Below are 288,358 nucleotides of genomic sequence, written 5' to 3' on the forward strand. Positions count from 1 at the left end.
CCCTCTTATCTTCTTAAATAGCAATACTTTACTTTTTTAACAGATGTATAAACAGTGCTGCCTTTTCATAAGCATTGATTCCCCGACCAGATGGGCAGAAAATATGAAGAGATCAGCTCCTCTTTTCTCCATAACCATATGGATATGAAAATCATTTATAGCTATACCTATACCTAAATATAGAGAGAGAGGTATAAAAATTCCTGCTTTCAAGGGGGATTTTCACAAATTCTTTGTAATGCCAATGCAGAGGTGACGCTCGGGGCTGAAACCTGCAGATCTGCACTCTGCTGTGGAGCCAAACCGTTCCAAATGCTGCAAGAATTCACCCACCAAACTGTGGACTGCCGCCTGTTGGTGACTGCCAAGCCGCCACCAAGCACAACCTGGGCCRCCAGGCCTAGTCCTGGGTAACATCACCCTCACAGGTACCAAGAGCCTCGCTGGTGCGAGCACAGATGCTGTGACAGAAGAGGTGGCAGTGSCCAAGAGCCCACGTTCATCTCAAGCAGTGGCAGCCAGATACTCCTCAAGCTTCTCTAGCCTCCCTGGAGCACAGTTCAATGAGTCATAAGGTCAAAAAAAGACTCCAGTGCTGTCAAGCCTCTAAAGGGGAGTCAGGAGCGCTCTTCTGCTGCAGAGCTGGTCTGCTTCTGCTATAGAAACTGAGGCACAACCTCTGTTCTCTTTCATGGGACTGATCTAAGCAACATGAAGGTCAGTTCTCTGGACATATTTGGACCATTAAAGACTTCCTGAGTGGAAAGACCCTGTGCTAGACATTGGGCTCAGTACAARGCCACAGGATCACGGCCTCTGTGGAGCTCTCCACATCCTGGTACAGACGCACGCTGTGTAATCWCACACATGAGCTTAGCTACAGTTTTAGATCTTCTGCTTCCTACTTTTTCATACAAACACGTCACAAACTTCTTGAAGTGGTATTTACCCTTTCTTCTTTAGACAAAACAGACTCAAATCACTCCTTGCAAGATATCCAATATGAACAGTGACTGCAATGGGGGYGAGGAGATGACCTGAAGAGTTCCCTGTGACAGGCACTAATAGGGACAGAGAGCTAATGCATTTAAGGAAAACGTTTGGTTTACTACTTTTAGTGTGGGTAAGAGTATATGAAAGCTGAAAACATCATTATTCTTACCTGCGATTAAAGCCTGTGACTATAAAAAAAGAAAAAAAAAAGTATTTTCAAAGAGCAACTTGTTGTTTCTTTGCTGCAAGCCTATGCTGCTGTATCAAAAAGATAAGGGATAAGGTGAACCTACTTTCTTCTACTTGGTGGTGCGACTGCAGGAGCAAAGATCATACCTACTTTCCATACTTCAGAGGGCTCGATTTAAATATATGTTCAGCACTTCTGACTCTTTGAACAAAGGACTCGTTACAGAATTAGAAASCAACCTCCTAATTTTGCTTTGCAAAATATGCTTCACAAAAATCACCCACAGTAACATCAATATAAAGGCTAAAGATAAAAGCTGTACCTGAAGCATTAAACACATGTAGAATTATTAGTGATAACAGTATTAAATCCTTCTTCTCAACAGCTCCGTTGATTCCAATTTGTGTCCTACATATGCAGCAGTACGTTATTTGAATACATGCAGTACAGAAACAGGCTACTGCTTTTCAACATTCGTGTAYGTGCCATATGTCATTAACAATAAAAAGTAGCAATAAATTTGACTTCATTGGTTGGAATCATGGGATTTAGTAGGATTACAAAAGGGCAATGACATTTCAATTATTGGCAAAGTTGAATTTCTCTACAAATACAGTATAATGTGTGTATTAAATGTTGCAAAAGATAATCTTTTCTTCTTCTAGACAGATTATTCCAGTTTGCAAGGACAAAACTGAGGGACCTCATTTCTTCAACTTACACAAACCTTATTCTGAATCAAAAACCCAACTCAAAGGCAAGAAAATTAACGACACTTAATTACACACTCCCAATCACATCATGCTGATACAATTCATATGGTCTTAGGCACATGGGCACCAAAAACTCTTTATTTTGCTCAACTTAAAACACAAATTCAATGCAACTTGCCTAACAATAAACTCACAMACACTCCCTGTGAGCAATGAGGAATAGCACTGATTGAATAGGACTGCTTAAACCTCTGCGGTTGGCAGCGTTCGTCAGTGAATTTGTTTACAAAGTGGAAAGAACGAGACGCTGTCAAAGAATGAAAAATAAAAGCTGGATTTCTTGGGAAGGAGACATCCGTCTTTTCCTATTTGTAAACGCTGATGAGCAGGGTTTAAGGAGGGCTAATGTCATCCATTCATCTTAATTAAAGAGTTAATTGCTCGTGTCTCCTGATTTGGTTAGCTGATCTTAGTCGCATGAAAAGCATTTGCTTCTATATATTTTATTGACCGCTATAATGACATCATCAGTAAGACTCGGGATTTATTCATGCCTCAGCCTACACTCATAACTTTAATAGCCTCCTACATGATAAAACTTTCAAGAGGGAGGGAGTTTTCCAGCGTGGTGCAGAATAACGAGCGCTCCACGCTCAGACCCTGCTCCAAAACYGTTGAAATGTCTCAGTTCAGTTGGCATTGAAGTATTACTTCAAAGCCTAGAGTCACAAAGATAAGTAAAAAGTAATTTTAAAGACTACTTCTCAGCAAATGTATATATGGAAATAGCATAAAACATCTAAAAATCGCATATCAAATATAAGCAAGAGACTTATTATTATTCAATTTCTCACAACTGTAGTCGGAGCCAAGTAAGCACCGACACAAAAACAGACGGGCGAAGACGACAGCACGTTCTGTGGATGACAGACCAAACTGTCCTACACCATGAAGCGGGGACCCTGGATCCAAAGAAGGCCCAGTTAGCTTCCCAGCAAGCCTGGGAACTTTTCTGCCCSATGTCTTCCAACTTTCCTCTAATTCCTCACATAAGCACTTAAAGATTCTTCTTAAGAATAAAATGATATTTCACACAAAAGGAGAATGGACAACACTCCTGCCTTCTGGTTCATCTGCTACTGCATATGTAAAAGCGAAGCCGCAGGGTCCGCAGCGGGCTGGAGCACTGGGACACCTTGGCCATGCAGACCTGTGACCTGCAAGGAGCTTCAGGAGCTTTTCCTCATTTCACATCTCACCTGCTACCTGCTATTTCCCTGTCCCCTCCTGCAAGTATATCATCAGCAAAATAAACGAGAATATATATAATAATAAACACATAACCGGAAAAATATTCTCAAATAACAGATTGCAGACTAGAAGAAACAACTGTCACTTTTGAAAGTTGTTTTAAATGACATGAAAATATAATGTGAATAAGAGTAGAGTGTAAAAATTTGTTTTGGAAAGGAATACTTGTCTCTAAAATACTCTATACTCTAATACTCCAAAATACAAACTCTAAAATAAAGTGTCCATCAACTTGTTTAGGGTTTTTTTTAATTTCTTTCTTTTTTTTTTTTTTTTTTTTAGCAGACGCACTTTTTGATTTGTAGAACTTCCGCAATATCTGGAAATGACCAAAAAATAAGGTTTTTGGAATTTTCTTTAGCTAGCAGAAGCCACCTGCTGTAGCATGAACAGAAAGTAAAAGTTCATAAGCAAACCTTATTTTGAGATAACACGTTTTCGAATTACTATACTGTRATGTTCGTATACTACATCAAGCAAAGGCTAGTGCAACTTCTTACAACATTACCAGCTCACTAATAAACAGGGGCATGAAGCGGAACGCAGCATCCGAGTTATAATTCTTTGGCTGTGCCTAGTAACATAAACAGCTCTGATAGCATCAGCTGAAGAGTTGAGGAATTAAACCATCCAAAAGACTGATGTAAAGGATTGGACATGCTAAAAGAGATGGTGAAAGGTGGTCGCTGGGAAGTGGGGTGACATTCAGATGAGCAGTGATAGAACCACAGTGGTTTGTGAATGAAAATCAACAGGACCCTGAGAAAGAGCTTTGGTGAYGGAAGAGCCACGACAAAGTGGGGGAAGCTCCAGACAAGCAAAAACTGTTTCCGGGAAAAAAAAATAATGACCAGAAATGAATAATAGTGTTTAAAAAAYACAAAAGAAGAGAAACCAAAGTAACCAAGTCCTGCCAAGCAGCATCTCCATCTCCTCGAGTCTCCAGCAGTGCTCTGTTAACCCCTTGGTGCTGGCACCTGGAGTTAGACAACATGCTAAGCAGAGATGTAATCCAACTGGTACTAGGCAAGCTGCAATGGAACGGCTGCCCCAGTGAGCCTAGGCACAGAAAAGCATTTAAACAAAAATCTAAGCCTAAAACACATTCAAAACTAGATGAAAATCAACATGATTTTTTTTCTTCCCTTGTTCTGATGAGGTGGTTGGTTTCCACCTCATCCTGACAGCTTGCTCCATATTGAGGGCTAAGGACAGCAGGCTCCAGAGAGTTCTTCAGTGAGAAAACCTTCATCAGGATTTATACACTTCTAAACACCTATTTAAGTCTCCTTTTCAAGTTATTTTGGTTGCTATTGGGAAAGGGTTTATAGCTTTTGTTCAGTAATACAGTGTGCTATGAAAAACAAATTATGATTACAGCAAGGTCAGGCTTTCTATGATTTCATTTTCGAAGGCTGTTTCTACAGAAAAGAACCTTTATTTTTAATTACTTCAACTCTCTCTGATTGACCTCAAGAACTAACTGCTCTGTAGCATACAATATTTGACATCTGAGTTTGCCATCTAAAAAAAGCCAAGGAAATAGAAACTGTCCTGTAAGAAAACAAATAAATAAATAAAGCTTCAGAGCCCTATAAATTAATCCYATCCCTAGGATGCTACAATGGCAATTGCCGTGTTTGCCCCCGGAGCATCCTTGCTTTGGGCTTAATTGTTAGCTTCCACGTCTAGAGGTAGCTGCAAAACACTCACTTATCGTCGCGCTTCCCAGAACACAGAACATAATCACTGCAGCTATGAAATGGAAATAAATAGACAGATTGGCCTAGTGCACACTACTTGGATTTGGAACAAGCATCTCAAAAGCAGGAGCCCTAGCCTTGCCAATTATCTATTACATGCTGCCCACAAGCCACGAATCCTTCTGCATTCCCTGTTTCCCGATACGATATGCRGCTCTCAAAATCCTGTGTGGAGACTCTTACGGATCCAAGCCCTCATTACACTGAGGAATCCTAATGCAGAGAAACCTATACAAACGTCTGCACTTGCAGCTGTAAATCTTGACTGACTCAGCTAAAATCTTGTCACTGAACTCAGGTTTCTGCAKTTGATGACATCTCTTGAAGTAGCCATTTAATTTGATAACCCTTTTCTGTCACTTCTTCCCCAATCCTATATGAAAGACAACTGAAAAYAGAAGCTCAACTTTAGGCTGAGAGTTAGGAAGCTGACAAGTGGAGGCTGATGTTACTGTTAGAGAAGACTAAATATACATTACCAGAATGCCTGTCAAGCTGCTATTTAATAGCTTAACTTCTACAAAAGGTAAGRAACAAAGTTGAGACTCTCCTCTCCTCTTTTGGGCCATGATTTTCCAGTTGACAAAAATTTTGGGGAGAGTAACCATATCAAAGTGGGAGGGAGGCTTTGCTTTTTCTACTCAACCCTTAGCCCAGATTTTTCCTTCCCGCACATTTTTTTTTTTTTTGCTCCTTTTAACTATAACATACTAGCTGTTGGGGGCCCTTGGAAAGCTGGCTGATCGTATGATCCTGGCTCTCCTTCATTCCATCTGCTAGCCTGTATCACAAGAAAACTAAAATATATATTAAATATTAGGTTTTTTTTTAAAAAAAAAAAGAATTAAATAAAAGGATTATCCTAGACGCTGCGGGGACACTGCAAGACCATGAAAGGTTTTGCTACAAAACTTAAAGCAAACCTYCTCCAGACAGTTGGAAACGCCGTCTTTAAGGGTCTTTCATTAGGAGCACACACTAAACAATGATCACTGCTGTACAATGAGAGACAAATTAATGAATCAAACATTACAGATTTCATCACATGGGCTCATTTGCATTTAAGCTAGTTTCCAGCTCTGTCAAGCATTTGCTTTTAAACGAGCCCCTGTGGATAGTACTGCAATATTTGATTCATTAATTTGTTTCTCAGTGTACAGCAGTGCTCACTGTTCAGTATAGAGCGCAATACCAAAATATTGGTTTTTCACAATGGAGCTTCCTTTTTGAACAAAGGACTAACAGTGAAATCRTAACTCTGAGAAGGAAATGCTGGCYATTTTGCAGACACGGYCGCTGCCAAATCTCCCAGTTGCTGCCGCAGCCCATTGTTACAGCACTGCGATATTATCTGGATTAAGTCTTCACAGCTTGCTTTCACATCCTCTACCATTTCATAAAGCTSTGAGCCAGATCTTTGCGTTAGCATTATGGTGCTCAGCTCAACCCCAGGGAAGCTAAAGGTGGTTTAAGCCTTTGCTCTCCGATCCTTGGATCGGTCCCAAAGAGCGATTTAGAGCASCCTCCCGGACACGCTTGACACGCTGCCACCACCGGGCCTAGCAAACTGGTTTCTTCCACATTTTCACAGAGTGGGTTGCTYGGCAAAGCCATCTCTCCGAGAGCTGCAAAACTTGGGAGTTGGTTTCTGGTTCGTAACAGCCTGACCTTACAGTCTGCTGGAAGCACCATCTGTTCTGGAAGAGCAGCAAGGCACTGACATTCCCGGGATGGTCAGTGCATGGAGAGCACCCTTTCCATAACTATCTGTGTAACTGACTTCACAGTTCCTGTCTGAACCTCTAATTTTTAAGTTCAGAAACTTGACTATATATGTACTGACTATACATGTACAGCTTGGCTATAAGGCTCATAGTTCATGTTTAATCCTAAACAAACACATMGACACAGCAAGTGAAAACGATGGGAGTTGTTTCAGGCACTAGGAATGGAGAACACACTTCTCCAGCTACATCTTCCCTTCCTTTGACAAGGACACGAAGGATTAGGAGCTTTTAAAGGCGATCCCATTTGAGGATACATTTGGACTATGGGATACAGTGGGGATGAGGGACTAATTAAATGAATTGTTTTTACTGAAGCAGGCAGGTTTTTATATGTAGAGTAATGAAGCTGAGCAGCGTCAGCASATTATACAGCGCAGTCATTTTCCTCCTACTATTTATTTATTTATTTCGTAAAGAATCTCTCCAAGCAGCCCGTTAAACACGTTGAACAGGAAGCAATAATAAACTTCTCCAACACCAAACACAACAAAGCAATCAAGGCAGAAGAACGACRGCCTGATCCGACACACCAGCCTGCTCAGATAGAATTAACATGATTCCCAGCTTTGCTTACCCCAAGAGTCAGGGCATAAAATTAACAGGGAAAAAAAAAAAAATCAAGATACCCCCTGCATTCCTGTCAAACACAATCCATGAAGCTACAATACCCTAAGTGTAACCCGCACAAGCTCTACCCTATAGCCAGAAGAAGGTGCTATCAGACGAGCCTACATGTGCTTCGCAGGAGATGTTGCCCTCTACTGATTCATATGCAGAGAAAAATCCATCTTCTATCAGCCAAGAAAGTGCAAGGCAAGACTGGGCATTCTCATCTTTGGGAAAACAACGTGGCATTTTTACTGAAAAGCACATTTGGAATCTTCTGCAGCACAAAATTACTTGTTTTTGCTTTACAAATGCCATAAATGTCACATTTTACTATATCCTTGGTTCTATAAAGGTTTTTATGTTTCTAGCAAAGTGGGAAATTCTAAAACTGCATTGAAATGCTGAAGTCCTTTATATGTTTATTACGAACAGTGTATGCAAYTGAAAAAAGTTAATATATGTATTATATATGCATGTTTATATAGTTATTTAATATATATTTTTTAAACATTCTCATTTTTATTCCTTAAAAAATGGTATTTCGCAGCGGGTTCCCGTGGTCAGTAAGGCCCCGGGGAGGCAGGTGTGTGGCCACCTTGCAGAGCCACCGGCCAGGGCCACCTCCTGCAAGTGCCTCTGTCTGGAGGCTCCTGGGCCTCTCCCCTYGCTCCGGTGCCAGTCTGGATGACGAGTTCTGACGTGACCCCAGCATTTGGCAGGGCCAAAGTATACCATAAAGTAAGCTCTAGCAACCAGTAGCCAAAGTCACTGACAAACTCTTCAATTGCATTTAATGCAACACTTACTCCATGGTATATCTGTCCCAAGGAAAACATATTTGCAAATCTCAAAGCACTGCAGTTCCAAGTGCATCCTGCAAAAAGCCTGCCATGGGTCAGGAATTCTATGGGAACACAGCGCAAATGTGCTGCTTTGCAGCACGTARGTCTTCTGTTGTATTTATTCACTGAAGTAAATTGATTCAGGGGGAACATCCATGTGCAAATGAATTAATGGTCTTAAACTGTGGGTATGAAAGARTTCTCCCTTTCTGATATCCCTTCCATTTACAGAACACTCACCTATCAATTAAACTCACCTGTTAATTAAAAGCCTGTCTGGAAAATTTCTTGCTAGTTGGAAGCAAAAGTGTAAAAAGTATCTGAATGCTGAAGCTTTGAATTTTAATTACTCCCAGGTTTGTTCGAGATCCCTCAGGTGTTGGCTGGGCAACAGCAAAGAACTGGAAAAAAAAGAAACAAAATCGTTTTGCAATTCCTGCTGTGGGGAMGAAAAAGTGCTGAGAAGGCTTCCAATTTTCTCTTCTTATCTTGTTTAGATTTATTCTTCGTTTATGTATTTATATGAAAATACCACACACAAAGAAAATCCATTCTGGAAGATTATGGGCAATTTTAGTGAATAATTGTTCTACAAATTTGACTTTTTTTTTAATAATAAGAGAGGTCCTATTGTGTTCCTCTCACAATAGAGAATATCACTATAATTATGAGACAATAACGCCTATAAATCCTGTCTAGAGTTTTTATCAGACCACTAATTRCACATATATATTATATTTGGGGGAGTTGTGTATTTTAAATGCATATAAATAACAGAAGACATTATTAAGTCTAATAAAAATTCTGGAACATGTAGGAATTTGAACTCTTCTCTCTACCTACTGACTTAATAATAGCTGACTTCTTGAATGTATGCCTTCTTTCCTAGCTGTCTTTTATATATACATATATATATATATATATATGAATGATCATCTTTCTTAACAGAGAAGAATTACTTCATGCAAAGAAAGTCTGGAAACTAAATGTGGAGACAGCGCAGAGCAGTCTGCTCGCTATTGCGGCGACAGCCATCCTCTCCTCCCAAAATTCAAAAATTAAATAACCTGATTTTTCTAAAAGCATCTTTTTTTCTTTTTCTTTTTTCTTTTTTTGGTAAAGATAGATATCTGGGATTCGGATATTCATCAGTAATTTTTTTCTAGTAAGAAGATTCATTTGCGATATTTTAYAGAGGAATTAAAGGGCATTGTGAGTTTTCCGAGGAACCTTTATCTGAGCCAAACCGGACCAGCTCGGGCAGACAGAAGAATTAAACTGTCAGGTCTCTAAGAACTAGAATAAGGGATTGCCTTTTTTCTTCTTCTTCTTCTTTTCTCCATGTCAAGCACACAGAAAATGTACACCAGCCATCAGTTAACTGAAGTAACTTGCAAGCAAGTAGAGGACAAGAGCTAAAACCACTSAACTAACTGGGTTCAGTGGTGTAAGTTTTCCTCCCTTATCCAAAATCTCAAATTGTAAAGGGCAAAAACGAAACAAAAAATGCACCAAAAGGAATATAAAAGATAAATGTGCTTTTTACTACACATGCAAACCACGTTCAAATATATTCAGGGAAAAYAGTAAGCAAAAATCAAACATATAGGAGTGTGGCTGCTCCACTTGGGTGCTCTAAGAGGCTATGAGATATGAAAAGGGCAGGACAGCGCAGCACCAAGGTGGGCAGCCCTTGGCACTGTTGGAGTCTGAAACCAAGCCCAGAAATGAAGATGAGAAAGAACAAAAGAAGAGGAAAAGAGAGAGGACCTAAGTATGGAACTGAAATCCACTGGAAACCATGGGGTTTTACAGGCTTGCTACAGCACCTGGAAAATCAGAGAATATTTCCTTTTTAGGATTAGTATCCTTCAAAAAGATGTGATGGAGACCATCAACTTCCAATAGCAATCTACATGAAAAASCATATTAAAAATAATTTAAAACACTATGTTTAAATTAAGCCTGCGTGTGAATTACAAATACTACAGTTTTTGAAAAAAACCCATCATTTTTAGAGAAGTTGCACACAAGGAACATCTGTACTGATCTACACCAGTTGAACAAAGGCTCTGAGGACTATCTGAGTGCTAATTCCAAGTTAGTAACTACTGTTCTTAAGAAAAAAATAAGAACAGTATTGGTTTTTCAAATGCAATGGCAGGATGCACTTCACACCTAACTGCGTTGAGGATGACGTGATCCTCGAGTACAAATTCAGTACTTCCCCTATAAAGAGTCTTATCAGCAATCACATATCTAACACCAAACGCACAGTCTACATAAGCAATACAGTAAACCATATCAAAGCAGCTACAAAAATCAAAATAAGGCTCTTGGCAGCTGGTGCCAGAGCAGATTTTGGCAGCGGATTCCAGTAATAACTTTGCAACAACTCTGTGCAAATTAACGTGCTCCCCGCGCGCTTTTGGAGCGGCTCCCTCTGTACGTGGGTGGCACGAGGGTGGGTTAAGGGCCGGGCAGGAACACCCCACCGAGCGCCACGGAGGGCTGTGCCAACCTGCAGCCCGCAGGAGAATCTCGGCCAAAGCACAAGGCATCGGCAGGTCTTGTATAGAGCACTTGTAAACACGCCTTTAACATTTAATTTTTCAGTAGAGCAGAGCAGAGTCCCTCACTGCCTGCCTACTCCCCAGGATGAAAATATAACGATTAAAATAACTTGAAGAATTTTTTAGACCTTCTCTACATTTTACTTCCAACCAAAAGACCTATTTCAATGCCAACTCAATGCACCGTGTACAGACTCGTACCACAACTAATCCTCAGAGAGACAAAGCGGCGCGAGAACATGCATTATCCAGAAGTAAATTGTACCAATTTTTGCAAGATTACATACAAAAAGCATGATGTGGAAGTGCAAGGGAGGTAGGAAAGGTTCGAGGCATTGCCACGTGCAGACACCTGGGGTCCCTGAGCTCGCACCCAACCTAGGTGCACCCCGTGACTTGATCTTCGAACTGCAACCACTGACGCAGCTTTGGAAAAGCTACATTTCTGTTTGGTCTCATCTGCAACCTGTGTAATCCTTTAAACAAACCTCTAAAGTTGACTGGTCTGAGGACGGAGTGAAATAGAATAAAATGCACCTGAGATATTGATAGTCACTGATGCAATGCAGAAGCAGAGCTGGCAGGGAGCTACAGCGGTCGTTTTATTATCAATTAAAGGAGACACTGGATTCTCTTATTTCCTTAGTCTTATTGATCCTCTGGAAATGAGGAAAGGAGGATAACAGTTCAGTTTTTTCTTTCTGGTTATCAATGTTTTTTGCTTTTACCTAAAACACAAGGAAAGTTGGCATCCTTAAACGTTTACGACTCAAGATCCAAATTAGGAAGAAAAGGAAGTAGGAAAAAAACAGCGCAAGTTCTCCAAATGTTTTGCCTTGTGTAGAGCCTTCAATAAGAACAACAGTTGGAAATCATGACAAGTTCCTAGGGGAAATGGTAAAAGCTGAAGACAACACCACTTTCCATCTAATTGCCAGGAGCTTTTCTCCTTCTAGCAGTAGCTTTTTTTTTTTTTTTTTTCCTCTCTTTTTTCTGTATATAAATTCTTGAATTACTCTTCATAGATAGAGACTATCCGCAAAATTTAGACAGGTTTAAACTAATATAAAACCTTTAACAATTTTGACTATTCCTAGCAAACATTTGTCAGCATACCAGCTCACTTCCAAATTGCTCTAAAAGTGCTATTTAAAGAGCAATAAGAAGTTCTTATTCATCAGTCATGCTTTTTGTTATTCTTACTTGTTGGCATCCAACATGAATTCTAATATTTTCTGCACATTACGGTTAATTTGTGCTTCATGGGGAGTGGCTGTTCTTTTCCTTTATGGCAGCAATCAATGACAACTTCTCAATAGTTACGAGACAGAAACCCATATAAAAATGGCAAATTATATTAAGCTTCTATATGATCCTTGATCTTTTGCCAGCATGTCTGAGGCACTTCCAGAGTGCACGAGCCAGACTATGTGCCTTGGTTAATAAGTAAACTCTTCCTGTAAAACTTCATCTTTCCCCTACCCTATTAATTCTCCATGTTGTCTGAAGAAATTTGCCCGTGTTTTATTTTAAAAAAGGATCATTCAGCAGAATGTTAGGCCTGAAACTTCACAAATGAAATAAATCCTCTTTTGCTAGTGAAGTACTTGGCAAAAGCGTTTTTCTGGGTGTTGCAAGGTGTGTTGCCATCATGATCAGCATGGATACCCAAGGTCCCTACAGCTTGGTCTTTGATGAGGGTGAAATTTAACTTTCCTAATTTTCTTAAACTGAGGAAAAGATAACATATATAAATTGGAACAYAGTTAAATGGAAGATTCTCACTGTTGAGCTCTGTTCTATTCCAGACAAATACGTAAAAAATATACTGTTTTTATGATTTATCAGACATATATCATTGGAAATAGGGACTATAGTTCCAAGGCCTGCTTTGCTTTTGCTACTGAACTTTTCAGTCAAATTAACTAATTTGGTCCATTTACAATTTAGATTGCATTCACATGGACTATGGAAAACCATTCTTTATCTATTAAAAACTAATTTTGAATTCATAGKTGCATCGAACAAGATAGCTATTTTAGAAATGCACACTGCTGTTCTAATCCCGGGATGATCTGCTTTTCTTCACGTCTATAGAATCTCTTTCCCTAACGTGTTTTTTTTCTCACCAGAACGTCACAAACATCTAAAAACTGACCACATTTTGCCTTAATATACAGACAGTGGAACAAGTTGGGTTTTGCATGGCCGTGTGAAGAGAGAACGCGCCTCAGAAGCTTCCCATTCCAGGGCTGTACAAAAGCCTAAAGCAGACGTCTTACAGCCAAGCAAGCCTGCTATCATAATATATATTGCTGCCTCTCAGTTTTTCCCCCAAACCAGCTTCTTCATCATGAAAACAGTTCTTAGTAATAGGCTCCTGCATGTGATCTAAATTTTGAGATTTTCATATCAAAGCCCCATTCAGCTCAGACACGACTGTAGCTTCTTTATCCCCTCGCTGGCCACAGGCTGGMTGCTCCAGCTCTCTCATGTCCTCGTGAGCAGACCACGCAGGTGAGGTCAAATGCCAAGCCACAGGCCACACAGATTTGATCAGCATGTCAATCTCTGCAATCTAATAGCTTATTTAGCATTTTAAGCTATCTTGTTGTACCTCTTACCTCTCAGAAACAGCTCTCTCCAGAACCTGGAGCCATTTACCCACCTAAACYAAGGAAACACAGTTACACGATAACTTGGAAAATATGCAGGATAATCTTCAATGCTGAAGGTAACAAACACTTCAGTCATGTGGATGCCTACATTACAGCTCTCCTCTGGAACAATTTGCCACCCACATTCACAGAATCTCTGGAGTTTGAGTATTTTCACCTAATGATTTTTCAGTCAAAGGAAGTTCTCTTTTACTAGCAAACTTCTGAGGGCACTAGTTAAAAAGCAGATCAAGTGGCTTGCTTTTTCATATGATTCATCAGTAAAYGGCAGTGAAGGACACACTTACCTAGTCTTATCTGACATCCAACAGAAACACCTMCCTTGGGCGTCTTAAGACCCACACAGACAACAAAAAAAAAGCCAGAGTCTTAACTTACCAGTGACTTCATTTAAACCTCTCTCAAAAATCATACTTCAYTCTCCCTTTGATGATATAGATAGCCAAGGACACAGGCTGCCTATCTTAGGAACTTCACTTGACTTCCTAAAATTAGAGTCTGTGAACACCTGCAAACCTCCCATTACATTAATTTTTCCTCAGCTTTCACAGCAATTCTAGCCAAAGAGCTTAAGATAGTATTGCACTTGGGCACAAATTGTATCAGCCGTAATGCTGATACTTGCTCTGCAGTAACAACCACTGCATCCAGATGCTTCTCTTTTATAGCACTCAGTATTGAGCATCGCAGTAGATTTTTTTCCCCCTTCTTGGAAATCTGTAGGTTTTCAGTTTCAAATTAACCTAGATATGCAGACGGAACAACCATTTGGGAAAAAGCGCTAATCAGCGCTCAGTAATGTAGTTCCTAGTGCTTCTAAGCCAGGGCAGCCTTGGCAGGGATTAAATGAGAAGTGCTAGAGATGGGAAGTGACTCTTGGAAACAGAAAAGTTTCTGGACACTGCCGAGTGTCCAGCATCTCCCTCGCTCACATCCCGAGGCACTTGGGTCCTCTGGATGCAGGAGCCCCCAGGTCTCCTCGCCGCTTCCCGCTGATTGCTCCGCCAAATCCCACACGGGCTCAATCCTGCTCGGACTAACGTCACTGTTCAAGTAAAGCCCAGCTCAGAAAAGAGCATCCAACCCACCCAGTGCAACCCCTTCCATGGCCACCTTGATTCCTGACTAACAGGCAAAACCCACTCCTAACAGCATTTTAGCAATTTATCACGCTTCTGTCAATTTATCAAGCTTTTAGATTTTATTTTTTAAAACTGTTTTGCAAAGGAGTGCATGAATAATCAAAGCAGAAATAATGAGTCAAATCAGCAAACGCAGTAATTTCTATGTGTAAAATAGTTGCAAATCAGAAATTGAAGTTATATTTATACTAATGACAAGCTTAACATCCTAACAGGCTCATTTTTTGCATAAAAATGACACATTTTAAATATCCTAAAGCTTGATGGGAGTTTTATACTCTGTTTATGTTAAACCAAAAAAGTGAACTTAAAGTAATCATGTAAATTGAATGATAATAAGAGTTCTTTTATATTTTTAGACTACTTCAAATGAATAATTTACAAGACATCAAGCAAAATATTTTATTAACATAAAGTTAATGGTATATTTTTATAGTATCTGATTTTCAAAAATTTGTACTAAGACATTACCATAATCATCTCATGTCAGTAGTATGCCATTTTATATGCTCTTATTTTGCAGCAGAGCTAATGTACTCACTAGCACAGACGCTACGTCTAAATTCTGTGCCTGAGCTATCACTGTTGCCTTTATTAAAATACTTGCAATTAGTTAACTTTCACATAAATCTCAAACCAAGAGGACCTTGCTCCGTGAATTGGACTTTCTGCTAGGATACATTCCAATGAGAAAACCCAGGGCAAAACAGGGGGAAATTCCAATGACTCTCAGACAAGGTCAAGGCAAAAGGGTAGGACTGACTTGTATATAAATGTCGAAAGAGAATTAGGGAGTTTCCCCTTTCTGACATTTTGTTGGAAAACCAAGATTTTTTTACAATATTTCAGAATATTCAGAATTACCTCTTTAAATCTTAAGTATTTAAAAGAAAGACAATCAGGCCAACAAAAACATACCTTACTTGGCACTCGCTCAAAGCCAGGCAAAGCGGTCTCACTGCCACAGCATTTGACTTGTAATTCAACATATTGATCGCTTCAAAACAGAACAATATTCCTATTATTAATGATGAGGCTGACTTGAAATAGGAGTTTCTCTCACAATACAGTATTCCTACTAGGTAAAGAGAGTATCTGTGCAAGAGCCACAGCTGGCACTGGGCTTCCAGGTCCGACTGCYGAGACTGCATCAGCAAATGAAGCTTTCCCGGGACTGCCGTTTCCCAGCTGCTGTCCGGAGGGAGAGGTGACACCTTCCAGACTGCACTGGCAGCCACTGGTTGCAAAACGGCACACAAACTACACGTCAGCTACCTTAAAATCCACAAACTCAATGACATATTTCTTTTTTTTTTTTAATTTTATTATTTCATATAATTTCTTTGAGTATATTTTCTGAGATACAAGAGAAAGCCTTTTTATTCCTTACTCTACCTGCTCAAATAAAGGGCACACGTAAAAACCTCCTACATAGACAACCCGCACCGATATCTAACTGGCATTCACTTCTCTTTGATGGCACTGCCTAATGCCCTGGTTGTATTATATTTTCCAAGATAAATCCTGATCATTAATTTTAATTAWAAATATCCTACCATTTAGAACTGGCTGGAACGTCACCATTGGCTTTGCTGTAAACGGAGCTGAAATAAATCTTGCAACATAACGAGAGCGTAAGCAAGCGCAGACTTAGGGCTATGGAAACAAACTTGGCATCTTTAATTACCCTTATCAAAGGCCTCGATACTTTGATAATATACTGTGTAAAAACGCTGCAACAGTTGAGAATAGTTTGAATTAAAAATTCCAATTGATGGTTTGTCAAAATAAAATATAAAAAGGCTATGAGGGCGAATATGGAGCCTCCTGAGCCTTTTTCAGTGCTTCAGTGTTTTAATAATCACCCAGTAAACATTTGAAGCCCCCCAAAATGTTCAAATGATTAATTTAAAWAAGAAACAAAGCAGGCAGATTTCTGTATGTGCAGTCCTATGACAGACTTCAAAGATTCCTTGAAGAGAGAACACTTTGTGATGGAAATATTTTTCCTCGGGGGCCTTCTACCGCCATTTGAAATTTTATATGCTTTCCCCATAATGTTTTGCCCATTATACTACAATCCTCTCTAAAGCAGCAAGAAAATTATTAAAAGATGAGAAGATGAGGAAAAATCAACAAAATTGCTTGGTCTCATAAGCAATTTAAATTTTCAAATTGGGAAAATACAGATTTTTTTTTCTTCCTTATGGTTAGATAAACACCCTATATATAAGGAAAGTGTTATAAAATTACAAGTGACAAACTACTCTAACACTGATTTTCTTTCTTTCAAATCAGGAATGACATGATAAGATTTTCCATTTGATTTATTAAGCACACCTAGAGCTACCCCAAAGTTCTACCYGCAACTCCAAATCTCTGATAATGAAATTTATTCTGTGCCAGGACCTCAAAATCCAAAACATTATTTGAAACTCCCACTTAAATTTTGAAACTTCAGCTGACTGGTGGGTGAAAACTGCTATCTCCTATGTATACATCTTCTGCTGTGCATGTTTGAGTATAATTACACACATCCTTGTCTTGAAAACATGTCTACAAAAAAGTAAAAAACAAAACAAAACAAAACAAAAAAACCCCAATCCCACATACATCACTTAGTTCTATTATGGTCTATAAGAGAACACAAAAATGAAATGAAAAATGAAAATGAAAGCTAGAAATAAAACCAAGCAACAGAACCTTTGCCTACTTTATTCTGCAGTTATTTAGACAGTAAATAGTTCATACTTTTCTAGATTTTTTTATATATAATATAAAATATATAAATATATATTAATACTTTATATATAAAGTATAATATATATTTACTGTTTTTACACTACCATTCTTTAGGTAGACTATTAAAACCTCTTTTAGATTCCTGATATATTTATCAACAAATTTCCAGTAGCCAACACAAAAACAGAAAATTCAACATTAAAAAAAAAGAAACATAATCTCTGAAAACAAAAACTTTTCTATTACAGTCATGTTAGAATATTTTWTTCCTTTGCTAATTCAGTGACATGTTCTGTTAACATCAATTCATCACCGGAAAGAGTGAATTCYGACATTCTCATTTCCTAAAATACTTAAGTGCAATCTGAACGGATTTCTAAGATGTACCATTCATAAAAACAAGTTACGTGTCCTATAGTGGAGATTAGATAGAAAATTAAACGAAGACTTATCTGTGTGCATAAATCTAGAGATGAGAAGACCTTTCTGGTATAAATTCATGTATATATGGCTAACAAAATGACAAGGAAAGTACAGAGGGAAAGAGGGTCAGTGCAGAGGAGGCTCCAGGCATCATGTCCTCTATGGCCACGTGTGTAACACACCACGCACACGTGTAAGGACCACGACAGCAGCCCTCATTCTTCACGCGAGTTGAAGCATCTCTGGAGCGCACAGCTCATTTTAAAACAGTGCAGATTAACTTAAAAAGTGCAAATTAAAGAACACTGTGCCATCTTAAGGGCTGCTACRGGCTCTAGCTGGGCAGGTAGCACAGTCCACCAAATGTAACTGCCAGCGCAAGAGTCAGCGGCTGTGGCCTAAAACTCCCCAACAACACAGCTTACAAGCTCAACTCAAGAATGCAAGCTCCAATTTATACTTTTTAAGAAGTTTCTAATCATTTGACTATGGAAACTACCACATCTTATGTATGAAAGCGAGGAATTTAAAGCAGGAACTGTTTCTTTTTGTGAGCATGACTAGAACCTCACTGGAAGAAGTCAGTCACTTGGAAAGACATGGAGATTATTTTTTGGTTGAGTAATTAGACAAAATATTATTTTGGAATGGGGAGATGACCAGGTTTTGTTAAGCAAATGGAAGGGCTTATTTGAGATAGAAAGCTCCATATCAGGTCTCCAGAGGAGACAGACATCTAGCTGGATGGAAACGACTTGGTGGCCTTAGTCCTTTACTGTTTAATGCAAGTAGGCAGGAAACAAGATCCACAATTTTCTGTGGCCTCCGYGCTGTGGTTATTTTCTGCTGAATAGCACAGAAATAAAAGCTTTCATATGTATTTTTGGAAGTAGAATTTTTACAGTGGTAAAATAACTGTAATCAAGAACAAGCTGAATATGGAGTGTAGGAGGGAAGAAAGGTTTTCAGGGCTATAGGGTCTTGCAGAAGGCAAGAAAGTCCGAAGTAAATAGAGTATTTCAAACGGAGCTTTACAAGAAACTCTTAGATTTAAAAAAAAAAATAGCTCCATGTATGCATGTTTCTTTTAAAACATTTGCATGGATATTTTTGAGGGCATTCTCAGCTGTCGCTGGGTTTATACAACCTTCTATGACTATCTCATTTGAATTAGAAAGCTGTAAGTCAGAATAATTCTTCGTTGCACCTGCATCTACACAGAGGAATAATTCCTTGTCACTTAATGCCAAGATGGAAAAAAAATTGGTTGCCCAGATCAAGAATGTGTCATGTACTTGAGAATATGATTAAAACTATAAAAAAAAATAAGCAGCAAGCAGCCAGTCACATAGCTAGGATATATCTGAATACTAGAAAATCACATCTGTTTCACAGTCTTATCCAAATATGACGATCAGATTCAGGATTTAGGCTCAACCTCCGAARAGAAATGAATTAAAAAATAAAAACTGTGGCAGGAATTGGAGYGTATGGACTTACTATCACTTAGTTTTGTGCTATTCCTCTTCTCCAGCAAATTCTTAACAAAATTTCAAAATTCTTTTTCAGTGCCGTCAACGCTATTTCTTCTCCTGCAACAAATAAGTACACACATAAATACTCTTTCTCTACCTACTGCCCTGGGGATGCACCCTCTATRCTAGGGAGGCGGGATGTAATTCAAGGATTTCACACTTTGCGTACACGTAGCTCTGTAAAGCACACGGAAATAATTCTTCATCTGTTGATTACAGTCACCAAGAGAGTGAAACAAGCGATAAAGGAAAGAGTTTTTAGAACAAGCACAAATTGCGGCATGCTGAAATACCTACACAGACACATTCGTCCGCTGCAGAAGGACCAATAAGGTTTCACAGACTGCCACATTGCTTGGTGACTAGATGTGAACCACAGTGCTGGGGGTAACCAAAAAGAAATGCCTTTTAAAAGAAAGAAAGAAAAAAATGTTCCATTTTCCATAATTTCTACCAACACAGCAGCGATTTGCTGCTGCACAGGCTGCTGTTGAGGCAGCGCTGATGCAGGTGCCTCACCGGAGCCCGCACGCTGCCCGGGGACTGCCTGGCCTTGGCCGCACAGGGAAGCGCCCCAGCTCTGGGGTGAGCCCTGCCTTTGGTTCCTCGCCCGTAAGCCCTGAATTATGCAGGGTTCCCGCTTGCGCCTAGGCTCCCCGAGTGCTCTGATGTCATACAAATAATGAATGGAAACATTCAATTTTTAATCTAAAATAAGACTTGTCAGAACCAATTACTATTTTTAGACTTATCGAGCAGGAACAGCTGGGATCTCGTTTTAGGACATCCCAAACATCTACTGTGTGGAAAGATGCAAGTTCAGCTGGGACATCCAAATTGGGTACCCTAGGTATACCTTACGGTATACCTAGGGTATCTTAGACCCTAAAATTAATCGCAGACTTGGAACATGCTGCCACAGATACTATCCCTTTCCACTGCTTACCCTTTCTGGGGACCTGCCTTTTTGGCACAGGTCTTTCAACGTCAAGGGGTGACACCTCTTCTCTCGCATTTCATTAAGCCCTTTCTGCTCARGAGGACTGGAGCAAATCAGGTCTCTACTTGCAGATATGCAAAGAATCAGACAGCCTGTATCTTGATATGTAAATGCATTTCTCTCATCTGTCAGCTGCCCACGTGCTGGGCACCTTCCTTCCAGGAGGGGCCGGTGGCTCCCAGCTGCCTCCCTCCTCAGGAAGCGCCATGTCTCCCTGCTCCCGCTCCACAGGCGGCTGTCCCGGGAGCTGGGAGCCCATCCCGAGCCCTGCAGGAACCGCAGCCGCAGCTCCACTCGCTGCCGTGCGTTTAGTGCCCCGCACAGCAGGCGGTGGTGAGCGGTGCAGGACGGGCAGAGCGGGGAGGAAGGCGCCMGGGCACGGCTGCCCTCGTGACCAGCGCTTCGCCGTCCACCTCTCRAGGCTGTGAGCTCAGCCGGGTGCAAAACCACCCCTGGTGATGGAGCAGACACGCCAGGAAAGCCTTCTTTTGCCTGAGTGACAAAAAGATAGCATTACAGGGCCTAATGGAGATTTAACTGGATTAGCTCTTAACACCGCGTTGCATTTTATTATCATTCACCAGAGCCTACGTAGCAATAATTTTCATTATAAATGGGCTGCAAAGACTTCGGAATAAAAAACTGAAGGAAGCCTCTGAAAAGATGAATATATATATGATACTCACAAGTGACGCAAAAGCGAGCGCGGTATTTTGCAGCGTCGGACCCTTATTGCTCCTCTGTGAAGCTGGATGCTTTACTTCCATTTGTCAGGCCATTAGCACAGAGGGATGAAAAACCAATTAAAATAACACGCTGAGTGGAAGTGCTGCTTCCACTCGAGCCCGCTCTCACAGTTCTAGGTGCAAGCTGGAAGCTCCTGCAATCACAGGAGCACGTTGGCTCCTCACCTCTCCAGCGCCTCCGCTTCCTCTCAACGCTTGCATCTCCTTGGGTCTCCATTTAGGAAGCCACACGGATTTTATTCCTTCACAGTATATCTCTTCAAATTCATTAAGTAACTATTTTTACTTGGAGTGACTTAGGAAACAAAATACTATTTTTGCTCCCTATTAAATAACCAGTATATCAATTCTAGACTCATTCTTTTGACTGTACAATCACAGTTCCAGAATGAAAATGAATCAAAAGGCAACATGGTGTAATTCATCATTCTTTACTGCTATATTTTCTTAAAATTGCCAACTGCTTATTATATAAAATCACATACCCCCAAGACATGAATGTGGACAATGTGAACCTAATGTTGTCTCTCCCTTTAGAAAGTCATAGAAAGAGAGGACGACCACCCCAAATACGAGCTGTTCCAAAGCTTCCTCCATTTCCACCCAGTACCTCTCTGCTTGCACGTTTAGAGGTAACCAACGACATGCATGGGAGAGCTGCGCTAGGAAATGGATCCGTTTTAAATGCTGAATCAGAAATTAATTCTACCATTTCAGATCAAACCAGGAAACACCATAAGGAGATGCTTTCTGAATAGAAATGAAGTGCTGTTTCGGAGGCCAGTACAATTATTTATTAAAAATATTGTCTTTAGAGAACAGAGTCCCTTTCTCCTCCACAATGACTTCTAAGCAGACTCCGTTATCCGAATCAGGTCACAATTAGTGGACCCTGGGTGCGAACAGACCTCAGCCTCAGCGATGCTGATGAGTTATTCATTTCCCTCTGCATTAKTCATGTTGTGCAATTGGTCAGCTAAAATCATGGTATCGTTTTTGTTGCTGCTGTAGAAACACTTCTCAGCTGCAGAAGAGAAAATATGCCTACTCATGTAGGAAGATGTGCTTGTAAGTGCTGGGAGGCTGCTTTACACAAGGAACAGTCATTCACCCAACCAAACTAGCTTAAAAATAGCCAATAAGGTAAAGAACAGAAAAGCCCTTTGGAGCTCAAATAACAATTGTAATCTTTTTTCAGCATTTGACCAACCTTTTTTGGGATTCTGAAGGTAATTACAATAGAGCGCTAAAAATAAAGGGTAGGATCATGCGTGTCATTTAGATTTCCTCTTTGTTAGCAGGATAATATTGCTGCTAAGCCTTGAGAGAAAGATTTGCACAAGCAGGCTTCCTTTGTACAGTCATTTTGTTCTTTTATATTAACTTGCCTTCCTCAATTTGGTTTTTGAGCACTATGAGTCACGAGTCCCCCTTCACTCAAGCATGAGCCCTTGAGGCTCAAGAGCGAGGGTGGCTGGGGGAAGCTGCGCTTCCCTGGTGYCCCCTGCGCCCTCCTACCCCTTCCGTCCTGTTTGCAGAACGTGCCCTGTGGAGCCAGGCGGGTACCTGCAGCTCCACCAGAGCCCACAGACCAGAGACACCAGTGCCAAAATGAAGCATCTTTTGGCTCCACGGGAAGGTGCTAGGGGGGAAACCATACATTAAAATGTCATACTGAGAATAAAATGTCAGAATTAAGATCAAAATATGTGAGAAAGTCTTAGCTGTACCTTTTACACCAAGGGTCTGAGAAAAAAATTCCTTAGAAAAATGTATGCAACAAAGATGCTTGACTGATTCTTCCTCATATATATGCAAAAATGGATCTAGACTTCCATGTTCTGCCATAGATTAATTAATCGCTCTTTGGTAAGGATAAATGTGCACATGCACTCCCCTTCCACAATTCACTACTACAATCTGGGCTATCACAAAACATACCTTATATGTTGCTGTACCAGGGAAAAACATCACTTAAGTTTTGCATAGGAGAAAGAGAGAAAAAAAAAAAGCTATTTAAGTAGATATATTTCTTCAGCAGTTATTTTAAAATGGATAYTCCTTTCTGTGTATTGTTAAAAAGAGCCTTGGTCAATCAAATAYAGCTTCCTTGTTGCTGAGCCTTGATTGCTTCCATGACAACAATGCTATTTCATAGCAAGAATGTCCTCATATATAATTAAGATACAGGATGCTATATGCTTGTTTATACTGAATTTAAAGGACAACTTGAAGAACTCATTAGGTTTCTTGAGTTGTGGTTTCTGAGCAGTACTGTAAAATCGTAAATATTAAGAATTCAAGAAACTTGGTGTTCTGCTCTGTATCGGAGCTGCTTGCCGAACTGCAGCAAAGCTCTASATTTTTCCACTGAGAGCGGCATTCAAATGACTGACAGGTTACATGGAAATCGCACATCACACTGCGCCATCAATCAACAAAAGAGGGAAGACAACGGCCCAAAGCGAAGCGAAAAATCCTGGTCGTTATGTAAAAATCCCTGGCACTTGGAAATGTGTCCCGCAATGCTGCCGGTTGGTTATTCACAATGCCCCGGAGCCTCTCCAGACACGGAGCCTGTGAGCGCATGGATACGTCGCTTGCTCCCTCCACGGGAGGCAATTCCTCCCCGGACTGAGACATTTGCAGCAGCGAGGGGCCAAAAACGGCGCCGGAGGAGCCCGTGTTCAGGAGGACACTGGCATTAGGGCCAGCAGCGCAGCGTGGCAGCGCAGCGTGTCCCGCTCCTTACACCCAACACAGCCCGCAGTTGGGCGGCTGCGCCCTCTCTATTAGTGGTGTCATTCTGCAGGGCTCGTTTAAGAAAACAACAGGAAAAAAAAGGAAAAAAAAATCAAGATGTGTGGCTAAAAAGGCTTTCCTCCCATTCCGAACTTCCCTCTCATGTTTTTCAAAGCAGGAGATAATCCTTTTTTYGGCTATTGTGCTCCATTGTGCTGAGGGCTGCTGGCTGTAAGTGGCTGTCCCTCCCTTCCAACTGGCCCATGTCACTTGATGAGACAGGAGCCCCTCGGCCRCTTTCGTGTGCGGATTTGGGGTGACCCGGAAGCGCGGTTCCGCCATCGCCATGGCAACCAGGACCCCAAGCAGCGCTCGCGTCACCGCCCAGGCCTGGGACCTTAATTAACAAATTGCTTGCAGAAAAGTCAGTTTCTCCTCTTTACATGTTTGCGATTAATTTCACACCCATTGTGGGATTTCACACCCATTAATTTTTAATGGGTGTGAAAATGCAAGGGGAWGGTGGAAGCAGCAGCTGGAGAGCGYCAGGGGAGGGGACCTGCAGGAGGTCYGGGATCCACAGCCCTGCGCCAGCACTCCCCAGGCCACTTCTCACTCTTGTACCTCCTTAGTCCCGCACCACCCTAAAGCCTCTCAGGAATCACCAGTTCTTAGCTACAAATTCCTCTTGGGACTATCAAATTGTTCCCAATTTTGGTGTCTCAAGAAGRCTTCATGGAGTTGCTCCTAATTTTCTTGGTAAGAAAGTACTTGAAGGTAGTCAGACAGCCAAAACCACCAAGAAAAGATACTGGAGGAAAAGGCCCAGTCCCTGGTTAAGGTCCTAAACTAAGACTCACAGCCAGGGAGGCTGTCACAAACTTTTATGTAATGTAGGACTAGTCATTAGAGCTCTCACTTCATTGCAGAAGTGATGCCAAGAGCTCCATGAGAATCCAACCCCAGTGAAGATGGACRCTAAAACCCTGCGAGTCCCAGGCTGTCAAGGTGACAGGTAAATGCACAAGAAGCAAATTAAGAACTCCACTTTTTCCATGACTCCCAAAAGCAATACTACCCTCACCTGCAGGCAAACTCCAGCAACACTCAAGCAACAAGGCAGTTAGAGCAGAAACCTTCCTGGAGCTGCAACCTGCTTGTCTGGAGCTCCCCATCACATATAAATTGTGCATCAACTCTGCAATATTGCTGTGAAGTGTGTTATAGCAGAAGATTTTTTCCTCATCATCAATTAAAAAAAATTGCAGAGTAATTTCCACCTGTTCTATATTTTTGTAGGATGCTATTTAACAAGCTCATTGTAAAGCACAGCAGGGAAAGTCCATTAGAAGAACAAGATGCAGGAATCCCCCCACAGTATAATGAAAGGCTTCTCAAAAGGTAAAAAGTCATCCCCCTACTGCTCTTTCCTACCTGCACAGAATATAATTCAATGAACACGACCTGTCCAGTGAATTAGCAGATACTGGCCCAAAACCTCCTCCAAGCTGGGCAGATGGTGAGTTTGAAGGACAAGAAAAGAAATATCCTATCCTGCTACAAGACGCACAAGAATCCATTGCACACAACATAATCAAAGATAAACTGTGAAAAGCAATACATTTAACATGAATTGTAGAATAATTTTCTATATCAGAATTTTCAAGATACTAGACATAACCCTAAACAGACTCAGTATGATCTATCTTAAAAGCATTTAGATTCTAATTCAGTATCTAAAATCCAAATCTTCTTTTCATACAATGGTATGAGAAGTACTTCTTTCAGTAAAACTTAACATTGTGCCCTAAAGTTAAGAAACAAGAGAGTTTCGGGGAATCTATGTGAGTTGATGTAATAATATATAAATTGTGACGACATAATTTGCTCTTTTTTCCCTTTTTTAATTTTTATGTACAAACCTGTATCTGCACAATTTTCCTTTAACGAGATCTCTGAGTTAATCAGCTGGAAATGTTTTCTACCAGAAAAGTTTTCATGGTTTTGTATATTGACTTACATAGACTGATCGACTTTCTTGAAGGAGGGATAGTTTGAAAAAAAAAAGCTTCACACGAGAAAGCTATTTTTCATTTTAGGAATAAGGCAGCACCACTCCAGTCATCTAATTATAGTGTATGCGTGCGGAGGAATCTTTTTTTCTTGGAAAAATATGAAAATATGCATATGCAATACAGTAAATAAGAATAAAATAAACCTGAGATTTTGAATCGTATTTACTGGAAGTGGCCGACTTCACTGTGCCACTGCTCAGCCTTCTACATGAGTCATGTTAATGTATGAATTCATTCAACACTGTAAGATTATTTTGCCAAGTAATATATTAGAAAACTTTTACCAGAACTTCTCAGGGCAGCCAGACGCATCAGCCCAGAGCACGGAACAGAAAGAGGAACCAGTCTGTAGTCTAGTACTGAGGATCCTTCCAGTTACCTAAGTATAAACATCTCTATATAATCTCTGCATCACTACTTTCTAAATGGCCATACTGAATCAGAATTAATATTATAATTTACTGAGACAACCATTGGAGTTTGAAAAAAAGCCAGGATAGCAGGTCATTCCCTGCAACTCAATCCTTACATTTCCTACATATTTCTAGGCAACTTGTGCCAGGTGTTAAAAGAAAAAAAAAACAGGAAAAATACAATTTCTGCGTGATTTGAAGCATCTCAGGACTCTCACGAGTGTTCTCTGCTTCTGATTTCCTGACWATCTGCTATCTACAAGGCAAATTAACCCTAAAGCATCGGGCAAACTTCAAGTGCATTCAAGGCGCAGGCCACATTAAGCAGGGCAAGGGACCATGCAAATGAAAGGAGCAGGCGGCTGCAAACAGGACATAGGGGACTCGGACATGGAGCGGCAGAAACATCCTTAGTCAGGGAGATCACGAGCAGTGTAAGGCCAAACTTGCTCCCTGTGTCCCATGCACGGAGCAGAGACGCTTTGAGCCGGGACCCGGCCGCTCCCTTCTCCTCACRTGCGTATTCCGGGGGGCTCCTTGTGCCTCCTGGTGACTACACAAGTGATGGAAATAGCAACAGCGCCTCAGTACTGGAGGTTTGCTGAAATGAAACCAGCTCAGCCAAATTCATGTTGGCAGGCAGAGTAAATGAGTGGATTAAAGATTAGCGGAGMGATATTTCAAGGCTAATGAAGGAGAAATTTTCCTAGCTGTTTCGCATCAGGATCCGGTTTCTGTCTTTTGAGGTGGGAAACGGGGAGGAGAGGGGGAATAAAAAGGGGAGCTAAGGAATAATTCTGTTTTACTAATTTTGCTCAGTCCCACTCCCACGGAATATGATACTTGCACTATAAGCAGGGAAAGCAGAGCAAGACATCTTGGTGCCATTCAAATCAAGCAAAAACAGGACTATAAGGCAAAGAACTGATCTTACACACATACACCCACGTTCTGTTAATGAATAATTTCAGAAGTGGCTCCTCGAGTCTCCGTTCGGGAGCTGTTTGGCAGATGGGACAGTTCAGTGCCTTGGACAGCAGAGCAGGTCGCAGTAACAGCCCAAAATCCACTGCTCAACAAACATACCAGCCTCATCAACAGCTGTGACAGTGACACAACCAGGTCCCTGACGCCAGGGGAAACTGTTCTGTCCCCAAAACAGCCCCCTGACAGTCGGGAGGAAGGGAAGGAGCCTCCATCTGCAACTGGTACCCGAGCTGCGCAATTTCTTCTTTTCCCCCTATGTTGCCTAGTGCGAATCACTATACGCTCCCCATAGCTTATAGCAGAAGGCTGAGGGAAGGAGACTCTGTTGACGAAACAGTAGAGAGAAAAGAAAAGAAGTTGTAATCTTTCCTGCTTGATAGCTAAGCAATCACCAGGACACCTTTCCCTTATTAAACAACAAAAAGGAAATGTGAATATGCAATGTTTATTGGTATTTTCTGTGCTTGGCATGAAGCAGTTGGCTTCTGCAACTGTGATGTGAAAAATCTCTTCATGCTGGATGGCTTTAGTCTATCGGCACCCTGAGGAGCACGAAGAAAGAATCAGAGAAAGACCTGACATCAAATTGCCTGCCAACAACACCCRCACTTTCCCGTAGCACAAAACAGAGRAAARCAAGGATATGCAYGAACAGTATGGGTTGCTGCTTCTGCGCTGGGAATCAAGCAAGTTGCTAATATGTTTGTGATATGGAAACATTTCACACATCCACCGGTGCTTCCAGGCACCCAGTGGAGCCCATAGCAACAGCAGCGCTGCYGTGCCCGGCGCCTCCCTGCAGCCGGGACGCGGAGGAGACGGCGACGGCCTGGCCAGCGATCGGCAATAACTCCAACGTGTCATAGGCTGCATTGCCCAACTTCTTAATTTACATACATATTTTTATAAATAATATAAATATTAATAATAATAAATAATAATATTAATAATAATATAAAATATCCATTCTTATGAGGGGCTGTGTGATAAAGACAACTGCCCTCATAAAAAATATTGCAGCGTCATTATTATTCCTCCACTCCACTGTTCGACTTCTACGAAGGATCCCCTATCAGCCCRGCCAGGTACCGCTATTTCCTGCTCCTGGCATGGCACTACTGCGGCAAGGCTCCATAGGTAATTACTGTGCTATACAGGTAATTACTGATAACTCTGCCATTAAGTTTCTTAGAGATGTTTTCATGCATTCAGAAACAAGAGAGTCCTGAAGAACAAACGGTCACCACCGTTCCAAGCACCGGCAGACGGGCAGCACTGACCGCTCACATGTTGGCTAGTCGCCTCCTTAGTTTCAAGATTCCTATTTTACTGTGAACATTTTGGCTTCATATGCAAAAAAGCAAAATATAGAATATTTTAAATATCCTATTTGAAAGCAACTTCTATTTCATTTATTTATAAATAGGCCTTAAATAACATCAGAAACCTAAAAGAAAATATAATGACCTAATCATAGCAGCAATCATATTATGTCCATTAATAATTCTGTCCCATTTTCGGCAAATGCAATTACATCCACAAATCCATACTTTACCTTGAAAAGGTACTGCCAGTAAGGTATATTTTTGTTACATGTCAAAAATATGTCAAAATATTAAAACCAAATAATCTTTAAATCTCTTTTTTCTCAGATGTATTTACTTCACTTTTGTTTATAATTCTGTTCTCAGCTTCTACTTAGCCAAGCCTAGCACATCGTGGCAGGTTGCAGTAAAAACAAGAGAATACCCGAGAGGTTTTTATTTTCTTTTTATTCCTTTTATCTCTTTATTACGTGTCAGTTTCTAAATAACTCTTTTCCCAACAATRACAATAAGATTCTAGGGACTTTTTTCCTACTTAAACACATCTAAGAACTGATTTTCCCAATAACAGCAGCATTAGCTTTCTGCAGCTGAATGCAGCAAGCCAAACATTAGGGCTTGCATTTTTCATCATTATTGAAAAATAGAACAAGAAGTTCCTTTACTTGGCATACGCTACAGCCTGGGTATTTTGAGGTTCCAGGGTATTAACATCAAGTGCTACTTATTCACTGCTAAGCTAATATGATAATTCTATCTCTTTTTTTTTTTTATTTTAGTGGTCAGCAAGGGACTACTACAACACTGAATATCTATCGTGACACTCAGCCAGGCAACTCCTACGTTATTTAGTCTATTTTAATGTGTTTTCAAGGCGATGCTGAGCTCAGGTCGAGGCAGCCACAGAAAAACACCTTCCCTTCCAGCACTTGGACGCCAAACAAGACACCGTAGCAGGGAAAACACAACCACATAACCCGAGCTCGTGTCTAACTGCTTTACATAAGAAAGGTTTATAATTACAGAGACCTCTGACTGCCTCCCACTTTACTGTATCCGTACACAGGAGGCAGTTCCTCTCRCTGCTTTCGCTTTAAAGCAATTTCATGAAAATGTTGTGCCCTCGCTGTCAGTGTTCACTGTCAGCCCGCACGAGATATGAAGTGTGAGCACTGACAGGGATTTCAGTTTGTAAAAGGTTTTGTTTTAACATGACAAAATCTCCTTAATTCTCCTTTTGAAATCAAGTGGCAAAGCACGTTAAATGCTCCCTACTAAAACTTCATGCCAAGATAACAGATAGCCTTTATCTCCCAGCCACCTTGACCTCCCAGTCACCCATTTTGTCACCGTGATACAGTATCTCTGGGGAAATTGCTATCTGCTCTGCAATGTGTAAACTCACTGACGTATCTAATATCACATAGATTATATATTGAAGATATACAAGACCTCTTGTTTTCTCCTCTGTGTAAACAAAACGCAGGCATAACTAAAGCTCACAAAGTATTCAGGAGCATCACTCGAGGCATGGCTTATTGCCGAGATGAAAACTTCTACAGGGGTTTCAAACTTGTAACAGTCAACAAGGGAAATTCAAACTCCCTCTTTTGGGAGACACAAGAAGCTCCACTAACCCAAAGCAATGCCCAAGAGCAGGCAAAGAGGCTCCTGCCCATAGCCAGGTTCACGGTGTCACCAGTACAAGTTACAGATGGATCCAGTAGCACAACCAACCACCCAACACTTGTCCTGTCCTGGGTTTGCAGGGAGTGTTTGCTGGGATGGTGACAGCTCCACATGTGGTAKGTACCCAAGCATCACAGGTTTTTCAGGTACCTCAGGCAGAAAAATTTGCAGAAGCAAGAACCCAGAGGGACGCTGCAGCCCCCGACACCGCCAGCAGCATGGGAGGGCCTCAGATCTGCTCCGAGCGTACACGTACTGAAATGAATGTAGGAAAGCACAGGATAATGGAGGCTGGAGGATGACATGGATGTCACCTAATCGAGTCTCCCGTCAAAAGAAGAGCTACTTTCAAAGTTAGCTCTAGCTGCTCTGGAGCCTGTCCAGTCAAGTTTTGAAAACCACCCAGGAGAGGTTAAGAGGAGATCCTTTCTTAGAATGGCTTTAGCATTTGCTTTTTCCTGCTATCAAGAACCTTGAGAGTCTTGCCCAAACACCACAACTTCCCAAAGATGATAAGCAGCCGCCTTGGCAAGGCTGTGCACCAGCTCCCACCACAGCTCTGCCTCCATCCCACCCCATCCCAAACTGCTGCCACACAGCATCACTTCCAACACAAAGGAGCAGACACACAAATGAACCACACACCCCGGAGGGCTTCCCAAAGCAAATAGGACAGTCAGACAGCGGAGAGGGAGGCAGAAGAAGACCATGTCACCAGAGACACCTTAYGGGGGTGGTTCCTTCAGCTGGGTGCAGCAGGAACACAAATAGCAGGAGCACCAGCAATGTAGGTGGCTCTGCAAGGAAATACCTGTGTGGCCTCTTGCACTGTGCGCTGTCCCATCTTGAAATTGAGACCTGAATCTATATGAGGAAGCCTGTTTAAAAACCAAAATGTAGAAATGCTTCAAATATTCTGGAGCCAAAAATATCCTCTTCAGAGATAAAGAAGAAAGGGAGAATAACAATCAAGAAAATGCAGGGTTATAATGAGAACGCTGAAATTTGTTTCATCTGCTGGCTGGTTTGAGAAAAACATTATATATTCCTGGCCATGATTTTTTGATGTTTCCCAACAAAAAGGATTATGTAACTGTGTACATGTTATTATCAATGACACCACTATGCTATGGAACCACCGACAGTTTAAACTTAATTACAGATGGCAACTTATGAAATAATTATAAAGAAAAGATGGGGCAGCAACCTCAGCCATTTCCCACCTCCTCTTCACGCGTGTTTGGCTCAGGAATCGCTGCGGCCTCCCCAGGAACGTGCGGCAAGCGCAACAAGGGCGCTGCTCCAAGCAGAACCTTCCCTGGTGCCCCAAGACCTCACCCCAACGAGCACAACTGCAGCAGAAGGATCTTACACCTGCGAGACGTTCTTCTCCAGTACTCATTTCCAGCCCCGGCAAAACTCCCTTCCCTCCATTAATTCACTAATTAAATTGCCAGGGGCTTTGATAGTGATGCTTCCATCACGCCAGGGAGAATTTTGCCCGGCCTCCGGAGATTATTTTAATGTGCTCCAACTTAAATTGCTAGGCACTTTTTAACCTATTCCTTCCTGATTCCATCTCACCTTTACCTTATTACTATCAGTGCATTAAGCCTGTAACTATTATCTTTTTAGCAAAGGGCTAATGCAAAGTAGCTATTAAGCTTTTCAGCTTTCGACTTGCCATAGATATTTTTTTCTGCTATCCTTCTAAGTAGAAGACCCTACGATTCTTTTTGTTATTCTCTTGCTTCTGACGCRATTTAAAAGCATGCTTTTCCCTTCTTTTACATTCTTTGCTAATGATAACTCATTTGGCATCTTTGCCTTTCGACTCTGTACCAGTATCGATATATCCCTTCCCCTTCTTTTGATTCCCTCCCTCCCTCCAATCGCCCTTCCTATTACTTTAGCAGATCCACTTCTGTATTTTCAAAGATGCTGAAAAATATCGCCATTTTTTCCCCCTTTTTTGGAGGGTATAGAAGAACAGAACAACAAGACATTTAAGTATAGTGTACTGGGGTTCAGTGTAACTCATCCTAAATAAACCTTTTTACACTGGAAATGTACAAAATTATTTGTGGTGAACAGCATTATTCATAAATGCTTCCGTCTTTTCCTTCTTTTGTTAATCCCTCATAAACTGCTTATAATTTCCTTCAGCTGTGGTTATCATCTCTAAGAACTTGCTGAACAAAATATTTTCCAGCCACAGGATGCTTATCTTTTCAACAGCCAGTCACTTCCGTTACATCTTTTTTTTTAACTGACTGATCAAGTAAATAATCTGAACTCAATACAGAGATGTCTGTTGTAGGCTTTCAGCTCAGCAGCTATTTACACTAAAATTTACTGCACTTTCAGGATAAGATGCGTTTTTTCATAAAACAAGAGAAGTGTTTGGAAACATTTGTATATGAATATGAGCCGGAGACACTTGGCCAGTTCTGTTTCAGAGAAAATTTGTGAATTAATCATTAGTTTTTCATTCTCCCCTCAGCTCCTCACCAGCAAGCTGCACCTTGATGACCTTGCTTGGACAAGTAGGTAACGGAGTCCGACAGACAAGTCACCCATCCCTCACTGCCTCAGAGCTCCGCGCTCCCACTGGAGAGGGCTCRTGCCAACCCTCTGCTCCCATTCCCATTTTAAGGCTCTTGCTGCCAACCTGACCCTTCGGACCTCAGAGGTTCGGTGTGAATGAGGAGTCCCCGCGCAAATTCAACCACGCTGCTAAAAAGGAAGGGGAATAAGGATGTTTTTCGAATGTTTTCTACAGGAGATGAAGATCAGGCCCAGGCATCTTACTTATAAAACAAAACAAAACATAGAACAAAACAAACAAAAAAAAACACAAGGTTTTTCGCTCATTCGTTTTAGCACAAGTGTGCAATAGCTGTTTTACTACTGTGAAGCAAATGTGGTTTTCCCGTTTTCCATCAATTACATAATCTCTAGAAAATTTCACAGAGCTCTTTTCACAATCTGTTCTTCTTTAGAAAATCTGTTTCTTTTTGAAAAGGGTAGCTCTCCATTTACTTAATAATAAATTTGGATTACACTATTTTAAAGCGTATTAGACTACACCTTTTACAGTCCAAAACTCTTCCATCAGAATTCCTGATGTAAACTGAGAAGTAAATCTTTGGCTCAAAGAACAGAAATGTTATATATATAAATCTCAAATTGCACAAAAAACAGAAAAGATAAACAGCACCACTGCCTCTGAGCACATCGTATAGAAGCCTAAAATATTAAGAAATACCATTGTGTTTTGATAGATAGCAGGCTGGTTTACATAGGAATTTACTCATAATGTGATTGCGATCTAAAAGATGTGTAGCTTAATATAAAAAATAAATAACATACATTATAGGATGACAGAACACAAAATGAGTATAGTATATAGGGACTGATTTTCCTCCAACATTACAGTGATATAAATCAGCAGCAGCTCTGTGAAATCAGCGGAGATACGACGTGTGYGAGAAACAAATCAAGGCCAGCTCTTCTTCAATCTACTCAGCATTTCTGTTCTCTATTAAAAGATTTGCCCTCCATTCTCCCCAAAGAAGAAAAACCAGAAAATAATCACGTAACAGTTACAATGTTGAGAAATACTACTGCCCATCATACCAATTTCTTAGAATGTTTTAATGTAAACCATCATAAACAMCTATGTGTAATTAAGAGATGGAAATGAAAAAGATCAGAGGCAAGACACAGAGCAGAAATAAACAGGCAGACTCAGTGCTCAACCTGTTTGACGCAATCCAAGAGTTTTGGGAAAGGAAACAAGTAATTCCCGGAAGATTTTCTGTGGCAATACCTGTGAAGTCAGCCCAAGTAATGACTCAGGCTACACACACAAACCAAAGTGGGAAAGAACAGAGGTCCATGATACAAGAGACATGTTAGAGGGGAGGAATGGGCCCAAGAGGTGCCTGTCCCTGCTGTACAGCACGTGCTCCTTGGCGGATCTGCAGCCTTTGCTGGGTCTGCAACGGGGCCACAAGCTCCTCAGTCACGCTCAGGTGACGCATCGCTGGACACAGAGACAGGACACCCTGGACCCATGGAGAGCGGATGGAAAATCRCATGTGTTCTGCTATAGTAAAATTAAAAAATTATCTTTTCTCTGGTTTGATTTCTGTAAGCCATAAGCCTGGAATAAGTACTACCCACCATGCTTACAAAGGCCTTGAAGGGGGGAAATCTTCAGGTCTACAAAGCCCAGAGAGCGGCAGTCGCCGTCCTCGCCTCTGCMTCACACACCGAGCCCCTGGCCGGGCTCACCCTGCAGACCAGCTCATCTGCTCCCAGGGGACACCGCCACCAATTTAACAGCGGTCAGAGGCATTTCTGAAACCCTGTGAACACCATATCTCTCACAACTACCCCCAAACACGGGTCCCAATGCAGTATTTGTCAGTACAGATTTTATCTTGTGCAGAAATTATAAAAAGTGATGCTCTTACCACCATGATAATTAAAACAATTTCTGCCTCATCTCTCTTTTTTCTTTTTTTTTTTTTTTTTTTTTTTCCACAGAAAAGCTATTATGCTGCTCAACATCCAGGTAAATCCTAACAACACATCACCTACTCCTTCTCCCTTTTTTTTTCCCCTCCTCCCTTTCCAGATCTGTCTTTTAGTGACAAAAAAAAAAAAAAAAAAAAAAAAAAAAAAAGTGGACAATGTGTCCTCTGCCTTTATTAAAACATCCTATAGGATACCATGGAAAAAGATAAAACTAAAACTACAAGAAGAATTTCAGGAAACAGAACAAGCCGCTCTGTCAGCGTTGCAGAAATATATCCAGCGGCTTCAAAAGTTAAAAATAATAACTTCTATTTCTATAGGAGTCACACGCAGCAGCGGAACCTGTGAATCCTGAGCCCCTAACAAACACATTTTATGCAGCACAGCTTGCTGAGCACTCACTGGACTCTGCAGGGCCCTCTCACGTAGCTGCGCTGAACTGACCCTGGGCGGCCGGGCAGCTCCCCGCACCGTGTCCCTGGGGGCTGCCGTGTCCTTGGGGTGCCACCGTGTCCCCGTCCCGCTCCCAGCCCAGCCCCGCTGCAGCTCCCTGGCGCTGCCAGGCTCCCCTCRGCAGGATGGGGAGGACGCTGCCACGTTTCCTGCAGGACACGCGAAGGGGTGACGGCCTCTCTTCGCCCCCAACGCGCTCCCAGCACCCAGAGCCCCCACGGAGCCTCCCCCTGGGGCTGGACACGCTGCCCCCCGGCATGGCGCCGCGCGGCTGGAGCTAGGGCAGGGCTGTGGGAAAGGCTCCATCGCCGAGCGCTCTCTCCACACCAAGGAGAGCCCTTCTGGCCTCTCTGCACTGTGCTGAACTCTCTCTGATGAACTCATCTCCCCTTCATCCCGCTTGCTGCCAGTTTCACASCCCCTTCTTCCACACAGCACCACTCTGCTGTACTGTTTTCAAGGTGTATCCCSCCGCTCCGCTCACCTTCACTACTGCAGTTGTCAAAGGAGCCTATAAAGCCAGAGAGTGGATAGGGGAAAACATGAAGGGGAAGGAATTAATGCACTGCCTTCCTCCACAAGGAGCCCTGCCTTGGAGGCGGCCATATCCCCATTTCCTGATGTAACATTAGGAGATGATTTGACCTAACACTCTGCATGATTTATAAATTATACTGAATATGCACTGTGATACATTTGAAAAGACGTCATTAAAATAACTTCATAGACGGAGAGGGTGTATGGGCTTTTTGATGAGAAAAGAATACATCCGTATTAAAAGAAAAATTGTCTCAAATCTTACTGGGAGATGTCAGAAAATTTATTTCACTTATTAAAAAGTTTTGTGCTGATCAGATACTTCTAGTATCACAAGCAGAATTTTAAAGGCTCTGGACCACAYGTCCACGTTTCACATCAGCTCCCCACACTTTGGCAAAGGTAGTTTCCCTCGTGGGCTCAGAACTCCCAAGTTTTCCACATTACAAACTTGAATATAAATACAGCAACTGTATTTGTCTTCAGTCAGTCTTATGTGATCCTTCTTGTCCATTGAACTAGAATTGCTAACATGAATAACACTGCAACAACCAAAGCTGAACTAGAATTGCTAACATGAATGGCACTGCAACAACCCAAGCTTAAGAGGCTGAAGGCACACCAGCAAAAAGGAAGGGGCACGAGGAGGGAGACAGCGCAAGCATTTGTACAAAAAGAGTAAAAASACAAAATTTCCTGGAGTTTGCAATATTCTAGTGGAAAAATAAACAAAAATCCCCATCACCACCAACTCATAGCTATATAGCAAAAAATAAGTAGAAATGTCATCATAAGGGACTTCATTTATTTCTAGGGAGGCCAGGTTATGCTAATATACTATTAGCCAATTTGGGCTAATGAATTGCCTGATTCATTAGCAAATCCCAGAGAGTGTCACCTGTGTTCCTAAGTCAGGACAGTACACGAAACATGGAGTCTCTYTGCAGTTTATTGGCTCCCATTTTGGTGACAATGCCAAATGGTTTGAAGTTCAATTTTGTACCAGGGTAAGACAGGGCGAAAGTCTGAGCGACAGCTCAATCCTCACCACGTTGGCCAATGGGGAAGGCTACAATTAATCACACGGCTGTCCAAAGGAGAGAGAACAAAAGAGCAGACACACTTCCCATTTGTTCGTTAGCTTGAAGTAATGCAAAGAGTGACAGAAGCTTGATGGAGATGTGGATAAAAGTGGCAGTAATAAAAATCGACACAGATGAAATACAAGACTCAAAAGAGGGAAGTGAGAATTGCAAGAGTTTAGAAGGAAAAGCAGTGAAACTAGGGAGGAAAAGAGACACTATAGCACACTTATATTATAGAACATCGGGCACAGATATGACAAGCAAAGCAAGCATGCCAGGTGAGAAACCCAAAGCTGGGTCAATAACAAAAYTGCATTGCATCGTAATGAAAGCAGCAGCAAGTAGGTTCAATTCGGAAGAAATTACTGTAGSAAGAATGATTAGAACAGAGAGTGAATCATAAATTTTAAACACAAAAGTTCAACATAAAAGTGGGAGATGGGRAATAAGGTATCAAGAAACCAGAAATTCAACGCTGATACCTAATCTGAATGAGGAATGCATCTTGCATTTCCTTCAACATCAACCCTAAACTCTCGCTGTAGAACCTTAATAAACAGTGAACAGATGGCATTCATTTGATACTAACGTATCTGGAAATTGCCAAAACCAGGGCCACGTTAATATTTTGACTTAACAAGCACATGAAAATGCTTGAAATTCTTTTTTCTTTAGATTTTAATAGTGCCCAAAAAGGAAACTTTTGCAAACTCCGCACACTTGAGTAACTTGCTCGAGTACCACACGCASTGCTGCTGGAAAGTTGGCACCACATCCAGTTAGTGACTCTCTCCAGTTGTTCTGCTTTCCCTCCTTTCAGGTACACGTGTATTACAGGACTGAGACTTGGATAAAAACAACAATATGACAACCAAAGTATTCCRGGACCTGGAAGACCTGATATTTAGTGATGACGAGCTCCAAGGAGAATGGAAAAGGAAGTTCACCTGTACATRGACAAAAACAAAGGAGACCCTGGCTCTATGCACAGCATTAATGTCACCCTGGGAGGGCACAGAGCTCTGCAAGCTGATTGCTCCCTCCTTTCTCTATGGATTTGCATGCTTCCCTTCAAATTGCTTCTTGCTTTTCTTAATTGCCATCTTGTAGCTGGTAAGACTGCATTTCTGCACAGCCTCTCCTTGTTCTCTTGGAAGCACACCCATGAGGGTTTGAATGAAGTCATTAACAAGGAATGGGAAAAGTCTCTTTGACTCTGCAGAAGTTAGGGTGGACTTAGAGCCACAGCAGCCTTGTTATGCAGAAGCACAGGGATTACTAATTAGTAGAAATAATGGGAATAAATTCTTAGTGGAACCACTTTAGGATTATGCTAATGAAATTAAAAGACCAAAATCTGACCCTACAGTCTTAGAGAACTAGAACCTGGATTCCACAGTGGACATGCTCCTCTTTTATTATCTTTTTCCTGCGTTGGAGACAGATTCAAGTTTGAACAAAAAGACTCTTGCACAGACTCCTCAGAACAAGGACAGAAGACAAAAGGGATGGGAAGATTTAAAATGTAACTGAATGCAAGGGACAAAGCACTTGGCTTTTCCATCCACCCTTATTTCACAGTGGAGATGTAGTTATTTTTACACTAGTCCCCACTAAAGCTGCAGTCACATTAGAGTAACAAAACTCCAGCCTGTCTCTTCTGCGGCTACCTGTGCCTATCATCTTAAAATCCTGTGTCCTAATCAAAGACACAGCAGCACGCTYGAGCTCTTTTGTTTGTTGGTTGGTTTTAATCTGCATTTGATTAATGGGCGCATCTGGACTGCAAAGTCACACAGAAATATTGTGCCTAATGCCGGGGAAGCCGAGCAGGCACTGGCAGCAGAAGTAAAGGCTGCTAATTGAGCTCTTCCCAATAACTTATTGATTTTAATCAGGTCTCCCTGAAGCAGCATGCCAGCAGCAAAAAAGATAACTACATACATGAAGAAACAACAATAGATAGCAGAGCAACATTAGTGGGAGAAGTATTGAAGACATCGCTTTTCACAGAACTCAATTCAAACTGATCAGTATTTATCCAAATACATATTTGACATGAAAGCCCATTAAATTGCAAGAATAAGAATGAGTTTTAGGCAAATAGTTTTGAAATTGCTATCATTTGATCTATCTTGCTCTGTTAAAAAATTAGCAATGCTCAAAAAAAAGCCATTAATACATGCCCAGATACCAGAGTTAATCAAAAGTTCTCATCTAAAACTAAACTATCAGTTTCCCCATAGATGGGGAGCATGAAAATAAGACTGCTTTCAGCACATTTTCATCAAATACATCTCCTTGGAAAAGGGAAAGCTGCTGAACTATGCCTGTGATTGACAAGATAATGTAATACCTATTGTCAAAAACATGGTCACCTAYGGTCAAAAATAAATACCTTCAGAAAGTACTGCTGTATACTATAAATAAAACATATAGCAAGTTTTGACTGCTGTAGTGTTSAATGGCTATTAATTTTAAATAAATCTTTGACAACTACTGGGGTATTTTGCTGGGTACATTTCCAGCGGGTGATGAACTTGTAGCTTGAAGTTTAGGTACTTGATGGTGGGTAGCATAAAGAGAAAATCTATTGTATGCAAGAGACCTTTTAAGAGCAGAGCCTTGCAGCAGCACCCTGGATTTTAGAGCTGACATCTTTTGCTTTGTACCTGGAACCGTGCCTACGGTATGTTCAGATATGCTCTTTTGTCTCAGATCAAATGATCTAAATTGCCTTCAACTGAGCTGCTGCCAGAACTGTCACCATCGTCCTGGGAATGTTCCCCATCCTGGGGAGAAGGACAGGTTTTGAAAGCCATTGCCATGCAGTTTGGTTGAATTGCAATTTCCAGGAAACCTCTATGGGTTCCCACGGATATTAATTTTCTTTACTCTAGCTTGTTCTTTTAAAGAGTGACAATTCATTTTCTGGAGTACAATTGAGAAACCGATACCATCTCGCAAGATAKGGCCACGAAGAGAGGGTGCATAAAAGTCTTTTGGGTTTACACAATTAGGAATCTTTGTTACGAGCTGGTGGATGGAAAGTTTCTCCGAAATCCCACAGGGCTGCAGTGCTCCTAGGGGTAGTGGCTACTAAGGGGAGAGGCGGCACGAGGGGCGCCGGGCACCGCGCGACGCTGCACAAGGCAGCAGCGGGAGCCGCGCCGAGCGCCGGCCGATTCCTCCCTCCCCGGCACAAACAACGTGTTGGTGTCATCTAGGCACTAAGGAGGTTTTGTGGAGAAAAACTGTTACGTTATCCACGTAAACATGTCAGTCAAACAATAACCAGCAATTTACAAAACGATACTTGATTACTCAACACAGGCAGCATAAACTTGCACGGGGAGGCGCGCATCTCCACGCACGGTGCCGGGAAGCCCGCGACTCGCGGGGAGCAACCGTGAGGAATACTGAGGTTGTGTTAAGCCAGCGAGACTGCCCGGGCCTGGCGCTGCCGCTGTGAGGACGTGGGACCACGACTTCTCCCCGGGACTAATGGAAGCTGCTCCACGTGTCTTGGGAGAGGCTACGTGTTTTCAACAGGGTCGTTTGGAGGCTATCGAAGCGAGCGCTGCCCTCACGCCGCCGAGCCCTGCGCGCTCTCCCCGGAGCTCAGCACAGCACCTGCTTAAACCTCCGATTGTTAAACCTATACCCAGGCACCAAAGGAAACGATGGAATCAGGCAGCACTCCCCATCCACCGAGACTTCCATTACTACCACTCTATTGTGCTGCTGAGGGGCTCCTTCTAACTTAAAATTCCTTTAAGGTAGCTGCTGTTGAGGGAATTATCTTGTTTTTCAAAGCAAATTTTGTCTGATTACTAAGTATTTACATACCGTAATTCGAACGTCTAATTATACAATTAGTGTAAATACATGYAATATGGTTTATTTTTCACAAAAGCTGATAAGGTACACTGCTTTTTACATATCAGTGTACTATTGCTTGCAACAGATATTTGAAAAATTCACATTAAAAACTTAGGTTAGAAGCTGCTTACCCATCCATTAATGCTCCCCAGATATTCTGAAACACTTTCCTGATGAGATTATAGCAAGAATCATTCTCACGTTTTCCCCTTTTATAAAAAAAGACCAAAAAAAGACCCTGGTGCTGAGGAGATCCTGACATCACCTGGCCCTCCTGCATCCAAGGGCTTCCTAAGTTCCTGTCCCTGCATTTGCTCCTTACCGGGATTTAYTGTGCGAGTCCTTCTACCTTGAAGCAGCAGGGCACGACCCTGCGCCTTCCCTGTGGGAATGTCCTTGGCAGGAATTCATTTTAAAAGGGACTCTATAAGAGAAGCAAAGCTAAAAGCAACGACCTTGGCACCGGCCTCGCGAGCAACAAGCCTTGTCTGCAGAGGGCCAGTTGGATGAGTCTGTGTTTCAGGGGGGCTATGAAGGAAACTCGAAGAGAACCTAGTGTTTTCCAACACATATGCATCAGATTCTGCTGTTCTCATTCACACAAGACAAGACTGTATCCTAACAATGTGTTAAACAGTGGGGCTATTCGGAGCAGATCATCTCAAAATACAAGGGCAGAAGCCCTCTTTTGGTTCAAATAAACTACACATTTATTTCCTATTTTTAAGCAGGTGACCAGTCAACCCAAGTCAAAACACTTTGCCGCATGCAAAAATAAACCAAACAGAACCTATTGAAAAACTATATGGAGAGAAGGGAGGTATAAATGCACTCCACAATGTCAGAATAGCATTAAACATACATTTCTCAAACCACCAGGCCCAAGTTCAGCAGGATACAGTGTGGTCCATCTCTGGTCATCCCAAACACTCAAGCACAGGCCCATACTTTTAAGGGTAACCATTATGTCCCCTCAGCCCATATCCCTATTCTCTGCTTAATCAATGCCCCAGTCACTCGGCAATTTCCTGCAATCACAGCATACCTCTCTCCACGAGCTAAGACACAGCTTACAGAGGGAACGTGAGGAACGCCGCGCTTGGCAGCGGTCCCCAAGGGAACGTGGATCTATAAACACAGGGATGTAATGCACTTGCTAATGCATTTTTCCCCCCATCATTCCATGACAGTTATAATACCGATAACATTTTCTCCTTAGGAAGCAATCCAAGCGCAATCSAAAGTGCATTAAATTCTGTTAATTCACTTGGTACCTGTTTCCGAAGTGTTTTGTGGGAGAGCAGAACGGCCGGGTGGCTGTGGCGGGGCCAATCCCGGGTCCCACGGTGCTGACTGCCCTTGCGCTCCACGTTGGGACACTCACACCAGTCCGTGGGCTCTACCCTCTTCTCCCAGTTCATTCTTGTGCCACCCCACTGGGATACCCAGTCCTGGTGGGTCCAGCGCTCACTGGGAGGCAACTATCCACCCAGGGCAGGCAGCAGGGCCGGGACGGAAACCTGCTGCAGGGAACACGGAGCGAGACCCACCACTAATGCACATGCCAACCACGGCCACTTAMAAACACCTCAACTTCCAAGAAAAACCTAAGGCCATTATCGTTTCCTGTTGAGTGAGACCAGAATAAGAAAAAAAACACCAGTAAGAGCCAATTGAGCCTATATCGACATGAAATAACCTGCAGATAAACAATATCGTACCAGCCACCGCTTCCGTGTGCTGGACTAACGAGCGGACATTGGAAAGAAGGCAACGGAGCCAACAATAATCCCACATTCAAAGCAAGCCCTTGYGCAGCCCTCTGCACGGAGCTGCCGCTTCATCAGGAAACGCGCAGAAGCAACAGATTGGAAAGCTTAGCAAGAGATCCAGAAGTTGGAGAAAATGTGGGTTGTGCATATTTTGTCCAAATTAATATTCTGGCAGCTACATTTCGAACAAGCTGTAATTTGTGTAAGGCCCCTTCTGTTAAATTTGTGGCACAGAATTGCCAGGAACAATCCAACTTGAAATCAAAGCATGGTTTTGTGTTGGGACTTCTATTTACCACTGCTCACTGGGGCCTATGTTAGTCAGAATGAGATATTTAAAATAAGAACAAGCACAGCAACAATTACAAATAATGTTACTTCAAAAATAAAAGACAGATTTTATCTGCCCCTAGAACCTAAGGTCCCGAACCCATTTCGGACCAATACCCACGCTCTGACAGCTTTTGTTCTACATACTAATTTTGCACAACATAAATTCAAAGCTAACAATGAGGTTTTAAGACCAGAATTAAGAAAAGGGCTAATCTATCAGGTATGTCGTCAATGCTACATTTAGAGGGACGACAGCAGAAGTATTAATCTGTCAAAATCAAAGCCACAGACAATGCTCACTTCTGCAGAGTGGCTGAATCAATTTTTTTTTTCTGCCATAYGTTTTATTTTTAAGTGCTTACTAAAATGGTAAATCACTTTAAGAGGGGCGTGTAGCACAATAGTGACAAACTATCTGGTAGAGAAATACAGTTGACAAATTATAACTTAAAGAAAAATGACTGACTGCTCTTGCTAGAATAACAAGGAAACTAATAGAAAAATAGATCAAGCAGCATGAATTGTTAAAGCAAAACACAATGAAATTGCTTTAGCTTGAGAGCAACATGTGTGCATGCTACTAACATCATTTCAACCCTGATACAATATTTTATGCGTCTCAGTTTCTTTTTGTAACTAGCAATCTCAGCTAGACTGGATACATTCAGCACAGACACCAATACCTGAGAATCTAAACAAGAAATTTGGCTTCTTATAACTTATCAGATGCTGGTTTTTCAAAAATATCCACTGCTGTTAAGTGGCACAAATATTATTTCTGAATATCATAAACCAAAACACTCATCGAAATGACTGATTCGGAGAATACTGTGTCAGTGTTGGCCAAAATTACCATCTGCCCAAATTCCCCCAAGTCATATTTTATGCATTCAGCTAGGCCGTACTTGGGCAATGGGGGACATTGAGAGGGCATAAACCTGGTCTTCAGTAAAACACACCAAAGGAGGTTTTARCTTCGATCTAAAGTGCCACTTAACTTATTTTTGCTTCTTCTCAAGCAGTACAAGCCGTTTCCATAACTAGCAATAAACTGTCATAATAGAGCCAGTGTACGTGTTTTGATGATTACATCAAAATAATCTGCTTATAATAAGAAAATTAGACGGAAAATTTTCCGGGGATTTGTATAATGACAATGGATTTGAATAATTTTTGAATAATCCTAAGGACACCTGACAGATGCGGCCCCCACCTGTTTGAACCGACTGCAGGCTCCGTATTAACCTCTGAAGGGTCTGCTGGAAAGCAGCAGCTCTCRGCTCTCCAGGAGCCGTATTCAGCCTCTGCTCTGGTCTGACAGCAAAGCTGTCTACAAGCAGTAGGAATCACACAACCCCAGAAAAATTTCAGTTGGAAAAGACCAAAACAGGTCATCTAGGCCAACCTCCTGCTCAAAGCAGGGCTAATTTCAAAGCTAATTCTAAGGGTACTTGGACACAGCAATCTAGCTCTTAGAAGAGGTGAACTGGCTGGTCAAAAAAAAAAAAAAAAAAAAAATCTATGAACTCACACTGGAAAACGCACCAATTCCATAAAATCCGTCACAACGCCTAGAAGCACTTTTGCTTCCCTGAGGAGTCACTGAAGAGTGACTGCTGTGCAGAACGTGAGGAACATGGTGGCACAAAAGGGACCTTTCTGAGAGCGGACCCAGGAAAGCTCTGCCACCCCAGGCAGGGCCACCCCTCTTTCCCTTGCTATTCCTTTGCCACCACCAATACAAACATAAAAATCTGAAGTAGGGAAGAAAAAGAGCTGTCAGACTGACTGAATCCGCCCTTTAGCAAAACTCGATGTCCCCTTTTCCAGGGGACACCCATTTCAGAGTTTGTCATTTGTTTCCAATACACACAAAGCCTTCTTCAACGTCAAGCCAACCTGAATGAGCATGGGGCAAAATCACTTGGAAAGGGTATTTTATTAAGGAGGTGGAACTTGACTTTAGAAAGAAACTGCTTTACTTGGGTCRTTTCACATGTAATTCTCTCTCCTCTGAATGGCTAAATTATAAAGTCTCTCCAAACAAAGTCTTCACATGAGCTTATTAGTATGCATATTCTGTACTCACATTTAGGATCTATTTATAATATCAATTCTGTTCTAGGCTCTGACAAACAAAACTGAACTGCAGCTGTGTGACATGTTGCTAATTTTCATTAGCTCCAAAAAGCCCCAATAGAAACCACCATCTCCCCCGTTATATCTGGGGAACCCGCAGGAAAGGTGACTGCCACATTATCCTGTTTGTTAATGGAAAGAAAGAAGGGGGAGGAAAGGAATGGGTAAGAACTGAAAGGGGAAAGTGGGATGAAGAGTTAAAAATCGCAGATGTGCATGCTTGAAGCCATGCTGACTGGGAAAATCTTGAGCATCAATGTCAGTGACAACCACACAGTGAATTGCTGCTGCACTATTTGCGCATCCTCTCTTTATTAGGTCGGGGGAATATTTGCTCGGATTCTGATTGAGTTTGCTATTTGAAGCCTACGCTATGCTTCTTAATACAAAGAGCCCAAMTTCAGCAACTACAGCTTTGAACAAACAAGCACACATGTATTTTTTGGGCAAGGRAATATAGTACTAGATTTTGCAATGATCCCTTCTGGGAAATTGGGTCACTGTAAAGAAAAGCACAAATACTTGGAAATATGAATGGGGAAAGACTTCACAGAAACAGATGAATCTCATCAGAAAATGTCTTTGAGTAAAGATCCATAACGGAATGAAAGCATAAAATTAAGGTTTACTTCCCCTTTTCCTKTTTACACTTGATAAAAAAAGCACAGCAGGCCAGATAGGATTTTTTTTTCTTCAAAAAGAGTTTGGGAGTTTTCATTTTGTTTAACTAGCATATAGCRCTGATACTTTTAAATTATGTGCAAAAACTACCTGAATTTCTTTCTTTCGTAGGCACGATGGTTGAGTCTAGTTGTATTTTTCTGAGGTATCCATTAACCATCAGACTTACAGAGGAGTTACTAATTTTTTTGGTGCACCTCCGTTTTCAAGAGAGGAATAATTAAGATACCCCCTTCTCACTGCTCTACCATGTGCCGCCCACCCTGCACCGCTGGCTCTGGAGGGACCTTCCTTCTCTCTGTACCTCAACTTCCCCCGGAGCAGCTCAGCACATGAAAAGCAGCCGATCCCTCCTAAGAACCCACCYTGCCCAGCTTCTCCCTACGCTTTGCACCGAGGAGGCTGCTGCACACYCGGAAAGCAAGAGGAAGAGACAGCCCAAGACGTGAGTTTTTAAGAACCTGTTAGAAAAAAACAGGAAAAAGAAATCAGAGGGAAACTGTAAAGTAGACAACATCTGAGGCCTGTCCTTATTGACCTTGAAAAAGAAATCAAAGGCACTTACTTGTCTGCGAAGACCAAGTTTCCCCCCTCGTTCCCTCCCCAACGATTTAAGCAGTACTTCTAAATACCCACGGCCCTGAGCTTTTTACAGCGACTTCTGAAGACGCAGACAGGCAATGACAGTGATATTAGAAGTGCCTGACTGCACTTGTTTCAAAGGCAGTTAGTGCATAAGCACTGCTGCAAAGCCGCTAACCTGCTCCCCATACTATTTCTACAAACCATGAAAATATGAGATAGGGTTACCAAAGGTAATATATATTTTGCAATTTTCTTCATTTTCTGAACATCACAATGTAACWGAAGTTGATYGAGATTCTATTTTTTTTTTTAGTGTATTTAAAATGCTACTTAAACTTGGACATTTCCGTGCAAACTGTTATTTCTTACATTCTGTAAGAGCGAGTTAATGAGGACCGTTTCTTTGTAATTCTAGCGTGATATTTTTATGGGTGGTTTCTAAAGTACGCGGTATGTAATTAGGGATAATGCAAACAGTTCCTTTGTTTTCTAGTGCATACTCAGTATTTTTTTGTTAATTCTTTTTTTTTCCTTTTCACTAAGTGCAAGATGTGCCATGGGATATAATGTGGAGAGCAAATCCATGCTATTTTTTACTTGTGGGCATTTACTCTTTAAAATGGCATTATCTGATCTTAAACCACACGTCCTGCACAACATTGAGAACGAGCATTTCTTCAACCCAGTTGCAAATGCTTCAGCAAAAGAGGAGCAATTACGACSCAGAGGATTGTTCAGATCCTCTCCCCAGACTATGGGCAGAGCCCAGCAGGAGCCACTTGTGAACTGCAAACACCAAAGGACGACTAACAAGTGCTTTACTGCAGGCACACCGCCCAGAAGGTACGAAAACACAAAATTCCCTCCAGCTTCCCTTAGAAATGAATGTGTTCAGCATCTCTGAAAATCAGGATAACACTGAATGAACCATTTCTATATAATTATTTGGTATACCAATACTATACTGAAAAGCAAAATATGCTTTTGCAAAAGCAAGCCCACCACTTGCCTACCTCTGCTATTTCTCTTTGTGCAACGCTATTGCCATGAGTGTCGTTTAAGCAACTCTATTAAAAGAAAGCATCACTCTGCTAACAATTTCAATGCCTTCTTACCAGATAGGCATAATTGTGAAATGCTTTTAGTAAAGATAAACAGAGAAAAGAAACATACGATATGTGGAATAATAATGCATTGATTTATAATAATCCTCTATCTATGTTGGAGTTTAAAGCTTGATTGTGAAGAAAAAAACTGCAAAAAAAMCCCTGTTTTTTGTTCCACTATGAAACCTGTTATGCAAGAACTGCTGTAACAACACGGTAAATACCAGGCTCCTTGGGTTACAATGTAAAACTGATCTGTAATTGCTTCTGTGGGAGAGATGTCCCAAGTTATCAACCATTAGAAACAGTCTATAGTTCACTCTCTCACTCCATTTTATTCAAACCCATAAGAAAACAAGACTAAAGGTCTAATTCAGCTATCAATATTCTCCAGAGAAGAAAAATCCTATTGATTCGTATCCCTTTGTAGTCTTGAAAACAAAAAAAGGTTTAAACAATTAACTTCCACTGTACACAAAGCAGTGAACTCTAAGCCACAGTTTGAGTGCATTAGCATTATATATTTTCTGATGACATTTAGTGAATTTAATTTTGTTTGATATCAACAAAAGAACAATGTAAACCCTGCTCTCGTGGAAGCACAGAGAAGCACTGATAAATTGCTGTCCTTGAGGACAGCACTACATTACGTACAAGACCAATACAAACAATGTTAAAACAAATTTTATAATGGTTAATATTAATAATGCATTCTATACTAATAACAGACTGGTTCTCCCCTCTGTCAAGATTGGAAAAAGCTTAATATACCACTTGTTCCTTTTCATTTTGCTTTTGTCAGTTAGGAAAGAGCTCGCATTTCCTTTAAGTTCTGTTATTAAGATTCTTTTTTTTTTATTAGAAAATTAATTAAACTATTAAGAATGCCCTAGGATTGTACTGTAACCTCAGCCTTCCTGGGAGTTTGAATTCGCAGCACTTGGACTAAGCCTTTCACCAGAGCTTTTCTGTTCCACGAGCATTTTCACCTTGAGCGCAGAACAGTCAGAGTTTCAAGACTCATTTATGAAACTCTTTTCATGTAAACAATATAGAAAGCCACTTCAAAAAATACTTCAAAATCCATGTCACCAGTGCTCTCCTCRGCTTACTGAAACAACAAGCTTCTTCGGGGACATTTTGTTTTCAGAAGATCTTGCAGCATCTTAGATGTGCCTTGAAGTGCAGGGAAGTGCTCCAGCCTTCCCCGCTGCACTGCGCTCCGTCCCTCCCGCTCAGCCAAGGGAACTCCCAAACCCTCCCTTATTTTCCATCTTACTTGGCAGTACCAAAATCCCAGGGATTAAATACAAATTCTAGTGAAATATTAGATGCACAAATTCCCTTCATCACGAGCCAGGTGAACTCCTGAGAATCTTTTAGAGCTGGGCCATTGATTCAGTCTTTCAAATCAGATGAAATTAAAATCAAATTTTCAGCATTCATTCACCACCGAGATTAAAAGAAGCACTCGCACAACCATAAATTGCTGCAGGAGCTCATGTTGCTGGGAAATGCACACGCTCTTCTTCCCAGGGTGAGCTGACAGGTTTAGAAATGTTTAACAAAGTGTCTTTCTCATTTTATGATAGTCACATAATACTTCAGTCCCATCTAGCCTCATTTATATACCATTACAATTTCCATAATTAATAATGCCCCTCTAAAATGCTTTGTCAGCTACTTGAGCACGTATTACATAACTCCCTATCCCAGYAGAGAAAAAGATTCCTTTAAAATATTCAACTCAAGTACTTATAAGCCACTATTTTCTGTCTGTTAAGTTCTGGCTTGCAGCTATTGCTGCTAACTTCGTGTGAGAGGGTCTGGACCTGCAGCCCAGATCCTGGGCACGGCGATGCAGACGGCACCAGAGCCGCGCACGGGACAAGACCAGGACTCGGCCCGGGAGCAGGGACARCTCCAACCTGCAGCACGGGCGGCAGAAACGCTGCTGGAGGAATTCAAAACTCACAGGAAAGAACTCAAAACCCGACACCGTCCGCAGTGCRTGCAACGTGAGCGACAGCTCCGGCACCGCCGCCCTCGACGCTCTAACCCTTTTGCTCGCCTATTTATCGTCAATAAAATATCAGGATCTGACTACACAGAGAGGCATGAGCAAAGGAGAGGCATGAGAAGAGAAGCAAGCCCCCCACACTGCCTTTCAACAGCACACTGAGGAGTATTGCTTTGATTGGCATCGTCAGAACCAGGAGAAAAATGAATATTGATTTATTGCTAGTTATTGAGATACACAAACTCCAAAGTCGTTTGCCTGGCCTCTTAGGAGCTCAGTGCAATTCAAACACTACTACGAAATGGCAGTAAGCAAAAGCAAGGGGTAGGACAAGGTACTGCCTGGAATTCAAGCCAGTCTTAAGGCAAGTGATAGAGGGGCTTACAAGGTCCGTAGCAAGCGAGACGAGAGGGCAGCCATCCCTCCGAGCAGCTCCCTGCAACGTGAGCCAGACCACACCGAGTCACCTGCATTAGCAGGTCTGGCCTTTAAATACCAGGAGATTACGCGGCAGTGACAGTCACAACACAGCTAAGTCACCATGKGTGGACAGGCAACAAATTATTTGCTGAGAAGGCTTCCTGCAGTGGTGACAGATGAGAAATTAACTTAGCCATTCACGTGCTCCAATAAATGTAAAACTTGCTCCAATATTAAATAAAAATAAAATTCTAAAAAATAAAATAGCATTCTCTTAAATTAAGGCAGACTAAGGATAACATCAAGAGAACATTTTTCCACRTATTCATCTTTAGGAGATGCTGACAGGTTCATCGAGATGCAAAGGGATACATAAAATTCACTATCTGATATCAGAATTAGAAAACTGAATATTGCTGATTGATTATGGGTTTTTTTAACCTATTCAGTTAATTGAGCATATTAAGTTCAGAGCTGTTTTTTACAGTGATAATGGGCTTGTTTTGTTGTGCTCTATTTAACAAACTGTTGGACTTTTCCCCTAAAGCTTGTTGACATTCCCATACATCCCGGCTTTATTGATATTCTGTCTTTTGGATGACAGTGTCATGCCAGCAACACCATGGAAATAGCTCAAGACACTATAACCATAAAAACCATTTTCAGAGCTTCTCCAATAACCCATCAGASTCTTTAGATTCCTCCTAACTTAAAAAACGAAACGCTCTGCTAAAATCCTTTTTTGTAATCTACACAGTRTATAATCATACGTGTTTGTTTATGYGAACCCTAGATTTAATAGCTTCCATTCAGCAAAAAAACTTCAGAATCTGCATGGAGTAAAATTGTAGAAAATTATATGCAACCCTAAATCATGTTTATAGCATTCAGCTGAGACTCACAGCCCACAATTTAGACACCTCGAGTCTCTGCGCTCACGCACGCGGTGCTCTCATGCACGGGCATCCCCGGCCATAYGAGGCAGCGCTTGGCTCTGCTGCTAATACAGAAAATAGAAATCTTGCACATTACCACGTACACACCTGTTTGCTTAGAACACATATCTATGTACATATAATAATTGTATAACAACGTGTATATTATATAAAATGTGTTYATATATATTAACTGCTTATGGTGCCCAGCTGGGATGAGGATGAAGGGAAATCATGAAACTTAGTCTTAAAYGAATAAGAAGTCTTAAAATTAGTAGTCTCAAAAAACCCAAAGAGTCAAACCAACTGCATTTAAAAACCCTGCTTGATTATTTATACAAGCTACAAATGAATAGAACCAAAGTAGGAAMGGAAAAAAATAAGTAAAATTATATAATTAAATGCCCCTTTTGTCCTTCTAGGTGCCATTACTTAGATTGTGCAAACACGTTATGCAAAATAACAAAAGAGAATCTGCATTTTACCCTTAGGTTCATACAGCGCTCAGGATGAGTTAYAGAAAAGCTAATCTAGGATAAAAAAACAAACGTTAAAGGAAGAACATTTTTTCATACCGTCCTTCAAGGGTCAATGAAAACACACACTTGGGCTTTGGTGCAGGTCCATTTAAATCTCTCCTTTTCTTATGTACACCAGGGCCCAAGAGCCTTGCAGGTGCAAGTAGGAAAAGCCCAACCAGTTCTCAGGCCAATGCGTTACGGAACATATCTTAGAGCTCTGAATGCTAACTGGAATACCTCAGCCTTGAGAGTATTATATTTCCAGTCTTACAATTATGTGTGTGGGAAAGGATTACACAGAACCGAATCACCTTATGTAAACAAATTTTAGATGAATTACTCTTGTGTATTTTATTTTATAATCCAAGATATAAARTTACATCAATGCCTCATCTTTCAGATTTTTTTTTTCCTTTTTTAATCCTCACGCAAATTAGAAACGAAGATTCATTTATTTATTTTTAACATTCACCTAAAGCAGCTTTGCCGCTTTATTCCTGTAGCTTAGGGTTTAGCTGGGGAGCTTCCTCCTCCCCGGAGGATTCCTGCTCTCCGCCCGCAGCCGCTCGGCTGCTCCGAGCCCCGCGCCAGCTCCAAGCCCAGCCTGGCCCTGACYGTTTCCTCACAGTGCTGCCCCCTCCTTAAGGGGTGAAACCTGCTGCTGACCCAGGTAGGGATAAACTGCTCTTAACTGCTGCTCAACTCGCTTGCCCCTTTGAAGGGCTCTGCGGTGCCGACCCTCAGATTGGGGTGCAGTGACCACCTACCAGCTCATCAACAGGCCAAAGGAAATTCCTGTCYTTTATTAGAGCACAATCTTCATCCTTCTCAGCATTTGGTTTTTTGGTTTTCTCACCAAAAGTGCCTTGTTAAAACCCAAATTCTGCTCACATCACAGAACCGTCCTGAAGGCCAGCAAAAACATCTGTATTTGTTCAAAGGTGCTCAAGAGTCACTGGCAACAGGAGACCCATCCACCCAGTCCCAGCATCTCTTGCTAAAATGCCTTAGAAGAAAACAAGTCCAGTTTATCATCCCTGCCTACAACTCRCGGTGTGGCACTTTTCCTTTAGAGTACTTTGAATCTCTCACCTCCCAAGAACAATGAACTTCAGAGCAGAACCCGCRAGCAGAAATCTCTGTGCCTTTCAAGAACATAATTTCAGAAACGAATCAYTGAAAATTGTGCAGAACAAAATAGACTGGGGATAAAAGATGAAAATGGCTATTCTATTTGCTTTGTATTGATTCTGCTTTAATCTCTGTGTAAAGACCAGGCATTGCTAGGTGTGGGGCACAACAACTACGTGGAATGAATGGGACACCAAAATGACATTCTAGGACTTGAAGTCCCCTGCTCTTTGTCATACAGACTGTTGTGTACAGCTGCGCGGCGTGTCTGCTCTGCACAGCTAATTCCCCCAAAAGCGACAACAGCACTGCTGTTGGTGCTCCACAGCTTGCTTTCTGTATTCTGTTGTTTGTATTTCTCTAACTGGTTTGCAACTAGGCAATTTACTTAGACATTTCAGAAAACCCAGTCTAGATGAACTGTCTACAAACRTCTAATGAAGAGGGCAAAGTTTCCTTTGTTCTTGAAATCAACTGGCAACCTACCAAACTTCAGCAGTTATTTAATGAGTTTTCTTAACAGACACTAGGAACGTTTTCCCCTCCTCTCCCTTGTGAGGGCAAGGGAACTAATTCCCAACCCCGATGCTCCCCTGTCAACGCCAGAACCAAGCACTGACCTGAACATCGATGCTGGGCCAGACGCAGGGAGTCTGAACAGGGAGGCTAATAGACTGCACCACTCCTCCRCTGAGCCAACTTGCCTTTTCCATAAATTGTTTATTAAAAGCCTAATAAATATTTCCATGGGTGCCTCATTCCTTTTAAGTAAACTGTATTTCTTCCCATTTCCTCTCTTGTGTCTCCAGCAATTAAATACCAAATCGATTCAGAAAATGCTCAGAGTTGATCTCTCAGAGTTGACTGTAGGCATACAACCTGTCCTTATGAGACACTGCAAAAAACAAACACCTGTAAAAGACAACTATTTTACCCTAGAAAAGGCCAAGTTACTTAAAAATTAATTTACATTTTTCAATTTGACAGAACTACACCAACTTCAGTTTAGACTTCAGCTCAGGTTTATCCGACCGTGTGAGCTTCTATCCAGTGAAATATTTGTGTACAAGTTTAAGCACATCTGCAGGCTCAGTTACATCAACAAGATTATGTCCTCAGCTAAGCACTTGCTTAAATGGTTTTTGGGGTTGACGACTGAGCTCAGCACATTGCTGGACAGAGCCCTTCAATAAAGACTGAGTAAGCCAGCATCGTGATAAGAAATTATTGCAAATTATTGTTATGATGTTGGAAATACTTTAAAATGTTTTCTGTTGGAAAATATAAAATACTTCAGCAAAATACATTTTTTACCCACTTCATTTGCTTTAAGCTGGACCGATTTCCAGTTCTCATAAGGCTCTCACAGCACCCTTTACTGCTTTTTTAGCTGTTATCAGAATTGTTTAAGTGGAACAAAMATGATTTTTTGGTAACAAAATGGATTTCTCAGTAAAATACTTTCCAGAATAGATTCAAGGCAAGACTCACAGATCTGTTAAAAGTTATGAAGAAAGCGTCAAAAGTACAAAACTACTTTTACCAATATTTGCTCCACAAACATTCCCTTTGCGAAAATTARGAAATCTGGCTTATAATGATCATAAATCAAACATAACACAAATTTTACGAGCAGTCCCTAATTCATCTCCCCCGGTTTCAAAAAGGCCATAGTGCATCCTCAGGACACCAAGCTCACCTAACTGGGCTGAGGACAGATGTAGGACTCTGCACTTGAGCAGCTCACAGAGAAGACGACAAAACAAAACCCCAAACTCCAACAACTTAAGAAAGACAGGGAGAATCACACTGCCTAAACATCACACAGTGTAAAGCACTCATTTATTTGCCTGAGATAACATAGGAAATATGKAATATAAAAAAAAAAATAAAGTTAAAAAAAAAGCATGAACTGTGGGGCAAGCACTCAGGAGAAGGAAAGTCCCATGGACTTCCAGAGCTCCTGTCTCACACCACCTCCTGGGCTTTACAGCTCCCACTGCCAGTGGCTATGGGAGCCATCACTGGGTTTGGTCAGCTAATATTGGTAATCTAATTGATACCCATGTTTGCCAGCACTCCCCTCTGTGCACCTTCAAGAGGTGACCCCAGAAGGAGCAGCTCTGCCGAGATGCTCCTCACCAGACAGGGCCAACGGCGGCAGCTCTGCGGGGGGATCTGAAGCCTGCCCTCCACGCATGTGCTTGCTTTATATATACATATATATACACACACACACTTATGAAAAAGATCCCATCTCTTTAGTCACAAGTGTCATCATATAGGCAGCTTAAGCCCCATTATCTGCTCAACTGCTTAAAAAGTCAAATGTATTTGTTTGCCTTTTCTCAACTTCAAAGTCATTCTGATAAATCTTATTTTGTGAGAAGAGCTGCTGCTTCTTTCTACTAGGCAAAGTAACGGTTACACGAAGAGATTTAAATATCAAAACCTTTTTGCTGAAAGTTGGATCCTAAAGCCTTCGCTTTGGTGCTTTCTCTTTGAAGTTAACACGGAGTCTACCTGCGGAAGGACAAAGATTCAGCACTGTCTTCTAGCTTCTTAATTGCTTATAAAGCACATGAGCATCTTTTCCCTTGCTTTTCATGAAAACTCTCCAAAACAGAATTAGGAGTCTTGCTCCTAAAGCTTCCCGGGAATGTTCCAAACAGGCACCATCTGCTCGGGGTGGCGAGAGGAGCCAGCTCCCCTCGGAGCAGCGAGTGCGGCCCGCGCCGGGAAGCCCCTTCCAGCTCCCTTTGCATCCCAGCAAGCCCAGAGCCTTCCGTTTGCAGCAGGTTACCTGTTTGCTTCAGGAAAAGGCACAAGTGAGGTCTGCTTTGGCAGGTAAACCATAATCCCTTCACCTCTAGCAGGGCTGGTTTGTCTAACACGAGCTCCTAGGCAAACAGAGCCCGGCATCCTGCCTAGTGACAGTAGCTCTTATCAAAAACAATCACTGCACTTAATTCAGAGCAATCGGCAGTCTCTGGCAAGGAGAGACTCGGGATGAAGCTTTCCGAGGCTGTGACTCACGTCTTGCAAGGAGAGCAGGAGGGAAGGGTGCAATCTTGGGCAAAGAGCAGAGGTCCACAGGAAAGCAAGGCAATGAGGACGCACATTAAGGACCAGACGCGCAATATCTGGCATAGGGACACGGAGACCTGACTGTTTCTGCTGTTACTCTGACCTTCAACGTCCCAGGCAGTCCAGGAAGGGAAGGAGCAAGTGAAAAAAATAGAAAATTAAAATGTTAAAACAATTTCAGTCCCACATACGACCTTTAGAAATTCAGATTGGAACTTGTGGGTGAGGGTGAATAGAGCAGGTCTGACAGCTGTAAAGTTAACTGTTTTACATGTAGCAGCACGGCAAACCACCCGTAGAAAGCTCCCCACAAAAGCCTCAACCAGACACAGCCTCTGCAACTTTTGGACCGGCTGTCAACAAACAGAAATTCACAATTTCGATGCATGCTTAGCTATTGGAAGCCATTTCCTCGGGAACAGCCCCCATTCTGTAAGCTATATGCCTTGTTTGTCAATGAGTCAGTTCCTTTTAATAAGTCATGCAAAATGATGCAGATTGAAGCTATGCAAAGAAAATTATCTTTCTTGAAACTACTGTTAGCTGATTTGCCTACTTAACATGTTGTGACAGCTTCAAGATCTTGAAACTGTCTTGAGATATACACAAACCATTAAAAACTCCAAGAAAAGCTGCATTTGAAATAATAGCAAGTGTCAAAATATCTTGGAAAACACAGGGCAATAAAATATTAATAACAAAACAGATGTTTAACGGCAGCCTACCAAACACTTACAACATGTTGATGTTATTTGTACAAGAAAAGGGTATGTTACATTTGGAAATGACGTCCTGTGGCTCTCCTGGATGCTTCTAACCACATTTTAAAAAATAACAACAAGAAAGCAGTATTTAATGATATTTAAATTTAACCATGTTAGTAACAAAAATGATAACCTATTTAGGTAAAAAGCTCGTTTTGTACATGGACTCTTCAATAGCCTTGAACAAAATAAAAACAAACACAATTCCACTCTAATTTTGACAATTTTGTTACCTCTCAGCGTTTGTGCTGAATATTCAAAGCACAAAGGCAGCCAAAAGACTCCTGTAGCTCATACAAGTTGAATGAGCTTCAGCAGATGTGTGACCTCCACATGTGAGAAACCACAAGGAAATAACAACTTAATATGATACAATGAACAGCCAGATTACTTAACATTATTGAAGACTATGAGAATGAACTTGGAAAAACTATACTGCAGGCAACTCATGAGTAAATATAGTAAATGTGCAAAAACTTTGCCCAAAACTAAATGACGACAGATATAAGCACTGTGGTCTGAACCCTCARTAGCAAAGTTTAAAGATCACAGAAGCATTGTCTTTATGAAAACTGCCTTCCCAATAATCCCAATATAAAATAATTTTCTTCGCTTGCTCCCAAGTTCCCACTCTATTCCTCAAAAAAAAAAAAATCTTTTTTTTTTCCCCTAAACTTTGCTGTTTTCTTAATGAGAAATTGATGAATGATGACATCTGGCAAGAGAAAAAAAGCATATGGTCTAACTAGTTGTTTCTATAGAGGTTAAAATCAGCTTTACATTTTTCTCTGGTTGCCATTATGATTGACAGATCATCAAATAAATCACTCACTCTTCTTCCCACCCAGTGCTGGTCCTCTCTACTATCAAAGACACCAGGGGGTAAATCYGCACTGTAGTGTATGAGGAATTAGACACGCAAGATCCATTAACATAAATGGGATTTTTGCACCTAATTCCCTGCACACCATGCTGAAAAATTCAGCCRTAGGATATAATATTCATGTTTTCTTCTTTATTCTATTTATAATTTTTAATTATTAATTTTTAGCATAATTGGTTTCTTTTATCGAAAATGAAATGCCTAGTAGGCTACCTAAAATATTAAGTCCCCTTGGGCTTGAAGCTGAAGATGACARGTAATGTGCATGTATGTGATCCAAAACCCCAAAGAAATTAGAACCCCCCAGGACTGTTGTCCATGTCCAGATTGGCTCTGCTTCCTTGGCAGCTGCCACCCTTGGGCTGCCCGACCTGCTTCAGCCCAACTCATCCCATCCCCATCTCCTCATCTAAGGGTCAAAATGGGTAGCATATTAGAAAAGCAGGAGAGAGGATACTGCCTTTTTGACTTACAGTTACTAGAACCTGCTTCTTTTTTAATAAAAATATACCTGGATCAATCCAGGTATATTTTTATTCATCATCCAGAATTGTTGATTTCAGCAAGTTTGTCTTTACGCATTGGATCAAACCATGGGATTAAAGCCTGTTTTTGAAGGACATCCAAGCGCAGTCTGCTTCCATTCCCTTGCTTGCCCTGMAAAAACCTGAAAATAATCTGAATTATCTTGGCTTGATTTTCAGCAATTTTACATCTTTCATTTTGATAATCTGCAAATAATACATTTGGATTGATCTATTCATTTTTTAAGGTGCTAATAGTTACACAAATCCTGAAAAGAACCAAACTTTTTCAACTGCTTTGACATAGCCATGAGGTATGACAAGTCCATGCTCGGGACTTGGTTTGCTCTCCCCAAACACCTCCAGTTACTGCYAACAGCATATTTGGATCATCAGGCAACATCCTCCCTTCTTTGGCTCTGCATCTCACATAGACAAAAGCATCAGAGGAGAAAGCTGTCCAGATGACTCCTCTGTCCCTAAATCTGCCCGTAAATCTGTGCGTTTTGAGCACCCTTTTCTAAACACCAAAAAAGAGCTGTCACTAGAACTGGAGAGCTCAAAAAGAACAAAGCAACCGACAACGTTTCAGGACAAACAACCCAAAAACTAACAAAAAAGCATCCTGAGGGAAGATGGGGGGCAGGCTCAAAGAAAATAAATGAGTTGAAGGAACAACCCAGAGCTGAGGGGGTTGAATCTGGTATCAGACTCCATCCCACCTGCAGAGGTGAGATAACATGAACAGATAATTTGCTGTATTTATGAGAGGCTGAGGAGAAGCCGAAGCAAAGAATGGTGCTCCAGTCAGGGAAGCTGACTGGGAGGATGAAACAGCACAGTCAGCTGTCAGGCATTTTGTTGAGGCAGATGTTGCGAGATTCGGACAAAATGGGCAGAAATGAAGAGTCCAGAAGAGCTGCCAACTTGCTGATCTGAGCAAGAAACGTCCTTTTAAARACAGGAGGAAAAAGGAGTAGGGGTGCTGCGAGATTAAATGCTTTGTTATTTTAGTTAAGAGTAATATGGCAGCAGAACATCAGCGGCGCATGCCAGAGAGACAGAAAAACACCGGATGAAAGAAGAAAGGYCAGGCCTGGAGTGTTAATTTTGCAACCTGTATTCAACCCCTATTTAAGTCTGCAAGACACAATCTAAAACACAGTTGGGCAGTTGATTTCTCATGTTTTGTATGTTATTTTCTTCTACATTGTCAGTATCTTTTTTAATCTAAATTCAAAGCCCAGGGAAAGCATGTTCATACATCACCAGTATGAACAGAAGGCTTATTTAGCTTCGTTCCTTTCCCTGAGAAAGTCTGATGAAGGCTGCCTCTGCTTTTCCACTGTTCTGGTTTTATACAAAATAACATCGTTTGAAGAAGGATTTCAGCAATAGCTGGGTCTGAAACGCTTTCTATGAAAAGCTTCCTGTTTAATCCAACAGCTTTACACATCACTTCAGCAAACAGAGAAGGGCAAACCTACGCCTATTTGTGTCTCATGTGAGAAATTTCTATACAACAGTATATTTTCACATGTGTTTTGATAGTTTCCCCCCATAGTTCTTCTGTGGGTGTGGGTTTTTTAAAAAAATTTTCAGAAGCACTGATTGAGAAAATGGTACCATCTCCTCAATTACGAAGCAGAAACAGAACAAGAGAGCGAATTTGTTTGCTTCTGTGGATATACTTCAGTTTACATACACTTTTTATCCTCGTTACAACCACATACACCACAAGAAACGGTTTTTGTTTGTATCAAAGCCCTCAAGATTGGTGCCATTCACGCTCACAAAAGCCCCTTCCTATCTGACACAAGCATTACTCAAACAGCTCCAATGCCACCTTTACCTGTGTTGAAGTGCTTGTTTTAAACACCATTTTCAATTGCTCCTGAAATTACCCAGTTGGAGTTTGTTTGGATGGCTGCAAAAATGGCTRTGGTCATATTCATCATCATTTCTTTCAGTTATATTAGCCTGCATTTTCCCACGATGAATCGACCTTATGGTTGTATTTCTACTGTTTCYAGAACTTTTATGCTGTTTGCACTTACCTAAACAGCTTACAGTCCACACGAGCAGCTCTCCTGTGCTTCTACATTCCTYCTTCTACTACTGCAAGACTAGAACGAACATACTCAGTACAGCATCACCAGGCATGATGCTGCGCATCAGACGTGGAACGTGACCAATCCAGACACCCAAAAACACCCAAGTTGGATTCCAAGTGGAACGACGATGCAATATCTAGCAAGTTACTAGAAATGGAAGCAACACAGGTTAAGGCTGCTTTTAAAAGCATTGGCATGGGAGCAAGGGTGAYGATCACCAGTGTTGCATTTTCTTTTAACTGCCCCTGTGACATACTTATTTAAGATTTTGGGATGTTTTACAGCATCAAGCGTAACAGCTTGCTTGCTTCCCTTCCCTGAGGGCTAAATATCGCTTGCAGATGCTCTGAGGAATCCTATTTCCCAGCACGATGACAAGGCACACGCGGCACGCTGCTGCTACGCTCTGCACACACRTACAGACCCTCTAAGCTGCCTTCACTGTGGTCTTTCCCTGCCTAGTTTTGCTGAGGGGAAAGCAAGCTGCCCGGATACTTAACATTAAACATAKCTGGCCTTACTTCTAAATCAGAGAGGGAAAGCCACAAAGGTAGGTAGGTACCTGCAATCTGCTTCTAAGTACTATGTGAAAATACCATATCTCATGCATCTCAACTCACACACGTCCAAGAACCTGTCTGCTTCAAGTACTTAAGCACTTTAATAGTTTAAAAATATGGCCTTCAGCATCTTCATCCTGCAACCATGAGGTTAGCAATTCTGTTGCAATGTAATTCCAGAAATGAATAATATATCCCTTAAAATGTTGAATGAAACTGCTATTTCCCATAACATTCCTCTAACGTCACTGTCCTATAAGCCTGACTCTAACTCCCTTATTATTTACTTTGCTTTTCTGTAAGCAGGTTACAATCGATCAGACTTATCAGTAATGTAGTATCTGGAGTTTATTATTTCATGAGCTTTATTGAAAGGGTCTCTTACTCTTCTATCCCAAACTGAGATGACTTTGTATATGCTACTTATGGTAATACTTCTGGGGCTCTAGCACAGTGGAAAACAAATTAGATGCTAATTGCACAACCACCTCAAGGTCTCTCAGCCCTATTTCTTCACAGCCATTTCCTCTCAGCTGCCTTAGTGTTCATTTTCCCATGATGAAGGCAACCATGAGTTACAGCAGCAGTTCTAATGCGCCCGAATCTTTTACATTATTTTCACTCCTGCAAACAACACCGCACAGGAGAGCGGAGCATCCTCCTCCTGCAGGGTCCCGATGGATATCACTAGTCCTAAGGCACCCAGGACAGGTACCGTGGATCTTCTGAAGACACTTGCTCTCCTCCCCACCTCAGRCCTCCCTTGTTAGTGGTGTCCACTTTTCCTCTACAAGTACTCAGTTATCCTAACAGCATTTCTTCCGTTCACTTTAAATACAACTTTCAATTAAGATTTACTGAATCATGGCATAAAGTCCATTAGTAAAATCCATTAGCAAAATTCAAATGCTATTACCTCTACTCCACTGCTTTCCTATGCTCCTTATGAAAATCCACTACGACAAAACACCAAACAATGATGTTGAAGAGGAAAACCCTAAAAATCATTATTTTAACTTCCCTATAGAAATGTTCCAGAAAAGGGCATTTTGCCAGGCTAAGCAGTAGTTTCATAGCAGTATATACAATATTTTTAACATTCAGAAAATTTGTATTGAGTTTATTCAAATGAAGTACAGTCAGTGTAACTGCTGGAGACCTGCAGGTAGAACTTACTTTTATTTTCATTACACTGACATATTAAACAGGCCATTCCTTCACTGGTCAACTAAAGTCTGCCCCCACATTTAAYGTTACACTCTAGAAACTTCCTATCTCATTAAAAAATAGCCAATAAATTCTGAGCCAAGTTCATCCATAGAAAAAGAATTAAAAAAAAAAAAAGTGAAACCATTGTCAACATGATGAGTATTGACTTGACAATATCATATACCTGGCTCTTTGTAATACTTATGAAGATTTTTCCCTATCTCATGAATAAATTTTCAGATCCAAATCACCAGATAAATCAAATTAATTAAATCTCACTACAGTTAAGTTAGTCAAATACACAGACATTTTAGAAAGTATCGATAGACCTGATGTTCTTAGAGGTAATTCTTTGGTTCAGATAAACAGTATCTGATTTTCAATCATAATCAATTTATTCTTTTAGATACACACACACACATATATAAAAAACTACCAATTGAGATGGAGAAGCAGGTATCTATACACACATTTCAGTCTCTTCAGGAAGTTACATATATTTATAATAAGATGGTTGCTGGAGAAAGCAACATTAGCCCTTCCTCCCTAAAAGGCCATTAAATTCACTGCTGCACACGCAAGGGGAGGAAATGCATGGGGAGAAAACTAACCCATGCAGAAGGCCTTTTGGCCCACCCAGGCTTCGTGATCACCCTGATAATGTTTACTCCATCAGACCCTGGATTTGAGATGCCCTCCAACAGCAATGCTTGCACACAAGGGAACAGGTAATGGCAACAGGGCACTTGAAAAATAATGCCATCCACCCCAGTGCAGTTTGGAGCCCTTCATCTTTAAGGATCCGATATCCAATGTAAGTGACCCTCCTTCTATAAAGAAAGTGTGTTTCTGCACTAAGTCACTTCAAAATCTGTAAGAAACAGACAGAAATGTGCCTAAATTACTTAAAGAGTTTAGTGTTTGCAATATGTTTCWTAAATCATAGCAATAGTAACAGATTTTTAGATTTTTATTATAAACATGTTTCTTGAGTTCCTTAACAATGCTTTTATATTCTAGAACTGAATATATTTTTATGTATATAAACATAGATAATGCTACAAGCATTTGTGTGTTGAAATATATATATATATATCAACATAGATAACACTATAAGTATTTGTGTACTTCTGAGGAAAAAATCACAAAACCATCACAAAGCATTGACCTAAAGAATAGTATATGACGGGGCTAAAATTTACTTGAAAAGACACAGATCTGCCTATTTCTGTAACTAAATATGTAAGTCAAAAAACAGAATAGCTCCCATCCCATGTAACAATATTTGACTTCACATTTCTATTTCTTCGAGTCTTATTTCTAGATATCATCTGTGCAAGTTACAGCCTTCAAATTTTTAGAGCTCATGGTTGTGAAAACAAGATGAAAACTGTGAACACTTAATTCTTGAAAACAAATAAAAAACCCCACATACTGGAATCTTAATTGCAAGCCTGACATAACTCACACAGGTTCGTTCCACATTCGACTACGCAGGATTATCTGTGCTAAGACTATATCCAACCTCATCACTAAACCCTGTACTAATAACAGATGAAAGAATTAAAGATTCAGTTCTAAAACATATGGCGAATATTACCTTAAGTACGTTAGTTGTCCCTGACCTTTCAGACCTGGGTAGGGAAGGGACAAAGCATCTCGTGAGGTTTCCGAGCAGCCRAGAACTGCAGCCGGGGCAGCTGGCACAGATAAATCCAACATCAACCGGTAATGACAAAGGTCAGGGGCCAAATACACCAAAATTACACTGCACAAGTAAGGACAGCAGTAATGTCACATCTGTCATTTCCTTAGAGCCTCCAGATAATAATTTCCCTTCAATCAGGACCCAGTTGAACCTTATGAGCACTGCAATTCTCCTTTGGGTAAAAGCCGCCTTTAAATACAATGATAGCCTTAGGTTTACAGCAACACAAATAAAAAACATGACTGGTCACCCACAAGAACTGCATGAGAAGCTGCTCCTTGCTACAAAACTTCCTCATTTCCACTATTCCCATTAGAAGAGAGGGTGAAATAGATGGCAAGGGCCTCCAAAGAAAGGGCTCACAGCAAGTTGCCAACTTGGGAAGCACAACCATGAGATGCCATGCAGAAAACAGAAAAAAGGCAAAAATCAGAGGAAAAGGCAAAACAGAAAAAAAATTGGAATAAGAGGGACAAAGGAGAAAAAAAAAAAAGCTGCAGTCTTGTACTTTGAGGAGCAAGGAGAGATTTAGAGAGGGAAGACACTCTCCTACTGTTCTATACAATTGTCTTTATAAAAACTGAAACATAAAGTCATTAAAAGTCACAGAGTAAGGCATATTTATATCCGTCTATCATTTTCTCAAGTAAGCTCAAGTTAATGTAAAAAGAAATATCAAGCTTGCTGGCATTTAAAATAATACAAGGTTAGATTATTTTAAATTAAATTTTAAATGCAGATGAAATTTATGATTTGTGGTACAGCTGCTGACATTTTTGTTTTTCTTCAGACCTCCAGAGGTTCAGGAAGGCTGTATCTCAAAGGAAAGAGGGAGAACAGGAACTAAATTTCTAGGAASGCGATGAAAAATGTTCAACCTGCTGTACCCCATGGTTCTGGTCTCCATCTTGGCCATWAGATTGGCAGAGCTCGTTATCAAAGAACAAAAAATACAGAAGGGTCACAAAGGCATTTATGGCAACAACACAGGAAAACTGTCACCCTTCTAGRTGAACTAACTCTTCCAGATGAACTAACAACTTCTCGGACCCATTAAAGGACAGAAATCAATCACCTTGCAATTGATTTTGATCTCCAGTTAGCCTGTGAAGCCCTCTACACCAACACAAAGTTCATCTCAGATACCTGGGGAGTCTTTCTCGTAGCCTTTGGTACTCACGCTGCCTCAACACACGTTTTGAGAGCCACTCAGGGAAACACGGCCGAGCTACCAGCCTCTGCCTGCAAAGGTCTTGTTTAAAATCAACATATTACCTTGCACGTTGGTCTGCTGAAGGGGCGGCTCTGATCAGGCCATGGTAAGTGCCTCCAGGAAGCCCTGCAGCTGAGCTCAACTCAGCCRCGGGGCAGAGTCTGCTCCAGTGGGGCCTTCTCCCACGTGGCCCGGTCCCAAGTCTGTGTGGGCACAGACAAAGAAAGCGGAGGAAAGAAGGAAAGCCAAAACTCAGCTCTCCAGACGCACACATGCTGACATCTGACTCACCCAAGGGCAGTGCACAGCCTGCTCTGCAGGGCTCCCCAGCCTTCTCTTCCTGTCCCTGAAGCCCGAACACGAGTGGACCCGGCACCGCTCTGGCCGCACACAACCTGCCGCGGGAGGCGCAGCTCTCGCACYGACGAGACGCCGGAAGCCGTTTGCTCTTCTCCTCAGGGGTACCACGAGCAGGACAGGGCGCTTCAGGCAGGCCCGGCTGCAGCAGGCAGACCCAGCCAAGTGCTGGCCATGGCCCTCACTCGCTCCAGCTGTGCCCTGATCTATTAGCCCAGCTGCCGCCCATCAAGCTGGCCCCATGGCTGCTCTTCACGAGCCACAGGTGTAAGCTACAAAACACAGCAGCAAAAAAGCACCCAAGCTCCTTGAGGAGAAAAAGTGAGAGGGTCTGTAATAGACAGGCCCACCAATTAAGCCCCTCACACCAAAATCTTTGCTGATTTTAGCCAAAATGTTTCAGGTTTAGGCAAAATGTTTCATGTTTCAGGCATGTGGTTTACATGTATCATTGATGGGGAGAGCCCCCCCAGATCACAGCCTTGTGGGCCACCCAGCAAAAGCCAAAGGAGAGATGAACTGAGAGGTAATTCACATTTGCAATTTGGTCCCGTCTCATGATTTCATCCATGTCCACCATGCTCTTTGGCAGAGAGAAGATATACTGTTACTGCAATATGGAACAGACAAGATGAAGATGGGCTTTATATCCCTTCTGCTATTCCTTCTGAAAGAAAATGAAATTTAATTGCAAACATACTGACTTAGGTATTTTCTCAAGCTAGCATGCCAAGAACCTTTCAGTACTCTGTGAGAACTGAGATTTCTTGCATGAATCAGACCACTAGCAAAAAGGAAACAGCTCTGAGTAGGGGGAGGTGAAAGTACAAGTCATTTTATCAGGACTATCTGGTAGAGTGGGCAAATAGCAATGTACTTCTTTCTTGATTCAGTAAAATAACCTTCTGTTACCCGCTCGGTAACTTGTTAGTAATTATGACGGCAGCAGTTTGATCCAGACCTGCTGTTCCTACTGTAAGGAACAAAATATTCTAATAAAAACTTGCTTTGGGGGAATGGGGGCACAGATGTTTCTGAAATACAGCTAAGCTGTAATGAACTCTGTGGGTTCCAACTTGGCCTTCGCGTAAAGCGTACAGCTGGGGAAAGGGGAGAGTGGGAGATGATGACCTTTCTGTCCCCATTACCAACCAGATCCCAAATCTGCAGGGGTCAAGGGAAAGATTCCTGCTATTTTTCACTCTCCAGCTGTTTCAAAGCTTATTGACTCTTATTTTTTTTAATTCAGTAATAGAACTGTTTCACATATGGAAATGAACAAAGAATAACCTACGAAGGCATTTAACCATTTTCCCTACTGACAATTGTGTTCCCTTACTGATTACAAATGAGTCCTAATTCATTATTTCAACTGATTAAAAATAGCATTAAACTTTGCCACCAGCATCCACCCAGATTGCTTTGGATTGCCACCAGCATCCACCCAGAAACACGATGGCCACAGCTGTGACAAGCACGGCTGTGAAGCAGCACGGCCGGCGTGTTTGACTTCTCCAAGCACTGCTCAACGTTGAGCTGTTGGCAGCACAGGTACCTGCTAGGTTTTATCAGTAGAGATGCCTTGCAAGCAGAGATCCCTTGCATTGTTTTAACAGGGGAGATGCCTTGCAAGGAGAACAGCTTGGTATGTGTGGGCTCCTGTGAGGTCGTGTCTCCAAGCCTGGTCCCCCAGACTTTGGTGCTGCTGTTGCATGGTCACCGCATTGGTGCTCCTCCTGTTTCTGARCACCATGAAGGGGGTGGGACTAAACAACAACATAGATAAGGCCACATAGCAAGGGACTAGGTGGAAGCAGTTAGGGAAAAAAAAGAGAGACTTTGCTGATCTGAAATTTAAGGGTTTACTAGATGATTATTCTGTCAGATGCAGTTAAGAAGGTCACTGTAAGTGTGTGTAGATGTCAGTGACCCAGTTTGTTCACACGTGTACAAAGCATAGAGTGCTGTGGTCCATGGTGTTCAGACTCTGCACTGGATACAGATGGAAAGACAACAAGCAAGGGAACCTGAGCACACAGGAGGTTTTCTACTCTACCCCTTAAGATTATCAACATAACATAGGACAGTGGGAGATGCTGAGGTGTCATCACCTGAAAATTCAGATATCTGCTCTTATAGCCTCGTATCCCAAACTAGCTTAGGTGAAATAGGAGGACAGCTTTCTGGTAATGAAGACCATGAACTGATTTCCTGGGCTATCTACTTGCATCAGGGATGGAGACAAAAGGAAGACACCATTTCCTCTGTTCTCCTGGCTGCCTTCAAATGCCTCCATCCATAGAGAGCATGATTAATGCTGCAGTGARGAGAAATGCAGAATGGAAAGCAACCTCAGACTTTGTGAACAAGGGCACTGTGTTGTCATTAATGACTAACACCAGAAAGTGTCTACAGAAACTGCAACAATAAGCATAAGGGAAGCTGAAGCAATCACATAACACTTTCACAGTTAGAACATCTCTGACATCCTTGGCAAGGAAGTTGAGTGTAAAGGCACTGCTATATGCGGGATATAGTAGTAGCGAAAAAAAAAAGATAAGAAAAAAAGAAAAAGAAAAAAATATTCATTCATTGCATGCTCACAATCTTGTCCTTGAGTCTCCTTGAACCATTTAATCATGATAAAAAATATTACTATTCAATGAAAGAAAATGACACTATCAAGCTGAAAGCCAAAGACTCCAAAAGATGTCATCAAATCTGAGATGAGCTTTTGCAGTTAACCATACACTAGCCTGCACGACTGGATCAAACTACAGTCTGCCACAGGACCTCGATGTCCACAGGTCTCACTTCCAAATAGACAAGACTCATAAAGATGTCCTAAGCACCTTTGTCCCTTTGTCAATAACTCTCTTTGTGACTTTTTTTCCCTCCTTACTGTGAATTTAGATTTTAAAAAATGAATCAAACTTGAGGAAAGAACCTGGAAGCCTCCCAGACCAGAGAATCTGAACCTCAACACCCACATTTTATTTTCTATTTTAGTTTATTTTAGTTTAGTTTATATTTTATTTTATATTTTATATTTTATTTTATATTTTATTTTATTTTCCTTCTAATTCTTTTCTATTTCTTTTGTCTATCACAACGTTCCTGACAATGCCTCTTCTGAGATATGCATAGAAATTTCTCCCAGGTACTGGGGAGTAATTTCTTTAGCCTAATCTCCTCCATGAGACTGTGAAAACTGTAGGATAAAAGGGGAACTGTGGCGATTTACCTACTAATTAGTTGCTCTTATTAAGAAGAGCAAGATAATTGATTTCAGGATGCACTACCCCTTATTAAGACCTAATTAAACTGTATATCAAAGACTAATTAAATGGCATTATTCCATCTCACTGATGAGTTTTGATGCTTGGTGAACAGATTTGGGTGGAAGATGAACACATTGTAATAGATTTCTAAACCACACCGACAACTACATGCTAAGAAGCTAAGCAAAGGGAATTCTGGATTATCTAAAAGTAACACATGTATTGGAATTGCTTGACTGATAGTTTGAAGTGAAAAATAAAACATTTAAACATATGCTAAGGATTATAGGGAAAAGAAAATAACACTGAAAATACTCTCTCTATAAGCTGTTTACTTAAACATTTAGGTAATTCCTCAGAGTAAAGAATTGCATTTGTGAAAAGGATGTACACTTTCACAGCATATTTTTCAGTTTATTCTGAAGAGCTGTGTAGCAAAGCAGCCCAAGAGGCCACTAAATAGCAGATCCTATTCATGTGTGCTGTCTTTCTAAGTCATTTAGAGATAACAGCTCTCCGGTCTCTCCACCTTAAGAATTACTCGCATTTCTTAATTAGAAGAAATCTTGGGGCATCCCAGGTTACACAGAGGTGAAAAGGGATGGGGACAAACTGGATTACACGGCTCTGCTTCCTCCAAATGGTCTGCAGATTAACATAAACAACCACAATGACAAGAAGATGTTGCTTTTGAACAGACGAGACTGCAGGATTGAGTTTACTAATGCATTTTGCATTTTTTGACCCTGCATTCTCCACTTAAATGAACTCATCTATTCTAAAGTAATTCCTTTAGCCATTCAGCTGTTGGTTTAATAAAAAGCAGCTTCCAGGAAATTTGTGTAAGCAGTGTAAAATTAATTGAAAGCTTAAATGCCATCAATTTGCCTGCTAAATAAAATGTGTTGTCTTCTAGACAAAGTGGCTCTGATCAAACTCATCACTGCGTTTAATTTCCAAAGGTTGTGGTTCTGTGACTCCAGAGGTTATGAGGAGCCATCTCTCAAAACCCCCACCAGACTCCAACGCAACGTCTTTTGGAGGAAAAAAAAAAAAATGACAAAATCACTACAACTCTGCGAGCTCTTTACTTATTTCTAATAGTATATTTCACCAACAATAGGATAATCTGCATAGAGAAACTTCACCTCGCTCCTTTGTTTATTATTGGCCAGGGTATAATTACCCAGAAGCAATAACCTATATTTTTTGGCATCTAAATTACACATCACTCCATACTGACTGTAGGATAATAATTTGAAAGTGAACTTCTGCAGGTATGAAATTTATTCTGTATTATCTGAAGATATTTACCYAGGAATCATTCCTTTACTAGCACAAATAGAAATATTTGTGGCTTCTGCAATATTGCTATTTGTTTCATCATTTGCACAAATCATAAACAGGTAAGCGAGCAAACTATTTTTGCAAGCAACCTTTAAAGAACACAGGGCACAAGAAAACTTGCAGCTAAGCAAAATGCAGATTGTGCAGCAGAGAATTACCAAGTAGAGTTTACTCTTCGCTTGGTAGAGAGCAATATTCATATTGCTTTCTCATATTTCAAGAAAATTATATCCAAATACTTACAAGTCACTAAAGAAAATCTCCACCTTTGTAAAAAGACCTGAAACATAAAGCACTTTAAATATTATTTAAGTGTACGATGTTTCTTTCTTAACTCAGATACGTCCTTTTCAAGTCGAAGAAAACTGATGACCGAATTGAGCAGAACCTGGCTATGCACTTCTGTACACACGTGCAGTGCGCAATATGCAAAAAAATGCTCATAATTAAAGTGGCTGTGCAACTAAGAAATATTTTTAGTCATATTTTTGCCAACACTCAATCCCACCACCTCAGCCATTTGCTAAGACAGCAGGGGAGGAAGGATACGAAACGCCTTGGGTACCCGGGAGTCCGAGAGCTGCCGTCGTGCAGCTACTAAACCAACATTACAGGGGAAGGAGCGTTGCCCACAGGCCTTTCCTCTAGACTTTCCCTGCCCAACTCTTCTCCTAACTCTGCATTTCATTAAAAACTAGCAGGGATCTTCCCAAACAMGTCTTGGCACTTGTCTGGGAGTTCAAAAATGAAAAGCCTCTGGCACTTCTGCTCAGTTCTCTACCTCCCCCTTTCCTTGCACTTTGCTCTTTACAGATTTCTGTCAACTTCTGATTACCACCTTGAGGAAGGCCAGTACCATCCTGACACCTTCACGGTGCACTTCAGGTGAACATTATGCCCTTTATATTTAAAGCAGAGACTAACACTAGCTGAACACAACCTCTGATCTACCCACATCACCCCCATGCTACTGCCATAAAAAATAACTCGTATTTGCACAGAAAACCCATCCCAACACTTGGAGTTGCAGTTCCCCACATTAATGCAATAGCCCTGTCTCTTAACAGAGTATCTTTTTTAATAATCACTGCAGGCTCGGGCACAGGAGTCAGAAAGAGATCTTATTTTTCTAAAACTTTAATGAAGCAGCCCACCGGCAAAGTGGCAACAACTATTACCAGTGCAGCCTGCAAATCCACACTGGCAGCCCCCTTCCCATTTCATTCAAGGTGGTGACAAGATGATGGATGTGGTAACGTATACGGGATGTTATAATGGAAAGAAGAACAACTATTTTATTTAGATTTTSATTACAGTCATCTGATGAACAGGTTAATCTCATGGGGATGTTAGAATATCAAGTTGGATTTTTCTTGTGTTTATTCACAGCACAACAGGAACCTAAGGAGGCTGGAGAATATTTTATATTCATTGTACCCATTCAATTAAGATGTACAAAAATGGATATCTGACACTACTTAATATCCAGGCGTTATAAGTTATTCAAAAAGAAAACAAAACAAAAAACCAAAATCACTGTGCAAATAACCAAATACTATATTACAAAACAATGCATGCCAAAACATACTAACCAGCGGAACTAGCAAAGCACAAGCTTTGTGAGTACAAAATGCATTWAAATACAATTGATAAGCTTCTCAGATACGACCATTTCTCCTTTCTGCATGGAACTACCACAAGTTTGCTTCTTTCCACTAAGCAAATAACGAAGTAACACAGTACAGTTTCACACTTGTTTCAGCTCCCTTGCCCATCATGCTAGAACTTAGCTTCTTATTTTATGCCTTTTTATCCCTAGTGATTAACTTTTTTTTTTTTTTTTTTTTTTTTTTTTTTTTTCTATTTTCTTTATTCTCATCCCTAGAGTTGAGACAAGTAGTTCGCACAGAGATAAGGGAGATTCCCTTGCGCTTACCGCAAATGTGAAGAAAGGCAGCTTGGGGATTGATTGCATTTGAATTAGCCTCAATGTCAAATATCTATTTCTGAATATATTGTAAAATCAGAGCACAGAAGAGATATTAAATATAATCAAAATAAATACACAAGAAATAGACAGAAATATAATCAAAATAAATACACAAGAAATACAAAATAAATACACAAGAAATAATCAGTTAATTCCTCCATGTCAATTTATATTTCTTATTTTTTTTAATATAAAAAACACCTTTTGATAAATATTGAATCCTACTGACTGCACAGTTTTGTGAGGTGGAAGATCTACAGTATTCTTCATGCATGAAAAACTCTGTAGTGCTCTTTTGTTGAAAACTAYAGAAGGAAAATACAGGTCTACAAAGTAAGCACATGGAAGTCTTTCATATTATGATTCCAATGCTTCTGTTCCCAATGAAAGATGCCCGCTAGAAATAGCATTCAGCACAGCAGAATTTCAAGGCATTTTGCAATCCCAAAAGACAAAGAACAAATACCAAATTCGCTCTAACTGTTCGTTCTGATAGTAAACAAACAACTCCAGAGTCCTGGTGTTTTGCCATCTGTCTTCTCTGAGCAAGGAACGCAGCTCGCAAACTAATCCCAACTTTTCTCATCMATAATACTGCGACTATCTTAACACTTGGGCAAAGTCTCATGTAAATCTTCTGCAAATTGGTCCACTAGCTAATGAATTCTATATAAACAAGGACTCTGGAAGACCAGCAGCAATATATGSTAATAAGTTAGCTATAATTAGTCAGAGGAGTCTTAAAATAGCTGCAGCCTCCCAAGGCAGCATTCCCTTCTTTTCTGTACTCTGAAAACAACRGAATCGTTTTTTTCCAGTGCAACTAAAATGGTAATTTAAAGCTGAACTAGGATCAAAGCCAACTGCAAGGCTATAAATATCTGTAGGTGGCTGCGAAGTCACTAGAATTGCTTGGAAGTGAATGCCCTACTCCAAAGGCAGTAGGTGACAGAGCCACAGAGAAATAAGCTGTCGTCTCAAAGGGGTTATTAACATGTAAAAATCAAAACGAAAAAAAAGAAAAAAGAAAAAAAAGAATTATTTAGCCTTGAAAGATGCTCAATTGTGGAATATAAGTGCTTTTAGCTGAAGATTATTATAAAACTGAGCTTAACAGTCAGTTTGAGTTGGACAAAGGCATCACTAATGAGCAAATATTGATTGCTTTGAGAAGTCAGTATTACTTCAGTAGTTCTTTCTTCTCCCCATCCAGCATGYTTACACCAATTATTGCAGCAGCTTTGCTTATTCTTTACAACTGAAAAACCCTGGCTTATAATCCCTCCTGGTACTGACTGCAGCATTTGTATGTCTCAGTTGCTCTCCTTGCACAACAGCGTGCAGAATGCCATGCTTGAGGGGCTCCTTTATGCATAACCCGAGGCACCAGAGTAAGGCAGAGGCAGCGCCGATTTTGCAAGAAGCAGAAAAGAATCTGCAAACCCAAACCCTCCCTCCATTGCCCACATCTGCTGGGGATCGTAAGAACAAACTAGGTGGCATTGGCATAGAAACCAAGGTGCCACTTSCAAACCAAGTTCATCACTTTGTTAAAGATGCAAGCACAAGCAGCCTTCGTGCAGACATAAAATATGGAGAGACTATTTTGCATAAACCACGAGGTGTTCCTGAATCTCAAGAAGAGAGAACATAGCTTTAAATTGCCAGGGTTTCCTTTAAGTGTAATTATCTTCTCATGAAAAACCATATGAACAATCCAGTAGCCAAAAATTATTATGCATAACTTACACATATTATATAGCTTATTATAAATTATTAAGCCTATTTTATATATAGTGGCATATCTGCTGGGTTGCATTCACTTCACCTTAACAAGTACATTAGGTAAAAAAACAACAACAGATCTATGCACTCCAAGTCAGGGTGCTCCAAAGCAAACTGACATTCATTAAATTAATATTATTTGGAGAGTGGTCAAAGATACCAAATGGCAATTTTCAAATTGTTTTTCTCCTTGAGTCGCGTCATTGGTGATGAACAGTTAATAACACACACACAGACTCAATTYAGCTTAAAAATGCGCATCTGAACATCTGAAACTCTCTAAGAGATGGATGACAACTTAGGTGTTGCTGTTTAAAAAATAAAAAGCAAATAAAAGAAAACCTCAAAATTTATGTTTCTCTAGGTTCCAAACCTACTTTCCCCACAGAAAGTGGCTTGATTTCCTCCAAGTAGAAAACTATCGTATCTTCTAGAAAAATCACCGTCCCGTGCAATTCGGTGACAAATTATATGTAGAGGTGTATATATAATTAGCCTGTGACCAGACTGACCAGTAAGAAACAGTCAAACTACAGAGGTAACCTTCTTAGGCGYCACTATGTTGCCTCTCAAAATTCAGAGATGGGTCTTGTAAGCACGTGCCTGGCTTGAAGGTGGAGTGGGAAGCTATAGACAAACGTATGCAGTCCTTATGTCATGAATTTACATGTGTCATAGTCATCTCCTGCCAAGTTACTTAATTTTCTTTTCTCTTGTGAAAAAGAACCATATTGTAAAGCACACCACTAGAGAGGAAGAGAAAAAAAGCCCTAAGGAAACGCAGAGAAACAGAGGGACCTGTCCTCAGTAATTTCTCAAAACACCACAGTGAGCTGAAGAGCACAGATGTGTGGTCAGCAATTCACCATCTTGCTGCACCCTCATCTAAACAATACACGAGTCGTAATCAATACAAAGTACTTGAACAGACTCATGATTATGTCTCATGTCTTGATGCTAAATACCAAGTCCCCAAAAGGCAAAAATATCCATTTATTTCCTCAGTTTGAGGCTTCCTGCTACAAGAAGCTGAAGGCGGAGGAAGCAGCTGCTGCAAGAAGGCAGGGCTTCCAAAAGCCGGGACTAGGGCCTGCACTACAGAACATGAGAGCAAAGCACAAAACCACCACAAAYGTAGCTCAGGAAGCAGTCCAACAGACCTGAAGGACCTTCAAATCATCACAGTGACCTTGTCAAAACACGCTCCCTCAGCGATTCAGGCACTGGAAGGGAACCTTTTGCTGCTAAACTTGAAACAGACCACAYAGACATATAAAACACGTGTGTGTGCACAGACACTAACACAGGCACAGACCCCAGAACATTCTTGAGCATTCTACCCAACAAAAACTCCATGAGAGAAGCCTCGAATGCCCATGACACTGGAAGTGTTGAAACTGTCACCAGCAACGAGGCTGCAGAGCGAGCGGCCCAGGGGTGCGCTCAGAGGTGTCCACAAAGCAAGCGCCCGAGCTGCCTAGCCCGTCGTCACACACCAACACCAAGAGGATGTTTGCTGGAGAAATACTCGCTGTAGTTGAGCAGATGTGGCTGAACAGTAAGAACAGCTTAAAGGCACTAATCAAATATACTCGCAGGCACAGAGACAGAAATCCAAGCCGGATATTGACACCAGGCTAGTGCAAAAAGGAAAGATAAAAACAGGCAGAGAAATGATGAAAAAGTAAATTTTGTACAACCATGAGGGAAAGTGGAATTACAATTAAAAACCACAACTGAAATAACCAGAATAAGACGGCTTCTCTATACATTTACCGGCAGGACTGACAGAGGCTGTTGTTGGTGCTCAGAGAAATAATGCAGAAGACTGAATTCACAAGCAGGTTTGATGAGCAAGAAACACTTTCCTAGATGTTATTTACAATACACTTGCTGTCATTCATAACTATTACCTTGGAGGAGACTTTCAGCGGGGTACACGCTCCRAAAACATTTTGCAGAGAGGTGTTTGGATGTCTCTGTTGAATCTGAAAAACACAAAATCACCGGTTAAAGCCATCAGCTTATGACACAGAGGTAGTGCTGGCAAAAGTGATAGAAAATATCCGTGTAAGAAATCTGCCCACTGAACACAGAATGTGCCAAGGAGAGAGGTGGATTAGTGGGTTTATCTCAGAAGTGACAGATTTCTGCATTTCCAACGTGCCGCGCTCAAGTGGGTGATGGAGGGACTTACATGAACAAGGAGAATCTATAGTTCGCCAATAGCCAAGGGTTTTGATTTCATCTAAAGTCAGATTAACCTCATGGCCACTTCCCCACTTTGAATTTCAGGAAGATTTATTTCAGGTTCAGGTTGTTCAGGATGACTAATGTTAGAAATATGCCCAAATAGTTTAACCRTGTGATGACAGGTTAGAAGAGAATGAAAATACTATGGAGATTTCTCATTTTGCTTCCCTACTTCCTCTGCCACCCCAGGAACAAAAAAACAGGTTCAGACAGCAAGAAGCTTCATCCTCCATGCAGACGGAAGGCAACACAGTCTTTCCATTTATCAAAGATAGATCATCAGGAAGTAATTACATTGCAAAGATTAGGTCTTTGTGAAACCGTGGTATAATTGAGCACTGCAGTAGGCAAATATTATAGATAATAAAACAGAAAATGGTTTGCAGTATTGGACTTGTCCTTTTCCTACATTGTGGTGTCAGGTTTAATCTAGTCAGCAAAACTGAAGAAATGTTTCCCAAAGCTCACCAAAAGCATTTTAGCAGGTGGGAACCCCTTTCATTAACTAGCATTAAGCTTTAAGAATAGATAAATTTGGCCCCTAACCATGATTTGAGACAGACCGTGGCTGTGAATGAAGCCATCTCTAATCAACAGAGTGCAAGCMCATGAGTGGACTACTATCATAACAGAGGGGTGGGGGTACAGAAGGTGGAAAAACCCCAAGGTCTCTCTGAAAGGACCTCTCTTGATTCGCAGGCGAGTAGAGGCTACGCTGCTGTTAAACCAGCCTCAATGCTCTGAAAAGATTTTCAAGCTGCTCTTTGCAACAGCAGCTGCAACACTGGGATCACGGTGGATGCCAGACATGCTGCAGGCTAAATACAAGGAATATGCAGAGAGCCTGGATACTTACAGGCACTTCAATATAGCATGCTTGTTTTGGCAGGGGATAATACTAGCACTACTGAGATAAGGATACAGTAGTGCTGTGTAAAAAATACCTCTAGCTTGCCTGCTGGGCTGTGATAAAKATATGAGCACTAACAATATGTGTGTGGGTACTTAAAAACACAAGCGAAATAAGCACAGTTGGCAAGTTAGATCAGYCTGGTGATAGGCTTGAAGTAGTATGAAAGGGATGCCCTTATTCCCCACATGTGAACCTGTGTTGCCTTCCTCCTGCATCACTTCAACTTTGATTTGACAAGTTCTACTAAAAAGCTACATGGTTCAAGATATGATTGGAAATACAATAAAGAAACTAAGGGCAAGGGCAGAGCGCAAAAAAAAAAAAAAAAAAAAAGAAGATAGAATCCCAGAAGTAATTCAAAAGAATTTCTAACTTCAAGTTGCAAGGCCTATTCATTTCGGGGCAATTCTTTTGGTCCCAAAGTTTTGGTGCAATTACTGCACCTCCTCCTTACTACATCTGTTCATTCCCTTGTTGCCATTAAACTCTATCCCTAACTTTTCCAAGCCTTCTGCTCTGCCTTTCAAAAGGAAAGACTCTTATCTACAAAGGGCTTTCACTAGTGAGAACTCAACCTGCAAGCATAAGTCAAATCAGCTCAGAATCCAAGAGTACTATGATTTGTTTGGGATGTAGACAGAATAAATGTGAAAATTGTGGAAATTTGTAAAATTTCTTGATTTCTGCTCCACACTAATTGGAAACCCCAAACTTGCAGCTGAAGTTAAACTGGAGTCTTAATATTCTAAGCACTGTGCAAATAGGTTCACAGAGATTCAAAGTCATGGAGAGTTGCTCATATCACTTCACTTGTGTGGACTYGCTCAAGAACAAAACAAAATTGGAAGAACTTTTTCTTCAGCTTACTATAAAGAACTAGGTAAGGAAGCTATGAGAAAACAAACTTGTTTACTACAGCATGTCTTATTATTAACATAACAATCATGGTTGCTTAAGATAGCACACCTGTACATCCCTGTTATGAATCTCTTAAAACTGCATTATGAACAGGAGCAAGCATTAATGCACTATGCTCTAATTACCATTGTCTTATTAGAGCATTTGTCCAGTATGACCTGCTAGATGGTTTGCATTCATAGAGATAAGTTTCCATTTACCAGAAGATATTAAAAACCCCTGTCAATATTATTTCCATCAACAGCATTTCTGTACAGTAATAAAATATTCATGAAACAGACAAAACGTAGCAATCTGGTTAAATATTAATTTTATACTTTCTAATTCTTTTAGAGACCGCATCTGCTGAACTTTGAGCACTGTTTCCTGAAAGGACCACAACCCTCACCTCGACACTAACTCTTCCTCCAGCCTCCTGTGCCTGAAGGGAGGCAAAGGGGCCAGCAGCCCCAAGGAGGACAACCCAACAGCCCATGGTCAGCACCAACCACCACGTCCAGTGACCCAGGCGAGATGACAGCCRGACAGTTACAGCCAACAGGCGGTCACCAGAGCAAGACCCGACCAGGGCCTCCACCTTCTCCTCTTCCACACCTCGAGTGCCTCTCATGCAGACATCCCTGCGGGCACCAAAGCAAATCAGCGAAGGCTGAGCAACCTCAGCCAAGATGGAAAACCACATCCCTACAGGAGATATTGGAAGCCTTAAAAAACATCCAAACTTATGTCCTATGGGATCTTGAAAGCACAAAGGCTTCCAGAACAGAACTTGTTTCAATTTAAGAGCAGCAACACGGTAAATTTACAGATTAGCAGTTCAGCTATTTGCAACTAAGTTTTCTGGTGAGACTCCCACCACATTTAAGCTACAGCAATAGGACATCCTGCCCAATTCTGGTCTGTGGGACTGAGCAGGAAACACAAAAGGACAATTCTGGCCGTTCCCACGGCCTCCCTGTCAGCGACCATCCTGGTGGTGTTGGGCGAGCCGCACGGCGCTTCGCTTCAGCTCCTGCATCTCCGTAATGGCAAGGATACCTGGCTCCGAGAGGTGCTGCGAGGATTAATTAGTTAATGTTCCTGAGTGCTTTGAAGATGAAAAGAGTACAGAAGAGGTAATCAGTTTTACAGTCTCTAAAAGCTTTTACCATGTCTGCAGAATTATTTTGGAGTACCACATGAATATTATCTGAGACAATCTGTCATTTATCACGTACATCCAGGAGGGGTGAGGAAAAAAGCAGAGAGCAGGTATGCAAACGCCTCCGAGCTCTAAACCACACGTCCTCATCCAAAATCCGCAGAGACGTTTTAACAATGAAATGGTCACAGAGACGTTTTAACAATGAAATGACCGACTGTGTGGTGGATGCCCAGGCCCAGAGGAGGCAGCCCGGGCGCAGAGGCAGCACCGACAGCTCTGGCTGCCACGGTGCCCGCTCCGTATCGGGCGCTTGTGCAGCCCCGACGCTGCAGGAACAGACCCTGACCAGCCTGGCTGGCTTAGCGCTTGACTTCTTTAAAAAAAATAATCTGAAAATCTGWAATCACTCTGATCTTTAGGCATCTTTTGAATGTATTTGGATAATCTGCGTTATCTGTTTTTTTTCTAAGTAAATATATGACAGAAGAACCAGACTTAACATCMCATTCTCTCAAGAAATAACTTCAAAACAGAGTTTATAGTTAACATTAGCAGATCTACTTGCACTCACTGAGAGCATCCTCATTAAACACATCCCAGCTGTATTTCCTCCCTTAACTTACTTTCTCCTCCAAGAAGCAAAATGGAAGATTAACAAGAAATAGGCAGAGCCTGGAGAGTTTTGCGTGGTCTATATGAACTTTGCTAAGTCAGCCAGGATGCACGAGCATAAAAGCCACATAAAATTTATCTTATTGAGCTATTTTCATTTCCCAGACAATGAAAGCTGCATCTTCTCTTTCAAACACTTTGGAAAGCAGAACCATTTTATGCACCACTCGAACCACCAAACTTGAAAAGAACGTGACCCTGAACACATGCAGGTACTTTGCAGCTTGTGTGTTTTCCTGAACAAATTGCTTCCAAGTACAATAAAACCTAGATGAAGAACAATTTTCTTAATATCTATTTTCTCATGTGATTATAGAAAAAACGTGAATTTATTCTGAAAGTAGCTCTATATGCTGAGCACAAGGGAGCTTCATCAGAGAWAACTGAGGGATGACAGCACAAAGCTGATAAGTCGCATACCTGGGCGTTATCACAGGCTGTGTGTGATACTGGGCAGCACCAGTCAGTGCTGCAAAAGCACCCGGGTCATTTCTGCAGCAGTCTCACACTTCACAAGCTCACTGAGGCACACTCCCCTCACAAGGCAATGCCCAGTGCCAGTACTGGTGATTAGCAACAGTTGCAGTATCATTAGCACGTTATCAGACCATCGACATGCAGCATTACTCTATATTGAAATATATTTTGCTGTTGCTTAAAATCATTACATTTTGCACACAGTCCTCCTATCTCACACAAAATGTCATTGCTGATGGGGTTGATGGAAACAAAATACTTCTTTTTTCTATTCTTTCTGAACTCCTTTGCACTTCCCACGGTAGTCAGTCATTCTCCATTAARATATTTCTTTTGGTGACTCCATTTAACATTTCAAAGGCAATTCCAGATATTACAATAGTTATGCCAGAATTCAGTTTATTCATGACCAGATGATATGTGTTGGTTCTTTTACCAACATTTTCTTTTGGGTTAAATAGCTCTCTCTTTCTTTTTTCAGTATTTATCCTTACTGCATTTATAACAGACATTTATAAATTCAGATCCTTTTTCAGGCATGGCCAATGATTAAAGGTCTTTCAGACTCATTTGCACGACAGGTTACCCATTAGCCTAATTGCCAGTGTAGGGCATCTGACTCATCTTTTTATTTTTTCATTTATTTAATATGGAACACCAGATTTTAAATACCGTATTCTAGCTGCAAGGTCATTTTAACACTTGCATGTCTTTGCAGAAAATACCTTCAAAACTGCACTCTAGCACTTTTTGATTGCTTTTACAAGCAAGTTGCACTTGTCAACCAGCCTGCAGTCAATCAGGATACCCAGCTCTGTGTGCACAGCCAGCTGAGGAGCTCCAAACTCATGACAGCAGTTCTCYGGTATCCTCTACCAGCCCCACATTTCATACTGTGAGCTTGCAATTCCATTTCTGTTACTGAAGCCCTCAAGGTCATCTAGTTTATCTCCCATTTGCAAGAACTCCTTCTTGGTAGTATTAGCACAAGTCATCAACTCTGCATATTCTGTATACAATTTTATACCTCCTTTTCTAGTATTACTGTCATTTCCTACCCTCAGCCAAGTCTCATCTCAATTTACACTTACCTGACTTCAAGCACGACATGCTATTACACACCTTCATCAAGTTCAGACTGATTGCCTCTATGATTTTGCCCTAGTAAATCACCTACTTTCCGAGCTATCTTTGCTATGAGATCTATTTCCAAAACATGTGTTGCACATCAACCAATTGGACATCTGTATTTGGCTTAGCATASTGCAGGAACTACCTGGAACACATCTCTTCCACATGCAGGAAATATGGGGACATTCTTCCCCCAACTAATTTTGATATAAGACAGAAGGTGTTTTCATGCTTTCTCTTTCCCTCATCTGTTTATTAAACATATTTATTACAGTCTATTTATATCCTTCCTAGGTTTGAGGCTGTTTTCAGTGGCGAAGTGCTCACAAAGATGCAAACTAAGGACCAAACTGAATTAGCCTTCTTTCATCTTCTCTGATTTTGAATTATTTATCTTCTTAAAGAGAACTTTCACACCATAGAGAAGGTATTTCCTCCTTCTTTAAGATGTAGGATCCCAAGCACCACAAAAAATGTCGATGCATTACTGTGACTTGCAAAGGCGACGTTTGACCTACCCAGCTCAAGCTCCACTAAAAATAATAGAGCAGCTATTGCAAGTGCACTTTTCCCACTTAAAAAAAACAAAAACAAAAACAAAAACAACAAAAAAAGCCCAAAATAGAGCAAATAGACACCTCAGGGCAATAAGCAGTTACTTGCACTGAAGGCCAAGGAGCTAGGACTACTCAACTGGGGAACCTACATGATGCCTGTAAGACCTGTTATTGTAACAGTAACAGCAGCATAGGCACACACAATAATTACCTCAATCTAGCATAACAACAATTAGCCCATAAGGCAGGAAAAGAAAATAAGCAGAGAGACAAAACAGGAAAATTAGGAGACACTTTGAATTAATTGGATTTGTTTGTTCTGTGCATAAAGGCTTCCTCACCTAATCAGAGAACAGCAATGTCCTCCATAACCCATCCTGCCGCAGGCCCGTGAAGGACAGAACCGCTCTCACAGGCCCTACCCACGAGGTGCAGCCAGCTGAGCTGCAGCTCATTTGAACAATCACAAGCACAGCAGTAGGAAAGCATGAGAATTTGGGCAACTCGGAAAGCTTAAACTGCCCAAGTGGTCAGGTACCCGCGTTTTTACCTCTGCTGTGAGTTCCAGCTGGCAGGGAGTAGTTACCTAGAACACTGTAACGTGGCCCCAAGAAGTTTAATTAGGAAACCTTCTCAGAGTCAGGAATTTTTATTTCATTTCAAAACAAACGACTTGAACTTCAAGTCGTTCAGGCTTGAAGTTTTGATCTCCTGAATCACAAGCTAGTCTCCTGAGCATAAGAACAACTCTTTTCATATGCTGAATATTTTTATTTCACTTGAACCACAAATTTGGTAAAAAAAAATATTCTGGGCGGGCATGAGGAGCAGAACAGGGAGAACAAATGGGAGAGAGTCACTACCACTGCGGGGTGAGAAGTAGCTGCAGTATGTGTGAGCACTGCCTGCCAGGTTCATGCGACGCAGGGAGGAACAGGGACCCTGGGGCCGCCAGGCTGGGCTGCCGTCACTCAGGGAGAACTGGCTGAGCTCATCACACTTGTTCCCAGCACTCACAGCCTCTGCACCTGCGTTCCGAGCTGTCTCCGCAGCACTGCTGTCTGCTGAGCCCCCTCCTCCTCCTCCTCCTCTCCCAAGTACTGCAGGAATTTTYATACTGGTGCGAGGAGAGATTTGTTCCACAAGCCAGATCTTTCTTTGCTGTGACTGCAATTCACTTTACCCAGGCAACYGTGGGTTGTTCGAGCCTAACTCAGCTCTATTACTAAGCCTGGTGGCAACACGGACAGGAGCCATAATGTTTTTCACTGAAACACTCTTTTCTTTCTCCCGTAGAGATGAAATTTATATACTTAAATAGACGGTTATATAGGTTTGAAAGTCAGAAGGGTGCAAATATGAAATTCAAGCCAATTAACAAAGTTCAAAATGAGCTGAACGTCAACACAAGTTACTCTTTTTAGTTTTGGCACAGCTAGTGGGAACCATCTTCCCATGGACTTAAACAAGCCACAGACATGTCACCAAATCAGGAGACCCTCTTTTGCCAAGTCTGTATATGAAGGCCACTTTCATGAATCACCTGGGCACAAGCGATTGCTCCTCAGACAAACACCCAGCACAGGGGCTGCTGGGCAGAGAGGTTGGAGCATCTCCCCAACAAGTTTTTGAGAGACAATCATGAGGCGCTGAACTGACTTGGGCGCATTTTCTATGCCAGCCCAAAGAGGGGGAAGAGGTTTATTTGATTTCAGAGGCTGCATCAGTTRCTTAGTACTAATACCACAGACTGGAAATGAAAAACATCTAGCACTATCACCACTAAATAATTTATTCAGACCTTAATGTTGTCTGTATAATACATTACTCAAAACAGACTTGCTGCAGTGCCAGCATGTATTGAAATATTCCCAATAGAAACCAGTCATATAAATCTGACCTTGCTTTTCATAACAATTCAACATAAAGAGAGGATGGAGAACAATCTAAACCCTGCTTAACACCTTCAGCATCTGCTTGAAAACAGAAATGAAGACTAATGTCCTCCTAGATAACTCACTCAGTGTTTGTTTTAACGAAGGCAAAACAAGCAACAGAACAACTGTTGAGTGGAATTACAATAAAATATACCCTTCTTTTTCAGACAAAAGAGCAAAAAATCCGTTTTCATTTGGATCGCTAGCTATCCTATCTTTGAACAGAATGTTACACGTTCGTTTCATTTATCATTTAAAGTCTGATAATCAGGAAGTCATTATACGGCCTGCATTGGGCAGCTATTCGATTAGAGCATAATTGAACGCTCTGTAATGCAGCCAAAGCTGACAGGTTGGGAATGCATAATATCCTTTCCATGGTATTTAGAAGTAGGGGAAAACTGTAGGAAAATCACTGTCAATCAAAATAAGGCTAAATGAGAAAGGCTGGAATCACGGGTAGTTCAAAAATAGAGTCAACCTTATTTTTGAAAGCTACCAAAACATGTTGTTTTCGGTATTTTTTCCCTCATTTTCCTCAGTTTATAAGACATGGTTATTACAGAATTACAAACTGAAAGACGAAGACTTCATTTTGGCCACTTGGCAAACCAGCGATCAAGAATGAAAACCAGAGGGAAGGTTAGAGGATGAACAGCAGTGTTTTACACCTGGCTGAGAAACGTGCTGATTGCTGAGAAGAGCTATTAACAGGGCACACAAAAAGCAGCAAAMCACAGAGCTTGCCAAAAAAATAGCCTTCCAGTTGTGGAGTGTTTAAATTACTGATCAATATTTTAAGAGGCTTGAGATCAAAATGTTATTTCCACTTAGAGCAACAGAAGTTTTCTAATTAAAAAAACTGACTTTTCCCGACATTACCAATATTTATTTTTAATAAAATTTTACAACTGCTTTTGTAAGCACCTATGGGTTCTTCTGTATGTCTAAAATACACACATGTATGTAGATGTGGTGTTTATGCTATCAGTAATGCACATGTCCTTCTTCTATTAAAGAGTAGGGAGCTGCCTTAAAGTTGTAGCTTTTACTTGCATAAATATTCTCCTATCAGCAGGCAGCAGAAGAACAAGGCTAGTGGAAGTTATTTAATGTCACTGAACTAAGTCCATGTCCCAGCCATTCGTGCAGGGCACTGCAAACACTCGGACCCTCGGATCCCAGGAGATTGGTGTCTGAACCTTCCCAAACTACCCTCATGTTTCTCTGAAGATTGCAGTTCTCAGCCTAGTCACCTGCACTGCAAGGCAGATGATGGTCACAAAGCGATTAGGAAAAATATATGAAATTTACTTTCGTACACATGCAATCGAGTGAACCAAATGGAGAAGAATAATAACTGAGCACTGAAAAATCAGTCCAATTTTTAGYTGCTTACCAAAGTGGTTTCCCTTCCTCTTGGAGGGTTGAGGCCTTGGTCCTCTGAAGCCTGAGAAAACTGCACGAGGAGGATCTGTATGAAGGAAGCTCCTCAAGTTACCCCAAAAACTCTGAAAACCACCATCTTAAGCCACACAACGTCTGCCTCTAACAAATGTGAATATGCCACTATAACGGTAATAGAGCCTTTCAGCATGAAAATCACCTGAGCTAATTCAGAACCAAGGGAATTGGTACCCRGGATAAATCTTAGCATTTGGTCCCATCCTCAAACACGAGTGACCTACGGAGATGCTGCAGGAACAGCATGTGATGGGGAACCATTGAAGTGTGTTACTCTTACAGGGATCACCTCTCTGCTCAGGAGCTGCCCAGAACTGGCMCTCAACTGTTTGTTCCCAGGGCTACAAAGCTTCAGACCCGCTGAGGATCATRTCCAAGGGGAAAAGAATAGAGAAACCTGAGTGAAGACAATGACAGTCACTTCATTTCAGCTTCTCATGTGTTCTGAGTTACAAAGCCAAGTGAACATTTTAAATGATAGGATATTACTTTTCTTCAGGAGGAGAATGGCTTGTGAAAGAAATGAGAGATTTTACTGACTTCTAAAATAGCTGCTCTTGTTTTCTGAAAAACTTGAAACAAAAGAGGCACAGAATGGACCTAGGACCACGATTAGAATATTAACAGAATGAAAAATAGTAACATATTAAAATAATTTCACTTATAGGTTTCCTCATTTAGCATGTTTCATCACCTCCTTTCACGAAGTTCCATGATTCATTCAGATCCCTGGGATAAGTTCAAAGCATCTCTGACCCTAGGAAACTAATGTATTTGTGAGTGTCCAAAGTGAATCTCTCTGGTTTCGGATTTACAAGGTTTATAATTATACTTTCAAAGTGAGATGACGAGTTCAGAGAAAACAGAAGTTCCCAACATTCTTAAGGGGCTAGGAATTTTTCCAGTGCTCTTGCTCTTCAGGAAGGCTGCCTCAATCCCAACTGCACACCTGAGTGCAACTAAACCTTTGGATGGCTCTTCATTGAGAGCTGACATGTTTAACCCAGACATAGTTCCCTCTAACATTAATCACATATTGCTGCTCCAGCCTATAAATAACGAAGCATCAGTAACACATGCACATTTCTCCTCAGTCCCTTCAGGTTTTATTACTGCCCTGGACACAGCTACAAATTCCCCAAGGAAGGCACTGCTTTCCTCAGTTTTCACTCAGTATAGACTTCAGTATTGCCAATATGTTCATTATTCAGAATAATATATCCTTTGAATATGCATATAGGGTTTAGGAGCAACAAAACCCAGTCGTGTCCACAGTGTGTGTCAGGTGCCCGTCCCGACCAGCTGGAAACTGCAGCGCGAGTCAGAGGGCTCCACATGCAGCTTGACGGGGTTCTCAGTTAGAACTAAAATAAATCAAGCTGCAAACAGACAGAAATGACTGTACTATCAAACATCTGCTTCATAATTATTTGAACAACAAAATACTTATGAATCTCCCATCTATTTATAAACTTGGCACAGAATGAAATTTCTCACTTAGTACTAGTCTATTTAGAAGCACAGTGCTCAGTTAAAATATTATTCCCTGGGCTGACGTGCTGTGCCTGCTCTCTGGGAAGGGGCTGCCTGCTCTTCAGGACATGGCTACGGCTGTTTGCAGTTGGGATTTTGAGAAACCACTTAAGGAACTACATGTTCTCAGGCCCATCCCAAAGTCCTCTTCATCAGTCAACAACAAATAGGGAGATTCACACAGCAATGCACTTTAAGTCAACCAATCCACATTTTTTTTCCCCTGCTAATTCATAAAATTGCAACATATAGGTAGCTGGATGTTACACTTTCATTACTAGAGTCTCCACTAAAATCGAGTTTAGCCTAAAGAAATGTTATTACAAATGGACACAGCTCAAGCAAACTCACTCTGACAAAAAAGGGAAAGATGAAATTAACTGAAAAATCATTGAAGTTTAAATCCTTCCAGCGAATTATCAGAGACTGAAAATAACTGAGACGTTCAGATAACACACGGGCAGATCATCTAACCTTAAGGACAGCATAGTCCCAACCCGGTGGGTTTGCAGGGGCAAGACAAGACTTGTGCTTTGTTATTTCTGAACGTGAGGCAAACCCTTACCCTCCGACCTCATCCCTCCTTCCATAAAGCATACACATAAAACTTCCATTTAGCATCCTTAGCAATCTTACATTTGGTTTGAATAGTACATTTTCATTTCATTCATCATTTAAAGACAGATAATCAGAAAGTCATTACATGGGCTGACACCAGGCCCTCGGCTCGATTGTATTGTAATTGAGCAGTGCAGAGCGCGTGCCAGATCTAATGGATAATGAATATATTATGTCAGGAGAAGCGCCTCGGCCCGGCTCCTGGGGGAGCGCCGGGGGCTCCGGCGCCCACTCCGAGGGTCACAGATGTTGTGCTGATTTACTGATGGAGTGATCGTGTAATTAGATAATCAATGGTGGGGAGAGGACTAGATGCGCACAGCTTATTTTAGACAGATAAAGAGCCTGGGAGGGGGAGGTTCACGTTTTGGACAAGCTAAGAGTATTTTGGTGTGCCTTAATCGTCGGTAAATTCTTGCTGATACTTCCCCAAAGCTGCAGGGCTCAGCAGCCCAACTCCCCTCCAAACACTCGCTGACCCATTTCCACAATTTCATTACAATGTTAACCATGTATTTTAGACAGCTCAAATATTCTCCTTTGAATAAATAAAACCAGCCTGCTTCGTGATTCAGCTGTGCTTGAGCTACAGCTTTTAATGCTCCATGGCCACGCCGACAAAACCTGTGCTTGCGATAAAACTGCATCATCTCAAAATGTTTCCTGTGAATTTAGTAACATTTACTTGTTTTTTTCRGAATGACTGTATGTTTTCTGACACTAATCTGGTGGCAAAGGGTTCMCATTTCAAAATATTTCTGTATAAGTCACACATGCCTGTGACGGAACTGGCTGTTCACAGTAAAACACGTTACCTTAGGCGGGTGCCCTGGCCGTGCTGGTCAGCCCAGCCTCGCTTGGTGCTCGAGCATCACGGGGAGCGGCTGCCTCCGCTTCCYGCTCTCTCCCCGGCTCTCCCCATGCTGCCGAGTTGTGATTTTCCACGGGAACTCCGGGCCGTGCTTGCTTAGCCCCCTCAATTCCCTTCCCCTTAGCGCGCTCCTTAAGATGTGGGATCTTCTTTGATCCCAGGCTTTAACCCTGGAACGAATAATCCATTCTAGCCTGAAGGAGGCCCAACAGAGAAAAGGCCTTAACAAAACGGTGCAAAATCCTGTTTTCCTCTTCCCTGCTACATCCCTTGCAGACTTCCTTTGGAGAGGCCCCATACTAGGTGGAACATCATAAACACATGCGAATTGTGGGCACATTCACAGCAAGTGATAAAGATATTTCTCTGTTCCTCACAATCACCAATTTCATCCCTAGAATAAACTTGTACAAAACAATTTATCGTTGAATTTAACAGATGCTTTCTTTGGCTTTTTCTGGGTTTTACACGAATCTCCAGACTGCCAAGACCCAGAATAAAGCATTCCTATATACCCAGGATGTGTATCCCGATTTGAGGAAGCACATACGGAGCACATAGCTCATCCTGGTTTACCCTCCACCTCGCTCCACCTTGTGCACTCTTCACTATTTACTACATGTAAAAGCTGCATATTACTTTTCCTCACATTTTTCCACATATTTGCACCCTTTCCACATCCTGCAGTCAATTTAATGTTTGAGAACCCTCACGGTGCCAACCTTTCACTGCAGTATACAGTGTTTYGATGCTTTTTTTTCCCTYGTCAATTGACTAATTTCACATAGTRCTTCACAGGCTCTTTGAATGGCAAGTTTATCCTTTTCTCAGCTCCTCCTGTAACAGGAAAAGATTCCCTCCTCCCAAGCTCACCTCTAACTGCTTTTTAAGAGTCAAAACCAACAGAACAGGCAGACACTTTGTTAAACCAGGCTTCCCATGCAAGGCAGCAGCCCTTCCACGCACACAGACCCGGCCTAGCAAACACCCATCCACCTGCACTCTCCCCATCTCATCCTAATTGCTCTGCCCCCAGATGCGAGGCAGTCATTAGTCCGATACTGTTTCTTAAAACAGAATTATCCTCGAATTGCAGAACGCTGATGTAAATGAGATTTATACACTCATTTAACAACTAAGACACTCAAAACCTCCTTAGAGTCATTAAGGAAACACGTTAAATGACAATTTTTCTCCTATCATTATCCCAACAATCCTTTGCAAGCTAAGAAAGAGCAAAATCAGTGCTGATATTTAAGGTACTGTACAAGYCAGCTTTTTCACTACTAAAATACTTAGCATTATTATTTAAATTTTCTCAAATAAGGGTATTTCCATCTGTAATTAAATTTTGACAGACTCGACAGTAATTTCAGAGAAAAAAATAGGGGAAATCATGAGTTTTAAAGTATACTCCCTATCTTTATTCACAAACATGGCTGGAAGATACCATCCACTTCTAAACCTAAAACCCTTAAATCTCTTTATGACTGTCGAAGGACTGAGCCTGGACAGCCTTAAAAAAAAAAAAAAAATACATTAACGGTCACGGTGCACAAAGAGGATTTGCTGCTAAGACCAGATGAAAGCAGAGGCCCGTTGGCGGCGCATGCGGCGCGGCTGCAGGTGGGCCCGCCGCCGGCCCGGGAAGGGGCACTGGCCCTGTCCAACGCCACCGTTTGTGAACGGTGCTTGGCAATGCTGAGAGGGTATTTTGGATGATACTAGGAGCACGCACTCACTCCTAAAAGATACAAGGAATAAAACTTCTTCTTTGGGCTCAAGCGCAGCAGAGCCTCGCTGCCTTACAGATTAGTTTACAAGTGCTAAGGGGTCTGCTTGCAATCAAACGTTAATTGCATTTCCCCTATAGATGCTCCTATCAATTTTCGTAGTTTCTGCAGAACTTCAGACACTGTATATTTTGACATGAGCAGACTGTTTTTTTCTCCAATGCTGCTTCTTTTGTGTCCAAAATGAAAAAAGTGGCAACTTATTTCTTACCCATGTCTAAACTTCACAAACACACGGGAACATTCTTAACTCTGCAAGATTATCCGGAGGATAGGAATGGATATTCTACAWTTTCCTCCTAACTTTTAAGCAGCAGCACACCTTGTACGTAGCTATTCTTTCCTTCCAGCACACACATCCGAAGCAGCTTTGTCCTTGCTAGCAAGGAAGAATATACATTATGACAAAGTGTATGATGGGGATGATTTTTAATGGAATTCTTCATCGCTAGCAAGTAATGATACAGCAGCCTCACAGCACAGTGTCTTATTCTAGAGATGAACTGTCATTTCATTCACGTCACTCAAACGGCAAACTTTCCTTCTTTTTTTTTCCATAAAGCCAAATATTCAGTGTTCTCATCAATTGAGAACTATAACATTTCCAAAAAGGCCTAAGACAACATTATTGCATGCCACAAATCAGTCTTGCAAGTTCAAATGATGAACGTCAAACACAGAGATTTTCTTGTCAAATTGATACTCTTCTGTATAGTTAATGCACATCTTATGTACCTTCCATCAACATGCTGCATTTCTCGAAGGCATCAAGGCAGTTACTGCCTCGGAATTTTTTAGAGGTCTAAGACATGAATTTTAGAAATATTTCATCCTGTGAATCAGCTTGGATTAAAAAAAATAAGTCTACACCCAACAAAGTCTGTAGAGCTTATAATACTATTGATTTTCAAATTTTTTTTGCTCAATTTCTGAAATTGCAATTTTTTCTCATTATTCTGAAAAAGCTCTCCAGCATCCCTGACAGAGATGGTAAGTAATATTTCATAGAGCTCAAGCATGAAGGGGGTAAATAAGTCAAATTACTCACAGCTCCTGGAGGTCCAGTTGAACTATGGTTTCCATAAACTACTCCCTTGTAACTGGTAAATATTAATCATAATAACTTACTATCATCCAAGTTTTTCAACTCACAGTTTCACTGAGAACGTATTTATGCAGAACTCTATACAGGCATAAATATGAATAATTTTTTAAAAATGACAGTTACTTGCAAGATATTTGGAACGTAATTCTGTTCTAATTTTTAATCCTCAAAGGAGCAAAAGCATTTGGAAACATGCCTGATTTAAATACATACAGTCCTATACATTTGAACTGATATCTGGCCAAAATGACTTTGTGGAGTTATGACATAATAATTAAAAACATATTTACATGCTAAAACACCCTTCTAAGCATCCCACATTAGCTGCTTTAAATACGCTAGTTTATTGTCTTCTGTGACAATAAAATATTGTCTTCTTTGTCTCTAGATTTTTGTTGGTAGGAAGACATTCAGCAGTTTGTTGGTTTATTTCTCACTCAGAGAAATTGGGGGCTATACAAGAACAGAGCTTTTTTTCTCTCTATCCTCCATTAGAATATTGGAATATACATGCTAGGTTTGTGCTTCATTTCTTTCTTAATTTCTATTTTACATGGTCATCTGAAAGCATTTCACAGGTGTTTGCTGGAACTCATTAGACTATTTGGAACTCCTTCATGCTCTCTAAAAGGCAATTAAAATGTGTCTGCAAATTATCTCATGTGGTCCGAAGCACAGCTGCCTCTCATCCCCCTGTTCCTATGCGGTGTGTCCAAACAGAACAGAAAAGCTGCTTTGATACCTGCAGTTTACAAAGGCAAATTGTGCCTTCATGAGTGACAAAACCCCTCTGCGTGCTTCTTGAGTCTTCCATGTGTTTGCCTTTGTTGCCACAAAAAGGAGGAAAAGAAAAAAAAATCATAACAAGTTAAGAGACACAACTAGTTAATTAAGGAAATAATACAGGCAATAGGCAACCAGCAAGGATGCAAACAAATCAGAGAGCAATGGCTGCATATTTACAAACCCCAAGTGTGTGCAAAGCCGACAGGCAAAGCACAAAGCACAKGGGGATTCTGCCTGCGTGAGATGCTCAGGACAGACTTTCTTGTTCCTGCTCGGAAAGGGAGCACCAGAAAACCCACCCTGCTGGCAGGTGGCCCTTGCATAAATTCCCAGCACGCTGCTAAGAGCTGGCAACTCAAAACTCAGTTTCAGCCTCTTATTTTAACTACGTTCTAAAGAGTTCAAATCCTCCCAAATAAAGAGTTTGTCTTTTGTCCTTCAGTCCTTACCCAAGTGTCCACTGCCGCAGAAATTTTGGCTGAGTAAAGACGGAATAAGACGACCTTAAAGCCTTTCTGTTTCGCTTCTTTTGTGTAGTCTTATTTACTTTTAAAAACACACCATGACACTGTACATTCATGTTTTCCCATCAAATATTGACAAGTGGAAGCACAATTCAACAAGGTGTTTAATCATTTGCTTTCGCGTACGAATTTGGCGGTTGGCGGTGTTCAAGCCTCCAACACACTGGTGCAAATCCAAGCGTTTTGGCTGGCCAGCTGCAGAAGGAAAAGGGCAAGCCTGGCCGTTCTGATCCTCGGGGCAAAGCYGAGTCCAGCACAGCTTGCAGGGCACAGCCAGGGCCGCCTCCCGCTCCAGCAGCCCTCTCCAAAAGGGCAGYGGGGATGGCTGCCAGCCTCTAAACCTGCCACTCTCTTCACAACTCATACACTCCAACGTCCTTGGAGCTCCAATGACACCCAGGCAGCGTCTTGGCTGGAGCTGGTGCCACATCCAACCCCCAAGGCATCTTCACACTCTATTCAAGCCTCTGCAGGCACAAGATCCAGCTGCTGGATCCCAAACACCACCAGGAATTSAACACAAATCTCCACCTCTCCCTCCTCCCTGCTTGCCCTCTGYCTCGCCTTTCCATCTTGCAATTTTTAGCTCTTATCCCGACAACACATTTCCTCCCTCCTACTTCCAGTAATCCACACCATTAGTTCACAAATTCACAATTACAATGCATTTCAAACAAAGCAATGCCTAGGAGTTTCACAACAGAATATTACWGTTTAACGAGAAATTTAATCTATGATCTGCCTATTAAATTATGATCTAAATAAAGCTCTGGTGACAGTGGCAGCTGTGGGTCTGAAAGCAACCCTACATTTTTTCTACCTCTTTAAAAGCAATTACATAGTTAACAATGATAGCAGATCTTAGGCTAACTAGCAATTCCTAACATATAAAGGCGACCAAGATAACAAGATCAGTAGATAAAGAAGAATAAAATGTAGTCCAAAACTAATGAAAATACTAATCTACAAAATAGTAAAAATCTTGGGGTGTGATCCCACAAACTCTTACGCGACTTAGTCTAAAATTCCCACCAGGACTGTGCACAAAGCTATGAAAAATGACCCCCCTTCTCTCTGGACCCTGTATCTTTATAGCACACTTGCAAACAACCGGAGCAGTCTTCTCATAATAAAGTGCCTCAGGGATAACCTTGTCGTTTGCAGGAGCACAGCGTTATTCGCTTTGTCTCATATCTTGTGGGACAACAGGGTAAATGTTCTAGTTGCTGATTTCAAATCTGCTTTCAATGATCAAGGAAAAAACATATTATTGCATAACATTCAACCTTTAGAGAAGGAAACTTCCAGTAGGTTAAATGATGCACTTGTCTAAAACTTCCTACGGATATTATCTTCTGAATCTCCTAGAGCACTTAGCCTGGTCTATGCCTATCTTATTTAGCTGTTTACTCAGGGTATTGATGTGACTAATCAAATCACGACCGTTATCATTCATGGATTTCATTACACGAGCTTGTTATCATACCAACTCAGAACTTCCAGACTTGCAAGAAAATCTACAAGTTGCATTTSCTTTTTAGAAGGTTGGATGCCTTTTCCCAGTTCACGGATTAAAGCCTGACCCAACAGATAAAAAGATCTTCCTATTGGATAACAGAGTGCCAAGCAATTCCCATGTTTTCTGAAGATAACTACCAAAACTATTTTAAAACAGAAGTAGTCTAAATCTTCCAAACCGGTGCCTCTGTATCAGTTGGCAGTACTGTCATRCCTAGGCATAGGCGGACAGGTATACAGGATTAATCACCTTAACTGAACACTTTTGTAATTTTATACTTAAAATGCACCCCTTACTAAATTAACYAAAGTACTGACATATCACACACAACAACGCTACTCTTTTCAGAGCCACAAAAAACAGTTTGGAGAGTAATTCTGTAAATTACAAGATGAGACATGATCATTGCTAAAATAACATTTTTTGAATTGAATGGTAGTAGATACGTTATGTGACAAAACACGTAGTAAAGCATATTTAATGCTTTCAGTGCTCAAAGACTTGATATACGTTACAACTGCAACAATATCTTAGAGAAGTTTTACTGAACAAATTTACAGCCCCTACACCTCAAACTCACTTAATCGTCACCACCATGTGAAGGATTCATATAAAATYCCCTCAAGATCTCTTTCACAGTAAAACAAAATGCTCGTTTGCTTTAAGAAATGAAAAATAAAACAAATGGGCAAGAATTCAGGATCATGAGGTGGCTTTTAATTCCGACATGGTTGTTCTGCTGTAATTGTCATGAACTGACTGCATTTTTCTCTTCAGATCTGATTGCAAGAAGTCTACGAGAGAAAACTATTTGCACTGCTCCTAATGGGTAAGGAATAGCAAGGTTAGTGCCTCCCTATATTTTTCAAACGTTCATACCTCTCGAGTTGCTCCCTTAGCTTTATCTATTTTTGTGTGTTATTTTGCAGGAGTTCTCTYATCTAAATTTACTTTTTTGGGAAGCGTGCCATCTTCTCTTATGGATCCTATAATGGCTGGAAGCGCAGGAGGAGTTCCTGTGTACCGGGAATTCCAGTGCAGCTCCTCATTTGCTTTAATTATGCAGTAAGTATGTGCTGAATCATGGTAAACGGCTCTTTTTGTGTGGAATTAAATAACATTTATTCCATTTCACCTACAGATGTCTCATTTTCATTTCACTGCAGATGGCTACACATTCTCAGTTTGCTCTTCCCCGTCCCCYCAAACTGAGGTAACTTGTCAAATTCATTGACATAATTTAAATAATCTTAGCAAATAAAAAGATACAGTGAAATACAGAAAGACTTACACATAAGCATTCCAGGAAAAAAAAAAAAAAAAAGAAAAACAAAACTTGTGATTGTTTCCCCTATGAGGTTCTTTTTTCATGTATAAAGAGTATATAAAACCAAATGTCTGCCGCTGATTTTGTACTTTTACAAGCACTAACATTTTAACAGCAGAAATGTTAAATATCAAAGTAATAAATGAGCATTCCACTAAAAGGCAATTTCACTAAATACCACAGGTATTAATCTTTCTGAATCTTAATTATACCCTTTTGACATATTATCCTTATCTGACCTTTCCCGCAGCACTGCACGGAAGAGATGGGAGAYACGTAGGCAAACTCGGTCCTCGTCACCATCAGGCAGGCAGCACTTTAATGCAAAACAACAAACGAGCAGAAAGATGCAGCTTTTATGTTGTGTGGGAAGCCTCTAAGCCACTGGTTTCTCAGGGTTATCACTTCATTCTAGCTTTTATTCCAGGTTTTTCCAGCACCTTCCCTTCTCTGACTTGGGCTATCCCACAGAACTTTGGGTTTTAACCAATTACTAAGAATGTAGACTAAAAGATATTGAAAAAGTTTAGCTCTTCTGCAACGAGAAATATCAAAGCAACATTTAGAAACAATTGGTAATGGCAGCCCTTAATCGAAGAAACAAAATTTCAGTGGAGAATAGTAAGGGTCGGCAGTTCCAAGATTAAAAAAGTAACGATTCTGCCATTAAGCCACACTTATACTAATCAATACTGAAAAGCATCCAGATCTTATTAGATCAACTGAATAAGCAAAAGTGGGTGACTCGGGCATTGAAGATTGAGGACATGTCGCATATGGGAGCACAGCCCAGCCAAGGAAACCGAGTCCTGCTCTGACCTTGAGCAAGTTACTTGATCTGTCCCAGCCTCTGAATTTGCAGCACAACACAGATATTTGAAGTATCCTCCTTAACATTAAGTGTCCACCTTGGCCCAACACTCGTGTTGTTCGTCGCGGCACTTCCAAGTGTAGGCTTGATCTGTTCTTACTGCTTGTTATTTAGTTCCTCTGCCAAGGCCAAGTTTTCCATGACCAACTCTCAACGAGAAGAATTCACAGCTCTCAACTATGGCCTCTCCTTACAAAAAGGCACCTCCCCAAGATGTTGCTGCAGGACATGAAATTAGGATGCCAAATAATAAAAGAGTCAAAGCGGATATGATATTGCAATAAAGATGAAAGTTAAAAATGAATAATTTCTTAAAACTAACCATCTTCCAAAGTAAAACCCGGAAAAGTTTTTGGCGCTATCTTGCCAATTCAGTCTGAGCACTTCGGTTTGCTTTTTAGCCTGTTTTAACTTTATGTCCTTGTTAGCAAWTTTTCAGCTGCACAATCATTCTCTGATGTATCATTAATCTGAATATAGCCTTAAGATAAATTCTTATCAATTTATATGCACAATTGTACTTGAGAAATACAGTATCAGCTAAGCATAATAAAAATATGCCATCTAATTAGAACACAAATGTATCTCCAGAAATGCATACCTGCTGTAAACTGAAGTTGGTATTATTTGTATTTTCAACCAGAAATTCAAATAAAGACATTTTAAAAAAGGATGAAAATTATCAACTCTGTTCAGACTTATTACTACATAAAAAGTCTTTTAATAATACCATCTATAAACTGAATTTCTGGTTTTTGATAAATCTGAATATTTATTGCAGAAAAATTCTTGCCTGCCTTTTTAGAAGCCTTCCATGAGTTCCAAGACACCTAGCTTCCCCCCCACTAGACCTCAGAAATTCAAAAATAACAGAACTGAATGACCRATGTTTGCCGAATACTGAGTCTGCATACCTTGATTTGTTTTTTACAATTTATTTTTAATTTTGTACAGCAAAAACAATTCTTGCAGATATTTTGGTTATTTGAAGTTACTGAATAATTACTAATTGAGGGAAGATGGCGGGACATTTGTATAAGTTCAGTAAAGGCAGTGGATCCACTTGGTTTTATTCTTTGTTCATTTTCTATCATGTTTTAGGATGTCCTGTTAAATATTCAAGTTCTTTTAACAGTGCATAGGTATGCATACAAGAAAACTAAGTAGACATCTCCAAAGCTCTGCATGTTTGCAAATTCTCAACCGCTTTAACAAGAGAAAATCAAGCTGAATCCCTAGAATCACTAAATTATTTATAAAATATATATTTTTCTCAGGATGAAATCTGTTGCATAGCTTTTAATCACTTGATATGGTGATCTACTCTTTTTCCCCCCCCCCCACCTTTCTGAGAAATGTGTTTTTAAGCATGTAATTCTCAAAATGGGATTTGCGCTTAAAATTTGAAATATCAAAGGCTGAACTTTCAAAATCTGAGAGACAAGTGAGAACTAGATAGGAACAAGATCATTACTTTGCATTCATGAATATATTCAGAATTAACAGGGAAGAAGCGCATTAAAGGATAATTAATTTCTGTTATTTTCATTAAAGTCTAAGTGAAAGGTATGTTTGTGAAAGTCTTTCCCTGAATATTAACATCTAACACACGCTTACTTAATTATGAATGTAGTTATGTTAATTACTCTAATTTAGTGCGATTTGTGTCTATATATTTTGTTTTGTTATTGATCATTAAGATATTACAACCTTTTTAAAATTGATGTAAAGCAATACATTTTACGGCTCAATGGATTAACTCTCTTTTACATTACTGGTGTCTTTTCCAGAGGTATTGTATCTAGTGGATTAGGACTTCAAATACTGCAGGATACAAAAGCGCTTTACAGTAAAATCCAAAATTCGAGTAATTATTAGCCAAGTCTTTCAATGACTTTTTTTTTGATGTTTAGGTTGAGCTTTGTAGAAAAAGATTTTTAAAGAGAGAGAGAGAAATGGAAAAAAAATATTTTCAGTTGATGTAAGAGTCTTCAATGTCTCATCTATTGATTTTCTTCAGATCTTTAAATTCACAGTGTGACTTATATTCCATGAAATAGGGTCATTGACACCTGAAAACGTAGTACAAAAAATATACACTTCATATCCCATGGACTGAAACACATAATTGTCTAATGAAAAGGTTATCCACTGTGTTAAATCCATCACTTACAGAATTCTTTCTTGCTTCTAAGTGAACAGGTTTTGCTGCATTTTTAAGTGGAAAAGCTTTATGTTGACTGAAAAAGTCCACAGGTACTATCCTGTTGCACCATCAGCTAGAGTGCTTTCTTTTCTAAACGAGTTTTTAGGTACAAATTTTTATATAGTAACACCTCTAAATTGACCACCACAGTTATTCATTCTCTGGCTTTTAAGTTCCTATTTCTCTTACTACTTTCCCATTTCCAATATCAACAAAAACAGAAAAACAAAACAATAAAACAAAAAAAAGTCTAAGAAAATCTTGATTTAAATTCTGATCAAGAAAGGCACTCAGAAACCATTACTTGACTTTTTCACAACATGACCCTGGCACAGAGAATAAACAACTCCATATATCACCTTGCACTACTCACCTGAAGTCAAGTTAATAACTTTTTTTTTTTACATTAGATATGCAAATGTTTAACATTATTAGAAGTTAAATTTCCATTTTTAAGGAGACCAATTAATGAAATTTTTACATTTCAAGACTTTAACTCTTATTCACTTAAATTAAGTGTAACACAAACTAGTAACGAGTTCACTTTTAAATTCCTTTCCCCTGAATGACTTTTATTCAAAGCTCTTCAATAGAACTGAGTACAGTTTTTATATATATTTTAATGTTATTAGCMATTTAAAACTGCATTGTAGAATACGGTCCTTAGCAGCAACCATCATGTAATCTTGTCTCTCCCATATGAATAGCAAACCTTGTTGCCTCTCCTAGAACACGCAGGGAGATTAGATTAATAGATTTAGAGGCACAATAAAGATAAGGGAGACTATCCAAGGTACCAACCTTGGATAAGATTCACAAATATAGAAAAAACAAATACGTCACCCACTAGTGCGCTGAATTTGCTTGAAAAAACACTGAAGAAAGAATATATTTTACAGGCTTTAAGAAAGAACTAATTTTATTAAGCTGTTTGTTATTAGGTGCTGTAGGAATTGCCGAGGTTTCTTAGGCCATGTGGGATATTTCATTTAATCCTTCTTCTGAGAGCTAGCAATTTTGGGTATTTGACTGTGAGTAGAAGATTCCCATGGGAGTCAAGGGATGCTATGTATGGTCTAGATTCCTSTTCATTCCCCTGCCAAAAAAATCCAGATATGAAGTCATACAAAACCATAAATCCTTCTAAAAGAATGTATGGATATTAAAATCCCCTAATAATTCCCTGTCCCATAGCTTGGGCTGTAAGTTGGTCTGTATTTAAAATCATAGAACCAGAGAACAATCTGAGCACTGTATCTGCTCTGTCGCAGCCTTACCGAGATTTTGCTCAGGATTTGACTACTAGTTCAAAATTTCATTTGCATACAGAAGTAGAGGTGTCCAACTAGAGGAGTGACCGTTCTCATTTTATTTGATATTATTACAGAAACTTTCTGGAGGAGCAAATGGGTTTTATGACAGCAGACTCTTGCAGGGAAGACCATCCCTTGCCTTCTCAGGGGAACAAAACAGTGAAACTCTGTTTGAAACTATTGAAAATATGCATCACTATCAGGTGTTACGAGGGAGAAGAAAAACATACACACACAAAACAAAGCATAAAAGCAGTAACTAGATCCCCCCAAGCCTCCTATCAACCACCATCCACTGCAAACCTTTATGATCATCATGACATCCCTACATCCGAGATATTGTATTACAGACTAAAGAATAAAGTAGCTCAAGTTGGCAGTGCAGCACAAAAGTACAGGTTGGTGCTGCTGCAGAGCTCCAGCGACCTGCTGTCTTCTCTACGGTGTCTTAGGAAATATTGGAGGTATTTGAAGCAGTTGGGGAGAACAAGGAGCGATGTAAAACCAATAACACGATGCTTCTGCGCAGGAGAGAGGCTGAACATTTGCAGCTAATCTATAATGACCACCTTCATTAGTATTGAATAATATTGCTTATATTATTAATAATAATACTATTATGAAAGATGAACTCCTGATCTCAAAGTCTCTGTATATAAACCCAATCATTCTGCATTTACCGAAATGGGAATTCGAATGGATCTTTTTACAGATTCCCCAGACTCCTGCTCCAGAAAAGAGAGGAAGAACCACAGGCTGTGCTCTCTTGAGCAAGACAGACAGCRTTTTCTGAGTTAAGACAGAAATTAACCTTTGCCTGTGTTGGTTTTGGCCAGTTAAGGGGGTTATTACCAACCGCAACAAAGCGGAGCAAAGCTTGAATGAAGGAGAGCAATTTGCAGCGCTTTCAGAGCATTAATTACTGGGCTTCCCATGGTCTGAATGGCGGCACTTACATTGGCACCCCCTGCAAGGCAACATTTCCAGGGAGCTCYTGCAGAGGGTTTTCCCATCTCCTGAGGGCCCAACTCCGCTCGGAAGCGGCTCCCGCTCGGGCGCTGCGAGGGCACCGGCACGGGCAGCTCCGAGGGAGCCCCTCGGTTATCCCGGGATCGGGCTCCCATCGCCGCCGCCAGCCAAGCACAGCAGGCGCTGAGCAAAAACGCATTTATCAGCGCGTGAGAACTCACCACGTTTAACCTTAAGGCAAAAGCAGCCAGGGCATTTTGAGTAACAGCTTTAAGTGGATGATTAGCTAAGGGGATTCAACGTTTAATAGCCAAAATAAATTACTATAATTATTTTATTACCTATGCTAACTGATTTCATTGTTTTTATTGAAATTACAGCTCCCTAAAGAATAGACCATTGCTTCAAAGAATCCCAGCTGCAAGCTTCTGCCTTCTCCGGTGGCAATCAAAAACAACAACAAAAATAGCTGTCATTAATAATACTCTTAATAACTACTCCAAAGCACCTTAGAAATACATTCCTCATTTATCTCGACACCTGGACTGGAATATGAAGTTTTCAAGCCACAGGAGGATTTGGGGTGGAATTAAAATAAATCTGCAAAGCACTTATTAAAATAAACATGAATATTTATAGAGAACAATGGAAAGTTTTACATTGATTTCTAATAAATAAGCGTGTAATAGTTGAGGGACCTGCAAAAACTTTCTATTTGCCTTTAGAAGACATTTAAATAAGTTGCATACTTCAGCTTTTGCTTTTCACTATAAAATATTCCAAATACGCACTGGGTGCCAGAAGGACTTCGACTGAAGCCTATAGTGAATTTTTATGGCGTTCATGCACAGCACTTGTAAGATGCTGCTCAGGTCAGCCGTTCAGGTGATTTGTATTCCTTCCAGCGCGTCCTGCTGTTCAACACCCTCTGCACCCCCGTTTTCCCTCTTCCCTTCCTGCGGGCTCCTGTCTCCCTTTCTGCTGTTAATTCAAAACCTCAGAGAGTTACAGGAAAAACTCCAGAGAGTTTCAAGGAACTAGGGATCACACTCATTGTCTTAATCTCTTTTTGCATTCTTAAAATATAGCTGCAATATACAAGCAAGCACAGGTACTGCTGGCTTAATGTGCTGCCAGCATTTTCCGGTTGGCACCAGGTCTGCTTAAATCTGATATTCATGAAATGTGCACCTTCCTTTTCTCTAGCAGCTAACAAACCAAACCAGGGTCTCTTCAAGGCTCTATTATTCTGAAGATAGGTGAGAAGTAGTTCTCTATGATACCTGAAACATCCAAGTAACTCTGGGAATGAATCCAAAGCAAAACACACATTCTAAGGACACTGATCAGCACATTTTGACYGACCATTTTATGTTCTCCTGCTTTCTAATGCCTTAAAAACACCCAATTCTCTGCACAACTGATCATCATCATTATCTTGTATGCTTCTGTTATTGCTTTACCATAAAAGAAAACTTCAGTACCACACTAATGGCAGGACATGGAGATTTCTCTCTTGTCGCTTTCATTGTTATTTTGGGTGCACCAGATGTTACCCCAAAGAGAACAAGCAGAAACCTCTGGTAGCGCTCACCAGGATTTTGTTTCAAGAACCAGGGCGTGCAATCAAACAAGAAATGCAGAACCCCATCCCTGTCACGGGGATGATACAAACTGCAGCAAGATGCACTGAGCCATTCTGAGACATGGTACGTGACGTGCTGGTGGGACTTCAAGGGGCTATCACAGCCCAGTGGCCTTCTCCTGCACAATCCAAGAAGTCGAATGATGAAATATCACTAATATCCAGCAATGTTCCCATACTAATTATTAGCAGCACTGGCTATCTATCAAAAAGCCTTAGTATGATTCCATACACACATGAAAAACTAAAACATAATGCACGTAAGAAAAAAACCTGAAATCTGAAACAACAGGATCTTTTGCCAACCACGCTGGCAAAATTGCTGGCAGTTCTATTAGGAAAAACAGTGGCAGTATAACATGAGCTGGGTATTAATAAAGACAAACYGAAGATTTAAACCTTCAAAATCAGGCATTAAATATGTTATGCTTTTCTCAGCATCATTAAATGATATTCGTGTGGATCATTTGACATTTTCAAAGTTAATATTTGCACATCTAACATCTGTAGGAATAAAGTATCGTTGTGTGGTTTTGTGTGGTTTTGAAAAAGGAGTATTTGCATTACTAGTCAAGTCATAATTAAGTGTGGAATAGTATAAAGAAAACTGGTAAAATACAGGATTGTATATGAAATGGTTTTGGCACTGACCTTGGAGTATTAACATTCTAATTTTAGTGCTATAGTAATGTAATTTTAAAATTGTAATTGTAATTAAATTTTTAATTTTCCTTGATCTTGTGCTAAAAAAATAAACTCGTTCCACAGCCCGTCTATTTACACTACTTGCAACGTAAACTCCAACATATCACACCAGCACTGAAGAAGAGCACAGAGCACTGATACCTGGAGCCTGATTCTGAACGTGCACTAACGCAGTACCTGCAGGTGAAGCCAAAACCAACCCTAAAGCGCTCGCAGCAGCCGCGGGGCCAGTCCATAAACCTGCTCAGGGAACCACCTGGGTCTCAAAAAACACCAGACCTTCCCTCCCATCTCCCACAACAGTTATCCTGAGCTTTTATTTGTAATAATTTCACTTCTCCCAGCTATGGGGCAACTCACTCAACAAGATTTGCACAGTCTCAGTGAAGAGAAGGTCAACAGATCAACAGGGAACTCGCAAACCTGTTTTAATTTCCAGAGGATTCAGAGACTTACACTATCTTCTATTTCTAATCTCTTACATCTTTTTAATTTTCATCTTCCAAAATCTTTTGTTTTTATTCTGGGATTTAGAGTTGCTTTTCCTGAGGCTGCATGCATGTATCAGTAAATATTCTGCACCTGAGCTGTCATCCAGCTCCACGTGGATGCAAAGTGTCTTAATCCTACTTCTCCTCTTCAGGACAAACTTAACCTTAGGTGCACGAACTGCCTTTTGTCTCCTAAATAGCTTTGTCTTCAAATCACTTCTTCAGTCATCACCTTCAAATCACATTTGTTAATAACCCTATTCAGAGTGTTTTATTCTCCTGTGTGCCCTTCTTCATCAGAGCAGATTTCTGTGCACACGTACAGCCCAAACTTCCTCCCCTCCTAATTACAGTCTGCTCCTCTTCTCCACTAGCTGYGCTGGGAAGCACACGGTGATTCTGTGACACCAAACTCACTTTTCCCTGATGAACTACGATACTACAACTAGTTGATTGTGGCAGCCTGGAATGAATCACAGCCAAGGGAGGATGATGAGCAAGGCAATGTTTTTTTCTCATCACGCATCCTGGCAATTAGTTGTGGTGGACAAAGCCATGCAGCAGCAAATAGGAGGCTGCCTTAGTTGAAAGCAACTTCRTGACTTGAATTCTCTTCAGAATAGGACTGAAATAAATCATCCTGCTCAGTGATCAATAAGCAGTGGTCATTTACTTGGACATAATTATTTTTTTCCCCCAAACTAGGATCTAAGAAGACTGTGCATTTAAAATATTTGTTATGTCAAATTGTGAAATGTTTGTAACATAAATYGGCTGGTTTATAAATCTCAGCCTAGAGGTAAAGACTGAATCATCATGTGACATAAATCGTTCAAATCCCACAAATATTACAGCTGATTTACACCAGCTGAAGATCTGTCTCCACATATTAAATCAGTCTTTGCACAGAGTGATCTCAGAACAGCAGTGAGCTCATGATGACACGAGAAGGGAACCAATGTTCAAAACACACACGGGTGATGGTGGAACACGGGGAAGATGCTCAAGAGCCTTGACGAGGCAGCCGGGAAGGTCTTTCCTCAACCACCATYTCTTTGTAACTACAAAACTAAAGCAGGGTAAAATACAGAGTCCACACAAAATCCATTTATATTTTAGRACCTCTTTGGTGCTCTCTCTGGCTACCCAAAGAATATCCTTGCCCATCAGCTCTGCACCAGCCCTTTCTAAAATGCAAAGCATGATGTAAATTGGGATATAAACTGTACAAATTATGTCAAAAAAGAGGGAGGAGAGAGAAGTGAGGATGTAAATAAGCGAGCAAATYGTTGACGCAATAAATGAGTGAAGCGTTGAGCAAGCATTTCCTCTTCTGTTGCTCTTGCCCCTTCTCCAATTTGTTGGTCTGGAGAGTCGTATATTTTTCCTCTAACTCTGTCCAAGAATGTGAACAGATGCAAGTGCATTATACGGCAATGAAAAACATTATTTCTAACAGTGAATCTTCCTGGTTTGTTTTTTGGTTTTTGTTTAAGAGGGAATGTTACAGCAGACAACTGTTYGCTCCCAGACGTAGCCCCAGACATTCATGCAATCTCTGTAGATGCTGAGCAAACTTAAATGAACTTCCAAAGAGAGCAATGGAAGGTGTCACAGCATCACATTCCCCCTGAGTAACGGCGGGGAAAGAGCCCGAGAGTTCAGGGTTTATTTCACAACCTTCAGCAACTCCCTTTCCTTGCCTCCCAGAAACAGGAATAAAAATCTCAGAAGACATAAAACATTTTGACAGACCTGCTTCTTCCAGACATCTGCTACTGCTCTTTAACTGATTTTAAATTCACCAAGGAGCTTGTCACACTATTTATCTTTACACATTATTTTCAAAGACACACTCTTTCCCAGTTTTAAGTTGGTTAGATCACTRGCAGCTGTAGGTGCAGTACCCACCTTGGGGAATTACACTAACAATATTGCCATTCTGAAGACTCCAGGTAATAACGATGTGATTACTTCTGTCTTTATAAAGTAAATGTGTTTCAGATGTAACAGGAGGAGCAGAGAAAAAAATTACAACACTCAATCCAGACACTGAAAGTGCTGCTAAYGCGCGAACACAACCCCTGCAGTACTGTCCTCTCTGCTTCTATAAACATTTAACAGCAGTTTGAAAACAAGAGGAAGAAAAATGGAAAGGAAGCAAGAAGAGCCACTACGTTTGTAAAAGACTAGCATAGAAAAATAATCACCTCCCGTGTTGCAATGAGATGAGATGGGCACACTGCACATCGGGACATGCAGCTCCCGCACTAGCAGCCTGCACCACCTCCAGCTGCCATCCACCAGTGCCCAAACACAGGAGCCACACTTCACTAGGCCTTACCAGAGATGGGAACAGCCATCCTGCCTGCCCACAGCTCCCTGGGGAGGGCACTGCTTTTACTGGCTTCAGGTGAAGCCTACTGCTGACACCTGAGCCATGGCCAAGTCAACCCAAGTCGGCAACTTGGGCTAGCTAAACCAGGTGAAGTTCATTCACACACTGGTGATTCCGTAAGTCTCCAAAAGTGCCTAACRTCAGCATTTCTTTTCCAAGTACAAAGGCAGGAGGAGGGAAAAAAAAAAAACGAACATTTAAAAATACTTTTATTGTTAGGAATAAAATATGGGACTGTCTTTATGATGAGGCTCATTATAATTTTACCAGAGACCCTTCATTCTTTGAAAAGAACCTTAAGTGTTGGAGAATGGATACCACACTCACAAAAGAAGCTGGATTTCATGAAATAAACTCCAGTTTGAGGTAAAAGCAGCAGTTATGTGCAGCCGGTTCTCCTAGGATGCAGCCTTGCTCTTCTCCGTGTCTCTTCTGCAGATACCCAGAGAAGTCATTACAGAGCAGTGCTGTAAAGGATCTGTGGGTGCCATAAAGTCAAAGAGAGAAGAAAGGGGACCCGATCAGGCCCTGCTCAAGTCCTGCTATTACAGCTGGAAGCAGTGCACAGCATTTGACCTAAAATAACCATTATTTCTTTTAGGACAGAAAATGGCAGGACAGCAAGAGAAGGCTAATAATAAATTATCATACTCTACTTTTATTAACATGGTGACAATTGCCACCGCTTAGCTTGGAACAGAATTGACTTTAACATCACAAAGCATTAAAATTCTCACTCAAGCCTTGTCATCAATGATCTTTTAATCTTATTTAGTGAGCTTGCTTTGCTAAGGCTGTGGCCTACTTGGAAATAATTGCCTGCCTAGCCAGCAATGATACACACATGCCATATTATATAAATAAAACGTAAAAATGCCTCTGATAACACCATACAACTAACGCAGTTTGACCCTGTCCATATTAAACTATAATGAAACACTATAATTTTAACCATTTTTGCCATTTCATTTATGCCGGGTCATAGACTCAAAAATATCCTGCTGTATTTACAAAACTCTTATATTCATATTTCTTACGTGACGCCACCAAGCTTCAAAGAGGAGGCAGTCACTGCTTCTGCCACAGCAATGCAGCCAAACACTAAAACACTAAATGTGTTTTAGCAATGCAGCCAAACACTAAAAAAGCTCCTGTAACAGTTTCTAAAATAACAGTGCAAAGCAGAAGACTTCAGAAATAACATGGCATTCAAAAAAGAATTTATATTCATTATTTAACATAACAGGAAACCTAGTATCAATGGCAAGAGTCATATAGTAAGAAGGTCATCACATACAGCCACAAATCAGTCTTAACCACACCCTTGGTGTATATATCTCTATTCTCCATCTCACAGACAGAAAAACTGGCTAACTCTACCAAGTATTATAAGAATTACAGAATTCAGCCGAAGTCTCATTATCTGAATGAAGACTTAGTGAACAGCAGGTCTTGAGGAAGGGTAACAACAAGCGCTTGTTTTACTTCTAACAAATAGTTACTTAGATCAAAACACAGTAAGACCTCAAGGTCTTCTAAATAAGGTCTCGAATCACTGAATCAGGACCTGAACACCTATTTGCTTATGCATTATTACAGTACATTGATATGTGCATTTGTAGCTCAATCACTGCTTTAAAAATCTTTTCTTTGCATATTTATAAATGCATATTTCAAAGGTAACGCTACTAAGATGATACATGGACATTGTTCTAAAACTGACAAGCAGGATGGAAAAGCAACAAAAGGAACAGGCCTCTGATAACGCAGTTATTGAACTTACAGAAAACGCATCAAAACTCAAATCACAYAGTGCTGAGAAGGGTGATGGACCACCCGCATATGGATCATCTCTAGAACCTTATTATTTGCTCCGCAGCAGGTGCAGCTGCTCCCTTGCTCTAACACTCCCCCACCTCCTAGTGCACAAGGACACATTCMATGAGAAAAACGCCCCGCTAGCCTTGTGCAATCACCAACCTCGCACAACCTGCAAACGCAGACGGGCTCAGACACGCGCATGACTCAGAACACTCCTCTACACGGTGGCCTGGAACAATAAAACAACTCCCCAACCTACTCAATAAGCTCTTATAGCCAGAAAACTATGATAAYATAAAACCTTTGCTTCATCTTGATTTTTTTTTTATGAAAAGATATATCATTGGTAGGAGTGATAAAATACAGGCAAGTAGAAAAAAACATAGAGGTGTCAAATGCTGGAAGAGGAGGGCCAAGAACTTGCTCATTAATTGGCAGGCTGCTGAAGGCACCTCTGGTGGGGAATATGCAACTTTAATGTTTATTATGGATTGATCACAAAYGGCCTGTTTCAGGATACCATCTGTTCTCACTGAAGCATCGGATCAGCAGGCTGCAAGCTTCCCTCTGTCCTTCACCTCGTGCGCGGGGTGTGCAGCACGGCTCCCACGGAAAAGGCAGGATTTTGCTCAACAGGCTGCTGGGGCAGCATCTCTTTTTTTTTGTGTTTTTGTTGGTTTTGTATTTTGACTTTTTCTATATCTCTCAAGTTAACTCTGGCTAAAATGCTCACTGTAAGAGAGCATTTACTCAGATGCCTTTTCCCCAAGAAGACCTAAGCATTGTTGCTAGCAGCAGTGTCCTGATGAGCTCTTATCAGCCTAACCTTCCTTCCAGCAGTCCTGCTGCTGCATCTCACTGTTCAGCCGTCTGCGTCCTGCATTTAGACACCACACATATAAGCAGATCTCAACTKCCTATTAATTCCAGATGTTAAGGTATAAAGTACAGTAAACAAGTCACAGATATACCYGGCACACGGCCAGGTTTGACTCGTCCCCATCCCTGCACAAGGGCAGGTGCTGAGCAGTTGGCCTAGCCGTACCTCCTATGAACAACAAGTGGACGTGCATCACTGTGGTGTCCATGACCACAGGAGCTAAGTAGGTGCCAGCACGCTCTAAGCTAGGAAAAAAACAAGAAAATACAGAGACAGGGGCCTCTTAAATTTCATCTTCGGATAAACATTGTTTTTCTGCATGTTTTGCAAGTATTAACTAACACTTTGCTACAAAGATTTATAGTTTCAAATTTTATAAATATTCTTATCTCAGTATGTGGTCTAAATGATTTATCAGTGGAAAAGAAAACAACAAAACATAAAATAAAATGTGTTGTTCCTACACAGGTAGCAATCCCGTGTATTCAAACACGTCAGGAGAGGATTTTGGCAAAATCAGCATTATGAAAGATCTTGAAGATTAACAGGACGCTCTCCCCCATAGAGCTGCACAAACTAGAGCGTGGGTAGGAATAAAGGGGATTTGGGAAGAAATATTTTCTAAGAATTAAACCAGTAAGCAGTAAACTCCCCATCTGCAAAACGTCCTAAGCAAAGGGTTTAAACCCCACACAAAGCCTGTGAGAAGGCTGCAAAGCGGCACACACGTCCCCCTCCTTCCGCTGYGAGCAACCCAGGGCAAAAACATCTGAGTCACGAATGCTGGATTTCGATCCACACAAATGTTAAGAAAGCTGCTTTCTTAAGAATGATAGTGATACACAACTCTAGCAGGCAATAAATCCGATTACCCTATTAAGAAAACCAAGACCTGAAGACAGAAACTAGCACGCGGTGTTCTGAGAAACTTCCGCACTGCAGGGAGAACGGTGCTTTGGGCATCAAGGTATTTTTGGCTGCCCAACTTAAAATATCAGATCTTTGGCATCTGAAGAACAAAGACCATAAAACTATTAGTTACTTCTGAAAATCTTAGCTAAGTTAGAACATCCTGTCATACATGGGAAGGCTAGCCAGCCACGGAATATCTTCATATTTAAAATCACAACCTATTTAAAAGAAAAGCCACAGATCTTCATTTTAAAATGCATGTGATTACTCCAGCCTTTTAAAAAAGAGAATAAAAAGCAGTACCCTTGCATTTTTCCAAGAAAAAAATAGTAAATATGTTACATACAACAGTTAACTTCATAGAACACGTGAGCATGAATAATGCTCTTTGTTAAGTTTTGTAGTTTTATTACAGGTTCAGGAACCACAAGTCTGTCATCAGCCAGAATATTCTTTCTGTTCTTCCTCTTTTCTCCTCCAGCTCATCTTCGGCCCCCAATCAAAGCACAGGAAAGGAAATTGATAATCATTTCAGGAATGCATTATTGATCTGGCTAATATGCAAAATTACAGCCTAGCTCCCCGTTTCTTAAATGCAAAAATCTTTAGCGAAATCATTTTCAACATTCCCAGAATCACTTTATGATTATTCTTTTTTTTCTGTGACCTAGAGATCTAGCATTTATCTGCACAGAAGCCCATGTTTACTGTTGAGTGTAATTAAATTATTCTGACAGCATTTCTAACATTTCCTCTTACTAGCAAAGATTGCTCTACTCATTAAGAAAAACTTTGGAAGAAATAAAAAAACATACCAATGAAGTCCTAATTTTCAAAGGCGRTAAGAGACTTGACTCTCTTACTAGCGCGGTTATGAAGGATGATGTTCTAAGTTTGTTTTTTCCTCAAAGAGAATTTTTAAAGAGCTTCTTGTTTAAAGCTTGGAGAGCTTTTCTTCTGAAGCCGTCCTTGCAGCACGGACACAATGACAAACACAAGGCGGCTGGGAGCGAGGTGAAAGTATTAAGTACTGGGAGCGAAAAGGGATTTCAGTAGATAAAAAATAGTCTTTTTAATTTTCACTGCAGATTAAAGGATGGCTATCAAGTAATACAGCAGATTCAACAGACTTTTAAAACCAAAAAGACATACAAGTCTTTTCTTGTAAACCACTTAGAACCCATCATAGCRTAGTACATAGACCACAGGATTATAGAAAAATCTGGGCTGCAGTGGGGTAAATGACAAATTTTGTTGCGGCTTTAGTTTAGTTTCCAGGTTTTACCTGCCCTCAGTCACTTAGGTATGATTGCTCCAATGTCCACTCAATTCTCCAAGCCCCACGTTTCTGAAGTAGCTCCTACATGAAGGAGCCTAGGGCCCATCTTGCCTAGTACTTTCCAGCAGCAAATAATGATATATTTCAAACGTCAGTATGGTGAGCAAGGGGCATGGCAGTAGGCCTGATGCTTATTAACCACCAAAATTCATAGGGCATGTGTACAGGACAAGTCTTAAGCTTGAGCTTAAAGGAGCTTTTTGTAACACTAGTGGAAACTTACCCCTGTGACTCCCATAACTAGGTCTGACTGACATGGCCTTACCTGCCTTTCTGGATGAAAACACTAGCAAGCAGTGCTTGAGAGAGTTCAGAATATGATGTGATTTAAAAATGCAACAACTCTGTGGAAAAGCTCAGGTGCTTTTCAGATCTCTGGCTAACCACAAGCCACAGCAGCGCAGCTAGGCCGCGACGCCCACGGGCCACACCAGGCTGCCCCCGAGGGCACGGGGCTCCTTCGCGTTCAGCGGCCAAGCAGCAATTCAACATTTAAACAATATGTTTTCTAATGCACTATTATACAAATGTCCTAGAACATGAGGAGGAGTTCGCTTTGCCCAAGGAGGAGTTTGSTGGAAAATGGTCAAAACCAGCGCAGGGGCCTAATGCTTCAAAAGGCAGCAGTGCTTGGGAAAGCTGCAGTTATGTGTAATTGAGAACTTTGAGGGGAAACAATCGTGCAGGTCATAACGACTTCGCAAGGTTTTGCTGTCATTAAACAGAAACGTTAATAAAAGAAGCCTTACTGAAAACTAGTGATCCCAGTATTTTTATCTAGACTAGCTCTAACCCATTTCACAACACAGCTGCACAAATGCTTGCAGAGGCAGAGAGCCTAAGACAGAAACGAGGCCAGTCTAGAAAGCAGAGGAAAGAAATCACATTTCCAGTAGTGACATGGAGACTGAGACCTCAGTCATCTTGTACTGATCACATTGAGTCTTTTTAATCTTTTGCCATATATCTGAATTCAATCAGCAGAGGTAATGCTGACTCTCCTTCAATGCATCCTGCATTATGCTTATGGAAACGTTAATTAACTGTTTAGTGTGGATAAGCTCATAAGAGCAGAATTCTTTGTTGAAAAAGAGAGAAGCATCATCTTGCTCAGGAGACACATGCTTTAATCAGCTGCACAAGGGATCTTAAGAACAAGGGATTTTTTTTTTTGCAGAATTGGTCTTTAGCAGAAACAGTTGTTTAAGTAGGCCACGTAATTTATAATTCCTACAACACACACCAGCGCCCTCAGATTAGCTGCACGGGGCTCTGCTGCATTACAAGGGGTCAGCAAAACAGCACAACTCACAATCCCTTTTCTCTGATAAACATCTCTGCACCTCCATCCCATAACACAACTCTTCACCTCTGACAGTGTATTACATAGWTCCTACCATAAAATCAAGATCAAATCTAAGTTAAATAGGCTTTCTTTAAAAATTACTCCAGCTTCTCACCCAATTAAGTCAGCACGTTTCCGCTCCTCACATGATGAATATGCCTTCCCAGCTATTGATGAAGAAATAAAACAAAGCAAACACAAAAGTATCTTACAGAGAGAATGGAGGAGTGATGTTTTTTTCTGGGCTAGGAGCTGCCAGACATACGGGAGTAGCAGCACCAGGACCATTGGCACATTGATCCTCCCGTGCTATGAGCCAAGAAGTGACAATATGCTGTCGTGTCAGCTTATTCTACATACTGTACATTTCTAAGCGACTTCACACCTCGAGCCTCAGCACTCTACTCACTCCAGCCTATGCTAAACAGGCCCTTTGCGGGCCAGCAGCCAAGGTCTGCATCCCCCTTGAAACATGCGTCGCCAGGAAACACATTTGCACTGACACACAAAACATCCAGTTCCTGAAGCCATCATACAAGAATACAAATTACACATATGGAGGTAATAGGCTGCAAATGGCAGAGTTGAAAAAAAAACCCATGCAGAATTTGCCTGTCTTCCCTGAACTTCATATCCTCCCATGCTGGCAGGAGAAAGGCCAGCAGGGAGCAAGGCAGCCCTGCGGCCGCGGCCAGCGCTGCCTGCTGCACCGCAGCTCCCGCCTCCGGGACAGCRGCACAAACCCTCGCAACCACCGGAGATCATCTCAGCTTGAGTCGGGAGCTGAGCAGCTAAGGCTGCTTGTTCGCTCRCCCAGAGGTGCCTCTCGCCACCACGAGGGCTGGACTATGCTGCCTGTCACCAGCAATCCTTCCAGTGGATTACAAATGAATAGGGTTCAGGGGCTCTGATGGACATGACATTAGTCCTGTCCAAACTGGAGAGAAGTTTAATTCTTTCTGAGAAGTAGTGTCTTCTAGTGCTTGCTTTGTGTTAGCAAAGCAAATGAGACTGTCCTGGGCACCCGCTCGCTGCTCYCACCGAGGTCAAACCGTCCCTCCAAAGCCACGCAGGGCTCGGGCTGCAACACGAACCGCTTCCAAGGGCACCGTCAAGGGCAAGAGCTGAGAAGCTCCTTCCCCTCTGCAACGTCTGCTCTGACAGCCACCACACACAGCTCTTCAGGCAATCAGTGGGTACTTTCCAGGGCACCTGAGGCCCATGAACTTGGGCCCAAACTTCACTTTTACCATAAATCAAGACTGTTTGTATATCAAGACATGAGGTCTTAAGCTATTAAGACATGAGCTCCTAAGTCATGAGGTCATGACTTCATGGAGGGCAGGAGAAATGAAGGAGTTTGTGCAACACAAGATTTTGAGTTGTATAAAGTGTCAGGCAATCAACTTATTCCTTACAATGCTTCAGTTCAACAGTTCTATTTCCACGCCACACATTTCTTGGAATACATCTAGAAAGGCAAAAAATGATTATAACCCAGAGCAACAAATACAGGATAATCCTCAGTTTCCATCCCCCTCCCCCCCCCCAATCTGATCATCAAACTGCTTGCAGTGCTATTTCAGGAACACTGAAATGACCGATTAGCTAATTTTCAGTGACTTACTCCTATGAGATCYGTATAATTCAGGATTTTTGAAAAGTAAATGTTACACAAAATAGATTTTGATAAAATAGACGAGTATGTTAGTTGAATTACGTAGTAACTGACATTAAGTATAATCACTAGAATAAAATATGTGTTTATTTTTACAGGTTAGATCATGAAATTCTCATTCAGAACTGCTTGTGCAAGGGTTATTCCTTAAAATCTGCTGGAAAAGCACATCTGTCTCACAAAAGATTTTGGGAGAGATAATTTAGAGTGCTAGGAAGAGTCAGTTTGCCAACACTACCTATCCCAAAAATTAATGAAAGATTCTGGAAGACAAAAGCAAAAAGGAGCCTCTATACTAAACTCCATTTTAGTTAAGACTGATATCTATTAGTGAACAAGGCATTTTCCATAATTCAAGAAACACTTCATTTTTTCCCCGAGAATAAAGCATTAGTGCCAAGGACATACACAGTGCATCTGACAAACATAGTATCAAACAGCAAGCAAAAATTRAAGACTTTTTTTTTGTACATATGCCCGTCTCTAGCCATGCTACCAACAGTAGGGGTGGAGTCTGAAGGCTGATTTCTAGGTTGCCCCCTTTCAGGGAAATTTTATTTCTAAAAAAATAAAAGACTGAGTGACAGGTACGGTATCATGTAGTCTCAAGTCAAGAAATAAAAAGATGAAAGAGAGGTAATTCATTCTCTTCATTTTGGGAATTTTCCTCATCAAGTGAGAGCTTGAACATACTGTACCCAATGCTCCGAAAAGAGCAGAGTTTTCCCTGCAAGGAAAGGTGCAGGTGACAGAATGCATCAAGTCTCATTATATATCTTGTTCTAGGAAGTTTTCCAACCCAACTTGTGGTGCTGAAAGACATGTGCATAATGAGTTATTTCAAAACTTGTGATTCACCATATTTAGCTTAGGAACATTTGCAAGTTACCTGTCTATAGAGAACACCAGTCTAAGACAACGGCTTTGGGAAACCATTGATCCGCTACCTCTCCTATTAGGAAAAAAATGAAATGAAATAGAAAGAATGAAAACCAGCATAAATGACTGGGTCAGAACTAGGAGGGCCGTAATGAGTATATCTACTTACATACATATATATATATATATATGTACACACACACAAATATATACACCCACMTATATATGTGGGTGTGTAGAAATAAATACAGAACTTACATATATTTAGAAAAATGCATATACTCCTACTGGCACCACTAGCCTGCCTCATTTGAGGAATAGTTATTCCTCAAGTGGAATAGTTATTCCACTCTCTAACAAGGCTTGCACCAGCGCCAGGAAATATCTAGAAATCTTGCTAGATTATGCAAAACAGGACTTGCAGAAAAATGAAAGTTCCTCTTAGGTCAGTTGGGTGAAAAGTTTTAACAATGTGACATTAATATACAGCAGCAGGCAACAAAATCTAGACTGACTTACAGCACTCAAGGGAACTCTTGCAAATTTTACTGTATTTGGAGAATGTTTAGCTTCAGCGCTTCAGAGTTACCCATTCGCTCTGGTCAGAAATTACCATTAAAAAGTAAAGTAACAAAGGTGAAACCCCATGAGAAAAGAGCATGTATTTGAAGGGAAAATAAAAAAGCACATATTATTCCATTCAGCTACAAGTTGTCCTAATAAATCCTTATTTTGGTTTGAAATTATTTAAAACTACAGCCATCACGAGGAAATATGATTTTAATTGCAGGAGGCATCTCGCTATGTGTCTAGCTTCAGGAAACCTATAGTGCATTTCTGCACATCAACAAGGAATGTAGATCACTAGATTTTCATTTGCCAGTTTACTGCAAAGCAGACATATGATTCAATCCTTAGAAGGCGGCTCGCTTTAAAAATCTAATCTCACATTCATATAGCAAGTCCTAATGAGCCCGCTAGGAGTAAACAAATTAGTCTCCAGGATGTATTATGCATTAATTAATCAGACTAATAGTATTATGAAATGTGTAATAGATGAAAATTATTTCCAAGTACGGTGCTCACACTGAAGAACTCACACAGAAGAATCGGAGCATAACACAAGTATTCTCAAATTTATACCATGGTCAGTTAAATCAACTATACTTAATTCATGACATACTTCACTCTTTTACTTAAGTGCATGTTTGGGTGAGACGTATTACAGTTTTTCATGCTGTTTTATTTTTGACTGCCACGTTACGTTTACTTTTAGAACAACCGCTCTTGGTAATCAGGGTGAAACATCTCACCTCGTGCTGACCCAGCTGTAAGAGCTCCGCAGGTGGCACACACAGTCACTGCAATTTAAAAGGATGGAAACAAGAGCACCACTCCTACCGCAGTTCCCAACAAAAGAGCTTATATGGCCCTAAGCAGAAAAATCCAACAAGTGCACTTTTTTTTCTCTCTAAATAAAATGCACACAGTATTGAAAGACCTGGAGTTTTTAGAAGAAATGGAAGATGGATTCTTAGTAGGAAGATTTGGTGCTATCTGTTACTCTCTTTTTCTCTCAGTCTCTGCATGACCTTTCTAAAAGACACTAAAAAAACCCCACACAACAGATAAGATCGTAATGGAGCTACACTGGACATACCCGCACCTATTTCCAACATTACATTGCCAGTAATGTTGGCACGTTTCTTAGTTAACTTTGCTTAGTTGGCACGACCAGAGTGCCCAACCATGGAGCTGGGAAGGTCCATGCTGTGCACCTATCCCAGTGCGATTGCCACTTGTCCATGCATGGCTGCTCGATGGACATGGTGTGAACCAAGCTAGACACAGGCAGACATCCTAATGTCCTAAAAAATGACAGGCACCTCATGGTCATCTTGGGCACGTGGTGTCGCAGCACTTGTGCTATTTTCAGTCTTAACTCTCTCAAGTACAAGCTTTATTAACCTGCATTTTGTTGGTTTGTTGGAATAGGTACCAATGCCCCCAGGAGAAAGGGTGGAGAGAAACAAGCCCCCCAACCATTAATTCCATCCATGATGCTAAGTCCGCTTAATAAATCCACTTAACTGCCAGCCAGCTTCAYGCTTCAACACAGCTCGCTTAGAGCCATGGCTAAATCTGGCTTATCAGGACAAATCGAAAAAAAATAAATGAAAGGCCAGCTGCTGTTCCAAGTCTCCTTTTTAATTACCCCTGGATGTGGACAGGGATCGCACTGAGCGTGGACACGAGCACGGTCCTGGCCAGGGCCGCTCGCTGCAATGAGCAGACTGGCTTTTTTGGGAGGGTCCCGAGGTGCTTCCAGTAGCTGACTGGGCCCATTCCCATTAAGGGACTGGTGGCCTGCTAGGACAGCCCTGCCTGCTTGGCTACCTAAGGCCAGGAGAGACACCAAAACCCACTGGATGCACTATGGAAGGTGCTTCCCATGGTAAACTTTCCCCACTGAAAAACCTGTGTTGCTGAAAAACCCTGCTCAGTGATGGAACTTGGATGGTAAATGCAAATATTGTAGCTGCTGTTACTATTGCTCATGATTTTCCTTCTTACTAGTGACAGATCGTGAACACTGACCCAGCCGCAGTAAAAGTGCACGGCTGTAACACGGGACAGGCTTCAGTGGCAGCAACACAATGCGCTATTGAACACTGTCAAAGGAAACAAAATATTTTTACACAGTATTCTAAAACATAAACTTGCGCTCTTTCAAAAATCAAATCAATGCAATAAAAAATTCATTTGCACAAATTAGCATTTGGCTTCCCCACTTTGCTCGAGCAGGCAGCTGCGTCGGGAAGCCCTTTCCCAGCACCAGGCTGGGCAGAGCAGGCAGGCAGCAGGGACACCCAGCGGAGCCTGGCAAAATTCCTCCTCCGCACGCATGGGACAAGGCTGCAGGGCTGCAGACTTGCACCGGTGCAGTCAACAGCCAGATCTGGTCCTACCTTCCCGCAAACTTCCCTTACATTTGTTGACTCCTATGCAGTTTTAGCTGATTTCCACCAGGGAAGCCGGAGCCGACACAGTCTCAAGCAGAGTTGTATGAACAAGAGCAGACTTGGCTACTCAACAGTGTGGCGGGGCCAACTCCAATAAACAGAGAACAAATCACAAGCAGCCTTAAAAACCAGCAGCTGGACTTTATAGAGCACCCTTAATTTCATAGAAAGTCAATAAAATAATTTCAGGAGCCAAAAGATGAGGAACTAGAGTGAAGTCAGACCTCAGACCAAAAATCTGGGAGCAGCCTTACCAGGCCAGGGGTTTGTCATCAAAACTTGAGCTTACATTTTTGGCACTAAAACTCCTCTCTTTCCTATTGTTTTGTCAGGGATGTACATTAGCACAGAAGTGTCTGCCAGTGCAGACTGAAATAAGCAGAATAACTCTTGCATTAAATCAACCTGTTATTTTAAGAAAAGGTTGATTTAGCAAACAAATTGAGCTTCATTAGGGACTAATTGACTGGAAAATTTTCTGTAAAAATGTGTTTTAATTACACAAGTAAAAAAAAATCTTTTTAAAGCACTTTTATAATTAAAAAATCATCCTTGATCAGTTTCTTTTAACATTTAGTTAGGAAAAAATACTGGAGGAAGCCAAGAGCTGAGTGTCACACTGCACCACTGAAATAAAAGTAATGGCAAGTGACAAGAAAATGTGCATGACTGTTTGGAAGAGTCTAGAAAGAAATCCATAAGCAAGTAGGAACCCGCGATAGAAAATGCAAGATATTTTCTGTGCTGGGGCTGAAGTGATTCGGCAGAGATTGAAGTCTGTTTTCATGACTGCAAAATGAGTGCCCAAGGCAATAAGATTGCCATCAGAGAGGGAAATGGAATCACAGAATTGCAGAAGGGTTGAGGTTATCAGGGACCTCTAGAGATCACCTAGACCGGGCCCTCTGCTCGAGCAGGGTCACAAATATGCAGGTGGGTTTTGAGCATCTCCAAGGACGGAGACTCTACCATGTCTCTGGGCAACCTGCTGTAGTGCTCAGTCACAGGAAAAAATGTTTTTCCTTGGATTTAGACAGATGGAATTTCCTGTGTTTCAGTTTGTGTCCTTCATGTCCCTTGCTCCATTCAACTGCAGATGGGCTTTACCTTTCCTATACTTAGCTCTGCAAGCTTCAGCAGCACCTCTGTCTTCCTCCTGGGCCTTCAGCCACCCAACCTGCCTCTTGTACACCTCCCTGTTAGGTGTGAGGTTTGTCAGGAGCTCTTTCTACATCCACACAAGGCTCCTACTGCTTTTGCTCTATGTCCTGCTTATCAGGATGGAGCACTTAGATTTTAAGGAGATAATTCTTGAATATCAAAAAGCTCTCCAGGATCCCTCTTCTCTCCAGGGCAGCATTGCTCCTGCATTACAGATCATCTTTCACACCAAGGGTCTCCCTGCTTATCTTTTCTGCCTTGCATCCATTCCTCATAGCACTCCAGTCACGTGTGCTATCCCACCACGTCTCTGTGACTCCAGGATCAGACTCCTGGAAGTTCTCATTTGTTCCTCGTGCTGCGGGCATTAGTGCAGAGGCACTTAGCGAGGCAGCCAGGCATGCTCATTTCCCAGAAAGGAAGCAAGAGTGTTCCCCATAGGGAACTCTAATAGGCACTCCTTTATTTATATGCATATGCTTGGAGGGATATATGTATATGCTGGGTTTGTTCTGTTGATTATGAGGTCTCTTCTGTTCATACCACACCAGACCTTTTGCTTGGCACACCACCCACTACTTCCTCACTTGATCACTGGTCATCCTCTCCCTATGCCACGGTCCTTACTCTAAAGCTCTTCTTGCCAGGTGGTCAATCTGTTTGCATAAATGTTTTTGCTTTGCATAAGAAAACCCCCTATCTTCCAAGCAATCAACAATCCTCAGAGAAGGTCTCACTGTCACAGAAACCAAAATTCCCTTTCCAATACCAGCTGCACAGTCAGTTGTTGACACATGGGATCTGTTCAGCCTTCCTCAAGCCCTTCCCTCTCTGTGGCAGGATCAAAAAAACACCTGGGCCCTCATAGCAATTCAGTCATGTCTGATGCTTTCCAGATCTTCCCTGACGTCATCGTGTGGCCCATGTAGAACAGCAGCAGGGAAGAGCAGTCCATGAGCTGGACAAGCCTTGGCAGCCCCTGTACAATCTCACACATGCAAGCCCCAGATAAGCAGTAAGCTGCCCTAGATGGTAGGTTGGGTCTGCAGATGGGCTCTCCTGCCCCAGAACAGGGAGTGCCCATTACTGACACTCACCACTTGCTCCTCATGCTCTTGCATGGCTCAGGCTAAGGCAAGACTATTTAACGTGCCAGAGCCTCCAGCATCTCATCAGCTATAAGGACAAGGGACCCGCTCCACAGCTACAGTCAGGAGACAACAAGTCTCCTCCTTCTCCTCCTTAGGCTGTCTCCCACTACCTGAAGACTTCAATAGGAAGCCTTGGGGGACTTCAGTCCTTCCAGGTGACACGGCCTGGGCAATGGCACCAACTTGTGACTTCCTCCTCCTCGACATCTCCCAAGCGGCAGGGAACATGCTCATCCTGCCATCACCTCGTCATGTCCCGCTCCCTCTCCCAGACAYTAACCTGCCCTCTTCACAAGTAACAGGAGGAACAGCGCTTCACTGAAAACACAATATTGACACACTTGTCTTCTACACATTTCTGCAGCACCAAATACAAAGCTCAGAAAAAATAAACTCTTTCCCTCCCCAGTCTTTTTAGATACATCATTGGTAAGAATATTTCTTCTTAAATAAAGCAAAAATGTCTAAGTATTGAAGCAATTTTCTTGAAACTAAGTCAAAGGGTAACCATGGATTATGAATATTAAAATCTGAGGCTTAAGTCCTTCCAAAAATACAGTCTTCTAACTTCAGAAATGCTGTTGCTGCTGATTGGAGCAATCCAAATACTCATTATTTTTATAAATTGATACTTACTTTCACAGGTGAAATAATACTGGTTCATTTGTGCCTTTGACTTATCTATAATTCCATTTTGACAATTAGAGGATTAATCATCTACTCTCTGTTAAAGAGAAAGGAGAGTTACTATGACTACAGCACAAGCTAAGTCTGCCTCACCTGATCCAGGGCAGCAGCTCTGCAGGTTCTGCTTTGGAAGAACTCAGAGAACACAAGGAGGATGCGAGAACCCACCAGTTCCTCCCTCGGGACTCGGAGCATGCGCCCAGCACCCTGAGCAGGGTCTCCTTCTTCCCTGCTTTGCGCTTTGCTTAGCCCATTTTAGAAAGATGCAAAATGCAGTGTTTTAAATATTTCAGATGAACAACCGTCCTTTAATGCTCCACCTAGTTAGGTCTTCCCATCCTAGTAAACTTGCACTGCTGATTTCACTTTCATTTGCTTAACCATAGTATTGCAASGGGTTATTTCTACCATGTAACTACAGGTATATTATCAAGTACTAACGTAAGCAGATGTTAAAAACATATTCAACTTATTCTGTGCTATTCATTACAGTACTGACAAATTACTAGATTCCAAAAGAGCACATCAAGACCTAGGAAACCTGGCTAGTATCATCAGATGGACGTGCAATTTACTTGTTTAATTTTTTARGTTTTTCCAGCCACCATTAGCCTCTGCAGTGTAGCACTGCAAAAAGCAGCAAGTGCTACTATCACTGGCATTGGCAGCTCTAAGAGCACCACAAATCCAGTCCTGATTTCAATATGAACTTGTGCTGCCTCAATCAAAATCACAGAGTGCTTTAGAGCTAGAGGATAGAAAGGTAAGAAAGGAGAAAAAAATGCAAAAAAAAAAAAAAAGAAAGTACTGTAGAGCAAACTTCAACATTAGATTTGAGGAATGAATATTTGTCAAGGGCCTTGTATCAGATTAAGGGTGAGCTGCTTTGCGTACTCTCGCTAAATGCRATCCTTCCCTCCTTGTCCCCCAAAGAAGGATGTTTCAAGACATCAGCTTAAACACCAGGGCTGCTCTTTGCTTGCTGCAATGAGAAAAAAAAAACAGGGAAATCTGCAAGTAATTGTGCCAAAAGCATCAGGGGTCTCAAATRCATTTCATAAACCGCTGGACATGGTTCTGTGTATTGACAGCTCTAATGCCCACAGAGGTGGAGAGTCCCCTCAATGCGAATTAAAACGTACAAAACCAGTACAGAGCTGGGAATGGTCACTGGGCCAGGAAAATAACAGGTGAGTTCTGTAAGACTGCAAAGGAGGGGAACAAGAAGCAGACATTAAGTAAAAGAAAGGGAAGAAGAAACAGTTAACAAGTAAGTTTGGTGTGCAGTGAGGGAAGATGTTTTTGGAAGCTCAGGGTTTGGTAAGAGAAAGCTTTCTTTTTTTTTTTTTTTTTTTTAGAAAATGTAAAGTTGATAGAAAAGGTCAGAGATCTATCTATCCTTGCTATTTCATTCCTCTGCTACTCTGTATATTTACAATCCATACTTATATACCTTAGACAGCAAATAATGCTCAAAACAGTGTGTTCTCTTTCATACATAAAGAGCCTCAATTCTTTCTTGACGCACTATTAGAAAGAAATAATGATGATAATAATGACTAATGGCTCCAAGAATACCTGCAGAGCTGAACCTATTTTCAGACCTGAAACTGTGCAGATTCAGGCACAGCATGCAGTGCTTATCCAAAACCAAYCCTCCTACGATGTTTTGGAATGTGACCCCATCCTAGTTGAAGTTAAATTAATTAAATTGAAGTTCGGAAGTCAATATCCTCCTGTAACTGTGCAAACCTAGTGATTAATTGAACTAACTAGGACCTCTTTTATGAGAGAAAAACAAAAAAAAAACACTAGACCTTTAGAGTTTCTAGTTTGTTGCAGATCATGTAAAATGCATAATACATGGTTATACATAATCCATATGTGTTAGCTTTTACATTGGTTGCCTTGTCCGTATTAATAATTTTGATATATTTTATTTTAATCATTTTAATGAATTCATAATTACTGGCAAAGGAAAGGAAATTCAAGCAGATTCAGGGAAAATCTGGTTATAATACTGAAAGCCCAATTTCCCTGATTCAGTCTAAGGAAAATGGAGTGGACAATGGAATAAAAAACCCCTACTCATATAAAAAACCCCTACTCATAATATGGGATAAACACCTAGCAATACTAGTGCAGGTGCGTCTATCTGCTCTGTAAGCAGTACACTCTGTAAGCAAGTTACTCACACTCCTCGGAAATATTCCTCATTGTATCACATCTCTGCATAATTTAATTTCTATAACGAGTTAATGAAGTAGGAATGTGGAAAAGATGTGCTTRATTTTATACTTATTCAACAGTCTTACACCTTTTAGTTGCTCTAAATTTCACAAGGTCTTTTTTTATTCATTTATTTTTTACTTTTTCTAAGTTTAAAAGGAACATTGCTCATTTTCTGAGCTTTATTATCGCTTTTTTATACTTTACAAGTTTAGTCTTTACATAGCTGTATATTTATGAATAATTAGTAAGAAAGTTTTGAACACAGAGGTACCTATGTACATTTAAATAAATGTATTGAAAGAAATGATCACCAACAGCAGAAAACCTGTCAACATTTTGAAGCCAAGCTTCCTTCTCTCAACTTTTCTTTACCAGTAGAACTTCTAAATGTGGGAATAACAACAGTTCTAACTGAAGGAAAGGAACCASTTTATCTGAGACATTTGTGGTGCAGAAAGTCTTTGGCACAGCATTTGCTCCCTTCTGATCTCCACTGCAACTTCACACACAGCATTTGACCCTACGCTCACAACAAAGAACAGGAATTACAGGAAAACGGTAGTCAAACATACTAAACTCTAATCTTACAAAGTTTTAGCCCACAGTTCCTTCAAAGGACAGATGGACAACCACCAAATCGAAATCCCTTCTGTAAAGGTCACAGCGAACTTCCCTTTCTTAAATGAGTAAAGGTGGTTTCATCATCTCAGACATCAAGACAGTGATTACAGCTCACAACACAAAGCAGGCATAAGTTGTAAATCAACTGCACAATGCTTATTTTTAGTAAATAGACAATGATGAAGCTAAATTTATCTAGATAAATAGCGATTATACCGGGTATAAGCCCTTTCTGATGCGAGTTTCATTAATATTGATGAAGTTGCATATGCCTTGAAAAGACATAATCATTGCTCACAGAACTAAACGCTATACTCGCTCCTTAAACATACAGACACAAAGGCAGTAATCACTTATTAGCTCCCTGCATACGGGCTGGTGGAAACGCGGCCCTTGCTGTTTCAGTAGCCCTCTGACGGAATGCCCCGATTGCCATTTCCCAAAACGGGGTCCCTTCCAAGTATTTCAGAGCAGTTCACATCTTACCAGCATATTCAAAGGCCCGGCTGCTGCCGTCAGTAAGAAACCAGCAAAGCCATTTGCATTTTGAGGGCAACTGGAAAGCAGCAACAAAACACCCCAGATTAGGGCCGAGYGAATCGCCTGGAAAAGCAAAAGAGAGCGTACAGGATTGCAGCGTGGTGGGACAAATTCGGGGTTCTCCTTTGCTGCAGCCACAAGCACAGGCACCAACAGCGGGGTGCTCCCYGCGCAGAGCCCACACCTCAGTTGGTAGATGTGATGCTGGGTGCTCTGCTCAGCTTCATGGATCTGTGCTGATTTACATCAAGCTTCACAGCTGCTGTACTTTGTGAGCCAAGTTAGCGTGCATACAACTTAAACTCCAATTGACACGTAAAATTCAGCTCAGTTTTGGTGCTGGGAAAGGGATATCCTTGTGAATGAAGCGGTGTTCACCTACAAGAACGATGCTAAAGGCCGGACTTCACGTGACGATCAACATTTGGATTCACAATACCTATTTTTTGTTTCAACTCAAGGAGCAACTACTACCAGCACTTTGTGCAACGCAACTGTAAGAGACAGGGCAGCAAAAGATGCCAAAGAATCAGCAGAGCTAAGAGGGTATGGCCTCTTCACCATACCTTCCTCCTTCCTGCCTAGGGGGTTGTGACCAGAAGGTAGAAAATTCATGCAAGGCTTCTGGCAAAGCTCTGCTGACTCGAACACAGACACGCAGATCTGAATACCTCAACTGTGGCAACTCAGCCTCAGCCCTCACAGCGCAGTAGGCTAAAAACAGATCAATATAAATTAAATATTCTCAAGGAGTTGTTAGTTTTTAACCAGGCCTGATTACAGATATTCTGACAGACTGGCGGAGCCGTGGCCTGTTGAGGATTTGGGCAAAACAAACAAACCAACCCCTATCTATTTCATGAAAACCTATAAATCGGGAGCACCAGGGCACTGCGATGCCCCTGCTCTCCGCCGGGCCTCTCCGCCCGCTCCTGCCTTTCTGCTCTGGAAAAAAAACAGCAAAAAAACATTTCCATCCCAGCTCGTAACTAATGTGAGCAGTAAATTAGCGACTTAATGCAGATAAAACTCTGTCTCAACATTTGCTTTTATCTTTGTGGAATTAGATCACATAATGATTTGTAAAAGGCCCCTTAACACCTTTTACTTGTTTTCCCTATATCAGCATTATTGATAATGAATTTCAAATGAGGCCATTCTACATTTCCAACAGAGCAGATTTTTTTGCTATTCATTATAATGAATGATACAGAGAAGAACTTGATTAATTCTCCTATTTCATATATTTGAACTCATTAAAAGCTTTAGTGCTACTGAGAAAAATCTGCCAGCAACAAATTATTTTCAAAAAATAACAAGCAGAATGTTATTGATTCCCATGGTTTTGGGATTACATATTTCTATTCTTGAAAAGTCTGTGCAAAGAAAACACTGGCACAATTTCCTACAATTATTCTAAGAAAGGGCTCAGAAGGGAAATACCATGGCAAGAAAGCAGCATTAGCCTTAGGTATATGAACACTGAMGTCTTCTTAAAAACTATCAAAGGTATTCATATTTAAACACATTAAGTTAGAAGTCTTAACATTCTTGTTTTAAGTATCTAGACAGGTGCTAAGGCTGACATAAAAAGTGCTTATTCTTTTACCTGTTTCAATATTGGATTAAATGCTTTGTTAGTGTCTGTGCAAATCATCTGCAAGATTTTCAGATTTGTTAAAATAAGTATTGCTTATGAAATGAGARATTTATTTCATCTAACCCACCTCCCATCAAATGTCAAAAGATGAAAAATGATCGTCTTGGAAGATATGAAATGGGTGGAGCTTCTTTATCACTTGAAAATATTTCCAAATTTAGGCCTCTTTTTCAATGACTACTCAATCCTTTAGAGTATCCCCTTCTGATGAGTAAATATTTTTCTACTGAAATAAAATTCTCCAACCTGTCTCTGCTTAGTAACCAGGTGAGCAGGTGCACAAGTCCAAACATGAACCTGCTTCACTTGGAAGTAAGAAAAAAAAGTTACAACCAAAATGCAAAAATTAGCTAGCATCTACCTTATCTACCTTTCAAAGGCAGAACGGTTCCTGGAATGGTACTGCAGCCCTTTCTGAGCCCAGGCAGAAAAAATTCACTGCTATGGAAGTGTCTATAAAGGTGTAACATCTCATTTTAATTCYAAATACAAATTGAACTATTATTTCCATAGAAGGCTCTGTAGTTGTAAACTCTATTTAGGAAGTACTGCACTAATCAATACTTTCCCAAATGTTTAGGATGAAAGAGCCCAATTCCCGTGCAGTTCTGACCACTGCAACATCTTCAGCCTTTTGATCTACTGACTTCAAATCCAATTCTGCAAGATGCAGGAGATCTTGGCACCAAGTCAGCAACATACGTGAACTCCAGCTTAACTCCAGCTAGATGAGTAGTTGTATGAAAGCCAGAGGCTATTTATAAGCTCGTAGTTAGGTAGAGCAGCTACTTGTAAAGGTTTCAAAGACTCTTAATTGAACTGCAGCACTGCCACACATAATGCCTTTGAAATGAGAGCGTTTCATTTCACAAGGACCCTCCAAACAACTAAAAGTTTATGCAAGTGGATTGTTTGTTCCTCTGAGTCGTACCTGTTTACTGTGAACACCACCTACTAATATTGTCCTCTGCTTAGTGCGACTGATAATAGAAGAAAGAACTTCCCCTACGAATCAAGGGCTGCAGAATCAGGTGCTTCCTCTTGTTATTATGTATTAGCAGATGAACTGCAGAGMAAGAAATAACTTGTTTTTGAAACCAGTGGGGAATGTGATTGCCTTGCTTTTTAACCTTGGATTTATTCACTTTGATATAGAGTGTATATAAGATTAAGAAATGCTCAATCTCTTGACTATTAAACTTGCTGCCTACTTGTAGCTGATGATTCATGGCTTATTGTTTCTCTAATAGTTCAGAGTTAATTGGTATAGTGCAGAATTAAAGATTAACTGTCAAAATGTAAAAGTGTCAGTACTTTTTTTGAAAAAAAAGAATAGAAAATATCTGCAGATCAAGAACCACTATATAAATAACCTTGCACAATATCTACACAGCTACAAAATCAAACCTTTATACTATTACACAAGTGAGAATGTTTTTTTAAATAAGGCAGTTTCAATTTTACAGCATCCCGTAACTCGCAATCAGCAGCTCTTTAATAAAACTGAAACGAGTACCTCCACAGTCAATGGGTGCTTTTTTATATTTTTTTTTGCACCATCAAAAATAGGATTCACATTAAACTGAAAATTGGGTCATGCTTCAGCACACAGTAATTTGACCTAAAGATAACATTCCCATCCCAGAGTTATAAGATGTGCCTCTCAAACAATGAAAACATTTAAGAACTACCATTTTAGGTAGTTTGTGTAATGCAAAAATGTCTGTCAAGCTCCTGGACTCCCAAACAGATCATAGTGTAACGCTCGTGTGAGAGGGCAGACACCAGGAAAAGATGACATGTCTGGTTTTTCTGATGATGTATTTCTCACTAATAATCTGCAGCAAAACTGAACTTGCAGCTTATAGAGAAGTGTTTATGGGTGTCTGACCATGAGAATAGCTCTCAATTCTTYGATCATGGTAAACCCTGTAGCACCTGAAACTAAGTTGCACTGGGCTATGAGAGATCAGTCAAGTATTCAGACCTAGAAACAAAATACAGGACGTGAAACTGGGAAGTTGGGTTGCAAAACAGTCAGTGGCATGTTTAAAAAAGGAAGAGAAAAAAATCATAAAAAACCCCACACAGCAAATTAAAGGAAAGGGAAAAAAAAGGAAAGAACAAAGGTGCAAAGAGAAATAAAGGTTAAGAGTATTACGTATGACCACAATGTTAAACACAGTTAGGATATAATAGTTATCTTCAATTTTCCCTCATTTACCTTTTCCCTCATTTAAAGTAAGTGCCATGCAAACTAGCGCTTCCACTTGCAAAGTGTAACAAAGCATGGAACCTGCTGTCCATAAAGATCAAAACAGAGCCATATCTTATGAAAATGATAACTTTCTGACAGCCCTGCCTCCCTCTGCTGCCTGGTGATGAGCGAGTTGGACACCAACTGACAGTTCAACCTCAGATAAATATTTCAAACATATCATGCAAGAGATTCACAGATCAATCCTCACCTCCAAGAAACCACTGGAGTGAGACAGAAAGCCATTCGGAGCTGGTGCACTGGAGCTGAACCAAACTTGCACTTTTTGTTTTGCTGCTTTTTCATTAATCTGTGCCAGAGTTGGTGTCAAACGCAGAGAGCAAGGTGATTAAAGGTAATACTCCGGTCTGTAGTTTTGATACCTCAACATTGCAACACCTATTGGCACACAAATATGCACAGCAAACTTCATTTTGTATTCTCCTTATAATGCTCTGCCACAGAATTAACATACCACACACTGTCTACAAAACATCTGGAGATTGGAAAAGGTTTCCTAAGAAATCACTCACATGCTACAGTGCCAGATTGCTTTTGGCCTTTTCTGTGATCCTCTTCCTTGCATATACAACAAGATGAGTACCTACTGAAAAGCAGATTCACAGAAATATCAAAGGTCTAACTGTTTGGCAGAATTCTCCATCCTTCACAAGAGTTAGGCATCTTGGACTAAAATAAGCCTGTAGGCCCCAAAACTCTCAAGATAGATAACTGACCAAATTTCATGGGTCAACATACAATTTTCAGACAATCTACATAAGGACAACTAACCGGCTGTGCTCCAAGGGAGCTCCTGCCACCCATCGTCTCCAAGCAGGCCCTACAGACGGCACATGTGTGAAGCCGCTGGAACTGAGCACAGCTCTAGGGACATAAACACTTCTCCTTGCTGAAATGCTGCTGTCGGTGAAGACGCAAGCATTGACCTCAACAGAAGCTTCCTATTTTAACAGACTATGCCAGGACACATCTGCTCGCCCACACTGACTGCATATCTACAAAACATTGCATAAGTCATTCTGCTTGGAGCTGGATAGGGAGTTTCTATACTTTACTTCATTATATGGGGTTGACAGACTTGAAAAAAAAATCCTACTCCCCTTTAAAAATCTGCATTGAAATTTTTGTCTTCTTATAAAATAGAAATTAGACACTGCCATTCATACGGAATAYGTTAGAAAGAGTAATACACTGGCAATTAAACAAACTCTTATAATCTATGAATAGCACAAAAAAGGGAAAAAAACATAAGGATGTGAGTTAAAAAAAGGAAGAGAACTGAGACTAATTATCTGTATTTAAGCATGTGAAGATCTTACTGAGTCTACAAGGTTGAGATCTTGTTCCCTAATCAAGTGCATCAAAGGCATTCCCAAAGCTCAAAGGAAAATTGCAGAACATCCATACAAATCACTTTTATTCAAGAAAGGCCCTGAAGGACAGCACGTTTTCCTCCCCTCTGCTGTCACTCTGCCACGTTGTGCTGCCTTCCTGGAGACATACAGTTCTATACTATGAGGCATCACAGATACGCAGGGCCATTCTGAGTGAGCTCCATTTCTGCTCTACTTCAATTACCAAGAGGGCCAGACTTTGCCCTGTTTCACAACCTCCTGAACACTGTTGACTTCAGAGTGTAAAATAAGTCAGATTTTGGCCTTCACCGGGAAGGCACTATATAATTTAATGTTCTTCAACCTTCAGAATGATTGAAGGACTTAATTTGGTAATAATTAACTGACTGAAGCCTCTTTAAGGGGTGATAGTAAGTTTAGTTCCAGTTTAAGGGGCTAATACGTAATACATAAGTAGTCGTGCATAAGCTATAAACTTTCAACCCTTTGTTCTGTCTGTAAAATGTCAATTGGACACTTTCTTTTTTTTTTTTTAGTACTGCATCAAGACCATGCTGCGAATYTGCAGCTGCCATAAAGGCTTAATGTAAGAGCTCATTTTACACTAAAGAGTCAGAACTCTGTTTTTAACACTTTTTAAAGCAACCTTTTAGTTTTTTCCCTTTACTTAATCATTGAACATTGTAGACACCGATGCTGCAATCATCACCAACACATAGCGACCTCCAGGACACCRTAAGGAGCTGTCACACCTTCCCACTTTTTCCACTGGGAAATGCAAGATGCATAACCACTTCCAGTAGGAAAAAATACATCACAGTGAGGATCAGCCCCAGCTTACAAAGAGTTTGAGCCAGAATCACTGACCTCTCCATTGATCTATCGTTGTTATTATTATTATTTTTACAAAAAGAGAGAGCCGAATAAAAAGATAAACATGATCAACCACATTTTCTTCCASATATCATCTTGTTTTTGAATAATCCCTTAATGAACATAGATTGCTTGCAGCAATCAGCTTGAACAATCAGCTCCCTTTTTTTTTCCGTTAATCTCCGATTTAATAAGCGCAGTTTTGCTGGGCCCAACCCTAGACCAACATCCCAGATGAAGAGCTGATGTTCCGAGAAACAGGCTCTACAGGGGTAAACACTAAGTTTCTATAATTTCTCTACTTCTTTTCTTATCATCCCCTGAGGTAAAAGCTGTCTTTGCTTACCAGGTCTCAAGAGAAGCCTCAGGGCTCCCCTCCAGGATGGGCCATGATGGCTGGTCTCCTTCCACATGGGCAAGGACAGCAGATGAAGTCTCCATCCATGTGGTTTAGCTCCAACAGAGCTAAAACACATGCGTTCGGCCCAAATTATTCTTCATATGCAATGAAGTAACAAGTACAGATGGCATGAGGTCTAACAGAGCACATGCACTGGTGCCACGAGCATGGCAGCAGGTCAAAGGGCTCATCGTGCAGGCCGCAGTGCCGGGGGCACGTGATGTCCCCCAAAGTAGCCCTGAGGACGCTCTACCAAGGCGATATACAGATTTCCAATACGTACAAGGGCAAGCAGTGCTGATTAAGATACGTCTTAGGCCCTTGCCAGGGCTACCTCAGCTCAATCAGGTGTCCTCAGCTCCATTCGCTGCCTTTCCAGTCTTGCAGCACTGCATCTCTCCCAGTGTGTGAGCAGTAGGACCAGAGGAAYGTCCTGTTACTCCTTCCCTGGGCAAATCTTACTGCTGATCCTCCCCAAAGTGTGGGAATAGACTTGCGGTTGCTCTACAGTGATTCCCAAGAGAGATGGAGTTAGAGACATCGCTGTACTTTGCTAAGAAGCTTTTTGCCCATGGAGAATAAAGGGAATCCATCCCCATTGTCCAAAGGGAAGAGCTGCACTCCAAATGACATTACAAGGTCCACCACACAGCGAAATCCCTCTCGTCTTTTCTCCTGGTGGAGATCTGAGCAAGATGGCAGAAACAGACACGGACAACAGCAGAAAGACATCCTCCTTATTTAAGCATATCCTGCTTCACGTGAGGTATACAGGAGTTATTTTTAAGAACTGGAAGAACGAAGCAGGTAGTGGTGCCCTAGAGAACTTAAAAGAAAGGAAGTTCTTAATCTGCCTCTATTTTAAAGGTATCTGAATTCACTGGATATTTAATTTCCACCTCTAATAATCCAGCTAAGAATGGAGCCTGAGTCATCCTATTTATTTAAATATTTGGTGAAGGGATGCACCAACGTGATMCAGCCTTCCACTCTGTCTGACCAGTTTAACAGCGCAGACCCAGATCAATAGCACACTCGCTCTTTGAGGCCAAGATAATTTGAGTTTCAGACAGRCAGCCGCTGAGTGGGGCAGGCTCTGCTGTGCCACGTAACGCAGCAGCAGTGTTTCAAAACCCTGCTCGAGAGGCCAATCTTGTTCCCTAAGCCCCACAGTATCCTTGAGCAAACATGACGCTGAAAGCAAATGGCCAGGCTTTCACACGTACACGTGCTTTGATCTAAAACATACCCTTCTTGAGTAGATATCACTGCTGAACCCTACTCATACCTTTTGCAGGAGCTGTGGAAGCCAGGATTAATAACATGGAAATAATAAAGTGAAATACGTTTCATAAGAATATTCTTGAAAGACACATAAACAAAGACAGATAAAGCAAATCACTAGCAAAAAGCAAATTATTAAAATAGCAAGAAGAAAAAAATACAATACATCATAATAAGTTAAATATTCTTTAACACACTGGCTACTTTTTCTCTTACATAGCCTATAACTGTTCTCAGTGTAGTGCTTTGTCTCAATATGTTTGTCTCTACATCAGCATCACTTCATTTTTAAAAGAATCTTAAGAATTTGCTATTTAAGATAGAGCAGTAAACCAAATTATTATGGTTACCACTAAGCTAAAGACAAATAACAAAGTTATTGTTAATCCACAGAATTAATAACATTAAAAAGAAAAAGCCTTGTGCAATCTAAATCCAGGAATCCTTAAAAAACCTTGAATATAAAAGTAAACAGCTAAATCTATACACAGTCTTTAAGAAGAAGAAAATTCCATATATAAATGCTTGCATGACTRTGCACAACTAATGTAAATGTTTATGAACTCCCTCAAAGTGCGCTCCTGCACATCATGGGAAAATGAAAACTTACATATACATGTGCACGGRTAAGCCCAGGGCTAGAGGGATCTAAACGAACAGTTTATTTCCAGACATAGAAATATACCAAGCCCAGTTACTTCCACAGGCTCTGGAGCTCTCTCAATTTTGAGAATCACACCATGTTCTCCCCCCTTTAAGCCAGGCAAACCCTAGATGCCAGAGGCTGAAAGTCTGTATGAAGCACACGAGATGAGACTGAAGCACATCATGCATCCCAGGCAACATCTAGCCGCTGGAATGATGATGCTTGGCGCTCACAGGCGCATGCACACACACATGCCGACACACACACATCCCCTCCTGGACACAAGTATTTGCCACGCAGCTTCTGGAAATACTCCCTAGAGGGGTGTAAATATCAGTAACTTGATACAGAGCCTGGGGCAACTTACTTAGAAGGGTTCAGTGCACGGGGGAAGACTCAACAAATTACCTTCCTTTATCTGAAAATTGCTAAGAGGTGAAATTATAGGAAGCCTTCCTAGCCCTTTCTCTTTTCATGTCGGAACTGAACAATTAAAACAATAAAAAAAAAAAAAACACACTAGTACTGGTATTCCCAGAACCTGGAACTTTGTCCAAATCATTCCACGGCAAAGAAAGTGAAATAGGCAGGTTTAAAAAGAACCTGCATGAGCTGCTCAGGTAAATACACCGTCTCTTTATTTATCATTTTTTTCTCTTCAATAATTGGAAAATCTAAATTAATCCTTCTGTTGGATAAGTCTCAGACAAGTAAAGAGAAAAGGAAGAGGAGCAACTTACATGCTTAGCAGACAAAAGGAATTTTTAAATCATTGCCCATGCACGTGAACAGTGTTCTAAGTGCTCTCTTAGCATTGCTTAACCTTATTGTGTGAAACACTGTAAAATGTCTTCAACTATATTGCAAAGGAACAGTCACTTAACTTGCACTTCATTTAAAAAAAGTTCTTTTTCTTTACCACCCCAATATTTTCACCTCGTCCTTTGCAGTCATGTCACCCACGCTACACTCTCCGTCTCAGCCTCTACTTCTCCATGAAAGCAGATATATTCTGTCACAAACTGGAAAAAATGAGGTCAAGAGAAGACCAACAGCCACAGTGTGGTAAATTCGGACCTCATTAGAATTTTATTTTCTATTGGCCTAAATTTCTGTGAGCAGCTTAGAACCTGAACTTGAATCAACAGTGCCACCCAGCATATTTAAAAAATAGGAGAAAACTATAAACCATTTGTCCTCCTCCCCTCCCCCCCCCAAAAAAAACCCCACCCACCCTAAAAGACATTCCAACAGATTTAACTGTGCTCTAAAATGAAGGCCTAGAGAATCAGTTGAAAGTTGCACAACTCATCGGTAGCAGAGTGGGAATATTTTAAGTCCTATCCATAGAAGTGCTGCATTTTAAAACCATAAATGTGTGTGAAAAGACCAGATAACAACCTCCCATGGTTGCTTTGTTTTAACTCAGGTCTTCTTTTGCATTGCACAGGGGACGGGGGAGAGTTAGAACGCATTGCTTCACACCTATAGCCAGATCCTGACTTTTCTTATCCCTTGCTATCTGATTCCTACTGCAAAGGAACTAGTAAAAATGATAAATTTTGCAAAAATTCAAAGAAATGGATATCCTGTTTTCTCAAGGCAGACTTCTACTTCAGCTAAAAAATAATTTGAACAAAAAACCCTCCTTGCTTAGATAAGCTTTGCTGTAGGCACTTAAGCACAGCCAAATAGCAAAATAATTCCTCATATCATTATGTCCTGGTCCACTAACAGCACTTTGTAAATGAAGACTAAAACCTACAGTATGATCTAATCACAATCATGGAACTTACCTCGTGAGTGAAGTACAAATTACAAATATGCAAGACCTCTAAAACGTTCTCCCTTACTCATCCATTCCTTGTCTGGATCAAGTATAAGCCAGCTGTTACTGAAAACCACTTAAGGGTTTTCAACTGAGAGGGCAAATCACCCTTAAAAGGACCTCTTTTAATGATGAGCAAATATACAACAGCTGAGCCTGAGCTTCTGTGCCCATAGACCAATTACTTATTTGATAGCAACACATCATGTCTCTACATTCATAAATTTTAAAATAATCGGGCTTTAGAGAATGATAAATAGTTAGGTGGCTGAACTCCTGTGAAAACAGTTTCAAGAGTAAGAATATACAAATAGTTAAATCACCCTTAAACATTTCGGTGACCTCAGCTTATTTATCAATGTTCTTTAGTTGAGGAAGCAGACGGCTACAATGAGTATTCAAGTGCATTCGCTTTCTGCCTTTATTTAATTTAGCTACCTTACCTCTTCAAGACAAACAATATTTTTGCTTCACAGAATTATTCATATCCAACTGCAAAAACTAGTCCTTTCATAAATACACCATATTCATGTAAATTAGCACATTGCTGATAGAGCAGCAAAAAGTAATTTTATGTTCATCAGCTAAACATTATTTTATCTTCATAAACTATCTTCTCACTCCTTGATTCACATTTGCTTAATGATTTTCTAATATATGGGCTATAGCTAAAGTTTTTATAGATGAATTATCAAGAAGGTGATTGTTTGCATCTACCAAAACCTAAAGGAATTACGTAGACATGTTGTTTCTCAAGYACTTGGTCTTATTATTCTGCTGATGCAGCCTGGATTTGATTTGCTGCCCGCCAGTCAGAAGCCCGGCATTCCCTACTCCTATCGGCCATAATTCCACCTGCATTAGRGCATTTACAAAAAGAGCTTTTGCAGCTCAGTGTGGTAGTGTTTCAGCACTGTGCATCTGTTCAGGAGTGCCTAATCTGATGATGGACCTGTTCAGGAGAATTACTAGCTACCAGTACACCAGGCAAGTAGTGGGGATCTTWATTAAATAAAGAGAAGCTTCCCTGAGGAGGGAAGATCAATTCGATCGGCCAAGCTCCCGCAACTGCAACCAAAGAGCTTGGGAGTCTATTCGTGGTGGTGAATTTTTCCATCCTTTTTAATTTTTATGAGCTGGAGCTCATTGAGGAGGAAGTTACAGCTGAAGCTTCGCATGCAGCTGGGGAACATGCACTTCTAGTGCTGGGAAGTCCTGTAGCATAGCTTAGTTCTGCCCTGCCCCATTTTCCACTCTATTATCTAGTGTAAAAAAAAAAAAAAAAAAAACCAGAAAAAAGTTTGCTGTGCAGTACAGCATCGTACACCGACCGAGCAGACCCATGGTCCTGGAACATCAGCCTGCTGCGTCCACGTGCGGCCGCGTTTTGCAAACGTGCTGCTACCAGGCGTGCAAGCGCGTGTCAAATGAAAGCAGGGCAGGACTCGCAGCTTGCAGAGACGAAAAACAGACCGAGGCCAAGGCAGCTTGTCAAGATGTTTAAGCCCTCTAATTCTATCCATGCCAGTGACCAAGCCAGTCATTTTCATGGGTATCGCTACCTATAGAGCTGTGAACAAAACTGTCAGAACAGAAATACTTGGCTCAGAGAAATTTGAAAGCTGGTGATTAGGATGAAAGCATGATTATTTTGATTCAATTTTTGCTGATTGAAAGTACGTTGTTATTCATAGCCTTTTTTTTCCCTCAATATTCTAATTATTTTTCAGCTCAGTTGTGGTTGGCAAGCAGGCAGAGAGGAGAGGTATGGGAGGACAGACTTATCTTGCCCTTGAGCTGCAGATCAAATCTATTGTTGATTATCATGCAGTACCTCTCTAGGATCATTTCATGTCAGAAAACAAACCGACAACATCATCATAAATATCCCACCAAAAAYGGGGTGTCTTAATTAAAAGCTTGAAAATTGATTTTCTCATAAATGCCTGTCTGATTCCTTGGCTTTGTGGAACAGACAGGGTTCAAAGCCCTACAACCTGAATGAACCGAAACTATCTTCCCTTTCCTTTCCTTCCCTCTCCATCTCCTGCTCTTGCATCACAGCTTCAGCAAGAGAAACTGTCCTTGAAGACACTCTGTAGYAGCAAAAAATAAAATAAAAACTATCAAATCCCCAAGGGTCTGAAATCCACAGAATCAATGRGGGAAAATGCTGATCTGCCCTTTACTTCAGTGTTGGGAGCTTGGCTCAGGAAAGGAGAATCAAGTCACTAAATTACTCTACCACCAGCAAAAATCATAGCGATAGCATCTCTAGAAAAGAATGGTTAATTCAAGCCACGGAATATTCAGACTTCTAATTATCAATTTAAATCTATATTAACATTTTAATCAGACCTAGCATTTTCCCAAATTGCAAAAAGAGTCGCCCAAATGTTTCTGAACAACCTAAATGTTGCTTTTCTTGCAAAACCAAACAGAACAAAACTGTGATGAACCAGAGGATGAAAATCTTCCAAACTGGGAGACAGAAAGTCTCAGTAGAAAAAGATAAAACCAATGAAGCTGATTTTAAAAATCTTTCAATTTTAATAAGGTGTTATTGGCATCCCAGGCAAAGAACTTTAGAGAATGATTTCTTTCTATTTTGATAGCATCGTTTTTCACATCTATTTAGGAAACATCCCCCAAATATTCATTTGCTAAAGCTATGTGATGTTGGCATAAATAAATACATTATATTATAAAAGTTGAGATAGCGTCTGTCTGTCCACCTACCATAGAATTCACTTATTGCTTATTCAATATCAAGTCGGCTTCTCTGATTTGGCACATCTTTATTCAGAAAGATGGGCTGATTGCTGACAACTTTGATGCAATAAAGACTGCTGCAGCATTACTGGAAGAAAGTCATTTGATAAATGTATATTTTCCATTTTGCTTAAAAGGAATCTATTATAAGTGCAGCTGCTTTCCGAATGAAATTAATGCCGAAGTGAAGCTTCGTATTACAAAGTAAAATGGGACTCGCTCTCTAATATTAGACTGAAAGGCATTGTAATGCAGCAGGAGGATTGAACTTTGACTCCTTCAAGAACACTGATTCATATAATAAAAAGGGGAAAAAAGGCTTTAAAAATGCTAACATCCTCTTTTCAAAGCTTAGCAAAGCTGCTGTCCAGAAAACAGAATAGCAAATACTGGCTGTGTGTATCTCCAAAAAAGATATACCCGAAGGAATACTGTAAGGCCTCTACATAACAAAATTCTCAAGATGGTTTTGAAGTTTTTGAAAGACACTGAAATGTAAAAGTGGGACGAGAACATCTCATACTTTCCCAGACAGTGGTGATGTACCTTGCTTACTTAAGTGGGTTTTAATCAAGATACCAACTGTTGCGTTATTGCTAAGATTTACTAATCCTCTGGAATTAAAAATCGATCTGGGAACAGTTTTCGCATCTTTCTCAAGATTTCAATAGAATTTCTTTGAGCTCAGCCTAGGCCAGAGGCCCCTCCGTTAGCTCTGCGAGGTGAAAGGAGCGGAGCTGAGGCGAGGACAAGCCAGGCTCTCAGCGGACACATGGAAACCTCCCTTCAGGCCTGCTCCTTACCTAGAACTGGCACTGACCCTATCCCGGGGGACTGGATTATGGCTTGAGAGCTCCCTTCTAAATCTATTCTGGAAGATTCAAAGGGTTATAACAGTCAGAACCTAAGTTAGGACTATTGTAAAAGGATAGAGGGAAAAACAACTCCCACACAACAGCCCTACTCTTCTTCCATGTGCTTTCCGTCTCCTTTGAATTGTGGCTACATTTTCATAGATCCCCAGCCATTTTTTTTCTTGGCAAAACTCATGCATTATTATGATACCAGTTCTGGAATGGCTTTCCTCTTCCCAGGCCCTCAAGTCATATGGCTTACTAAGTACTTGACTGTAAAAATGACATAAAGATATATCCATAAACTTTAATTTTAACACATGTCTCTCTTGCACCTTTCTCTATTCAACAGCGAGAGAGCATTCCTCCAGTGAGCAATTCTGGCTTTGGCTCTCAATTAAGCCTGTGCTTCTCTTTTCTCYATACTGGCAGCCTACAGAGATCAACCTTCCCATTCACATCTGTAAATACTCTGGAAAAGATTCTTCTTAAAAGCAGGTCCAGCTATGAGATCTAAGGCAGACGTAAGGGCTGCCTAAAGGCTTCTATTCGAAAACACTAAGTCAAATACAAAGCAGGCATAGCCGGAATGTCAGAATATTAAAAATCTACCCAGAGTTTATCTTATTTTTGGCTTCATCTGATTAATACCTCTGGTGTTCACACTTGCACCTTTTTCTCCACCTCCCTGCAACCACAAACACAATACAACRCTGGGCTGCATCCAAGTAGCTAAAAAATAAATCATTGCTAGTGCTGTGCTTTGTGTAGCTAGCTTTAAATGAGAAGCCAGTATGAATTTATAGTACTATTTCTGATACCCAAGTGAAYTGACTTACATGGAGCTCGAATGCTGCTCGCGATGTGACCTTCATGTCACAGCTCCAACAAGCAGCGGCCTTGACCCCTCCATGGGCCACGAGCACCGGCAGCGCCCGGAGACCGGGCAGCTCCCGGCCTGCTCCTCCCAGACGGCCGCCATGCCAGGCAAGGGCATTTCTCACTTGTTCACAAAGAAATTGCTTTCATTATATAATTGACAAAATGAGGGAGATCTCTCTGTATGACCATTTTAAAGACTTAAAAAGTCCAGGCAGATCACAAAAAAAGTGTGATTTGCTGCAAGTGACAAAAATTAACGGATTTCGGGCAAGACTATTTCAGTTACTGGATATTCAGAATTGCTTGTTTTGTACATAAATTTGTCTTCAAAAATCAAGTTGTCTTCAAAATTAAAACAGAATCTTAAAATCTTTGAAGGTTATTCCTCATAAGTAATTCAAGTAATCCTAGAACATGAGTTTTGGCTTTTTCTCAGCAGAAATTGTCATGAAAAGTATTGAAATATTCTTCAAGAAAAAAAATAGGAACATGTCACCATTTCTCAAGAAATACCATAGACCAGGTTCTGAAAATCTACACCTGAGTCAGTCAAACAAAGAGGAGCAAGATGAGGGGCAACAACCAAAAAAAGCCTATATCCTGCTCTGCATTTAGATTTTGAACTTCTAAAAGCTATGTTTAGATTTTGGTTCCAATATCTGCTAAAAGGCCGATCTCTAAATGTCAAATTAGTGTCTGGATTTGGGCTTAATTTTTAGACCCTGGCACAAGGATAGAAGAGAACTGTTCTCTTTCTGCAATCTAGTATGAGCAAATTGCTACTTTCTACCAGTACTGCTTGACAGCTCATTCTCCTTATCTTGATTTTTTTTCTCTTTAGGACATTAAGGCAACTTAYTCTGGATCCTTCTATCTGTCCCAATCTCTACTGCCAGTTTTCCCTTCCTTCACCTTTTAAAAATTAAATTAAGTTGAATCTTCAGCATTTGGAGTTTTTGAGAAATTCAGGTATTACTTTCTTTTAGCCCATTCTTACTTCTTGCTCTGTCTGAAAATATTTTGGGACCAAGAAAACGTATTTTTATAGGAATACTCAATATCTTCTCCTTATTTTGCAAGAATGGATGTGTCATATATCATCATACAAATTTATTTTCAAGATTGCAAGTCACAGCGCAGCGACGCCTATCCAAATGTTACCTTTCGTTTCCCAGCTTTGTGTTTGCTGTTGCAATAGCCTATCCTTTTGGGCTAGCTGGCTACCTCGTTTCTAATATTTCAACATTATGGGTTTGCTCTTCACCACGACCCAAATGCAGCGCATTTACACTACACTCAGAGGAGATGAATAGCGAGTCTACCAGATAAATGGCCACAGACTCACAGTCAAGAGACTTACTCACTGCAGTGACAGTATCAGCCTGCAAGGGCACTTTCAAAAGCCTTCCCTGTGTTTCTGCATCCCTGTTTCCAATCTTGGCTATTATGAGGGATGTGGCTTTCAGAGGGCAGGGACTTGCGGTCACACCAGCTTGGGACGGATTCATATTTATGACCTTGAACTGCCAAGATCTCTATGACACTGCAGCCACACACAGCATTCCCGGCATCTATTCATACAGGTGACATTTCCGTGGGATTTTGTTCTGGGCTTTCCTCAAAAAAGGTTTACAGGTGTATCAGGCTCCAGACCTTTGTGCGCTACATGATGGTTGAAATGGAGGGAATTCTCCCAGATTTTTCTGAATATTGACAGTGAGAAAAGGCAAAAACCTGCATTCTCAGTAAGCATTCTTCCTGCTCAAGAGCTTTAGTGAAAAGAAGTCATTAAGTCCATTCAAACCTCATGACTATATTTTTCCTCTTTTCCTGCTATAACTAAGGTAAATTGCTCCTAACTTCCTATTCTATGTAGAGTAGCCATCTATCTTAAACCTAGGTGAAGTTCTAAACAGGTTATGGTAAGAAAGCCTGATAAGAGTGATTCATGTCAGGCCCCGCTGTTCCAGCTCACCTTCATCTTGCCAAATCAGTTCTGAAGCAACTATGAAGAGGTCACTGCTTCAAGTATGCTAAATCTACCAGATATTACTCCCCAAATTTCATTAGCCTACCTGCTGCGATATACAAACATGTAAAAACAGCAAAGAAGAAAAAAACCAGCAGCAGCAGTCATCATTTAATAAACAAAAATACCTTATAAGAATTAATTTGTTACCACTTCACCTGAACAGCTTCTGCTGTTTTCTTCCAGCTTATTTGGGGGTGGTAACTGTTATTTTTCTTCATCACTTCTGCTATTTTGCCTTTGTACACAATATCATCTTTAGGCAGTGGGGACAAACAGCTATTTGCCTCAAAAATAATTTGTACGCTGAATATATTTAGAGATGCCCTATTTTCTATACATAGCAAGAGACAGCTGAAAATGATGCAATCAAAGCCCAGGACTATGTGATGAAAAAGGACACAGAGCAGCAGTTGTACCAAGTCTTTCTAGTGGGGAGAAAATGGCAAAGCTCAGGGAGAGGCGGCCTGCTCACGTGCACGCACACGCGCTCCCACACAGCTCCAGGGCAGAAAAGCAGCCAGTTTAGCAGCTTTGAGCTCCAGCAGGAGCACATGCAGCAGTGGTGGAAGCAGCTTTGCACCTCCTCTCTGTGACAGGCTCCCTTCCAAAACTGCAGCAGCGATCCGGCCACCACAGCTCAGCAGCTGGGGCTTTTCTCAACTGACCCAACTAAGAATGAGCCTACTGTCTGGTATGATTTTAMAAAGAGAACAAAATGCACGTATTTCTATGCAGGGAGACTATAAGTCATTTTACTTAACTAGCCAAAAGCCTTTCTACTTGTAATCACTTTAAGGCTCTCATATTACAGCCCGAATCTGACTAAGTGGCTGGCGGGTAAAGGCCATCTAGATTTACTGTTGTCCCTTTTCATCAGATTACAAGGCCACGCCATACCCGTATTTTTTTCTTAACACCTTAGAAAAGCAGAGAGTCGGAAAGCTCATAGTTTCTTGCACGTTTGGGGGCTTTTAAGATAAATAATATTCATCCTTAATGGAGTCAGTTGGACTGGCCTCTTCTCCATATTTGAAAAAAGCATTAATGAACAGAAGTGGCTAAGGGGAAGTGGATAATGGGTAAGGTCCCATACACTGTAAGATCTTAGTTTTGTATGTTTTCCTGTTTTTAAGGAAGATTATTTTCATTAGTTGTATTTAAAAAGAACCCACATATTCATTTAGTCGTATTATCAACATTATGCATTACTGACTTCACTAGAATGGCTCCAGAGACTGAATCTAAACAAGATCRTTTGAAGGACCAGCACACATAGGTATGGATTTCTGATTGCATTACAAATAATTAAGTTTAACCTGTMAACTGTCATGATAATCCTAACTACGTATCTATAGAAATGGAAAACAGCAACCTACCCAAAGAAAGCTAAACACACAGGTTACAACGTCTCCCTCATTTTTCTCTAAACCCAGTGATCTTCCCTTAAACCTAACTTTACCTGACTTTTCACAATCCATTAGCCAGTTAGCTTATGATTAACAAAATTAATATGTGTTGTCAAGATAAGTCAACATATTTGGAACAGCGGCTGCACAATTTTCAGAAACACCCAAAYAGGCAACTTCCCACAGCAACTTCTGCATTTTTTTCCCTGTCTTGCTACTTTTCTTTGTCCTGCATTACTCTTTCCTCTCTTTCCCTTTCCTATATTTTACACTAGTTTTGTTACTTCAATTCTCTGCCTCTTCCACCCTTTGATTACAAGCAATACGGATTCGAAGAGTTTTCATAGTTTCTTACTTCTAGGTTCCTAACAGACCCAATTTCATTAACGTTTGGTATTTTGGATGAAAGGGCCATAGAAATCAAGGGACAGCAAAAGGCATGGACTTTTTTTTTTTTTTTTTTTTTTTTTGCTATTTTAGGTGACCCTGAATAAAATAAATAACTACCAAGAACACATTCTTTCCTGAGAACTTGTGCCCTGTGAGCCATTTCTCCAAGCTGCTTGTGTTCCTTGTGCCTTTGGCAGACGGTGGTGGAGAGAGCCACAAGGCCAGACCCAGATGAGCGACGCACAAGCTTCAGAGCCCAACGCTCAYCTGCTTCATCTGCTGAGCACCTCAACCTGCATTTTCCTGAGCTGTCAGTGAAATGGTGGAACCCATACGGACACAGTACACCCGTGCAAGGAGGGAACACCAAATCGCGCTGTGCAGCCTGGCCAAACAGCACATGGAAGCCGTGTTGAGCTGCCGCACGATCCAATGCCCCATGACCCAGGGCACAGCAGAGAACCTGACTTTCCCCATAACGTTTTGTTCACAAATCACAACTTGGTAACTATATTGAGGGAAAAACACACCTATGGCTAAATATAACGTAGATAAATTACCTTCTTTTGACAATTATAAAGGGTGATATTCCCTTTTTCCATAAACACAGTCTAGCACTCAAATCTATTCTACAATAATTGTTCTTTTTTTTGTGAAATGGTTTTCAGCTTTAAAAAGTAAAGCAGATTCATATAGTCTGAAAGGCCAAAGAGACCTGAATTTGAATGCTCTTATTTTTTCTGCTGTTGACCTACAGGGCTAAGATAAAAGTCAGTTTCCATGATGATATTCATAGATGACTTTTTAAAGGTAACTTTGTTCATACTGTCAAAAAGATACTATACTTTGAATACAAACTGCATGAATGAAGAATCAGGACAAATATCTCCCTGAGGAAAGTGGGCCTGATCCAAGGTCCATTGAATTAATTAGCATCAACATTAAGTTTGCCAGAGGAAATATAGCCTTTTTTTGGTGGGAGAGGCTGGAGAGGGGACAGTGGAAAGAGAAAGGTGGAGATCACAACGTATAGGCTGGAATTCAAAGCCACACTTCAATCATCTTCGGAGGCTAATTCATAACTGCATATATAATACTTAAAGAAAAAAATAGCATTTGTAGTGGTAGTGTATTTTTACGTCTAATCTCACTGCCCTCCATTCAAAATATCTTCTCTCAGTAAACCAAGTAGGGAAGTATTTGTAGATAAGTAGATCACTTTTTAACTATTGCAGAAAATTTTACCCTTTCACCAATCTAAACCTAAAAACATTAATCCAAGCAGATTTCTAAATCTGTAGAATTTTATTAGTCAAAACCAGCAGCTGGAGCTCTATCCTAAATGATATAAGGTATCCTTGGATGTATGGGAACAAATCCTGTAAGACATGCAACATGTCACTCTGTGCAATACTTGGAGGCTTTCCAAAGATCATCTAGCACAGAGAATTTCACATATCTTGGAAACACTCAAAACAGAAATATCTGGGAAAAAAAGTCAAACCTAATCAACATCAAAATTAAAAAAATAAATTACTAGCACCTCAGCCACTGTCATACATACATACTATGAGTGGCTTAATAGCAGGCTACAATTACAAAATTGTACTTAATGAAGATAGCATTGAAAAAAATGGTTTGAAAGAGAGGGAAAAAAAAGTGTTTAAATTTCTTAATCACCTGCCAGCAGAAATGACATCTTGACCATCATCATCTGAAATCCTCTGAATGTTTTAAAACTGACCATGCAAACGAAATCTTTATTTGACATGAAGCAATATGCAGATCTGAACTTTCATCACTAGTAGTTCCCAGTGATTAGAGAAAAAGATAATGGATTCAATTTTAAAAGTCATTTAGGAGGTCATACAGAAGGGCATAGATATTTATTGGAAAAAAAAATCCACAAGTGCCTTAAAAACACATTTAACTTTTTGGGGAATTATCTTCAACGTTATTTTGAAAATCCTTCTAGGTGCCTACCTGTGTCTTTAAGTACCCATATCCCATTAGAAACCTGACCAGGCCATCGTCAATGAAAGCCATAAAGTGGCAGTGATATCAGCAAATCTGGATAAAATTTTAGCTTGTAAGAAGACGTGACAGTATTTTCTATTAATGTCATTTAGTCCCTCAGTAGTACCACTTCACTTGTTAAATCTAAGACTGACAGATGCTTAGGAGTAGGAGGATCTGACGACTCCAAGGTAAATAAGAAATTCTGTGTATACAGCAGCTCAAAAACAAATAGAGCAACTCAGACATGACTTTTTTTTTTTTTTAGTTAGTGGAAAAAATGGATCAAAACCTGATATTCTTGCATGAAGGCCAACAGTAGAAAAAAGGGTAAATATATGGAAAAAAACTACGGCAGAGACAGTTGGAAAAAAAGAGTGTCATTAAAAAAAAGGAGCATATAGTAGGATATATGGTAGAGAAACATCAGTTAGAAATAACATCTGATGATATAGCAAGAGCATAAGTAAATCTAAATTTATGGTTAGATAACTCCATGAGTAGCATGTCTTCAATCACTAATCTGTAGTAGCCTGACAATACAATTTGAGGAGAAAAATCCGATTCATTGGCCAGAAATTATAGATACAGTAATTTATTGTCTGCTAAAAATATAACCTTGTGCCACAAAACTTACAGAAACAGTCCTAAAAATTTTAAAATAAATTTTCACTAAGCAATTACAAGAATCTAGCTGCATCCTTTAAGTGTGAGGCTTGCAAGATCAGCACGCCAGAGAACGAGCCGAAATAGCAGTACATATTCTACCATTTCCACGTTTCAAATTGTGTGCTATCGAATAAAATACTACTAACACTGGGCTCCAGGGACTTCTTTTAAGAAATTCATTTCTTCATTCAGTGACAAAGACAGATGATTATTATACAGGCCACTAGTTAAATCAACGATTCTTGTTCATAATAGACACTTTTCAATTAAGTTTCCTAATTGCCTTGTCCWTTTTTTTCACCTGTGCCTCTTAGCTATGCACTACCTAGTTGACAAACTAAGGTTTCGTGTGAGCAGGTGAGTACAAATACACAAACTTTGCCCTCACCTGCTTATTCAGCAGCTCTTTCGGCTGTGCTAAYCAAGAGGTAGCAGAAACTGCACAAAGAGCAGCTGTCTGGAAGTCTCCTTACTGTTAACCGCTACAGCTCCTTCTACCTTCAAAGCAGCAAACATATCTTTAATCATTCCTCCTATGGGGAAAGTATTATCCACCTTTTAAAGAAATAACGATGGCAAAAAGTAAATCTTTTGTCCAAAACAAARCCACAACAAAAAAAACTTGATGGTAGAATTGAAACTGAGATTTTTTACCTCTCAGTCCCCTGTTCCCTCAGTTGGGAATCTTTACCTGTATTATCTTGGAGAAGGAAATGAGATTGCTSCAGTCATGACAGACATTATATAATTGATTATTTGTGGTTTTCTCACTGCTCATATTTCATCTATGAAATGCTTGCATCATCTTGACTAGTTATAACATAGATACAACATCCAGTGAGGCATGAGAAAGAATGTGATTCTCAGTGCCTGGATGCCTGCCTGGTCTTTTCCAAGTTATTAACGATACCTCAATAAGGCAGGAAGTAATGACACTTTATAAAAGTAGGATCTGCTCACTGCTGTCTGGGAGAAATATGCATCCTTCCTACAGCTTTGAAAAAGGCTGCTTACACAGAGAGTACTTCTCATGCTGGGCTCAGATATTCTCACTTATCTGTCTCTTGAAGGAAAAGGAGAAGTGAATAAGGAGCACCTTGAAGTGATTGATGACAATGTTCAGTGCATTTGTGGGACAGCTCATTAGATGCTATAAAAAGGGTCCCTCACAATGTGCATTAAAGAATCAGAGGGGAGTATATTCTTGATAGAGTTTTAGATCCCAACTCAAAGACGCCACGCCAGCTCCTTAACAATGGGGTGAGGCCAACGTGGAATACTTCAGAAGGGCTTGCACAGATGAGGTGCTCAACCACGTATCAGCGATGATCAATGAGGAAGAAGAGAGAAACTTCTCTACTGATGTTACATGCCAGATAGAGGGGACTGCACAATATGATAAAAATAAAATCAACCTTGTAACTCAGAAGATGATACCTTCTGTAACAGTCACCCCTGCCATCACTGCCTCTTTTTCAGGATTTTCTTTTATACACAATAACGTTCTGTACCACCAGGAAAATAAGTCTGGTTCTGGTTCCTAGATTTAGCTTAAGGAGTGACCCACTTTTTTCCAATTGCTTCCTCTGATGACAAATTGCATTTATATGTCATTTTTTTCACTAGTAGCCCAACAGAAGAATACAGCTATCCTTAAGAGCTTTCTTCATGTCAACATTTACTTGTTAGCATATACACGGAAAGAGACCCAATTACACACAATTCTTAATAAGGAAGAGTAACTGATCTTTGTGGTTCTGCTCAGTTTGCCACTTGAGCACTTCCACAGGAGTGAAATCTGAATGACATACCATGTGTAGCGTGGAAAAAAAACCCCAAAACGTAAAAAATATCCAAATATTCTTCTGAAAGCTAAATAGATATATTTTTCATGGTGAGATGGCTAGTCATAATTCAATTTTAAGACATTGACACCAGCCTTAAATAGTCTTTCTGACCAGTCTCAAATAGTTGTTTCCTCTTATAAGTTTTAAAGGAACAAGAAGGGCACCAGGAAACAATAATCCTCCTTCCTCCTCTAAAACCCACTCCGTCAAACTAATTGCTATGACTTCTACTTCTTCCTAGATATATACATTTCCATCAGCACTCATTTCTCTGTCAAGAACAGTGAAATGTCAGACCTGGAGATAGATCAGTGGAGCTGAAGTAAAGGAGACCTGCAAACTCTACAAAGCAATCTCCATGGATAAGCGGCCTCATGCTTTTAAGAAACCTTTTTTTCAAGAATTAATTTCTCCCCAGTCTGATAGTCTTGACAATTCTGAAGTACCTGTTATCTCCCCTAAGTAAAAAGCCATTGAAAACAAGGAAGAATTACATGTTGTACAGTTTTTAATCCTTTTCCGATTTGGTGATGCCAAGAATAAGTGCTTTTAAAGTAACAGAAATACAAGGGTTGGGGACTGGGGGATGCATTAGGAGCATAAAAGAGGCTTGGTGCCACATGCCAGCAAACACGCTCAGTATCACTCATTTCCTCACACTCAGAAACAACTGCTCTCAAAACACAAGCCTATCCCATCTAGCATTTTCCTAGGACTACTGCAAAAGAAAAGTATTATACCACCGAGTTGACAACTACTGACAGTTGACCTCACAACCAATCCACTTACTACAATTTAATACTAATAAGAGTCACAAATAAATTTGTCTCAGAGTTGTGCCCTTCTGAAATGGAACAGCATCACTTATGTTTTTATGGGCTATGGGCAGAAATTTGAGAAATGACATTTAATGCCTCAGCATTTGGGATGGATCTTGAATTGCCTGAAAAAAGTGCCATTTGCAGAGGATGGGTACACAGCACTTCATGAAGTCAGCCTCATTCCATTCATTTTTAATTCCCAAACTCTATATACTCTTGATTCTGTAATACATATGCTGTTTGGCCAGTCAACAGGCTAGCCCCAGTAAAATACCAGATCTTGTAAAACATCAAAAATTAAACCCTGGGTGCATTTAGCCAAGGGAAACGTTTGCTACTGCCCTACGTTCAGCAGGGTCCTGTGCAGAACTTGGAGGGACGCTGCTCGGAAAGCCGCGCTACGTGTCCCAGGCGTAGAGCTTGGCTTACCTTGTACGCGTGCTACGCTGCTGAGCTGAGGTTGGATTTCAAAGTAATAGATGGGTTCTGKAAACCTAAGAGAAAACAGAAACATTGAGAAAAAACCTATTAGAATTTAATGGGATATCTCTAATATTGTATAGAGATTTTGCTGTCTCTTTTTTTTCTCTCCCCTCTTTTTTCTTTTAGATCAGTAGGAATTAAGGACACTTGCAACACTGCAAAAGCAGGAGAAAGGAATCAAGTAACCACCACCAGCAYGAATTGCTTCATTTGAAAATTAGTTTTTCAATATTGATTTTACCCATCTGCAGTTTAATTATTATTACAATAATAAGCAAATTGAAAGCTGATAACTACCAGAGAGATTTTTTGATGTGTAAGGTTAAAAACAGACAAAAACCCCATATTACACAAAACTGCCGTGTTGTATTAATACTAACAGAAATTATAACAATTGTAACAATATTTTGTCCCGTCCCTGCTTTTTTTTGTAATATTATATTCCAGGGACTTTTAGGTACTTGATACACAATTGTTTATAAAATCTCTTGAACCAAATCCACATGGTACCTTCCTCTGCCTCAGGATGATAACAGCTTATGCAATGTTTACACAGAAAAAGACACAGTTGCAACACAGACAGACCCATCGAGTCTATTCAGGCACAACCTAACGCAGCAATTTACAATGGTATTTGGGACGGGTAGCTATTTTTCACTCCCATTTTGCTATTATGAGATAAAATTAATTGATGAAAGGACTGCAAAAGGCTTAACGAAGAGCCAGAAATAAACTGAAGATCCTCCCAACTCCTGTTCCTCCAGTGCATTTCTACATAGCTTTTACTGAAAAGCAGAATCCCTCAGGGCTGAAATCTCAACTCTGGACCTCAGAGGAAGCCTGGTATGGTGTAAAAAGCAAACAACACGTCTAATTCTCAGTTACTGATGATAATGGTTTCATCTTGAACTTTTATAACAGTTATAACATGGTGGCTCTACTGACACAGCAGAGCTAACCAGATTTATATTCTGTGTAGATGTGACCCAAGTCTTCACTGGAACTAAAGTGACTCTGGTGCCCATTACTCAGCTCAGACAAAGCAAAGCCAACCTGCAAGTCCTCCTCCCGTTGCTCCTTTTTGCCCTCTAAGTGCTGGTCTGTGGGAGAGCAGGAGATCACAGTTTAAGAGCCCGTTCCCCATCATCCTTGACAGAACGCCAAATGAGTACATTAATACTAATTAATCACTGTCACAAGTAAGCCACGTGTCACTATTTTAGGTCAGAAAAAGAAGTCGGTAATTCAATACCACAGGTGTTAGAGAACACGCTCCAAATGTGAGTTTTCAGGTGAAGATGTAACATACAGTTTGTACATGCTTCTCACATGCCAAATGTTAGTTGTAAAAGGTTTCCATCATTTTTGACTAATTTCAGTGAACCACTGCTAATAAATAKTAATTTTGGGCAGTAATAACCGCAATAAAACATTTTCATCAATGTACAAGACATGAGCTGACTTCTCTTCTCTTGGATTGCCTTTTTTCTAGTGTATCTTTATGATCAACTGTTTCTACGGTGCAAACTGCAGAACAACAACTGCTTTAAGGCACATCTCAACTCATTTTAGAGCAAAATATCAGTAAGAAAGTCTACCTAGGGTCAAATCAAGCAAGAAATTCCCRATGACTTCTAAAATCAGACACTTAATTCAGGAAACTTGCTGAGAAAAGGGACCAGCATCACAGGTATTTCACATTCCCCTGAATCATCAGAAGAGACAGGTCATCTACAGAAGAAACCTAAGCCGACAGATTTCACAGTTTCACTGTGAAAAACTGTGTTTCACTTCTTTCACCAGCTTAGCAAACTGCGTGTTTCAGATAATGCAATGTTAACTTTTTCTGCTCTGGTATTATTTTTGGTAGAAAAATGATTCTGAAGAGCACAGTCATCCTCACACGTAAAAGCATCTTAAATATTACAAGTGACTACAGAAGCCATAAAAATAATGTACTGTTTATGAAGTATGACCTGAGAGAGCAGGATATTCAATTTTCCCTCCTGAAGGCCAGTGGAGTTGTTTCCAAGAACACAGTTCACTTGCTTACAGAAGTACCCCTAAATCAACTTGGATATGAAGTCACCAGCTGGATTCCTTTAGGAGCTCAAAACTTATCAGGTTCCTGGAAATAGCAACATCTCTTTCATGAAAGACAAATGTGGGCCTTGAAGTTTGGCAGGAGTTTTCAGTCTCCTACAACTTCACACACATTTGCACTTGTCCACAAATTTCTATTAGTTAATACCTATGATGTAAAGCAACCCTATTCTCCAAGGCTTTATATCAGTTCTACCCTACCTTTTCTCTGACTTCCAAGAAGCCAAAGCTATACACATTGTGCAAGGGCTGGAGAGTTAGGAAAGCCAAAAGACTATATATAAATATGAAGGAGAAAATAAAGAGCATATGAAAAATAAGAAACAATATGCTATTTTACAGGCAGAAATGCCTGTACTAAGTCACGCTCCCTTCAATAGTGCAATTAGTCAGTTGTCAAAAAGATACTTTTCTATACTTGGAAACTCCATTAAAATCTTTTCAGCTGTAGGATACACAAAATTGATTTTGGTAGGACTTTCTTCAATGTTCTCACACATTCAGAATAGATGAAATCAAGTACCTTCCATAATCCTGAAGCTACTATGATGAAGGCCCAGAAAATATTTGAAAATTCGGTTACATAGCTCTTAACACCAAATCCTATCTTATCTACAATAGACTTTCTTGGAAAAAGCATGAACTGAGTTCAGAGACTGGGTAGGAGCAAATGGTCTTGTTTTCCTTATATTTGCATACAGATGGCAGTTTTTCCAAGTTAAAATTATAAGCTGTAAACACACTGCCAAAGTTCAAACATTTTGTGCTTAGTATAAACATATCCAATAGAGCTTCACTGCTCAATTGAAAATAATTAGACAGACAATGGACTGTTCGTTCCTCCCCTGTTTAGCAGCACTGCATGGCCATTGGGAATGATATTGGGAATGGTATCCCAATGCATGGTCATTGGGAATGGTATTTCATCACTCAGGCATCCCCAGAACCGGTAATGATCATTCGGAAACCATAAGAAAAAGAATTCCTTTTTGATCAGAGTATCACTCTCATCTGAAATTCAGCTAGGAGTTAATTCATTGTGTGAATATACAAAGCTGTTTTTCCAACCAARCTGATGATTCAAACTGTCAATAAATACCAAAAAAACCCACAACATTCTCCTTAGCTGACCACTGCAATTTCAGGTCCCGCATTTGGTTTTAATAGGTAAGATTACAGCAGGCTTCTTTCTACGCACCACCTTGCTATAATTGCCCACGTGTTCAGAGTTCTTGGTAAAGAAACCTTCACAAGAAATTTGTTCTTAGAAAGCATGCTGAAACTGTTTTTAATAATTTGTTCTCCATTTCATCACTTTTGCATAAAGTAYAAAAGCCTAATGGCAATTACTGGTGTCCTCACTGATCCAGGAAAAAAAATGATTTCTCCATTCCTTCCAGAAAATAAAAACCTCTTGTAAACGTTTTTAAGGTTTAAAGCTTGACTTGTTGACAGGTTATGACCAGCAAATAAGGGTTCCTGCAGGGATACAGTTAGGCTAGCTGCAACATGCCATCTGAGACTTCTTTGTAGGTGTTGGTAAATCAGTAAACTCTGCAGCACTTGTGCGAGTAACTTACCAAGGATGTATTGGGCAAAGCAAGWATAATACTTTCAGAAAATATCACAATTTCCACACATGGCATTGCAACAGCAGCTGACTTCAACTCTGCATTATGTTTGCACTCTGCTCTTTCTTAGAGGGGCACCAGCATTTTGATAAGTGGGACTTTATACCATCACAAGAGAGCCCTGAAGGCAAAGTCCAGCCTGGCAGGTACYTCCTGGCTCATGGAGGCATCTTGACCACCATCAACTCATAAAAGCAGCTCCGTTGCTGCTGGACCAAACACCAGCTGCACATTCCCTCTCCCTCCGGGGCATTTTCACATGGCTACCCATCACTGATTTACAATGAAGTGCAGTTCCATGATAAGAACRAGAGTTGTCCCTTGCTAGGACTTGGATTTCAACTAATATATCAATATTTATGGAAAGCTTCAATTAATCTACCTTCGTAGAACAGCGTTTCCCTTGAATTCGTCTAGTCTATGCAAACAAAAGCAAGATTTTAGTATATTTAAAAGATATGCTTACTGTGACAAAAGCTTGAATTGACCCTATTGCTGAAGTCGCAGCGAGATTACATGGCGCTAATAGAACAGCAAAGACATTACTAATAAGGAATTGCTATCAACATTATTTTTAAAATTGAAATTAAAAATACATATTCATACAGACTCTGGTCTATTAAATATATGCTCACATAACTAGGGTTTACAAGGAAATAAAAGTGCAACCATTTACGATCATTTTAAAAATGATGCAAATGTTTGAATACTGTCATGTCCGAGGGACATGAAAGGCACATTTAGATACTGAACAGAATATCAAATTGAAGTGATTCGGAACTCATAACTAGACTACTCCATCTTTCCTATGTTAGAATCTGCAGGATAAATATTGGCAGATACAGTCCCTTGACCTGCAGATGCTTTGGAGCAAAAGCCACACTTTACTGTTTTCTATAGCCCTTAGATAGATTTTTACTACTGAAATAACCAAACKAATACATAACAGCAAAATAAAGAGTAATAAAGTACCCCCCCCCGAAATCTCCCTACAAAATCAATTATTGACTTCATTAATAGTCTTGCTTTTTAACAGTTTTATATTACCGACTGTGCAACATGGAGACATCCACGCATAGCCTAATTAACAGCAATCACACACACTAATAGTATAACCTACTGCTTAAGTAAATGAGCATCCTTGCCCCCTGCTGCCTTGCCGGGCCGATAGGCATGCGCTTTATTGACAGAGGGAGCTAATTTGCAGAGTGATTGTCCAAGAGGGAACTGCTGTTTATTTGCAGACTTTTTCCCATTGAACTCGCAGGGCAAACAACGCACTTAAATTGTTAATTAAAATATCAACAGCTAAATGTAAATACTGTGGTCTCTGCAAGCAGAATGACACTTGTTTATTTAGAATGAAATAAATACTTGAGTTTCCTCCTCATCTCCAAGAAATGCTGCAGATCAACTGCAGCTGCTCCAAGTGGGAACTAACCCTCTTTTCTTCCTCCCACTGGTTAGGGGCTTTAAAGAGCCCAGAGACTTAGAGAACACACAGGGCTTAATACCACTTCACAGATTGTTTAAAGATACTTTACTAAAAATAAAATTAGGCAGGCTGTTCATGGCAGAGGAAAAGTTGGAGATGTGAAGCTATTTGGTTTCGTGGTGTTTTCAACATACAMATGAATGTTTCTCTCAGATGCCCTTGCTGAAGCTCTGAAATTCCCTTATAAAAATGTGTGCCGAAATACTGATGCATACTTAGGTCTGTCCCTTTTTTCCTGATGATTGCTTCAAACAGCAGACAGTTATTCATTTCTCCAGAGAGATAGAAAACATCATTGTTTGTATTAGCAGCTAGTTTCTGTAGCAGAATTTGAACCTGAATCTCCAATACAAAGATACCTCCACAGACCTATTGCCAGACATAACTTCCCGTTCATAGATTCTTCCTCTCTTAGTTTAACCACTAGTATCCAAATCTCTATTTCTGAAAAGCTAAAAACTTAGAATACTATATTYTACGTCAGCTTAAATGTCTTGGGTTAGCAAAGGTATTTTTGGTCAGAAATAATCTGCAAAAGTGTTTCAGGAGAACCAAAACCTCACTGGCCAACATAGGATAGACCTACCGGTCACTGCACTTGAAGTAAATCAGTCCGCCATTACACAAAATTATGCCAGAAATGATATTATCCTAAGTCAAAGAGACAATACTGTCTTCTTACATGCTAGATTAATGTCTAAAAAGGAAGAAATAATTTGTTAGCTTGCACACAGATTTCTCAGTGACATTTAGTTTGATAAAGCTCTGTGCACTTTAATGCTTAAATGCACGGAAGACAAACCTCACCTGGTGTTATTGCAAAGAGTTATTGGTGATATTTCCAGAACAAGGCCTTGATGTGGCTTCTGAACCAGTCCCTCAGTCCTACCTTATTGAACCTCTAGGAACCTATAAAGCAAATCTACAGCTTCGTACTGCATGTTACATCCAAGAGGACCTCAAGAGGAGCTTCAGATTAAGTTTTCTTTCCCCTGATAAGCAGTACATTCTATTAGAGAAAAAGGCTATCTACAAAGGCAGAGATAACCAAAACTATTAAACACCCTTTTATTAACATTGGGCAAAATAAGCAAGATGAAAATTAATGCTGAATATCACAAAGTATACAGCATCAAAACCAAAACCACCAAAAAAGCCCTCCCAAATTCTGCATGTGACCTATTGCCACTAACCAATGTGATCTGTAGTCATGATAGATGACACTTGGAAAACACCTAGAAGTCCTAGGAAAGAAATTTAGACCATAATATAAATATATTATTGTACGTTATATAAACTCATCTCAGGTTTTTGCTTTCCTCTGTCAAAAAAAAGTATCCAAATGTGCTGCTGAATCACCAAGTTTTTATCTTAGAGAAAGATAACGTAAAGAAAATATCAAAGACCTGTGCAAAAATCTTAGCAAATTACAAAAACAAAAAAGGAAAGTTTACTTGCTAGAGAAATGCTCATGTAGCAGGCTGAAAATGGAAAACSCCATATTTAAAGCTGGGAAACTAATTGCCACACAATGCTATGGGAGCTAAAATATAAATTGATTAAATTCATGATATAATGGTATGCACTGAACATGACTATCTGGATGCAAATTGCAGCTCATGAAGCTCTACATACTTAAAAATGGGGAAAGTGTAACCCACACAGAAAAAAAAAAATAGAAAAAAAACCCACATCATTTCTCTCCTTGCTCGGTTTCCCTGGGCATCTGCTACCATCCACTGTTGGAAGAATGGAGTTAAATGGAATTGCAGCCTGAAAGACTGTAGTAGTTCTGACTTCCCTATATAATTGTAGCTCTATACATCTGTTTAACTATTCTATGACATTCTGAGTAGTCTAGGGATTCGTATGTGATGGATTTACGAATGAACTCTGAAAACCTGTGGTTTGTAGGGGGTGTTTCAAACTAATTCTTGCCGACTTCCAAATAGTCCTGTTAATTCCTAGGGAAGGAGGGGTAGGGATTGGAAAAGGAGCACTTGGCTGTAGGGGTCTGTTACGGCTCTGTGAACGTTTTCCATTCAAATTACGTCTCTTTCCATAGCGTGTTCCAGCGTCTGGAAAAACATTAAATCTACGTCTGCATCTGGATAGGTTTCAAGTTTAATACAAGTCACTGCTCCTATTGTGAAATGCAGGGAGAAACTGCAGCTTTAATTTGAACCTGGTGAATGGCTCATACAGCCTCAGAATAGTATGTTTACATGCAACAAATTCCGCCTTGATATATTATATGCTCCCAAAGAAACACAGCATTTAAAGCATATTTTTTCCCCCCAGGCTAAGAAGTCTTCTGGGGACACGCTGGATTTCCCATTTCTTTCGCACTTAACAGATCAAGTGAACTTCATTGTGGAGACGTTTGCATGAGTAATGGTGAGTGACAACGGCATTACAAATAGGTCTGCATTGTAATTGAACCTCGGTGCAGCCGCAAGTGGGGCACCTGGATTTGCACACTTAAGAAAAAAAAAGGAAGTATTTTCTTAATCACAAACTGAATTAATCACTTGTCACCGACGCAACCATAGCAGCTATTAATCATCCACATACAAGAGCACTCTTGTTGGTTTGCTAGCCTAGGTATAAATTAYCATGTCAAAGATTAACCTGTTTTGTTTCATTAATTCCCTTCCACCCCCCATTTTCTCTCACAGAAAAGGCTCAAATTGTCTTTTTGGACAACTGGAGTCTGAATGATTAATCATAGTGACAGCAAGTTGACCACAGGGTCAACAAACAATGAATAAAAACATAAGACGTGTGTTCAGCCCAGGTTAGACTCATGCTTCATTGCAGAAGCGAGAGACCAGCCCGCTCCTTCCTGCAGGAATTACTGCCTAATGGCTCAACAAGAGCCGGGACAGGGTGCACGTGTCACCCCCTATTTGCTATGGGGCTGTTGTGGTGGCCACCCAGCCCGGGGCAGCTCCGCGCTCCGAGCACCGCTCGGGCCCTGGATTGCAGCTCCGCAGCACCCGGGATGCGGCGGCTGCCCCTCGAGGGGATGCRGGATAAGGAACACAGCGCGGGGGCTACCGAGAGCTTCAGCTGCAGCAGGAGGAACTTATGGCTGAGACCCCTCAGGGCCTCACTATTAGAAATAAAAGCGCCGTGAACAAAAACCCAATGTACAAACACTGAGCTGGGCATTCCTCATCTGACACTCAAGCATCTTCTTGCCTAACAATTCTTCAAAATACAATAAAATAAATAAAAAGGATGCAAATTACACTGTGACTGTGCAAAGAAAAGGTTGTTACAATATATAGCTGAATGCCATTTTTAATACACTAGCTTATAAGAAAAAATGCCTAGCGATAGACAGAATAAGGTTTAGTTCTGATAAAAAAACAATGAAAAAGGTAACATAAAGCTWTTCTCATTACAGCATGTTTCTTGCAAGCTAAAACAGAGTGTCTGCGCACTTGCAGCTCAGTTCATCCACAGAAAGGGCTTTTAAAAAAACAACAAAAACACATCACAGCCCTGCATTTTGCAAGGGGAATACAAAAGCTATTTGGGTTCGGAAAAGAGTGGCAAGATGCTGGGCAGCTACAGGAACGTAACAGCAAAGCCTTCTCATGAAGCCTGTGGTAAACTAAGCCTAAGCGAGTGACGCAGTGCAGCCACCGGCCGCTCTGGAGGGTGCCCAAGGGGTCCCCGGCGTCAGGGCGAGCCCCGCGAGGGACCTCAACTCGCTCTGTGTTTCAAGTTCCACATCTCTGGTTAAACCAGGCAGTGCAACTGCCCACGTCTGCAAACTCCTGAGCCTTGTTGCAGCTGGTTGGTCTGCTGCAAACGTGCAGCATGAAGCACTCTGGAGAAAAAGCAGTGTCTTCYTTTATGCGTAACTACAGATGCCTCAACTGTTATTTGGCAGGTCTGTTCTTATACTTAAATACACAGTCCCAAAGAATGCATTCGACACCAGCTAAATTCATCTCAGTGCAAAATTAAACCAAGAGCAATACAGGCACTAATCTCTCTTSCATTCCAAATTTGCATCCCCAACGAATGCCACCATCTCTGTCCAAACATAGAGTGGACACCAAATACATCTGTCAATGTTGCCAATGTATGAACATTACTTACTTAGRGGGTAGCAGTTTCTAGCTCTAAACCTCTAAGCACATGACAAACGTCAGCATCATCCCTACCTTGGAAACACGGAARTGAAGGTAAAGTGACCAGGCAGCAGAGCTGGGAGGCAAACCAAGCGACCTAAATGCCACGCTGCATTTGAGGCAGTAGATCACTGCCTTCCATCAGTGCTGGCCACAGCCACCAGTGAACTGCCTCGAGTCACCCAACAGCATCCTCTGCAAAAGGGGGTTTTAGCGGGACGGAAACGGTGCAGCTYCCAGCTGGGCGCAGTGGCACCACATCAAACAACCCTCCAGCATGTTCCATGGATTTCCAGCAGGACGTGGATTTCTTGCCATGTGGGGACTTAAAAATCCTCACACTTTCAAATGTCCACKGAAAGCAACAGCGTTTATTCAGTGTGCATGGACATGCCAGTATTGGTACATACATAAGAAATGCTGACAGCTGAGAACTCCTGCAACCAGCCAACTTTACTCATGCAAGTCAACTGCAATACATTACAAAACACTAACTTGAATATATTTGAATAAATGACAAGTCAGAAGACAACTACATTACGCTCAARATTTGTGCGACTCAATTTCACTCATCTTGTTCTTAAATGTTTTCYAAATCACTTCATTTTGCATTTGTTTTTTAACTCGCATAATTGTGATTTGTCTTTTTGAGAGCAATTTTTACCAACCAGTTAAACACAAGACTCAGGMAAAAGCTCTATATACAAGCTGTCTGATCTGGTTCGTCACCTGAGAGGATAAACAGGATTTGCACTGGTGTGTAGGCATTAACTCTTTGAGCTTTAAAATCCAACTTTGGATTTTAAATCACACCAAGTGATTGCCTGCCCAGCTCCATTGAATTACCCTGAGTTCCTCTGAAATGCCAGGGCTTCTCATTACCCTGAAAGCTCTGCAAATAGGATGTTTTCAGAGTGCCACGAAGGGACTTTTTTTTTTTTTTTTTTTTTCCCCTCTTTATCAAGTCCCAGATAAACCTGAAAGGATTTTCCCCCATGCTTCTGCTCTGCCAAATGAGAATGGGAGTACTTGAGTTTGAAATGAAAAGGCTAGTTTAATTTGAAACAAAATACTTTCCTTTTCCAATTTACCTATTTTAGAAAGTAAAAAAGTTTTAAAATCAAAAAAGAGGAAATGACAATTTTCATCTGGAAAATGTTCAAATAAAGTGTTTTACTTTTCCAGAGAGCTTTTCTTACATTTTTAGACAAAACAATATATGACAATATGAAACCATATAATCCATAGTCATCAATCTTTGATCAATGTTATCTTTCAGGCAAGTAAAACATCCCACAGAAAATTTAGTTTAGGGATAGCTACAGTCTGCTGACCTGATGTTATCAGCATGTTTTATAACTTCTTGGGAGAAGAATGATGTCTCCCTGCAAAGGTGCCATTTTCAAACACACATTTGAAGAAAGCAGGAGCTAAATTGTTCTCCTGTCCTATGTCCCTCTTCTGCTTTTCCTCAGTTTAAAATAACTGCAGAAATATAGAAACATAAATGAAATATCCTTTCACGTTATTTTTGATGTTAATCAGAAAATAAGAATTAAAGATTTCACCAAGTGTGCATCGGCTAAGGGACGGAATTCTGGTCTGAGAGACTCAACTTTATGAAACACGTGAAAATGTTTCCTCTGCTTGGAAGTTTCATGGACATATAGGTCATGTCCATGAACATTTAGGTGATGTCCATATGTACCTACATCTCACAAGGTGCTTTGTAAGATGCTGGCAGCTAAGAAAAGCTGCATTCCCAACCCTACTCCAGGTGCCCGTGCAGGAGCAAAGCTTTCATTCAACATTTCTAAGGGGCACTCAGGGACCCCTWACGTACCTCATGCTAACAAGAGTAGAGAGAAAAATAGACAGAAAACGGTTATGAAAACTGCAGCCCTTACACAGACTAAACAGATGTAATTAAATCTATTTTACTTGTCCTGGGCAAGGTTACAAGGTGAAGACTCTCAGCTATATAACAAGAATGTTGTTCCCACAGGCAGCAGATAGCTGCACATCAAGAAAGTCTGTGTAGATTAAAGTCTACAAGACCTAGAGGCTTACTTAGAAACACCAAAATAATAATTTTCAAACCTTTTCTTGAAAATCAGCACTGTTCCACTGGGAATATCGGTCTTTGGGAGACCTTATAAAGCCACAGGTGTAAGCAAAATTGAAGAAGCTGCCTTASGAGAATCATAAACATTATATTACACAAGATCATATTAGTAATTCAGATGAAGGGATAAAATCCTAATTTATTCAGAAAATGACATTTTATTTAGCATAGCTCTGCAATACCAAAATTTACTGAAGAGACATCAATACAAATGTCTTGCTAAGTAAAGGTATAAGAGCCTGACATTGCTTTTGGCTGCCAAGGAACCACTTGCAGGATTCGCCCAGGATTGTGCGAGCAACAATGTGTTACAAAATGAAAGGGAAGTCCTTTACCAGTTCATTTTTCATGTTACACTGTTCCGCTCATTCCTCCTTCCCTCATATATCATGCCTTCAACAACACCAGGTTTTTGCTACTGCTCCATCTGATCAGCATCCTTTTTCAAACCGCTGTCAATTTGTAATTTTTTCACTGGTTGACAACCCTCCTACAAAGTCCCGTACCTGGAGAAATTTCACTCGTTGATGTCTGCCATGATTAAACAGCAATAATTCTACAATATACCTAAGTATCACAAAGTCCATAGGAAAAGCAACGAAAAGCAAAGGATTTGTGTTTCAGTCAGTTTCCTGGATAAAACTGGTCAAAAAATGTCAATACATTTTCACCGAAAAGTCTGGTTCTATCAAAAGCAAGCCATATACTGAGATCACTTCTATTTCTATGTATCATTTTAGTGAAATTACATGGTTCTTACCTATGTTACTTCCACCCAAATCCCATCTTTAGATGAGATAGAAACTGAGACTCATGAATTCAATGAGCAGTGAGGAATAGAAAGATGGATGCACAGACCATTAGTGGTCTGAGTACATAGGTGGTCCCTGCCTGAGGCCCTGCTCCTTATTTTCCAACCAAGCCAATGTTCCTTATGGCTTGTGGGCTCCAATTCTTAGTCTGGCTTTCATTAGGTGAGCAAAATTGTATCCTGAAGTAGATTACCCTTACTAAAAAAAAATTTCCTCACAAAGTTATCATTACAAGTTTTATTAGAAAAAGCTCAGAATTTACTTTTTTTTTTTTTGATTTCTAAGCTGTTATAAAATCTTTTCCTATTCATGTTTCTAGTTACTAACTCAAGCCCAACACGTAGGCTACTTAGCAAGTCACCTGGAGCACTGTTTTTTTTTTCTTTTGTTTGTTTGTTTGTTTTGTTTTGTTTTAATTGGAAGCAATAACACCGGGTATCTACAAAGTTCCATTATGGGAAATCTGGATTTTCCTTTTCCAGATTTTTTTTTTTTTTAATGCTTTCATCCTCTTTATTGAAGAGGACAAGAAAAATACTTAAAAAACAGAATAATCAATCAACCCAAGATAGCGTAATTGGCCTGGAAAAGGCAACGGCACAGTTGCCTACCTTCCTGTTCTACTTTTCTGTTCCAACAGCACAGTTTAGCAGGTTCCAGCAGGGAGGCCCAAGTGGGAGATCTCTGGTGATTTACAAGAGAAAGATTATCCTTTAAAAGATTGATGAGTAGTTTATACAAAAAACCCAATGAAAASAGGCAGCTCATTGTAAAGATGCAAAAGTGGAACGGAAGTGATTTTCAAACATCAGAAGTGTTCCTGACTAAAATTGCTGTGCAGTGTTTTGGAGCAAAGTAGGAGCACGTGACCTACAGGGAGAGGCCAAGGGGACAGGGATTGTTCAGGCTGGAGAAGACATGGCTTTGGAAAGATCTAAGAGGAGGCTTCCACAGCCTCTGAGGGGGTCACTAAGAATATGGAAGCTCTTTAGTGAGTTGCACAGTTGGAGATGGAGGTCTTAACCTGAATCCAAGAAGCTTCCAGTAGCACACAAAAGTTTACTGTGACGATAATTAAGCACTGGAACAGGTTCAACTAATGCTGTGGAATCTCCATCCCTGGATATTTTCAGGGCTGGACTAAGCCGAGATGAAGTTGGTCTGATATCAGTGCTTTGGGCAGGTAACCGGACTAGAGATGTCATGATGTCCCTTGCCCACTGACTGAATCTGAGATTCCATGAGTATTTGTGTATCAGGAAGTTCTCCACACCATAAGAAAATAAAAACTTAATGTTTTTGTTTTGCTTTGCAACTCATTGGGATTGCAGTCACYCGGTCCTGAATAAGAATCAGCTGGCATTACACAGTGGGATTTTTGAAAAGATTGCAAAGATGTAAAGAATTTGTCAAGGAGGCAAAGCTTAGAATGGGGTTTGTACAAAATACCTCGTCTAACTGACCCTTATCASAACCTACCCCTTAGTTTTTCTGCACCCTGGATTTCATTTTTCCCTCAGAAGCAACTCTGCACCCATCTAATTGTAGGAAAAGCCTTGGAAAGTGAAACTAATGCAATGACCTCTGCTGACTTAGCTTGTGGTTGAAGCCTTGTTTAAGGGAACAGTACACAGAAGCAGACCGGTCCCTTTTTCTCCCTATCTGAGCTCTGTTCTATTATAAGAAAAAGGTTGCCACGTTATTGTCATGTGCACAGACAAAATACGGTCCCACAGATCTCACCTTCCCAACATAAGTCAGTCAAGCGCTCCCGCAATCCAGAGGGAGCGAGAAGGGAGAACTAACGAGGATCCTGGATTACCCGGCGTCCGGGAGCAGAGCCCACCTCGGGTCCCAGGCCACAGGAATCCAAGCAAAAGGAATCAAAACCAAGCAAGCTGGGGAGGTGAGCACGTCTGCGGGCTGGTCTTTAAGTAATGATATTACAAGATATAAATCTAAATATTGTGCTAGAGTCACAGCGTATGCTGTTCAGCCTGAAAGGGGTCTTTTAATGAGCATTTTCTGTTCTTCAGATCACGGATAAAGAGTAACTATATGACCTCGTTCCTAGGCTGATRTGAAACATGCACTGTGAGATGACTAGCAATATAAGAAATGTCCTTCTTTAAATACAAACAAATTTCCTACAAAAAATACATTCCACAACAGGATCGTAGAGAAACTAATAGGAGAAAACACAAAGCAACACGCGAAGAGCATAACTTGTCCTGGTACAACCACCTGATTAATCGCTTGCTGGAAAAGAGAAGTGCTGTGCAGTTCAAAAACATGCACGTCAGCGGACTCAGCTTGCAGGCAGCCTGCTGGAGGCAAGAACTGATGGGGAGGTGGGGCTGGCAAGTCTCAGCATTAATACTGGGTTGTCATGGGAAGAGAAGGAGCTGCATTATGTCTCAATTTTTAGAAGTCTAAATTTAGACATTTTCTAAAGCCGCCAGGCATCATCCTGGTTTTGATGCAGTAGGCTGGGTTCTGGGTTCTCCAATTTACTCCTAGCTGTCTTACGGCAAAGTTTAAAACTAGAGACTTTGCGTGCAGGGAAGGTACTGCTGTCTTCATCCCACTGACTCCCAGGTACTTATAGGTAGAAGGATGGTTGAGAGCTAACTTGGAACATTCAGGAACATCAGAAGGAAGGACTAAGAAAAGTCTAAGTGAATTTTCAGAGAAACCAACCACTCTTCACCAGATTTCAATATACCTCTTGTAAATACACAGCAAAATACTTCTGCAGTAGAAGAACCCAGTTTCACTGGCAGTGCAAGGCAAGMTTCAGACCACTATGCTAACAAGCATATTAAAAAAACAATTCCCCAGCCTTCTTACTGCACTGTGTGCAGCTCCAAGGAGTAACAATCATGCCATTTGTAAAGCAGACCAGTAATTACCACTACGGCAGCTTAGCGTTCTAATAAATATGAAGTGTCAAGCAGTTCTAACCTGGACTTACTCATTCAATTTCTCCCATCACACCAAGGCAGTGCAAACAATTTTGAGATCGATACCAGCAGAACAGTCTTTGTGGTATTAGGTTCAGTTCTGCTGACATCCTGTGTCTTCATTTTCCTGGGCACAAAATCCAACATAATTAGACATACTCCTGAGAAATTGTTTCATTTATTCACATACTATTACAGTACTGAGATTAAAAGGAAAAAGAAATCCAACAACAACAAAGCAACATGAAGAGCTGTACAGTGAACAATCCTACTATGGTTTCCTCTGTCAATATAATTTATCACTGTTTGAGACGGCCAATCCTTACCAGTTMAAGTATTTCAGCCATGCTAAGGACCATCAGAACCAAAAACGTGAATTCTACCCTTATTACATCTGTTTTCCATACTGATATAGAGAGCTATATAGTCTATCATTAAAATGAATCTGCCATTAAGTATCTACCATAAAACACTAATCAGTAACTGTATTTCCAATGGATAAYTAAAGAGACAAAGATGCCAATAAAAAAAACACAAGTTGAGAGCAGTCTTTCATTCTCATGTGCTTACCATTTTAACTACTATGAGTCACATTTGCTAAAATGCATGGCATTACTTTAAGAAAGAGTACTTGCAATAATGCATTCAGAGAGCAGTCCCCAGAACTATTCTGATATATAGCAGATCAGATGCCCATTTTTCACAAGAAAACCATAGAGCACTTCTAATGAATCCAATAAAAGGTTATTGTGAAGGACTGCGAGATCAAAAGGCTTTTCTTTACTGCTACAGTCAAAAGGCACATTTAATCTGAGAACAAAGGATTTTATTTCCTAAATTTTCTATTACTTCAACTCTAAACTGATAACTCCAAGCCTGAGGAAAAGTGCCTTTTTTGCATAGACAGCTAAAAAGCTTTAAGGCAAAACCTTTGCTCTGCGCAGCCAAGGCAAAGACTGGACATCTTCACAACACAATTCTAAAACAGACACTAATCCCGCTTGGTTAAAAAACTCCAACTATCTTGTTTTTCAATATGCATTGTTGGGCTTGTCCATATTCCCTGGTCCTCCCATCACTTGCTCAAGAAATACTACAAGTATTTTACTTCATGATTGATAATTATATGGTTTATCCTACAACAAATGTACAATTTCTGTCCTGAATAAATCATTTTCAATGTTTCAATTTATAAAAACTAGAAGGTTCCAGTGTTGATATAGGTTCACCAAAATACCTATTCCCTATAGCTTACAGATGTGAATAGTCTGCCTTTCTCAATCATATTTCTAAGCCTCCCTAGAGTAGCGCACAGGGCTCCCCAAGGCCAATAGAGCACAACACATTATATTCCTGATTAATTTTGCTTGTTAAATTTGAGTCAATCTACTAAAACCTCTTAGCATGAATAGCGTTACACATATAAATATTTGCAGAATCTTGGTAACTAAACTTTTACGGTGACCAGTAAAATTAATGGAGACTTTAAAATATATCAGCGTGCCTTTTTATGGAASCAGCTTTACCATTCCTACTGAGGCTTTCAACGGAAAATCCCACCAGATCGAGGAGGATCTGTTCTTGTGGGCTCTACCCTGTGAGCACACGGAGGTGTCAGCAGAGCTAAACTCTAAGCATGGCTGTGTGGACTAAATAGGTGGGACCTGCAACATCACAGACTACCCAAATCTCTAAACAATGACAGTATCAGTGAAGAGTAGGAACTAGCAAAAACCAAGATGTCCYGGAAATATTCAGACCCACGGTCATCCTTAGCACATTCGTGCCCATGACAGATTTGCTTTGGGCCTCTGCCTCTTCCTTTCCACAAAGCTCATGCAAGGTGCCCGGTGGGCACCAAGGCTAGGTGATACCAGACCAAGTTCAGAGCTCGCTGAGCAGCTCTTCACATCAACACTGACACAATTCTGGGGCAGCTTTGGACCTGGGGACTGCTAATGAGAGCATGGCAAAGAGATGCAMAAGCCCTGCGATTCCAACAGCCCCACTCATTAAATAAAATCACATTCATTTCACAACAGGAGAGGATTCTACTGATAATAAAGATCCACTAGCTCTTCCAGATCAGCGTTACTGTCACTCTCAGTCACATCTTTAATATTTTGAGAAGAACTTTTAGTCTATATTTACCTCAACTTACACGTGCTAGACAGTGGAAGTAAAATTCTCTGCACTTCTCATATGGCATAAGCAGCTTTTYTAGTGAGTAAATACTGGGAAGAACATATCTATCAAGCAGCATTATCTACAAGCAACAAATTAACAGAAGAACAACAACATATTGCAATATTAAGTGCCGAAAGTTGATTTTCTTTTTCGGAAACACAGAATTATTATTAGCAAACTCTTTTTTTCTTATTCTATTTAAATAAATCAACCCACAATGAAGAACTCCATGATCTGTCAGTAGGAAGATGGACTAAAGCAGCCAAAAATCAATCAAATCTCATAGGATTAAAGACAGCTTGAAGTTGGCCAATGTTGCTTACCGTCGAGAATAGACTGTTTTCTAAAAGAGATAATTCCAAAGACTTTGAGCAAGCAAGTCACTTGCAAATAAATGAAAGCAAGGCTTAGGCCTTATTGGATTTGTATTTGCTATCTAACATGGTAACAATGAAGCAGAGCCAAACATAGGGATGAAATYAAATAGAATTCGCATAAAGTCAAACCAAGCACAGTTTTCGCTTAGAGCTAGAGGCATAGGATAGAGTGGATGTCCTGAGAAGTTTCTTGACAACTTGCATGCTACATCATTTTCTTGGTTAAATGCAAGTTGCAAAAGAGATCAAGACACCCAGGCTAAGTGGGCCTTGAACTATAAACATATAAAARTCCCTGGGAGTAACAGTTCATCTCACAAGTGAAAAAATTCTTCCTAAAACTGAGGAAAACTTAAAGCATTTTGGTTGAAAACAAAATGAAATTTATGTTCCCAAACAAGGCAAGACAAATGTCATGCAACAGGAGTAATGCAAACCGCACTTGGATATCCTCACTGTTTTCTTAAATATAGGCACAGTTATATTAACAGACACGTCTGTATTTTTTATCATCTGTCCCTGTAAAATAAGAATGTACCTATACTAAGAACACCCTCAGTCATTCATTGTATAGCTGTTAATATTCTTAATTTTTTTTAAATAACATTTTTCTTGATATCACTCCTTACAGAACTCGTCCTCACTCTTAAGAATCTGCAGGTGAGAATAAAAATGCTTAAATATTCCCTTCAGTTTTGGTATCAACTATTACATATGACTAAATATATAATGCTAACAACAGCTCATTTTCCCACGTAATACCAGCTACAAATTCATGTCGGGACTTTTTTCTCTCTTTGATTTTGACACATGACATATATATTGACTTGGAAAATTCAATCACATTTCCTGCAAGTAACTCAAACAGCAGCTCTTAGACACTGAGGCATCTATATGCTAGATGAATTATTTGATAGGTTTAGCTAACACACCTTATACTTAATATCTGCAGACTTCTCTTCAAAACAACATGGAACAGCAGGAAGGAGATATCTGAGTAAATGGACTCTGCATCACACACAAGCATTGCATGCAGACTCAGGCTCACACACAGATTTTCAGCTTTCTCTTTGAAATAGGGAAGCTTGAGGTGAACAACAGGTATTTGATTYAGTTAGGACACAGTAGGACGATGCCAGCAGGAAAACGAAGAGGAGCCTTGAACTGGAAGTTGAATGAGTWAACAGTCACATAATAGTTTCATAGTTACTTAACAGTGTACATTGGTTTACTGGCCAGGCATTATATTTAGAAAAATCCCTTAGARGTTTTCTAAACTAGCTTCAATTCATCAGTCTTTATCATCCTAACAAAACCGTATTTAATTCATCTCTGCTGTTAACCACGCCAAAACCGATTCATTCACAAACAGCTGGTGCTTCCACGCTTTTCCATTTTCTTTCATTGATCATATGTCCTGGTGGGAAAAATGTCTTAGCCAGATTTCTGAAATGAGGAAAATCTCTCTCATGCATATTCAGAATTCACATTTCTGTCTAAAAACAGTATTTGCATCAATACTCATGGAATTTCTCAAAATGAGACTTTGAACTGAGCTCTTTTCTTGATGCTAATGGTGCATAGACTTGGGCAAAGCTTCCCTGCTGTCCAGCAAGTCTCCAGCTTAATGGCAGTAAGAATCAGAGTCACTACTCGGTTGCTACAAATACATGACCTGAGAAATCAGAAAATGGAGTCAAATTCTTCAATCTCCAGGGGACTTTTTCATATCYATTTGCACACTATATTTTGATTCAATATAAGGGAAGACCTCTAAGTTATGAAATAATATAAATAACAATGACTTCCCTCTTTCAGATTCTTGGAATTAATATATTTAGAGCAGCAGCAGAAAATATCTTTCCTCCTAGGAAATTGTGACTTGTGCTACTCCACAACAAAAGAAGAGAAAAGCCATTGAACGAGAGCTGAACTCTATTTGCTCTACTGCTGTAACTAGGTGCTAACATCCTTAGCCCAAGTCCRAAAGGCAAACTGTGCTTCGCCATCAAAGTGATTTGGAATGATGGATTTTTCAATACCCACACCTAGAGGAACTAAGGCTTTCTCCGCATTAGCAAGTCATTTGGCACAGCCCATGTACTGTAACAGCCGAGGGCCCAGGTTCCTGCACAGGGGCTATTTCTGCAGCGCTGGTTTTACTCTGGAATCCGTTGAGGCAAGTACCTGAGACCAGGGCCAGTCTCCAGGCAAACTATTCCTAACTGTCCAAGGGACCACACAGACCCAGGTATTGCTTTTACAGGAGTGCAAGGGTGCACACCTGGAATGAGATTTTCCATTTGCTTCTTGGGAAGTCAGTCTGACTGCACTCCTAAATCCACTCAGGATTTGGTGCACTGAAGTGCACCAAAGTGTCTCTTTTTTCTTTTCTCTTTTAGTACCTGTTGCAGCATAAAATAATTAGAAGCTAATATACACATCACAAGTTGAAAATTATTTAAAATACTACTTCAAGAAGACTGTAAATGTTAGCTCCTGTTGCTGCTAATCCAATACATCTATATTTGTGTTTGTGATTTCTGTAAGATCAGGACAGGAATGATCACTAGCTCATCTGCTGAACTTGAATTCACACAACTCATTCCTAACGCATATTAACTAATCCTGTACCTACAGCCATAACATCCTCATCCACAAACACACTTGAACCGAGAAAATCATGTGGGTAAATGGATTTCTAATAGGTCTAATAAGTCAGCATATAGGTTCCAGTGCCTGGAATACTAATCCTATACAGCAAGAACAAGAAGATAGCAGACCTACTGGCTCAGAAAAGTATTTCATTTCTTTATTCAGCAGTCTCTGAAAGCAAATCCCCCCTTAGCTGCTTCTCCCCATGAAACAGCACGCAGCATTTCCAACTTGATCATGCAAACCACCATTGTAAGGAAACGTGCCYGCGCAGCGGCGCGGTCTCTGTTTTCACGTATTATTACGACAGGTTTGYAGGTAGGAAGCTGACCTCAAAACAGCCTCTGAAGCTCCTGATGAGGCCCTGGCTATTATYTGAGAGGAAGCCTCAGCACTAAAGTGACAGCAGCAACACTAGTACGAAAGCAGATAACGTAGGAGACCTCCCAAGGCACAACGCTCCCCCCCAGCTCCTTTCCTACAGACCAGCCCTCTCAGCCTTATCACACCGGGCAACAGAGGGACGGTACCTGCCCAAGAGAAAGGGAAAACTCCAGAGAAGCTGAAGCAAAACAYGTTTCCTGAAGACTCAATATCATCACGCAAAAGGGGTATCAAGCTCTTAGTTCCAGAATTGATACAAGCAGGAGGCAGCATTTCACAAAATGAGATTTAGGAACAAGACTGCACTATAAAGGTCATTAAAATTCAAAGGGTGACAAACCTGGAAGCGTTGGTTGTAGGCTGCAGTTCCTGCTGGTGGTAATCTTCAGCTTTGTACAAAAGAATAAATTAAAAATTGCACCAGATGAACATTTCCCAACCAGAGAGCTACAAATACATACTGCAAAGCTTGACAAGGATTTAGCTGTCCCCAGCAAGGGCAAACTCACCCCAGTGAAGCCGCGCGAGATTGGCCACACCTGCAAACACTAAACTTGCAGGCCACCCCCAACATCTCCCCCAGCTTTCTCCTGCCTAGCCTGCTCATCAGCAACAGCTGCCAGATGCAGTTTGCATGTGGTTCATGCCTCAAGCTTTGCCTCTCTATTTCTGCGTTTGTAGCATAAATAAACAAAACAGTAGGTCACTCAGCTTTCAAAGATGATAGCCAAACATGGCTTGAATCCCACTAGCAACATGCACTCAGCATCCTTGTTGCCTGGATGACACGACCGGCTTGTCTAAAATGACCAGCTCAACATCTTCCTTGCCATTCATCTAGACCCAATTTCCAAAGGCCACATAAGGTGACACATCATGACAGGGCTCCCTGTCAAGAGACAATCGAGACACTTTTTTCAAGAAATCATTCTGTGACCATTTAAAATGTGTTGCTGTAAGTCCTCTTGCTGAGAAATTTATTTCCTGATGTTAATCAAGTTAGTAATCAGGCTTTGTAGCATCAGTGTTTTTTGTTGCTTCGATTTCCAGATTGTAGAACAAGCCTTACAAAGCAGAGAACAAAACTGACAGTGCAAAATACCATTGCCTTCTTTACCATACACATGCACAATGCCCCATACGGACTCTGTCCTGGCTTCCTGTTATTACTCATTTGCAGTAATGGTTAAATAGTGCCACTATTAGTGCCCTAAATAGTGCAGGACGGCACCAGCAGCACGCTCAGRGTCACACGTACACACATGCACATGAAGCACCCCAAACCAAGCCGACCCCGAGCTCCCACCCAGCACTGCACCCTCTGTATCCCACTGGTATTAAGACTTGGCAAGGCCGTTTCACTGCAGGAAAGCTTCCAAAAGGCTAAGCAATTGAAAAACTATAAGTATAAACAAATACAGTAAGCTAGTATCTTGATAAATTTAAGAAACAATTTTTCTCTGTATTTAACCTATGAACATGTATTTTTCTACACTGCACATTTTAAATTATAACTGGGACAAATGGATTGCTTATGGAAAATATTCATAAAGAACCCCTGTTTACACAAGTGGACAAATACTACCACGATTAATAGCAAATTTTAGAAAGTGAATTAATAAACAAAACAGAACAAAAGCACCATCTATTTCAGCAGCATGCCTGATAAGCCCCCTAGATGGTTACTATTCACAGAACCCAATATATGCAGTCTTAAATCTCTAATTTTTGTAGTATTATTTTCATATGGGATATCTACTATGAAAATGTGTTCAAGATAGCCCTTAAGGGAAGAAGAAAAGCCAATGAAAGTTGCTCGGTGAGCTTGGAAAGATTTTTTCAGTTCTCTTCCCATGCAAGTAAAACAAGAGGACTTGTAAAGAGCTCTGACTGGTTTTTGGACGTGATCTTGCAGAACTCAAATGAGGAATTTCAACAACCTCCAGAATTGCTGTGTCATGATGCATCAAAAACACAGTTCGGACTTTTTTCTCCCCCTATCTCAAAGACAGTTTAGAAACAGAGAAGTCTGCTACATAACTTGAACTGTGGGGAAACTGCCCAAGAAAATGCAGTGTGCCAAGGAAAGTTCATTGTGCTACCAGTTACTAAGATCGACAACCTAAACATAATGCAGTTTCTTGCTTCATGTCGCTAAGCGTGTTTTTGACGAGCAGACTTCATTGGGAATTGGGTAAGAAATGACCTACAAGTATGTAAATTCAGAGGGATAGTAATTCTGTAAAGGAGAAAATCCAAAGAAAGCGGAAGCTCAGACAGCTTGCATCAGATCAGAATGTTAATGGAGACATTGTAGTAGCGTGATATACTTGACATCAAGTTTTAGTTTTCTTCGGTTTTATTTTCTGTCAGGTTTAATTTATAATAATCTTTCTAAAAAAACAACAAATAAACAAACAAACAAAMACCCTCATTTCAAATCAATTCAGTAACTGAAAGGTGGCAGACAAACTAGTCTTGATCAGCTGCTTTCTGTTAAGGCAGGTGTCTTGCTAAGACAAGGAAAAAAAAATCTCTGTGATAAAGGGCTTTTGTGATGAACTCTGCACTAGAACAGACTAAGATGATCGGAAGACAAAAATCGATTAACMATTTTAGTCAGTTAATGCTATTCTAAGAGCATTTGGCTGTTATACACTTATTTTTCAGTAAAATATGGAAGTAAACATCCTCTTCAGGAAGGTTTTTGAGTTGACATGCATGTCCTGCTGTCCATAAGAAGTCATAATTCACCTTCTATAAACGTGTAATTCTTAATCTACAAATGCCATTTATTTCCCTAAAAAAAAATAAAAAATAAAAGAGTGGGTATGGTTGTGGCAGAGATGCCAAATGGAGAAGCCATCTCCGTGCTGGCAGTGCGAGCACAAGCAGGTGGATGGGGCTGGCACGTAGCGATGCAGTGACAGCTCGGGAGGAAGCTGGCAGGCCACCAATTCTAAAGGCTGGCAAACCACAGAGGCAGAAATCAGCAGCTTACATCTCTTGACTCTGACCAAGTAATCCAATGGAATACGAAAGGTTAACACAATAAAATATGTTACCATCCTTCAGAATAATACCGCTGCTAAAATAATCACTCGCTCTTCCTAAGGCAAAGTCAGCAAGGTGGCAATCAGCTCTCCCTGGCACACAGGCAGTAGCCTCAGAATGCAACTGTTAAGTAAAATACCCTGAAACAGCCTCTCTAGTTGCCTCGGGAAAAAGGGTAACACAAATGAATCTGCAGGGATTTGATCAAACCGAGGCTGAAGGCTACCCAGGCATCTTCCCACAGTGCTAGCTATGAATATCCGCTGTCTAGGTCCAATGCTGGGCCCCAATAAGACCCAACTCCTCCTCTAATTCCAAGGTAGAGATAATGGTCCTAAAATACACCTTTCACATAAAAATTACATCTAAAAAATCCAAATCCATACATGATAAATGTATTTGTTACATTAAATAGACTAATTACTAACTGAATAGTTATTTAGTGCCTTGGGGAAGAAGAAAAAGAGTCAAAGCAGTTTTACAATGATCCTGAAAAAGCTGCTCAAAATATTCATTATCCCTTTACCTCCAAGGCATGCTGCAAGGTAGGTCTGTTCACTGTGGCTGAGGCACAGGTTGCTTTGAGATGAATGGTGAAGGATTTTTATGCTCTGATAGATGCTTGGTTATTTGAATATATATGCGGGCATTATGTCTCAGACAAGCACAAACTACCAAGTTTTGGGCAACTTCACTTGTGAAAATTTACACAACTAGACATATTTTGCATGTAATTTGCAAAGCAAAGTTTAAAAGAGTCTTAAAACATTATTTTCATATCGTATTAACCTCTCAGGCTTTATTTTTAAAGCATGCCCAGATTTTTTATATATATATATATATGTAAAATATGTAGCAGAAGATAGTGCCACAGTCAGGTTAGAAGTGGACAGAAGCACTGTGGCATCTCAGCAGGCTTGAACTACCTACGCAATGTGGAAAACACTGATGAAATATGGAGACATAGCAGAGCAGCATTTCATTAGTTTGGTTTCTCTTCTCCTTGCCAGCCTGGTTTGTGCAGGAAGAGCAGCTTGATTTCTGTTCCTTCAGGAGTTCCAGTCTCTCATGTAACTTCTTGCTTAGCTCTTCATACCCTGGGCAATGGTCAGGGTATCTCCAGTCCCACCCAGTCTACAGAGTTCACAGCAGACAGAATGAGCAAGCAGCATGGAAGACTGAGAATTCAAGCTACAGCTTCACGAGAAACAAACACATGAAAACTACACAGCAGATGTAAATCTATAAATGCATCTGTTATTATTATTAGATGGACAGAAACAGAGAYAACACACATTAGATGTGCATAAATAGGTGCACAAGCACTTCAAAACCATAATCAACACTGGTAAGGTCAAATGCTGTTACATACCATGCCCGAACAAGACACGTCCGAGATGAGCAAGGGCTTAAGCGTTCTGATCCTGTTACAGAAACTCCCCAACGAGCGAGCACGTGGACCTCGGGATGCAGACTCACTAACACTCATCTGGAGCCCTGATAGGAAAACAGCTTTGCTGCTGTACCCAACTCACAGCAAATTCAGGCCTCAATTCCGTCATAGGATCACAGGGTAATTCAGGTTGGGAAGGACCTCTAATCCTATCTCCCGCTCAAAGCAGTGTCATCTCTGGGGTCAGACCAGGCTACTCAAGGCTTTATCTAGTCCAGCATTGGAGGTTAAGGATTTCTAGCCAAGGGACTAATTATAAACACACCAAATATATGGAAGGCACACAAATAAACATACATCAAGAGAGTATGGATCAAAGTTCTTGGCTGTATTTGCTCTATTAATGAAACTCTGACCAACTACTGGCCAAACTGTTTCCAGTGCCATCCCTAAACTCCAGTCTCCATTATTTCTTTTAGATTTTGAGTCAATTTTCTGTGGTTCAAGAGTATGACAGCTGTGCTCTTGCTTTTAACCTACAACTGGAGAAAAGTTAGCCTCTTGTATCTTCTGTGTGCGCCTGTGTGTGCATATACAAAATTCTGTTTGTATGTAAATGCCTGAAAAATTTGGGACTAAGAACAGTGACATGTAAAACCCTGATGAAAAAGTAGCTTCTCTGAAAAGTAGGTTTTGATGAATTTTGTATGATCTCTTTAAAGATTCTCTAATGCATATTTCAAAAGATGTTTCAATACTGTAAGTTTTAGATCAGCTCATAGCTGATAATTTAGACTTTTCCAGGACTATTCTCCTGTGGTATCTGGCTTCCAAACTCAGATTTAAATGTATAGTAGTTCTGAATGAAATCACAGGCAGAATATTAGATTAGAGCATATAAAACATCACAAAATCCTTTGTTAATGCTAAATTAAAACCTCAGCTAAGGCAAACTTACTAAAAGTATCTGGGAATACCAGAAATAGAGGTCTTTTGTGCTGAGCAGTTTTCTTGTATGACTTGTTTGAAACGCCTTTATATAAAGAATGATCAAACACCACCAGTGACTTGASATCCTATACTCACCACAAGTTGCAAAGAAATATATTATTTCTAAATAAGATCATTTCATTTTAAAATAATCCCAGGCAATGAATAACTACAAAGCTTCAACTTTGAATGGATGCACAGGCTTTAACCTTGCATTAATTCCCTGATTTTCTATATCAATTAAAACTGGTAGGCAAGCTCCAAGAATCCCACCAACAYTGGGCTCTGCTGAGTCACAGCAGAGTAGGAAAACTCCCTGTGATCCAAGGCAGCACAGGATATGATTTCCTTTGCACACAAAAAAGTTAATGCTCAGATGGCCAAGGGTGCTCAGTTCCCATTTGGATGCTGAAAGAAAGGGCCGAGCTCCACYGGGAATCCTGCCATGCACGTGGCAGGGCTCCGAGCGACTGGAAACCGGTCTTGGACACTTACAAAAATCCTGCCTCACGTAATTGAACAGAAAGTGGAAGTTAATGATATTGTTGTTTTGTAACTARCTCTCATTTTGCTGTCTACCAGTATGACAAAATCATCAGCTTCAAACGCTAACTCATGTCAAAAACGTAAATGAATTCTGCAGTTTCCTAAAGCCCTGGTTCTTCACATCACACTTCATTTTGCTGTGCGGAAAGCCTGTGCTCTTCAAAAGGCTGAAGCAGGAGGAACAAACCCGACATATGGCTGGGGACGTGAGGTGCTCGCGCGGCATCCCGGTAAATCCGCGCTGCTCCGTCCGGGCGAAGCGGAGCTTGTAGTTCCCCATTGCTGATACCTGAGCAGAAGCTGCGCTGCAGACAAGCCAGCCACAGTCCTGCTCTACAAGGACTCATTTTCCCTAGAATCAAGCTCTTAGTCCCATTTTCATAAGCAACGTGCCATTGATAACAAGTAAATATTTTAAAAATGGAAGCGATAAATCAATCTGCTTGGCCCATTAACAAATGATACTAATGTTCAGAATACTCATCAACTACTTCCATTCATGCTTACACATAATATTAAGATAGCATATTAAATGACAAATAAATGCAAAAGCGCTCGCGAGTTCCCTCCTCATGATAATTACTTAATATCTAGCATTAATTATCTTCTTTTACTGTCAGATAACTGACATTTAAACACTAACTGGTAGGCATTCATGCARGGTCAGAGGATTACTGAAATTGCATTGGAGGATTTGCTGTTCTCCCCCAAAGGGCAGCCTGGCTTAATATTGGTTACATAGGTAACACGTTCTCAGGGTAGGTCTTCCAATCACCTCTTCCCCCACCAAAAAATTAGAACATGAACATTTTCAAGTTTATATTGCCTGTAATATGTCTAGACCACCCAGTACACTTAAACAAAAATTTAATTTGGAATTATCCTCTTTGTATTAGATGAGCTGGAAAATACTTGCTCTTTCAAGATACAACTGTCAAATTCTTAATCTTTCAATGGTGAATCCCTGCACTATGTTATATSCTGGCACAATAAAAAATTATGTTCTTAATCCTAATTGTATTAAGAAAATAATTTCCAGACTTTTCTTATTAGAAGTCATCTTTCCTGCCCAAATCACACATCAGTTATTTTCTGATCCAGCGCTTTGGCATTTTGACTGTGCAGGGCACTGCTTTACCATATTCCGTATTCCAAATGTTAAGAACAGTCATTCTTTGGATACCTCACATGGCTTCAATTGGTATTTTASTTTCTGCTTCCAGAGATGTTATGGTGTACATTAAGACTGAACCAAATAAAACCAGCAATTAAATTCTGAGTTAAAGAATGTTTCAACTTGACACTGATTAACTAAAGAAAAGTAATCCCAATAAAACTTAAAAAATGTGCAGCCTGTACATTTTAAGTACTTACAGATTGCTACTCAATTTAAAAGATGCATGGTCTGTAGACTTGTGCAAATTTGGTATGAATAGTTTTCTTCTCTCTTAAACTGAACCTAAGACATGGATTGAATTATTTAGACTACAGATGTTTTAACAGAGACACTAATCCATTAGTTTACTCAGCAGTAAAAGAAGTCAAAAAACCAGCTCTGGAGTGCTGCAAGGAGAAGACAGGCAAAGTGGAAGCAGTTGCCGCCGTAGCTACAACTTATTCCAAATGTACTGATTCAGTATCAATTTTGAATTCATTTAAAAACATTATATATAACTCTGAGGCTGTGAAAGGACCCTTGGTAGCCCTCCCTCCCAGTCCATGTCCCTGATGGGCTGCATACCCCTGTGCTCTGTAATACCTGTCTTATCACATGTACCTAAAATAACAACATCACTATCAAGATACTGTTGTCTTCACTAACAACAGGATTTCACTAGAGTTCATTTTCGGACAAGTGGCACCTCTATTGCTGACTATAAACAAGACTCAAGGATTTTTTTTTTAATGAAATGTGATAATCTAGCCTCATTACTCCTTTAAGACTGTGCATTTATTTTATCAYCCATTCTGGGTAACTGGTGGACAAAGAAAAGGTGCAGATACAAGGCAACCCCCACGAGGGCAACCTAAGTTGCCTTCAACGGAAGAGATTCTTGTCTAGGACTTCCTTACTCCAGGATCTCATGATCTCTGCAGGGCATCTCACCAACACATAGACACAAGAATATTTTAGTTCAACCTCATACTCTGCAGGACCCTTATTATAATAAGCATACTCATATGCCTCGTACTACAGGTGCCAAAGGTAACACGTATCAGAGACAGACAAGAAAGTATAATTGGAACATATACTGAATTTTAGTGGCAAAAACCAAGCTATTCAGTTTTATTTTAGGATCCCAGACTGAAAGAAATTGTTAATTTTTAACTGACTGTAAAGTATTGTAATTTTCAGCTTTCTGACTTCGGCCTCCTATTTCAAGCGATCGGGAAGACTTATGGAAAAGCACATAATGAAGTCATAATATTTAAACTTAATCACTTCGCAAGAGAACATCATTGCTAAGATGTATGAATTGATTCCTGCCAAAGTGGTGGAAAAATGCCAGCTGAAAACCTGCATAAATAGTTTAGTGCACAACATTTTAAGAAAAGAATTACTACTGCTTCAGAAACAKTCAGTCATGGGACTGTATTCACTGCAGAGTGAAGGAAATACCCCCAGAGTATTCCCCATCCGACACCACGGGATGCTGAGTGTCTGGAAGAGCTGGCACAGGCCCCGCATCTTTGCAGCTATGGGAGAAAGCTCCAGTGGCTTCTGTCTGCGAATAATAAGCAACCAGACATCAGATTCAATGAATATTGTTTTGAGCAAATTCCACTAGAAGATAAGCCACTCTTAAGATGCTAAGTACTCATTCACGCCACAATATGAACATTTAATATCTGAAACTGTTATTTCCTGTGAAACCATAATACCCAATTGTTACAGCTTTGTGAGTGACTCATTTAAATTTCTTAATTATTGCAAGCAACTTTGTCAATAGCATAACATTTTCAAGAGATTAACTTTTTACAATAAAGCTTTTGTGGCAGCCAGCAAATCCTTAAATGGTTTCATCTATTTTGCATTACTAAATGGCCAAAGCAATTCAACTTAATTTGCACAGACAAAAAAAATAAGTTTAAATAATGTAATGGTTGTGACACAGACTACGGAAATCATGAAATTCTAGGTTCTACTTCCTATCTACCACACAAAGATATCATACATATTACATGACGTAATCTCCTAGGCTATTTACTCTTTTCATGCACAAAATGTTCCCAGTAAAAGAAGAAACGAAAAATTCTACCTCAAGTTTAATAGTTTCTTTTTGACACTGATCTACAGAGAAGCTACAAAATACTATGTTCCTCAGCAGCATTCTAGCAACAGGTAAAAAAGGGAAATCTAATGTCCTTAATATAGGCTCTTCCAGCCTTGTGCAAATGAAGCTCCTTGGACATTCAAAAAACACTGCTTCTTTTGGCAGTAAAGACAATTTTCATTTAATCAAAAAATGGGAGTATTCGGACTCCATGCCTTTCTCCCTCACCCCAGCTCTCTGTAGAAGCAGAAGTTTCTGAGGCTGCTCAGCACCACAAATGTTGACCTGCTTTTTCCCCAAACTGAATATTTAGCATCTTGCYCCTGCACTTTTGGCAGGATTGCACATGGGCAGAGCTGTCAATGGACAAGAGGCTGGAGCTCTGAAGACCCTACCGCCAGCCACCATTTCCCTACCATGGGTGTCCTTCTCTACTCAGCCTTCTTGACCTGTTTGGGACTCTGGCCTTGGACCTCTGCTATTTTCCTGACAGCTTCTATAGAAGCTACTTCATCTGCTCAAGAAAAGCAAGGAGTTCTGTGTGTGGTTTTGCTAACACACGTGTATTGATGCAAGACACAGGTTTTTAAAAACTATTTTCGTACAGTTTAAGAAGCTAAACACAGACTCAGACCACCAGTAAGTCACTGCAGCCACAAAGAAAACCTGCCCTAGCTACGTCGCTGTGTTTCATCAAGGGCACCCAGAAAAGGGGGGTATGTAACAGAGGCAGATGAGGAATTATTTCYATGTTTTGCCTGCTGTCACAGTAGGCAAAAACACAACACAATATATGCCTGCATACATATTTAATACATAGGTCTATGAAATACTTATACATAGGTATATTTATATACATACAGCTCCACAGCATCTGTATTTTAACAACTGGATCAAAGACTTGATTCAAAAGGTCATTTCTAAACTGAAGAAATTCTACAGATCAAACAAAATACCTCTGTCAAAGATCCAGTAAAGTAGATGTGAAAGAAATCAAGACTGTCCTCTCAGCAAGAATATAAAGGAAGTTCCTCACTGTTTTCAAAACACTCAAGAACCTTTATCTCTACACCAACCTCAGGCAAACAATCTAAAAGGCACGACTTCAAAAAAATTCCTTCTTAAAGGATAAGATTTGAACTGGTAAGGTTGTAACAAGTGTCATTAAATTGCTATTGCTACTCATCATTCAACATTTTGCTTTACGAGTTCTCCACTTTCAAACACCTCCACTCATGACAATTCTCCAGCTACTTAGACCCATTTACCATAGGGACTGCTGTGGTATATCGTTGTATGATCTAAATTGAATTAGAACCTAAATTGTGCGGATACAAAGCTATATTATCTGACCAGAGCTATCCCAGAATCTCACCTGCACCTCGCAGACTAGAAAAATCCAAAGAGTATCCACTAAATTCATRGCATCCTATTGCTTTTGAGCGCAATATTCCCAAGCAGCAGGTTTGTAGAAGAGGAAACAACAGGTTTTCTCACTGCTTGTTTGCCAATTGACAGGRAGCGGTGGAAAGAATAGATACCAAGGGAAAGAACGGTCGTGTTCACCATTAATATCATATAGCACAGAAATGAAACAATATATCTAACAAAACAATAAGCTTACTATGTGCTGAGTTTTAGCTATAAAAAAACCCCMAATAACGCACTTAACCACTATACAGGAAAGAGAACAGCGATCAAGAAGATAYATCACCGATTGCCTAMACACGTTACCATCATCCAGAGGTGCAGTTGCTTGGGAGCCCTGTTGCAAGGAGGGATTAGGGAACCTCCCCAGCAACTGGGAGGTCTTAGGCGGTGCGTCCACCCCTAAGCAAGGTCTCCAAAGYCACTGCAAGAGGGTCCGGCTTCTATAAAACCAAATCAGCAAAACCTGCATTTCCTTTGCGAGCAGTAACATCTGCTATGTCCTGCYTTCCTTATCAWCCAGGACTTGGCCAGAGCCCTGGCTTCGGATGGGAAAACTCCCTTCAAGGTCAAAAACACTTGCACGGGAGCCTGCAAAAGCCACATTTTTATGAGCCTACATGCAGGTTGGCATAAGCAATTTGCAGGCAAGTTCTGTGCACTTGTACAAAGGCAGAGCTGGATTCAGCTCTAAGTCAACCCTGACTTAGCCCTGTGCTTCATGCCCTGGCACTTCATCACTGCAGTAACAAACAGTTCCAAACGGTCACAGAACTAACACTGTGTTTGCACTTGCTTGTTAAGAGGTCACCGTGACCGTCAATCATTATGATTCACTTAATGAGCACTGCTGCCTACATCTAATTATCTATCCATCCATTCACGCAGCAGACGAGTGCCCAACAAAACAAACATCAATAATGCTCCCTGTTTCTTCAGAATTGTGATTTGCTCTCCATTTCTTCAGAAATGACACCATGGTGTGAATCAAYGTGACCAGATAAATACTAGGAATTGTCAGAAGTTCAGGGGGTGCCGAGTACAGTGCTCAGTATTTATTCTTTAGTGCCAAAACACTAAGACCTCTCTGTGACTTGAACAAAACATAGAGGCCCAGAAGTGCTCAAGGGCCTGGTTATTCCTCTTACCGAGCATTTCAAATTGCCACCTTTTCTGTAGCTTGACTCATCTTGGGTCTAGCCACCAGGCTCAAGGGTTTCCGTTCACACCACGTGCAGTCTGCAAGGACAAGGTCTTCCCTTGCTTCTCTACCGATTCAGCTCTGCTGATTAATTCAGCATCCTATATGGACAAGGAATTAAGACCAAAGACACACTTACCCTTAAAGTGAATTCCAAATACTTTTGTTGCTATGGCTCCTATTTAATAGTAACCTATTGAATTTACTCTGTTATGAATCCCTTCTACACTGATTGGTACATCAATAAATAAACTGTGACCRCATGGACAGTATTTTATGTGAGGATAAGCTCCTCCTGACCCTCCTGCTTGGGGAGAATTTACATCTGATAGGCCAAAATAAAACAGACCGCGGTCTGTTTCAGGTGCTTAAGAAATGGACTCTTTAAAGCAGCAAACTGGCTCTATTTAAAAAGGTTTCACTTTTAAATCTTGTTACTGCTCAGCGGTGAGGATTTGCAAACACTGTGGCTGTCAAGCTTCCTGATCAGCGATAGCTTTGAAACTGAGCTAAGCAGCATGGAGAAAAAGCCAAAACTGGATTTATTCTCATTTCAACAACCATTTTAAACCTGTTCTCACTCAAAGAAATAAAAGTTATGATATTTTCATGGTTTCAGTTTACTGCACATTTTTAGCAATAGCCTTTGCCTGAAAAATAAAAWTCCCTAAAGCAAGTACTGAAGGGAAATGTCCTGATTTTTATTGCTTTTAATTTCTGTGGGTTGTTTCTGGACTGGATTATATTTCACCGACAGTAAAGAGCACTGAATCAGGTGCCTAAAATTAGGGAACCATTACATGCATGATTTTCTATTGCATGGGCAGCCCTAAAATTTGCAGGTTTCACAGCAAACTATTTAGACAGGCATTTCAGGTTGATTTACCTCTTCCTCTCCTCACATCACCAGAGTAACCGAGCATGCCCCTCACAACCCTAATAATAAAAGATGTCTTTATAGAAATACATCTAGCATCAATTCCATAATAAAAAGCATAAGTGAATAAGCATACATGTTTAAATGCGTGTAATCAGCACTTCTTGCAAAAGTGGCAATTAGAATAAACAATATTACGTTACCACAGAGAACAAAGCTTTATCCTTAGATTTAAGAGTTAAATAGAGGATTCTTTTACAGCAAATAKCAAGTTCTGAGGGACACACACTTACTTGCATATCCCACTGAACCAACACGATGCTCGAGTGCAGGCAACTTCTGGTGATAAAGCAGTCACAGTGAGAGAAATAGCATATAGTTGCTCTTCCCAGACTAAAATTTTACTTACATTTTCCCTGTTCTCTCTCAAAGAAGTGATGAAGACTTATCTTCAACTATAGGCTCATCCTCCTTCGGGGGTACTGGAGGAAGGGCGAGCATTTTGCTTTGCTTTGAAGTGCTAGCACACATTGGAGATGAAAGCAACTGCATTATTGTCTTTGATGTTTTTGATACTGAATTTCTCGTTTGATTTTTCTTTGTAGACATTCAGAAAGTAGATTTACTTCCTCAATCAACCTTACCCCAAATCCTTACTACGTACTTATCCTCTTAAATATCTGAAATTGATATCACTATTTTAAAAAGTTTGGGTTTGGAGCACTCATAACTGCAATAACTTCTAAGTCATGCCACAACTCCCGTATTTGTACCGAGTTCTTAATCTCACTATGCTCTATAAAAACAGAAGAAAAGGGAAGCCTTATACTTTACATGAGACACCACAAACATAACACCCTAGCAGGACAATAGTGTCCTCCTAACCTTTCTTTATATCTAGATTTATAAGATATTTAGAAGAATGCAGTGATTATGCATTACTAGAAGCCCCGAAGAGCTGTCCCTCCCAGCAATCATGARTTAAAAGCTAAAGGCCTCAAAACCCCAACTTTCTGGTTCCACGTGGATTGCTTACCTGCGTACACACTACCTGAATATGGGGTTTTGGGCTACTCCCCAGGAATACAAAGAAATGAGCTAGGGGTGGTCTAGAGCAACGGACCCCAAATTCCTGGGGTAGAACAATTCACATTAATATCTTTTCCTTGCAAATATATCTGGGTGGCTTCTTCTTTAGCAGTCTAGATTTTACACTTTGGGGAAGAAAAAAAAAGGGTGAGGGTACAGAAGGAGAAAGGGGTTAGTCATTATGAAGAGTAGAACACCTGGAATTTGGTCCCTGAGGATACAGTCCTTTTCCATTCATTTGGAAAGGTAGCTGAATCTTAAAGCAGAGTAATTACTGCTTCCTTCAAATAGTAATTTAGTTTCATCTTGTATAAAAAAAATATACATCAAAAAGACATAATGATTTAGCAACTCCTACCTCGATTTAATACTGGCCAGACACATTCTCCCAAAAAGAAATTTAAAAAAGCAAGTTGGAACCAATGTAACCACACCTGTGTGACAAACGCCTGCCAAGGCACTTGGCATCCCAGCTCTTGCTCCCTAGTGAGAGCTGCACTCCCAGCAAGCCTACCAGGAGCAGCACAACACCTCTAAGTGCAGTGTACTTGATTTTACGTACTGGAATCCAGAGACGCAGCAGAGAAATACCAGACTYAAAAACCAGTGAGAGGAAGAAAAGGAAAAAAAGACAAAAAATATCAACAGCTGTGGCAGGAGCTGCCAAATACAGCATTGATGACAAGAGACTTTACGGCACTGTCTTGTTACCCTCCCTTAATATTACTAAGCAGCAGCATTAGTGCTGCAGGACTTCCACAAGCTCTTAACGTAATAGAGAAGTTACATGAGAGTCATAGTTGAGCCTGTTTCAACRTGTTATGAAAGGCTGTCCTCAAATTTCAGTTTTAAGTAACACTCTGTAGGGAGACGTAGGGATGCTTGTCATTAACRAAAGGGCTGGAATTTCCTCCTTCAAATTACACAGTGGAGAACAGCCACCCAAACTGCCCACTTGGCCTTGAAAATCCTGGCCCTTCCCCTCAGCGCTGCATGGACCTCTCGAAACTGCTTCAGTCTCATTAACAGCTATGTTAGCTGCTACCCGGAGAGCTGATTGTACCTGCACGGGCCTAGAGGAAGTTCCTTCATCTTTACCATGCTAAGTCAGTTAGTAGCAAAGCAATTCTCCTTTCCTTTCTTCCTTGTTCCTATCAAATCTACCTAATTCAGGCTGGGCGTTACAAGAACGACTCAGCATTTCAATATATACCCAGTAGCAGTCTCAAGATAGTGAAGGCCTTAAACCCAGCACCAATATCACCTTATCTGAGACCTTACGTTGGTATTAGGGGACATTAAGCCCAGCAGTCTCTGTCACCCCACAAAAACTGTTGTTCTCCCCAGAACACCATGTTCCTGGGCCAAACTACACATGATGGGCAGCAATTCCCTTGTACCTGAGAGCAGCTTATCTGGTGAATGAATAGTTTGTCATCCTGACTTAAATGGAGATAAAGTAGAAGCCAGCTTTTAAACACAAMCAGACAGACGTATCAAGAAAAATAAATACTGCCAAAGGAGTTGAGACAACTCTACTACAGCACCGGAGACTGTTCATAGTGAAAATACTTCTGCTGAGTATGTTTTGCAGTAACATCATTATGAAGGGGTAAATGCAAAGCTGTGTTGCTCCTCAGGACCAGTGCTCAGACACAGGTCTTGGGCACACAAGTGTGTGGGCAGGGCAGCTACTCGTGGCATGATAAACTTGACAAGAATCKTCAGGGAGCACTGAGTTTTCCCCAAGAACCTTCCACTTCTCAGCCACCCAAAGTCAGGATGAGCAAAAAGGCAGGCTAAACATATCAGTGATTGCTGCCACCTGCTTCCTTCCTAGTGTTTCTGAGCATAAACTGACCATTTCTAACTCTATTTCACAAACAAAAGCTATGGAGAAAAACAGGTATCCTATGGCACAGCCTTCATCACATGAAAAATGATACAAATTTCATGACTTTACTGTCCGTTAAATTTTTATTAACTTAAACTACTTAAGTATTCTTCCTGAAAGGATTAAGCATCTGGTGACTTAGGGGAAACTTCCAAACCCTTGAAGTTACAGTTAAAAGAAATAAAGAACAATATCCGGTGACTGAAGTGACCCTCGTGACAGTGATTAAAAAACAAAGCCAACAAAAACAATCAAGCTAGAAATGTTTGCTGGCAAATGAAATGAATGCAAAGGAGGGAAGCAGTAAAAAGAGCGAGACAAGGGTSAAGAGGTGCAGAAAGGTGAAAAGGAGACAAGCAAATAAAAAAGTTAAGGAGAAAAGCAAATATAACCGCAACAGGTAGGGAATAAAATGCATAACGCAAGGAGCACGGAACAAAAATCTGAACATATATCAGAATACACATGCAGAAACACAGCTGAAWAACATGTTTTGGACTCAGTAGAGAGAATGCAAGTCAAAAATTCAAAATGATAAAGTAACAAAGGAATACATTAATAACAAAAGGAAAAGGTGAAGCCAAATATATTTAGTTTACTCAAATTTTTAAGAAAATAGCCATTTTTAGTATAGCACCAGTCACCCTGGAGAATAATATATGTATCTTATCCATCCAGATTGACAMATGCATTAATCGTATTTCCTCACATATCCTCAGCTGATAAAAACTGCTTTCTATGTATCTGATTGCATTTCCTTTAAGGAAAAAAAAAAAGGGGGGGGGGAACCTGATAAATCATCCCAAGTTTGATTCTTTTATGCCAATTAAAACTCTTGACTGGGTGCAGACCTGGAAATAATGGTCTGGTTTTGTAGCAGAAGAGATCTTCTTCCTAATTAAAATCTGTGTGCACAAGARGAGGGATTTTACATACTTTAAGCATTATTATATTGAGGCCCAACTGCTTTGCTATGCAGCTTCTAGAGAGTTAAATTTCTGTAAAGTGCACAGGTCTAATACGGATTTATTATTTTTTGGTTAAAAAGAAAAAAAGCACCAAACAGGCAAGAAAATCACAAACTTCACCCTGTTCCCTTYAAACACCTTCCCTTCCGAGGGAATAGCAGAATTCCTTATTTTCCGAAGCTTTCCTCTCGGTCCTTAGTGTCCAGCCTCACCCAGAGGCGTCCCTGCACTAAGGGGCATGCTGAGAGACCACAGTGCTCCCAGGGAGGCCCAGATCCACGGAGCCGCCTCTCGGCCCCTTCCCTAGGCAATCAGTAAAACAGCGGGATACTGACCCAATCTTTTTCATTCCACATGCAGGAATGCTACCACCGTTACCAACTTCTAGTTAGCTTTTCTGTGACACCCTTTCCTGCTGAGRGGGAAGAGGCTGACAGGGTCACTCAGTGCTACCACGTCCCGTGGTAGCAGTGGGGCCTAGGGGCACGAAATTGCAGGTCTAGGAAGACCAGGCTCCATTTATCTCCTTGAAATAACTGCAGTCCAGCACGTCACTGCTTTGGACTAAGCGCCTTCCATGTCAGTGGGACCTGGAGTTCTGTAGGGAATGATCTTCACATGGGAAAGGGACAGAAACAAGCTCTCGTGAACAAGCACGCACCATCTGTGCTTTACCYAAAACAGAGAGCAAAGCAAATGCACTAAACAGGTAATGACAAAATCACACCGGCTTCAAGGAAGCTGGCATGAAATACTACTATTAGAGTAAGTGGAATTGGATAACAGGAATCACCTGACAATTCTTGTGGTTTAGGTTTTTTTTTTTTTTTCAGTTGAGATTTTGCCATATCAGAAGCAAACACAACTGTTCATTACAAACCAACTGGAAACTTTCCTGCATTAATAAATTACAACCACTCTGAAACATAACTTGAAATGCACCTGAAACATAACTTGAAATGCGCCCTTTAAAGATAATCTCTACAGTGGGGCACTTATTTCTAATCCATTAAAACAGGCTATTCCTTTGCAGCACTTGGTCATCTTAATGATATTTGCACATAAATTGTGCAAAAGCTTGCTTTAGAGCACACCTAACCACACTTAATTGTTTTGGTGGCAGGACACTGACACCAAGATCCCTTCTTGTAAAAATCTCCCTGCTTTCTTAATGAACAACAGTCCTTGTCCCTGGCCAACGGGCAATGGCCAACAGAGGGGTTAACAAACCCAACCAAAGGCTCTTGCAGGGGGACGGCGGCTTCCCTCTGCACTCGGGAAGCACCTGGATGCAATAACRCCCACCGGCCACACCTGGCGGGGCTGAGTGCTCACAGTGAGTGCATTTACACTATTTTTCTACATTCCTTTTCTTGGCAAGAGGTTTTAAAGGAGCTGATTTTTAGTACTTCACAAAAATATCTTTATTTAATTTTTGCAATAAAAACTTATCTTGAGAAAATCTTAAAAAATGTTTTTCTGATGATTATTGCTAAAATGTTTTCTGCATTTCTAAGCTCCTTATTTCTGCCTACATTGCAGTGTGAAAATATCAGACGTAGCTTAATCTCAGCTCCGTGGAAGGGAAGCTAAGCAGAGTTGGAAGTAAAYAAAAATCTCTACCCATGCAAGAGGAGGGCTGGCCTGCTCATGTTTATCATCTAAATGAAATTTTGCTTGGACAAAGAGACAGAAGGCGAAGAGAAAAACAGGAAAAGACAGGAAAATTCAACTCCATTAAAAGGAATCAGTTAAAATGCTGGGCTCGAAGCCAGAAGCGAAGCAGCCTGCAGCATGGGAGCTCAGATCACCTCGAAACAAAGGGCAAGGGAATCATCTGCAAGGAAGCAGCGACAGGAAAGCAAGCAAGCTGTCCAAGTACAGAGCACCGCTGGGGTATACGAACCACAGCCACAAGGGCTCTGAAATTCCACTTCCAAGAGTAAGTGCCCGGGATGATTTTCCGTGCCCTGCTCAGGCTGCACTGCATAACTCATCACAAAATGATCAGCTTTGTTGCAGCTTCATATCCAAAGGAAGGGCAATAAGAACCAAACAGGTTTCTTGACAGACACACAGCAAATCAAAGCAGGAAACTCCATAACAACACCAAATCTGTATCCAGCTAAAATGATGTAAAGAAGCCAATGTATTTACTATGCTGTTCAAAGGAAAAATGAAAGAGTACACAAAAATTCAGATACTGCGGTATTAAACAAAAGCCCATGAACTGTAGGGGAAAATCTTAAACCAAACTCTCAACTACATCTCCAAAAACTTTTCCATTTTGTTCCACAAAAAAAAAAAAAAAAAAAAAAAAAAAAGCAGTTTTCCTTTGTCCCTTGGGAAGAGACAATGTAAGAAAAATTGCAAAACCCATGACGACCTGACAAGTAGTTTTGGATGAAGTACCCAAATRGCTATTTRGTAAAAGGCACCAGACCGCAGAGCAGAAGGAACTRGTGTGAGAGGGAGAAACATCCCCAYTTGTTTATGCAGGTGCAGGGCTACGTGCGCMCGGTGCAGCAACATGGACAGACCAAGCCCATTTCTCACAGAAGTTGAGGACTTTGACTCTCAAGCAGGACCTGAACTCTACACACACAGATCGAGCTCCCATATGAGTATTTTAGCTGTTAAATAAGTCTTCCTTTCTAGATCCAAGTGGGGTAAATGTCTTTACTCCRCACGGCTCGCGCTGGATGACTTCAGCCTCAGCTCATTTCCTGCACACGGGGCATTTATCCCACTCTGAGGTTCCTTTTTCAAGACTCCCTTTTCAGGTGATTTCAAATGAACAAAACTTTACTTTTGGCAGAGGACCTTGTTTTCAAATGTCCACAATAACAACAAAAATAAAATCGCTTTTCGAGAACTTAAAGGGAGCTTTCCAACTGTGAAGCCTGGTATTGCAGATTAGAGGTATCTGGAGCAAATTTACACAATCCTTCTGGGGTTAAAAGCTGCAGTTACTAAGCAGAGAGACCAGGAAGAAGGCCAAGTTTGGCTGATTTCCCCTAATGCATCACTTTGACCATCTGTGAGAGAGGTAATGTTCTCTTAAGAGAAAAAACAATTATCGAAAAATGGGTTGTGGGATTGTCTTCATACGCATTTTGTTGTTGTTCAATTAACTCTTCACTTATAGCCTTCCCAAAGCACCAAAAAAAAAAAAAAAAGCCAGAAAAAAAACACACACAAAAAAGCCCTCACACAAAAACCAGACAAACCTACACTTTGTTGGCTCTGTTATGGTATAAAGTGTGTAGCTTTTTGTATATGTACATACATACACACAACACAATACTCCAAACACCTGTAGTTCACCCCAGTTATATACTGGGATCCTTTTTTTCTAATGAGTATTTTTCCATGTTTTTTCAGCTTTGTAAACAGAACAGCTGCTACTGGCTTTACRTGGAGAGGAAAACACACACACGTTTGCCTATATGTATATGTGTGACTGTGTCTCTGCATAGACACCATCTGCACAGGTTATACAAAGGGGAAAAAAGTAACTTTTGTACATGCAAGATACCCCAAATTACCTTTTATGGGAAGAAAAATAACCCCCAAATCAGTGTGCCTTGAAAAATGCTCAGAACTGAACATGCTTCTCTACCCCCACCCACAGAAACTTTATGCATCACCTTTTAGCTCCAGATACAGTGGTCTAGTTAGCTTATCTCAATACATAGGCTAAGGGATAATTCCTATACAACAACCTTATGAAGAGTACAAAATAAAACCTACTTAATCAAATGTTTCTGTTATACCACAAAATGTTACAAAGAACCAGAACTATAGCAGCAGCCACATGGATCTTGGCATTACTTGGGATCTCTGGACAGCAGAGCATAGGATTGCCCCACCTGAGGCTCAAGTATTATTGCCCAGTGACATACAGACATTAAAAGTAATTGCCAGGAACAATTGCTCTTCATTGATTACTTACAAATTCACTAGGCAGACACTCCTTGTTATTTCTACTTGGGAGAATACAGGCTGAAAGGCCAAATTTAGAAATCTTGGCTTTTCCCTGTTCTTCTGTGGTGCTTATTTTGCTCAAGTACAATCTGAACAATAGCAGTTTCTATAAGATATTTTTCATAAATTTTAGACTTGTTGYTCCCCTTATCTGCTATGCTATGAATCTTCCCAAGTTATTTACTACTTAGACATCTAATATCATCACTCAGCTAGTGCATAATCACAGGGAATAACAATGTTAACTTAAACTAAATATTTTTGTACTGATATATACTCAAAATGAAAGGGAAAGACAGGCAGCTCCCATTCTCATTTACAAACTTTTTGTTTTCTTAGCAATTATTGACACAAATCCCCAGTCACCAAGAAATCTCAGAAAAACATAGAGACATTTAGTACTAAGAGAACATTTGAGAATAACAAATAACTTACAACTAGGGATGGGTCAATTAACTCAGCTCCAGCCAAAAAAAAAAAAAAAAAAAAAAAAAAAGAGAACGACTGACAACTGAAACTCAAAACTGGATTATGCAGATTTAAAGTTTGTGCAAGTTAGGCTAAAAGAAATGAAAAACATTTTCTTTCTACTTATATTCTAAAGAACCCCCTCTTCCTTTTCTGGGCACAGTTGAACTGCAGCCTCTTGAGACACTTGCCTGACCCACAGCAAAACAACTGCCAAGACAGTGACACAGACGGCCACGGATAAAAGGGATAGAACATAAAAAGAGTGACTCAAAACAACCATGAAATGGAAGCATTTTGGCTTTCCTGTCAGCAAATAGCTCTTCTTCCAGCGGAGCACCTCAAGGTATGGTGACAGAAAGGGGAGCAGGGCACGGAGCCTACATGCAGAGATGCCCCCACGTCCCCAGCAGCCCAGGCGCACGCAGGGACCGCAGCAGTGCCCGACACAGGAGAGACTTTATGAGCAATAGTGTTAGAAGCCAAGGCTCGAGCAGAAACAAAATGAAACCAGTCAAGTGAAACTCCTGAGAAAAACATGACACTGAGGAATCAAGAGGAGTTTTTTTTTCTGCCTTCCCTTTCTGCTTTACAATTCAGAACAGTCTGCGGATACCGAGTTAAGATTCATTAGACTTGTAAGCTACCATGATATAAAATTAAAGGAAGCATCTTGTTTGGAACTTAAAATATATCGTCTCATAAGCTTGGCTCGTATACACAAACGTATTTATTATTCCCAATTTATGTTCGCCCTGTTTTTGCCTACTATATCTGAATTTCTTTACCTTCCTAATTGGCTGCATTATATCTTCTGTATATTACACACGTAATGAGGCCCTCTAGGATTGTATAATACTCTATCTTCTGACAAGGCCTGGGTCATAAATTATACAATGGTTCACTTGATCTTTTCACACCTTTAACCCATTTCTTTCTTTTCCCTCCTTGCATATTTTTACATGGTAAGTTGCAGCCATTACCAATGTTTTTTTACTATGAACTTGTTCAAAAAATCTCTTGGCATGCATGACAAGCACACGTTTTACAGGATTTTCCTCTTGTATTTATTCTACAAATCCATAAATTCTATGTTTCCCACTGCAGTGGTGTGAAGTGGGCWTTTCTAACCAGAGTGGGATGATATTTTCCAGATGATTATGAATCATCAAAATTTTGCCATAAGAGACTTCCCTCTGACCTCATCTACAAAAAACACAAGAACTTGAAGCATGTTTACGTTTTAACGCGTGTTTTACAGCTCTCTGCCTCCTGCCCTATTTGTAAATCCCTTCTCATATCCCTCCTTTGTTGCATTTAGTAATATTGCCAACTATTCAGTGCTGCGTTGGATGATCATTTAGTTCTCTGAATGTTTATGATGCTGCAAAGCAAAGTGAACAAATCAAAACAGCCTCTAACATTTCACAAATTTCATCTGAACCATGACAGGCAACAAAAGCAGCTTTCAAGTCAAGATCACGTAGAGGGGAAGGTTTCTTCATAACAAGAGCAATGCAACCCTTAGAGTATTTCCGGGGAGATTCTATGCAGTACTAATGTAGCTCACACATGAGACATGCTACAAGTATTAGTGTTTYCCAGTCTACCAGTATTTTTACATGTCTAGCATTTCAGTTTTGCTTTATCTTTTAAATCAATGTCACCAGCCCACATTTGACAGCATCTGAATCCAAGGCCTACCACAGGTGTTCCTGCCACTGCAGCATCACCTCCTGCTCCTCTCCAACCTCCCTTGTCTTCCCTGATTATTTCGCTCCCTTGATGCTGGGGAAATACCTGATCATGTAATTTGTACAGTTCCCATACAGCAACATTGCAAATCTCAGAACAGAATAGGCAGCTCAAGATTAAAGGAGGATCACGAAACAAAGAGCAGATAGCAATAGGAAGATGCTTTTTGCAAAACCTTGGAATTCCAGTGACTGTCAACTACTAATAAATATTTAATTCTGGCTTATTAGCAAGGGAGAAAATGACAAGCAGTGTGTCCTACTCCCAGCTCTGCAGGATTCCCCCAGTCTGAAAAGGTGCAGAATCTCAGCATGTTGTATGGGAATAAATGCACCACCAGCAAGAGGGAAGTTTCAGCTGGGCTGGAACCAGTGCCCTGTTTTAAGAGCAGCTGTTGCCTGTCCTTTAATCAGCTATCTCCTCAACTCCCTACACAGGTGGGGAGAACTGGTGGAACTGCCCCTTACAACTTTGATGAGCTGTACTTGCACACARGCATTAATTTTGGTAAAAGACAAAAACAAAAACCCAAACCCACAAAGCTAAACAGCCAGGGGACAACGCTTTCATTTGTGAAACTTGATGTCCGTGTTCATTCCTCACCGACAGATAAAGGGAAGGAGGGCAAAAAGGACAAACAGTCGCCTATTTCTATATTCTTCACCAACATTAACGACTCTTTAGATCAATAATAATAAACTCAACATATCAAATACTCTCAAGACTGTGCATTTAGGTCATCTGCAAAACTTGGAGAAGCCACTACATAAGGACGGCACCATATGATCCCTTCCATGCATGTGCTGTGATGACAAAATGTAGTTTGTGCGGGTCCTGAGTTTATTTTTGCTTCATGCTTTCTTTGCCTATTACATATGATGAGAAAACATGATTCTGAATGACTACCTGCATTTAGAAAGTGCTGTATAAGTCTTAACTCTGTAGAAAAAAAAAACAACTGAAATGTAAAGAGACCAGCTCCCAAGTTCCAATAACAAAATCTAACCAAATAAAGAGTTTTTTAAGAACTCAATAACTAGCAGATGACACATTCCTGGGGGTTTTCTGACATTTTTCCCCCGGTTATTACTCAAGCTCTCCAAGACACGCAGTCTCAGCAGTGCTCCAGTCACAGGGCTGAGAGGAGCCCTGTGCAGAGCCCTGTCTGTCCTACCCGGGCCTGAGCTGGTGGCCCTGGGGCTGCACAACGACATAAGCAGCCGCAGCACTAAAAGCAAGAGGTACCCAGGACAAAAAGTACTATAAGAAAACCCAAGAATGGTTTATTCGTTACTTCCAGTGACGTCTATGGTGGAGTTGCGCCAGGGAGAGTAACTTCTATTCCAATGTTTGAATTCCGGTTAAGAAGCCCAATTTTAGGCGTCATTGACTTTCACAACCTATATTTGGAGACCTAAAAACATTTTCTGTTTGTTAAGAGTTTTAGTCTCATTTACCATAAAAATGTTATTTAAGCTTTAGGATAACCCTAAAAAGTAGGTAAGAACTGTGCCCATCTGCATTATATTTGAGCAGTTAGGCACAGACTGCCTGTTCGTCACAGACACACACATGAAAAGCTCAGGAATAGAGAGCTGTTGTAGCAGAAATAGCTGAGAAGAATTTTATCATCTCTGTCCTATCTATTGGAACACACATATGTCTATACGTACACACATGGGTACACTTTTTTTGTAAATATATATAAAAACCTAATGCAGACTTTGGCTCTCTGCACACCTCTATGAAGACAGAGAAGTGTCTCTCAATGTGACTAAGCTATAAACACAGTATAAATAACACTAGTGCATACAATGTACAGCTAGTAATCCTTCTTGTTTAAAAATTAATACAAATCAATTATTAATATTTTTAAAAGCCTAGGTGTGACAGCAAACTAGGAGGCTTTAAGCAACTTGTTTATCAGATTCAAGAGAGACCTCATAGAAGCAAGTTCAACATCTCTGTAATAGCATGACAGCAGATAAGTAGCAGACATGCGGTCTGGATTACTTTTTTTGTTGTTTTAATTGTCACTTTAATGCAAATACTCCACAAATCAACTCCTGTAGTGAATTATCTGTGTGATTATTTATTCAAACATTTGACATTTACATTAATTGGAGGTAATGAAGAAAATATTTTTGTTGTTCGTCGGATGAGACTAAATGGGCTGGAAATTCAAATGAATAAAACATCATTACTACATACACCGTACACCTGCTCGCAGCTCTATTGACAGCTTGATATTTTTATTAGGTGCGTGCACAGCAATACAAGAACAAATGACCATTTTTATACTCACAGGATAAAAGTGAGCAGCAGAGTCCTGTGCGTGGGGTCACTTAAACCACAGACCTATGACAAGTGCTTAACTAGCCCCAAAATGCCTCCACTTAGTCATGACTTCTAATTTTATAAATTATTTACAGTTTAGTAGGTGCAAAGCTGGTGGAAAATGCCTTTTCTGGCTGCTTGATTGACAGAATAATTATACCGTGTTTTTGTTTTTAGCACTGTTATGCAGAATCRTAATGCCATGAAAACAAACTCGGAATGTTATGAGCTTTTAACTTTGACAAGGTCATGCTGAAGCGTTCCTGCGAGATTGCAGGAAAAGCCATAGCCATTATTAGCTGCATCCTATATGCGCTGCTCCACGTCCAGCTGTATTTAACTAAGACCAAACACTACTTCCCCATGCTTTTCAAGACTGAACTTTTCTATCAAAACACTCAGGCACGCAATGCAGACATTTGCACATTCTAATAAATATTATTTATTGWAGGGACCTGCTTAGCAGCACTAATGACAAGCTGCACTCCTCTGCAAGAGGCTCTGTGTTTCAGCTAGCTCCTGCCTTACATAAACCTCTACTGATGACTGCAATCCACCAAAACACAAGTAACCACAAGTAACCTTCACTGTCCAAGCCAAGGGATGACATGAGCCACAGGCCCTACTAACGCATCCTTTCCCAACAGCTTTTATCTACTAGTTAAATGACAAGATAAATAGTTTTTTTTTTTTTCATTTTCTGAAAATTTTGTTGACATGGATATATTTTTTTTCTATATAACAAGGCCTTCTCTATTTTCTACTTGCAAAAGGCATGCTTGCAGACTGCACTTATCTTTTGCTTCTTTTCTTCCTTTTCCTCCACTTCTCAGAATTTTTGTTGCAGAAAATATAAATGCCAGGTAAAACATCATAGCAATAGTTTCAATGCTATTTTATAAGCACATGTGATACCTTCTCCCTTCCCCTATCCAGGTCTGCCCTCATGCACATTTTCTGCTCACACATGTCCTTTTTACAATATGTTTGCTTACAGTATGCAGGTATGTATCTGTACATCTATTCTCTAGGTATTTGTATACAGATCTCTCATATAAACCTGTATTATCCACTATTATATATTATCCACCATTATAGTGTTTCCTCAGCTTCTTCTGGTTTCTCCATATATTTTCACTCAGCCAATTCCAAGATACATTCCCTTATTCTAAGCGTGGCCTATACTCTTTTTCACTAAAAAGAAATATTGTGCATTTGGCTGGATTAAGCAAGTCACTCAGCCCGCAGCTGCATCCATGTCCTTATTCACCCCTGCCAATGTTCACTCGCAAGTTTGATTAGCAACTAAAAAGTCAGCCCATCATTCAAGATACTGAGTAACAGCTAGTATTAAATCTACCTGAAATCAGCATCCCTAGAGGTGCTAATGACCCTGAACTAGCACTAGTAGCACAATACTCTATGTCTAACACAGTGTTTCACTAGGAGCCAGGCTAGTGGAGCRGGCTTCTCTGCTCCAGCTGCAAGGCTACTGAGAAGGATGCATCCCTCAGCGCTACTGCTACCCAGGCAGAACCACGCTGAGGGAAGGCAGAGGCTCCCAAAGCACCACGAGCAGCACGAGGTGTCAGCTGCAGGGCTGGGGTGACCCTATTCTCACATCTCACATTCTCACGTAGCAGGGAGCAGAGCTCCTGCTGCTGCGGGCAACCCAAGGGACAGTGATGAGGGCAACACGCTGCTGTTCTGCACAACTCAGGACCTGCACCCRCAGTCACCACCACAGGAACATCCCAGTAAAGCCAAACACCCGTTACAGAAACTTCTTCTGAAGTGCAACCGAAAGAGCAGGCCATTAGCAGCAACACACCAAGAAAGTGCATGGAGCTACCACCACTGTTGCCTTGTTCTTCAGTAACTAGCCCAGCTCCTTTACCTCCTTGTTAAGGAACATCTATTTCCTATCCTTGACTGCCGCTTTCCAGATTTCCCAGAAGCTTAATATCTATTTTGTGGCTGTTAGTTTTCCTCCTCCTTTTTTATTTTTCCCCRCTACATGTCTTCCTTTTGCAGCTTCTTTACATACCCACCCCAAGTGCAAAGTGCCAGCAAAGTTATAAATAAATAGCTTCTACTTTGAGATGCCTTATTTTCTCATTATGTCCAAAACATTAAAAACCTGTTCTCTCCACTCCTCCTCATGATCCTGAGTCCTATTTTACCTTCTAAGAATGCTATAGGGAAAGTACATGAAGGAAAGAATACACAAAGTGATATTGGTACAACTCAGCTATCAATTGAGGCTACCCTATTGTCTTCTTATAGACAAAGAGCTGTCTGTAACAGGCTTGAATGAATGATGGCTCACCGGGGTTTCTCTTAAACCACTTATTGCAACATAAGCGGTTCTGAAAAATGACCTCTTCTATTATCACGTATCCMGAAAAGGAGTATTTCAGCTCTGCTGTGACAGGAGATCCCACGTTTCAGCCTCACATTGTAGTCCTTTAAAGGTAAATACGACAATTCAGAAGGAAGGTGCAGCAGTTGTGTGGGTTCACCTGCTTTCATCGCTCTACACAGAAGCCGATTCCAGCAGCAAACACAGAAGAGATCTYGCAGACAGCAGATATGCTGCACCTACACATAATACTGTTAAGTAGAAACTGCTCTGTGAAGAGTTATGATAGATTAAACAAAATATCTAATAGAGGGAGAAATGCTTCTTCTGATTTTAGATGCAAATATAGACTGCAGGAATGCACATAATTTCTTAAAAATGCAGTCATACTGTAATAYCCTAATTTTACCCTAATAACAATAAAGATACAAGGGACACAGCACCTGTTAAAACAGGAAAAGCATGTCGCTATTAATGAAAAATATTTCTAAAATAAACTAAAAAATATAACCMCTAAGCACTTTGTCTAATTCCCCAAAGCAGATCCAAGCACCACTGCACCGATCCAAGCAGATCCAATCACAAGGTTCCTTGGGAGAAGAGGTGTCCTCCTTCACCACCAACACACAGTGCAGCCACCAGCTCACTGCTCCAGAGAAATAGGTCGTCTTCCCACATGATGTATCCTATAAAAGTCCCTCTAACAACACCAAAAAGACACAGCAGGGTTGTTAACATGGCTGTGCGGGGACTCGTAACACAAAGAGCCTGGGAAGTGTCTAGTGACCATGGGGAGCTGCAGGGATCTGTGCTGAACAGACCACATTATGATATTGTAAGGCACAGACAAGCTCATATCTCCYATCAAGATGGAACACAGGTTAGAAAGCAACCTGTAACCTGTTAACTAGGTTAATAACTCTTAGTTATTAAGTTATTTTAAAAACGAAATCCTCTCCAACTTCCCTTGGAAAAACACCACCGACACATAMGCATGACAGAGTTAAGAGCAATCTCCATTTCTCTTAAAATCCTTGCAGGTTTTGTTGTTGATGTTGTCTGGGGACAACCTGCCTTAGGGTTAGGACAGGGTGTCCTAACATGGGTGAAGATGTGGCCAGGAGCAGTCACCGTACAAAGCACAGCCATCAGCTAGATAAGAAATTGGGTTAAAATACAGTATATTTGCTCTCAGTAGTTCCCCTGAAGTTTCATCTGTGAAGGAAGATGGTCTAATTTACATATGTAGCTGCAGGCAGATGTAYGGAGGTCTATCTGCAGTATTTTACAGAGCAATAGCACAACAATTTTGAATGAACTATGGCCTGAACCGAGGAAAAAGGAAAAAGGTCAATAAACAGAATTAAAATCTTCTAATTTGATCCATTTGCTGACAACAAACACAAATTGGGCAAACAACCAGGCAACTCCAACAGAACTAGCAAGGTTAATGGAACTGCTGCTGTAACATATTGTAGATCTAGTAGTGTCAGTGGCGATAGTGGTAATGCTGTAAACACAGTTTGCTTTCCATCTGGTGTGTGGTACATGCCCTTGATAAAAGGGTGCTACATTATCCATTTTTTTTCATAAATTTATTTACTCCTCAAAATATATAATGTTTTTAATAGCCATATAGAGACATAGAATTTCTGGTTTTAAAGAGAAAAGATTTCCCTAGTCAGTATAAAGACAATATTGACCAAAAAAGGTTATAATAAATATGGGATACGCTCTTTTTTCCTCTTTGTATTCCCCTCCTGCCCCCAAAGAGTTGAACAACCTCTGCAATGGAATATTTGGGGAGTAATCAATATTGCTTAAGACTGGAGAACACTTAATAATATTTTAATTTTATAGTTATCCTGAGCACTTTTCAAATTACCCRCACACCACTTTGAAGCTATCAGCAAAACTACACAGCATCTGTGTTCCAAGGCAAAATTAAATCGATGGAAAACCTTATATTCATTGCAATAGAGTTTGGATCAGGCCTTTTGAGATCACTCATAGAAATGCAAAATATCCTTCAGTAGCACCTCGTGCTGACATGGGGGAGTCGAGGGTAAGATGCAACCCCAGCCTCCACTGCTGCAGATACACATGGCTGAACGTGTCGTTTTAATTCTCTTAATCAGTGTTTTTAACTAATATTCTGGTGAAGCCTTGATCTGAAATACAATCATCCTTTTCATCAAAATATTTACCAGAGAGAAAGTGGAGCCTTGAACAGTCGTGTTTGAACCGTGCGTGGTATCTATGGTTACAATGTATTATGGATGGTAAGAAGCAGGAACACTGCGTGAAGCAGGAGGAGTCGCAATCAGAATGAATGTATGCAAGACAGCCTAAAGGAGACAACTCAGTGCCTAGAAAAATGATGTGTATATTGGAGCAAGCTGATTAGGGAGAATAAAGCTCAGGAGGGTGGGAAGGGAGCTGCATGAAAATACTCATCTCCTTAAATTGAGATTATATACAGACTTCTCTCTTCTGCAAGCACTCAAGGTCTAACTGCACACAAGTGTCCACTATGTCACCATGCTTGAGGTGCTGACTTGGTTTAACTTTTCCCCCTCAATACCTCCTTGGGCCAACAAGCACTTGAAGCAGGACGTGTTGAGAGGTAGTTCAAAACAAAACACTTCGGAGACACAAAACGGCCGGCCTGGTGAGGGCGTCCCTCTCCAAAAGCACAACAAAACTGAGCGTTATTCGCAGGCAAAAGGGATGGCAATAACTTTAAATAAAATTGTATAAATTCTCATAGTTTAAAGGCTATATAATTGCATTTGATATCACGGTGCTGTAGTCCAGGGAAAATGGAAGAGTTGTACAATAAGTTYTGCCTCTACAGCTCAACATGAAGGCAGAGAGCTGTGCCAGCAGAGCCTCCACAAGCCAGGGTCCCCGTCCAGGGCCCACAGGGGACACGCGGCCCACGTGCACAGCACCCTGCCCGCAACGCTGCCCTCTCCCCCCAAGGCCTTTACAGAGACAGCTTTGCTCTGCTTTCCTCTGGTGCTTCCTCTGATTTGAAATGGAAATTCAAATATGTTCTGGCTATCTTGTTCAGTAACACCTGAGAAAGATCCCAAGACAAGGAAGTGAGAAAAGGTCAAGAGAAGATTTATAAAACAGGGCAAGGCACGGAACCGAGCAGCAAGGAGCTGTTGTTCCAGTTACTGCCTTAACTATTTTTACCAAGAAAAGGAGCTACTTCCCACTRAGCGTGGGAAGGTTTGTAGCTTCTTTGCAGATTCAACTGGGAGGGACTTCAGATCCAAGACAACCACAGTACGTCTCTTACTTTCTGTGYTTTCATCTGAAAAACTATTTTTTTCTCGAAATTGTAAGCACTGAAAAATTATTCCTTAATGATATGTTAACTTGTCCACATAGATATCTTTTAACTTTTTGTTTGTTTGTTTTTTGAGGAGTAAAATCCAGGGTTGATTTTAGCATACATTTTGTCAATTTGTCACATGGCAAGTGATGGACAAATCAACATATGAAGTATAAAAACAMATCAACTGAAACAAAAGACTATTTTCATATTGCATGAAATACGTAGCCTAGAAAATATTTTTCAGAACTTTTTTCCAAATATTTAATTGCACAGTCAAAGTAAAATTTCTTCTTTTCCTTTTTGGCATTCAATGTTTCCCTTCCTTTTTTGATTCCCTAGTTCAAGCGACTTGAAAAAAACAGTAAGTTTGACAAAGTAAAAGCACACTACCTTATTAGCTTATTTTTCAAGTTAATGACACTATCATGTCCTTGTTATGACACAGTTAGCTGGGATACCGTCCTTTAAAACCCCTATCCCATCCCTTCTCCATCCTGTCTCCTGCTTTTATATTGGACKTCGTGTGAACATTACCATTACTATTGGAAAAGCAATCTTGATATGAGATCTATTTATTCTTTTATGAAGGACGTTTCTGTTACCTTAGAAATACAAAACTTAAAATATTCTTACGTATTTAAAATACATATTGCATGTATTTAGTCAGGATCAGTATTTGAAAACTGAGAATCCAAAGGATTAAAATCTTTTTTACATATATGTTTGTTAAAATTATAACACTTCCAGTCCCTTCAAACTTTCATAATCATAATTTCAACATGTTAACTGGAAAACCCTTTGTCTGTCTTGATATTAAGTACTTTCAGACAGAGAACTTGTATTYCTCTTGGGGTGTACAGCCCCTAAAACAACCAGGTGCATGATACTGAATGGCACTTTCCGCTTCTATAGAAATAAAAGTTCTCAATGCAAATGGAATAGCACAATAACCCATTAAGTTAAATTATGTTTCTAACTTTTTACAATTTAATCCAGGATGTTTTTTCCCCATGAGAGACTTATTTCATAATATTGAAATAGGTTTTTTTTTAAAGCTTGAATTTCAGAAGTGAAAAAGAAAAAAAAAAACATCTGCTGATAGTCAGGACAAAGTTGTTCATCCTGCAGTATGTTTAGAGCTCAAGGTATATAACATTTGGTGTGTTACATAGGCCTAAATTCAAATATATCATAATTCTAATTTAAGGATTCCAAATTATAAGGTCACAATATAGGAACTATACTTAAAAAGAAAAGGGAAAAAAAAGAAGAAACAAGAGACAGAAAGAGAGGAGCAARCAAACCCCTCAAAACTACAGCTGCCCATCACTGCTCAATTATTATATGGTTCCTATGCAACTAACACTATAATTTATAAGCCATATATTATTGCATGAAATGGTAACTTCCAATAGACAGTCTATTACACCTTTGCCTTTTTGCTTTGTCTTCAGTAGCCGCAGAGATATTTGCAAGGTATTTTCAGAAAGTCAATCTAAGTAAACATTTCAATAGGTAACTTCATTTGTACTTAACTAGAAGCAAGTGACAGGCTACGTTGCGGCTGAAATACTGTTATTACTAAAATGACAATTCTTTATCCACATGTTATCTTAGAATTTCTCCAGAATAATTCCTGGGAGTTAGGCCTAAAAATCAAATCTGAATTATTTTCATGTTTTCACCCTCTTCTTACCAATACATTATTTGACTTTTGTTTGGTACATARGGCTTTTTTCCCCATCTACATTTTGATTTGCCTTCCAGCAGCTGCTGAGCTTGAACCCAATGAGTGACATCTCCAAACTAAGTTTAAGAAGACCTAAATTACTGCACCTYATTCCAATATACACTCCACACTTAAGCTTCGCCATCAACCTGTACATCAGTTGCCTATTCCAGGGCTTTAGTTTTCCTGTTATTTCAGTTCTCCAGCAGAAAAAGGGTGCCACATATTTGCTAGATATTTAATGTTCTGTAACTCTGGTGTAACTAATGGAAACCCTTTTCTCGGAAAGTGAGTGGGGAAGATGTTCCTGTACAGTATGTCATTTCCAGACACTGTTCTGTTAATTTTTTAATGCAACTATTATTTTGATTTATAATTGCAGTGAAGGATATCTTACTAATCCCTTTTCAGTTACGCTCTCTGTTTTAAGTAAAATAAGCCACWATTTGTTAAAAGGAATATTTTACGTACATTTATCACTGTGATGCCTACTATAACACAATGAAGTTGTTCCACCTGTTTTAATCACCAGAGGTATTTGTGATGTTGGAATCTCTTCTATCACCTTGTTTAGGTTAGTTACATTCATTCTTTAAACTGAAAGAAATTTCTTTCAATTCTTTTCCTACAATTTCAAGTTCTTTAAAATTGTAACTCCATTTTATTGATACTTGACAGATTTATACTGTGAATAGCTCTTAGAACAACTGAAGATCTTGGGTTTGTATTTAATTTTCTTTAGAGTCCATGTTAAATGAAAGCAGAACTAATAGACTGGAGAAATTTATTAATTAATGATTACCAATCTATAGCTTCATTTACTTGGATCTATTAGGATTGCCATTAATTACATTGGAAATAAGACCGTGATCAGAGATATGTGTTCACTAAATGGCAATTCTTTTAAAATGATTCTGTCTCTTTTACTGTACATCTTGGATGAAATTTTAAATTAGTCTTTTAGTCTATGAACATCTGTAAAGCACACAGCTTCCAAATGCTTTCTTTGGGAAATCTTTTTCAAGGAACAGGATAATTGCAAATATTCTGTAAGATATATACAAAAATCTACACGTATAAGTTTATACACTATGTTTATAAACCCTATCTTAGTTTTTCTAATCTTTGACTCAAGGATTAATAGAAGAGTAATTTAATAAAACCCGTTTTTAGTAAACAGTAGCTGTCATAAACCCATCTAGGCTCATCTTTAACAACGTTTTTCACATTACATAGATAATGTCAGGGCTTGCTTTTCCAGCAGYCCTAATAATCTCAAAGATAACACTTAAATTTGCTTGCTAGCTTTACTGTGATGACCTTGAATAATATAAAGGGTTATGTACAGTTCTGGGATTGCAAACTTTTGTATCCTTGGCACCAGGATACAAACACTGTCTGGAATCATCATCATCTTTCTCATTTATGCCTGTAGATCTGGTGGTTCCTTACTGATCCCGCCACTTTTTAGGAAAAGCCCAGTTTSTAAGATGTGGTGTACTGTTTTCTAAAGAGTTGTATAAATAACAATGTCGAGTGGGAATTTCCTCATACCCAAAAGCAGACATGAGTATCAGTGAAATGAGTTGCCCAAATCTAAGTCCCATCTGAAAAGCTCAAGTATCCGTAACCTACTTSCCCTCTGTTCAAAACACTAAATGGGAGGATTCCTAGAAATCTCTATCCACTTTAATGACACTCGTTTACCTTATTGCTGAGATCGCAGCTCATGATGTCTGCAATGCTCAGTGAGGTGCCAATAATCAAAGAAAAAGCCCCATTTACACCAGTAACACCTACTGTTCAGCTGTGACCAAGGACAGAACTAAAACCCTCTGTTATTGAAGGCTGAACCATACAGGCTTACGAACCAGCTTTTGGGTCCTATTCCAGGGTTGTCCCAGATCTCAGAAATCTCTGCTGGCTTCAGTTCCCACCTGGCAGCAGATCCACAGCAGGCTCTGGCTGATCTCGGACCTCCCCCAAGCAGCTGCTCCTCCGCTTCTCCTGACATGTTTCTGCGCCCCTTTTCCCTTGGCAAAAGCCACGCTCACCGTGTGACTGCACAATAACATCAAAAACTCAACTCTTCCTAACACAGCTAAACCAAAAAGGAAAAAAAAATTAAAAAAGCAAGCACTTAGAGTTTCTCAATGGTAAGGAGCTTTTTGCTTTGTCTTAGTTAACTTTTTTATTCTGTTTTGTTTTCTTCCTTGACACACGTGCGATTGTCACCACAAGCAGAGAGGAGGTTTGCAGGCACAAGTGCAGCTGCCCCTTCTCCCTGCAGCAGGGTGGTAGAGAAGGCTCTGCAGCTGCCATGGCATTCAGGCCTTCATTGCCACGTCCCATGATACGTTGCTTTTTCCCCTTTTAATTAGCTTTTGGGTTGTGGTACATCATGCTTTCTACTGCTAGCACACTACCCTATTAAATTTCAGAACCAACAAAAAGTGAAAAATAAGAGGAACAACAATACAAACTTCAAAGGTTAAGCATGGAATAACAAACACAGGAAATGAGATTCCCACCTCCTTAGTGTTTTAAACATGCTGCTTTCCGAGGGAAACATGAGAAACAAAGGTCAACGTGTTTTAATCTCAATGTTTTTTCATCTCTTTGGTCATATTCCAGAAGTGTGTCCGATGCATCAGTACATAGAGCCTCACCTTCATTCTTTTCTCATTATCAGCAAATATTAAGTATTTTATATCAAGTGCAGCATAACCAACATCAGGGCACACCAGTTGCACTTCATAACATGACTGGTCAAAATCAACACTTATAGGTGGTTGGAGAATAAAAGGTAGAACTTCCTTTTGTCTACCTGAAAAGAAGGGATTTAAAGCCAAATCTGCCATATCTCTTAACCATTCTAGAATATTTTGCATTCGAGCGCCTTATCCCATCTGTTGCAGCAACTYGGAGCCTGCTCCATCTGCTCTGCTTTGTGCAGGGTACTGCCCTGGAAACACACCCGAGCTCCATCTCGCACATCTTTGCGCTGAGTTTAAAACAATTTCATCTCACCCAAAGGCAGGTGAAATAAGGGGGATTTATCTCAGATTTTAGGTTTCAACTGTCAAGCCTGATTACTAGAAAAAATTGTTAGTAGTTGACATTTATAAACCAGCAGCTAGTAGACCCCTTGGCTGGCAAGGATGTGTTCTGTGCCARCCTTCATAATGACATCCGATAGATTTAAAATGACAAGTGTCTTTAAATTCTGTTCTCCTTTTAATTAAGTTTAACCCAACGTTTGGAAAATCAGCAGCACCACATCCTTGTACGTGTTGTTTCTATTATAAAGTGTGCAAGTGCCTCATTTCTGCAAGGGCGGCACTTCAGTGCTACATGTAAAGTGCCTCATAAGCTCACCAGAAAAGAAAACCCTCTCCAAACACACTCCTGAATCCACAMGAACGTGTTCACAATCAGTAACGTGGACAGAAGCGTGGCTCGCAAGACAGCGTAAATAATGGCACCACGTCGAGCAGCAGAAAGAAAGCAATTGTTTGCTGGACTGCTTAAAATATCAAATCAATCAAGTATTATAAATAACCAAATACCACAYACTTTCCCTTTCACAATATATATTGTTCACTCTAGATTGAAGAATAAGGGTCTTAATACTCACTCATTTTCCCTCTGCTCAGAAAACTGTTGAAGGCAACAAGACAAAGTTCTGTAATTTCCTGCAGATATGTCCACCACTCAAGTCACTTGGATGGTCTTGCAGAGGCCCCTGCAARGACCTCTGCTCCTCCAGCCTTCCCSAGCACAGACRTATTTATGGGCCCTGACTTAATGTCTCCATTAGTTGCACCCACAAATCACAGCTGACCCCAGTTTTGCACCTCCAACACCCCTGATGACCAAAACCTGAGCTCCGAGGGTTCCCAAACCAGCAGATCAAGAGAGCACAGGTTCAAGATAACTCTTATCCATTATAATTATCTGGTGCTACTCTCACAGAAAGTTTGTAACAACTGTACCCAAAAGAAATTCATTTGAATATTACATTAAAGAACCTGAGAGCACATCTTCAATGCAGAAAAATCCAAAATACCTTGTCAAGGAAAGAGCTGCTATAAAATGTCATACACAAAAGACAACAACCCAGCCTTACGCATCACCTTTACAACTCAGTAATTATTCTTCACCTTTGATTTTGTTTTCATTACACAGTTTCATGACAGAATGGCCAGAATAAGCACCTTGACAAAAGCTTCCTGGGCACCTTAGTTCAGTTCTGATTGCACCGCAGCACTGTRTGGAGACTGATCCGTGCAAGCCAGGCCGGGGCCTCGGACCAGGTTTGGCTTGGGCTTTTCACCTCAGCCTTCCCCCAAACACAGAGCTGTGGGGAAGAGCCTTCCACGAGGAGGGAGCCAGCAAAGCTACTTGTACCACCTACAAAAAGGTAAAACACCTACAAGAAAGAGCAGCACTTAAGGAGCAAAATCAATTTGTATACAAGGCAATTAAGTTTCATTTACAGCAGCTTGTTACCCAAGTAGTGCCAACAGTGTTTATTAATTAAAGGTGTTTTTTCATCCTTCGCTCCTTTGTGAAGAAAGTGAGAATTAGCCTACTGCTTCCTGGGAATTACAGTTTTCTAATCATTTAGAAAATGAAGGTGACTGGCTCTGCCACCTGCTTGCCCCGCAAACATTCTGCCACCAGCCATCCTGACAGCTCTCTTTCATACTGCATATACATTACTTACAATATTTCTGTCCTGGTTTTGAATTATTTTGAACATCAACCTAAACCGGTGCTGGGTGTTCTTTTAAAGCGACTCTGCTTTTGCTCTCAAAAGAACATGTTGTTTCATTCCCCTAAAGAAGCTTGGAACATCAAGGAAAATAACATCAAGTGATAGTGGGTTCAAACATATTTCTAATCTTTACAACCCTTCAGTACTTACATTAAAAAAGGCATAATTTATTTCTGATGAAACAGAGTTGCTCAGCTTTCTGCTAATAGGATCCTCAGGGCAAAAAGGGTAGGAAAAGCAGGGATAAGAGAACAGAGCTCCATTTTGCTGGGGTTTTTTTTTTTGCGATACTGGAAATAATAAATTAATAATAGTGTTTACTCTGATTATCATTGATTTAGGATAAATTGTTCTCATTTAGCAAAATGGGGAAATGAAATCCAGTGCCCAAGGGACAGCGAATATAATCCCATGCCAAAGGCTACAATTGCAGATACATTTCCAGACCTATTCCGAATTCCTGGATTAATTCCAGGCACTGCTGCCGGGCGGGAGGCTGCGAGTCCAGTGCCATTTCCCAGGTTAATGATGCAGGTTGGGGCTCCCCCGGCTGCCGCCTCTCTCCTTGTCCTCCCGTCTCCTCCCACTTGCCATGAAACCGTTTCTCTTCTCATCCCTGGCGGGTCAGCGACATCCAGTTCCTCCTCCCTGGYGCAGGAGCGGCGGGCACAGCTCCTGCTCAGCAGTGCACCTGGGTTTTGACACCGTTCACACAAAATCCTTTTTTCAACTCGTCAATTCTCGCTCCAAAAGTAAAACGCAACAARCACCCTTTAAACAGCACTCTGTCCTTCTGTTTCTAACAAAGCGACACTTCYCAGAGAAAGCACCATGAAAGCCACTGCGACATTGTTCTTTAAGCTAAGAAGAGAGCCGKTACTAAGTGTAATATTAAAGGGTTTTCAGCTCTTCCAAGTGTTGTATTATCATCTTACTCTATTCTTGAAAGCACCGGTGGCACGCGGCACAGGCTCCAGGCTAGCCGAGCTCGTCCTCCTGTGGAGACTTCACCATTTATTACCACTCATTAAATTTTAATTTTATAGAGCATCTTTAAAAGGTCATTTTTTTTCCATGAGGAATATTGAGGCCAATATTACTGGCTAGTTAACTGCTTTGAAAACACAAATCTTCATAGATTGGTTGTTTTGAATTATTGAAGATAAAGAATAAATCTGATTATTTTAGGTTTTTTTTTTCAATTACTGTATTATGAGATGTTATCTTAATGTAATAGTTACTGCTTTCATAGAAASAGTATTTGTTGAACAAGTTGGAAAAAAAGGAATCTGTCTGCACACGCTACCACGAGAATCTTCATCTAAATCCTTAAATACCCATTTCTCAGRATTTCCAGATCAATTTATTAAGGTATTTAAATAGAAGTTTATTACTCTGTTTTTAGCTAAAAAGCTTTTCCGGTCTTACCCAGCACTAGTTAGCAAGAAGCAGGTGGAGATTTACTTTACAACAGTGCAAGGAAAATGCTCAAGACAAGTCCTATCACACTCTAGCCCTTGCCACAATTTAAATTTCAGAAGAAAAGGGTAATACCACCAAGATGAAAGGACAAGCAAAGAAAAAAATGAAGAAACAGACAAATTCTACTGTCAAATGGGAATATCTTTACAGGTAACTCAAACCAGACATTTTGAAAATAATAGMGTGACAAACAAAAACCATAGTACAGTGCAACAAGATGCAGATTTTATCTGCAGATTACATTAAAACACAGAACAAGTTTTTTTTCTAAAATACCTTCTTGAGACCACAGAGTTTGGTTAAGCTACAGGGCATACTTGCAGGCATTTATATAACCTATTGCCATTATTTATTATCCGCACCAGACAACTTGGTTAATTTTTAAATATCACGTTACACCATCACACAAGGTTTCTGCAGTAGGGACGATTGACATTCTGGTAACAAATGACAGCAACAGCCTTCACATAATGCATGGTAAAATTATACGCAACTACCCTGAAAACTTAGAGTAGAAACTTGAGTAGAATCAGAGCAGAAATTTGACTAAGATAGGCTGCAGTCCCTGACATCTCCTAACTTATTGTCCAAGAAAACTCAGGATGACTGGTACTCACAACGTGGCTTTTGGGAGTGCCCTCCCATGCAAAACTTCTACTTGTCTGTGCAAAGCCACCAACACGCGCAGATAAATAATATAATTTACAGATTTTTCTCTGAACTCGTGTTCTCCACACATACATTTGTTTTCTCTGAAGTTCTTGCAGGAAGCCTGCTCTCTATAGGCAGTAATTCCTCTACAGGATCAGGTTTGAAGAAAGAGAGAGCAAAGGCTCTGAAAAACACTATTTCCGCAATAGCCTCTATACACGGAAAATAACAAAACCGCAGGAACACTGTGAGGTCCCCCGAGCTTTTGTTCACAGTGTTTTCTGATGGCCTTTCCAATTACTTTCATATTTTCCTTTAAACACATACTTTTATAGGTCTTTTTTTTTCCCTAACCAGGACAGCTGGTTGTATACAGTAAAGGAATAAGGAGTAACAATTTACATCAGGAAGCAAAATATCCTTTAGGATGCAGTTTGCAAACTCAACCTTGTTTGCTGTCTTCTGCCTATTTTTTAAATAATGCACAAATCAACTCCAGTACCATGGAAATAATCAACAGAGAATCAAAACCTGGAGCTTCTACTAGAGCACAAATCAAAAGCTGTTGGAAACCAACAGCTGGAGCCTGTCTCATTATTTCACTCCGCTTTGATGTGCTTTTCAGCCAAGTATCTTACAGAATTACTTGCAGATATGTCTATCTACAAATTCTACATTGCTTACACATTATAGTTTCCAACAGAGATAAATACTGTAACTGAGTTCTCATTTTCAAAAAAAAAATTTTTTTTCCTCATCTTCCATTAAGCACAAAATCCTGTAAATAGTGGAATGGAAAATCAGCTGCATCTTATAAAAGAATCAAGTTTGTTATTGACTTTGAGCTGCTAGTTTCCATTAGATTATCCATCATGCTTTTATTATGTGATCAACTGCCTAATTAATTTTGTACTCGCGTATTTCGACAGAATACTGGATGTTTCAAGGGGGTTTACTACAATCCTGCACCTGCGGCCTCAGAGATTTAGACAGCTCTCTATCATAAGTTTATACTGGAAGTTTATCCCCGTCAGCTGGGGTAGAGATCCAGCTATTGAGTCTGTTGAAATAGAGCAGTATTTAATTTCTGAGGCACTAGAAAATTTGCATGTGTGGCATGTGTCTTTGGACTTTAATCAGATCMAAGTCACTCAGAGATATTAAGAGAGTTAGATACAATATTTTGCTTAGACAGTTTTAGTGGATAAATCAGACAGTGTTTTGATTTTCCCTGCTTATCTGGTAATATGAACAGATGCAATCATGCTATTGTATAATGAATGTTGATTGCCAACAGTATTTGATTTTGCAACCATTCTGTGGTGATAATTAAAGATAACTTGATATCCTATACAGTGATAATTAAAGATTGTTTTGTGTCCTTTATTGTATAAATAAATGCCATAGTGAATGAATGGCTCTCTATTACTTATTATTTTTCAGTCTGGTATATATTTCAAAGTGAAAAAGCCACAAGAGTTGAGATAACAGAAATACTCAGATGGAAATGAAAGTCTGGATCCCAAAATTTGTGGTACTTGTCTTTTTCCCATGTGTGATGCTTACGTTGAGCAAAACTGACTACTTAGCAATATAGCTAAAYAGGTAGAGCTGTGGAAAGCACCCGGGTACCCAGTGACTACGCTGAGCCTGCTTCAAAGGCTGCCGTAGCCCAAAGCATCTTTTCCCTTGAGCGCCAATGCATTCCGATGGCTTTAGATTATGGATACACCATGTGGCAGACCTATCTACATTTACTATACCCTTCAGAAATATGAGGAAAGAAACATAAATGCATTTGAACTATTCTGCTTGGCACATTTTACACATGACCTTTGCTATTTTGGCCATAAACAAATGCCCAAGCTAACCCATAAACACAAGATGAGAGTTGAGACAGGAGTGCTTCTCAGCAGTAACACAGTGGAAGAAGGCGTTAAGTTCAGACACTGGAGCGTTTCTTAGGCATCCTGCCCGCAGAGCTCTCCTCCTGCAGCACCGCAGTGCCGGACGGCACAGGAGCTGCTGCTCTGCTCGTGCCTGGTGAGGTCGCTGCAAAGWGATGCGAGGTGACACCGAAACGCGTCCTTACCCCCTTGACCCAGCCACGCGTGCACGGCRCTGCCTCTGGACCCTCTCCATTCCCCGTGGGCTCAGCAGGCAAAAATGGTAAAGAATCTGAAATGCCCTYGCTCCCACAATCAAGCCTTTTGCGACTATCTCTAGACTGAATTTCCTAACATTTAGAGCCTCTCTTTTTGCCCTGCCTCAGCAGCAGACAAGCCTGAGCCCGGGAGCCATCAAACTCGCGGCTTGCAAAGTGCTCTATGCCAATTCGAATCCCAACAAGAAAGTTGGCTTTGGGTCAGCAGTACAATTGATCTAGATAAACAGGCATGAGCCACAACCAGCATCACAGCTCAGTATATCACATAAAACCTTAATAACATTTACTTACCAACTGTCCTGGCCCCCAAACATGCAAAAACTTTACATTTTTCTTATGTTACCGCTAATTCAGTGCTCTTCATTCCTCATGTGAGCTTAGTCACCAACTGTGCTGCAAGTGATAGTCACTTTTTCCCTAAAGAACCCCTGCAAGACAAACTCATACGCAGTCTCCTCTGGATCTTTGATAATTTGAAGCTGATAATTATTTCTGTTTTTTTTTCACCAAGTAAGAGAAAGATAACTATGCCTCTGATTCATTTCCACTATGTGTCACTGCATATGTCACAAAGAGCAGCTTCCTGCAAGCTACGAAAGCATTTCTGCTGGTTTTCTTCTTATGACTTTTCCTTCCAATTTATGAGGTTACCTGTTGAGGAATTTTTATGATATCATCTACCTCCTGCAGAGGCTACCACCTAAGCCTTGATTAGTTCATAGGAGATCAAACTGCCTAACAAGTTACTGTCAGCTGTGGTTTTAAGACTAGAACTAGATTGAGTTTATTACCTACCTACATCAATCCTTTCATGTATAAAGGACAAAAAAAAAAAGAGATTTTAAAGAGATTTTACAAAAAGAAAAATAAAAAGCTTTCAGGCCTGAAAGCTCAACTAACTAATCTAGAAATTCTCACCTCAAGAGTGAGATGCCATTAATGATTATGTTATCAAAACCCCAAGGCGGCATTTAAAATATTCCAGTCGTTTTTGGTCACAAAAATAGAAACGTTCYGCAATATGGCATCTGCTCACCATTAGCTTAGCAAAGGATGGGGAAATGATTTGCAGTTCTGAGAGGACAGAAACAATATCTACATACACGATATTGATCTTTTCCCAGTGCTGAAATCGATTTGGGTAGTTTTGGAGAAGCTCTCTTACAACAGAAGCAACACTAGACTAACGTTTTTAAAAATRTCTTTATGACATTATTTTGTACAACACTCAAGACACTGCATAAAATTCCTGATACCTGTCAAGAACTAAAACCTTTTCTGTATTGTCCCTCTAATGCCCCCCCCCCCCTTTTTTTTTTCCTCCTCCCACCTCCTCTCTCCATTTTACCTTCTGCTCTTTAGGTCCAGGAAATGCAGATCAACTAAATCTACTCAGGGGAAGATCTTTTTGAAAAGTAAAGGCTTGTGCTTAAGTTTCATGGGGCACTTCACTTGTTTGGACTCACTTCACACGACCTTCTCACTCATGGCTGGGTCTGAAAGGGTAAGCACAGCGCATCTTACACTGCTTAACTGTTTTAACTTTTGTTACGGGCTCCATCGGGRACGTTGGTTTTTTCAGGCCATCAACCCAACTGAAACAGCTGGACTAAGTCTGCCCTTCAAAAAGCACCCAGGGTAGGAAGCAACAGCTATGGCTACAGTTTCCACAGTTGCAAAGGAAAAGGTCTAATGAACCAAAAATTCATATAAGAATGACATATATAAGAATGCAAAGCAAAACCTGTGAGGTAAACAGCACCTCATATTTTAGTGGTAAAGTAATCCYCCTTAATCTTGCTGTGTAAGCCCACTAAGTTTTGAGATAAGCCATGACATTAGGCATAGATATTAAAATATACTTCGTAAGTACGGGCATCTCAGGAGACAATATGACTTAAACACATTGCTGGGTCACATCCCTCCTGCATCTTCTTTATTACTGTCAATACTAATTATCATACAAACTCAGATCAGTATTGCCAGCATTTGCGTGACTAACAGCCTGAATGAAAAACTTTTGTAGCAACAAACACACAAACGGAGAGCAGAATCAGAGACAAAACACGGTCATGCTCGTTTTGCCATCTATAACCTTAAYACATCAAAAGCAACGCTTACAATAACAATCAAAGGAGGGTAGATTCCCATCAGTGCTTATGCTGCTATTCCTGACAAACGCCTGCAGTCTGAAGAAGGTTCCTCCAATGAAGAAAAGTTATGGTTAAGTATCAAAACCTTTTCAGTCAGAGAGAATGACCAAATCAAACAGAGAACACAAGCGGAAAGTCGGCTTACAAAATGGGAGAATTAAAGATTTGGTGAAATATTTGTGCATCTAAKAGCCATTTACCAACTTTTTCCTTGTTAAGATAAACGTTTAGTTTCCATTTGCCCTCTTGGGAGCCAACAAGAGCCTTGTTGCTTAGAAAACAAAGCAATATCCCTTAATATGGCAGACTTCAATACAACCGCTGAGAGAAGGTGTTTAGGCTTCTTGGTTGAGCAAAACCCTCAGACTTTTTCAAAGAAGAATTTGTTTAGCAAAGCAAAAGAACATGATCATATCCTATTCCTACCCCAACACTCAAGACCTCTGAGAAGCCCAGAGGTGGTTCCAGCCCTACAGACCCTTGTGGTCTCCGCTCACAGTTGGTCTCCCTGCCGTGCAGATCCTGAATCCGCATGAACGGGCCAGGCTGGAGCGCAGCCTCACACAGGCCTGGGCCACTCCAGATGGGCTGGCCGGCCTTGCCAGAAGCCTTGCCCAGCACACCAGATCATTCTAGACTTCTGTTCAAAAACTGTGCAGTCAATACTGCATCTAATTCAAGATGATAATGGCATGTGGCTCTGCTCTAATATCACTGCCATTTTTGGCGGAGTGCAAGGGGATTTTCTTTAGTACAGCCCTGCAGTTGCTACTGAAAAGGAAGAGTGAACATTAATGAGTTTTCAGTGAAGACGACCTATTCAAAATGGAAGTCCTGCTATTTGACATTCAGTGTAAGTGGGCTAAATGATGTAGTATTAGTCACAGAAGTTTAAAGGTCTAACGAGATGGCAAAACATTATTAATTCAAAATCCTTTTAAGTTTGAAAAGTATGGCCACAGAGGTCTTTTGACCTGCCTTCCTCTCTCTCTTTTTTGGTTTCAGAATACCTAATTGTGAATCAATCCTTAATAATCTTTTAAATCATGCGAAACTGAACTGCAGAAGATTGCCAGCAGAGTATTTTCTACAGCTGCATCAAAGAACAGATAAAAATGAAATCTTTGCAGAAAATTAAAATTTTCATCACAATCCAACAATTTCCTGGTGATATTAGATTATCAAAGAGCAAATTACTGAAATTTTCATATTCCTCTAAGGAAGAGATGGGCATTACAACAACTGGTCTGTCGCCCTCAAACCATTTTTCCATTTTTGAGGGCATTTGGAATAACTTGTACTTAACAAGAAGTCAGGCTACTTAAAAAACTCCACGCACTACTTTACCAATGACAGAGAGAAAATGGCATCACAGAGCATCTGCTGGGACCACATCCTCGCTTAACATTAAACAAGAACAAGAATTATAGAATAATCAAGGTTGAAAGGGAGTTCTGGAGTCTGGCCCAGCTCCCACTCAAAGCAGGTCTAGTTGAACAAAGTCAAGTCTTGAACTTGCTCGTTCTCCAAGGATGCACAGACCCAGCTAGCTCTCTAGAGCTGCTGCTGGCACAGAGGCAGACTCAACACAAGCAGGCCGGAGGATGGGACTGGTGAAGTCCCTAAAACACAAGCAGAGGAAATGATTGCACGTGCCCTGAAGAGTGTCGCCACTTTCAGTCATCTGTGCTGGGTTCAACAGAAAATCAGCCCAGCAAAAAGTCTTACCAATGCTGGGTATGTATGCCAACTTATCTACAACCATATTAACGCATAAAAGTATTTATCAAAATAATTCATCAGCTGACAGCACGCAACACATCAGATTCAACTTAGTGCAATCAGTAAAGCTACGAGGTAACTCATCAGAAAATAAAGCTCATGCCAAGGTAAGGTACAAAAAAAAAAAARARAWWTTWYAYMTSYKYYWCAMWWWYWCYYYKYRSMKSYKYKYKSWGRGRGARAAAAARARAAAAAAATCAAAAAGCARCAGATCTCGACTTAGTAGTGCACAGAATCGTGCAGTACTAATCCAATGCACACCAGTAACACTCTGGTATGCACATTTGGTATAACTTTACAGGGCAATGAAAAGAGCAATGAAAACAAAATCTGTGAACTACAGCATATTTTTACAGTCTAACAGAACCTTGGAGCAACGTGTGCAACCAATCCAAATGATTTTAAAAGATGTCATTTAAAGAATGACATGTTTAAGCAGCAAGAAAAAGGTGGTTTCTACAAAGAAAAAGACAGCTTCTGAAGATGAAGTGGAATCCCATCAAACAAAATAGAAAAGTCAAGGAACTGACAAGTCAAATCTAAATCTACAAAGTTTTTTTTTTTTTTTTTTTTTTTTTTAAATAAGTCTTCAGCAACAACCTGCTAAAGGTGTAAGAACTAATAATGAAAGCTTTTCAAACACATCAGGAGCACTGAGCTTGCCAACCAGTCCTCGGCACTGATAGACAATCATGTTTTAATAGGAGTGCTCAAGGGCTCAAAGCCACAACAGAAAGCTAACCAGATAGTTCATAGTGCTGCTGCTCTCTCAAAAACTCAATAAAGTTCTATACTAGAGCCTTTCTTTACATAGTAAGTCCAAGAAAGCATCTCAAAAGGAAGTGCCAGCAGAAAGCATTTAGAATACATCGACAAAATGAAAAGTAAAGAAATTGCCCGCACCAAGGCAACCAACAGTCCTACAGGAGCCAGACGTGAATTGCTGATTTACTGCTGCTGCGAGCAGTGGCACGTGACCCAGCACTTCCAATTGTTTTGGAATCCGTAGGATAGGAGATGGGGTCTTTGATATCAGGCCTTTTTTTAAGAAGCGGATCAAGAGGCTCGGAAAAAATCCACATCTATAAGCAACAAATGAAATAAACTGATGTAAAATTAGAATAAAAGCTGATACAGTCAGAAATACAACATAAGAAAAAGTTAAGACGAGGTCTTAACTCTATAACTTCTTTATAGGAGCAAGTATTCACATACAGAAATTTTTTTATAGAAAATGGTGTTAGTATAATAGTATAAATAGTATATAGTATAAAAATAGTATAAATAGTATATTTTCTATCGAAAATATATAAGTATTCACATATACAAAATATTCATTATTTTTTTATCACTAATTTTATTTTTCTCCTGTTGCTATTTGTTCCAGTTGTGCCTTTTTCTCATTCTCTTCCAGGTCTATGCTCTTCTAAGTCCCTACTCTTAGCCRGTATATCTAATCAATCCATTTGTCTCATTCATGACAACTACTACAAACATATATTACAAATTTCCTAAACATTTCTAAGATTTTTGTTCTACTTTCCTTTCAGTTCACCKACATAACCTGATGCTAGAGTGACCTGAAATTATTTATTTACTGCAGCTAACTTCACCACAGAGAAATAAGTTACGCAAACTCTCTTTTTCTATGAGTTTCTGTGACAAGTGAATTAAATCTCCTAATCATTTAAAAGTTGCTAAGCCCCTAAATCAAGGAGTTACTGTAAGAAATAAAAGGCTGCTGAATGCTGATGACTTTCAATCAGCCTATCTATATTCATGCATATTTTAAATCAGTTTTATACTTTACATTCTATTTCCCTCAATTATAGAGCAGATCCAAATGTAATTATGAAGTATTAAAAACTCAAGTACTGTGGTATACAAAGTAGCTTTGCCTCCAATCTTCACTTACTTTTCAGGCTATTTTCTCCATCCGCCAAAAGATAACTGGACATGGACACATATTTGATATTCCAACATTTGAATTTTAACTCTTTCTATATACTTGGTGAGCAACATTCATTTATTTTTTAAAGGAGAAGGAATTTCAATGGTTGAAAGACTGGTTGAAACCAGTAGGATCAACACACACTAAAAAGCAACAAATTAAGCTTGTCAGTGTCACAGCTGAAAGAATATGGATTTTTTTTTCAAATATTAAAATTGAAGATTAGAAAACACTGCTTCATTCCTATTCTGACAAGGACAGTCTTCTTTAGCCTTCATGAAGTGAAACGTTGCAGCACTCTCAAATACGCTCTAATCGTATGAACTCATCTTTCCACTCACCATTATCCTCCTAACTTTCATATTCTCAGCATCTCTTTCCCCTGACATGTTCCCAATTCAGTTTTCTCAGAGTTGATCCTAACGTAACTTTTCCTACAGGTAGCATCACCAATTCTGTTTGTAAGAAACAGCACGTTAAACAACTGATAATCTTTTGGTCAGTCAAGGATTTATGTTCTCATGTTCTCCACTTCTTTTCCCTTCCTTCCTCATGATATATATTTTCCAAATTACATTTTATTTTTCTTGATACTAACGTGAGAAAATCTTTTCCCTTTTCCTCATCTTACCTTCAAGTTCTGTAACTTAGTACTCATAAAACAAGTGCAAATTATCTGAGCATCCCCGACATGGTCACGTTTGCCCTGTGGTAAACAGACCAATGCCAATTACACTGCACAAGTCAATGACACCCAGACTATACTTTGAACCAAATCTTCCAATCTTCAAGGGGTTTTCTGAGAGTCAGGGGGTAGATTTTGGAGGAAAATTTATGTCCCTGACATACATTTTTCCTTCCTTTAGAGCTTCTTCCTTCTGCGCTTTTTTATAATCATTCACATTTACAAAAGGTGGCTCCTACAAACTGCAAGCTATTTAACACAAATGTTCCTAACACTTTTTTCCCCCAGCATACCCAAGCACACACATAAAACCCCCACAGCGACAGACACCACAGCTCCTACAATTAGACYGAGCGCCCTGGACAGAGCTCTGCCAGCGCTGCAGCCCGCGAGGCCGCTAACACTGACCACAATCCTTCTCCAATGGTCTTAAATATTTATACGATTCACAGAATATGGAATTTAAACATACAAAAGACTCCTTGYCGTGTAGAGCAGCCAAGGCGAGAGGATTTGTCGCTTGGCTACAGGGTATGTGCTCAGCACCTCCAAAGAGCAGCGCTGACTGACAGCTGGTTCCTTCCTGCTTCACTTGCCTTTCTCAGCACTAATCCAGCGGCAGCATTAACAGGCACTGGCTGGAGGTGATGAGCTATTTTGGGGCTCTGCTCTCCCACCATGTGACCCAGAACACAAAGGAGAGTCCRGAGGGCACATTTTAGCCGTATGTTTGTAGAGCTCATTATAAAGCTCCACTTTCACAAAGAGGAGGAACAATATAACCATTTTCTCTTCAAACAAGAATACTTTCTAACTCCAAACAAAGCTGGTGGCTGTTCTGTCCCACTGCACAAACCATGTGTTATTTACAGAACTTTCTCRCCAAAAGGTACCCAAATTTGAAATAGCTACAAGAAAACAACAAACAAACAAACAGAAAAACACTAACAGCTTTCTACTTCTGTTTTTAATTACTGAAAATGTAGACAATCAGTTTCCCCTTTTCTAAGGTAGATAACCAGTTTCCCCTTTTSTTTTTAGGGTTCATAAACCCAGTAAGTGAAGCTCTCTGAGGAGAAACAGGTATTTTATAGTGCAAAATAATCAGCATAAGACCTGTGTAGTCCTACTTTGCTATCCATCCTACCAAGCAAGCATTTTCTCCTGTCTGTTCTTGACTTGATTCATATAATACTTCCTTCTTGGGAACTACTTCATAGCAGATACCGAACACTCAATAACTTTATAGTAGATAGGAACACAGCCAGCAAAAACCAACACATCATCTTAAGTTTCATACTCACTMATCATATTAAAACTCTAACCTGCTTTTTGTTTCCTGAGTTTTAGCTCTCAAATAATAACTTTCTACTGTTTGYTTCGCTTGACCACCCTTGCTCCTGAGCCAATACGTTCTTTCCTACTCTTCCCAACAAGTTCCTGCAATGGTTCAATGTCACAGCCCCATCCCTCAGAGTAAGTTTCATCTTCTACAGTCTCACAAGATGAAGATGAATCCATCCTGTCTCATCAAGGAGAACTAGCCATCGATTTGTGCATCAAATACCTTTAAAAATGAGAATTGCGGTTTAGGCACAACAGAGGCAAACGGCATTTCTTTAACGACTGAGAAGACAGCTGGGCTATGAGCTTTCTCACCACACCTTGTAACAGATGAAGGCAAAATGGTTGCTCAAGAGCAGTGGGTCTACAAGTGCCTTAAAATCCATAACGATGGAAGATAAAAAACAAAACATCTGTCCCCCAGTAGGGCAGAACGCCTTGCAGGGAGCTGCAGTCTCAATCTGGCTCTACGTTTTAAGGCAAGGCTGCAGCTGCCTGCTGCACACTGAGACAGCCGACCGTTCAACCAGCACTGACCATCTCTCCTCAACTTACACTGTATACTAAATGTATCTTCTCCAAGTGCTTTAGGAAGAGCTTCTGAACTACATAGTAATGAACTCACATGAAATATACAGAAGRTTGTCATTATCACTACCTGACCTATCAGTAAATGTTTTTTTTTTCCCCAAATACCTGGCTTATAGTCTTACATTTGTGCATTATGACATCATGACATTTTTATTCTATAATGAAAAAATAACATCTGTGCCTCACCACAAACTCTGGTAGAAGAGTTTTAAAATTTCCTCCAAGTAACATAGGTCTCACTAAATTGAATGTGTAAGCAGGACAGAACTAAGAAATGCAAGAAAATGTCTAGGATTTGATATAAAAGGCTAATTAGACATAAAAATATGTTGACTAACATCATATGTTCTCATTTTAAATATACCCTAACAAACGTACTATTATTTTATTACATGACTATTTTTGATAGCTTTTACATATATGCAAGTTGCCTGAAAAAAAAATATTGTCTAGATCTCAGACTGTCTATTCAGGGAACACTGAGAAAACCTCTTAGGTCCAGAGCACAGGTCCTTCCATCAGAARGAGCACAGGAGAAAAGGAATGAGAGCAAACAAACCATTTTGAGCCTCCCTATGGAATGCACAGGTATGAGCTCTACAGCTCTTAAAAATGACTCTGCTTGACTTATCATTCCTTTTAAAAAAATCTATGGGCTATCTCCTGTCTTGATTCTTTCTAAGTTATCGTAGAAAAGGTGCTTCTCATAAAACTTGATTTTGTTTTTCTTTAATTGTCTACCACTGCCTCAGTAATCATTAGCAAAACAGCTTCGTGTTTAGTATTCACAAAAGGAGGGTGAGTTTTCAGTTCCTGCCCCAGGCCATGAGTGAGCTTAAAGACAACAGAGATGGTTAACTATCCAGTAGAAACCTATCAGAAATTGTTTTCCAAGTTTTCCTTCACCGCATCTTATACTCAGGTTGCTCATTTAGGAGCAAACCTTCAGAAGAGCCTTGAATATTCATAAAACCAATTCTTGCTGACTGGCTTAATACTTCTTTTCTAAAACAGTCACTAGTGTGAAGTGATACGTGYAGACCCACTAAGCAAAGCTGGACTCAAAAAGCAACCCCCCGAGCCTCTTGAGCTGTTTCCAGCCTGCAGCCTGCCTTGCTTCTGGTTTCTATGAAGGGCCGAGGCGGCTATAATCATCTAGTGTTAGCCTTCAGAACTAACAAGTATAAAATTACTATTTATTGCCAGTTGTAAGGCAAATTAAAGCAGAGAAAAAAGCAGGCTCAATCTAAATAAAACATCTTTTCAGGTTTTGTACACTTTATCTCTTTAAGGAGGATATATTTGARTTTAGGATGATTTAGGGAAAGAATTAAACAGAATACCTAGGACAGTTTGTCTCTACTTTCAAGAGGCAACATGAAAACATGAAACAAAGACTCACTTTTTTTTTGTATGTTTTTTACATATATTGTAAAATGATGGGAACTATTCCCAAGTCAAAAGGAGAGCCCAAATTCTATGCTGGCTGATCCATTTCTACACTGGCCGTCTTTTCTTACAGGATTAGTGTTCTGCATTGTCTCAAGCAAGAAGCGGACAAAAAGCAAGTCCGTTCCTACAGCAAAAGCTCGTTTTCCACAGCACTTCTCCCAGCACAGAAACTGTGTTWGGGATGCAAGGGTAAAGGCAAGAAGAAAGCATGTGTTATACTTGTTGCTATACATATACACAGATGTAAAAAGGCAAAACACAGAAAWTTTTTTTTTCATTATTGTATTCGTAAAATGACCAGAATAGGAAGTAACAAGAATATTCTATTGAAGTCTGCCTAGTAAAAAATTCCAGCCCCAACTCATTACGGTTCAGCTCTCTGAATTCCCAGCTTCAAGGTTCTTATCTAAATTGTACCCTAAAGACAATAATTTGGAACCTTGTGATTAGTTATGTATTTGTTCTCTTCTTTCACTAAAAAGAAATTAGAGGCATCTAAATTGCATTAAAAGCTGTATTCATTCTGCTTGTTAGAAGATAAAATAATGATACCTCCAAATACTCCCTATCATTCATTCTCAGAAGTTCAAGGTCAGCTTTTAAAGCAAACATTTTATTTTGAACAAATTTCTGTATAATATATGACTTAGGCATCCAAATGAATACTTCTTACCAGAAGAGCTATCTGATTTTATGTATATATGGTCTTTAAGTAACACATAGAGAGGAATTATGATCTTATAATTACAAAAATGAGACACCACAAGGTTTTTGATGCTCTTTCTCAGCCTAGCACTTACTGCTGAGATGACCTTCTCCCACCTTCTCAGTGACTGTTTCTCCACCTGCCCAAAGGAGAGTTTCCCTCAAGACCTCAACGTATCTTCTACAGCTAGGACGAGGGATACTATGATGGTTAATAAATGAAGATCAAAACGAGATTTAGAAGGCTAATACCATAAAGATCCAGCTTTTCCCCCTCTGTGAGGGTAAAAGTAAGTTTCATCTTCTTRTATCTCCTAGGTACAACTTAGAAATAACCCTAAACACTGCATCTGGAGAGAGCATAGAGACTGCTGAAATCAAAGATGGGCTGTGGGCAGCCTGCAAAAGCAAAGGCATCATGTAGTATACAAACTCCTCTGACATGCTACAGGTCAAAGATTAGGGAGAGTGAAATTTGGAAACAAGACAAACTAATTCAGAGTAACACTGGATGGGATATAGGGAGTCTTTCTCCCCCAGATAACAGGGAGGGGAAGTAGCAAAGCTGACAAGACAAAGGAGAAATAGAGGGAGCAAAAACACACCTCGTGTTCATCAATCAAGTCTACCAAGAGTCACTGCATCACACTGGAATTTGGTATTCAGAGCAGTGAGGATGGATACCGTGTCCTGGATGATATACGCAAAACTCATCAACTACGCTKTAAGTTGGACAAACTGAGTTATTAGATGGTCTTTTTGGTAAATTTTCTCCTCTCCCGGAACTGCTTACATCTCAAATATGTTCCAGAAGCACTTTTTATGTAAAATACAATTCTCATGCTCTTAAAAATGCCAGCGTATTAACAGTTTTACCAGGAACCTATTAAGCTCCCAAAGCAAGGGAGCTAAAACTTCCTACAGCTTCTGATAGTTTTACAGGGAATACAATATTCAGATGTCTTCCAACAAGGTTGAAATATTTCTGCAGGGCCAGCCTTTCATAATGCTCAACTCCCTACTTCAGCCATCGAGCCTCTTAATCACTCAGTGCCCTTCCTTTTAMGTACTCGAGTGAGGTAGGAAAAAGGCAGGTATAGGGACTGGTACTCCACTACGCATGTGCTCGAGACTCTTAGTGCCAAGATTGAATACAAAAAAATCAGTATAAAGCTGCAGAACACCATAAACCCTTTCTGCATATGTGCAAATATAGTTTCACCTCATCTCTGGGTGAGTGGTAAAAAAAGGCACTTAAGACAAGAGGAGAAGCCACTATCTTCAAGGTAGTTCTTATAAGAACGTGCTATTTCTTATTCAGATGCTGTGATAATAGAAAGGGATTCTTGTACACAGTTTAGTTACTCTAAGGTAAAGGTCTTAGGATCGAATAGGATAAAAGGTATTTTAAGGATAGTCAGTGACATGTTAACTGCAAGCTCTTTTGCAGATTTTAGTTTACAGTTTGTTTATATTTTTTTCCTTTAAATTATGCAGCTATTATATCAAGTGCAAGGTTTTTTTTTTTTTCAGATCTCCCTCTATTCTTCTGCAAATATTCCAAGAAGAATCAGACAACCTCTGATCTCTCAGATGACTTAGTTCTCTCCGTCTAAATCTGTACCAAAGAGAGAAGCATCTCCTATTTCCTCTTGCAATGAGTCAAAATACTTTATTCAAGATAAAGAATCCTTTTAGGTTTTTACCAAATCCTTTCCCTCTGAAACATTTTGACCTCATTTTCAGCTGGCTTCCTTTCCTATCCAAGAGATCTGCAAGCCTTAAGTGAACACTTGCTAAGCAAATCCCTTAGGCAAAACCCCTGTCTTCTGCTGTACCTCAGATGATGCTCAGCACCCAGTCTCCACTCACAGTGGACTAAAGCCTTCTCTCTCAAGCCCTGCATGGTACTCTTCAACATCACTTGGTGAGAGCACCTTTACAGCACAAAAATTTGCAGTTCTTCCACAGAATCAGTTAAAATGGCACTGATTTTTTTTGGCTGAACCAAATAAAAACTCTGCAGAATCATCTTTGGCTAATGCTGCCTAGTTAAAAACTACAGTTATTAAAACAAACAGCAGCAAGAGCTCTGCAAATAGAAAACCTATACCGAGAAGACAAACCTATTGTTCTTTTTCTCCCTGTGAAGCAGTGACATTTTAAGATGAAACRGCAATAAGGCTCCTGTCACCAGGCTGCAAGTAACTGCAAGTGGCAGGTGGACTACGACTCGGAGTTAGCCAAAATGCACCTAACACAAAAGGTTACAGGGGACTTTCGTCACCGTAATTAAGGAACTTTCCTTTCCCCCTCCACCCCAAGTGTTTTTTCTTTTATTTTCTTTTAAGGAAACATTCTCCTTGGTACTTTCTTCACTGTCTCACCCTCAAACTATTTTAATGTTTTCTAATCACTGTTAACGCTTMCAGGAGGAATCAATCTCACACTTTGTTCTCACAGAGAACGCAGCACAAGCTGGGCACCTAGTCACTAATTAGATTCCTATCGTAAAGTCTCATCGAGAACATTAGTGCTAGCTACATTTATGAGTAATGAGCTGGACTGACAAGGTGAATCAGACTTAAGACCCCACAGTGAGACATTTCCCATCCAACAGATTCGGTGTGGTACCATTTTCAGCACTACCCCACTAGGCTATTTGGACTATTCAGAGCAGGAATGCCAACAGCCATACTGAACACTGCTGCAAATCATAGCAGGGGTTTATGAAATTACTACTGAAAACAAACAGACAAACGTTTCATGGGGTTTCATGCATCTTGGAAGAGGTAGTTCCTCCCGATCAGGCAAAAATGCAAAATAAATATTCCCAGTCATAAAAGTACTAACTGTCATGTATATTCCCTTCCACTTTTAAGCTTCTTAAGTAGTCTCTATATTACAAAGCAAAGCCAAATTTCCCAGTCAACAAAATTGGTCCTTCATTTATTCAGTGAAAATTCTATGCTGGAGTTTCTTTATATAAGCAGAAAACTTCCACCAAAGCTGCTGTGTTCTTCTTCTAACTTGAAAAAAAGATAAATCCAATCCTATAACCAACCTTCCTGCCTCCTAACACCCTATTTGTATCTGAAGAACTGTAAGTTTCCTACACATGTGCAGTACTTAAGAGTCGCATCAGTGGAGCAAACGGCTGGACATGCAAAACCTGCATCCTTCCCAAGTCAAGTTTTGCAAATAACTCTGGGATAAGAGGATGGCTTTTCCCAGAAACAAAGGCACTTTACAATCATGCCCGGATGCAAGAAGGAAATGTCCCCTAATTGCTTTTCTGCACAACTCTGAGGCTCCTGAGAACACCCTTGGTTTTCCACTGCCCTGTGCTGCTGGACAGAGCAAGTTTTGCTGCTTTCAGCCCTCCAGCTGCTCACAGCTCTGGAGCCAGCTCTGCTGCCACACCGGATTCTGCAGGTAGCAACGGACCATATCGGAAAATGAAGAAAAATGAATAATGGCTCATTAGAGTCTTGTTAAAAGGCACTGTATAAATAACTAGAAGTCTCTAATACATGTCACATTCCCTTTTCACATTACTGGATTTTCACTGTATCATAATTAACTCTATAACACACCCATGTGCATATATGTATGAAAGAAGATTACTCAAGATATGATATGGCGAATTTACTTTTTGTTGAATTTAATCATATACCTCAGTATCTGTGTACACACAAGACAAACATTTAAGAATCAAAAACTAAGAAGGGTTGAAAAGGGGGGAAAAAAGCCAGGCAGGAGGAAAAAGAAAATCACAGAACCTAAGATTGAGAGCTATTTGGGCAAACTGTCCCCTTGCACTAATCATTTCAACTAGCTTTCCACAATGGGACATAATAAAAGAGCGAGACAATAACAGCCCAAAGTAGTCTTTATATCATGCAGCTAAGGCCGATAGTATTTCAGGGCCTAAAACGYCAGTCTAGTGTTACTGCCAAGAATATTCACAAATTTTAGTCTAGAAAAAACAAGTAAATTTTGAGGGTGAACATAAACAGTACCTCTACTTTAAAATTCAACAGGCTTGGAAATCTCAAGGGAAAGCGTGGAGAAAGCAGGTAGATGGTTATGCCCAACAACGTCAGCTTCTTGAGTTYTGATCTTGTTTCTATCAGTATGGTAATATATCAGCAAATGTTTGCTGTCTTCACTATAAACTATTTGCGTAACTTAGATATAATTCAATGTGTTTATTTGCTTTCCATACCTTGTTTAAGCAACCGATAGATGGTGACAGATTTGCTTTTATAAAATTAATATATACATATATACACACACCCCCCCTCATGATTTCTTCAGTATAATGTATGTGAAACTTCAGGATAAAATGCRGAGGAAATATGTAAAACTAAAAATTTTTGCAAGACAAGCTTCTTTTTAAATCTAGTCTATYGTAATATTTGATAAGCAATTCTTCTGAATAAACGTTACCAAAAATATTTGTAATCTTCTCACATTCCCTGCTATTCTACAGAAAAAGAAATAATCATGGTAAAATTTGTCTAGAATGCAAGGTAGGGGAGAAAGTAGTGAAAACTTGCAGAAAAACATATAAGTTGAAATATCAAATATCATGTTATTTGAAATTATGTTCATTTAATCTCCAGCATAAACATACTATTAAGAAAGCTTTACAACATATGTTAAGAATTTTATAGTTTATATAGGTACATAGTTTAAAAAATAGATATTTGTTAGGAAGAATACTTTGTTCCTCTTCCTTAAAATTCTTCTCAAGTTTTCTAGTGCTTGGCTTTCTCAGAAAGATTATATATTAAGCAAGACGGCAAAGAGGCCGGGAGCTGGGCAGATTCGCAGCCACACGAGTCAGAAGGATGACCATATAACTTTGATAAAGCATAGAATCATAGAAAGAAAATATGACTATTTCTAATATATCAGATATTGTAAACCACCTCTTAGTGGTGCAAAACCAATAAATTCATCAGAACAAAACTCACTGTATCAGAATGAGAAAAGTTCAGTTTATACATTGTATTATGCTGCTTCAGTCAGAGGAGAAACATGCTTTCAAGTCAGAACCAGGTTCCTGACTGCTTCAGGTCAGTTTGATTTACAACTGTAATTGGCCTTCGTGATGACACCAGTTCACCCCCAAACCTGTGAAACATCTGCAAGGCCAACAAATGCCTCGGTCTGAAAGAAAGGGGCAGAAAAGGAACAGAAGATAGAATACCCAAGACRGAGGGAAACCAAAGGGACCCAAGARCTCCTACGGAACTGCAAGACCAAAATCAATGCCGGGCAACTTCAAAGCAGCAAAGACAATCCAGCCTGTAGGTAAAAGAACAAGAATTCACTCCCAAGTGAGTGGGAAGTCATGGAGGTAACTGCTCTAACACAGAAAGCGTGGGCYGCAAGGTAGAAAGCATGGCCTCAAAAAGAGAAAGGGCACTATGGAACTCGAGTAGTAAGCACGAGAATTAGAGAAACAGAAAAGCATCAGAATAGACAGAATGGCCATTAAGGGTAAGGATAAAAAGATGGCTTTATGAATCTGTCCCTAGAAATCTTACTTTTTCATTACTGCAGAATGTCGGAGCAGGCATGAAACCAACTTCAGTTCAACTTGCAAAGATGGCACTTTCACCTGTGCAGCACTCRCAGGCCTTTCATGTCAGCTACTTTAACAAACCCTTTTTATGACAACCTCTTTCAACTCACTCATTGATGAACGTTATATTCTGCATGATCACTAGACATTAAACTCTTCAGTCACTCGACGATCGCTATTTTACATTACGAGGTCAATTGCTCATCAATTTAAGACCAAAGCGTAAGGGAAGTTGCACATCAATACTGCCCCACCACAGAGGCCTGCCTTTCCACTGCAAAGAAGCAAATGCCCTATTTTAATTCAAAAAATCAAACAACTTCTTTCCCTCCACATACTAGATTTTTCACGTGTGAGAAGACAAAATGCCTTAGTTTTACCTTACTTAAACTACTAAAGCCCACTTATTTTGGAAACAAATATCATTTTTAAAAATAAACATTTCACAAGACCCAGATTCTTCCCGAATGCTACAATTTCTAGCCTGTATCAGCAGTTTAATTCAGATACTAGGGTGCTTACTGACATGCCAACAGGCAGTTCTTCCTGTTGACGATTCTGACCTTTATTAATTCAAGTCCACACGATCCTCACCACTGATCTGTCAAAACYGACACCTTGTCACCTTGGGGTTTTGCAGGGAACACTTTGAAAGTGCTCACAGGACTGCAGCACCTCTACTCGGCACCCTGCCTGGGAGGAAACCTGCTGCTTACGGCCTCGCCTTTTGCATTGCTGCAGTATGCTGGCCATACGTGCTATTATAAATAACCAAATTAGCTGCAATAGCCCAAAAGATGAACACCAGCCTTATTAGGGAGACAGCTGAACCATTTTCATTTGCTGTTATAAAATGGTTTTGCAAGAACAGGTTTCTTTTCCTGCTCGAAATGCACCCCTAAGTGCAGTAATAAAAAGCACACTGCTTTGGCTTATTGTTTCTTAATGTCTCAAAGTTGAAAAGGTCATGGTTTCTTGAGTCCTATATTGGTATGTTCTGCACATACATACGCTTTAAGGAAAACTAAGTAAAATTGAACACTGGCAAATCAGATTGCTATTGGCATCCTGACTCTGGAAAACAAAACAGCACAACACACACAAACCAAACAGGAAAGAAAAGTCCAGAGTTTTGGGGAAAACACTATTTCAAACTTTTGACCTCTTGAGCAATTTCAGAGTCAACAGTCAGATGTGAATACCGAAGAACTACAAGGGTCTAAAATTGTTTAGGATCTTATCAGTAATTATTGCAAGTAAACCCATGATTGCCATCAAAATCCTGGTGCTGTTGTAACACAGATACGACATTTTTCACAGTCACCTGAAAGCATCTGTTTTCCTCACTCGTATGCCTAAAAGCCAATAACSAAGAGAAGATAAAGCAAGCTTCTATGCTTTACCAAACTGAACTCTTCTTTATAGCGATGTAACTCAAATGATGTTTAATCTGAAAGCTTGTGAAAATATCAAAAGCAGAAAATATTTCTGCCAACATCTATTTTTCCGTGTGTGGGGGGCACGAGGGTATTCCCATCTACCCTGTCTCCCATACTTCAAAATACCTTCTGTGTCCTACAAATCTTTCAAATTACATATGGACACGGACAGGATGAAACCCAACAGACAGTTCATGCTCCTTGCTGTTAGAGCATTCCTACAAGTACATCAGCATGTCTAGCACAGCGAAGGCAATCTTTGCAGCTGTAAAAGATTAGTAGGTATTAAATGGTTGTGCTACTAGCTTTGTATATGGTATTACCTTCCATAAAAACCACCTGACTTCCCCAGAGACTTCTGAGTAGGAAGTCTAACCTCAATACCAAGTTCTGAGCTCAATCCATCCTTCATCTGGTGATATAGTAGAACTGGGAGAGAGCCCCCTTCCCACTTAAGTTGGTATTTTCTATTATAAATTTCTCTATTAAGATATGAATTCTTTCCTGAATCATATGAAAAGATGTAAAAGCAATAAGGTAAGTTTCTCTGTAATATATCTGCTCGTAGGAATAGCCTGCAGTGATGTTCTCTGCAGTTAACAGGGAATAATCCCTCATATCATTTTCATTATCAATATTTAGATATAAAAAGATTGTGTACCCATTTCCAAAAGTCATTTATTGCTAAAAAGAAGAAACTTTACTTCTGCAGAAGTCCCACTGTCTACAGATAAGAACAGAACTGAGACTATCTGTATTTGCCTCTTGTTCTTAATCTCTTTGCATACAGAGCAAGAATAATATGCCTTCTCCCATAACTAATTTATCTGTGTTCTTTTTTCCATTCCATGAATTCCCTTTTAAATACATCTGAGTTTTGCACCCAGGGACATTTCTGAGACAGCAAATTAAGCATTTGTAGATTTTTTTGAGAATTAGAAAAATGGGGTTTCATTAATCGATATATGTCATACTGCTTGTTCTGATCAACGGATGATTGGGGAAAAAAAATGCTTTAAAAGGTTGTCCTTGCACTGATAAAGCATGGAAGTATTTCTCAGATGAAATACAAAGAAGAGATGTTTAGTATAAAATATAGATATCAGTGCCAAGATAACCTTGGTATTTGTCATAATATTTCTACCGCTAAAAAATTCAGCAGCTTTTATCTTACTGCATAATTGCAACTTTTTAAACAAGAGATAAGGTACTCATTTTCTAGATTTTTGCCACGTTTACCCTCTTCATGGCCTTCTTTTCCCTATGAATTTTAGTCTCTCTGGTGCAGGTTTATTTAATTCAGCAATAAACGTGATTTAATTTAAAGAATGAGAGTGTCTCCTCAGTGGAACCTGAGGTCATCTATTCTACAGGGGAGAAATGTAAATTTAATACAAGTCTAACACACAACCATCGGCAACTGAAAAAACTTCTTATCTTACTATGAGATGCACATTTTTTTTTTTGAAGTATAAGAAAAACATACCAAGTAAAGTCTAATGCACTATTCAAACTCCTTAAAATAATGCCTGCACACAGCTAAGATAGAAAACATTGTTAAGATAAGCACAGCTGGAATATTCCTTAAATTCTTCAACTGGCTTCTGTGTAACATAATCCTCCTAAAAACCCCAGGGTGGAGTGCTTCCTCACAAAACCCAGAAAATGAGTTAKGAAAAACCGAGACATAAAATTCTAGACTCAATGCATGTGATGGCAGAAGTCCAGCAGATTTCAGAAGCAGGACAGAATTGTTTGCTTGCACTTTTCAACATGTTCCTTTAATATTGGGATGGAGCGAATGAAAACATGCCTCTAACTCTACACGAACTTCACGGAACCTGGAAAAGAACCTGCAGCTAGGTACCTAACTACAGGGAACAAAAATTAGAGGAGAGATATAGACTTTTGCCTTCCTGCGTCTTCTGGAGTTGTTCCAAAAGATCTAATTACCTCTGATGTTTCATTTAAAGAGACCACCAGTGCTCTCCTGAATTTCAATAACCAAGTTAAGCTCACTCTGCTGCTCTCAATTCCCCAACTCATCCATTTTGTGAACAAGATAAAAGGTATAGACAAAACAAATGGCAAACAATTCRGACTGTGTGATATGTGGTAGAGACTGGTATGTCAGCAACCCAATGGAGACGTGATGATCATGCATTTTTACTATCATCTCGTTCAGCTCAAGTTCCTTTTGAAATCTAAAGACAGGTATGGAGCATCTCCATCCCTTAATCACTCCCTTGATCACTCCCATYGAGCAGTTAATGGACATCTTCAAATTCGTCACGAGAAAATCCTCTCCATTTTTATTTCCGATAGAAATAACACAGCTAACGTTCATAAGGAACTTCTGTGATGGAAATTTCTTAAGAGAAAGTGCCCATCTTGAAGAAGAAAAGGGAAGAGGCTGGGAAAGGCATGATGAGTCAGAGGCTTACAGACTAGTCAGTGTAGCTTCCACCCTAGGCTAATTTGTAGAACAAATGCATCAAAATGACAGCTTGCAAACACTTGGAAGATAACCGTGAGTTGAGTAATAGCCAACATGGGTTGCCAAAAACAGACTTCCTCAAATCAATGTAATTTCCTTCTCCACGAGTCTCACAGATATGGGAGAAGTGGGAGATGGCATATCCTAAATGGAATCAATCTCTTGACACTATCTAGCATGATGGTCTTGAGCAAACTAACAAAACATGAGCTACATGAAAGCACTGCAAGAGAGACAGAAAGCTGGTGAGTAACCATCAGGCACATTTACTCACGCCCTGATAAATCGACCTGTCTTAAATTAGACTAAGAATGATCCAGGTTTGACAGAAGAAATACTCAAAGCAGAAAGGACAATGAAATGCTTGTGAACTGCTCAGCAAAGCCATCGAAACCTCATTTTCACAGAACATGACAATGGACAGACAAGCATCTGGAGCACTATTTGTTTCCAGGATTACAGAACGATTGCCAAAATTGCCAATCCTAAAAAAATAGTTAGCACGCTTCACAAAGTGATATTCCCTTCACAGAAATTTCASATGCACAAATTCAATGACTGCACTCTTTTCTATAAACATTCATTCCATGTATCTTTTTTTCATCATTCTCATTTGATTGCTTGCCTAGCCCAACTTGTTCAATCCAGTTGCTTACTCCTTTGTCATATCTGTAGAAGAAATCAAAGGGAGTCTGAAAAAATGACTTGTACTACAAGTTGAATCCCACAAAGGACTAGAAATTGCCAGCACCTTTCAAAGTTATGGACATGAACTTCATGATAAGATGAAAATATGCATAACGCACCCCTTTTCTAAAAACATATTACCCACAGAGAAATCAAGAGCATTTGCCACTTGCAAGGTATATTAATTGACAGAATTTCTGAATTCAACACTGCTGTTCATCCTGAATCCCGGTAGCTACAGTAATCTCAGAAAACAMGGAAACACACTGAGAATGTTTACGTTGCATCAGAACATGGCAAGAAAGACAATTTAGTCTCAACCGCAGCAGTCGGACAGACAGGGTATAGCAAACTCTCCTCAACAAATTACTGGAAGACTCTTTTCAAATAATAAAAAAGCCAGGCTAGTATAAGCATACTGCTGCTACAGGAAGCACTACAACAAAAATACCACATCATACAGAGGAGAGAGGAAAAAATAATAAAGAAGGTATCCTCAGCACTGCACTATTCTGGGACAAGATCTGTCTGTAACTTTGCAACCACTACATGATCACTCATCATCCACCTGAAAGATRCATTAGGTCCACTTGGTTCAGAGGTACTGACATGTACATGAAAATGTGCTGCATCTCTCATACACAATTTACTCTGTAGGTAATTTGTCACTGCTTTGGCTTAGTGATTTTGCCCAGATTGAGCTAGAGGAAACAAGTCTTCTGAGGGAAAGAGAACATTCTAGTAATTATTTGTGAAGTGTCACACAAAGCTGGGACTGAGGATCCAATTTTAGGGAAAAAATGAAATAAAAAAATCAGGAGTTGCCATTCTGATCTAGATATCCTTAAACATACATACAGTTCTGTTAACACTAGCCCAATGGCTCTAGAAGAAAAGTCTGTAGTTCAATACATATATTGGAACACATTCTGTAGTTTTATGAAGAAGTTTTTTGCCTGATAATGCTTTGTTTCTGGACAAAGAATTTGCCTAGAGAACTGATCAAAGGCACGATATCTGTTGGACAAGAAGATGAAAGTGCATTTCTCTTTTTCTGATATATTATTCAAAAATCACTGTACCACATATTTGATGCTTCCACTGAAGAACATACAGCGTGTAACTTATGAACCACCAATTGTTGTTGAGGGGTTTCTCCCCCTTTTAGAATCATGAGCGGTTTTGGAGGGTCTTCACTAGCTCCCTTTTTGTGAAACGGGCCTAGCTTTGAAGCAACTAGCTCTGAAATGAGGCAAACTGCGTATCGTTTGAAGTGCCAGCTTATTCAAAGCAGAAGCTGAGAAAAGAGAATCAGTCCTATTACAGTTACTTGATCATGCCATGTCCTTTCAGTCTCATAGGGAAGACCGCAGATAATCACAAGATGAAATTATGAATCTTCTTCCACACCTATACGGAGAGAGAAATCTAGGGAAGTACAARGAATTACTCAAGACTCTCAACATGCAGAATCAGAGCTYTAACAATCCTATAGCTCACAGGGACTCAAGGTAGGAACGCAGAGAGTTTTATATTTTCACAAACTATGTACATTTCTGCTTTTCAAAATACGTGACATGGTAAGACACCTGATCAGTCTAAGGAGACCAGATTCTTTTTCTATTAGGAAAAGACAATTAGCCCAGGAGACTAGCAGTAGCACATACTTGATTTGCTAGAGCAGCCAGACCTCCAAAATTTACTTAAATCCCATTCCTTAAATTTAAAAAATAAATATCTCAACTGGAGGGCTGTGTGCAGATAATTTGTTTCTCTACAGGACCTGCCTAGAGGAATATAGTAGAAAGGAAATTCCCTTCTGTAATAGAAAAGAGAGTAATTTTTCAAAGATGGTGAAAATCTTTGAGAACTCCATGTGTTTAACCAGGCTGTTCTCAAGGTTTTAATTAGTTGGAGTCATTCAATTCCAGGTGCATCACATGGATTAAAAGGGCATCAATTGCTTTACCCTAAAATGTAATTTAAGTTTTAGCTGAATATTTTCAGTCAGCAACTTACTTATTCCAGAAGCAAGGTTACTGAAACAATCCATGAGTCTGCACTGGCCATAATGCAGGATCAGACAAATTGGCCAACTCTTTTTCCTGCCTCTTCCAAGGTGTTGTAGCAAAGAGTATTCCTTGATAGTGCTACTGCTCCTCAAGAAAGGGAATTTTGAGAGAGATGCAGTTCCTGTTCCTATTTCAACAGGTCCGACTCATCAGCAGCTGCCCTTTGGAAACCTGAGATTTAGGAAAAGGATGAGATCTCRGTGCAAACTGGTGCAGCCTTTTCACAGCTGTGCTCATTAAGAGAGAAAGAGAGCACTGATTTGTGTGACTCATCACAAATTTTCAGGTTTGAAGAGAAGTGGTTCAGAGAATTCTATGACAGCAGTGCTGTTAATAGAACCACGGTCTGGTCTGATAAGATCAAAACACCAGATTTAGTAGCTCTTCTTTTTTTCTTTTCTGGTTGATACTTAAGGCAAGGGAAACGATTCCTTTATGGACTACTGAGAACATTGCTCTGAACGTCCCTCTTGTGATCCAACCTATCTGACGTCCTTAAACGAATTCAATGCACACTGCAAAGCACTGACCGATGCTGAYAAAGACTCAGCACCTCCTGCAAGGGCACCAAAGCTGGCCTCCAACGACAGACGTGGTACCAGCAGACTCTTACAAACTTATAGTCTGTGCTTCTTACAGACCYAGTCTCTAAGAAAAAATCCAGGCATGAATTTCAAGCTCTTCTGAATGCCAGTGTTTTGGGGCACATATTCTGTTCCTTGAGGAAAAAAGTAAAAGAAARAGAGAGATATTTTACTCTCCCCTTGCCTAAAGTAGCTAGCATCCTAAGTGCACAGCACCTCTACAACTAACTTGGAAAGAGTGGACCTTCTGAATGCTGTCCGTGTGGATACCCTATAGGGACATCCCTGTCTTGGTGTAAAAGAAYATTTAGCTGCAGATTTATCATTAACAAAACAAAAGGGTGATCTGGAAGGGAATAATGGGGAGTCCAGGTGCAAATTGCCTGAGCAGCAGAACAAAGGCTGTCCCAGGTACATGGCGAAAAATTGTCAAGCACGTTAAAGCAATGGAAAAAAAGGTCATCATATATGTAGCGACGGTTCATTCACTATGACTAAAAAGTCACTGTTGTAGATACCTAGATATTTTAATCTCTTGGCATCTGGACAGCCAGCAGAGACATTCTTTAACAAACCCAAAGATTTTAGCAGTACTTCAGTAACATAGAGCACTTGCAGAACATACACCTCAAACCTGGTCCTAAATCATTGTGAATCCTTACTGGAATGGGGACCTGGAATGGACACCTGCAGAGGCAGGAATGTAGGAAATCCCATGTACTGGAGTCRTTAGAGCTTCTGTTTTCTCAAGCCTATGATAAACAATCCTCCTGATTGACTAAATCTCTCTTGCAAAATCCTCTCTCAGGTAAAGAAACTTAACTTCCCATGGTTTCTAACACCAGTGATGATGTTGCACTTGAACAGAGCAGCATCTTCCTGGGAAGGCAACACAAAACTGCTGAGCACACTGTTCCTCTCCATTTTCTCTCCAGAAAGCCTGAATCTCCAAGGAAAAAACTAATTTCATATTTCGTGTACAGAATATTTGGAGATGTTCCTGAGAAAAGACAGCTAAGAGTTCATTCAATTTCTTTTTGTTTTTGATAAATGATTTGAATAAGCACTTTGGCCAAGGAATAATTGGAAAGTCCAATTACACATTTASAACACAACCATCTATTTTTTTTCCTTTCTCCTAAATCTGCAAGATGTAGGTCTACCTATACGCCAGATCAAAGTACATTATCCTTGAAGTATTGATATTAGAACATATAGGAACTTTTACTGTAAAAACACTTAAGGTAGGGCCAACACAGAACAAACACAAACAAAAAACACACTCCCAGAAAAGCTCCTTCTGCTTCCACTCCAAATAAGCTGATCCTGCAGCTGACATGAGCAAAAACTTGCTGCTCTCACTTGAAATGCCAGTTATGAAAGCAGGAGGCTACACCCACACAACCCAACACACACATGGCTTCCACTGTATAATGATAGCTCTATATATTGCCCCTGAGAGAATGTTATTCACACATGGTGCTATCAGTTCAAGCTCCTGAAATCTTTTTCTGTGATTCTACTCTAATTGGTACACCCTGGGAGAGATGCATTTCACTGTCCTAAAATCAGCCTCAGATCACACACTGTTTACACGTCTCTAGCAGAGGAAACGTTACGTAGCACTATGACTGTCTCGGTGCTTTGAGGAAATCTGAGCAAGTAAATTCATGGGTGTTACAGGAGGCTTCCTGCAGATGGTAATACTTGAGAGATCTTGGAATTACTGCCATTTTCAGAAATATTAGGATATTCTAAAGAACGCAACATTTTTCTAACAGTTCCTATAGAAGTCAAAAGATATGTTCAARTGAAAGCCAACTTTGGTCTGAAAAAGACTGCAGAACATTCCATTTGTGAATCTCAACAAGTTATCCTGGCCAAGCCAGCTTATCAAGTTAGTTTGCCCTAAGCATATTAAGGTCTTTACCTATTTCTCCTAAATCATTTAAGCAATGGCGCTTTCACCACTTCCCTTGAGAAACTGTCCTGTGCAAAATGATATTGGTAGTTACCTTCTTCATGCAATAAATACTAAATTAAGAGATGCAGGATAAAGACTGTAATGAATACATGAAATAATACCTTCCTGTAATGTTTTCTTAGTTCCAACAGAGAAATACATTATTATGTTCAATATCTGCATCTTCCATCTCAGTAAACCTTTTATTTTTTAGAAGGGAAAAAATTCCATGCTCATAAACATCCCAATCACTGAGAACCATTCAAGCAGCAGAAAAAGAATCCAGCTTTTGACAGTTTTTAGGATAACCAAACACCCAGGAGAAAACAGAAAATGCGTTTTGCCCACGCTCAATTTGCCATTTCCTGGTCCTCCTCCTACCTCTCTCAGTTTCTCCTCGCTCAAGCTCCGACTCCATAGGGAGACGTAAGCATCATTATGCAGCAACTCAACTGGCTCCTTCACGGAGCAGGCAGGGAGGGTAATTCCAGCGGACCAGCCCATCCATGTGCTCCGTCCCCTGCTCACACYACTCAGCACGAGCAAGTGCAGCGCGTTGACACCGCAGGCGGACGCGCTACAAGAGTTATTTGTGCTCTACAAGCCAAGGGGGAAAACCCACCGGCAACAGAGGTGCCTGCTGCAGAGGAGAGCAACCAACACTGGGGGTCTGAGCAGAAGATGAGCACAGGACACACCAGACCGCTGCAGAAAGACCCCTCAAAAAGTGCTTTTCTCCAAGCTCAGTCCCCTCAAATGCAGCAGCAAAACACAAGAGACACGYGAGGGAGAAACCTTTTGGTGACAGCAGGTCCCCGCGAGCTGAAAGCRGTGCCTGCTGGCAGAAAGCGTTAGCCCGGGATCCCAGCAGGAAAGCCGCTGAGCTTGCAGCCTGAGATGCTGCTGGCTCTGTAAACAAAATGAGAATTTCCCTGCCACATGGGCTTTTGCAAGTACTCGCAGCTCTAATATAAACAAATACTCTAAAAAGAATAAAGAGCGGGTCAATGYAAACACTAAAAGCTCATCTTTTTGTCTCTTAAATAATTAAACCTTATCTTATTGAATAACRAAGTTGTTTAAAGATATAGGAGAAACCTTCCTGCCAGCACAAGCAACTGCTTTTGCCTGAAGTGACATATTCACAGCAGTGGCTTTTATTATTTATTCGTAAAATTTGTTTTGTCATTTTTTTTGCAAGCAAGTTATTTTTAGGTGTGAGATAACAAGGGAAAGAAAAAAATATATATCCATGAAAAGCTTCACATGAAAATGAAAAGTGACTCATCAATTTGAGACTACTCACATAACAAGAGTCAATAAGTTATGGATTGGCCGATGCTGCCTCCCCTTAGCAATAAAAACACTCAAAGAGGTGTATTTAAGCTAAATGTAAAACCGGCAAAACTAGTAGGATTTATGTGGCTAACACATTTCAGATAGGAATTGTCTGGCAGGCAGAGAAACCACTATTTCCTCAAAGGTGACACAGTGATGCCATTGTAAATCACCAAAGGAGGAAAGATAAAGGCTAGTGATATTTGTAGAACACTGCATTTAACTCACAGAAATGATCAGGCAAGGAACTGCCAATGACCGGGCAGTTTCAGCTGTGCATTTCAAGCGGGAGATTCATCACTACCTCTGCTGAATCCCCACATTGACAGGGACGAGGCAGGAACWGTAGGGTAAAAAAAAGCAAGACTAATTTTCTGTTACAGGTCTTATTTCTTTACCACAGTTTTTCACACCTTTTCATCACCCTATAGCTATTATATTGTCTCCTGAAAAAGGACCAGTGATGGATCCTCTACCCAAGCTTTTAATAAAAAGCAACACCAAAGACTTAAAAACAATTCTTTAGGAAAAAAAGGGTAACATTCAACTYCCTTGTTTTATCTTCTTCAGCCCTTTTTCAATCACACGTTAGGCTGCCGCCGGGCTGCCGATCCTTATACTGTTTTCATTTAGTTCTAAGATCTTGCGAAAGCTTCAAGAATAGAGAAGGTCACCTAGCTCCAGAAGAGAGCATCTTGTCACAGAAGACACACTGGTGCTTTAATATAGGCTGGCAAGATGTTTTTCATGAGYACGGTCTCAAAGTCATGCTCAGGATGTGCTGGAAGCCTATTTGATGATGAAACCATCCTTCCGAAGGARGATTCCTGCTGACAGAATTGTGAAGGACTCAGAATGCTGCAATCAGCATCTCCTCAAAWTTTTTTGGACAAACTTGATACCAATAATGTTCTGTCTATAAATTCTGAATAACGAAGGTATTTGTGAGGGGCTACTGCTGGAATTTAGTGTCCTTCACAATTTCCGCAGAAATGAATCAAGTTAATGAGGGAGGAAGAAAATTTGAAAAATTTTCTTTAGTGTTCTTTACCAAGTTATCTTTTATCAGAACACCGGGAAAATTTGGAGCAAGGATGATCCAAGTGGAACCGAAGGTATTTACAAGCCTCTTCAAGTTTTTAGAGAAAGTCTCAAGTCAGATACAAACTGCTGTGGAATCCCTAGAGTTCAAGATAGGTTTTATTCTCTCCAYAAGTACATTTGATAGAGCATTCAGTAACCTGCGAAATGCAATGAACTGTGAGGAATAAGTCAACGAAAGTTCTTATCTGGATTTATATAAGAATCAAAGTTGGGGGAAGCACTCATTTTTCTTTTCATCTTGAAATCCCTGGCTCGGTGCAGTTCTGTAATATTAGGAATTTTACAGACTCCAACCTTGTAATAGCCTTTGACTCCTCTGCTAGAATATCCAAAAGACAGATTATGTAGATCACAGAAACCTGGAGTATCACTCCAGGGTATTGGCTATGAAAATTTGATATTGAAATGAAAGATTATTTCTTCCTTATATAGACCAGCTCCTCGCTATCCTAGTTTTGTATCTAAATCTACCAAAACTTTCCTTCTCAGCACCTTAAGCATTACAGTTAACATTACAGATATGTCACAGGCTTTTCTGACCTCAATCTAAATGGAAGCTGTATAACATTCAGTGTGATTATTACCAAGGTTTGCTTGTAATATAGCGATTCTTCAGCTGGATCCAGGCTGATTTGAACAGAAACATAAAAACACTTGAGATGGGCTCTCGCTCATGCTGCCKTTACAAGTGCAGGAGACGTCTCTCCTCCTCCTCATCCTCACTGATCCCTCTGCCTCCATCACTTAAACTTGGGTCAGGTAGTCACATGTGCCTCTAATTCTCTATGAATCAATGGGGTTTCTAAAACTTGAAGAAGGTGTTGTGACTATTTAACATATAGAACAGTCCAGAATGTAGTATTTCACTATTGAGATCTTCATCTGCACAATATACTTACAGAACAATAAYGGTCTTTGTGATACAGGGGGCAGCAATTTATAAGCAAATTTCACACAGATAATAAGACCAAATTGTGCGATCACATAGGCAATTATTTCAGTAAAAATACTTTTCATGAACTCTAGTTTGTGAATCATTTTTTTCATCCCTTAATTTTTTTTTTTTCCACTAACAGATGTTCGGGGCTACCAAGAGGAGTCTTTTGGTGCATTTTTTGCAGAAAAAAAATATATGTAAGGGGCCTATATATATGTATATATGCATATTTGCAAGGGGCCTCTATTTTGTGCATTCAAATGCCCACAGTTCTGACAGATTCCGTTCTCAGTAAGCATAAGTTMATTTCAGACCCAGGAGTTTACATCTCAAGGATGTAAAACCCTCTGTGCTAAGGTGATTAGGGTAACACCACAGACATACACATGCATTACACTTGCTGAGATGGAGCCTAGGTGTGAATTACTACAGAGAGTCCCAGGTTTTAGATGCCAAAAGAAATAAAGAATAGAAACCCAGATGCATAAACTGCATCTAAAGGCAGTCTCATCGGTGTTGTAGAGATACTTAAGCAGCGACTATTAACAGACAAAYGACACAACACAATCAACAAGGAGTATTAATATAGCAAGATAATGCTGCAGATTGGGTTAGTATCTGGAAAGATCAGGCTGCCTTCCTGCTCCCCTACACTATTACTGACCAAGATATGTCCAGTTGAGACTTGAAATGAAAAATCTTTCACCTGTTTTTCAATCAAAACCATTTTTTTGAAGGACTAGGAACATTTCTTTTTCTAGTTCCTTATTAACAACGTCTTTGTAATATAATCTAATAAAATAGTTTAGAAGGTTGTGGCATCTGCGACCACCCACCGGTCATTTGTAGCTACGTCTCCTCTGCATTGAAAGTTCCAGCCAGCCATGGACTAACTTGAATCTCATGGCAGTAATGAGACAAATATGAATTAGCTTCATGCTTCTGAARCTGTATTGCCCTGGGTGAATCCTTGACATTTACTATTTGCAATCTGCCCTTATGTAAGATGCAGTTTAAAGAGCAACTGAAACACATGGATGTGTTGGCAATGGTTATGTCAACTTCATGTTGGCTCATCTCAATAAATTAAAATATTGCCTTTTCCCTGATCATTCCAGGAATAAAATTACTACATACAAAAGAGGATGTCATAACTGATAACATCATGTTCCATAAGACTTCAAAACCATCTTTTGTCATTTTTTATTAGGTCTGCCAAAAAAAAAAAAATCCAAAATCTGCTTCTATTGACTTTCGTTTTTGTCATTATCAGTCCACAACTATTGATCGAGATGGGACATACTCTTTCTTCAAGTTCTTCAAAACAAGGGCTATTTGCCTCAGAGCAGGGGCACTGCATAGGCTCTCAGGCTGTTCAGATGTTGTGTAGAATTCTTTCCGAAAGCAGTTTCAGAAGGATCTACCGAGGGGCAGATCAAAGCACCATGGTTCAGCTGTACAACAGCAGCATGCTAAATCATGCTTTAGCAAAATTTCGCTTTATCATGCTAAATTTTGTATAGAGACATTAATCTCTCTAGATTCTTGTAAGAGGCAAAGAGGGACAAGAGGCTTCACCAGGAGGCCAGAACACAAGGCTGCCTAGGATCGCTTGCCAGAGAGCATTTGTGAGAACTGCAGATGATACCTGCCTAACACGACATGCAGCCACCCTTTCAGCGCTTTGAGGGTGCTGCTCAACCACCCTCATGGTGCTCAGCCTTCAGCACGACTCATTCCACTTTATTTAAGGGGTTTCTTCCTTGGGAGAACTGTGGCCTCACCGACCACACACTCTCCATTGGGCACGACACACAGCAAGCTAAATCCTGCTCTAAAAGGCATCTTTTAGAAGACGCCTTAGCGAAGAACCACGATGCACTACCTCGCATTTCCCTAAATGGGAGACGGGTATCTATTTGCAGTGATTCCAAAGAAATCTTTACAGTCTATTGGGTAAATAACCCTTATTTTGAAAATCCCTATATTATAATAAGTACTTAAAAAAACCTGAATACATATTTTGTCTGATAGACAGTAATGGATCCTGAGAAAATAATAGGTGTCTTGTAAAGTCTCTTTATATATAATTATGTGATGACTAGAGATGCATATTTTGTGTGAACTGATGTTAAAATCAAAATGCATACACATATCTACAGTTACGTAGGCAACTTCAGTTTTCAACTCTAGGGCACCTGACAGYATTTATCGAGTATTTCTGGGCTCAAAAGAAATAATATGGAATTATTAACATCTCCAGGCACTTTCTAGTGTATTCCTTGTAGGACAGATCCTTAACTGATAACACGGACAAAACTCCCCAGCAGGATGTACAGAAACCTTAGTATAGAAGTCTAGTTATGCCTAATCTGAAAAACACAGGCGGCTGACACTTGTAATCCCATTTTTTATGCACCACTCATTCTGCACGCAACTCTACCTTTTCTGCTTGCAAGCACATACAAGTAGTAGCCCAAAGATTACAAACCTCTAGAAACTAGAATAGTTAGTCACACATTTCTAGAAATACTCCACTTTCCAAATAAAGAGCATATTTCAGTAATGACTGCAAGATACGACACAGTATAAAAAACAATTTATAGAGCTTACATCAACAGCAGGACTAGCACTGTCATCAGACATTCAGGAAGACACACTATGCAGAGGAGCTGACAAAACAAAAGAAACAAACACTGATGTCAAATCACAAAAGCCAAAAGAAAATGCCAAAAGAAATACAAGTTGAGAGGTCAAGCACAGTTTAAACGCAAATACCTCACAGTTAAGACTGTAAATCATTTGTTAAGTAGATCATTTCTTTCCACTGTTTCTTATATCGCTTTTCAGAAATCTTTTAGACATTCCTATTAAAATCATGATCTTTGAAGGGTTTATAAATTCAGCCTTTTTCCTTTTTTTCACATTTGCATGAGGTTGAAACCTGACATTCACGCTCTCAGGGCAAACTCACTCCTCGAAATCTTCTGAAAAGCACACAGCTACTTTTTGGTTCTTGTTAGATATTCCACAGCATAAAAATGAGAGTCAAAGTTATGTCATTCTGTTCAAAACAAAAATACTCCAAGTGGAATATATAAGCACCTGTGCAGGCTTTAAGCCACATGAAAAATCTACAAAATATAAAACTAGGTGGCAATTAATATATATCAGCAATATAAAAATTCTTTCGTAGTTACGTTTTACACATTGATACTGAAGGCCACATGGCCAAGTCCACTTGTCTTCATTATTTGCTCCGCCATACTTCTTATATTACTACAACCTAACTTTTTAGTATTTAATTATATTATCAGAGTCTTAACATAGTGAGTAATTTTATGACATTGTCCTTGATTGCTCCATGCTTTTCAGAGACRTCCATGATAAATACCTCATGCTTCACACAGTTTTAGAGAGATACAGGGAGAATCTGTTGCRGAGTAGCTTTTACACTGTCCACGAGAAACACGAATTCTCTCCTCATGAATTAAGTTAATTTGCAGTCCTTCAAACTTGAAAGGATATGCTCCTAGAAGCTTAAGTTAAGAAGTTCTTGGAGTCAACACCTTTATAGAGGTAAAGCTGAGTCTAGCGAAGAGCTATTTTATTCTAAAAGAAAAGCTGACAATCAACTAAGGGGAAGAATTCTTAAAAATACTGCTCAAGTAAAGGTGTTCTATTAGACAACAACAAGGTACCTAAAGAATGCAATGTTTTGGTAATCTCACCTCTCAAATTAGGAAGCTGAACAGCCAAGTTGATGCTTTTCATCTCTAAGCTTGAGTCTTAGCCAGGTTACAGACAGATTGCTAACAAGAAAGATCTTTAGTTTTGTTTTTTAATGGTTCACTGGCTCACAGGAAAAGCAAGTGCAAAAGAAAATGAGTTTTGCCTGGAATTCAAGCTCTTATTCATTTTTCCCCACAGAGTAAAATATTTATGTTTTTGGTCCTGCTCCATCAGAAATAGAATTGTTTCATTCTTTAGCAACAGAAAACATTCTATTTCTGTGGATGAAATAACAGAATATATTCACTATGCACACACGCAAGAAAACCCTACGATGGAAACAGCCAAGGACAATGAGGCAGAAAGCCCTCAGCGGGGCATCRGCCTAAGACTGAACGCTACCCCTTACACGTAGACGTGAAGCTCAAGCCGCTCTGGCACCTGCCCTATTCCACAGACTTTTCATCAGGAGCTGCACCGCACATTCCACACCCATTCAACTGAAGTAGGAAGGTATGAAACGAACACTTAAATACATAAAAATACTTCTAAGGTATTAACGAATTCCACAGTTTTTGACTTTACTGACAGCCTTACAACGGTATGTAGAGATGTTCCAGAGTTATAAGTAGGAGATAAATTATCAGTAAATAACTGGGAACACTTACTTAACGCTTTTTTTTTTAAATCCTTAAAGGTCTCAATATAATAAACATCAAATTTCTATGATTACTGCATTAAAAGGAATAAAAAAGATAATTTTCTAGATTTCTTTTCTCTTGTCCTCAGAGATCTGTATGCTTAAACAAATTGAGCTGAGATGAAAGCAGCTTCAGATTTTAAAAAACAAGCTGTACAAATACACAACAGTTTTTCTTTACAAACAGCCCCAAATTCAGGCACGTAGCGACCATATGGATGAAATTTATTGGCACTAGTTTGGGATTACTCTCACCTTGCTCTACCTATTTACCAAAATGAAAAAAAAAAATCCATCCTAAACTCTCATCTAAAATCAAAATTGATTCTAGTATTTCTACTTTACATACTCCAAACAACTTTTATTGTAACAGATTATACCTTATTCCTACCGAGGCCAGAAACAATTTACCTTATTAGGACAAGTKTTTTCCCCATAACCCTGCTATAACAACATTCCTTTGTATTTTATCACTCAATTAAAGATGTATCTTCAAGTTTAACTTTATACTGATTAACTGTAAACACTTATGTCTTTACGAGTATAAACAGATTTTAGAAAAACAAGAAACCTATCAAAATTCATAGACCCAAATACAGTCCAAATCTACTTAGGGTTCCCAAATACAGTCCAAATCTATTTAGGGTTCCCTCTCTACACCCAAATGTCATGTCTCTCAAATTTGTTATTTTGGGATTTCAAGAGCTTTCTTTCTACCTATCAGTCTTTTATCTATAGGGAAGGGATTTCTCACATTTCCAGTGGAAACCAATATTAACTTCTACATCTACAAATAAATTAATACCAAAATTATTTAAATTGATATCAAAATCCTTCAAGTGTATTTTTTCTAATCTACTCCTTATTTCATTATTTCAGAATTCTTTCTTCCTATTTTCCATCACACAACCATACATCTCTGACCTTAGTCTAACATAAGGTTTTTGTTTGTTTGTTTTTTTTTAATGTCCTGAAATATGCATTCCTAGAACAATATCAGTTGGAAACAAGACACTGATCCTTTGGAAGAGCTGGGGAATCTAGTTACTACACATGCCATTTATACAAGACAACCTAACTCGAGGCAACTAAAGCCATATAAACTCCAACATGACTCGCTTTCAATACCATTAGCCTTTGCTACCTTCTTCACTTCTTTACTGGTGGTATGTTTTTTTCTTTATAAGAGCATTTMGATTAAGAATACTTTCCATTAGGAAACATAGCTGTACTAAGAACTGACATCTAATTTTTAATCCTGCTGTTCAAAAATATTTTTCCATAACTTGTTCAGCAAATTCAATAATTGCATTTTCTTGCTATATAAATTTCAGAGCTATTTTCGTGTTATGATTCAAGCTGAATAATTTGTTGCACAAACATACACACAGATTGTACTTCAATTTATTCTTGTTTGACAAAATTCCTATTATGAACAGGAATAAAAAAAAAGATCACACAAGAGGATCATCCTAGTTTTGCATGATTTTTAAAAACTTTCTAAGAGTATTAACAAGTTTTACACTGCACTTATATCCTTGAGGGCTTCAAGGTCTGAATCCTATCATTATCTAAATGCCTCCTGTGTTTTGAATGCATAAGCCTGCCTCAAAAAACATTCTCTGCATCGAGATGYGGATTTCCTCCAACACCAGCAGTTATCTATTCTGTCATTAATACCACAGCTGTGTGCACTTCCCCTCCCTCAGTTTTATCATTGTGTTCCTAAAGATTTCTCTGATTTTTTAAATATAACATCCTACTCAAGAGGTTTGCATTGGCTACAAGAAGATATAATCCTCCCATCAAGAATTCATCCTGTATGAGGAAAATTTCAGAAATGCACAACACCAAAACTCATCTTGTACCTCCAGCTGCTGACATGGAAGGCCCAAGCATCAAGCAGATACATCAGGCAGGAGTTTCTCTTTACAAAAACACTACCTTTTTTTTTTTTTTTTTGTAATACATATGAACTGAGGGTTGTGTGCTATCATTTCACAAATTAATATTATTCATCACTTACATGTGCAACCATCTTCTTATGGTAATATAGTTTAAACTAGTCTTTCACATTGTTTTGGACATCTGAGAAATTTTGTGTTAAATAATTGCTTGATCAGCTTTTTACCTATAAATTTGGATTCTGGATACACAACTCCAAGGTGATAATATCTCTCCGGACACAAAAGTCCAATAGTTATTTTCAGAGAAACAGTGATGACATCTGTGATTTTTACCTATATTAAATATGATATAGTTCTGACCTGTATCTGACGCTTCAAATCCTTCTGTATTGGATTCCATATATAGGTTAACATTGATTTCTTTCCTAAGGAAGTAACTATAATCCTGTAATGGATGAGATATCACTTCATGTTTGCTCTTCTGTAATTTCTCATCTTGAACTTTCCCATCTTTGCTTTTACCTCTAGACCCAGAGAAATACTCAACTCACCTCTTGTTTCTAAGCAATAGATTATTTTTTGAGATTCTTGTCTAGATTCTATTTTGTTCTGCTATCAGCTTCTCTAATGCAGGTATTTATGAATGTCTTAATCACTGAAACATCTGGATGCCTCATATGGTCCAAACCAGGATAAAAATAGAAACATTATTTCTAGATTCACCACAACTGATCGACCCGGCAGTATTAATTGTGCAAACACAAAATACCCGTTACTTATATGGGAATACACTGTAGCATAAGTTCAAGTCTGACACTTGAAATACTTAGTCCTTTGCTGAGCAGTATCCATCTAAGAGTCTCTTTGCAAAACTCTCTGCAATGCAGAACTGTTCCTATCCATACGCTATCCATCATTGCTGTTCAGTAAGAAAAGAGCAGTTAATTTCACATATTTGGGTCAAAGCTAAAAAAAAGCATAATACTGCCTGCACACAAATCGAGGATTTAGTCTCTTTATGTATGAACAACATCAGAGTCCATCCTCCCAGGACAATTGAGCATGACTGCTGCCTGCCAAGGCCTACAGCAACCCTCAAAGCCAAACCTGCATGGCTTAGAAGTGCAGATGGCAGCGAGACTCGCTACACCCATGACTTGCAGAAGCGTTCAGCACTGGCACATTGAGCTCCTTTGCAACTTATATACAAGTTCCATCAGCTCCAACTGGGCTCATTCATTCAGGTCACCATCTAACTACAACAGGGGCTTTGCGAGAGAAGACAGCCTCCATCCATCTCGGTGGACTTGCAGAGCAGCCCTTCAAAACTGAAGGATCTTAAACCAAACCACGTGAATTTGCAGCAACACAAATGCAAACTCAAAAGTACATGATGAGAAACCAGCATGAAGTATTTACTGTCACTCAGATATTGGAAGGGATTAGGTATGACTACATGTTATATTAGGCTAAAGATATTTTTCTCATATCTGTGAAGTGCACCTGATAATACGTTATCACTGTGCCTCAGGCTACACTGTAGTTGATTTTATTATGTACTGAATTAGGCAGTTATTTCGTTTCTGTTATACAAGTAGATTCGTTGAGCTTACAGCTCAAACAGCCCTTGGAAAATAAAAGAGATCAGGAGTGTACTTACAGGATATACAGTAATGCACTTTAAAAGCCATACATTAATTTGAAAAGGCTATTCCGTGACTCAACAGATGTGACAGAACTTTCTAGGCAACTATCTACTCAGCCCCCTTGCTCTACTTGCCTTTCCTAGGACAGAGGAAACCTTGCTTCTTGGCTCTGCAAAGGCCCTAGAGCAAATGCCCTTGAGCAGGTGACTGMTCGTCCAGAGCACAGCACAGGAGACTTGGTCTGGCAGCACAGGAGAGCACAGGAGACTGGATTTAGGATTTATTTTGTAGAGCCAAAAAAAATATTCTATTGTTTTAATAGCTTCCCTATCAAAAGATGCCATCTTCTCCTCTTTGCTAATTAAAGTATCAAGGTTATGAGAACTTGATGAGAATACTGGTATCTGCTCTTAAGATGCTTAAAGAGGTCAGGAAATGACAACATATGAAAGGGTACGTGGGTACATAAGCAGCTCAGCAGGTGTTAGTTTTCTTTCCTTCCCACTGGGAGGAGGGGTTCACTATGACCGTCTTCTGATCACAAGTCTAAAATGAATATTCTAGTTCTTCTTGGTCAAGCAGTGCTGTTCTCCAGTGTGAATACTCTAAATACAATTTGGAGTACTGTCTTGTTTCTTGTATATGCAGTTACATTTCATTCCACTCCAGCACAAAATAAAAGCTAAATGCTACTTATATTTTACCAGCTTGATTAAGAAAAAAAGAATTATTAGATGAAATGGCAATGCCAAGTATTAGTYTAATTTATGTAGGACACTCCACTATTGCAGCTGATGAATTTCAACTCTTGGTTCCTCTGAAGTTAAGCTAGCCCCTGCAAGCTTTTTATCAGTACACATTTTTATCATTTTACTCTCTAACAGGCATGAATTTCATTTTGCAAATGCAACTATACTATTTCCCAAATGCATCACTAAAACACAGATTAAATTATATAAATCAATACCATGAATAATGTGCAGTTTTCAATGTTCTCCATTTTAAATACCATTCTTTTAAGGACACTAAATTGAATATAATATGTGAAATAATTTACAGGCTTGGTTCACCYCTTTCACTCAAATTATCTTTAAAACAGCAATTCTCAATTGCACTTTGATAACTAGTTGCAAAACCAGACCAAAGAAGTCAGACAGTTCAGCACTTCTGAAAATTGCTCTACTGCAAACCAAACTCCAGAAGCTCATAGGAAACTCGCAGCACAGCATGGATTTACCAAACCATTCTCCCTGACACGCAGTGTTTGCTTTAATTAGTCCAATTAAAATAATTAGTGCTTTGGACCCTTCTCTGTCACGACTGGAACTGAGCACAGAAGCTCCCTCTGACTAGTGCAACCTGTTTACTTTTGCATTACTGATATCCCATTATCAAGTTGATCTGGAACACGGTAAAACATCAGAGCTATCTGGTCTTGCATCCAATTATGAAAATTGTCTCATTACTTTTGACCTTCATTAAATATGACTTGGTAATTTTGCTGTTCCTAAATTTCCACAATAACGCGGAAACTCCTTGGAAATATGTTAACACAAGAGAAATGCTTCRAATAGTGCTATTTCTTTTTTGAGTAAGGTTAAACATTATTTCAATTTCAAGTAAAATACAGTCATTCACAGCACACTGCATTTAACACTACGGAAAATAAGATTTCCATGTATTTATTTTTAATGCTATAAAAGCTACTCTGTGACTGGACACATGGGTATTCTGTGCCTCTTGGATGCAACTTCTTATAAGATTAGTGATATCACTGAAAATAACCAATATTAACAAGACATCAACTGTATTTATTCTACTACTGGCAAACAAGAAAGCTAATTAGTGGCAACAATTTACTTCAGAAGAGGATTTTTATGATTTGCTGGGTTATGACCTTTAATTAAATCTATGTTCTGTGTTTCTTCCACCAAGATAATTGATATAATGCATAATGCAAGATGCTCTAGGGCCACTTCTTTTCTAAAACGCAATTAAAATCAAACCACACTGTCAAAGATGGAATATGTTGGACATTCGAGGCTCAAAATCTTTATGTCAGTGTTACATGAGTAATGAAAGCAAAAGAGACAGAAGATAAGCCAATTTGTTTTAAACRCCCTAGATGAAATTCCTTTTTTTCCCCTAATCCCTTAGGTTTGCACGAAACTCAAGTCAATCTAAGGCCATTAAGAACAACCAACTTGCATGACACAACTTGCAGAAAAGCGCCAGAGAAGCATCTTCCTGCTTCAAAGAACAGCCAAGCACATCACCCRAGAGCAACCACAGTGTCCCCCTTCTGAACCAGCTGTACTCACTCCTATTAAGCCTTACACTTTAYGGGAAGGTTACTTGGGAACACACAAAAATGACAGGGAAAGTAGACAAATTTAGGATCATTTTAAACTTCCATACTTCTAGCATATAGAAACACTTATTTGTTAACAGCAGAGTAGACTTGCATGTTTGAAGACCCTAAAACTGYGATAACCCCCAAAACATGGTATTTTCTCGGCCTTTGGACCAATATAATCTCTTTTGAGTTCTCTGCCATCTCACTAATCAGTTTAAAATACCAGGCCRTGCTCTGTAATGATTTAGTAATTAACATTTCCACTAATTTCAAGAACTATGTTGTTATTGAAAATAGCATAAAATTGGTAGGCCAACCTGTGACCCAGAATTAATACTGAGAAAATACAAAATAAAAACCAGAATATTAAAAGTGAAGGAAAGCTTCAGGTTGAGAGGATGCCAGTATGAATGTCAGTCTGAAATATGGTAAATATTATTATTTTCATTCAAGACTTATCCCAAACAGGTTTTAGAAAATGCTGTCAACAGTATCACGCATCGAGGATTCAAAAGAAAAACCTGACTTACATATACCCTTTAAAATTAATCCCCCTGCTGAATATTTTATGCAAGTGACTTAAAAACTGCACTATAGAGACCACAGTTGTAAAATAATGCAAAGGCACTGAAATTTTAGGGGAATTAAACTCTTGTGAACAGCAGCAGCACCCAAGTTTGGCAGGAAAAGGTCAATGTTAYCAGGCCTTCCTGTTAACACTTAAATCAATTTACCAGACAACTAAATTCAGAAAACCATTCAAAGAATATGGTAGTATTATTAAACTACTGTATTTCACAGGCTAAAAACATATGCGCTCTTTTTTTCCTGAAGTGCCTGTATTGAAAGCAAACTTTCATATAACATGGACTGACAGGTTATTCACCACTGTGCGTGAAAGTGCACTTCCCCTTCCCTCCATCTCCTCTCCAAACAGTATTTCCTTACTTAAGTGCTAGAACAGGGGTTACCGCTCTCATATACCTAGACTAATACTAAGGCTATCAGCACAAGAATTAGTGCTTAGAAGGCACATAGCGATGCACACCTGTGATGCAGATCAGCRTATAGGGACAATATTTGAGAAGCATCCTTAGGTGTTAGTGGACAACAGTGACTGAAATTGTGGACAGTCTCCAAAACACATGATGTGTTTTTGGATTTAGGCCAGAAAGGACAAAAACCCCAAACACGAATGGAAGGGACAAATACAAATGACATCCTGATGCAATGGAATGGAGCTTCAAAGATGAGTCAGCAGAGACATCCTGTCCTAAGTATGAGTAGAGTATCCAGGAACAGCACCTAATATACAGTAAGCAACCAAATTCATCTACAACCATCTACTTCTGCTTGATCATAAGCTACTCATCTTCAGATCTTCCTTATTCCTGACAAGCTACTAATGAAATAAGCTCAGGAAGCTTTTCTGGGGCAGTTGGCCTGCAAGACAGCAAGTCCATATTACCTTGTGTGAGGTCACAGCAAGCGCTGTTTAAGCACAGGGATCTCCTTGCCATCTACTCCCCTGATTTATAAGCAAATAAGTTAAATTGATCATAGCACTTGTGACTGATCAACCCATTATTTTCTAGGAAGTGTCAAAAGGATAAAATGCAAGAAATTCACTCCAGACACTGTAGAACATTAAACATATTTCTTAAAATTAGCTTACTAAGAGCTCTCTTTTAATCAAGTGAYTGTAGAAAGGCCCTAATTTCATGCCACGTATATTAATTTTAGTATATTCATGGTTTATTGGAAAAAAAGGGAAAAAATGCAGTTTCCCAACCAACARTACTTTCTGCATCATACCACCCACCACCTTACTAGGAATGAAACTTTATTACCAAACAATTTACTGCAGAAATGCTCAAGTTACAAGGACCCTGATGGTGTGCTAGAGTGACTAAGCTGTCTATAAGCAACACATAAATAAAACAACGTGGCTTAACATGTAGCTATCAGATCTCCTGTCTATTTCCTTATGCAGGAGGCATGAACTAAATGAATGCTTTTATTTTGACAGAGAACCTCCTCATCCTCTCTCAGCTTTCTTCTCACTTGCAAAGATGTCTTAGCCCCCCCTCTGTCAACTTGGAAGCTCTTACTGTCATCAGGCTGAAAGAAAATGCCTCGGAGTGCATGAGGACTGTTGCGTGCCAATAGATTTGGCTGTCAAGCACTGAAAAGTTCTGTCACTCAGTATCAGAAGACTAAAAACAAAGCAATTATCAAAAAAAATCCCCATCTTCATGAAGCCCGAGATATGAAGATGTGCAGATAAAAATGAGAGCCTGAGATYGATCTAGCTAGTTAGAAATATCTCTTCAGTTAAAAAAAAGGTAATTCTATCACAGATTCTATAACATGATTTGATTCTTTGTACGTGAAAATAAAGCCCTCGAAAGTTCTAAATGAGATCCCTGCTTATAATTGAGGATTTGGTCAATATTTGAGAAGCTATTTTAAGTGAGATACTACCTTTATTATTTTTCTATTATCAGTTGACTGCTAGAAAAATGATTACCTTGATAACTGGTCAGGCTGATGACTGGCTTGAAGAAGCCACATATGTGGAAGAAAATGAGTTCTGAAAAGGTACAAATCTGTATGAAGAGAGTGCCCAAAAGACTGAACAGCTGTGTCTGCTTCAAAGAATGAGTTACAGTACRTGAGAGAATCTGAACCTGTTGCCAATAGTTGCAATTGAGCAATACTTATATATTTAATAAAATATTAAAGGCAYGGGAGAAAGTCAAAGGACACTTGGACATATCCCAAATAGCTGTAGACCTGGGACCACAGGGCTGAATAGTTCCAAAATTTCCTTGAACTCTAYAACAGTGACACAAAATACCAGGTCCAGTAAACTAGACAGCCCTTTAGCTGATGATTTTCSCTTTAGCTGATGATTTCCTCCTCTGTTTACAGATTAAACACTAACAAGAAAATGCAAATCTCATCTCTCTCTGCTGAGCTGGTTCCATGTGTTGTAACCTATCTGCAAATCTAAGATGGAGATCCATCTGAGATATAACTTTMATCTCAGGAAAAGTGGTATCCCTAACATCACTCCTGGCCTTCAAAATATGACAGGCAATTAGAAATTAAGGATAAAACCACCAGCAATCCTTCATTTCCACAAAGAGCAATTTCTATGAACAATAACTAAATCCGCTGCGCTAACATTACATGCTTAGAAGATGGGAATCTCTAGTCTTGACGCTAAGTCCTTTTTCCAGCTGACTTAGGTGAACTCACTTATGCCCAAGCTTTCTAATTTAGGCAGCTGTAGTTTTATGTGCACAACCCAGTGCCCACAAGATGATTTTCACGGGCTATGAACAAATTGAAGCTACAAATTACAATGCAGTTTTTAATAAGTGCTTTTGAAATTCATCGCTTGATGCCAGTCCAGGGACATCTATTTTGGAAAGGCTTCAATATATGGAGATATACTGTGATCCTACACCAAACACAGATTTTCATGCTAGTCACCACAAACACCACTAATACACAGTCAACAAGCCCTGCAATTCGTTTTAAAGAGAACAGTCAAACTTAGAGGCCAATTTTTAAAAGCCAGACCTTCTTTCCAGCATTTTGTTTCTTTCAGCTATGCAAAATGCATAATTATGAGTTAGCAGGATACCTCCTTCCCTGTGTCTGTGTATTCCTTCAAAGCATGAGACAGCGGCTGAAATATTTCTAACAGTTTCATTTTCACCAGAGAGGAGTCCAAAGAAGGAGTGACGATTATAAATCAAGTTCTCTGAAAAGCTTGGTCCTGAAATGATTCAGCAAAAATACTGTCCTTCTTCCATTTGATATGTAAAGTGCTTTTGCTCTGCTCAGCCCAGGGGCTCACCTATGTGCAGACCAAGGCCCACCTTGGTGTGGGGCACAGGCACCTGACCTTGCTCAGAGAACTGTTGCTAAGGTGTGAGAGCATATGGGATCCAAAGGAACCCCAAGATAGCAACACTACAGCAGAAAAGCACACTCAAAAGCGTCATCGCTCAAGCAATCAAGAAGAAAAATGCTCACGAGTGCGAACCTCCTAAGGAAGAAATGCAGAGAACTGCAAAAAAAGCAACTCRGCAAAACTGAAAATTGACCTGTTTTAAGGAATGGCAGAGATACTTCCACWTGTCACGATACTTCATCTACTAGCAGGCACTCCTAGCTACTTATTTTGCCTATGAGTGTGTTATGTACATCTGKGCATACTCCTCTTGGAACCTCTGCCCCCTGTAAAACCTACCTGAACTGACTGGCTAAAATGCGAAGCGCTCCTTTCCGAGAGGCTCGGTCGGGCCGAGAGAACTGCTGCATCCATTTTGGTTCTATCAAGAGCAAGAACAATTTTTACCGCATTTTGGTTTTGATGTAGCTCTGAGAAAAACAATGACTGCACAACTAGGAGCACTTCCCTCCCCATCTCTATGTTTATGTAATATTGCAAGATGGGAAAAGCACACACAGCACTTCTGCAGAAGCTGGATTTGAAACAACCGAGGACTCAGAAGATAAGTATTTTGATGAATTCATGAATATAACTCATGAACTATAGCCACACTTTTGGAGAGTATTATTTTTACCTGAGCTGTATCCTAGATACAGTGAGATGCCAAAGATTTTTAGAATGCATTTAGGATTTGCTGCTCCCACTTGCTTATCAGTATTTCATTGAAAACTCTTGTTATCATTTTTGAATAGTTTGAAAGTCATCAGATATATATCCTACGCATCTGAAAGCGACATCTAAAGCTTAAGTTTCTGCAAAGTGCTCAGTGAGAAGAAAGTTTTAAGTTTCACAAATTCCATCAAGACATGTCAGGCTTCTACACTAACCTTTAAGGCTGCAATGCACCAAGACTTGGAAAGCAGGTATCAGCGTCTGAAAACTGCTCATTCTCAGTTGTCTAAAACCTTTGCTTTTATTAGCACCAAATTCTCAAGGCATGCAGGTGGAAAATCTCATTTTGAATGCATTACCAACTTGGATTTTGAAAAAAACAGATGTTGCAATAGCTTCGTTTGAACAGATACAAATAATTGGACTGCATAAGCTCAGGTGGATGTCCAATATTTCCCTTTAAAAAGGCATTGGGCTCTTCATGCAGATGCAGAAATTATGATATTTTAACAAGGATAATATTTAAAATAAAAATGACTGACATTTTGATTTTAACTCATGCAAACTAAAGATGCTTCTCATCAGGATTCTGTTGCACCATCTGATTAGAGGTAAGAAAATCAGAGACATTGTCACTTAATACWGAGATTTCATTTTTCTACAGTAACTAAAAAATTTGCTACTCCTTGTATCACCTAGTCTAAGACACACACCATTGCTCTACCAGGCTCAGAATTAAATATAAAAAAATAAGCTTTGTTCTTCCTCATTCAAGTCATGCAACGCTTGTGACATTTACCCGCTGAAGGGCTGTGGAAGGAAAGGCAATGGCCATGAATATATTATGATTAAGCAGACATCGTTCAACTTGGTGCCTTCTTGCCTGCCTAGACCCTTCTCCTCTCATGCGACTCACCTTGCCCCTACTGGTTTGCATACTACAGTGGTTTAGTTTCACAAAAATACTTTCTGACACTTCTGCACAATGTTTTGTGATCTGGCGCAGACATTAAGAAGCAGTAAAAACAGAGAAAGCTAAGAAAGAAATTCAATTTGGGACAAAGTAATTTCAGGAGAAATAAAAGCTTTTAGCTCAACTCAGTCACAAGCCAATATAGTCCAGAACTCCGTGTTTACAATGTTTTTTCAAAGCTTTGTTGAAATCCCAGCCAAGTTGGATTTTGCCCAGCCAGGATCATTTCCCAGCAGGATGCATTTACAAGTTGTGCCCCCATCCAAGGTGGGTTTTTTCCTTCCCTCCCTGCTCTGTTGCTAACAGACTTCAGTGCTAATTCTGGTTTAGATTTGTTGTGGGGGGGGGGTGGTAAGGGCCAAGTACATGCAAGTGATTGACATCTTGGCCTACCTTCCAGTAGATGAAAGGATTTTAGGGGTAAAATACAAATATTATACAAAGAGAAATTTAATAGGAGTTCCATGTCAATCATTAACCTTTAGCCAGATGCCTGACAGTATAATTTTTACCAGGAAATAATAATAAAAAAAGGCTGCAATTATTCACATTCAGATTTGCATTCTGGTCAACTATATTGTTAATACTATTGAGTCAATGGCATCTATACATAGGTTGGATTGTTATTTTGCTGAAGAAAACCTCTCTATCCATTAAGTGCAATACTGCAGAAACAGTAGCATTATAGAAAAAAAGCATCATATCCACCCTTTCACGGTCATAATTATATTTGGAAAAAAGTCTGTAGGAAGGTGTGAGCACTTTTGAATAAAAACAATTGCTCTGCTTCAGGTTAAATCACTCCACCTGCTCAGCAACAATTAAAATCCATTTTGCTATTGAGCACAGCGAGCTGCTTAATAAAAGGTCATGGAGAGATGCACAAAGGCACTCATTCTGCCAAACAGTCTTCCCACGGTAGGTGCATTCAGAGAAAGGTTCAAAATTGCCAACAGACCTGCAAGCCTTTTGTGCTGGGAAAGGTTGAGGGCCATCTAGAGCTACTAGGAAATGTTCATGGAAAAAAGCCTGGGGTACAGGTTTTTAAATAGAATATTCACTGTATTGTGGTTGGAGTGGGCAAAGAGCTTCATTTGCACACCTGTAACATGGACAAGCATCTCTCCTGTATGAACAGTAATATCATTACTGCTGAAAATACCTTTTTTTCTTGACCTCTTGTAAATACTTGGATCTCTGTGGCTATCTTTGGAGCACTCCTCATGTGTCTAGCTCACAAAAATTATCATCTTAAACTTCACTTGGACTTTTTCACATAAATTGGAAGTTTCTTCACTCTAGCAAAGAGAGAGCAGCCTCCAACAGGAGGAATCCCCTACCACACTGGACAGAGAGCAGAACCTTTTGCTCTGATCTGCTGGACAGCAAACACACATCAAAAACACATCAAAAACTTCAGACAAGACATTAAGTCTTCCCAAAAAGGAAGGTGCCCAAGTGGATCCATTGTGTACTGTAATGCTTGGAAGGATGAACCTCTTCAATGCCCAGTGGCTGTGCAATGTGCCTGCTACAAAAGTAACTGCAAACAGCATCCAATAAATCTAGCTGAGTGTAATATTTTGAAATCGTTAATAGCTCCTTGGGAAGAGCAGGTAACTGGAACTGAGTGAAACGTTTTCCAAAATTAGTATGTTATCCTTCATTATTGTTGTAATTAGATGATGCATATGCTTTAATAAACTTTAAGTCCACTTTAACGTATTCTTAAYCAAGGATATAAATATTCTCATGGCATATATTATGACTTCCTAACAGCCAAGTATTTTCTAACAGGCGTTTAACAGCTTCAGGAGCTTGGTCCCAGAAGTGTGACACAGACTGCACCCATGTAGCCCTTGAACCTSGTATTGCCGCCGCCAGGAGCAAGCTGTGAGCTTCGGACTGCAGTTTTCTTCATAATACCAAATAAAACAACACAACAACCAGTACRCTATTTGTAGCTATATATTGGAAACCTGCCAGAGCTGTCCTGCCAAGCAGGCTTTGGTGACTGCTCCGTAGCATCTCTCCCTTCACCAGGGGACTCCTGAACAAGCACAACAAGCACAGGTGTCACATGAATTTCCTCACAAGCTCACTCATTTGCAAACAAGGAGTTACTATTCCGAATCTCCCCATTATTTTTCCAGCAGTCTCACTTTTATATAACTTCAAGCATATTTGCACTGCTGCTGGCTGATCTTACCTCAAGCACATCTTTCTATTACATTCATAACAGTGCCTAAACAAAGTTTGTTATAATTTGGGAAATTTTCGTGTCTGCCAGTTCTACACAGCATCTACAACTACTCCAGAYATCACAGAGCGACAAAGGAAGAAAGCCACAACACACAGCCTTGCATAAACCCATCAAACCTGCCTTATATACATTTTATCAAGGATCCTAAAAGCTAATTTCATCTTCAATACACACCAAAATTATACATGAAGAACAGTTAATGCAACTTCTMATATTTATCTTTTATTCATTATGACCGTTACAATCATTGCCTGACGGTGTAATTATATCAAAATTAGGCAGTGCTTCAAGAATCTCCATGATATACCACTTATATTTTCCCTTCAGGTCATGTGGTGTGAAGACCACACAAATCACTCATTACCTCAGCTAAAAATGGATAGAAATTATTTCCACGTTGCTAGGTAGATATTCACGATCCAGTCTTCATTGCTATATTCACACATAAGCTTTTGCCAAGATTTTTTTCAAAGGTTAAAGTGTCAGACTTCACAATTACTGCCATTAAGTGCGACTCTGTAATCACATATGAGCAGCTCACAAGGGGCAATTTGTTGRCACCCCCAGAATTTAAATGAACAAACAAAAAAATCAAGTACTATTTGTAAAGTAAACACAAAACACCCTCTGTATCCATTGGGACATTCTGATTGATCTCTGTATTATATGTATTTACCGAAATGAATAATTTCTAGAGACTACCTGGAAATTAAAACCCTCAAATTTCTGAAAACTTACCTAGAATTAATGCAAATATTCCACAGAAATCTTGTTTGCACTGGAAGCAAGAAGTTTTATTTAACACCTACATTTTCATCCTACTGTATAAACACCACTAGAACAAATCTGCAGAAAGGATCCCCTACAGCCGGATCTGCCCACCACCAACYGTAAACTTTGCCATTCTCAGAAGTATGGCCAAGCATCCTCAAAACACAAAGGAAAAGAACTTAAAGAAAAACCCAGAAAAAAATTCTCTCTCTCATTGTCTCGTTATTTTTTTCAGACATCARCTAGCAAAGTAAAATCTCCATGGACTGGATACTAACTATTAGCTCTCTTCTCTTGGCTGCTAACACCGTCTTTGGTTTTGCTTTTCAATAAAAAAAAAAGCACAAATCTGAAATGAAAGGCAACACTTACTGAGAAATCCTTTCCTCCCTATCAAATTTCTTAATAGTCTAAATTTTCTTAGACTAGTTGAGTGACTTGCSATGTTGCTGCAAACATCAGGCAGATGCTTTGGGACCCCTAGGAAAAGGTCTTCCTTCCCATAATTTCACAGTTCCTACGATGGGCTTGTTCCCTGCTCTTCTCAGCATTTTGACTTCAGCTCTTCTTTATACTTCAGCTTATAAATAATGCTCCTAATTATGCAGTTAAAACATTTTTAAAGAAACACACACATCAGCAACACCTAAAATGCAAACCTGTGAAAGTAGTGACCTCCAGTTTGATAACATCAGACAAGTAAGATCCCAGGCTGTAACAAAGGTTGCTAGAGTCTCTTTTCCAAGCAAGTCCTACACTGACTTATTATCAGATCATTTATTCATAGTGCCCCAGGAATACTGTAATGACTAGATCAGTAGATCAAAGTTTTACTGGCCTTTGTTCTCCAAGTCTCTGTCTCAGAGTTCTTGACTTGGCAGCAGTCCAGCTTAACCAGGAGGGATGAAGAAAACCTTCCCCAGACACTCYTTTGGCCTCGTAGCTGCTGCACCTTACAGCTAAAGAACTGGTTGGAAGCCCCAAGCTACAGGATGTTTGCCTCTTGCTAAATGATGCTCTGTAGGCAGATTYAAAAATTCCATTATATATTTCAAACCAGAAGCCAGCTGTGACTTTCAGCTCATTCTAGTACGGATTCCAGTCACCTAGGAGTTCAGACAAAGCTCTGCCTGCTGTAAAAGGCCATGCATGTGCACCATTTAGGGACYGATCATGGAAGAGGCTAGGATCATTCACTCTTGGTATCAACCAAAAAGGCCTGAAAACRTTTTAATGAACCTACAYAAGTCTGTAGAACAGGATCACTGTCCCATGAGGCGTTTTCAGGACCTTGTGCGCTGCAGGGACCCTCCATCAGCTCATCTGCAGCCCGCCTTTCCTTTGCAGCTCCCTAACCTTGCATCCAAGCAGCATTTTCAGCAAGTTTCAGATTTGTGATTCTTCCCAGTGGCCGGTCAGCAGCGCAGACAACCTGGCCATAGAGAAGCCCACGGGACCTGTGGGAAGTGTGCATGAACAGCAATGAAGGTGGCCCACATCACTGCAAGGACACACCATCTTTGAAAGGTTGTGGCAATCAGCAAAGCTCCTGAGGTCTGGAGGACAAACGTCACTCCTACCTTCCAGGCTGACAAGGAAGAGAATCTGAGACACTGCTAGCCAGCCTCAGTGCCTGGGGAGGGGAGGAAACCATCCTGGATGCTATTTCCAAACAGACTAATAACAAGTTGATTGGAAGCAGTCAACCTTGATTTATTAAAKAGAAAATAACGTCTGACCAACTTGCAGGCTTGCTACAAACACGCTTCTGCCTCCCTAGCATCACATGTGAGCTAAAAAGACACCCTTAGAGAAGAAACGTACATTATAGTACCTCAATGACACTGATTTGGCAAAAATGCAATTAAAGAGAAAAGCTGTTAGTAAAGGCTGTCTCACACTTACCAATTAAAACCATTTTTGACAGTGTTAGAGGGCTATAATCAGTCTAATGGGTTATGGCTTTCTCTTTCACAGACTGGCTTACAATAGTAATTCCTTTAAACGCAAGGACCTGGTTCCATAGTCAAGCAGAATACTCCAGTTCTCATTGAGAAATGTCATATGGGAAATACAAATAAATAATAGATATGTTACACAGAATCTACAGACAATGTATTTATGAACRTTACAAGTGATGCTCAGTAGAACTACATTAAGAGATGTCTTACATTACTTTTATCAAAATAGTAAGTCTTCTGACCATCTGAAACACGTGATCTACTCAGCACTTTGTTTTCGTATCTGGAATTCATTCAGCTCYGAAATATTTCATTTAGCTTCTATCTCCCTTGATAAGTGTCAAGATTCCCTTCTYTTGGTCATCTTCTCATCTGTTTGGCAGCCTTGCAATATTCGGCTGCAGCCAGTCTGGTGTTTTTCAAGCCACTCTTCACAAACACTCAAACAGGAACAGTTTCTCCCTTACGAGCTTCASATATGTCAGCTGCTAATGCTTGCGTTTATAAAGGATGCAAGTAATAGTTTCAAAAACAATGTTTTTGTTCTATCACTACCAACTTTCCTCAAATGCTTCTGGACACGCTTAGAGGAAACCTTTTTTTGTAGTTTACTGAGGTTTACCACAGTTTCTGCAGTAAGCAGCAATGTTTCTTATCACCACTTGTTGAATTCGACAATTGTGCAGCCTCCTGGTAGCACAGGGTTAGAGGTAACTATTCCATGTGCATGTAGCTCAAAGGAGCAAAGCAACTTACAAGGTCAATCCACATTCTCCTGCACTGTCTCCGCCATCTCTAGTATTTCAGTACTTGGTGCATTTAGGGAGGAAGAGAAGCAACAGGATGATCCTGAGCGGTGCCCTGCAGCAGCTGCACCGGTGCATTAGGTGGCCAGTGAGACACAGCAAGATGCCCAGCAGAAGTGCTGATCCAAGCACACGCTTCACCCACTGCATCTTCAAAGTAATGTCTGACATTTGTGTGAAAATAAAGCTAAAAACTCTCACAAAGCTCTTCAGGTGCAAAAGTCTCTCTGATCTTTCCGATCCAAAGAGAAGAGAAGGAAAGAAATACATGCAACATTTCCCCGTTACAGAAAAGAGCATTAATGTTTTGTTCAGCCTCCATCAATACTGTGGGCACAAAACATCAAGTTCATTTATAAAACTAAAATAACAGGTAAACACAATCTAATAAATCTGACATGTTTTGCATAGCTAGACATAGCTTTGAGCCCTCTAAGACCTAATTTCAAGACCAGCCAATTTCAACTCTAGCCCAAAAGGCATTAATTARTTAGCATATCATAAAAGTAAGACTAAAGACTAAAARCTGAGAAGTGGAAAATATGCCCATGACAAATATCAATTACTGGCCAACTACTTTGAAGMAACAAAAATTAACATCCYATTWAAGCCCAGTTTTTAATATGTTACATTTATAGCAGCTGTCAGTATGCTTCTTGTACCTAGTCATAACTATAACACAAGCAAAGCAAGCCTTGCTGGCCAACAGGAATACCTAGTTAGGTAAAGCATGTTCAAGAAAAAAATTCACATATTTATTCTGAATGTTAATAAATCATCACCATCTTGGCACCCCAAAGTGATCACTTAACCACTGAAAAGGAAAACTGAAGGGCCAAAACAAAAATCTGAATGAACAAGGGAAAGTGATAGCAAAACGGGTTAAGACAAAATTTGTGAAAATGAAGAAATCCTCAGCATGTTTTYGATACTATAACCACTTCTTTCTTGTGAGATGTTTTTCCCCCGAGCGCTGCATATAAGCAGAATTCAGCCATCATTTCATGTTCGCACCCCATCTCTGCCAGTGCTCATAGCCCATCTCATCTGCTCTAGCTTCYTTCGTGCTGGACCTTCCTCCAACACTCAGGCATGAAACCAAACAGTCAAATTTCAAAATSAATTCCCAACTTCTGTTCATGTCAGTCAAACTAAAGGACACAGTCATATATTTTCTAATTTACTGATTTTTTTATTAAGAAATAGAATATATGCTGCAACCTTATTTCAGTACATGGAACCTTAGCACATGGAAGCTTATTTGCTTTACTTGGCCCATAAATAAATCAAACGAAGTTACTTCTGTCTTGCTGAGCAATAAAAATGGGAAATTGTTTACAACTAAAAAGCTAAAAATAGCAGTTTTAACCACCAAGTTCTACCCTGACATTTCAGCCAGAAGCACCAGTTTTCTTCAGGGAAGAAAACATCACTAAGCAGGACAACAGCTAATGCTATCCATGCTTTTATCCTTCTGTGAGCAGCTGGCTGGAAACACACAAGTCACTAAAAGAATCTGAAACAGTTTTCAAGAGAAAAAATGAATTTCCTGACTATGTCCATTTCCTATACACTCAACAACATTTGAGCAGAAAATAACCAATATGTTCCCATGTATGTTGCTAGTGAAGTACTACCTCAGCAGCAACAAAAGCTTAATTAATAATCCTCCTTTCATTCAGTAATCATTTTTACAGCAATGCGTGGTCAGGTGCAGTTCTCACCGTGGGAATAACAGTAGGTGGATCCCTAAGTAGAAATCTTTCTACGGATTTATATATATTACTACATATAAAAATATAAATACTCTTCCAAGAATTTATGCATCTCAGTTTTGGTATGTAAGAGGAATTCTGCATTATTGGGCTACCCAAAACRAGTCCTTACCTCAAATTTGCTTCATTTACCATGAGTCAGCCATAGAGCAGCCASAACTACTTTATCAGTAAATGCAAAAGCGAAGCACAGAGATCATAACTAACCTCATAATGTACATCCCAATACATTTCTTGAATTTACACAAATGAGTTTTTTGTTTTGTTTTTCCTATAATATTTGACTGGCTTTGGAACTTAGGTTGAGGAAAGGGTAAGTATCACTCTGAGGAAAGGTGCAATGACCAACTGCCATTGAGAAAGCTTCTGGCAACCACCAACCTYGGGCACATTTCAGAGTTCAACGGCACTGCCTTGGCCATTCCCCCTCCTTTCCAKTCAGCCTAATCTGAACCAGCGAACAAAGCCAACAGCTCCTGCAACCTCACTCTGAGGGCCCAGACCATCAGATTATCATTAGACAGATCTGCATATTGCAATTCTTGCTGACCCAGGARACTGCATTTTTGAAGAGGAGATCATCAGGAAGGAAACCAAATGCAAAGCAGCAGGGACATCATTTACATTGCATTACAGATGCATGCAACCAATGAAAAGGCAACTCACCTAAGTTTCATAGAAATGTGACATCAGAAAATACCTTTAAGGTTATTTTAAAACATTTGATTAACTAGWCATCCCAGGACACACTACTTGTTTTCTCTGCCTTCCCAGCACTGCCCAAGCCATCTTCTAGCAAATGATTTTAAACATTCACTTCTCACCTGATAAATCTTGTTTGCACAATACATTTTTGAGGCATAACTTTTTTTTTTTGGCTAAGATTTCATTTCCTCTCATCTCAAAACATGATGAAATCTATTTCTCAGTTCCTCATCTTCCAGTGAAAGCTGACAACAAGTATCAGACAAAATKTACTGTCCCATATGAAATAATTCATTTCTGTCAAAGATTAGGTGCCCCCCTTAACATAAGATGACTGATAGGGTTGTGCAAGACCCAAGAGGGATGATTTAACCCCATAAGGACAGAGGGAGCTCTGGCCTGGCTTTTTTCTCCAAGCACAGGCCAAGGTCTGACGCAGCACAGGAAATCATGGAAAATGCTGTCGCTTTCCTCCCTTGGATTTTTGAGTGTTTGCCTCACTGTTGTAGACTAATCAAGTATCTTCTACCCCAATGTACTCAGCCAAACARCCTCATGATTAACATTACAAGCCACAACGATACTGACCTGCAAATCTAAACAACCATGATTTGGATTTCAACAAAAGCAAAGCAAGGGGCTCCACCAGCCGCCATGTTCACTTTCCAGAGGTCTCCAGCCACCACATCATCCTTCCTGGGATGCTCCTGCATTCTGGCCCTGAGGTTGCAGTGCTTCCTGCTCACTGTGCCCCGAACCCAATGGGAAAGCTGTGGATATGTGGAGCTGCCAAGGCCTAGGCCGTCAACAGGGGCCTCTTCAGAGAGGAGGCTGTGGGAAGCCGGGCAGCTGCTGTAGTGAAACACAACGACACGAGCGAGGGCGAGACATGAAGCAAACCAGCAATTTTCTAAAACCATTGGATCTCCCAAGAAATGAGGAAGAGCAGGATAACTTGTATCTGCAAGCCACAGGCTCCTCTGGAAGGCCAAACCTGTGTCAAATCTGGGCAAAGGGAAGGCGCAGTGGTAGGACTAGCTGCCATAGGAGTGGATGAAATAGAGAACAGACATTTTCGTGCTTGTATCTGATGTTTCCTCACGCAGGACAGCTGATGGCAAAGATGCTTAAGATACAGCATCTGAAAGGTTAATTGGATTCTCCATAAACGTGGAGAAAATTACATGGACAAGACTGTACGCCTTTGAATATGTATGCCGACACATCTTACTTGTTTCAGTTTTACTACCACGACTTTTTTCTTTTGCAGTAAGTGTTATTAAGTGTAATGCCCTCTGACAGCTGCACGTTGACAACAAGGATCACCCCGCAGGGCAGGAATTGCCAAAACCAGCAGGTTTAGTTAAAATCCTTGACCTACCCCATTAGCTACCTGCTCCGTCAAGGTAGCCCAAGAGCGAACTAGGTGCTGCGCGCCTCACACCAGGCCCCTGCCTGAATTCGGCGAGAAGAAGCTGTGCTGCAAGACCCCARATACCCTCTGCGTAGCCATGAATTATGCACAGAGCTGCCTGCCCTCGTTAACTGCACAGCGCTGGCCATGCAGAAACCCTGGTACGCAGTGCACCCTCCGGGGCTGATCCTAGCTCCGAATTACATGGAATTAGATGGAGTTAAATAAGCATTTGCGAGAACAGAGCTGTTTCATGTTATGAAAGAACAGTTTTCTTGCCGAAAATGCAATTTTATCAGGACAGAATATTTTGCAGGAATAGACCAATTTTTCTTTAACCCATGAATCTGTAGGATAAGTAAGACTGCTGGGGCAAAGTACAGATATTTGATTTCATTTTCTTACTTGAACTGTGATAAAACTTCTATAAAAGAAATATTTAAAAGGTGTTTAGCAATTTTCACTTCAAGTCAAATGAACACATTTGGAAACTGCTTTCAAATAATCAAAAGCAGTGAGAGAAGGGTATCAAGGAACAGAAACAATTCTGAGCAGAGCTGCTGCACCGCTTGGTTTGGCAAAGATAGAATGTCATTAAGCTTGAGGCCACCTTCTCCATCGCATCAATAAAATCCATTTGTCATTTGGTTGCCAAAATTAATAAGGCCAGAATTTAATACAGTCTATACCACTCCTATAGCATATGGCTCGTGAAAGAAGATAAACTGAAACACATAAATGCAAAAAGCTTTGCACAATTATCTGCCTTCCTGTATCCCCCTTTTTTCTTTATAGGTTAGAGTTGTGCATGCAAGTCTGAAAACATCAAACAGTTGATTAACATACAAGATGAGTTCCCCTCATACTGCTCAAATTAAATCSCAACAAACTATGCCAACACAGACTGACATGCTGTTTGTGTTTCAGCGATACCTAGGAGTAATTCGATAWTAGCACTCATTCATATTCAATGGTGACAGTTTTGTTTCTTTTTCAGTATAAGCAGGATTAGATCTCTGCTAACAGAATCCAAAGAATCTTAATTTGGGAAAAAAACATCTTGGACATCTGTAATATTTATCAAAATGACTGAAAAGTTGAGACCAGCTTGGTATTAAATAAATATTACCAATAAAACTCACTTTCTTTACATCCCCTAACTATAAATTCAATCCACTTATATGTTATCTTAACTGATGAATTAACAATAGAGTCACTGTTGCATTACATCAAGGAGAAGACAAAATATGAATCTAAAACATCTACAAGAAATATGACACCCAGGGTTTTTATTAGCTGGCTGTTCTTAAATGATCAAAGGATTTCTAACAAATTGCATTCTTTGAAATGGAAATAACTTTTTCCTTAATCTTAAATTTTACTCTTACAGAGGCTTGAAAAGTTTTGTTTTCTTCTCTTTTTTAAAGATTGGATTAAAATTATGACATAACCTATCTAAAGCTCCTTCTGCTCCTTTCTTTCACCTCATCACCTGGTGCTAATCCCCCTCAAAAGCACAAGTCCCATCTCTGTGGGCATTAAAAGGAACTGTTTAACAGTTCTCAGGATTTGTAACTGTATAATTATTTTTGCAATTATTTTCTAGAATTCATTTCTAATTTTGTTCTATAATCACAGTAATCATTTCTGATCAATTATTTGATGCAACTTCAAAAAAAAGTTAATTCGCACCTCACGCAAAATCAAGTTTTTGAGGGCTCTAAGGAACGGCTATTGGTAAGAATATCTCAGAAAAAACAGCCAGTCTTCCCTTGGGCCTGACATCACTTGCCAATTTTTGCACAACAATTTAATTAGTAAAATTATCAGGGGAATACTGCGTACTATTGAATACCTTGCTATTTGCTGTCTTCCTATCACAAGTGCCCCTGCTGCTAGCCCTGAAAACTAGATCTGATAAAGTTATTGAGAAGAACAATAGATCATCCCCTCAGGGACCTTGGTAGATGTGTAGTCATTTTAAAACCTGAAAAGTGCAGAAGCACTTTCAGTACATGAGGTCATTCAAATTAATCAAATATTAATAACTCATTGAACAAGACTAGTACTGAGAAAGGGATGGGAGGAGCTCAATACGGTCATGGCACACAAAGCTGCAACAGAACTACTGTTTTTCTTTTGTTATTACCTAGTCATTTTGCAATCTAAACAGTAACACAACTGAGAAACTGCATGGTCACCTGGTAGGGTGAATGCTTGGAGATGCATCAAGTAGCCCTACAGACAGACTCAAGACTAGTGCAAAGTTTTGCAGAATGAGGCACTTGCATTTCTCCAGTTACTACCCTTCTTCCAAAACAAACCTTTAACGTGGATTCTGAAATAGTAGCAGAGACTGATGCAAACAACAAACAGTCAGTGATACTAGGAGCACAACTCTGAAGTCAAGATAGAGGTGCGGGGCTTTCATGACCTAATCTGTGTTAGAACCTCACATACACAAAGAGCTGGGCTGCAATTGCTGCCTCCAGAAAAGCAATTTGGGAAAGACATTGCAAAGATAAGGTTAATGGAATTTTCCTAAAACCAACTCCTACAGGACTGTCTGTTAAGGGAACCACTTACCACTCTCTATTTCAGTTTCAGTTATTACCCTTACATATTTAGACACACTCCCAACACTATAAAGTGTGTAAATAATAAGCAGCCTTCCTTGAACTCTTAAAAATTAACCAGTAGAGAGATTCAAGTGAAACATCTTAAAATATCATCATCCCAACAGCAGAACTACTTCTCACAAGGACACTTTCTAAATGGAAATGGCAACGAACTAACAGCTTGTATTAAAGGTAGAAGAGAAGCGCTATTGACTTTCCCAGTTTATTCAGCTTGACATCCCCAAAGAGAAGGAAGGAACCTTAACAGAAGAATAAACAGTAGAGCAAAAAATTCAAAGTCTAAGTAACAGCTACTATGGCAACTCAAAAGATTACAGTGAAATTGTCAGAAACTAATATTAAGATAAAGGACAAATTAAAGAGACTTGCAAATGCGTGACCAAGGTCACCCAGATGCTCACAGAAAAGATATGAGCTAACTCTGGAATATTCTCATCATTACAGGGATCAYAGAATAATTTCAGAAGGGAAAAATAAAAAGTACACTTAGCAAAAAGTTTATCAAAAAGAAGAGCCACGGAGAAGTGGAAATAGTGTGTTCACTTTAAGAGAATGCTCAAGACAAAAGGCACTTGCTAATTTTTAGGCTTAAAATAAAAAATACAGTATGGTGTGGCTTTGTGGAAGTTAACAAGTTAGTTTGTGGAGGTTATTGAGTAGGAAATGGAATAGCATTATAAAGACTTGTGAGCTGCAACTAAAAGCTTTTTCTACCAAACAGTCTCTTTTATTTCTGATTCAAATAATAAAACACCAAGAGTTCATTTTAAAGTACTTTCATCTTCTCAGCTCTCATCATCAATGTTAGTCTGTAAACCTTAGTTAAAACCATTGCTTTTATTTTCAAATAAAATGGATTTGTTTTGCACACAAGTGGGCAACATGTAGATTTATCTAGAGGCCAAAAACAAAACCGTGAAGCTTTCTTTCAGCTATAGCAGATCAAGCTATTGTACAGCCACCTCCCATTAGTTTCTAACWAAACAACATAGTAATACTATGTTCTAGAGAGGTTTGCCTTCAAGACACTTCATGAAATTGGTTTCCTATATTACGTGGATACCATCTTCTTGTTTGCATTATTGGGGAAATACTAAAGCAAAGTTGAAACAATATTTGAACTTAGAGATATCAGCACYGAACTGGCATCCATCACGTCAAAAAAAGAAATAGCACATTATAAAAGCATTGGAACTGAGGGTCAGCTGCCTTTTTGCAAGGTCTCCCTATTGGGAAGGGRCAAAATTACTTTATGAGAACCAAATCTTAACAAAATTTGTCTTCGTGAAGCTTACCTATGATATTAAAATTTTCTTTAAACATGGAAAAAGCTTCCATATTTCTCCATCTGTATGGTTGGATTAGTAAATATAGCTATAAATGGCTTGTGCCTCTGTATTTTATACATCTGCAGCCACACATGAACAGAGCATAATAGAATAGATGGGGTTGTGAAAAACAAAGTTTCTGCTTCTATTTATTGAAGGAGGCCTCTGATCTATTCGTTTAGCAGTACGATACAATCGATGATGCAGAGCTTTCTGCCATTCCCTCTGTGAGTTACACAGCTTGCCTTCCCTCTAAGTTACTGAGCAAGAAGACAAAAAATGATTATTTCGTCTATAATTCTATCTCTACCGCCATGCGRATATATATAAAGATATCCCAGTTCAGATTAGATTTTGAATTTAAGGTTGTAGGTACTGCCTTGCAACAAGGGAAGCAGGATTTTTTTTTTTTTCCTAACCTTGTCTGTGGTAGTTTTTTTTTAGACCGTGCAGGAGAGCTCCATATGAACGGAACAGCAATGTTAGCCAACCTGCCAATCTAGACACTAATCCCCTACACATCTCTGCTGTCAGGAGACAGATACCTGGAAGCTGGTATGCAGGAGATAAAAGAGAAAATTTGGACAGAAACCAGAAAACGTTCAAAAGAAAAACTACATATGTCCAGATATGTTTCCCCCCCCCCCAAAAAAATCTAAAATGAATGAACGAAAAGAGAGTTTTGACCTCTGCACATTCAAGAAATAAATCTGCATTTACACCTTAATTAGTTATTAGGTTCAGGGTGCACTACTTTAACTTCAGTAGGCTTATGAACAATAAAATCACAGGATTCGTGAAAGCAGAAATAACAGCATTTGTCAATTTTGAGACACATCAGTGACTACAGAAAGCAAATTTAACTATTTGAATCAATATGCGATAATTTTATATCCAAGTCTTTATCTTCATATGGATACACTACAAAATTGTGGATACATCAAGGAATTGTATGAGCAACAAAACCTGTGTTATCTGAAATTTCCTGCTCATTATGTTTTTGTTTTACCCACCAAAAAATAGAGAAACAAAAAATTGTTGCAATTGTTCTCTCGTATTCTGCTGCTTTCTTACACAATCCTACGTGAACAATAGGGCCAAGCAGATTTAAAATACTGCAATATATTCTCTCTCTTATCAGAAGTTATCTCCAAAAAGATACCAAATTTATTATCCTCATTTCTGCCAATCATTCTTGATCTGCAGCATATACAGGCAGTTCATGGAAGTAATTTGATAATCAAAATTGAGCTGTTTTGACTAAAGTGATAGTTTATGAGAAATGTTCGCTCACTAACTGGTTAACTTTTTAATATCAAATGTATCTTGTAACAGAGTATATGAATATCTGCAGTTATGAATGAGAAACACTTTTTCTTTTGAATATTCTCTCAATGCTTTCTTAAAATTGGCTGTTGCACTCAATATTCCTGCCAGTAATTTGCTGGAAGACTGTTGGAAAGCAAATACAGAAGGGGTGTGAACAGAGTTGAAGAGAATTCATTTACAAATTAAATGGATGGTAGAGGAGGAGTAGCATTCAATGAATTCAACAAAGCGAGTGTCACAATAAATACAAGAACATTTGGCAGGAGTAACCTTGGCAAGACTCGTAACCTCAGTTCTGCAAAGGTATCCATACATCTAAGCTCCTACCTCCACACAGATCGTTTGCTACACTAACAGATGCAGAATTGTCCTATTAAACAGCTTGYGGAGCCAGAAAACCAAATTAATATTAACATTTGAAACTAGAAGTGAGATAGCTTTTGCCTTCAGCTTAGCCATCATATATAGAATGAAATAACATTAAATTGTGTTTTAGGCTTATTTTCTCCTTTACTCAAAAGGCAGCAGGTGGTACCAATATTGTCATGAAAGTTGGGGAGTAAAGGACACCAATCACATATTCTACATTAGCTATAAGCTGGCTACAAGATTCCAACTCTCCTGTTTAGGCAAGAGGAACTATGAGAAAGYCTGAGTGAAAAAAAAAGAGGAAACCACTTTTTCCTAAAATTCATTAAGAAACTGAGAAGGTCAGCGCCTTAGTTCATGACAGTAGCGAAGTCTATCCCCTCTGGTTACAGGCACCTACCTCAGAAAACACTTCTTCCTCTCCACAAAGACCACATCATCGATGTCTATTGCAAATTGCTTCTTGCTCACCCATCCTAACCACTTACCAATTTTACACTCAAGGAGTGGATTAAGTTAACTCTTATCTCCCCAAAGGCTATRCCCATGCAAGGTCTCCACACCGTGTACCCTTGCTACATGTTCAAGTGGTTCTCTGTATTTACAAGTAGTAGTTCTGTATATTATACTAAATAATAGAGTAAAATGCACCAGTGCTACAATGCAGCAAAGCATATTCATATGAAATAAAGTGGAAAGGGAGTTTTATAAACATCATTATGTCCAGGATATGTACCAAACTATACAGTGTTTTATTCATATCATCCAATAAAAGCAGAGATCACTTAATCCTCTTTCCTCCTTTTATTTCTCCTCCTGAATAAGCCCCAAGACCATTCCACAACTTCACAAGCTATTTTGCCGTAAACAGAGCATCCTGCCTAAATGCAACATGCTTGAACTAGTCTCCATCTCTGGAAAGGATGAGACAAGGGGCAATAATTCACAACACACACCAGGCCTTGCCATTCTCCCCTACCCTGTCAGACAGACTTAAGAGAAASAGCCTCCTTCTACCACCTGCCTGCACCCATGGCTTGTTTTCACCAAAAGTCCTAGTGCTAATGCAGGTAAAAATAAATCTGGGTTTGTACTGGACTTTATCCTTTGAGTGACACGCGTGGAGACGTGAACTCAGGTTCAGCTACATGTTTTCTTTGACATCACTGGTTTCAGATGACAAAGCTTGCGTTTGTCTCAAAATAATCACATCTCTACAAAACTGATAAGTAGCAAAGAATGAGTCCTGTAAGGGGAATGAATATCAATATGTAAACTGATATTTACACATACACATGTATGCATGCATGAATGAGAATTTCTATTAGGTATGCATAATTTCTAAGGGAAGACCTACATCGCTCAGCAAAAGCAATATTGCTATTTTCAGTGAAACTGAATTAATTCAGTTAGTGAAGATGAATTCAGATAGTAAAGTGCTATCAATACGATTGACTGGATAGAACATGATTCATCTAATCAGTAACARCATTTAATAAATATTTGATTGACAAAATATTCTGCAAGTTAATTGGAAAAACAGAGGGGTAAAAATAATGTTGGAGTAAAAAATGCTACATTTATCTATATTTTTTTAGGCATACCAGGAACCAAGTCCCCTTTCCATCTCTAATGTGGATCACACATTGTGGTAGTCTGTCCTGTATGAGTGCCCTCAGCTCAGTCAGGTGTTTGGTTCATTACCAAGCAGAGCAGAGGTACCATGATATTAGAGGCAGTAGAGGTGAACCAGCTAAAGAACATTCAGAGAAAAAAAGAAYGATATAATACGATAGTACAGAGCTATTCAGATACCCTTTGATTACACAAAGCACCTAAGAAAAATATCTTCCTTCCCTCTATAGCTTTCAGAATATCAAGAGAGATCTAGCATAATTATACGCTAGATGGAATCTCATTAACAATATACTTCAGCTTCTTATGAAGTTATTTTTCTACAATAGAGAAGTTTAGCTTAGTTCATCACAGCTTCAAGACATAACACCAATTAATTAGTTTCTAGTGATTTACTATGTAGTACTGTTTAAATCTACATAAGATATTAACAGTTTACTCTGAATGGAAGATAGGATGTCYGGATTACTAAGACTGTGTCCAAAATCCCCCCTGGCCCTCTCTCCATGTGGGGGCACCAGCATAGGGGGCTCTCTGCTTGGCTAAAGGTTTCCTGGGCACGTGCTGACCAAGACACTCTGGCCTATTTGGCTAAAACGGGCCCACAGACCCAGGCCTAGGCGTATGGAGGTCTAAGGAGGGCAGACAAGTTACCTAAAACAATATAAACCACGCTCCTTTATTTCAATGGGAATGTCCAAGGAAGGATTTGGCCCATCCTGAATTTAAACTGGGTTCCAGAGATGAAAGCCTATATCAACTAATCCCTATAGCTACAAAGCCTACTGCTTTGCTGGTTTATAGAAATCCTACCAGCAGCATGATGGAAGGGTACAAAGATAAGACAGCAGACTGCTGGAAATGCTGGATCAGACAAATATTTCAGGTCAGAAAGATACTACTTAGTCATGTTGTGCTTAACCAGGTACAATACACAGAGGATGTACAGAAGCATGGAAGAAMTAAAGAATAATAGTCATCTTCTGTTGCCATTCTTGTACCTTTGAGATTTTTTACAGTTTTCAAGGGCCTGTATAAAAGGTCACCTTTTCTGATGTCACGGTGAATTAGTATTTATGTGGTCCTCAGGAGGAGTTACTTAAATTTTAACAGCATATATATGTAAACAATAAATAAGATTATGTGCATTGTTATACCTTTTATTTCTCTTAACCTACATGTTTTCTATTCATGGGTTTCTCCTTTCTTGAAATCCTCTTAGTATACACCTTCCTAAGCTGCAGATACACGGCCTAATCCAAAGGCCACTGAAATACCTAGAAAGATTCCCAGTTGTGTCACTAGGCATCAAATATGTTTTCTACCTGAAATCAATATTATCCATGGAATCCAAGTTCTAAGACAATCAGGTAAGCAGTTTTTTTGAAATTTTATACACCCCTAACGTGCCTTTTTCCCAAATCATCCTCCTCCTATGAAATTGATGCTCCTTTCACAATCGTCAGATACRGGGTGTCACTTCAACCGTTACTACAGGTGACAATTGAAACGAGTGCAGATTTGGACTTAATCTACTTCTGGACTCTCAAACAGTAATTAGAATTSTTACAAAACTGCCTTGTTTATCCAAAAACACATTTTGCAAAAAATGATTTTCTTAGCCTTTCAACATACTGAACTTTTATAAGCAAACTATAAGTTCTGTAAGACAACTTGCAGTTAAAGTTTGGTGCAAATYGGTATCTAAAGTTTATAACTAAAGTTGAACTATGGAAATTAATTATTGAAGTTGACTAAACCAGGAGCTAAAGACTGAGCATGAAAACAAGTCTTAGCTGATTTCAATCTCAACGAATGCATAATTCCTGCAAGACCAACACTGAAATGCTATCTGGAGTTTGCATTCAAAAGAACTTGAACTACCAAAGGTCTACAGTAAGCTTTTCAAACAGAATGTTACAAATAAGCACCGAATCTACAAAGCACTGAGAAAGGAATAAATTAAAAGGAAGAAATAGGTCAGCTATAATAAAGCATTACAAAAAAAGTAAAACAGACAAAATCCTAAGGAAGTGCACTTTGCAAAAGAAACAAGACACCTAAATGAAAGGATTTTTAGGTACATAAAGAGAAAGAGGACAAGGAGAGGAGCACTCTAAAAGGAGTACAGAGGTAATCTCAGTATAATTTAAATAGTGTGTAATTAGGAATATACGAAGAGAGAACTAGAAGCAGCTACCTCCATTATTGAAATAAGGCCCCATCACCATGCAGATAAGCAGCAAGCAGGAAATATTTCCTTCAGCACATTTCCCAGATCAGGTGTCTTGCATTCAGTCATGCTTTGCAGGCTACCCAACATTTTCTATGCCCTATAACCAGCTTCAAATCAAACACACCTAACCCTCATCTAACAGCTGAAAATACAACATGCCACAGCAGGAGAAATGATGACAGTTGAACTCCATCTTGAAGGTCTTTTCCAGTCATAATGACTCTATGAGCATCCTTGCAGTCTTAAGAGGATTRGATGGACACAAGAACAGGATGACATTGCTCCCATTCCCCTATCATTCACCCTGTGATTTTTACCAGACTGACCCAGAGACSTTTTCCACCTCATGTCGAATACAGAGATTAGTCTAATTCCAGCCTTGATTCCAAGACATGGCCAACAGAAACAGAGTTTTTAAACCAAAAAAAAGCTCGATGGTCCTGGTCCTCTTCCCTGCTACCATACGCGGTCCATCACCAACATTTAACAGAAACCTAAAAATTTCTCAGAGATAAATACGGAAAATCATGAATGAGTGGGAATAATTTACTCTTGGCTGCTAAGTAGGAGAACTAAGGGAAGTCCTAGATCAGATTAATGTAACAAGTAGATGCTTTAAATAATTGAAATGAAAAAAAATCATTGGATCATTATAAGATTTGATTATCAGATTTCCTTTTTTTTTTTTTTTTTTTTTTAAAATACCCCTTCCATTAACAGTATCATGGAAAACAAGACTTGTTTTGGTACCCATAAAGTCTGAAGAGATCCAATAAGCTCTGCATAGTCTAACTTGAATTATTTTTATTTGCAGTAAGTGACAAACCGTGCTATTGGTGCTGAACACATTGAAGAATTTCCCTTAGGATATTAGGATTCCTCCTGCCCGAGACAAACACTTCCATTTCCTTGAACCATTAATTTAATATCCCTCCTCAAAGTGCTCTTTAAGAGCTGCAGTGCTACACTCCACTTGCCTGAAAAATGCTTTCAGAGCTGAGGTCCTGGAACAATTTTTGGTTTTTAATGTATATTTTGCTGTCAAAGGTGGAGTAACACTTACTCCATGGAAATGTCTTTGCTATAAAAGACTATCAATATCACTTAATACCTTATACCTTACCCCTCTAGACAGGTAAGAATAGTACCACCAATCCAGCAAAAATATAACAGCAGCAGAAAGTAACTGTCTGCTCCCAACTGGAACATTTTCAAGAGAYCTTACTGGCACAGCCCTGATGTTTACTTAGGCCATATTATGTATCCCTAGAAATCACTATAAAAACATTTTATTGCTGTTATTTTATTGGTCTTTTTTCCCCTCTCCCCAGTAAGATTCTTGCCATTTTTATTTTTTCTCCTGAAACCGTCCTAGCTTGCACCTCCCTCGCTCAACTATGATTTAAAAGCAATGATATAAAGCTTATTCCTTGGTTAAGACAAGCTTTACTAATTAGTATTGAAAAGAACATGATTTGTACCCCCGTCATAATTGCTGTTCATTTTCAGTTCATAGCCTGTGAGCCCTGCGCTGTTTTCATCAGGTAATTCTCTGCAGCACATACTGAGGCTGTTGAGAAGGGACACGACAAAGGCATCTGTCACCTGCAATACTTGTTTAGGAAACCCTCTGAACTAGGAAAACCCTGAAACACGGCGATATGAAACATGAATGCTTTCTTCTCTTGAAATTACAAAATTCCATGAGTTTAAAGGTTTGAATAGCCTGGCAAGCTGTCTGATGGATAGTACAGCTGTGCCTCTTTTGTGTAATATGGTACATTTGGTTCTGTATTGATAAACTCAGCTTACACTATATTTAAAATGGCAGTCATAGAAGACTTCTCTAGTTACCCTTCCCTAGTTTCCAGTATAAATCTTGGTTTTAGAATGCATCATCCCACTATCATAACTGGAAATCAGACTTTACCATGTGCTTGCACAGACAGAAAATTGATTAAACACACAGCTCCTATTCCAAAATAATCATCATGCAGGAGTTGTGACTCGAAGTTAATACCTYGAAATCCCAGAGGGAAAAAACAAACCAACAAACCAAAACTTTCACATGGAGGTAATCAACTGTTAGGAAGCTCTGTGTGCATAGCAAAAAATGCAAACTGTTGGAGTTATAAAATAGGGGAACAGATACACAGCAGTTATAGCCGACTTGAAATCAAAAGACAAGTTTGACATAATTTGGCCTAACATATCTCCCCTGACACGTTATCCCCATGATATACACTGCTTTTTCTTGTGACTCAGGAATGTATATGTTACATTCTGTTCTTAATATACAGGTACATAAATACACACACTGACACATATGCATACATAGATTACATTTCTCCTTCAACTTTCATTTTCTTTTTTCCATCTCTCTCATCACAGATGCACACAGACCTCAGCCCAAATGAAATAATTCTCACTGCTCAAGTTTCTTTGGTTATAGACTTGAGCTCAAACCAGTGATTTCTTTTTCTTGTGTTCACATCTATATTTTTTCTCTACAGGATTTAAAGCTTGAGAAGCATGAAAGATGGAATGAAAATAAATTTGAATTCTATATTACAATAAATGTGAATATCAAAAGATTCTTTCACAGCTGTGTGACTGCTGGCATTTGTAAAGAGTCAAAGAATCCTGAAATATGAAAAGGCAGAAACACAGTTGGTTTTTCAATCAAGTGTATGCAGAAAAAGAAAAAGAAAAAAAAATCTATAGGAACAGCAAGAAGGTCTAGGGGTGGGTGACAGGTAAAACCTATTTCCTCAATTCAAACAGTCATTTCTAGAATCACTTGAGCAGGGGGTTGATATGAAAGATTGACATATTCAATTCTGCTCTTTAAACTCTGGTTTGCATTTTACCAGAAGCGTAAGGAAGAAGATAAAAAATGTCCTTCCTCATTCCTTATTTAATTGAAGTGCCTATTTAGGCTGACATTTAATAAAAATAATAAAAAAAACCCTAATTTTATTATTTGTACTACTAGAGCATCTGGGATTTCCAGACATAAACCAGAATCTTGCTGTGATGGTGATTCCAGTGCTGAGAAATAACTTATTTGACTGTAAACACACACCACGTTCTGCTGCACTAATGGTGGGAAAGGCACTCCTTTAATCCCCCCAGTAAATTCCTTCCTCTGCTGCGCAAAACAGATAGCAAAAGATCATTCCTTGCTACAAAGTTCCTAGCTTAAGAACAGGATCAAGTCACCGAAATTTAGAGAGGTGATCGTATTGATCTAACGATATCTACTCCTCTCCTGGGGACAAATGTCGAAATGTGGACGCAGTAGAAACGACTTTTCATTGCGTTCTCCCAAAGTATTTCAAAAATGGGAAGTTCTTGATAATGATGAAATATAAGGGCAAATACTAATGGAAGGCTGATGACTATGATGAAGGCTCAATGTTCTCCTCCACTCATTATTTGATTCTGTTTCCTCAGCTCTTCCAATCCACAAACTCACTCATATAGATAGAGATTTACTATAAATTGCAAATACTGTGGATTTCTCCATTCTTTGGGCCTGACAGTACCCATAGGCAAAGCTAGTCCCTTACTCATTAAAGCTGTTAATTGTACATGAAAGGTTCTCCTGACCTGGATAAGAATGGAGCAGGTAGGAGACCCATTTGGATCGCTACAGCAGTGAGGAACGGTAAGAGCTTAGGTTAGGAGTTAGCACAGCTAAGGATTCTGCCCGATTCTCTGCTTGCACAGCAATATGCATGCAGAAACAAAGCAGTCATCAGCATTCACCCTAATGAGCTGGTTTTCACACTGCAGTTATTAGACAAAATGCAATCTGCAAAACTGGAAACAATAACCATAGAGTTTAACCAAACCCAAAAGCAAGACACATTTCAAGTGATTTTATATTGCAACAGATAACTTAAGCTATACAATAAATTTGAAGGCTCCTTTGAAATGTTTTGTAATTATAGGWTGGTACAGCTAGAAGAGAGTTTATTCATTTGAGACCTGTCACATATTTGTTAGAACTATTTACAGCTTCTTGTTCGTTTATTTCTATCATTTTAGATGGGTCGTCTATTAAATTATTCTTTTAAATAAATGAAACTGTTTCCGATTTGCTGCCACTCAAACAACTGTACAAAGACATGCACACCAGCAGTTGTATCCTATGCAAAAAGCAATTCACTACAAGTTACCTGTGGATCTGACATGGTGAGTTTRCCCTTTGGATATACAGCTACCTTAATGACGAAAAACTGGAGAATGTTTTACACATACTTTACTTTTTCCACATTAGACCCTTTCTGTTTTTTAAGGGACAAAACACGACCATTAACTGACCGTGTTCAGCCCTAAAACTGGATAGAATAAAGTTGAGTTACAAAGTGAAACATGTCATTTAAACAATTACCTCCTTTGACATATGAAACCAAATACTGGATATCAAGTTCAATCATTGTACTTTTTTTTTGTGAAAAAGATTTTAAGGCATTTGGTATCTTAACTATGTCAATGGCGCTTGTGAAGGAACCAAAATGATTATGTATGCACACAAACACATATACACCCTGCTTGGTATTGTCCTAGGCAAATCACAGATACAAGATCTCGCAGCACAGTTCACGGGAAAGGGCTACTCTTCACAGTCAAGAATCCTAGATTGTAGAATTCTGTATGCCTTTTTGTTTGTTTGTTTGTTTTTTAAATCTACACAAAAATATTTATCTTCCGTATTGCATGCTACCCTAAATGATATATACTCATGACAAAGATGAAATATAACAGAAATATGGTATCAACTTCAGGAACTCAGCCCAAACGGTGGTATTCCATTCTCTTTTGCAACCTTAGCAGGCTAATCAATGCACGTTGTCATATTTAACTTGAGCAATGCGCCCTTCAATTAGAATGGCTACACACAGGAGAGCATCCACGAGTGCACAAGGAACTTGCCACACAAACCCAGGTTTTGCTTGGCTTCTACTCAGCTCTGTGTTGCACCGTTTGACAAGATGCAAAAAGTGAAAGCTCATCTAGGCGATCCTCACTAAATAAATATGTATCTCTAAAGAGCTGAAAAAGTAAAAGGTCAGAGGCTGAGCTTTTGACAGTCCAAGGCACATGCACAGTTATTGAAATTGCAAAAATTACTATTATATACTCAACTTTTTTTGTATTCTTTAAATAATAATTTCAAAGAAAAAAGTAGATGCTTTTGTATGTGAAAGAGAAAGTGAACCAAGTCAGAAAAAAACCTCTTTGTAGTATATCTTCAGAATTGCTCTGTATTTTTTTTTATTTTATATCCAGTTTTTGAAGACTTACTTAAAGTCTAAATTCTGAATCAGCTTTTATGAAACTGGCTACATCAAACTAAGCTGCTCTCAGTGGGCACATCATTTGAAGCTACTACTGCCCGAAGAGAAACTGTCTTTTTAGAAATGCATTTTAGCTAACTGCCTTTTTTCCCTTGACCAACTCTAAATCGTAAACTCTTTAAAATTTTATTCACCTTCAAGGAAAAAAAAATATTCTTTTGCTTGTGAGGATTTTGCACCACTGCATGAAGCAACACTGGCTCTTCTATCATAATGTACTGTCCTCACTAACACTTCAGAACATTCAAATATTCCCCAAATGCATCTGGAATTGAGTATCAGCTCAGAGGATATAATGTAAAGCTGATTTAGTCACCCCCTTCCCATACGAACTATCTTTTCCACAGGTGGCYGCCCTGCTCATCTGATGTGTGCTCCACAGCTACAGGCATCAGGAGATGCTCACCAGCATTCTCCTTGTGGAGTTCTAGTAAATTTAAAATGCATTAGAAATGTCCAGGCATATGTATATGAAAATAAAAAAGCTATCCAACAATTTCATTACTGTATGCAACAGGAACTAACACTGGAGATTCCTTCTGTCTATGTCTAGAGRAAAAAAAAATCCCAAGCTCGTACCCTGCCTTAGAGATTCACTGGTCCATAAGCAGGCAAAACTATAGTCATATAGTGACCCTGCAAAAAAGCCCACCAACTTTCCAGGCATTTTCGGAACACTAGGCTGATTTCATCAGTAACTCATTTAAAGTAACGATGGCTTTTACAGATTATCCTAGGTTTCTGTTACTGTCTTACAGTTGAACATTGGTTGTAAATATTATTAATATGACAATTCAAACTGAGACTTAAGCAACCTGTTTTGCAAATTCCTGCTCTTTCCACACCAAAGGATTTTAAGTCTGCCATCAAAATGCAATCCTCAGTAATACACAGCATGCACAATAGCAAAGGAAGAACATGGTCTAGACTAAATTGATGGCAATTTAAGACAGGATCATAACCCATTTTTCCAGCCTGTCTGAGGCACCTGGTGACCCTGGGAGGCAGCTCTGGCTGTTAGATGGGTGACGTGCACAAATACGCGAGGTGGGGCCTTGGGAGGAAGGGACATGCAGCGAGGGACAAGTTGGTTTTGTTTTGTTGGTCTGTGGGAATGGGAGATGGTTGGGTCAAACCACCCAGCGCAGCATCCTGCCCAAGGTGGACAACCATGAAAGCCTTCTTGTAGCACTTCAGCATGTCACCAGTACCCAAAACAAGTGCAAATCCTTTGTGGAAAAACAAATATGGGGTGAATATGGAACAAAACCCAAGATTTGCACAACACGTAGCTAGTCCTACAGTGCCTGAAATGTCATTTAATAGTTTTAACAGCATAAAGACTCTTCTGYATCCAATAAGGCTTCTTAGTATCTGAGGCTCAGGTTTAGGTGACTAATACTACCATTAGCTAGATTCAGGATTCCTAGTTATTTGGGACTACACACAAATTGCTCTGTAGCAGTTTAGTTGCAATATTAATGGAGCCAATCATCACTGAAATGCACAGCAGCAGCAAAACGCAAACACAGCCATTTGTTCTCCAGCCCATCTCATTCAAGCCTAATTCATATTGCTGTAATGAGGGCTGCTTACTTCCTGTCATTTTTGAGAACTCTACATTTCCTCAAGGGCAAAATTGTTTTCCAAATAAGTGGCTACCTGCATCCAGTCTTTTCTACTGAAGCACTTCATAAGAACGAATTAAAATAGAACTTACTTACACATTCTCCTAATATCTTCATGTTATGTATAAGGCTATAGCCTTCTAAATCCCCAAACATCTCACTAAGTCACGCACTAATTTCTTAAGCATYAGGCAAATATAAAATACAATAACAAAACATGAATAAATAAGTGTATATATTCTACCTGTTTAGGCTGTAAAAAGTATTGTAAAAAGTTACCAGATCTATTGAATTTAAAAACAACCTTAAGGTCAGTCATTAAATATATACATACAAGGATACATAATCTCTCCCCAGGGTCCCAAAACCTCCCTAAGAGAACAAATCTCTGCTTAGTGAATTATACCAAGGATAAAGTTTGTCCTTGCAGACCATATAAATAAATATATATTTTGCTAGTCTTCAGTTATTATTTGATAAACTAACTTTTCTTTTCAATCTTTTTTCTAAAAAAATAATAATTTAACCTAATTTAAAAGCAACATTGAGTATCCTACCTATTCCAGTAAAACAGTAGTAAAAAAATTACTTTTGTGCATAATGAGATATTACTTTTTAATAAAAACTACCAACTGCATTCCTGTTCGCCTGAAGGATTTGGGATCTGCAGGATGACCCAGTGCCCGTGCTGCTGCACAAACCCATGCTGTGCATGGACAAACATCTCCAGCCTGCCCTGACAGCACCGGGGCAGGGAGATGTGCCACGAACAGCCGCCGCTCCCTGCCTGTTCCCTCTCTCCTGCAGCAGAGACTTCACCCAAAGGCTCATCCAGAGCACCCCTGCCTCCCAAGGAGCAGGGAGGGCYGCGTGGCAGGGCCTGAGCCCTCAGCACGGGCCTCACGCTGCTCTCCTGGCTGCCCCAGTCGCGCAGAGCYGCCGGCAGCAAGGGACTCGCACCAGCTCTGAGGGCAAAAACCCTTTTATCAACTAAAAGCCAAGGGGAAAAAAAATCTTATACAACTATAACTAGGAGTACCTTCAACTTGCCTTTCAGTTTAGTAATACTTCTACTGGGTGAATGCATCACTTCAGCTCCTTTGTTAGGAGTTATCGACACTCGGGTATACCTTTTAAGAGAAGTGGTTAGGAAGGTAGATCCAGCATCCATTAATGTTGACAAGCTCACGCTGAGGGCCTTCACAAGTCCTCCTGTGAAGAAAACCTCCCTCCCTTGCCCCAGCTATTAACATTATTTTTACATCTTACATTTAACTAATATTACATCTGACATTTAACTCCAATATTACATACGTATATATGCAATGCTTCCTCCAAATTTTGGTACCTGAATGACCACTGATTTTCAACAGCCAAAAGACAACCTTCTCCTTTTTTTTCTTGTTGTCTAAAAGGCACCATAAGGTATGATTTTAAAATATTTTCCATGAATTTGTCCCACTAAATCTGTAAATACCTTCAGTCAGATATTGAAATGAACCTTTGCAWGCCAAATGAAAAAAAATAGTTACTATATTTTTATAGCAGATGATTCTCTTTCGTTATTACATCTTGTACTATAAATGAGCAGCCATAATGAAAAAAACACTGAGAATTATCAGGTTTATCCCCAAAGATCTAAAATTATGACTGGTATTTAACACACATATAGCCAAATGCTACCTCATCAATTCCCTTTTCCTCTRCTCTACAGAAGTATGATACAAGTTATCATTCATAAAAAAAATAGAAACCAACATGTGAATCTTGCAGATTAACATAAATGCTTTGATTTTTTTACATTCTACATTTTTATACACACAGCAACATTCATTCTTTTAAACAGTGTGGAAGATTTTCYATCAAAGCCTAGGAAAGAAATCCTCCAACCAGCTGTCTCAACACTCACTTTCTCTTTTGAAATTACTTTTTTTTTCCTCTTTTATTCCCTATAGGTCTTTTATTTTAATATGTAATGACAGTGTTTTACATTTGTTTATATGCTTATGTAATATGATTAGCTACCCAAAAAGAACACATTGAAAAATAATTTTTCCTATGCATGCAATTTAAAATTGTGCTAAGCAGTAAATGACACAGCTGTTTCACCCACACACATACATATATACACATATAGGCTGTTACATTGACTCAGAATTTTTTGACTTTTAAAAGAGACAGTTCTTTATAAAACCTTCATTTCCATATGTCTGTTTTCACTCTATATTTACCAGATGTCACAACTTCATTTTCATTCACGCATCACACAATCTAGTCTATGCTGTTCTCTTCTATAATCCTAAACCAGATTTAAGGCTGACAGGTGGAAAAAGTAATTTTAGTAATCCATTCATTACCTACATTCTTGTCATTTTACAGCCTGGCACAGAATTTTTTCAAGTTTCATCACAGCCAAACAATCCTTTGAAAAAACTTTCATCCCTTCTCCTAATATATTTGTTTCATCAGCTCAGTTTCAATGAAACTAAATTAAGACTTTTGCCCTTGAAATCGGCTGAAAGGAACACTGCAACTGTTGCATTTTACTTTTGCTGGATAAAAGCTGCAGCAAGGCCCATGTAGCTCCTCTACAAGGCAGCATTAGGAGTGCAAGGCCAGATGGGGCTGAACACAGACCACCACCTCCCACCACTTGGAATTTGCTCTCCGAACCTCCAACTCATGAGGAAGGTACCAGAAATAGACTAGAAAACAAGGCTGGGTGCATCTATCATTTTGCACCCACATATATGCGAGATGAACGTGAATTCAACATTTCACATTCTATATTTTACATTAAAAGTGAAACAAAAATATAATAAACAATTTTGCTAAGCAACCCACCTCATTCCAGTGGCAAGTGGTCATCTTTGAGAATCAGCTTGAYTGCCAACATACCCTTAGACCAACATACCCGTTTCTCTGCAATTCACACTCCATTTTTTTTTTTTTCTTACCAAGTGCATTGCTTTGACCAATATTTTACTTCTGCTGTGCTACCAGCCTATCCAGAATAAGACTCTATTACAAGCAGAGCTGCTAAAGCAGGACAGACCTTTGATCATCCTCTCACCAGCAACGTGCTTGAAGACTAATGAGATCAAAGGCTGCCGTCCTCATCTGCAGGTGTTTATTTCCTAACACTTCCTTTTTCCTAATTTGAAGCATTTGTGGAGAATTTCCTCTCGCTTCCCTCCCGCCCACCTTCATCCTCTGCAACCCAGCCAATCGTTTCCCACCTTTTCTAATACTGACAGAGCTCACCTCCATCCAGCTCTTCCCTTCAGTCCCAAAAAGCTAAAGCTGCTGCTTTGTGGTTCCAAGTTTTGCAGATTGCTTTAACATAATATACAGTAGGTCCTGAACACATTCAAACCTACTTTACTGCAGGATAAATAATTTCACACAGTACAGAAGCAAAACTGAGCTTTGCCCTGGAAACACAGACCTTTCTCAAAGSTCTCTGCCAGCCCCCACCTACCTGTATTAAGTGGCTGTGATGCCCATGAAGTTTGGTTTTGACTCAAATTGCCCTGTCAAGAAAAAGAATTGGATGGAATAGGCTTAAAAAATGTGAAGCCTAAACATTTTTTCACGGAAGATTATTTGTTTAATCCCTATTAAGTCCTACAGTATATTTTTCTAAGACAGCTAACCAGGATCATAATAGCCAAAGTRAGTATAAATGAGCTGAAAAAGAACAAGGTTTTAAGTGATATTTATTTGCYTGAAGATGGACTACTTTTTTGAGTAAGAAGTCGTCCATTTAGAGCAACTGAGGCTCCAAACAGCAGTGCCTGAATAGCCCCGGCTGCTGTCGAAACAGCAGCGCTGCCTCTCCCGGAGCAGAGCCAGAACGGAGCTGCTACAGAACCRGAATATTTTGCAGCTTAGATCTCTTCACTAAGGCTAAGCTAGCTCAAAAGATTTCATTGCTGCTTTAACACACAAGCCTTTGATGTTCCCTCATCTTTACATCATAGAAGGAGCTCAAAGGGTTAATTAAAATTTAATGATATCAGCRGTACTTTGAAAAAGTTATGAACTTGGGTGAGATCAATCACTTCCTTGGACTGCCTGACTTCAAAGCAGGCATTATGCAAAGGRAAAAAACTCTCATTCCGCATTGAATTCATAAGCAAGAATTTCCTCATTAGCGGTCTGTGCACGGAGGAGATTCCAAGTTCAAACTGGAAAGAGGTGAGGTGCCAAAAAAATGGTTAATCAGAATTTCATGCCTTTGATGCCGATCACATGTTCAACGAAGGCATCACTGCACAAGCCAGGGACACTCAAACGCCCCAAAATAGGAACTCCGGGATTACAGAACGAGCATTCCTCCCCGCCCCAATCACACTGTATTTGCASAGATTTAGCTAAAACCTCATTAGTTTGTTTATTCCTTCTCCGTGACATTCAGTAAAATGTCAACTGAAATAACAAAAGTAAACTTTTTTAAAAAGCACACATTTCTATTTTCCTGTTTTTAGTTGTATTTGTTTACCACCCACATTTCAGCTGTGGTGACAGTCCTTACTTTCTGCAGTTTGCCTTACACCGAGTTGAAGGTCTTATTGCATCTTCAAAGACAAACACATTTCAGTTGAGAAAAATACGAAAATACTTAGTACAGAATGCAAATTTACCAGTAGCTAGTTATATTTATCATGAAGATTAAGAAAATCTCATTTTAAAGCAGTCAGTATTGGCTGTCAATGACCCTTTTCAGGCTGTGTTGCTAATAAGATTTAACATAAACATATTGCCTTGCTTGGCTTTCAACACATAGCGAGCGGGCACCTATGCAGATACGTCCTATACCTGACACGAGGCCATCCCAGGAGCACAGCTACAGATCTGTGTCCACAGGGAAGCCCATCCTTTGGCCCTGAGCATGGTTCCAGMATCACTCCCCAAAAATCCGACTGAAAAGCAAGGTCATTAAATTGGGGTGCCTAACTGTGCCTTGATTGTGCTAAAGATGCATTCCAAACATTTTTTGTTTGTTTGCTTGGTTTAACTCTTGGGTATAATAACCAAATATTCCATTTTCACCATATCCAAGTACATACACATACATACGGCAGACCACATGAGTTTTATCCTTTCAAGATCAGCTCCATCAACCATCTTGATTTTTTCCATACCTTCCTAATACTTTTTCTAAATAAGATGACAAATAATCTCATACAGTGATAGGGAACATAGTGAAAAAAGCCTTCCTTTCTAGAACATGACCTCCTGTGCAYGTCACCAAGCTCTGCTTCGGTACTGTCAAACTTAGCCCTATTTGTTGGAGATTCTTATTAACATATTGTCCTTACTAAACACTTCCTAAATTAACAGGGGTTGTTTATTCTCAAACTTTTATTAACCAATCATACAAGACACACGTCATATTTTAACTAAGTTCATGTTTCGACCCGATATGAAACCCTAAGATAATTACAGTAGGCATAAAGGGTGGGAGACAACTGTGTGGTTTTGGGGGCAGATCCAAGGGCAGGACCCCTACCCCATACAGGCTGCATTAAGGGCAGCACACGCAGCGGGGACAACGCAGACCAGCGCTGCCACCCAACCGCATTGACTTCACCCATGTCTACTCAACACCCTACAGAAAAACTGTTGGAGGCAAAGGAGTTGAGCAAACAACTAATGCCAGCTGGCTGATAATCTTCCCTGCTTCTTGGACAAGTCGTTACATTTTGTGCTTTGKTTTCTGTTGTTCTGTTTGTTTGTTTTTTAACCTAGAGTGCATAAATAACAATAAAGATTTCCTGCCAAGGAATGCCATTAGGCAGTAACTGATGCTCAGTTTAAAAACAAACTACACAAACAAAACCCCAGAACTTTTCATTGTGAAAACACACATTAAAAAGGTATCTGGAGATCTTCAAACCCCACTTGGACATGCTCTAGATGACCCTACATGTGCAGGGAGGTTGGATTAGATGATACCTAAAGTTTCCTTCCAACCTTAATGATTCTATGATCCTGTTTCTCACTGCCATGACTTTTTTTTTTTTTTTTTTTTTTTAAATTACCTGGGGTAATGGTTACAAATGTTTCGCATTTTCTACTACTTTCACAGTACAGTGTATATCACTGTATAATCTCCCAGTTCTTTAAGTACTTCAAATTCCCAATGAGACTCTACAAGGCACCGAGTAGCACCGTGGTGTTGTATACACARTTCCAAAACCGGGAAAAAACATTGTGCACAGAAGGCTTCCAACGTGCTTGTTCCTTCAGCGTGCGGTGCCTACAGGGCTCACGTCAGCTGCAGAGCGTGGCAGAGAGAGGACACAGAGACACAGGTCCCTACTGGAAACAGGCCTCCAGTCAAGGAATCCATGAAGGCAGCCTACTTGGGAAAATGGCCTGTTGGGATCAAACCAACAAGAGCACAACAATCTGTTCTTAGACAGTCGCTAAGTCACTAAGCCCCACATCCTTACAAACTATTTTCAAGTCTGAAATAC

At 40.0% G+C, this 288,358-nt stretch overlaps 1 long non-coding RNA gene across 2 annotated transcripts; it reads right to left on the reverse strand.

Annotated features, from left to right (window-relative positions):
- Nucleotides 1-7,455: 7,455 nt before the first annotated feature.
- On the reverse strand, nt 7,456-148,149 carry LOC112954457. 2 transcript variants are annotated; one of them, XR_003250713.1, is made up of 4 exons: nt 148,097-148,149; nt 75,159-75,233; nt 8,466-8,609; nt 7,456-7,590 (listed from the first exon to the last, which is right to left on the reverse strand). It is a non-coding gene; the product is annotated as an uncharacterized LOC112954457 (long non-coding RNA). The 2 variants fall into 2 exon arrangements; XR_003250712.1 differs by lacking the exon at nt 7,456-7,590 and adding an exon at nt 7,976-8,240.
- Nucleotides 148,150-288,358: the final 140,209 nt, after the last annotated feature.

The sequence above is a fragment of the Nothoprocta perdicaria genome, unplaced genomic scaffold (assembly GCF_003342845.1).
Source record: "Nothoprocta perdicaria isolate Ctin4 unplaced genomic scaffold, notPer1 scaffold_5, whole genome shotgun sequence".
In the NCBI taxonomy this organism is placed as follows: domain Eukaryota; kingdom Metazoa; phylum Chordata; class Aves; order Tinamiformes; family Tinamidae; genus Nothoprocta; species Nothoprocta perdicaria.